At 32.5% G+C, this 239,473-nt stretch overlaps 6 protein-coding genes across 7 annotated transcripts in view; 4 read left to right on the top strand and 2 right to left on the bottom strand.

Annotated features, from left to right (window-relative positions):
- The first annotated feature begins 14,859 nt into the window (after positions 1 to 14,859).
- LOC145322725 (uncharacterized) lies at positions 14,860 to 17,087 on the top strand. Its single transcript, XM_080164957.1, has 2 exons — positions 14,860 to 14,977; positions 16,236 to 17,087. Exons 1-2 carry the CDS (start codon positions 14,954 to 14,956, stop codon positions 16,998 to 17,000), a joined length of 789 nt encoding a protein of 262 aa, XP_080021083.1. The 5' UTR covers positions 14,860 to 14,953; the 3' UTR covers positions 17,001 to 17,087.
- A 12,472-nt stretch (positions 17,088 to 29,559) lies between these two features.
- Positions 29,560 to 69,992, top strand: LOC145322724 (kelch-like protein 26). 2 transcript variants are annotated; one of them, XM_080164954.1, is made up of 21 exons: positions 29,560 to 29,676; positions 30,988 to 31,062; positions 31,342 to 31,392; positions 32,122 to 32,205; positions 53,738 to 53,886; positions 54,525 to 54,582; positions 56,079 to 56,183; positions 56,524 to 56,576; positions 59,539 to 59,623; positions 60,273 to 60,338; positions 60,637 to 60,725; positions 60,962 to 61,047; positions 61,445 to 61,490; positions 61,733 to 61,832; positions 63,686 to 63,768; positions 65,546 to 65,758; positions 66,204 to 66,372; positions 66,608 to 66,678; positions 67,540 to 67,604; positions 68,033 to 68,137; positions 68,721 to 69,992. In XM_080164954.1, exons 1-21 carry the CDS (start codon positions 29,626 to 29,628, stop codon positions 68,813 to 68,815), a joined length of 1,899 nt encoding a protein of 632 aa, XP_080021080.1. In that variant the 5' UTR covers positions 29,560 to 29,625; the 3' UTR covers positions 68,816 to 69,992. The 2 variants fall into 2 exon arrangements, with proteins under 2 accessions (XP_080021080.1, XP_080021081.1); XM_080164955.1 differs by lacking the exon at positions 29,560 to 29,676 and adding an exon at positions 30,229 to 30,269.
- A 471-nt stretch (positions 69,993 to 70,463) lies between these two features.
- LOC145322723 (uncharacterized) lies at positions 70,464 to 80,978 on the bottom strand. The gene is made up of 17 exons (XM_080164953.1): positions 80,802 to 80,978; positions 80,529 to 80,615; positions 79,843 to 80,025; positions 79,635 to 79,720; positions 79,107 to 79,265; positions 78,812 to 78,893; positions 78,233 to 78,345; positions 77,158 to 77,240; positions 76,586 to 76,653; positions 75,591 to 75,703; positions 74,738 to 74,866; positions 74,323 to 74,409; positions 73,739 to 73,855; positions 73,000 to 73,068; positions 72,354 to 72,551; positions 71,749 to 72,041; positions 70,464 to 70,799 (listed from the first exon to the last, which is right to left on the bottom strand). Exons 1-16 carry the CDS (start codon positions 80,956 to 80,958, stop codon positions 71,955 to 71,957), a joined length of 1,818 nt encoding a protein of 605 aa, XP_080021079.1. The 5' UTR covers positions 80,959 to 80,978; the 3' UTR covers positions 70,464 to 70,799; positions 71,749 to 71,954.
- A 6,372-nt stretch (positions 80,979 to 87,350) lies between these two features.
- Positions 87,351 to 138,613, top strand: LOC145322721 (uncharacterized). The gene is made up of 18 exons (XM_080164952.1): positions 87,351 to 87,626; positions 101,787 to 102,014; positions 105,639 to 105,763; positions 106,234 to 106,321; positions 106,689 to 106,767; positions 107,271 to 107,444; positions 107,835 to 107,923; positions 108,818 to 108,954; positions 109,643 to 109,731; positions 111,267 to 111,340; positions 118,957 to 119,133; positions 120,165 to 120,336; positions 120,741 to 120,815; positions 121,414 to 121,532; positions 121,818 to 122,059; positions 122,299 to 122,458; positions 127,669 to 127,750; positions 137,287 to 138,613. Exons 1-18 carry the CDS (start codon positions 87,548 to 87,550, stop codon positions 137,543 to 137,545), a joined length of 2,448 nt encoding a protein of 815 aa, XP_080021078.1. The 5' UTR covers positions 87,351 to 87,547; the 3' UTR covers positions 137,546 to 138,613.
- Positions 138,614 to 141,152: 2,539 nt separating this feature from the next.
- On the bottom strand, positions 141,153 to 200,229 carry LOC145323115 (uncharacterized). The gene is made up of 24 exons (XM_080165501.1): positions 200,160 to 200,229; positions 199,530 to 199,652; positions 198,644 to 198,717; positions 198,193 to 198,254; positions 197,763 to 197,871; positions 196,519 to 196,627; positions 196,035 to 196,138; positions 154,482 to 154,551; positions 153,868 to 153,964; positions 153,475 to 153,526; positions 152,715 to 152,772; positions 152,091 to 152,147; positions 151,597 to 151,661; positions 150,833 to 150,918; positions 150,123 to 150,178; positions 149,608 to 149,669; positions 149,027 to 149,092; positions 148,107 to 148,191; positions 147,452 to 147,513; positions 147,129 to 147,194; positions 146,439 to 146,482; positions 144,876 to 144,935; positions 141,760 to 141,793; positions 141,153 to 141,639 (listed from the first exon to the last, which is right to left on the bottom strand). The coding sequence occupies exons 2-24, from the start codon at positions 199,648 to 199,650 to the stop codon at positions 141,394 to 141,396; spliced, it is 1,845 nt and encodes a 614-aa protein (XP_080021627.1). The 5' UTR covers positions 199,651 to 199,652; positions 200,160 to 200,229; the 3' UTR covers positions 141,153 to 141,393.
- A 19,878-nt stretch (positions 200,230 to 220,107) lies between these two features.
- LOC145323114 (neuropeptide Y receptor type 2-like) overlaps positions 220,108 to 239,473 on the top strand; it is a 23,116-nt gene continuing 3,750 nt past the window's right edge. Inside the window, exons 1-13 of the mRNA XM_080165500.1 lie at positions 220,108 to 220,235; positions 220,616 to 220,656; positions 220,991 to 221,046; positions 221,705 to 221,750; positions 222,075 to 222,165; positions 222,549 to 222,671; positions 223,938 to 223,999; positions 224,267 to 224,318; positions 224,679 to 224,778; positions 225,072 to 225,132; positions 233,623 to 233,686; positions 234,013 to 234,099; positions 234,336 to 234,374. Of these exons, the coding sequence (XP_080021626.1) occupies positions 220,146 to 220,235; positions 220,616 to 220,656; positions 220,991 to 221,046; positions 221,705 to 221,750; positions 222,075 to 222,165; positions 222,549 to 222,671; positions 223,938 to 223,999; positions 224,267 to 224,318; positions 224,679 to 224,778; positions 225,072 to 225,132; positions 233,623 to 233,686; positions 234,013 to 234,099; positions 234,336 to 234,374 (912 nt within the window). The 5' untranslated portion in view covers positions 220,108 to 220,145. The remainder of the gene's footprint in view (positions 220,236 to 220,615; positions 220,657 to 220,990; positions 221,047 to 221,704; positions 221,751 to 222,074; positions 222,166 to 222,548; positions 222,672 to 223,937; positions 224,000 to 224,266; positions 224,319 to 224,678; positions 224,779 to 225,071; positions 225,133 to 233,622; positions 233,687 to 234,012; positions 234,100 to 234,335; positions 234,375 to 239,473) is intronic.

Raw genomic sequence — 239,473 nt, 5'->3', positions numbered from 1 at the left:
GGTGTTTCCTTATCCTATCTTAATATTTACTATTAGCTAAAAAAGCTTCAAACTTCCAAAACAAAAATCAAAATTTGAAAAATTAAAATTTTGAATGTATAATGTATAGGTAAATCGTTTATACATTTAAATTTTGATTTTTTGGAAGTTTGAAGTTGTTTAGCTAGTAGTAAATATTGAGATAGAATGAGGAAACACCGAGGAAACTGTGTACACAATCGGCAACTAAAATTCAACGGACCTACTATGGGTTTTTTATATCTTACGATATTAACGCATAAATCCTTAAAATACATTCATGCAATTTAATTCAGATGATAACAAGTTAGATCAAATCGGAATTACTCAAAGGAGCCCTAATTTCGCTGGCCATGGGTCAGCCATACAATTAAAGGGCCGTTTCCGAACAAGATCTTTTATGACCTTTCTTAAGGGCAGGTTTAGGGTTGGTTTTAAGGTTAATCTGTCCCCTGAAGGTCTAGTTTTGAATATTGGTCCTAAGAAGGGAAGTCATAAAGGACTGGACAAGGGCCAATTGGAAAAGCCGGTCAAAGGCTTTTTAAAGTTTTAGACAGAGGACATTATGACGAGCCAAGCAATAACTATAAGATCGTCTTGGGAAACTCTGCGTTTAAGTACAAAATCAGACAACCAATTTTTTACTTGTATCTTGGTTGTTTCACTCGTTAAAGATGGTTTAAACTTAAAATTGTAGCTCAATTACCTAACATTGGTTTACTAAGTACAATTGTTCATAACTGTAGCTCAATTACCTAACATATATGCATTGGTTTACTAAGTACAATTGTTCTGTAGGTTTCAAATTTTGCATGGTGATTCCTGAAGTAGTTAAAAACAATTTAGAAAGCGTAGCAACTCTATAATTGTTACTAGAATGTCAGTACGTCCATTTTAAGCATGTTGATTTTAAACCTTTTAACAACAAATTTTTATGTGATATAATGATCTAATTGATCTGATTTTGGAATACTGATTCCTAAGACAACAAAGTACAATGATATTAGCAAAGCATCTCTATCAATACCTAAAAATGTTAGCATGTCCTAAAACATTATCCTGTATTTAAGCAGTTTTTCAACAAATATACCTACAATTTTGTTTTTACTTTTATACATTGTATATATTCTGATTATTCTCTGCCAGTGTTAATGTTTTTTTGTCCTTCCGATTTAGAGCTTCGCTTTTATGAATGTTGTCATCCTTGTTCAAATTTTACGAACCTAAAGTTGTACAGAACATTTAAATTTTGTACACTTTTCAAAGCGAATATTCTCTACAGTTATGGTTGATTTGTCCGTGTGTCCTTCTATAATGGATAGCTAAGTTAAGTAGGATTAGTTGAATTAATTCATAATATTGTTGCTGATGATGATTCCTGTGACAGTTAGGTGCAATATAGAAAACGTATGTTTATTGGACAACATTAACAATTATCATATTCACCTAATTTTTTGAAATATAGATTTCTAGGTCGATTAAACATTGTTTTATAAGCGTAGCATATAATCTGTTAAACATCTCATTTATTGATTTTGTCATTCTTGTTAAACTATATAATTATGATTTTTAAAATAACGTAAATTTTCTAAACATCAAAAGATTTTGAACAATTTTAAAGAGGCAACAAAATTGCCTAAAATAGGTTTATTTAGGGAATTTGTTCAAAGAATAAGAAGCTTTTAATTTTGTACAGAGGTTTCAGCGAATCTACTTTGTATTATACTGTGTCAGTTTGTAAGTTAAATTATCCAGCCTCTCTCTCTATGTTGATTTAAGCAAGATCTGCTTTAAATATTTTTAAAATGCAGGCCTTTTTTAACTTTTACTTTTAGGACATACAGACGGAAAAGCGGACTTTCCTCAGTTTTAGAGTAGCTGTTCGACTGGAAATAAATAATCACAAAGTTTTACAAATATAAGAACTTAGGTGCGTGCACAGCGATTCACCAGGTGTGTGTGGAACCGTTTAGGGGTGAAAAGGGGGAAAGAAAAGAAGTCCTTCCAATTTTTAATTTTGAACACACTGAATTATAAACTTAAGTTGAAGATGTATAAAATAAAACTAAAGTATAAAAGTATTTCAGGTGAGACGAACTGCATATAGAAATTTTTAACATAATGTCCCCACAAACCAGTAGATTTATATTTTTTCTTTCTGGTAGTTTTAAATTCAAGCTTTTATAGTATTATACATTATAAATTCCTCCATCTAAATGATAATTTTTAGAAGGAGATTCTTTTAATAATAAGGTACAATATTATACTATAAAAATATCTATAACTACTTTACATAATTAAGACTATATATTTGTTAGTTTAATATTAACTAGTGGCTTTGCCCCTAGCCTCTAGGCTTTGTCCCCCCCCCCCCCCACCAAGAGGTTAGATCAAACAAATTTTTCGTATTTTAGATTTAAAAGAAAATTTTTTTAAAATTTTATTTGTGGGGGGGGGGATTTTTTTTTGGTTGTTTGTTATTATTTTAATTTTAGTTTTAAAAAGAAAAAAAAATTTTTGTTTGGGGGGGGGGGGGTGTATTTTTAATTTTTTGGGGGGGTTGGGGGTGTCCCACCTCACAAGAAAATAGTTATAAACCTTCCCGGGACCTATGAGAAGCTAACCTGTAAAGGAGAACCCGATCGGTTCAGCGGTTAGCGAGATCCTTCGCTACAAACAAGCAGACAGACATCGTTCTACTATGTATTATTACTAGCGGCTACGCCCCCTAGAGGCCTCTAGGGGCACTTGAAGAGGATCGAGAGAGTCGAATTTAATAATTCAATTTCCTATTTTAGATTTTAAAAGAATAAGTTAAAAAATATTTTACGTTTGACGTTTTTTTTTCGTTGAACTCTCTTTCTAAAATTGGGAAATTTAAAAAAAATTTAATTTCTCTAGGGAGGGTGGTGGTACCCTCCCCAAAAATAGTTATAAACCTTCCTGGGACATATGAGAATCTACCCTGTTAAGGAGAACCCGATCGGTTCAGCGGTTAGCGAGATCCTTCGGTACAAACAAACAGACAAACAGACAGACAGACAGACATCGTTCTACTTTGTATTATAGATAGCCTCTAGGGGCTTTGCCGCAAGAGGTTTAATCAAACCAATTTTTCGTATTTTAGATTTTAAAGAAAAATTAAAAAAAAAATGCTTCGCTACAAACAGACAGACAGACAACGTTCTACTTTGTATTATAGATAGCAATCTTTTCTGAACTTTTATGGATTTTAACATCTATGTTATTCATTCATTTGTATGTTGTAAAGATTTGAAATTAATTTAAAGAAATTAATTTGTTAAAAATTCTGCGAAATTGTATAATCACCATATGTGGTATAGATTCAGAAAGGGGAAATGGAAATCTTTAACAAAAATCTTCCGTCGAAGTCACTTACATATATGGTGGAGGGGAGGGGGGGGGGGGGGGGCAGTGGTGTTTGTTACGGTTTGAGGGTTAAAAGCCGGAATAAGGAAGAGTTTGTGCGATTACAACTGCAAATGTAACAAAAATAAAATAGAAAAATATGTTACAGGCAATTTAAATTTTGTGTATGAAATCATTATACCTGCATATTATTAAAACAGCACAAAATACCCCTTTTTCTCTTGTTTAACCACCCCTCCCCCCTTTAATTATTTGCTATAATAGATGTAGAATATACGTGAATATTATGACAGTGAAAAATTATCGTCAGTTTAGATTGCTATTTATTGGTCAATTCGTTTATCCAGTAGGAGGGAAGGTATAAAATAAATGGGATGGAAGGGGGAAATCGTTAATTCAGCTAACTGCAAATTTTACTTTATTAGAATACATTAAAATCTGGTGCAACATCCAAGTAATAAAATAATATATCGACTGTTGTGCTGTAATAATAATTAGTGACTTTTTTTGCGGAATCAAGCACACACCATAAGGAAGTAGAGAGGAGGGGGATGGTTCAGGATGGTGAATTCGAAAGCACTACTTGTGGATTAATGTTATGGATACGGGTAAACTAATTAAGATTACGCATCCTTCGTGGATATGAGAAAATCGTCTATAAGTATCCTATTATATAAAATAGTAAGGTTTTTGTTTGTAGCGAAGGATCTCGTTAACCGCTGAACCAAAATGGTTCTCTTTTACAATGAAGATTCTTATAAGGTTCTTGGATGGTTTTAGGCTCTTTATTTTCATACTAAAAAGTTTGGGTATGGTTTAGGCTGTTTTCCTTCCCTTAGTTTCTACTAAATTACGTAGGTTTTTCATAGTTGATAACAATTAAAGAAAAGAAAATTTACTTATTAAATTAATAATACTTTATCAAGAGAACCTAACGTAAATTTACAGTATCAAATAAAATGAATATATTTTATGGAGTTATCTTTTTATTGCCGCAGTTCTTATGTCCACCTTTCTAAAGAATTTTGTTATGTATACAATGTTTTATCTAATATGCTTTTGTGGTATATGTTGCTTGTTGCTTTTTAAAAGCGAAGCTTTTCTATAATTAGGGTCGGTCCGTACGACCGTCCGTCCGTCCGAGATAGATAGCTTTTATTCGTTAATTTAGGCATGTTAGAATTGTCCTATCGATTTCAAACTTTGCATGATGATTCCTGTAGTAGTTAGGTACGATTTAGAAAGCGTAGCAATTCTATAATCATTACCAGAATATCCGTACGTCCATTTGAAACATGTTGATTTTTCTAATTTTTTAACAGCAAATTTTTATGTGATCTAATTATCCGTTTGATCTGATTTTTGGTATATTGATTCCTGGGACAACAAAGAACAATATTTTAAGCGAAGCAACTCTATAATCAAATCCTAAAAATGTAAGTATGTCCATAAACTCAATAAACATTATCCTGTATCAAGAAGTTTTTCAACAAATTTACTGACAATTTTGCTTCGACTCTTATACTTTTATATTCTGATAATTCAGTTTAGACACTATACAAGTGTTAATGTCCGTTTGTCCTACCGTTTCAGTACTTCGCTTTTATGGATGTTGCCATCCTTGTTATATATAAGAAAATTACATAGAATATAACTTTTGCAAAATTCTACTTCCCAGTAGAAGAAATTTGGGTGGTTTACCTCAAAATACCTAGTCAAGCAAAGAATTCCCTAATTTTCTAATAAATTGAAAATAAGGTGGAGAGGATTAGTTTTTTTCTTTCTTTTTTAAAGAGAAGGTTATACTGGGTATAAAAATGTTAAAAATTTAAAAAGAGTATAATACAAGACATTGATATTTGCTGCTATGTCAGGTGAGTGATAACAATAATAGAGTAAGGAAATTGTCTTTGCCAAAAAGTATAACGTATAAGTACCTTGCACATTTAGGATTTGTAGACAAACGTCGGGAATCAATTAATATAATATAAATGTCTATTCTTATTGAAATTACTCTAAGGAAAATAATGAAAAATACAAAGCTGAGATTGAAAACCAAGATATGATTTAGTTTTATTTTCCTAAATTAAAGTATTAATTAAGATTTTTAAAGTGATAAAACTTTTTATTTTTAACATTTCCTTTTAACATTATGCCTAATCGCCATTCCAAAAATAAAGAATTGTTACTATTGACACCTTTCCGCGGATATCAAAATGGAAACAATTAAGGTTAAAATCAGTATTGTTGTTCAGGAAGGCCGAAGGCCTGGTCTAACAAAACTTGTATTAATTTTGTGATTTTTTTTAATATTCTTGAAAAATTTTCTGCTATACATGATTTTTCAGTATTGCTGAGAACCGGTTTTCATCCACGATGGTAATCGATTTCGTAGCCATACTTGAAAAAATGATTATTATAACATTAAAAAGTTTTTAAACAAACATAACTCTTTAATTATAGAAGCGCTTCGTTACAGAAAAATTAGATCTATAGATTTATTGAACTTCTATTGCATATTTTTTAAAGAAGTTGTATCAACTTTTTTGCTTTTTATTTAAGATAGCTAGCCGGTTCTTTCAGTAAGTAGTAGATGTAAAATTTTTCATAGAATTCAGATATGCAATCGTTTTTTTTGTAGACCTCTTATTTTTAAAGTAATTTAAGTTTTTAAAAAAAATAATTAAGTCGGTTTTAAGGTACTAAAACGCAACAAAATAAAAGAAGAAAATAGCCAGTATGAACAAAAATAGTAAGATCTTTAATTTGACACCTTACTTTTAAAATTCTGTTGAGTAATTGTTGAAAAAATCTATTTTTTTAACCTCGGTTTAATCAAAACATTAAACCTAAATATTTTCTCATACAGACATAAAAAATATGGGTTCATATATACCATTAGAATGAGAAAAATAATATGAATCCATTCTAAGCGAAATTGAAAAAGTTTTAAAAAATTGTAATAAAAAATAGAAAAAATAAAAAGTTTATTTTAAGAATTGTAACTACTAAAGTAGCCAATCACAAATTGCAAAAATTGACGAATCGGGAAGCTAAATCTATAAAATTAACCTATAGAATTGCCAGAAAAAAAGGAGAACGTTCATACAATATATACAATAGATACTACAATAAATATAGTGATATTAAAGAACATGTAAAGAATGAAAAATTATGAACAAATATGCATCAGTCTGTTTATAAACTTCAAAACAATGCAGTTAAAAATACATTATTGTTTCTTGTGTTTAAAAAATATCTGCTACATTGCATTGTCTTTTGTTTAGGTTTGGTTCAGGTTTGGTTCAAGCTAACCCTTTAAAGCCGAAAATTATGATTCTTAAAATAAACTTATTTTTTTTATAATAGTTTTATAAAACTTTTTCAATTTTGCTTAGAATAGATTCGTAATATTTTTCTGATTCTAAAGGTATATATGAACCCATGTTTTTTATGTCTGTTTGAGAAAATATTTAGGTCTAAAGTTTTTATTAAACCGAGGTTAAAAAAATAGATTTTTTCAATAATTACTCAACAGAATTTTAAAAGTAAGGTGTCAAATTAAAGATCTTACTATTTTTGTTCATACTGGCCATTTTCTTCTTTTATTTTGTTGCGTTTTAGTACCTTAAAACCGACTTAATTATTTTTTTTAAAAAACTTAAATTACTTTAAAAATAAGAGGTCTACAAAAAAACCGATTGCATATCTGAATTCTATGAAAAATTTTACATCTACTACTTACTGAAAGAACCGGCTAGCTATCTTAAATAAAAAGCAAAAAAGTTGATACAACTTCTTTAAAACTTGTACTTTAAAATGCTAAAGTAATAATTTAAACTAGAAATATTATTTTTAAAAGCGAACCTTTTCTATAATTAAGATCAGTCCGTCCGTAAGAACTTCCAACGGTTGGCTCTTCTCATTAATTTAACCATGTTAGAATTGTCGTATCGATTTCAATAGATTCCTGTAATAGTTAGGTATGTTTTAGAAAGCTTTGCATCTCTATAATCAAGTCCTATAAATGCAAGTATGTCCTTAAACAATATCGTGTATTTAAGCAGTTTTGCAACAAATTTTCTTACAATTTTGTCTTGACTTATACATTTATATTCTGCTAATTCAGTTCTGACACTCTACAAGGGTTCATTTTCGTCTGTCCTGCCGTTTTGAAGCTTCGCCTTTATGGAGGTTGTCATCCTTATTTATCGCAAAAAAATACACAGGAATCATCATCCATCATGCAAAGTTTAAAATCAATAGGACAATTCTAACATGCCTAAATACTAACGATAAGACTAATCCTATACGGACGGAAGTTACGCTGAAAGTTTTTGGAAGTTATTCAATTATATGTACAATTATCTTATTTTTTCTTTTTTAATGGCTAAATTTGGATTTAAACCATTCTTGTTAGAATAGAAAAAATCTTCTAATCTTAAAAGTAATTTAAAAGGATTTTATTTTAAACAAGGATGACAACATCCATATGTAGGGAAGCACAAAAAATGGATTGACACACAGTGAGAAGAAGAAAAAAAGAGAAAGAAGAACATGAGACTGAAAGATATTAAGAATTTTAGGTTTATTTAAGGAGAACCCCTTCATGAAGACCAAAAAATCTGCTGTTTTTGCCAAATGATTTTAAATCGCAAGCATTGCTATAAAACTCTTTAAATAAAAAGAAAACCAAGCCTCTTATTGTTCTTAGAAGCAATTATTAGAAATTATGAGATAAAAAAGAATAATGGATTTATTATTACTTGGATTTTACACCACATATTATCATGCTCTCTAATAAAGTGAAAATTGTATCGGGCTAAAAAATGTACCCCTTCTCCGCCCATTTATCCATTTCTCTCCCCTCTTACTGGATGAACGAAGTGATCAATATATGTCAGGGGAAATAGCAACCTAAATTTACGACAATTTTTGCCCTGTCATAATATCCACGTATTTTCTACATTCATTATATTAAAAGAACTAAATGAAATTGGTGAAATCCATAGAAATTAGTTCAAATTATCCTTCATCAGGCGTTCGAATTGTTTATCTTTACATAACTACTGGTGGCCTCGCCCACAGAATGTTGAGAAAAATAAAAAAAAAATATAATAAATTTAAGAAAAGAAAAATGGGGTGGGCAATCTTTTTTTTGTGTCCAACCCCACCCTACCCTCCCCTATCCCCCCACTCACCTAGGAATAGCTTAAAACCACCAAGGGACCAATAGATAATTTCGATAAATACCACACTCTTATGGGTTCAGCGGTTACCGAGATCTACCGCTTTATGCGGACAGACAGACATCGTTCTACTTTGTATAATAATAGTTATTTCTTTCATCGTATTATAAACTGCTTTCCGCGGATATATTCGTAGAAAGCTGGATATAATACAATGCTAGACATAGTTTTTCCTATGGACGAGAACCGGTTCCTATCCACCGGATTCGAATGAATACGAAAAATATTTTTCCTTGCATTTTTAAATGTCAAACCCTTTAGGGCCTGTATAATTTGCTTATTGCTTATGTAAGTACTAGTGGCTTCGCCCCTAGCCTCTAGGGGCTTTATTTCTGATGGTTCTGGGGAGAATTTTAAAAATTTTGTTTACATATTTTTAGATATTTTTTATATTTTATAACATTTTATTACTCTTTATATCATTTTATAACTCTTTATAACATTTTATAACTCTTTATAACTTTTTATATTGATTTATATTATTTAAAACCTTTGAAATTTTTCTTTTTTTTTATTGTTTTTTAAAATTTCTTTGCCATTAGTCTTTTTGGGGCTCGAATAGGAATCCATTTTCAGCTGATCTTCTAAATCGCACCCAACTACTACAGGAATCACCATTTGAAATCGATAGGAAATTTTTTTTAATGCCTAAATTAAAGAAAATAACTATCCGCTCCAGACGGACATACGGACCCTAATTATAGAAAAGCTTCGCTTTTAAAAATATAAAGACAAAGGTTTACTTTTTGACATTTCAACCAAAATTTGTTTTCCTTGCACCCAAATTATACGTAATTCAAATAAACACAAGGATGACAACATTAATAAAAGCGAAGCTCTGAAACGTTAGGACAAACGAACATTTATACTTGTATAGTGTCAGAACTGAATAATCAGAATATACATACAGACATCCAGACAGACATAACTCTACATTATGACAAACGGACAGATAAATAGACAGATGGACAGACAGCTTTACAGTAAACCGGAAATTCAAGCTCTTAACTTCAAAACATTTTTCATACAGCTTTTTCCATAAACTAAATATCTAATTTTAAGAACTTTGTTCTGAAGTGCTAAAATCAAATTGTGCCTGTCAATGAGCATTTTCTGTTTTAAAATCAAAGTGCCCTATTTATAACTACTTATACAACTATATTGTAGGTTACATTAGGGCTAATTTTATTGTGTTATTATCAAAAATCATACATTGTTACATAATACATAGGTAAAATCATAGAAAAAGAAAACTTAGAATAAACATATTACAGTTTTATTAAAACATTTTAGTTTATAGAGAAAAAAACAAAAGAGCCCTTACCTTATTTTAAAATGAATTGATGGAAAGGATGAGAGGGGAGTTTTTATTCGTTTAAATGTTTGTAACTTAAGGTTAGGCTAGCTTAGGTTATATTAGGTACTGATTATCCCCGCAGGATTAGTACAGCACTAAAAAATAAATAATTCCTTATTTACTACTAGCGGCTTCGCCCCTAGCCTCTAGGAAAACTAAAAAAAAAAAAAATTGGGGGGGGGGGGGATTTTGTTTAAATTTTTTTTTTTTTTTTTTTTGGGGGGGGGGGGGTTGGTAGTCAACCACACTATTTGAATTTTTTTTTAAAAAGAAAATTTTTTTTTTTTTGGGGGGGTATTTTTCATTTTTTGGGGGGGGTTGGGGGTCCCACCCCCCAAGAAAATAGTTATAAACCTTCCCGGGACCTATGAGAAGCTACCCTGTAAAGGAGAACCCGATCGGTTCAGCGGTTAGCGAGATCCTTCGCTACAAACAGACAGACAGACAGACAAACAAACAAACAAACAGTCATCGTTCTACTTTGTATTATAGATAAGATTCGAAATGTCCGCCTGTCAGTCTAAAACGTTTTTGGGAAAACTTTATTTTCTCGGCCTCTTTAAAAGATAGACGGCTGGACTTCTTGTCGACATTCCCATTAATATGTAGCATAAATAAGTGTCGGACTGCTTTTATGCAGGATTTAAGTTACAATTGTAATTTTTAAGTCTCTTTAAGGCCATTAAAGTCGATAGAGTCATCTTGAAATATCTTCTATAGAATATATGTATATAATTTTGTGAAGAAAAAAATATTAATCATACTCAAAAGGATTGGTGTTTGATGACATTTTGATTGAAATAAATCCTTGAAACAAGAACGATAACTCTGAAAATTACATTAAAGGCTTTTTTTAATGGTAGAAAATTACATGTCACCACTACAATGTAAAGAACGGACAAGGTATTAAGTGGCCCTTCTGTAGATTGCATTTAGTGGTTAAACCGTTTGGAATTAATAAACCACCCAATCGAAATTCAATACCATTCTCAAAAGTTGTTAAGCTTTATAAAAGAACGCTTTGTAAAACTTTGGAGACTAGTGTAATAAATAGCCAAATGTCCCCTCCCTCCCTGGAAGAAATCACATTTTTGCCTAACAGATAACAATCTAACAACTCCTATTCCAATAGGATGGACGGACAGACAGACAAAGTTAGTTCTAGACTTTTATAGACACTAAAAATAAAGTAGACGATGATTTTTAATATTTTTAATTATCTGAAACTTATATGTGCCCGCCAGGATAAAGAGATTGAAAATCTTCTTATTTAAAAAGTCGAATCTACTGCATTTCACTGTAAAATATTGCTGGTAACGAATATTGCTAAAAATCTATGAATTTTAAAGGCTGCTAGCTGCCAAACGGCTGGACGTAGAGATCATGCCCGCACACTGTTTTAAGCAGCATAAGAAGACCTACAAATAATCTAGAATGCCATAAATCAATAATGCATAATTATCTCGCAGTGCAGAGAAATGCGGGTATGATCTTTACGTTCAGTCGTTTGGCAGCTAGCAGCCTTTGAAACTCATAGATTTTTGGCAATATTCGTTACCAGCAATATTTGACCGTGAACTAAAGTAGATCCAAAAAGTCACATAGTTAAGTATACATCTTGCTCACACTGTAAATGAGACAAACAAAACCGAGGGGTTGAGGGAAGCTTTCACCCTTCACCGGTTAAGGGTTAAGGAATTTTTATAGCCCTATGGTTGGGAGAGGGGCTTAATGGGTGTTGTCCCCCCCCCCCCCAAACTTTGAAACCCTTCATTTAACCACCTTAATTATTGAAAATTTCATTATATTAGCCCCCTAAAATCTTTGAAACTCCTCATTTTCCCTCCTCTTAAAAAGCTTGGACACCCTTAGGGGTAGTTTTTCTTGTGTTTTTGTTTAACCTATGTTAGGTTAAATTGGAAACAATGTAGCCCTGCATGGTTAGGGCACTTTAGGTACAGCCGTCCTAGACTTAAGGCCACCGCTTGAGATACACACAAAGAAAAAAATACACCCATCGGGCCTCCCCGTCCATATTTTCTGAAATAAAGATGGGGGGAGGGGGTTCTGATTTTTTATTTTATTTTACATAATGGATTGAATTTCTTTGTTTCACTTTTACATAAATAGTAATGCATAGTCCTGTCCCTGTTTCCATGCCAATAATGTAAGTGTCAGTTACTTTTTAATACTTTTCATAGTCATTAGTCAAAAGAATTGCAATTGAAAAGCTGTAGCACGAACAAGAATTCAGAAAAAAAATACACAAATCTTTTCTACTGCACATTTAATGTCGGGACTTCAGTAAGACTATCCGTAACGGAAAGCTTCTATTCTAAGTTGCAAAACTCCTGCACCACACCTGATCGTCTTTTTACAATGTTTCAAATCTGTAGGATTATTCTATAATACCTAATTTTACTAACAGACATATCCATCATGCTCAACGAAGGTATAAACACATTTAAAAAGAACAGGATTTGTAACTGTGTGTGTGTGTGTTTGTATGAATGTACCGAAAGATCTCTGTAACCGCTGAACCGATATGATTTTCCTTTACAGTGTAATTACTCATAGGTCCAGAGAATTATGGGGGAGGGTACCGGTACCCCCACCCTCCAAAAAGAAATTCCCTTAAAAAAATGATCCCAATTTTTTTATACTTTTTTTTGAAAACTAAAAATGGAAAAGAAGGCTGGACTTTACTAGGGCCCCTAGAAGCCTCTAGGGGCCCTTGGATAATATGATACGAATATTTTTTCTCAATATATATCTCTTTCTGTGGTCAAACCTAAACTGCAATTTGTAACATAAATGTTAACCTATTATTGAGTACGGTTTCATTTTTATCATATTTTCTCAAGTCTTGTTGCAAATTTAGCATAAGGAAGGTTGCACAGATTCTTTACTGCCGAGGGATCGTTGCCCGAAATTGCAAGGAATTAGTGTATCCAATATTGCTTCAAATCCGCTGGATTAGAAATGGTTCTCAGTCATACTGAAAAATAATTTATAGCATCGTATTACAGACATTTTTCCACGAAAATTAAAATAGAATCAATTTATACAATACAAGTCCCTGTAGTGCGAGAAAAATCTATTTAAAAAACGGGTCACGGAAAGAAAACGAAGTTGCGGGTTTCATCGTATTTTCACAATAGCTTTTGAAAGGTTATTTAAGGTTAGGTAATGTTAAGTAAATGGTAATGATTGCCCCACATAGTTAGAAAATATGCCCCGCAGGGCTACAATGCGACAGTCGATCCCTTAAAAAATTTCTTTACCCATTATGAAATGAGATCTTTAGTGGAAGTTTTACAAACAAGTTGATTTAGTTTTAGGTCTTGACTAGTTCTAAAATGCTTTTTTTCTAAGCCCATTACTAATTCAGGGCCCTTGAGAATAGTCCTATCGATTTAAAACTTAGCACGCTGTTTTGTGTAGCAGTTAGATTCAAGATAGAAAGTGTTACTACTCTATAATCATTGACAAAATATGTGTATGTCCATTTGTCCATTGATTTTTAAAACTTTTGACAACAATTTTATATGTTATCATTAAGCTATTTATCTGATTTTTAGTAGCGAAGCTACTATATAATTTGAAATGTCCATCTGTCTGAAGCATTCTATGAAAGATCGAAGGCTGAAACTTCTTCTCAACAATCCCATCAATATGGAGCATACTGCAGTTTAAAACATCTGTAGTCGTCGGACTGCTTTTAGGCAGCTTTATAGCCGCTTTTACTTTTTACAACATACTTTCTCTGCTCCTGCAGAAGATACACGGCTGAATCTTCTTGCCAATATTCCCTTTATTATACACCATAATTAGCAATTAGGTATAAAAAAAATCTATGGTAGTCTGACTACTTTTAAGAATCTTTTTAGTTGCTTTCCTTTTTCAAATTTCAAAAACACAAATCTTATTTTTTAAGGTTTCGTGATTTTAAGTTTTTGCTATATCCTCTCTCTTTCTTTTCTTTGTTATGATAACGAAAATCTGCTCTATAACTCACTTTGTTCGTTTGTCTTCTTCATAATAGATTTTGTGCTTTGGTACTTATGGATGTTGTCATCCTTGTTTTTTAATAATACTTACTATGACGTTTAGGTACTATTATATAAAAATGTATAATTGTATGAATTGTTATTCGACAGGACATACATGTTTTAGCTTCAAAAATTCGTGCCTGCTAAAGATTACCTCAAAAATTATTATTAAAAAAATTATGGCCCGATTTTGTGCAGCGCAAAATGAGGTAAAGGAACAGTTAAATGTTTAAGATTAAGATCTAGTGAACGGCTAAAGGAATAAGACAATAAATTTATTACACATCCCCAATAAAGTTTCACCAAATTTAATTAGTGGTTAAAATGTTTGGTTACTCATCTGGATAAACCAACCAGTCATAATTTATTAAAAGTCTCGAAAGTTGTTGGGCCAACTAATGAGAAAATGTTATTATAAGACTTTGAGGACTAGTGAAATAAATATCCCAATGTCTCCTACCTCTCGAATTTTCTTATCTTTGTTTCTAATTTGAATAGGAAATATTATTATAAATTTTACTTTAGCTCAATAGAAGGCATACAGTAACAAAATTGGCAATTCGTTATTTTTTACTAATGGTATAGAGATTACTTTTTTTATTCCGCCATCTATCTTATATAGAAGCGGAGAAAAAGATGTTACCGAAAAATATTTTAGACAGATGGATAGACATACAGACGAAATCATATAAAGTACTTACTAAAGAAAAAAAACTAGTTAAGGTCAATTTACATTTTCCTTTACCCCTGCAGCACACCCAAGTACAAATAATACGAGAAGTAAAATTGGGGGAAATTATGAACAGTGTGCCCAAGAGAAATTAGTATAAATAGACAGGACAACCAGGAAACACCATCAGAAAGCAAAGAACAACAGTTCAGCAATCATGGCTAAATTATTTCTCTTAGTGGTAGGTTTTTTCTTTGGCTAAGCTTATAATAAAAAAACTTATTTGATTTAATGATTTCAGCACACAAGGCGTATTTTATATAGCTTCGCCTCCTTCAATTTGCTTGTTTGATATTGGCAAAACTACTCTATAATGAACTTTTTCAGTCCGTCCGTATGTCCTTAATGCCTTGGAGAAGTTCGATTATCTCAGCTGCTATTTACAACAGATTGATCTTTTTGGTAAAGGTAGCTCTTACCATATAGAATTCAAAATTACTTCGTCCGTCAGACTGTCGCAAATGCTAAAAAATAAATTCTTAAGTTTTCTTGATCTGTTTATATCTTTCCTTATCTTATTTATGACCACTAAATATCTGCTCTCAAACTCACTTTGTTTGTATTACAATCCTTGATTTTATGAGCCGCTTTGCTTATGTACTTACAAAGTGAAGAAAGAAAAGCTTTTTATTGTCATTGTCTTTTATTCATTTAATTTGTTTTGATATATTAGAATAGCTGATTTTTATATAAACACGCGATTTACCAAAAAAAAACTGTTCCTTTTCAGCCGATTAGGATTGATAAACATTTTTCCCTTGAATATTTTATCCACTATTTTTTTGAGGTGTTTTTAGGCAGTTTTGAATATTTAAAATTATTTTGCCTGGCCAATAATTGAGTTGCAATTCTAGGATTATATTTAGCTGCTTTAATGCAAATATTTTATCAAGAAATAATTAAGTTAGGTATTTCTAATAAATTTTACAAATATGTATTACTACAATTATTAATTAATACCTTTTAGTTTTTTGCATTTTATTTTCATGATGTTTTTCATGATTTATTACATTTTTATAAACCTTATCATAATTTATCTTATTTTTTGCTTTTCGACTTAAAAATAACATTTACCTCCAAATAATTTCAAGTATTGAATCTACTCTTTCGTTCAATTTGTCTGTCTGTTTATTTTCTTGAATGCTTTTCAAAATAGACGGCTGAAATATTTATTTGAATATTTCCTGTGCCAATGAGCATTCAGTATATAAATTACTTCGTCCGTCAGTCCAAAAAATAAATATTAAAACATATAAAAGCATATTTAAAAAGTTTCGTGTTTTTTTCTCAATAATATTATTTTTAATTTATGACAGCAGAGCATCGGCTTATTTGATTTTTATTTTTTCGCTACATTTTAAAGCTGTTATCCTTGTTATTGGCTCAGTGATTATATATTTATGATTCCCCACTTTATTGTCATCCTTGTTATTGTTTAGGCTCTGTCCTGTATGAGTGAGATGTGTATGGGAAGTGCCTACTACAGCCGCGGCTACTACTCCCCCTACAGCTATGGCAGAAACTACTACACTCCCTCCTACACGCCCTTCACTGCCTTCAGGTCAGCTGCTCCTGCTCCCACAGCTGCTGCAGCCCCAGCTTATGTGCCAGCTATTGTAAAATCTTATGCCGCCGAAGTTACCCCTATCCCCAAAACTTTTGCCAAAGCTGCCCTCACTTACATCAAGTCCGTTGGATATAATGATGTATGTTCTGGCGTGGTTGAAAGCTACCTGGAAACTCTGGTCAATGGCGGTAACTCTAACGACGCAACTGCAGCTGCCATCGGAGCTTTCAGACAGCAGAAACAGTACTCTTTCAGAACCGGTTTGGTTGCGGATGGCGGACCTGCCTGTCTGGCCGCCGAGAAGGCCGTAACACGTGCTGTTGCCCTGAATGAGGATCCTATCACTGCCGCCACTCTTGCCTTTGTTGCCAACTCTCCCGCTGCTCCTGCGGATGATCCTTGCGCAAATGCCGCTGCCGGTTATGTTGCTGCTATTTCAGAAGGAGCCGCAAAGGAGGCGGCCTTCACCGCGGCTGGCAAAGGATTCCTGTCCGCTTTCCAGGTGCTTAACTCCAAGGGCAAGACTCTATTTGATGGTGCTTGCGGTGAAGCCGCCAAGGCCTATCTTGCAACAATTGGAAATACATCTGCTGCTGATATTGACAATATAACAAAGTATTTCCAACTTCATCAATAAAAATGTTGGATCGGGGAGGCAAAACGTGAGGTAAAAACACATATACAATGTCTCTATCTATCAACTAATTGCGCATGGAGCGCAATTTTGGTGTTTTATCATAAAAGTAGAATTCTTATGAAGTTAACTCTACGTTTATACTCCTTAATGCTTAAGTAAAATGACAAAATTTAAGAATAGTTTTCTTAAACGCTTTACAGGATTATATTTTATGCCTTTAATAAAAAAATCCTGCAATAAAATCAGTATTTTTAATGACCAAAAATCTTCTAAATACAAATATGCCAGATTTTTTTACACACTATTTTAATACAGTAAATGTTCAAATATTGATCTGTTAATAAAATAAGAAAATATCATAAAATGATGTTTTTTTTTTTAAAGCGAAGCTTTTCTACAATTGTGTTGGTCTGTTCGTCCGTAACGGAATGCTTGGATTGGCATTCGTCCTATAGAATTCAAACTTTGTAAAGTTATTTGTGATAGAATAAAGTAAAATTTAACAAAATTACCAGAAAGCGAAAATGAATAAAGTCCCTCAACAGATTATGACGTCATACGATAAAATAACCAGCATAAATTTTACCATTGTACAATTACAGTGTATACTGGCCTCTCATTGGGTATTCAATCGTATGACGTCACAATCTATTGAGGGACTTTAATCATCATCCCAGATTAAGCTATTTTAATTTCCATTTTAATAATGGATTTATTATTACTTGGATCTTACACTAGATTATTATGTACTATAATAAAGTGAAACATGTATAGCTGGAAAAAAAACAACTTCTCTATTCAATCCTTTTACCCAATTCCCTTCCCTTCCTGCACTGGATGAACGAACTTACCAATAAATGATGTCCATATTGTTGGCAACTTAAAAATTGACGACAACTTTTCCCTGTCCATAATATCCAAATCTATTCTATATCCAATGTTACTTTTTACAATTTTTAAAAGATAAAGTTGTTCTATAAAGCTTTAAATCCCTCACACTATATAATTAGTAACTTTTAGATTGCTCTTAGAGTCTTCTCTGTCAAAGAGTAAAGTAAAACAGTTACAAATCGTACCGTTACAGGAATCATCATGCGAAGTTTGTAATGATAGGACAATTTAAACATTCAAAGCAATAGATTAAAGCTATATGTTAAACGGGCTTTTTATACTTATGGACTGTTACATAATAGCTTCGCTTCTAATAGCTATATTGGAGAATATAAATTGTGTAGCTATTTTAATAATGTACCTTTTGAAGTTTTGTTTTTGATGCAAAAGACGACATTCACTCTCATATCAATCCTAATAAATAAAATCGTATGGTTTTTTTGTCTGTTATTTGAAATCTCACTATCTAAACCTATTGAGATTCAACTTTCGGGGAAGTTTCACAATTAGGTTCCAGAATAGATTTGGCTCTATTTTTGGAACAAACACACTCCCCTTCCCTTTTGTAATTAAAAAAAAAGGATGACAACATCCACAAAAGTAAAGCACGGAAACGGTAGGACAAACGGACATTAACATTTGTATAGTGTCAGAACTGAATAATCAGGAACCCGGTATTAGTGTCGGACTGATTATGACGTAACAAAAAAAATTAGCCAATGAGAGGACATTATTGACCAATGGTAAAATTCATAGTAGCCTCTCATTGGCTAATTTTTTTTGTTACGTCATAATCAGTCCGACACTAATACCGGGTTCAATAATCAGATTATAAATGTATAAGAGTCGAAGCAAAATTGTAAGTAAATTTGTTGAAAAACTGCTTGATACAGGATAATGTTTATGGACATACTTACATTTTTAGGGCTTCATCATAGAGTTGCTTCGCTTATAACATTGTACATTGTTGTCCTAGGAATCAATATACCAAAAATCAGATCAATCGGATAATTAGATCACATAAAAATTTGTTGTTAAAAAGTAGAAAAATCTACATTTTTAAAATGGACGTACGGACATTCTGGTAATGAATATTGAGTTGCTAAGCTTTCTAAATCGTATAACCTAAATACTTCAGGAACCACCATGCAAAGTTTGAAATCGATGGAACAATTCTAGCATGCCTAAATTAACGAAAAAAGCTATCCGTTTCGGACGGACGGACCGACCCTAATCATAGAAAGCTTCGCTGAAAAACATATGTCTAGACCTATGGGAAGCTCTACCCTTGCGGAGCTCTATTGAAACAGGGTTTCTTTTTGTCATATTTGATATTTTTTCTCGTATTCATTCGAATCCGGTGGATAGGAACCGGTTCTCATCCATACGAAAAAACTATGTCTAGCATCGTATTATATCCAGCTTTCTACGAATATAAAAATGTAAAATAATAAGATTAAAACCAGTTTTTTAGCCCGTGCCTTCGGCACCTCGGGGCTAAAAAAATGGTTTTAATCTTATAATTGTACATTCTATATCCGCGGAATGCCGTTTATAATACGATGAAAGAAATAACTATTAATACTTTTTTTTCAAATTGTGTGGCTTAATTGGATTTTTACCAAGAGTTTTGGTTATTTCATGGTTGGAATAGTTTTTAATACAGGAAATACCTAAATGTACATTTGCCTGATTTTTTTTAGTAAGAATGCCTCTCAATAATTTACTTATCTGTCCGTCTGTCCATCAGTCCATAACGCTTTTTGAATCCAGTGCTTCTTAGTTTACTCTCGTGACTATTTAATAATCCATTATTGGCCTTTCTCCAATGTTGCATTTGGAAAATAATCGAACTTTTTAACAAAAAAAACATTTTGTGCTCTTTTAAGTTTGGTTAGGTAAAGATTATAAGAGCCCCGCATAGCTAATACCCCTTAGGAATAGGACTCTAAAGACTTGAAGCATTGAGTGAAAGCACCTAATTTGTTAAATCTTTGTTATTTTAATTTTACAGATTTCACAAAAAAATATGGCACCTTTGATGCGCGTATTTGGGTCAAAATACGAAGAGAAGGGGGGGGGGGGATAAAAGAGCGTGAGTGAGAGAGACAGAGAGAGAGAGAGAGAGAGAGAGAGAGAGAGAGAGAGAGAGAGAGAGAGAGAGAGAGAGAGAGAGTAAGAGAGAGAAAGAGAGAGAGAGAGTCATATCCTACCTCAGTCTACTCCGTGTAGACCAGGGATAAAGGGATGGGACAATGACAGAAAATCTAATTTCCATCTAAATAATTACATGTAAACGCCCAAATCTGGCAAAAGAGGGAGGAAGAATTGAAGAAAAAAATAATCGCCATTGGCCCACCTCTTCCCTGTGTGTATCCATACCTCTCTACAATTATACCATAAAGTCTTTGTCATACTCAAACAGTCACAAACAACATTTAGACAAAGATTCAAAAAACCTGGAAAAGGCAAAGAATTATATTAATTAACCTTGATTTTAGATTTAGAATTAGACTTAGCTAACGACTAAACTGATTAGGTTCTCGTCTCCATTTAAGAGAAGCTTTGTATAGGTCCTTTGTAGGTTTTTAGCTATTTTCTAATTGCCTAGCTGCTATTACTATATTATTGAGAAGTAGGAGTTCTATTTGCATGTCTAAGTCTGCTATAATATTTTAATATTTTCAGTCAAATTTAGTATTAGCCCAGGGCAGGTTTTAGGCTATTTAGAGGAGAGAATATCATCCCGACTTTACAGATATATAGACTGGAGTAAAATCTCGCCTTTGAATTTTTTAAAAAATGAATATAGATAAAGCCTCTAAAGGCTACCTTTTGCAAATAAAAGTTGCGCATAAAAGTAACTTAACTACTTTACGCATTTTAAGTCTCGAATATTTGGCACCCATGAAGCGCGCACCAACGCACACACATACGCGCACACATTCACATTATAATGGTTTGACTTTGGTCTCTCTTTATATTATCAGCTGATTTTAAATTCTCTATATGTGAAGTTATTGTGAAAATAATACATAAAATAAAAAGTGATGTTTATTAGAAAATTATTACATTAAAGTTAAAATATAATTATGAAAATTATATAAATAAAATAACAATTTATATATAATATTTTTAAAGAATATAAGAAACAAAGAGTTTTATAATACGTAGTCTTTGTTTTTTTATGACTTTTTAAGTGGCTGACTGTTATAATTATTTTACATTAATTAATATGTTCTTTATATATAAAGATTTTTGTAAAAAAAAAAGCATATTTTGAGCTTAAATTATGATGTACAAGCGATATTATAGTCTACAGTTTATATAAGAATTGCAGAAAAAATTTAGATAACTTTATAATTAAGCTGTTTGTTTTAGCATCTCTAATAGGTTAGGATATATTATAGCTTAATCCCTTGTAAATCTTAATTCCTAGAGAAAATTTTTTTTTGCCAAATATTGCTAATAATTCACTGATTATCATAAAATATAAATATTTTTAAGCAACACTAATACAGACTTTGTGAATAGGCCTTACACTGTTTCTTTATTAGGCAATGGGCGATACATTGATGTACATCCACAATGTAAATAAACAAAAAAATACCCCTGTTGTAGATTAAAATTATTGGTTTAGAAACTGAAATTTTTAACCAACCAATAAATTACTCAAAGGTTTCCAATAAATTCATACATGTTTATTGTTGATAAAATGTTTGGTAGCACACTAATTTCCAGTCTAATGTCCCCTCCCTACCTAACCAAATTGTGTAGAGTGGTCAATCATTACTAGTCATGATCTGAAAGAATATAAAATGCTAAAGATATGATATCTAGTTCCTGAGACATTTATTGAAATTTCAGCTTCATTTAATCAACTCAGACTATATTTCATTGACATTAACAAATTCATATATTAGGATGCTGCCAATTCTACGACTAACAAAAGTACAATTACTGTATTTTTGACATTTTCACATCCATGGAATTCAATTAGGCTACCAAATTTACAGTTTTAATGACAAAAATACACCAAGTTTTTTTGGTAGGGAAGCTAATCTATAATTCATTTTATGTCTAAAGGTATTTGAGGTATATGTGATCTATTTTACATTTTCTATATTTGGTTTATATGTAGAGATATTTTTGCCATTGTACTATCCTTCCATCCTTGGCTCCAAAATTAGATAAAGAATACTTGAATATTGTGAGAGATTCTCTTATACCCTCCGATAAAATGTTTCTCTCAGCTTGCTAATAAAATGACATTCCAGCCCCCCATTATGACTTTATCCATTGCTGCAAAGTTAGCTGGTGTGCTTTCACTTCCACATAATATACTATTAACAAAAAGGGACAAACGCAATTTAGAATAAACACGATATTTCTTTCTAATAATACCAACGACGATTTTTTTTCGAGGTTATAATTAACCGAAAGTTAGCTCTATCCTAAGAAATTCAACTGATCATTGCTGACTTATAATACCTGTTTGTGATATGCCTTACATTATGCGAGTGAAGAAATTTTACACGATATAATTTATCCAAGCAAGCTTTATCATTAGAAATTCAACTACTTATAGCTGACTCATTATGCGAACGAAATGAAAAAATGTGGCCAAATTGTTCCTCCACTGTTTTCCTATAGGCTGATTTAGAGATTATTTATCTAGATATTCTATATTTATGGCAAAAAAGATATGATAAAACAAGGATGACAACATCCATAAAAGCGAAGCACTAAAACGGTAGGACAAACGGACATTAACACTTATATAGTGTCAGAACTGAATAATCAGAATATATATGTAAAAACGTCGAAGCAAAATTGTAAGTAAATTTGTTAAAAACTGCTTGATGCAGGATAATGTTATTGTTTATGGACTTGATTATAGCGTTGCTTCGCTTATAACATTATACTTTGTTGTCCCTGGAATAAACATACCAAAAATTAGATCAATCGGATGATTAGATTACATAGAAGTTTGTTGCTAAAAAAGTAAAAAATCGATATGCTTAAAATGGACGTACGGGCTTTCTTATAATGATTATAGAGTTGCTACGCTTTCTAAATCGTACCTAACTAGTAAAGGAATCACCCTGCAAAGTTTGAAATCGATAGAACAATTCTAACATGCCTAAATTAACGAAAAAAGCTATCTCTCTGTGTCGGACGTAAGGACGGATGTACGGACCGACTCTAATTATAGAAAAGCTTCGCTTTTTAAAAGTTAGTGAATGTTTCTTACGAAGAGAATTAGAAAGGAACGGAAGGGGCTGTTTGGGTTGTTGCAATAATATGCACCAGCGGCTACGCCCTACCCCAACCCCCAAGCATAAAACCATCACAGGACTAATATTTCCTATAGAATAGAAATCAATCGGTCATTCGGTTACCGTGATCTTAAAATTCAGACAGACGGACAGACAGACATTCATCGTTCCACTTTCTATTACAGATTATGATTTTATTATGTGAAATATATGTGGAAGGGATTGCATACCAAGTTGGCCATATATGAAAAGAATTTAACATGGCACAGACCCAGGAAGGGAGGGGAGCTTGAACTGTAAATTACATTGGGCCCCAAAGTTTTATATACGCGTCTCTCGTTGAATGAAAACTTTGGGTACTTTTATTTACTATTTATTGGATTGTATAAACAAGCAATGTCTAAACATTTCCACCAATAATTTTGATCATAATTAGGGTCTAAATAATTTATATTCCATTGTCATATCCATTATAATTCCTGTGAAGAGCAGAAATGATATAAAAGCTAGCAGACACTTCCTTGGCCATATTTATATCAAGACAATGGATGTAGAATATAGGTGGATATCATGACATGGGATAAAAAATTTCGTCAATTTAGCTTGCTAGTATGGAGCTTATTTATAGGTCAGTTCGTTCATTCAGTTGAATGGAAGAAGATTGATTAAAGAGGGTGGAAGGGGGTATCGTTATTTTAGCCCGCTGCATGTTTCAATTGTTATATTAAAGAACATTAAAATCTGGTGTAAGATCCAATCAATAATATATCCATTATGAAGACACACTCTTCAAAATTCAAATATTCCTTGTTTGTAAAAAAAAAACGTTTATTCTTATAACGTTATAACGGTTAGGGTGTCTGGAAACTTTAGGCAGGGCTCGGCAGCCACAGCCACTCTCAGCCGTGCGGCTTGCAAAAGCCAAAAAAGCCGTCTAAATTTCAAATCAATAAGTGTCGCCCTCAGCCGAATGAATGCAGCTTAGGCAAAGTTTGTGTTATAGCTGCAACTAACCGTGCACACTAAGATATATAAGTTTTCCGGAATTTTAATGTTAGGGGGAGATTTGAAATCTGCATCAAATTTTAAGGATTATTTTTATAAAATTCGTTTTTTTGTATAATTCTTTATCTAAAAGCGGAAATGCATTTTAAGTTAATAAATTTTGACCAATAGGATAGGTGGATTTTAAACTACCTGCGCTCTAATTGGTTGAATGATGTACGCCATCCAATCAGAGCGCAGATTTTTTAAATCCACCAATTACAGATGCCAAAATTAATTAACTTAAATTGAATTTCCGCTTTTAGATAAAGAATTATAGAAAAAACGAATTTTATAAAAAAAATCCTCAAAATTTGATGCAGATTTTAAATCTCCCCATAACATTAAAATTCCGGAAAACCTATATATCTTAGTGCACACATCCTCCGCCGCACCTACTCTAATTTACCCGTAGCTTTTTAAAAGCGTAGCTTTTCTATAATTATTAAAAGAGGCTTTTCTATTATTAGGGTCGGTCCGTCCGTACGTCCGTCCGTAACTGATAGCTTTTTTCGTTAATTTAGGCATGTTAGAATTGTCGTATCGATTTCAAATTTTGTATGGTGATCCCTGTAGTAGTTAGGTACAATTTAGAAAGCGTAGCAACTCTATATTCGTTACCAGAATGTCCGTACGTACATTTTCAACATGTTGATTTTTTCACTTTTTTACACAACAAATTTTTATATGATCTAATTATCCGATTGATCTGATTATTGGTATACTGATTCCTGGGACAACAAAGTACAATATTATAAGCGAAGCAACTCTATAATCAAGTTCTAAAAATGTAAGTATGTCCTTAATCATTATCCTGCATCAAGCAATTTTTCAACTAATTTACTTAGAATTAATATAGACTCATATACATTTATATTCTGATTATTTAGTTCTGACACTATACAAGTGTTAATGTCCGTTTGGCCTACCGTTTCAGTGCATTGCTTTTATGGATTTTGTTATCCTTGTTCATTATGTATGTTGGTGCAAATGGTCATGTAGGCCTGCAAGCTGCCGTGCAAGAGGCGCGCAGTTGCACAGGATTAAATATCATATCATATCATTATACATTATACACGTTTAAACATGTTTGATTATTTTTTAGCTTCGCAGATAACCAACCAAGACGAAACAGTATATTTCAATAAGATTTTCCTGTTTTTTGACACGGGCATTTCTGCTTTATTTAATTTTTTTACCCAAAAAAACATGACTGTCCCTTTTTAATGTTTTAAACAGTTATAAGTTTTTTGAGGTGTCGTTTTTATTATCAAAACTATAGTAGTATACATATCCTAAACATTTTGAGTTTTAAAGAAAAATCCAGTCACATTACTCCATCTTATAATTAAGCTATCAAAAGCAGAATTTAGCACATCAGAATTAGAGGAAGATTAATTTTCATATAAAAACAGATGTAATTGTAACTTTAAGACTCAACAAAATTTTTATTAAAATCCATAAGAAGAATTTAAATATGGTTTAAAAAGAACCCCCCCACCATATTTTTAAATAAATTGAAAAAAGTAGGAGGGAAGTTAGTTCATTTCTTTAGGTCAGGTTAGGTTTTATTGTATTCGGTAATGAGTTGCTCCGCAGGGGTAGGTTCCCCACAGGTAGTTAAGCATTGGAAAAAACTACTTTCCACTAAATTTTAATTTATTTCAAAAATAAGGCTGGGGGGGGGGGGTTCACTACTTGTAACGCATGTTCGTTATTCTGCCCAATTTATAGAGTTGCTAAGCTAAAAATGACGTTGTGAGGGGGGAGATAATAGTCCACTGAAGTTAAGATGGATATCACCAAATGTTTTAATTATAGACAAAGAGCAAAAAGGTTGCTTACTGTTTAAACTGGCCGAGTTATTTTAGCCCCAGGGCAGCAGATTATGTATTGCTTAACTGATAAAAAAAACACGAGTAAAAACATTCATAATAGCCCAACGAACTTGCAATTCTACCATTAACCATTCTACCATTAACTCGTGCCTTATCATTCAAGTAATCACAAAGAGTCACTATTTAAAAAATCAAGTTGATATGATTATTTCAATGGTGTAAAAATTTAAATAAAGTTTGAAAAGGCCAATTCTATCTATCTGTTAATTATGGAAAAGCCTCGCTTACACAAATTTTTTTGATTATTTATTCAACAGAAGTCAACTTAATCAATAGAAATAGAAGAATAGAAGCATATTCTAAACCCCTTTTTCGTCAAATCTAAGAAGGAACATTTCTAGCAGACAAAAGTGTTGTTTACTTTCGACTCAAGCTGATGTGGATTCTTAAAAAATTATAGACTCGCTACTCGATAGTGAGGCAAAATTATTGTTGTGAAAAATCATCCAAAAGCACATTAAAAATCTACAAAAATTAAACAAAATCATATGTTAATAACCCTTTAATATTTTATTTAATTTTTGTAAATTGTTTTATACGATTTTAGAGGATTTTTCACAAAAATAATTTTGCCTCACCAGCGAGTAGCCAGCCTAACTTGTTTTTTAAGAATCCACCTCGTTTCGAAGCTTTCAAATTTAAACGAAATTTTTGGGCAATTAATTCTGATTCCGCAAAGTTTTCTACTAAAAAAATATACTGTTTACAGCTGACTTTTAACTATGTATGAAATGAAAAAAAAAACCATGCATTCTTAACAAGATGTGTACAAAATTTCAACCAATGAAATTAAATGTATGTACCGATGCGATTCTCCTATTGGCTCAATCAGACATTCCCTCTCTTTCTTAGTACCTTTATTACTTAATCATTACTTCATATTAGAAACCCTTTCCATCAAGAATGACAACTTCTAAAACTATGATAATTACCTGTAATTTTACTTCATCCACTTTACAATATTTTAGGTTAAGTAAGAATTGGTAAATTATGATTCACAAAAGTATCCCCCCTGTAGAATGTAGATTACAATTAATGGTTTAAACGTACGAACACTAAAATTAACGTAGCAATCAATTAAGTTTTAATATTAGTCCCCAAAGTTATTTTGCCAGCGAATAAGAAAACATTCTTAATCAACTTTGGGGACTAGTGTAATAAATTGTCCCCTCCCTCCCGGTAGAAAACGTCTTTGGATGGTTCAAAGGGTAATACAAAGACTCAAAAATGTAAAGAAAAAAGTGTGACGCTTCTCTAAAAAGGAGATGATAATATAATCGTCTGATGGGAAATATGGTATAATTTGACTAATGTAAAATTGATGTTTACCAAATTGCCTTGTGGTTTCCCTTTCCAACAACAGGAAGGGATAGTTTATCCGTAGAAAAAAAATATTTGTGCTGTGTATGTGTCTGTTTATAAAAATCTCCTGTTATACCTTTATAGTAAAGGTTTTTATGAAAACTTTTTTTTGGAAAGGTTACTTTAACCCCCAATGAAAACTTTTTCTTTTTAACCTAAAATTGAAGGTGGAGGGTCGACTTACCTCCCGACTCCCCCTTTCATCGAAGCCTAAATGATAACAGACTGATGGTTACACCGACATTATGCACAACAATTTAGCTTCAAATAGACCTCATAATGCTACTCTAATGTATACAGGGAGACACTTGTGGAAAATACATTGGACTCTAACTTATTATAGTGCCAAAAGTTTTATAATCTATCTCTTTGCAATAAAGCTTTATTGGTTCTATCTAGCAGTGTACAAACTGTTCAACCATTAATTTCATTCTCAGAAAGGAATATTTTGTTCTTTCAAATTGGGGATATAGAACATCCATTATCGTCAATTGTCATATCCCTTATAATCACGCTTTCTCATTTGTTGGCTTAAAACTTTGAGTACTTTTATCCAAACTCGAAAGATTGGTTCAAACTAGCAGTGTCACAACTTTTACACCATTATTTTTAATCTACAGAAATTATGTTCGGTTTGTTATCATTGGGGATATACATCAATTCTATCGTCAATATTCATATCCGTGAAGAAGCCTGATTTAAGAAAGTGTTGATGTTGAAATAATAAAATTAAAGGAAAAGGGAGTGGTTGCCTTACCATATAATCGTCAGTATTTTAGGCTGTTTACTCACTTCCGCAAAAACTTTTTTTTTGTAAAAATTTAAACGCAGATAATAAATTTTCTAAATAAAATTAAACTCATTAGATTATTCCATAAGGTAATTTTATAAAGCAAGGATAACAACACCTCATAATCGCTGGTAAAAATTTTTCAAGAAAGTTTTCATTGTAATGAACATAAAATCAATTTAAATCTTGTTTATAGAAACAATTGATTTTCAATTTAATGACCTATCACTGTATCTCTCAGATCAATGGTGGTTAAATATATGGGGACATAGCATTGGCATTTAATTTAATCTACAACTCTTTCTTTCAATCAAAATATCATCAAAAGTTTTCCTGTAATAGCTGTTCTGCTGGTTATCATGGGAGGGTATAGTTTCTTACAGGAAGACTCGAAGGGTGTACATTCATCACCGCACATTTATACAATTATTAAATTATCATAACCGCACAAACGATCACCCTCTTTTTGTTCTTTATTCGAGACCACCATCCTGTATATTTCCTATAATACTATTTTTAGCTACTCCTAGCATCTAGAAGCTATACATTCTATGGAGAAAGTAAAGTACGAAAATAGCCTTAAACCTAACTTAGATATAAGAATTAAAAAGCCTAAAACCATCCAGGGGCCTATAAAAATCTTCCATAAATTGGAGAACTCAATCGGTTCATTAGTTTTCGATATCTTAAGCTATAGACCAAAAAACCTTTCTACGTTATATAATAAGATATCAAACACCATGCGGATGTTACTGCACCCCCTGACAGGAAGTCAAAGTTCAATACACTCACTTTTTATAATTTTCTTAAATTTTAAGCAGAGATAGGACAATGAAATATTACTTATGATATCTACGTTTAATTATCATGATTAAAAAACGTTAGAATCATGGAAAGAAAACGAAGTAGCTGATTTCATCGTATTTTCACAGTAGCTTTTGATAGGTTATTAGGTTAGGTAAATGTTAATTATTGCCCCGTAGTGTTAGAGCCCACCGTATTGGGCTAGAAATAGGAGAAAAGCTACTGTGAAAATACGATGAAACCCGCTACTTCGTTTTCTTTCATGATCCAAACGTTCTAAAGAAAATCTACGATGAATATAATTTTAAAATGAAAAGATTGTTATGAATTATATTACACAATTTTTAAAAAAATGGCAATAATTTCTGATTATTCAATCTTTTAATGATTTTCTTAATTTCTCATTTTTCCAGATATTATATAATATGAAATGAAGAATTTATAATAAATTTAAATATATTATTATTGAATAACAATTTACTCTTCTTTTCAGAAACTATGTACTAACCCCCCAATAAAATTTTATTAACCAAGTTAACATTAACGTTGGCCTGACAATGATTGTCTCAACAGATCAACAAGCTTTTTCTGTCACCATCATGGTTAAGGTAATATTATTTGTTAGTCTGTCTGTCTGTCTACACATTTGTCTGTCTGTCTGTTTACATATTTGTCTATCTGACAGTTGGTATAATGTATCTAAATATTATTAAACTAATTTTGTCTCAACAGATCAACAAGCTTTTTCTGTCACCATCATGGTTAAGGTAATATTATTAGTTAGCCTGTCTGTCTGTCTGTCTACATATTTGTCTGTCTGTCTGTCTATATATTTGTCTATCTGACAGTTTGTATAATGTATCTATTATTTAACTAATTGTGTTTCAACAGATCAACATGCTTTTTCTGTCACCATCATGGTTAAGGTAATAATATCTGTTAGTCTGTCTGTCTGTCTATATATTTGTCTGTCTGTCTGTCTACATATTTGTCTGTCTGTCTGTCGACATATTTGTCTGTCTGTCTGTCTACATATTTGACTGTCTGTCTGTCTACATATTTGTCTGTCTGTCTGTCTACATATTTGTCTGTCTGTCTGTCTACATATTTGACTATCTGACAGTTTGTATAATGTATCTATTATTAAACTAATTTTGTCTCAACAGATCAACAAGCTTTTTCTGTCACCATCATGGTTAAGGTAATAATATCTGTTAGTCTGTTTGTCTGTCTACATATTTGTCTATCTGACAGTTTGAATAATGTATCTATTCTTAAACTAATTTTGTCTCAACGTCAACAGATCAACAAGCATTTTTTGTCACTATTATAGTCAAAAATCTGCTTGTCTCTGTCTGTTAGTTTGTTTTTTGTTTGTTTATAAGTTTGTCTGCCTGTTTGATTAAATGTTTATTTTACTGTATGTTTGTCTGTCAGTCTGTCTATTTCTTTGGTTTTTGTTTGTCTGTCTATTTGTCTATTTCTTTGTTTTATTTGTTTGTCTGTCTGTTTGTCTATTTCTTTGTTTTTTGTTTGTCTGTCTGTTTGTCTATTTCTTTGTTTTATTTGTTTGTCTGTCTGTTTGTCTGTCTGTTTGTCTATTTCTTTGTTTTTTTGTTTGTCTGTCTTTTTATCTGTCTATTTGATTATCTGTCTGTCTGTATGTTTGTCTGTATTTTTTTCTATCTGTTTGTCTATTTGTCTGTTATCTAAATGTTTGTCTGTATCTGATTTTCTTACTGTTTTTCTGTCGTTCAATTTACTATTTTCCGATCATTCTTTCTAAAGATGTACCTGCCTGTAGCTATATAAAATATTGATTAAGTTCCATTCCTTTATTTAAGTGTAGATCTATCGTTCTGATTGTATGTCTGTCTATCTATCTATTCACTTATTAATCTATCTATTAATAATTCTAGGGTAGTGATGAAGATCCGCCCCTTTCAATGAGCCCTGACCCAAGGACAAAATCCAGCAACCAAAACTGGAATCAGGTACTATTTACATTTACTGAAAAGGTCTTCATAATTTTTCATTACTTAGTTGACCGCTGTTCTATTATTATTGTCTTGCCTCTAGAGGCATTTAGGGGCACTTTAAAGAAAAAAAATAAGAGAAAATGTTTTCGTGGAAGATGATTTTTTTCAATGGACGATTTCTTTTGGAAGCAATCCATGGAGAAGCTACATTGTTAGCGAGATACTTCAGTACAGACATATACATACACAGACATTCTGTTACTTTTTATAATTTATATTTTTTTATTTTTCTAGATGCAGGTGAATAAAAACTGTGATCTTCCTGCAGATATAGAACATTTCCAGGTATTCAGATTTTTCAATTTTAAAGCCAGGGAAAGTATTTGTTCAGGGAGCGGCGTGCAGCGCACATAAACACGTTAAAGTTTTAATTTTGGTGTGAGTTTTCTTCAGCTATGCACTAGCTCCATGTTTATGGTCATGGTAGTTAAGCTCTTTATAGTGTCTTTAAAAACAGGGGATAGATTTAAAAACTTTTGACCTAAGTATCCCGAATGAGGTCATATTACACGCCAGGCTACAATTGAATCAAGATAAAAGTAAGTGGCGAGCTCTGGGACCTATGTATGGTGAAATTAGACATAAAACCATAATGATTCCAGGTAAAACCAAAATAGATCTTTTTGAGAAAATTAGATTTGAAAATTTCAATTTCAATTTTCACCCCCTGGGAGTTGCCGCATAATCATGACAAGAAAAGCAAAAATTATTTATTTAAAATTTTGAACAAGTTTGCTTTTGTAAAGTTCTTCATAAAACCACTCCCGAAGGGAGTTAATTAATGGCCATTTTTATTAGTTGCTTTGCTAAGGTCACGGAAATTCAGCCTTAAATAAATCATATATAGAGAGGTTTTATGAAAGACTTTATAAAAGAGTAATGGATTATTCTAAAATGACGTCATTAGGAAAACTTCGGACAAAAGTTTTAAATTTTTCCTTTTTTTAGAGGCACTATAAAGAGATTCCCATGTAAGGTATAAAATAGCATGACATCAAATATTTACTATCCTAGGATGTTGTAAATGGCCTTGAGATACTAAGACAGCAAGGTCTACTGCTGGATGTTAAGTTATGGGCAGATGGACAAGTTTTTAAGGTAGGAATGGTTAAGTATTATAGACAGCTTTCCGCTGATATTCAAATGTAAAAATAAAAGTTTAAAACCAGTTTTGTTATACATGAGATGCAGATTGTTGAGAACCGGTTCTAATCCAGCGGATATTAGTCGGTTTCGAAGTCACACTGGAATATAACTTCTAGTATGGATTTGAATCCAATAAATTTCGGCTGTATTAGAATTATTTCTGAGCCATAACTCAATATACCATTACATAGGTTGACCTATCCTTAAATGTTAGATACTAAATAGTGTTTATTCACTTCCACATATGTATAACATTTAAAAACATCAGAACTGCAAATAGTTACACCGGCACAAATTGCCAATATCCAGTGTAATTACTATCCAGGGAGGGAGTGGACATTGGACTGTAAATAATAATGGTTCGTACCCAAAGTTTTACAAACACACAAACTTATTGATTGGCTTTTCCACCTATGATTTTAATTTACACACGGGATAATATTATTGATTATCATTGGAAACAACCTTAAAATTACAAATTTCCTCTATTTTAATTGCTCTAATGTCTCTCCAAAGAATATGCTAATATGATAATATGCGGAAGTGAATAGACACCCTACTAACTATAAGATTCGCCCCAATCTCTCGCAAATTTTATGCTAATCAAGTTTTCGCACTTTTTTCAAATATTACAATGGTGGGCTAGATCTCAGATTTAGAAAGTTGAACATCGAACCACTATACCCCAATTTTTATCAGAAAAAAAACACTATGTCCAATTCTTTTGACCGTGTATCGTATAAAATTTAAATGGTTTACAAGGCATTAAATAAAAGTTATCATTCTTGACATATAAACGTCTTTTAAATAATCTTTTGATATTTTATTTTACATTATTCTGAAAATCATTTTTAACCTTTTAAAGAAGTAAAAAATTTAAAACTTTAATACGATAGGTTAGGTTCAAAATTGTCAAAGGGTAAGTTCCCGCAAGGATTGAAATTTCTGATTCTTATAATAAAGTTTTTTTTTCAATGGAGAGAGGTTCAATTGCGAAATAAACTATTCTACTTATTTGGACGCGTCCGGACGCTTGTGACAATAGAGTTAAAAACCTCTAGATACACATTCAACAATTTTACATGATAACTACCTATAGTAGTTAGATGTGAATGTGTATATGCTTTTTAGTTTTTTTTAGCTTAACTACTTTGGGGACTTTTATTGAATTTGATTTGTTCATAAAGTTGAGTGTCCAAACGTTTAAACCAATAATTGTAATCTACAGAAGGGGTAATTTTGTGTATCATCATTGGTTATGTGCATCTATTTCTCTGACATTGTCTTATCCCCTTAGATCCCTGTTTAACCACTCTATGCATATTAAGCCTATTGTTGGAAGATTTCCAAATGGGTAAATATGAAAACATGAAAACCCAAAAGAAGGTGTATCAACTTTTTTTTTATAGCTAGCCGGTTCTTTTAGTAAGTAGTAGATGTAAAATTTTTCATAGAATTCAGATATGCAATCGGTTTTTTTTGTAGACCTCTTATTTTTTAAGTAATTTAAGTTTTTTTAAAAAATAATTAAGTCGGTTTTAAGGTACTAAAACGCAACAAAATAAAAGAAGAAAATGGCCAGTAAGAACAAAAATAGTAAGATCTTTAATTTGACACCTTACTTTTAAAATTCTGTTGAGTAATTATTGAAAAAATCTATTTTTTTAACCTCGGTTTAATAAAAACTTTAGACCTAAATATTTTTTCAAACAGACATAAAAAACATGGGTTCATATATACCTTTAGAATCAGAAAAATATTACGAATCCATTGTAAGCAAAATTGAAAAAAAGTAAAAAAATTAAAAAATTAAAATATGGCCAATTGTATTTTTTGTTCTGGCAACACTATCGTCTTCCCTTTTTTACCCCCTCTTTACCCCCTTTATACCCCCTTCCCATTTTTATACTCAATTAAAGAGTTAAGACGTTGCCTGTACAATATAATATGATATTTTCATATAATTCCTTTTATTGTAGTTTATATACTATATTGTAAACTTTTTTTTCAATTTTGCTTACAATGGATTCGTAATATTTTTCTGATTCTAAAGGTATATATGAACCCATATTTTTTTACTTGTGAAATGATAAAATTGAGTTCAAAGTTTTTATTCTCGTGGGTTTAAAAAAATCGATTTTTTCAATAATTACCTGACAGAATTGAAAAAGTAAGGTGTCAAATTAAAGATCTTACTATTTTTGTTCATAATGGCCATTTTCTTTCTTTTTTTTGTTGCATTTTAGTACCTTAAAATCGACTTAATTTTTTTTTTTAAACTTAAATTACTTAAAAAATAAGAGGTCTACAAAAAAACCGATTGCATATCTGAATTCTAGAAAAATTTTACATCTACTACTTACTAAAAGGACCGGCTAGCTATAAAAAAAAAAGTTGATACAACTTCTTTTGAAAAACAGCCATGAAATTGCAATTTTACTTTTCAAGGAAACATACGGAAAATATTCAAATGAAACAGGGAAAGTGCAATTAAAGATGAATAAATCTTCCCTAACATATTAAAAGAAATAGGGTTGGAAATGGCAAGAAATTTTTTCCTATTGTCATTAAGTTTTAAATGAATTTCTATGTCTTTGATGTGGAAATCCAAAAAATACAAAGTCTAGACTACTGCTCAAAGCATCTCAAGTATAAACAGAGAACAGAGAAAAATAGCCTAAAACCATCTAGAGACTCATGTAAAGATTCCCCAAAAAGAAATTTGATCAAGTTCAATAATTATTAAAATCTGAGGATTCAGACAAAAAAATCAGACTACTTTAAATAATAGGATAAGTTACAATTAGTAATACATTAAATTTGACACAGTGTATTTTTAATATCAGTCAAAAATTTAGCTCAAGTAATATGTATCACATATGTTTTTTTTCTCGAGCTTCACTTGTTTTTTTATTATCATACTTGTTTTAGTTTTTAAAGGGTATGTACATAATATAGTGGGCCTTCACTTCTGCATATTATATTATCCGTATAATATCTTACATTAGAAAAGAGGACACAATAGCAAAAAATAAAAAAAAAGGAATTTAATGATGAGAAGATGAAAGGTATATCATTTAATGCTTTCAATTAAGCGTATTTTTGAACTCTACTTTTTTTTAGGTTTTAAAAACCTATGCGTGGACCTACCCCTACGGGTTATTATCTGGGCTCTTCTTTTAATTATTTCTTAGTCCATTTGCAATTTGGCATGGGGGGACATACGGCTGTTTCTTTAAAAAGTCCCCAAAGTTTTATAATAATATTTCTTCTTCGTCGGCTCAAAAATTTGGTTACTTTAATTGAATTTTGATTGGATGGTTTATTAAGTTAAGTGTCCAAGCGTTTAAACCACTAATTGTTATCTACACTGAATGAGTAAATGTGTGTATCATCATTCTTGATGAACATTAATTTGATCTTATCCCTTAGATCCCTGAATTTTGTTCCTTTTTATTTGATCAGGAGATACATGTGTGGAAGTGAATGCACACCTTATTGTTTGTATATAGGTTTTTAAAATAATGATATCTAGAAAGAGAGATGTAAAAATATGTATTTAAAAAACAGTTATTTTGCAGTATAGCTTATGAAACTTGTTTGGATATAAATAAGAAAAGTTTTCTTATACCGTAATTGAATCACAAACAAACTTTTTATTTTGGAGAGTTGCTAATAAAAATAATAGGACTAATAGAAAAGTAAAGCTTAATCGGTTAAGTGGTTACCGAGATTTTAAGCTTCAAACAAACATTATATATTGCATTAAACAAGCGATTACGCCCTTAGAAGCCTCTAGGGTCACTTATGTCGAGATCCATCCCCATTTTCGATTTGAATTTGAAAAAAAAAGTAAAAGAAATGTTTTTTTTGGGGTGTATTTTTATTGAGAGGGTGGAAATACCCTCCCCCGAAATGATTAAAAACTTCCCTGGTTCTAAATGAATATTCACTGTAAATGAGAACCATATTGGTTCAACAGTTAGCGAGATCCTTCGCTACAGACAAAAAAGCTTACTACTTTATATAATAGGTAGATGAGCATTTCATATGCTTCACTGTATATTTATTTATGAATAATAAACATCTTTGTTATTTATACAACTAAGTAAGTTGTATCCATAGTTAGCGCAGATAAAAAACAATAAAAAAGGGTGAAAAAATCAAAGCGCAGACACTCATTTTAAAAATTTAAAAAGTCAATAGATAATCTCCAAAATATTTTTAATAAGTCTATCTCATCTATCTCAAGAAATTTTATTCCAAAAGAACGAACAAACTTTTTTAGTTATAGAGTAGCTTTGCTATTGAAAATATTGGATTGTTTACAGAACTCCAACTAGACTTTATATTATTATTTATCGCCCTGTAATAAAAAAGGGAAACAGACGAACAGACTGACCGCAGTTTTATGATAGCTTTGCCACTGAAAAAAATATATGATGTAACAGTCAACAAGCGTGTAATTTATTCTTTTACAACTTTTTTCAATTTTAGTAACACAGCTGTCTACAAGCCATATATGTCGGTCTGTCTAACTGTTTGTAAAAATTACTAGTAAGGTCTTAAATCCTGAAATTAAGAAATCCAAGAAAGCAAGGGGGCAAATAAACTTAAATTACTATAGTACCCAAAGTTTTTAATTGTCAGGAATATATTTATTAAACTCTGATTGGATGGTTCAGACATGAATAAAATGAAGTGTACAAACTTTTTAACCAATAATTCTAATATACTAAATGAGTAATAATGTTTATCATCATTGATGATGTACATTATATCAATTTATCGTCCTTTGTCTTATCCCTTGAGAACCCTGATCAATATCGAATTTACGATGTTGTCTTTTTATTTCGTTAAGCTTAATTTTAGAAAACCGAAAAATGCAGACAAGAAGGGTACTCAAAAGTTATATAAAATGTTTTTTGATCATAAGAAACTAAAGATACCAATTTCAACAAGTTAAAAAATTGGAATTAATTTAAAGATAATAATTTTCTCTATGTATAAGTAAGAAAATGACAATGATACGATGCGGATGCAATACATGATTTTTAAGTATAGCTCAGAAACAGCTATAATCAATCAGATGATAATCGGTTTCAAAGCCATGATGAAAAAAATATTTCAAAAGTAGCATGTCAATATTATGTCAGCTTCTACAACTTTTTATTAAAGCCATATTATCGACATAAACCCTTGAAGTTGCATATTGGTAGCATACCAAGAGTTTCAGTTAAAGCAATTACTCCCAAAATTGGAAGCATTGTCAAAATTGTTATTAGACAAATTAGCTTTTATAGGATATTTTATATAGATATTCTAGCCTTGTCGATACGTTTAATTAAAATGTTATAAGATCAACCATTGAAATTGTATGTCAGCATATTAGTTCCATAATCAACAGGGTAGGTGTTAAGGAATTGATAGTGTGGAAATTGGTAAATAAATTGCTTGGTGTGAGATCACTTTAGCATGAAATATCAATCTTAAGGTGTTTCATATACGCCTAGCAACATTTCGAATTATTGTATGGAAATATTATGCAGTTCTTATGAATTGATAATATAATAGATTTATAACCCAGACAACTACCTATCCAAGTGGTTGGAAACTTTTTCGTCTGCTAGCAAATTGTTTTCTGCTTGTTTGTAGCGACTTGGCTGTGTTTAGATTTCCTACGCTATTGGCTGATATCCAAAGACCCAATTTAAATTACCACCCCGTGGGTATAGTTACATAAAGCTCGTCCTTACTCTAATGATAATATAATACATATGTGGAAGTTAATGCACACTCCAATGCCTACCCCGGCGTATTAACATCCTTTTTAACACTTCCTACGGCGTTCTGGCATACTTTTGGCTACCGTAGTTACTATATAAACAAGGATGACAACATCCATAAGTAGCGAAGCACAAAAATCGTGGATGGAAATACGTAAAAGTAGATTTAAAGTGTATTTATCCCAAAAAAGTTTGAAAATTGGACCAAAAACACCAAATATATGGAGAAATATGTAAAACATATAAAAATAGCCAAAAACCTGATAAAAGGCAGTCTGACCGCCATGGTTGTTTTCTTTAAACGACGGGAAATTTAATTTTGATATGTATAACTGAAAAAATTTTGAAAATCGGACCATAAACACTGAAGATATTGAGAAAAATGTGATAAATACAAAAATAGCCTAAAACCTGCAAAAATGCAGTCTGGCTGTCATGGATGTTTTCTTTAAACGACGGGAAATTTATTTCTCATATCTATAACTGAAAAAATTTTGAAAATTGGACCATAAACACTGAAGATATGGTGGAAATGTGAAAAATACAAAAATAGCCTAAAACCTGCAAAATGGCAGTGTGGCCGTCATGGTTGCTTTCTGTAAACGACAGGAAATTTAATTTTGATATCAATAACTGAAAAAATTTTGAAAATCGGACTATAAACACTGAAGATATGGAGAAAAATGTGAAACATACAAAAATAGCCTAAAACCTGCTAAAAAGGGGTCCGACCGCCCTTGATGTTTTATAGTTAATTGTGCTCCTTAATAATGGGAATGTTGTCAAAAAATTTCATCTGTCTATCTTTAATAGGAGCCGAGAAAATCACGTTTCCCCTATTCTGTCTTACACGGACAGACGGACGGACAGACGGACGGACAGACGGACGGACAGACGGACGGACGGACGGACATTTCGAATTATAGAGTAGCTTCGCTACTAATAAGTTATGTACGTCAAATCTTTAGAATTTTTTATTTGCTTTGCTTAAAACATTGCACCTTGTAGTCCTGGGAATCATTATTCCAAAAATTAGATGAATAGGATAATTAGATCATAAAACTGTCAAAAATTTAGAAAATTATTATGTTTTAAATGAACCTACGGACTTTCTGGTATCGATTATACAGCTGCTACGCTTTTCAAATTATGTGGAAACATTATTATTATCCTTGCTGCGAATCCTATTGACAGTAATATCCTTGTTTTTGTCGGGCCGGGCACTAACAAAAGACTTATAAAGTCAAAGGTTATTTAATAAAAGAAAATCATGCAATTTAAAAATAATACTTTTAGGCATACAGGGTGGGGGGGGGGGGGGTAGGTTAGTTTATGTGAAGAAAAACTATTTCAAATTTATTCCTTAAAGAACTAAATTGTTTTTAGAAATCTCAAATTTTATTTGGATTTTATTTCTTTAAAATTAGAATTAAGGGAGGTGGTTTGAATTTTTGTGCTATTTTAAGTCATATCAAAATTAAAGTTTACTTTTTTTCTTTGTTTCTGATTTTCGCTAAATTTTGCACATAAACACAGATAATTTATTTCTGTTTGACATTGGACTGTTGTATACGAAAATGCTGTTTTCGCCATCATAATAATAAAAAAAAACATTATCTACCCATCTAATATTGTTGTCCGCCATTTCAGAGATTGCACTAATAGACAAACACACAAACAAACATCCAATTACTTTGAAATATGCCTGACTAAATCCTTTCTTTTGGGAAGTAATTTTTCACCTTCCTGTTGGTGCCTTTTGACAGTTTTGACACAATTCCTCGATTTTTGAGCCGGGGCTGCATTTGACAGATTACAGGGTGGAAGGGGACATTAGACTGTAAATTACACTGTTATTCAAAGTTCATAGCCATGTTAACTTATTCGTTGGCTCCAAACTTTGAATATTGATTGGTTGGTTCAAACTAGCAGTGTCCAATTATTATCAGAATTGCGTTGCATGTATTTATTGGTTATGTTTATTGCTGGTTATAAGTCGACTATCTAGCATATTTTCTTCAATTTGAGACAAAATATGCTTCATTTCTAACGTAATCAATTAAAATTTACATTAGATAAAATAATATTTATTTATCTAAACTTGTTATTGTTCTTTGTTGCAAAACAATGCATAATTAGGTCCGTTTAAAAAAAATATTAGCACGGTACATTTCTACATTTTTAAATTCAATTAATCTCCAAATTTAAAAATATTGTGTGTTGGGATAAGATGTATGATGGAATGAAATGTTTTGTAAGGTTTAGAATCTTTAAAACAATTAGTCAGTATGCCCCTAGAGGCCAGTAGGCGAATCATAACTTAAAGGGCACCCCCTCCAGTTCTAAACCTAAAAAAATACATTGTAAAAAAAGAGGCCTAGCTGATTATTTAAGTGGTAATTTGACGGATTTTTTACAACACCAATCAACTTAATGATGACCCACATAAAAGTGCATTTAAAATTCCTGTGCACGTGCCTGCATTAAAAAGGTGCATGATTATAAATCTTAGAAACAAAGCATTTATTTGGCAATATCCTTATTGTGTGTTTTGCATATATTTCACAGTGGGGCAAATACAGCACTAGGATATGGTCTCCCAGGAAGATAAAATAAAAGAGAGGATTTTTATTTAGCTCTATACAGACAGTGAAAAATTGAAACCTACAAAATAAATGAAACACCTCTAGAAGTGGAAAAGCTAAGGCCTGGAAAGTGGTCTATGGAAGCCTTTGCATGTAGGGAAGGGACAATTACATGTAAATTTCACTGCAACCATAAGTTTTATAAACACGTTATCTCATTTGCTTGAATAAATAAATTAGGTTAATTGTCTTATCCCTTAAGACCCCTGGGGTTTTGTGTTCATAGCATTTCATATATAAAGAATATATTTGATAGCAATACCACTTTTCTAGCGGGTTACAATATGCGATCATTTGATATTTATCTTTAAATTGCATGCACGATAAAACAAGGATAATAAGATCCATTAACATGTAGTAGAGGAAATAATTATTTAAAAAATGCGAGAACAAATTTCGTTATTACTGGCAAAGATGACTGTTAGGGGTAAATAGATTAATGAGGGAAAAGAGAAGGGATAGTTTTGAAAAGCATCAAATTGTTTATACACGCACCGTACAAGGTAACTATTTGTGCGTGTTTATGGCCATGGCATTCACCCTACTCTAAATATTGAAGGAGCTAAAATTAGATAGAATAAGCTTTATAGTACCTATAAAAATGACGTCGTACTGGCCTGCCGTTGGTAATTTAGTCTGTGTATTGGCCTATCATTAGTCATTTTTCTTGTATGAAGTCTTTTTTATCTAGATCGTTACAAAGAGAGAGAGAGAGAGAGAGAGAGAGAGAGAGAGAGAGAGAGAGAGAGAGAGTGGGGGGAGAGAGAGAAACAGAGAGAGACAGACAGACAGACAGACAGACATACGTGTAATACATGAAGGGAAGCTTTGCTTATTAAATTACATACTTGTGATGATATCTAAATTTAATAGGCATGCAAGATTTTATCACTTTATACAAACAATAGGTAGAATCTTATAATAAAAAGTTAGGTATGTTATTATTGTCATTCTACCAAGATAGATATACAAAGGTCTGTTAAATGATGATCTTCTAATAACTATTTTAACTTACACAGGATGTATAAGAATCTTTAATGTAAAGGGATAAGAAAATGGCCGATAAATTGATATATATATCCAATGATGATTCACAAAATATCCCCTTTTAAACGATTGGATATTCAACTTTATGGAATGAACCAACTAATCAAAATTCTATAAAAGTCCCCAAAGTTCAAAAATCAACCAATAAGAAAACGTGCGTTATTATAAAACTTTGGGGACTTGTGTAATAAACAGCCCAATACCCCCTCCCTCCCTGGTAAAGGAGAGCAATATCGGTCCTGTCGGTTAATATTAGTACAGGCACACTGACAGACAATTAAACAGACAAACATCCTGTTACTTTGGTAATTTTGTTAATAATCTTATAATTTTCAAGAATTAATACCAAGAAAAGATAATTACTATAATTTTCTAATTATACAAATTTACAGTTTTCACATTAATAAGGATGACAACATCCAGAAAAGAGAATCTCAATATTTCAGACAATATGACAAACGAACGTTAACATATCGCTTTTAACGTTGTTTTGTTTGTCCGTTAGGATATTGCGAACCACTAATAGAGTTTTTCATCTTATAAAAGCTTTACATAGGTCTCTAAATAGTTTAATTATAGGTCTTTGAATGATTTTAGTAAATTTTACAGCCCTGCCTTCCCTAAATGGTAGGGTCGCAGTTGCTACAATTAGATAAACAAGTCTAAACAAAAATTAAAATTTATATTTTGATTTGTAGAAAATTACCTAATCTCCAAAATGCTTAACATGGATGAACTTACATTGCAAGTAATCATAGAAATACTATGCTTAAATTAAAATGATATAATAATTTGTACATAATTTTTCAAGGAACCACCATTTTAAAAATCAAGTAACCAACCATTTTTTGGTTTATTTACTATTTAACTTTAAATGTTAATATAAAAACGCTATTCTCATAATAAACATATTTATTCCACAATATGACGTACAGTTATTTACATAAATTATAGAGTAGCAGCGCTTCCAAACTAACATCTGTGAGAATTAAGTGAAAGCAAAAAAAGCGAAGAAAAATAATTTATTAGAAATCTATCATTAAATAAATTTTATCATTAGTGATAATCAATATTTTAACCACAAAAACTTATTTATTAGTATTTGTTTATTTAACGTATATCTTTTTTATTACATTTTTGTGTTCGTACGTTTGTTTGACAGGGAGGGAGAGGACATTGGGCTGTTTGTTAGTACCCAAAGTTTTATAATAACGTTTTTTTATTCGTTGGCCCAATAACTTTGGGAACTTTTTGGAATTTTGGTTCATTAAGTTAAGTTTCCAAACGTTTCAACCACTAATTGTAATCGACAGAAGGGGTAATTTGTTTATCATCATTGGGGATGTACATCAATTTATAGGCCATTGTCTTATCCCGGGTACGTTTGACAGTTACTGACTACTCTAATAGTTAATGGACATTTTCTAAAATCTTGAGCCATAATTTAGGAGCTTGACAAATTATTATCAAAAACGTCAATTTTAAATAAGTTTTTTTTCATATGACTTACTTAGTTAATACAATCAAAATTTTATAAGTGAAAGATCTCTCCACAATTTTTTGAAGTCCTATGCAAGGGGCGGAGCCACTAGTTTATTAAAAAGCACATAGAAATTTTATCTTTCAAAATTTAAAGAATAAAATTTCTTTGTCAGAATTTTCCCTGACAGCTCGGCCGACAGTTAAACCATTAAAATCATAATCAATATGATATCAGGGAGAGAGGGGTAGGTAATCAGCTTCAGCGCTTCATTAGTGTAATACTTAACAATAATGACTTTGCTCCTAGCATCTAGGAATCTTGTATCCGAAGGGGTATCAAAGGAAAGAAAAAAAGCCTAAAATCGTCCTAAGACTTAAACCTAAAAATAGAATTGTCTAAAACCATCCCCTGACCTATGTGAAGCTTCTCACAAAAGAAGAACTCAATCGGTACAGTAGATAGCGTAATCAAAAGCTAGAGACATAAAAACCTTACTACTTAATATAATTAGTAGGATATAAAGAGATACCTTCTACTGCTTTCTCAGAGACCCTACAAAAAAATAAGAGAAAATATAGTCCCTTTCGTGACAACGCCAGGCACGATTCGTCGTATATTTAAAATATCTTTTTATAGGTTAGGTTAGGTTATACTTGGTTAGGTGATTATCCCACAGGGTTAGGCAATTGGCCCCGCAAGGCTAGAGCCCTCCGCAGAAGCTAGAAATAGGAAAAAGCTCCTGTGAAAAATACGAAGAATCGCTCCTTAAGGTGCGTTGCCACGAAAGGGACTATACCCAAAATATTAAGACTTGCAGACAAGGATCGTGTAATCAAGGGTTTGTTGTCTATAGTTGGTATATATAACATGCCAGGCAAAATCTGAATACTTTATCCATGGGAAGAAAAAAATACACGGGAAAATAATTGTTTTTGTTAACTGTTCATTAACGTGTGAATTCGTTGTTACAAAATATACGAATAAAATCCAAACAAATTTCAAAGCTTCTGCTTATATGTCATAATTGTTTTTTATTCTATAGGCTTCGCCCCTAGTAATTAGTGGCTCGCTCTTAGGACATTTTTGAAGGTTTTCTCTTATTTTAAAAGTTTTTAAAAAATACTATTGCTAGCCGCCCTTAAAACGGTGTTTACGAGATTTTAAAGGACAATCATATTTACAGCTTACAACTTAACAATATTTAAAAAAAATTATTGATATATTTTGATGTGCTTTACACTGAAACTTTTATTTAGTCATATCAGTCTTATTTCGTGCAATTTTGTAAAAAGCAGAATAATTTCCACTAAAAATTTAATATTTTGTGTGGACATTCTTTTGATATTTAAATAATAAAATGCTTCTGATAAAAAGCCAAAAATTTCACAAATTCATAAAATATCCTAATACATTTTATATAATATGATTTGAATTAATTAACATTTTAAAATAAATTTATGATTTTAGTTTAGATTCCTTTATATCCCAAGATGTATTTATGCTATTATCTGTCCTTTAATACCGTCTTTAAGTACAATGCCTTTCGGTTTAGGGGCGAAACCGCTAGTTTGTTTCAACAATGCTTCTATTTAATCTTTCTATGTCATTTCAAATCTAAACTTTAGCCCCAATGAATTGAAAGATTGTGAAACTCTTTTTTAAGCTTTTGGGCATTAATAATAAATACATTACATATTAAGTATGCTTTTTTGAAAATGCTTTAAATGAACGTACTCAAATTAGAAATCTAATTTCAGAAATTGTGTTCTTTTATTACCTTACTAGCGGCTTCGCCCCTAGCCTCTAGGGGCTTTGCCCCAAGAGGTTTGATCAACCTAATTTTTCGTATTTTAGATTTTAAAAGAAAAAGTAAAAAAAAAATTTTTTTTTTTTGGGGGGGGGGGTATTTTTCATTTTTTGGGGGGGTTGGGGGTGTCCCACCCCCCAAGAAAATAGCTTAAAACCATCACAGGACCAGTAGGTATATTCCCTGAAGAGTAGAGCCCAATCGGTTCAGTGGTTACTGAGATCTTAAGCTTCAGACGGACAGACAGACGGACAGACGGACAGACAGACATCGTTCTACTTTGTATTATAGATATATAAAATACCGACTAATCCTCTTTAGAACCGTTTGGAATATTGAAAAGAGGGATTGCTATATTTGGGCCAGGTTTAGACTTCCAGTTGATTTTTAAGATTGTAAAAGTTTGATTTCCCTGATCTGAGGCTTGTATGCGACTGACGCGCTGCTGCCGAGCCCTTGTAAAAAAGTTTCGCTTTTAAATATATCAGTTTCACGTTAGGTTATTGCGACCTTAGAGCCGATTTCTAAAGGCTTCTAATCTCAACAACATATTTAGCTATTCAACTAGGAAATTGTTATGTGATTACTGACTTTAAAAGGTTTTAAAAACGCGTCCTGAATATGCATAAATTTCTCGTAAAAACTGATCTCTTGCTGAAAATGAGCACTTATTTTCAGGGATCTAAAGGGATACGACAATGGAAATAATTATGCATTACAAGTGATGATAACAATATAACCCCTTCTGTTGATTTATATTATTGGTTGATAAGTTTGGACACTACTCGTTTGAAAACCACTAAAATAAAGTACCCGAACATTTTGAGCCCATGAATAAGAGAAAGTAACTTTGGGTACTAGTATAATTTTTCCCTCCCTCCCTGACCCACGATGCATGATTTTTGGCGCGCGAGCACACAAACACGTATGAACGAAAAGAGAAAGGAAAAATATATTGAAATTAGGTAAGCTTCATATCAGTCACAGTTATAGGCTTCTATTAGTTTCAGTTAAATTTGGAGTTGGAGCCACTTTGAAAACTTTACTTTTTTGTGTATCTTTTAAATAGCTCATCTACTCTTTAACTTTTTAATCTATAATATAAAGTAGAACGATGTCTGTCTGTACCGAATGATCTCGCTAACCGCAGAACCAATTGAGTTCTCCTTAACAGGGTAGCTTTTCATAGGTCCCGGGAAGGTTAATAACTATTTTGGGGGAGGATACCACCACCCTCCCAAGAGAAATCACAAAAATCAATTTTTAAAAAATATATTTTTCTAGAGACTTCAACGCAACATAGAAGAAATCTGAAAAAAATTGTTAACATGTGTAATATCGTTTGAAATAAAAAAACATTCAAAGTGCCACTAGAGGCCTCTAGGAGCGTAGCCGCTAGTGTCTAAAAAAGTATTAGAGAAAAGGTTGTTTTCTAAACCCTGTAACTCTATTCCTGACGAAAAATTTCTATGAACTTTTCGTGAAATTTTTGGTAAAAAGCATGAATCATTGCCAATATTGAAGCTAAGCACTAGGTTCAAAAACATGGTTATGGCAATTGAAAAAAATGTTGCTTATCATTTTTTCGTCAATCGAGAATAGCTATAACTTTTGTTAAATCATAAGACTGTTGGTATTATATAAGAAACAAAGAGGCTGCGCCTTCAGCATTTAGGTAAGAAAGGACAGGAAAGCAGTCTAAAATCATCCTTATGCTTAATCTTGTAAAAAGACCTAAAATCATCCAAGGATTTCTTACAATGGAGAACTCAATCGGTTTTGTGGTTAGCGAGATCTTAAAGAATAACCAAAGAAAACCTTACTATTTTACACGAATAGGATTTAGCATGCAGAGAAAATACTCAAATTGTGCTAAAAATGTGTGAAACCCATTTTTCCGCAAAATAAAATTTCCTTCCATGATTTGGGTTTCGCATTATCATGCAAATTTTTAGCACTGGTGGTACAAGGTCAAATATATGCATATGAACGGGCTATATTTTTGCAGAGAAATTGGCAGAATCTTCTATTTCGTAACCATACATAACATGAAGCTGCACATTATCTTATTTTTTTTATCCAGGGGAGAATACATGGAATCTAAAGTTATGAGTCAATAAATTGCATTAATTTACTCTCCCAATTATAAAAAAAAAAAAAAATTAACCCTTCTGTAGATCAAAACTATTAGTGTAAAAATTTGGATGCTACTAGTTTAGACCGTCCAATCGAAATTTAATCAGTTGGTACCAGTTTAATTTACAGTCCAATGTCCCATCCCTCCGTGAAAACATGACCCCTAACCCTTATTTTCAATTTCTTTTAACATTACGGAGTTGGGGTTCCATGCTCGCTAGACAAACACAGTAATAGTGTCTGACTGATTATGACGTAACAAAAAAAATAGCCAATGAGAGGCCGTTATTGACCAATGGTAAAATTTATAGTGGCCTTTATTGGCTAATTTTTTTGTTACGTCATAATCAGTCAGACACTATTACTGTGTTCTCGCTAGACACTTTGAGAAACGCTCCTAATTTTCTAGTTGTCCTTGGTGTTTAAACACCTAATCTGTTAATGCAAAGCCCTTAATTTTAGTAAATTAGTATTCTTTATAATTGCCACATCGTGAATATAATTCTATTTATAACTCTTGCACTCTGTTAAAAAAGGAATGACAATTTTCTTAAGTTAGACAAACGAACTTAAAATGTCGTGTAAATACAATAGTGATGAGTCGAAAATAAATATGATAATTATATTACATAACAAGTTGCACCAAAAATCAATATGATAATTATATTATATAACAAGTTATGCAAATAAATTGGTGACAGTCACGCTTTCTTAATTGTACTTAAAATAATCATGCTTGAAATCAATAGGGCAATTCTAGCATTCATAATTGAACGCCAAGAGCTAAGTCAGACCGAACCTAGACATAGAAAAGCTTTGCATTAGAAATTTATTTTATAATTATTTTTGCCATCTTACTAGATGTAGTCCCAGTGCAATTGGTCCATTGTTTTTTTTTGGTTGAATCTACAATCAATTTCTATTCATAAAATTAAAAGTAACTTTCGAACACCCACCTCTCCCCCCTTATTTTTTGATAAAAGTGAAAATAAAGACAAATAACGGGAGCCTTATTCCCGTTGGGTAACCTAATGCTATAATCTAACCTAAGCTGTCCTAAAGTAATTAACAAACAAATGAACAACTAAACCTCCCCACCCTCTATTTTAGATTTATTGTTGAAATAAGGGAAGGGGGAGGGGTTTACTGCTCAACTAGACGCTTTGAGGGAATACGCCAAAATGTTTATTGTACTATAGATTTTATTGCAATTTTTTCACACTTTAATCAAACATCTATTATTTTATTTTTCTTTCATTAACTTTCTAGTAAAATATGTCAACATTTGTAAACACCAGGGGTATAAAGGATAAGAGAATGATTAAAGAAAACAAATTTTTGTGGGGGGGGGGCGACATTTTAGGTGGAGGGGTGTAATCCCTGAAAATTAGCGTCTAATCGGTTAGGCGGTTACTAAGATCTTAAGCTTCAGACGAACAGACAGACAAACAGACATCGTTTGCCTTCTTTGCATCATTGATGCCCACTACAGTTAATCTTTATAGGTTTTTAACTGTTAAAATTTTCTATAATATTTAGAAGGAAACTAAAATTAGTTCAACATTGGTTTTAAGAAGCATGTAAGAACAGCTAAATTTAAAAAAATAGAATTTTAAGAACGAAACTCTTCTAAGTTTAATGTTTGCCCGTACGTTCTTTATGTATAATTGCTATCTTAATTTCAGCATGTTTGAATCATCCTATTGATTTAAAGCCTTACCTAAGAAATCTATAGATATCTCAAATTATAGACTAACCAATTCATCTTTAAAAAATCTTAGATTTGCTGAATGAAACCCATGTCCTAATAAGATTGAACTAGCCTAAAGGAAGTCGTGGTGTCTACATTAAATATTTTTTAATCCAACAAAAAAGAGCATTTAAACGACATCTTTAAATATTTCAAAAACATATACAAAAACATATACAAAGCTTCCCTTAAAGGAATGAACTTATATGGAATAAATTTATCAAATATATTACTTTGTTTTCATATTTTTTTTATTTCTTGTAGCGAAGCTACTTTGTTAGTAGCTGTGTTTTGACTTTCAGCTGTCGAAGCTTCACAAAGTGTCTCAAAAAACAGCCATGTGACGTCATAAAATGAGGGATTAGAGGAGAAGTTGAAAAGAAAACCCCTAAAAAAGAGATGGATAATCTTTCATTTTTATGACATCATATAGCTGATTTTTTGAGACAATTTGTAAAGCTTCGTATCTGTCTATATGATCTTCTCTAACACAAAATTATTTTCTCTCTTACTTCTATAGTTTTTATATAGCTTCAAAATATAAAATACAAATTTTATATTTTGAAACTCAAAATATAAAGAACCTTAAAATTATTTTGTAAAATTTATCGTTTGAAGCAACTTTTTTGTCTATCATCAGAGGCGAAAGTTTTCAAATTCATCATTTTTAATATTAACATTTGTCTAGCAAGATATTTTTAATAGGACAGCTACTCTATAATTAAAAAGTACGTCTGTCTTACTTTCTATGTATAACTCCAGATTTGATTGTTCATTTTATAAATTTTACCTCAATGCAGTTTGCTGTTCTTAAGTATCTTATTTTTTACCTTTTTACTTTTGAACAGAAAGTTGTTCTTTCCCTCAACTATCGAGTACTGCATCCCTTTCCCTAATTTTCGAAATAAAATAAAAATGAGGGAGGATTAGTTTTTCTTATTTTAAACCCCTGTGGAGGGCTCTAACCCTTATTGGGATATTACATGTAGTGCCCTAACCCTGCGGGGCTACTCAGTATCCAATATAATAAAACCTGATGTTAAAGTTAAATTAATAAACAAACACACAAAAACAAGACAAAAACTATCCTCCTTGATCATGTATCTTTTAAAAATAAATTGGGGAGGGGGGGGGGAGGAGCTCTGCTCCACTATGAACTTTTAGGAAAATCTTCTAAATTTACACATAAATTGACTTAATGTAGATTCCCTTTAACCGTAAATTAAATGTCCTTTATAGAATTGATTGATAAAGTCATAGGTCATAACATAATAATCACAAAGAAAATCAAATTGCAGGGATCTTAAGGGATAAGACAAGGAACGATTGATGTATTCCCCAATTAGGATTAACAAAATTAACACTTCTTTAAATTAAGATTTAGGTGAAACATTAATTGTTTTTAACCCAACCAAAATTTGTTAAAAGTATCCAAAGTTTTTATGTCAAACTAATGAGGAGAAACATAAACTATTATCCAATGTTCTTTCCCCCGTCCCTAATAAATTGCCATTTTAAAAAAAACAATCTAATCTTTAATTCTTCAAAATGAAACGGTTTGATTATATGTATAGCATTGATGACAACGTCCATAAGGAGCGAAGCACCAAAATAAAGATTAATAAGTTTTGAAATTGTTAAAAAAAAAGCTTAACAAATGTTTAATTTAGCTTGTTATAGAGAAGCTGAACTTCTAATAATAAAGTTCTTTTAAATAGTAGAATTTTTATTTTTATTGCGTGAAATATTCTCATCATTTGTAAAAACATCTGAGTAATCTTTTAGTGTGCAACCCCCCCCCCCCCCCCCCTCGTATCAAATATTATTTTTTGAAAGCATAAGCCCTGAAAAAAAATGTAATGTTTATTTCGACAAAATTAAAGTGTTCCTTGTATTATTATTATTCTATTATTATTATGTGGCAATAATAAAATTGTTATGTTATAATTATTATTAATTTAATATCTATAAGAAATTAGAAATGGTTAAGTAAGGTTCTGGAACCCCACAGGTTGATAAAATAACAAAGGGAAGGGTTAAACGATGGCCCCACTTTCGACAAAAGTGATTCTTCAAATCTACAGGGAGGAAGAGAATATTGGACTGAAATTGGTACCCAAAATTTTATAGATTCCTTCTCTCTTTCGTTATCTTAAAAACTTTGGGTACTTTAATTAAATCTTACAGTGTTAAAACTTTTCAACCATTAATTTTATGTTAAAGCCGAATAATTTTGGTTATTTTTTATTCGCATTGGAACATTAAATTTGTCTTATTCCGTAAGATTCCTGACAAATACCCCATTGTTCCCACTGAATACGATATTAGATAAATATTTTTTTGGAAAAATTAAACGTTTTATTATATTGCATTATGAATTTAAACGAATCTAAATGCTGTTAATCAACTTCTAAGAATATAAAATGTAATACTGATATTACATATTGCTTCGCCCCTTGCCTCTATGGGAAGGCCAGGAAGATTAAGAAAATAGCCTAACGCCACACCAAGGCATTTACAAAGATTACTTGGAGAGTATAAACTGGCTTTCTTCTCATAATTTCATTTTAATATCCACAGAGAGCTGTCTATGATTCGGATCGATAAATAACTATTACTTGTTCCTTAAGTCTGTCGGTAATACTCTGACTGTCATTTTATTTAAATTAGAAAAATTTGATTTACTCGGCTGTTATTCTAAATATACGGCTGATTTTTTTCACCAAAGAAAATACTTAAATCCGTGGATGTCAAATGTTAATATTTAAATATCTGGCAATTAAAATCAATAAACCTCGGCATACAAAGCTTTTGTTGCAAATATTTCCTGTCACAACTGTAATTAATATCCCCAGGGAGGGAGGGGACATTGGAGTGTAAATTACAATAGTACTCAAAGCTTCAAGTATTTATTGACTTCAAAACTTTGGGTATCTTGTTTCAAACTAGAAGTGTCCAAACTTTTTACTAAATAATTTAATCTAAAGAAAGGAATGCTTTTGTTTATCATCATTTGGGATGTAAATGCGTTCATTGTTTTATTCCTTAAGATCCCTGTTGTTCCTGGAAGTATTTGTTGACATAACTAGTTGTGTCGACAATGTGGCATTTAATAAAATCTACAATACAATTTTTTATATACAATTTTAAGGACTGGCCAATCATGGGTTATGGCGACTTTATGACAATAAATAAAATTACGAGATCTTACAAACCTAAAACTAAGTTTTCTAAAAACCTTCCCGGGACCTATGGCAAGCTTCCCTTAAATGAAAAACTTAAACGGTTTCGTAGTTATCGCATTCGCAATATGAAACTACAGACAGAATAAAAACACATTAAAGGTTCGAAGCCTGTCAAAATCTCAATACCTTTTATGTATTATTTTAGTAATAGACAAGAGATTTTTTTTTATCTTTTTTTGTAGAAATGAATAAACACCGAAAAAGATTACTTTAATTTTGAGGAGAGGACTTCCTTCCTTGTGTAAAATAATAACAACGCCAATTAGAACCATGTGTGGCGCAGCAATAACAAGCCAGCATCACCATAGACAGATAGTGATAAACGGATAGAAGGACAGTCAATAGTTATATTGTAGTTACGCCAATTACAAGGATGACAATATTCAGAAAAAAATATGTACATTTTAATATTATTTATTGGGCTCTGCTTTTTAGGGAATTTATCTACTGTGCATATATATTTTGAAATATTTTTTTGTTGTGGGGGGTTGGGACTTCCTCCTTTTGAATCAAATATTGAGTGTCGAGGGTTACCCCAACCCTCACATGGGGAAGCAACCATTGTAAATTTAATTTTCTTAATTTGCCTATCAAAAACGCTTTCTTTGACGGCTTCAATCCATTTTTTCAGTGTTTTATGACACCCCTCTCAATAGAAAAAGGCCACCCATTATAGTGATAGAGTAGCTTCGCTACTTAAATTTAAACTAATATGCATAAAATAATTGAAACCACATTTATTTAATGCTACAGTTATACTTCAAATGTTTTAATTTCTGCTTTAGATCTATGATTTATATTTTTGGTGGTTTTTGTATTTTTGATTTACCACAATTGTTTAGTTAGCTTTTGCAAATTTAAAAAATATTGAATAGCAGCAAAATAAAATAATTGTTGAACAACATACATCATAATATTATTGCACATTTACATTAGACAATAAATTTTGTCCAAATAATGATTATATATTCGTCAGGCTAAAAAGCTTTCCTAATCTTTTCATTCGCCACTGAGAGACGATGAGAGGTCTATTGACTATAAATAAATCTTTACCAATTTTTTAAAATTAAACTCATGCCTCTGTTAGCTTAAAAATGATTAGTATCAAGGAAAAATGATGGATATTTTTGTTTATCATAATTTGAGCTCCATTGACCTATCCCTTTATCCCTAATCAAGTCTTATTTTCTCAGCCAGGTTGTGAGAAAGGCCAAATAAACCTTTTTCAACTTATCACATTTTATTATTTCATGTATGCATGAATTTAATGAATTTTTTAATACTTTCTTGGCAAAGTTAGTTATTTATTTCAAACATGTTCAGTTAAAAGTTTTTTACCGCCCAAATGCAACTAACACAATTCTTTTTACCAAATGCGCCATATTTGATTTTGGGATTGGATCCTGCCATTAAAGAGAAATATTTACCCTATAAAAGTAAAGAATAAGAATAAAAACATCCAAAAGTAGCGAAGCACAAACAAACATAGATTGAAAAACGGACAATGTTAAAACGAAACAAATTTGCTTTCGAAGACCCCTGCTAAAATAATTTAATAGACAATTGACCTATTTTTTTTTTTTAGGTGCATCGAGTTGTTTTGGCCAGCTGTAGCCTGTACTTCAGAGCTATGTTTTCATCAGGACTCAAAGAAAGCAGGGAGGAGGAGATATCTCTGCGTGGAGTGACCGCCAAGGGTCTGGAGGCCATCATTGACTTCATATACACCTCCAGGTATAATTAGATAGATGAATAGCAGGGAGGAAGAGATATCTCTGTGTGGGGTGACCGCTAAGAGTCTGGAGGACATAATTGACAAATGGCTGTGTAATAAATGTAATTGATAATACCTATAAATTGATAGATAGACAGACAAATAGATAGATACTGACCAATATAAATGCAGATAAATAAATGGAAAAAGAGACAAACATATAGATAGATAAATATACAAATAGATTGGCATATAGATCAATGGATAGATAGACAGACAAATGTATTGATATGTAAAAAGATGGGTTGTACAGATTGACACTGGATAGACAAATGTATGTATATATACATCCATGAATAGAAAGTTTCACAGGCAAAGTTATAGATACAAGCGTTTGTAGATAGATAGATTTATAATGAACAATCATATTGGAAAGATAGATTGACATGGACAAGCAAATTGAATGGTTGATGTAAAGGGTGTGCAAATAATGCTCACTTTTTAAAAACACAAATTGTGCGGCTTGTGTTAATAGTAGAAAATACCACATATACCGTTAGGGCCGCACTGAGCTCTAGTTTGTAGAAATATTGCTTAATTTGCAAAATTCAGCCGTTTTAAGTATTTCAATGGACACTCAAAAAACTTATTTTTCTAGGTTGGAGCTTACAAATGAGAATATTGAAGAGGTTTTGGATTGCGCCGCACAACTTCAGGTTTAATTTGGTTTTCTTTTCATTGTAAGGTCTTTGTTTGAAAGTTCTTAGAATATTGATTGATCAGCCATTATCCTCTGCCTCCCTAAATAATGTAGTACGTCAGTTTGTTTTGTATCCTAGCTGAATCATTGATATTTTATTTTCAATCACGCCCAATCAATACACGTATTAGAATAGAGATATAAATCTACTACAATTATCATTATTAACTTAATGTCTTTTTATATTTTAAATCACGCCCTATCTAAACATGTATTCGCCATAATTGTGAAGTTTACCCCGTCAACTATACAGTTTTTTTTATTTTTTATGAGAACTTTTTTGAAACCATTTCTACCCCACTTATAGTTATCAGAATTTAATGATTAATGGCTTATTTTCTTCATGTTTTAATGCAATTAAAAGAACACCAAAAAATATATCAGTTTTTATTTTAAAAGTGCAGTAAAATCTAAAATTCAAAACGTAGGTGTTAACATCTAAAAATGGTTTTAGCGCATTTTTCTTATGCCTAGATCTTCTACCCTTTGCAAGAAAAAAATTGGATTTTCTGTAGTACTCCCTCCCTGGTTGAGATATGACCTTCAAACTTTGATATGTTCTAGTACATGTATACATTTTTAGCTCTATATCTTAACTTTAAAGTGTTTAGCAGCCATTCTTGCAAAAGGTTGAATATTTGAGCATAAGAAAAATGCGCTAAAACCATTTTTAGATGATGACACCTAAGTTTTGAATTTTTGATTTTACTGTACTTTTTAAATAAAAACTGAAATATTATTTTGTTGTTCTATTAATTGTCTTAAAAAACGAAGAAAATAAGCCATTAATCATTAAATTCTGATATATATAAGTGGGGTAAATTGCTTTCAAAAAAGTTCTCATAAAAAAAACACACTGTATAAGGGTACTTTCTCCTTACATTAAAATTTTCCGTATTAAGATTGTACGCCCTCACTTCATGAATTAATTTCTTTACTAAGTATTTTTACTTTTTTACTATATAGCATGAATACACCTCTAATGTTAATAACTTGAGTGTATATCTTTTATAAATTTATTTGTTTACTTAACCTTGATCTAACACTATAATGGATTTATTATTACATGGATCTTACACCAGATAAAGTGAAACTTGTAGCTGGCTAAAATTACAATCTCCTCCCTCCATCCCCTTTACCCCATCCCTCTTACTAGATGAACGAACTGAAAAATAAATTAGGTCCATAATAGCAAGATAAATTTACGACAAATTTTTCCTGTCAATATATCCACGTATATTCTACATCCATTAACACTATCTAAACCTTGATGGATGCAGAAGTCAGGGATCCAGGGATAAGAAAAGAGAAGTGTTAATATATTTTATCTATAATAATTCACAGAATGTTTTATTTTTCCATCATAATTAAGGATGAACATAAGATTATCGTTCATTGTCTTATCCCTTAGATCCTTGATATTACTACTAGAAACCTATATATTATATGTAGATGGAACGAGTGATGCGCACCTGTGGTGAATACCTGGTGGACAACATCGACCTGGACACAGTCCTGGACATCTGGAACCTGGCAGAAACTTATTCTCTTCAGAAGGTATAGCACACACTTTTTTTTTGGTGGTTTCCCTCAACGAGCCTAGACCTAGATTAGACCTTATTTTAGGATCAGTTAAGAATAAGAAGGGAAATAGTTTTCATGTGTTTTTTTCTTTTCTTTGGGACAGGTTAGGTTAGATTTTATTAGGTACATGGTACTGTTAGCCCCGCAGGATCAGGGCCACTTGCAGGGGTTAAGTATACAAAAAGACCCCTAGTTAATTCTGCAATTTTTATAGAAATATTATAAAACTTTGGGGACTAGTTTAATAAACAACATCCCAATGTTCCCTTATTGTATTTACCCGAATATTTGATCTTTACAACTTTTTATTCAGGTTCGTGAAAATTGTATGCGATACATCTCAGAAAATCTTTCAAACTTCAAAGGGTAAGTAAATGATTTTTAAAACAGAAGCGTCTCTATATTTTGGGTTTCCGTCCATGAATGATTTTTTGTGCTCGCTACTCATGAAAGTTGTCATCCTTGTTTACATTACTTGCTCACATTTAAATGAAGAAAATCCAAAATTATAACATACAAAAACAATAGAAGAATAGCAGTGCAATATCTATTAAGAAATTGAAGTTTGAGCATAAATAAGACTTCACCAAAAGTATATGCATAGCTTGATGCTTAGGTTTCATTTTCAAAGGTTACAAAATGATAAATGCCCAGTTCACAAATAACTTTTAAAGGTCGACCGATTTTTTCTGTAGGTCAACCTAAACAAGTACAACCCACAAATACCTTTATAAAATCGGTCAACCTGAAGCTTCTATAAGTGGACCTAAAATTTCTTGAGGTCGACCTTTGTCTTTTGTGAATTGGGCTAAAAAGACTTAAGAAAACCTAAACGTTGCTTCCCAAAGACCTAATTACAAAAGACCTAAATTACAAAAGACCAAATATTACAAAAGGTCTAATATAAAGACTTTTAAAAAGGTTAAAAATCTAAGCTTGGGTTCGTGTACTAACTCTTTATGATTATTACTATAGAGTCCGTCTATTTTAAATTTTGAAGATAAAGATTGTTAGATTGTTACACAGTATTATGTAACTTCAAAATAAAAGGGGTTCACTCCATATTTGGCAATGTTTGTTTGTCTATTTTTATAAATTTGTCATACTTGGAGTTGTTATAATTAAAAGTCAATTTCTACCTATCCTTACTATTATTGCCACGCGTCTAACCAAGCAACAGAATTTAATGTCTTTAGGTATGACGCAGTTACTTTTGATCTAAGACTCGAACTCACAACACAGTGACGTCCAATGGTAGGGTTAAAAGAGTGTATATGCACCTCAAATCTTGAAACCCCTCAAAAAAATATGTGATTACCCCTCTCAAACCTTTGAAACCCTTTTTTTAGCCACTTCAAAATAAAAAATCTTGGGCGTCCTTGTCACAACCTCGCCAACAAGTTGGTAAATATACTTTTCAGGGTATTTCCATCTGAACACTGTAATAACATAAAAAATTGGCCATCATTTGCGATATTCTCATAGAAACTTTACTGAAATATACTAAAATATATAAAAAATAGTTAGATATACTTTTTAACACTACTAGTGGCTTCACCCCTATCTTATTAGAGCTTTGCCAAAAACTGGTCGGTGATACCCCCAAATTTATCTTTTTTTATTCAAAGGAGAATTTTTATGTGGAATTATTTTACACACGGAACAGTATAAAATTGTAAATTTTCAGTATATCCATTAAATTGCATAAAATTTTCATTAATATTCTGCACAAGTATCCTTTAAAATAACATAGATTAAATATTATATTAGAATCATCATTATATATAAGTAAATGGGTGTTTGTTTGTCTTTTGAAGGTTAGGATCTCGCTTACCACTGGACCGATATGGATTCCTTCACAGTAAAACTTCTTTAAGGTTCATTTAGGTCTAAAAGTATTTTTAAGGAAGTTGACTCCACCCTTCTAAAGGAAATCGCCCATGAAAAATTACTTTGTCAGTCCGTAACGCTGATGGGGATATGTGATTTTCTCAGTTGTTATTTAAGATAGAGGGCTGATTTTTAAAAAGATTTCCTATACCAATCAGCCTCAAGTATGTAATTTACTTTGTCAGTCGGTCTGTCAGTAATGCTACAAAATATAAATATTAAAAATATGTGAGAAAGGTTTTCTGATTTTTATTCGTGTATTCTTTATGCACGTATTCCCATCCATGATTTTTTTGTGCTTCGCTACTTATGGATGTTGTCATCCTTGTAAATCTTTGTTTATTATTATATGTTTGGAATTAGGTACATGAGATTTAATATATAATGTCTACCTGGCAACCTACCTTTCAATATTTGTGGTATAATAAAAGTATGGCTTCGAAACCGATTAATAGCCACTGAATTAGAACCGGCTCTTAACCTTTCTGAAAAATAATGTATTAAATCGTATAATTAACAATTTTCCACAAATATTAAAATAAAAATCATAAAATTAATACTGGTTTTGTTAGCCCTAGTCTTCGACCCCTCGGTCTAACAAAACTGGTTTTAATCTTATCATTTTATTATTCGCGTAAATTTGTCTATAATATGTACAATGCGATATAATACTACTCTATGTCTTGGCTGTAGTGTAGTTTCAATTGCTCCAAAAGTACTCTTTCTACCTGCATATTGTTCTATAAAGTATGTATTCTATGTTTAGAACTAGGTACATGTGCTTTAATATTTAACTACTACTTGACAGTTTGACTAAACTTGAAATCTTTATAACATCTAAGGAGTTTTTTATGGTAAAGTTATTCTATAATTCTAATTCTATAATCTATATCCATAACAGTCAAACTTGCATGCAGAGTTTAGAAAGCTAAGGTCTGCAGAGCACCTTTGTATGTCAGTGATGCTATAAAGGAAATGTGGGTTTCTCGGTTGTTATTCAAGATAGACGGCTGAAATATTTGTGAAGATTCTCGCTACCAATGAGCATACAGTATACAATTCACTTGTTGTGTCGGTCGGTCTGTCATGCTAAAAAATATATATGCATGAAAACATATGAAAACACATTTAAAAGGTTTAGTGATTTTTTTACAATAAATTTAATCTTGTAGCTGTGTTTAGTGCCTTAAGAAAATGGGGATAGATGTCACAGCTTTTAGCCATCCTATTCTTTTGACGTCACAGTAGAGGGAAAGAGCAAGGAAAGGGGGAAAGAAACCCCAAAGAAAAGAGATGGGGTATAGGGTATTTCCTGACGTTACTAAAATAGGTAGGCTAAAAGCAGTGACATCTATCCCAATTTTGCTAGGGCACTGTAGACAGCTACTTAGCTACTACAGGATGTTGGATCATCCTTGTTAATTTATTTATTTTTTAGTGGCTGTGAGTTGCAGAGGTTGGCCTTCCCCCAATTTTTAAATCTGCTCCACTCAAACTTCCCTGTCGACTCGACAGAAGGACAGGTAACTATTGTACAGTAGCGATGCTACTTTTCAAGTGTTGCTTTTTGTTTTATTTTACTTTATTGTTTATCTAAAACCATATTTTACAGGGGGGGGGGGGGGAACACTATACTGTAAATTGTACTAGTAAACAAAGTTCCCTTATTCGTTAGCGTAGTAAACCCTTATTAATTGGTTCTTTCAGACTAGCAGTGTTTAAACTTTCCCCCGATAATTTGAATTCTACAGGAGGGGTATTTTTTATTTATCATTAGAGATGTACATCAATATATCATCCATTGTCTTATCCCTCATGATTCCTATACTTTTAACCTGTATTTTAAATCTAATAACCCCATTTCAATCAAGGTATGTTTTTGCAATTTTTATATTATTACTTGGATGTTGCACCATAATTTTATGTTCACATCTGCATAGTGTTTCATAATCTTAAAAAAAACATAATAACAAATGACTAAGTACCAGGGGTGGAGGGAACATTGGGCTGTGTTTATTACACTAGTCCCCAACATTTTATTGGCTTAACAACTTTTTGAACTTTTAATGATTTTTTATTGATTGGTTCATTAAGTTGAGTGTCCAAATGTTTCAACCACTAATTGTGGTGCTTTTACAGAGATGTACATAAATATATTAAACTTTATTTTAGATTTTGAGTATAGCAGCAGATTGGCTAGAGGGAGATCTACCTAACCGCCTTCAATATGTTGAACAGGTTGAGTTATGATTGTAACATAGCTACTCTTGATAGCCCTTTCTTTTGTTTGTTTATTTCTTTAGGACAGGTTAGGTTAGGTTATGTTCATAACTGGGTAGCCGCGCAGGATTAGGACATATGGATTAGGCATATGAAAAAAAACTACCACTTCATTTGGGATAAGGGGGATGGGGTTATCAATGCTCAACTGACCACTTGAAGGAAAGTAACGACCAGCATGTAAAGGAACCAAAGGGTTTGGGCCCCTGGATTGGTTAAGTATAATGAAAAATAAATAACTGCTTTTTTTATCCAGGTTGTAGCTGGAGTACGGCTGGCAGAGGTTCCAGGTAGAGAAATTGCCAGCGTGGTCGACAGACCAGGACTCAGAACTATCAGGGACAGGTAAATACAATAGATAGGCAGCTAGATAAATTTTAGAAAGATAGATAGATATAAAAATGGTCAAACTCATAGATATATAGAACAGACTCTACAGCACCAAATACACAGGCAAACTACAAAAAGCATAGGTAGACAGTTTTATCTATGTAATACAAAAATAGTAACATACGGGCTAAAAAAGCATGATTATTGCACATTGCTGTTTTCCAGATCTTATGAAACATACTATTTTGAAGGTTGCGAACATTGGAGAGGCTGAGCCCTGTGAGACAAAGTGATACTTTCAAGATTCTCAATTCCAGGGGAATGAAAATGGCATTAGGTAATGTTAATTTGGACCTCATTCATTGGTCAGTTTGTGTATCCAGTAGGAGAGAAAGAGATGGGGTAAAGAAGGGAATCATCATTTTCGTGTACTTTTCCAGAGTACATAAAAATCTGGTGCAACATCCAAATAATAATATATCCATTATTTCTATCTTTTTAATGAAATTTCTCTCTACAAACAATGGCAAAACAAAGATGACAACATCCATAAAAGCAAAGCTCTGAAACTGTAGGACAAATGATCACAAACACTTGTATGTAAGTGTCACAGAACAGATATGTGAAATTTAAATAAGTCTAAACATAATTGTAAGTAAATTTGTGACAAAATTGTTTATTACAGGATGCTTTTAAAGGACATTTTAATTATTAGTTTTATATTATTATTTTAGTGAAAGTTGGTGGATTTGATGCCTCTGGACTAACTAACCAAATCAGGTAATTTGAGGATCTTGCTAACCGCTGAACCAATATGGTTCTCAAACAAATCCCAAACCTCAAGTGTTTTAGAGGCCTCTAAGTGCATGGCCGTCAGTTATATAAAATAGAACTTAAGGAGAAATGAATATATAAATTTAGTAGGAGTATCAGATATATAGGTTTCTAGATAATAAAGTAGCTTGGAAAGAGGTTGGGTGATAAAAAATATTGCAACTCTTTAAATAATCTGATTATTTCAGCTATCTCCACTGTAGTGAAGATGGATTGGAGGGTAGTTGGTCCCCCCTGACCCGAGTGCCCCACGTGGAGTGCTGCAACTTTGGCTGTGCCGTCCTACAGGTAATGGGCAACAAAGACGTCCAAGCTTTTTTTTTATATAGGGGGGCAATTACCCCCTTCCCAAACCGCCCCCCCCCCCCTTGAACGTCCCTGATGGGCAAAGTAAAAAATCAATAAGATTCTATTTTAGCAACATTACATCTATGCTATTATAAAAAGAAGTAAGCTTGTTTTTTTTCTGTAGCGGGATCTCGCTAACCACTGAACCGATATGGCACTTATTGTAAAACTTATTATAAGTCCCAGGATGGTTTTAGGCTATTTATTTTTATAAAAAGTCTGGCGTTATCCTCTTAGAAATTTTTTTGCTAGGCAGGCAAGAGGGCCAAGCGCTGCGGCTAGGCAGGCAAGGGGGCCGAGCGCGGCGGTTAGGCAGGCCAGGGAGCCGAGCGCTGCGGCCAGAGTTCATAGTTCGCTGTCGGGGGGGGGGGGGGGGGGGTGGTACTCAAATTTTCAATATTGAAAAAAAAAATTCTAAGAGGATAATACCAAAAGTCTGGGTATAGTTTCAGAATATTTTTCTGCCCTTCCATATCACTTAGAAAGAGAGCCTTCTAGATGCTAGGGGCGCAGTCACTAGTATTAAACATATTTAGACCCAAGTAATAAAATACACATGATTCAAAATACTAAAATGTAGAAGGGGTAATGTTGTTAAAATGAAATCTTCTTAAAGTGTTGATACACTAGATCTTTATTTAAACTGCAATGCAATCATCTAACAGAAGGCATTGGTGGTAGGTACGCACATCAAGGCACTAAAGGGCGTCCCACTTCCGCTTTAAATTTAGATAGCCATCCTTCCACATTTGATCATCCCTTATAGGTTTTAATTTACTCATGTAACCCAGGCCGCGTGTTGTGTAGATTCTTATAATAAATAAGGATAGCAAGTCCCTCAATAGAAGTTAAACAACTTTTTATGATATTTTACCAATAACGGTTAGCATATTTTAGAATTTATAATAAAATTTGAAAATATTTATAAATTGTTCTTAATAATATTCATTAATATTTTTTAAAACAGTCTATTAACTTATTATTATTTAAACAAATTCTTAGAATTCAATTTATTATGGCACATTTGGTGTAAATTTATGTAATAAAAATATGATAAACTTAAAAGTTAGCTAGACTAGCGGATTATTTTAAAACTAAAATCTTGAAATTGTGATTTTTGTTGTTGACGGAGATACAGTGGCGGGGAGATCTAAGGGTGGAGGGGATATTAGCGAGAATTGTGGGGAAGTGCGGATATTAAGAGGGGGAGGGGTTAATATTGGGAAAGTAAGAAAAAATAAGAAACTTGCCAATAATTTATTTTAAGCAAAATTTACAAGGACGAAAACGTCTATAAACGCTGAGCACAACATATTAGCAGAGATTTGGACAATTGTATAACAATAACATAAATATGGGTATAAAAAATAATAGAATGTGTCTATCTTGATCATTGTAATAAAAGAACTAAACTATAAACTATTGATAATTTTAAATTACCGATGAATGACATGGTTCTTATAAACAGAGAAGCTTGTTATAGGTCCCAGAGGAGACCAAGCCTCTTAAGAGAAATTAAACCCATTATATTCACTTTTAGGTTTCAAAATGAAATATATATGAACCAAGCCCTCTCCCGCCCCCTGTCATCTCAAAGTGGGGGGTAAATTTGTCATGAGGGGGGTAAAATATAAATATACCCGACACCCTCACAATTCGTTTGGGGTAAAGTGGTATACACCATTTTACTCCACCCTCCCGTGGATTTCATTGTCCATGGGGGGGGGGGGGGGTGATTAACAACCCCCTCAACCCTCCTTCTGCATGCCTATTCTCATTATTTTTTGTTCCAGAATCAGCTGTACGTCGTTGGAGGATGTTTTAATCAAGATCTTGAAGAAAATATTCATCCATTTGGTTTCAGATATTGTGCCAGGTAAATAATAGTTTTTCTCGTATTTATTCGAATCAGGTGGATAGGAACCGGTTCTCATCCATACGAAAAAACTATGTCTAGCATCGTATTATATCCAGTTTTCTACGAATATAGAAATGTACAATCATAAGATTAAATCCAGTTTTTTTAGCCGGTGCCTTCGGCACCACGGGGCTAAAAAAACTAGTTTTAATCTTATAATTGTACATTCTAAATCCGCGGAAAGCCGTTTATAATACGATACGAGAAATAACTATTATCGCATCGTATTAATATAGGCAGCTTTTCGCGGATATAAAATTAAAAAAATATAATATTTAAACCTGGCTTGATAACGCCAAGGGGCAAACGGCCCTAGTTTAACAAAACTGGTTTTAGTATTATGATTTTTTTTTAATATTCGTGGAGTTTGTTATCCCAGAGCCTTGGTGCGGTTAATATAACCCAGCCACGCTTAGAGGTAAATCACTTTTTTACAGTACAGTTTAATTGATTTATTTATTAAACCTAGTTTAAAATTTTGCCGCTAGATGTCGACATTATTTTTTTAAAATTAAAATGCTTTCAATTATAATGAAATAAATGTAATTTATAACAAGTATTTTATGTTAAAAAATAAATTTTAATATCATTTAATCTAATTTTAACATTTTATGTTGCAATTTTGTTTATGAAAAGCTTTAATAATCTATAGAGTATTTATTAGAATATAAATAGAACTTATCAGATATCTGCATATTTTCATAACAAATTAGACAAAGAATATTTGACTGAAAGAAATTCTTTCTATAATGACCAAACAAAATTGTATTACGATGTCTGTAGACTGTAACTTAAGAAACTTTAAATATGTGTCAACTAGGGTTGGCAATCTGAATCCGGGATCCGCACAATTTTGGAATCCGAATCAGGAATCTGTTTTTTAAGAGCGGACTCGGATTCTTAGTTGGTAGGCTAAAATTAGCGTCGTAAGTTTTTTTTTATTTCAACTCCCCCTTTTTTAATCCGGTTCGATTCTCGGAAGTGAATTATATAGAACACCAAGAACATTAATTATTAGGACATATGTAGCACTTAAATTTTTTTATTTAAATAAAAAGCCTTTTAAAATATTGCTATAATTCGGAATACGCCAAAAATAAGAATCCGGAATCCGCGAAAATCCGCCTTTTTTTGGGACGGATTCTTGTAAGAATCCGAATCCGGTCCAAAACATTTGACAGATTGCTATCCCTAGTAAAACATTCTAAGTAATTATTTGATTATTTTTCTCAGATCGGCACCTCGGGGCTAAAAAAAGCTGGTTTTAATCTTACATATGGTACAGTCTATATCCGCGGAAAGCTGTTTATAATACGATGCGAGAAATAACTATTATTTGTCTTAAAAGATGAAATAATATATTACTGGTAAAATTAAAATTGAAGAACATTGATTTATAATCTAATAATTATTGAGAAATTTCATATACATGTAGAGGTAGAATGTCTGTCTGAGTTTCTATCTTTTAGAAAATTATCTATTCTATCTTTTAGGCCATATCAGGGGAAATTGTATAGCAATAAATACCCCCCCCAACCCCCTCCTCCCAAAAAATGTTTTAAAATTTCATGTTAAATAACAAGTAATCAATCCCACAATTTGCTATTTTACGAGAATGCCTGTTTTGGTAGGTAGAGCCGTTTACGAGATCTTTTGAGACTTACACACAAACACAAATGGACGTACTGCACAAACCATAAAGTTTGAGAAGTTTTTATTATCGAATTTTTCCTAGGCTTGATAAATGGACCACAATGGCTGCCATGAACCGTGAACGATGCCGGTTTACTCTAACAGAATGCGGTGGCCGGTTGTATGCCGTGGGTGGCAGTGCCGAGGACTCGGCGGGAGACGGTGGTATCGGCGTGGAGGATGAGTGTACGGTGGAGATGTATGATCCCAACAGTGATGTGTGGACTCGTATGCCCGGTCTTCCCGGCGGAAACAGGCACGGTTAAACGGACAAATATTTTTTCTGGAATATTTAAAACTAGCGGCTAAGCCCCTAGAGGCCACTAGGTGGCACTTAAGAGAAAAAGAAAGAAGGGGAGGGGATTGTAGTCGATCCTCTCCTTTAGTGTTATAGGTATTAGATACTTTTCGCTTTCATACGATAAAATTATGCCAATATAATGATCACATGGTAAAAATTGTAATTGATAATTTATTCCCAAGAGGAGAATTTTTTAATGTTATGCCATGAGATCATATATTGACAGAATATTTGGAATACCTATTCCAGCATAATCAAAATTAAAGAAATAAGATAAAAAACTACTCATTTTTCTTTTAAATTTTATCACAAATATTTCAAAATAAAAGTATGGTATACATTTAGAGGATTTAAAAATTAAGTTTTGTTCTATTTCCTATCCCTTTATCCGTGTGTTCAGAACGCAGCACGCAGCTACTCGCGTGCAGGACCGGCTCTACGTCAGCGGCGGCCTGGATCAGGATACTGTGCTGTCCTGTCTGCTGGAGTACCGGCCAGATTTTGGCAGCTGGGAGCAGATTTCCAGCCTGCCCTCACCCAGAGCTGATCATACTATGGTGGTTTATAAGGTAACAGTCGGAAAATCATTGGCATCTAGGGCTTTTATTTAAAAAAAAAATTAAAAAAAAAACTTTAAAGTTATCGAAATCACAAGCTACACGCCAAAAAACCTAATACTTACTTTTAAAACAGAGAAACGAATATTTGTATTCTTTTTAACATGTATGTTGTTCGAGGGATTCTATAAAAGGTTAGATATTTCTTTCTTTGGCCTATTCCTGCATAAATATGTTATTTTTTTAGGATTACATCTACGTGGTGGGTGGTTGGCGGGATGGAATTAATGGCAGAGAACTGGTGGCTGAGATACACAGGTACATTTAGAAGTGCAGCTACTGTACAACTATCTTATGCCCGTACGTCTCTACGTTGTAAAAATATACGAGTTATGACTAACTTTCTTGTTCATAGAAAGTTAAAAAATAAAGACAGTAAATTGAAGAAAATTTTATTTTTAAGAAGTTAGGTATAAATCAGCTCATACCAATAACGAATTTAATTCGGAAAAAATCACGAAACTTTTAAGTGTTTTTCAGCTGTCGTTGGGGAGCAACACATCGTAAAATTGGCGACCTCTCCATTTGCCCCCCAAATATTATGTTAGATTTAATTCCCTTGTTGGTTATACCTTATTCCTGGGTATAAATATAAAATACCAGTTAAATTTGAAGTTACTGTACTTGCTTAATAAAGAAAAAGATTCAGCATTTTTTTTAACTTTTACATTTGTCACTGTACGGTTTTCGAACACTTTTCTTTAGTCTAAAATACTTAAACTAGAACAAAGTCTTCAGATTTTAAACATTTGTACTATGAAATTGTTGATTTAGATATGATATACTTGGTGATATTTGGAGTGTAGAAACAGTTCTCCCACCATTAAGATTTAATTATTTTAGATATGATATACTTGGTGATATTTGGAGAGTAGAAACAAATCTGCCATCATTAAGATTTAATTATTTTAGATATGATATACTTGGTGATATTTGGAGAGTAGAAACAGTTCTCCCACCATTAAGATTTAATTATTTTAGATATGATATACTTGGTGATATTTGGAGAGTAGAAACAAATCTGCCATCATTAAGATTTAATTATTTTAGATATGACATACTTGGTGATATTTGGAGTGTAGAAACAGTTCTGCCATCATTAAGATTTAATTATTTCAGATATGATATACTTGGTGATATTTGGAGTGTAGAAACAGTTCTCCCATCATTAAGATTTAATGCAGGTGAAGCAATTTTGCATCTAGTTTTATTTCAAAAACAAACTTCATACAATTCGTCATACAGACATTATTTGTATTGGAATCTGTAAGGATAAGATTTTCATCCCCAATGCAAGGATACACAAAATTACCCCTTCTTTAGATTAAAATTAGAGGCTAAAATGTTTGGACACTCAACAACTTCATGAACCAATTAAGTCCCCAAAGTTGTTAAGCCAATGATTAAGAACACGTTATTTTGAAACTTTGGTTATTGTATATACACGATTTTGGCCGAGGGGGTGGTGGGATTGGCAATGTTAAGACAAAAGATAGAAATTTAAATATTTACACAGTCCAAATATTGCCGAAAAAGCATCAAATTTGACTTAAGTATTGGAACTCGAACAATGTGTATTATTGCCAGGATTTCAAAAGACTTTTATATTAAGGGGTAACTCTTGTTGGAGGCAAAATATTTGTGATTGGAGGATTTGTTGACGCAGAACTTATGGACAGAGGCACCAGCTCTGTAGATTCATATTCTCTGGAGACAGGTAGAAACCTTTGGAATATTTTTATGCCGTTTTTATGTCATTATTAGAATAGTGTTTTAAGTTTCTATATCAAAAATGTAAATGTTCTTCATAATGTTAATGTTAAGACTCCTTAAAGCTAAGAGGATGGATAAAACTGTGAGTGTTTGTCATATAGTTGTTGTGTAGGCTGTAATGTTCTGATGTACGTATAGGGATGAGATACGACTTAAGTACATTAAAAAATCAAAACATTTTAACTTTGTCATAATACAGTTATATTTAAAACTAGCGACTGGCCCCTAGAGGCCTAAGAGGAGAAAGTAGACTTCACCCCCCCCTCCCCCCCAATTTAAATAGTAGTTTTAAAAAGAAAAAGTTTTGGCACCCTTGTACGAAGGAAAGTCCTGTAAGTTAAATGCCCAGCGGCAATGCATTTTCTCTCGGGAGGGTGATAGTACCGAACCTCAAAATAGTTAAACCTTCCCTGGACCTATGAGAAGCTACATTGTATATGAGAACCATATCGGTTCAGCGGTTAGTGAGATCCTTTAGTACACGCAGAGATAATGTTACTTTATTTAACAAATTTTAATTATTTTAGGTGAATGGAACCGAGAAAAGCCTTTTCCTCACTCTACATGGGAGCATAGCCTCACCTCATTACTGGTCCCACAAACGCAAGCTGGAAACACATAAAATATGCAAGATTTATGTAACTAGGATTGAGCCACATTATTATTTCTAGACAGAGATTTAATATCTTTGTTATTACACTTCAATTCTTTAAACGTTACTGTTTTATTACCCCCAATTTTGAATTCTCCACACTGCACAAGCGTGCATTTTTTAAGTGTTAGAAGCTGCATGCGTTATTTTCTGGGTGTTTTTATATGCTTCAAGGCGTTTTTGCCGGTAGCAGCCATCAAAAGTATTAAAGTTAAGTAATCAAAGAATGCTTTCAATTTAACAAAAAAAAACTTCTATTACTATAATATCAATTTCTGAGTTTTCTACTTTTAGTGTATTAGTCTAAATCTGCCTTAAATACCTAGCCTGATTGTTTTATTTTTATTTGATATTAAAACTGACAATAACATTTCTACTAAGATCTTTTTTACATCGAAACCAGATTTTGGATAGAAAAACACCTGTAAAGCCAAGAACTTGAAAATCTGTAGCAGAAAATACTAAAAAATGCAGATCATGGAAAGAAAACAAATTACCTAGCGGGTTTCGTCGTGTTTTCACAGTAGCTTATCTCATAAATCTAGCCCCTTCGGGAGGATCTAACGCTGTGGGGCCAATTTCATATCCCTGCGGTGAAATCATTAACATTTACCTAACCTAACTTGATCTAAAACAACCTAACAAAAGTTGCTGTGAAAATACGACGAAACCTACTTCGTTTTCTTTCCATGATACAAAAATTCTATTTTAGTTTGATATATATTTAGACGCTTATTATTTCATGCTTTTTATTACTATAATTTATGTAAATATTTCTTTGTGCTTTCAATTATATACTTATTATATGTGTAGTTAATTATTATTTTATCACTGCCTTTATAGTATCACAGTTACTCTCTATCTAGAATATGGCCGTATGTCTATCATAGTAAATTACTCTTCATTACGTCAGTCCTGTTTTTTGACGGATTTTTAAAAATTCAGAAAACTTAATGCGTTCTTAGAACATTAGAATTTTATATTTTTTCAAGGCTTGAAAAAATCGCAGCTATAATTTGTTGTAGAACTTTAATATTATGCCTAATAATCGTAAAAACTTAATTTTTTTTGTTGAATCATAGTTTTTGTTCCTATAGAGTATCTAGTCTTCATTAAAAATTAGTTTAATTGCCATAGTTCAGTTTTGAAAAAATGTGTAATATATTTAAAATCTTTTGAAATAAATATTGAAAAACAAAAAAGATGTTTTATTGAGGGGGAGGAGGCAGAGGGGACAATCGGCTGATTATTACACTAGTCCCAAAAGTTTTAATAGTATAGTTTTCTTATTTGTTTGCATAGGTAACAACTTTGGGACCATAGTGAATTTTGATTGGTTGGATCATTAAGTTGAGTGTTCAAATATCTCAACCACTAATTTTCTTCTGGGGTAATTTTGTATATCATCATTAAAGATGTACATCAATTAATCGGCCATAATCTTATCCCTTTATATCCCTGGGGAGGAGGGCTAAGATAAATATCAATAGCTAAGTCGTTTTCATACTTCAATTCCTTCCTTACAAGAATATACCTAAGTATAGATGTATAATCCGGACAACTACCTGGCCCAATTAGCGGAGACACAAAAGTACCTATGAATTAATAACAACAATGGTTTAGTCAAGATTTAAGAAAATTTAATAACATTTTACAAAAGTTACATTATAATTATAAATGTCGTTTAAATGACAAGTGTTTTTTTTTACAGATAAGACTTTCTAGTGAAAAGGTGGGAAAAGTCACCTTTTAGAAAACGAAACAAATGACAAATCTAAATAAATGAAAAATCTAAATGATCCTTTGAATTGCGAAAAATGTCTAACTGAATGAATTACAAGATCAACAATATGATTTAACAAATAAATATCAAAGTATGCATTATAAATAAATATTTCTTATTTATATATACATATGTACAATCATATTACAATGATAAAACAACGATGACAAGCTTCATAAAAGAAAAACTTTAATTACTGGATATTGACAATTTTATGTAAGACTTTATTATAGGCTTGCGGCTACGCACTTGAAGAGGGGGAATTGAAGGGGATTTTTTTGTAGGGGGGGGGGGGGGGGGGACGACCACTCTCCTTAACAAACCAATTTTTATTTTAGTTTTAGTTTTTTTTCTAGGGGCGATTTCTCTTGGGAGGGTGGTGGTACCCTCCCCCAACATAGTTATACACCTTAATGGGACCTATGAGAATCTACCCTGTTAGTTAAGGGAACCCAATCGGTTCAGCAGTTAGCGAGATCATTAGGTCCAAACAGAAAAATAGACATCTTGTTACTTTATTATAAGAATACCTATGCCTCAACAGCTATCCGTTACTGACACAGGGACCAACCCTAAATGAAATGTAGAAAAGTTTTACTTTCAAAAATGTAGAGGCGAACTAAAACTAAAGAAACAATAAAATTCTTTGTCAAATTAAATTCAAATATAGGATTTATAAATATTATAATATCGATGATCCATGAGTTTTCTTTAATTCAATGAAATCATGAAAAGTTTATATCAAGTTTTTTTTCAATACCCGCAAATGTTAATTTTCAAATGCTGTAAAAATGTTGGGTATTTTTGAAGAGCTTTAAATACGGAATGAGATATAAGTTACGTTTAGACTAGGTATTTGATGACAACCTATTTTTACAAAATGGTTTTCAAATTTACTTCAGAAAATAATGTAAAGGTTTTTGCTTTTTACAGATTCAGAATTCATAGGAAAATATTGAAATAAGGCTTTAAAAATGAGTTGACAAAATTGGTAATTCAACTGTAAACCTTAATATACATTATATGATTATACATGGTTAAATTATAAAAGAAGGATTCTGAAATATTTTTTTTCTGAAAATTGATATGAGTAAAACGCCACAGAAAAGCAATTTTCTACCTTTTTAAAGCCACTTTTTGTTCAGGAAATGAAAAGTAAGATTTTCTTTACATCTTCATATGGGTATTACTCCACATTGAGACAGACATTAAATTTCACATGGTTTGTCATAACAGCAAAGTTTAAATTTGGCTGTTCTGGTTTGTTATTTTTTCATCGCCCTTATTCATATAGCTGGTGGTGAACAGGATAAACAAATGCAGGAATCATATAATCTTGCTGGCGGCGAAAACGGCCAATGGCGTAAAAACGGCGACTAGCAGCGTGCTGAAGATAACTGTCTGGCGGGTCCTGTGATAAATACTTAAATAATTTTGCTTTCATCTAATATTAAAGTGATTCAAAAAATAACTTAAACATGGGGGAATACCATCAGTAACATTGTTTTTCCTTACTTTTGTCTTTATGACTTTTACTTCTCTTCTTTCTTAATTTTAGTGAACGATATTCTCCTATAGGTAATTAATATTTAATTTTGAAAGGGGGATGGTTCGATGCTTGGTATGCACTTTGAGACAGTTGAACAAACACTAGAACAAATACGTAGATATCTATGGAGTATCTTTGCTACTAGAAATAATAGAATCATTTAAGTATTCATTCCTAGCATGATGTTCCTCAAGAACAGCTTCCAAGCTAGTAACATCAACCGCAGCTGACGACCTCTTGGCAGCTGCTGTATTGCTGCTGCTGACAGCAGCTGACAATGCTGTTTTAATGCTGCCAATGGAAGTCTCATGTTCATGCTGAATAAGCTCTTTTTGTCTGGTTTCCATGGAGGTAAGACGGTCAAGCAAACGGTTCTAAAAATCAAGTTCAATTCAAAAACAGTAACTACTTACCTAAGCAAGTTTTTTTTTAATTGGAACCATAATTTTGCCTCCAAATAAAATATTACGATATTTATACAAGTACAGCTGGGTGTTTTATTTTTAATGTAAAAATTTAAGTATCTTAGGGATACGATAAAACAATGGACGATAAATTGACATACATACCATATCATGAAACATAAAATTACACATTCTGTAGATTAGCCATAGTTTTTTAAGAGTTTGGACCTAAGACTTCTAGAAAAAAGCGAGACACTTTTGTATGGCTATTATAGCCAGCTCAAGCTCCACGTGTAGATCAAAATTATTGGTTGAAAAGTTTAGACACAGTAGTTTTGAACCAACCTATCAAAATTCAATATAAGTAGGTATCTACCTACCCAAAGTTTTTGAGCCAAGAATAAGATAATAAATTTACCTCTAATTTCGGAATTCTTTGATCGTTGATTAACAAAGACCTCACATCTTTCACTTTGTCATCAATGTCCTTAACAAACAAATTAATATACACGTAACACGTTATTGGTCTACATATTTTTTCTATGTTAAAAGCCGCTTAAGCTTTCGGCCGATGGAAAGATATTGTTAAAATTTTGTTTTATAAAAACAAACGGCTGCGCCCTTATACATCCCCGGCTTCTCTGTAAAAGCATAACTCTATTGGACTAATAATTTCTGAGATATTTGTGTTCAGACAAACAAATCTTACAACTTTATAATAGGTATATATATCAGTCACATTTCACATCATAAACCTAATCAAAATAATATCCTTATGATAATAAATACAATGTACAGTTAGGACTTCCAGATAAAAGTCCTAAAATAAAAGGGTTGTACTCTCTCAAATATCTTAGACTACGAACCACAAACCTTGAAGGGATTACTCAAGTTAAAGGTTCGAGCCTACTAAAATTAAAGAAGTTAAATAGAAATTTCACTTCTTTATCAAGAAATCAATTGTATGCCTACTGTAGTATATGGGTTTAAGGGGAGCTACACTCCATTAAATATATTAGTCAGCATTGATGTTTAGATTCATAATGATAGTTATATAGAGCTAGCCACAGCTTCTAGAGTGCACACCTATCTTTTGAAGCTGTTTTAAAGAGTCAGTTTTGGTTTGATCTTGCTACTGACAAGGTCTTTTACACTACCTTAGAGTAACTATTCATAGAGGTTTCCAGGTCTGAATTTTGTTGTGTGATGGTTTCAAAGCTCTTCTTAATAAAGGCCTCTCTTTCTGATCTTATTCTTTGATCTCTATCACGGTCCTGGAATTACAATAAAGTGTAAGTGCTTTTCCTAAAACTGCCTTGTGAGTACAGGAATACCCCCCCCCCCCGTAATAGTTAAGAAAATAAATTGAAAATTAGGGGGATATTGTTCATTTTTTCTTAAGGCCTAGGCCTGCGTGGTTACCCTGTTCCCATTATAAACTAGCCTGACCTAAAGAAAACACTACCACACGAAAAACGACCCCCACCACTTCATTTAATTTATTAAAAATTACGGGTGGGGAGGGAGATTTTTAGAGACCTTTAGGGGCATTTCAATAAATAAGTGCGATGGGCATTTGATTAGCCAAATCTTGTGATTAAAGAAAAGGTAGAAACTCATCACTCCTTTGTCTTTCAAGAGGTCTAAGCTATCTTTCCCTAAAGTAGCTAAAAACCCTTCTGGGACCTACAAAAAGCTTTATCTTTATGCTAAGAAGAACCCCTTAAAATTAAATAATTACCTTGAGTTGAATATGTGCTAGATTATTTACATTTGTACTCTGGACTAGAATATCATTCTTCATACCTTCTAATTTGTCGTTTAATTCCTAAATTATAAATATACATAAATATTTGTATTTTGTAGGTTTGGGGCGAAAAAACTATTAGGTAAGTCAGTAAGCGGATATAATATTATGAGGAAATGAATGTACATCTAATTTAGCTACTAAAATTTAGTGCTCGCACTTAAAACTTTTTATTGACCATCAGAAAACCTCTTTTCCTTGTTCTTATTAAAAAAATCTACTTTTATTATCCCTGTGGAGTATAACTAACCCCTACTTAACCTAACCTAAATCTAAATATGTTTAGTTTGAAAAATATGTTTGTGGACCATAAGCGAAATGAGGGAAACCGCCAATAAATTTTATTTACCTTTTGATGTTGACCTACATAGCTACTAAGTAGTTCCTGGCTCTGTAGAACTTTATTGAGTGTGGACTCAAGAAAATTTGTGTTGATTTTCTCACTGGATTCCTTCAATGTTTCTACTAAACCTCCCATCTAGAACAAAATCAGTAGTAAAGTAGAGCAAAATTTCTTATATTAGTCTCCAATTTAAATCACTTTCATCGTCTGTTATGAACCCGACACCTCAATTGGCAGCATTAAAACAGCATTAACAGCTGCTGTCAGCGGCAGTTATAGAGCAGATGTCAAAAGGTCGTAAGCTGCTGTCACTCTAGGCGTTTTATAAAAAAAAGAAAAGGGCCTTCGTCCAATACAAAATCTACTTCTCAAAACAACGACGGAAAATCAAATTCTTGTTTTTAGCCACCTCAATTTTGTAAATTCAATGAAATACTTTACAGCTAATAAAAGCAAAATTTCAAAATGTATGTGACTGTGACAAAAAAAAGAATTTCTGTTTTAAATGCCTTAAAAGGCTATTCTAGTGATTAGAAACAATTTAAGATGATTAAATTAATAAAATAAAAATCCTTCATCAAAACATAAACTTAATTAAACCCTTTATTTATTCAATTCACACCTTATTTAAGTTGGAGAGGAGAAGCCAGATTTAGCCTGGTTCAGAATCTGTTCAACCTTGATTGTAAGATCTTTTTTCCATACCTTATCTAAGTTGAAGAGGCCAGATTTAGCCTGGTTCAGAATCTGTTCAACCTTGATTGTAAGATAATTATTCATACCTTATCTAAGTTGAAGAGGCCAGATTTAGCCTGGTTTAGAATCTGTTCAACCTTGATTGTAAGATCTTTATCCATACCTTATCTAAGTTGGAGAGGCCAGATTTAGCCTGGTTCAGAATCTGTTCAACCTTGATTGTAAGATCACTCAATTCTTTCTCATGAGCATCGAGGGATTCTATCAAATCCTCGCCTAAAACCAGTAGTTTCTTTTCAAATTGAACTTAATAAGACCAAGTTTTTTGATAATTGAAAGGAAATTCTCAAAATTACGAAGGAATTAGATATTATCCGGGGAGGCAAAGTCAGTCTACAATTTTTCTGTATGAGGTAGATCTGTCAGCCTGTAATATACTCTATCACTATAGATCATTAGTGATCTATTTTCTAAAATGGTCTTTAAAAACTTAAAAGGGGCATTTGCACATGAAAAAAAAGAGTTACCTACCAAATTATAATTTATAAAAAAAATCTCCTTATTTATCTAGTCTGGAGCCGTTTTTTAAAGAAAAATACGGCTCCAGCTCCGGCAAAATATGGCGGCTCCACGGCTCCGAAACACTTGTATGTAACAGCCATCACATAACAGGTATTAAAGGCTATTAATAATCAGAAAGAGTTACTTTCATTAAAAATTTGATTTGTTTACTGACAATAAAAGTTGTATTTGAAACAAGATATTTCAAAGTAGGTTCTATTTATATTAAATATATTATTTTGTAGATTATTAAACCATTTCATAAATAAAAATACAATATTATATGTTAAATCAAATTAAATAACATAGAAATCTATTTTTGAAAGGAAATACTTTTTTAATCATACTTATTTCATTTTCTGTACAATCATAAAAAATTTAAGGGAAAAAAATGTTGACATCTAGCGGCAGAATTTTAAACTAGATACCTATAATAGATTATTGAACATTAGGGTTAAAAATTGTGATTTTACCTCGAAATATAGAAAATTCCCTAGAGTGCCCCACATAAAAATTTGGTGCAAGTAATAATATATCCATTCCAATTCTACAAGATGTAGATGTCCGTCTGTCTGTCAGCCAGTACAATATTATTACCTATGGCTTGTACTTCCTCAACTGTGCTGTTCTTAGCAACTAATTGCCTCAGTTCTCTCATTCTTAGCCTATAAAAAATTAGAAAACTAAGTTGATACTGTAACTTTAAAGGAAGCTCACTGTTAGTCGAGGGTAGGTAAGTTTTAAGATATTTTCAACGCATAGAATCAAATAAACTCTTTCTTTATACGTAACATAACATACAGCGAAGAACCAACAAACAAATCATTTCACCCCGAATTCATTTTTATTTAAACTAAACCGAAAATGAGGGAGGTGAACCCAAATCTTATATTGTAACCATGAGTTTAGTAGCTATGGGGATTCGGGGAAGCCCTAAGGTAGTCCTATTATACATATAATGCATTAAATATTTTTTTATCTGAAGCTTGAGAGTTCTACAACAACTGAACCAAATGAGTTCTCAATTTAAGGAAAGTTTATCTAGGTCCGGAAGGGTTTTATGCTATTTCATTTTAAAATTTAAGTATCGGGACGTTTTTATGCAGTAAGTTTGCCTACCAGCGCCTCTAGATTCTAGGGGCGCATACGGTAATTAATATAGTATTAACCTGTTATTGATAGTTGTTCCTATAATTCCAATACAGGTTCCTATGATGGACCCAAGAATAGACCAGTATTTCGTTTTCTCAGCCTAAGATTAAAATATGGAAAAAAAATCAATTCAAAGATTCATAAAAGTATTTTGTTTATTTAAGATGCCTTACCGAATTAACATCCCCATTTAAATACAACCCTCTAAAGATAAGACTCGGGGTCCTTCCCTTTGTACCCGTGGTACAGTATATAAACGACAACCAACCCTTTAATTGCGCGATCTTTTACTTGAAATCTTAACTGTGCATAATGATATTAATGGGTTGCGCCTATTTTTTGGACCAAGACAGTCCAACAATACTGTTACTGTTATTTTCAAGCGACATACAAAGCATCAGTAACAGTGGGTATCATTTTTTAACGTCTCTAGTATGTCGCAGTGTGGTCAAGACTAGAACCAGAAAGCAAACAGGCCCGCTGATTATACTAACCTGTGCTCTCTTACTCTCATTGTTAGTCTCCTGACAGACAGAAAAAATTACCCGCGTACCCTTGTGATAGAGTAGCTGCGCTTCTGATATTATGTCACGTGACTTACCTGTGCTCTCTCGCTCTCATGTGAGTCTCTGACAGAGAAGTACCCACGTAACCTTGTGATAGAGTAGCTGTGCTACTGATATTATGTCACGTGACTTACCTGTGCTCTCTCGCTCTCATGTGAGTCTCTGAAAGAAAAGTACCCACGTAACCTTGTGATAGAGTAGCTGTGCTACTGATATTATCACACGTGACTAACCTGTGCTCTCTCGCTCTCATGCGAGTCTCTGAAAGAAAAGTACCCACGTAACCTTGTGATAGAGTAGCTGTGCTACTGATATTATCACACGTGACTTACCTGTGCTCTCTCGCTCTCATGTGAGTCTCTGACAGAGAAGTACCCATGTAACCTTGTAACCTTGTGCTACTGATATTATGTCACGTGACTTACCTGTGCTCTCACTCGCTCTCATGTGAGTCTCTGACAGAGAAGTACCCACGTAACCTTGTGATAGAGTAGCTGTGCTACTGATATTATCACACGTGACTAACCTGTGCTCTCTCGCTCTCATGTGAGTCTCTGACAGAATTGGACAGCGCAGCAAAACTTTCTCTCTCAGCCTTCTCAAAAAACTTAAACTGTTCTGAGATTGTCTTCTCCTCCTACCAAATCTTTTATTTATTTTTTTAGTTTACTTAGATACCTTGTAGTTTTAATATTCGTTACAACGTTTTAGAAAGTTGTCTAATTGTACTGGTACCCAAAGTTAACCATGTTATCTTATTTGTTGGCTTAAAAACTTTGGGCAGGTATTAGGTTTAATGTTCATTGGTCGGTTCCAAACTAGTAAAACTCAAAACTTTTCAACTAAATTTTTTTACTACAGCAAGTTAATTTGGTTTATTATCATTGGGGATGACAGAATATATCAATCTATCGTCCATAGACTTATCCCCTATGATCCCCGTGTTTGATTTTTTGATACCTGCCATACTATTACACAGGCAGTTGTTAGTATTTTGGTGAAGTGAGAAAATTAAAGAAAACAAAGGGCCGGCGTCTGAATGGCTGGACGTTTATAATAACCCTATAGAGATGCTTCGAACCATAAAATAAATAAATGATTTCCTTGAGAACATTGTGTTCTTGAGTGATTAGGGCCAGGTACTTGTCATCTCCTCGGTGAGTTTTATCAAGCTCCATGTGGATTTCCTGAAAATTAATAATATAATATGTTTTTCTGTCTGTTTCATATCCACTTGATAAAAAACCTAAAAAATCATGCATCGTACCGTATTCCTGACAATTTTCTATGAATGATAAATAAACAATATAAAATAAAGGAATTAATCTTATCAGTTTTTATTTTACTATCCGCGGAAAGCTATTATAATACGCTTAATAACTATTCTCAGAATAATTTACCTTTATTCTCTTTTGAACCTCCGCAATATTGATCTGAGCCTCCCTACGCTTCTCCTGCATCTCTATGAACCTCTTCTCACACTCTACCACCCGTGCTTGTGATGCTTTAACGTCTGTCAGGCCGACAAAGTTCTCATACCTCTTCATCCAGAAGCTCACCTGTATATAAATGTTTTAATAGGTATGATTACTACTTTAGAAGGTATAGTTTCACTCAAAATACCTATTGAGCAGTGAGCACTGAATCTCTCACATCACTATTTTTAAAATAATTTGAAAGAAAGTAGGTAGTTTTTTTTACTTTACTGCGGGACTATCCACTAGGCCCAAATTAACCTAACCTAATTTTTAAACACTTTATTTTGAGCTTGGTTGGGTAAAGTAAGAATAAGGATATCCCCATGTCCACAGATAAAGTTCTCGAAGGTACTAGTACCATATTTTTTTAAAAAACATTTTTAAAACTCCTTTTATTAATTTTATGAATTTTGAGTCATAGGTAACAAAACTACTCCAAACTGAACTTACCCTTTTATAATACCATTCTTCACTCTGAGTTCTAGGAGAATCAGGTTTCTTACTGAATATGGCTCGAATACTGTCTAACCTGTCCTCTAAAATATTATTTTAAAACTGTTAGGTACAATACATAGGTACTTATCAAATAAAAAACTCTGAACATAAAATTCAACAACATTTTTAATCTTATTTTTAAGAAATAAACAAAAGTATTTACCAAAATGTCTTTTCTGTAAATTAATTCTTTTCCAGGCAGCCTCCCTTGCGTCCTCAAAGCTCATGTGTTTAGGTTTATGCTTTTCTTCCAGCTCTTTAGCTGTTGTCGTTGAAATGTTCAATAACTTTTCTAATTCTGGCTTCTTTAATGCTTCGCCTGCTTTCATTTTACTATTTATTTCACCTAAAAATAAAAAAAAGAGTATTTCTCATGAAAGGAAAATTTGTCTTTACTGTCATCTACTGTGATACTTGACCTATTTTTAGTAGAAAAATTAAATAAACTTAATTTAAATAATCTATTTCACGTAATGCAAAGTTAGGACTTATAGACAAATATTATAGAATCAAAAGCTTGGTTTTGTAATAGTAGGACTTATGGACGCGTAATAAAACAATTTATTGGCAATTTTTTTTGAGAAATATACTAAGTTAAGATATCAAGAATGGCTGCTAAATCTGCGGCAACTCACAGCTGACCTTAAAAGGGGTGATACAATACCACCCTGTCGGCTAACTAGTTCCCGGCTACACAAGAAAGAAGATCTATAAAATTGTACATATAATTATACTAGTTGCTAGTTTATCTTTCTTTGTGTGTCAAAATAAATCTAATCTATTCTAAAATATTGTATTCTGTCCCCTAGGTAAAGGATATCAAGGTTAAACTTAGTTCTAACTATTCACCTAATTCTTCAACAGATTTCAAAATTTCTGCTTCTTCCTGCTTTCTTGTTCCCTTTTCTTCTGTGGCTGCTGTAGTTTCATTTGAACCTTAACATTATAATTACATTAAGAAAGGTGATTATTTAGATTGATTTTTTTATTTAATGATAAAATGAACATAATTGGTCCATGCGGTTAATAGGATCTTTTGTTACACAATTGCACACAGCAGTTACAGACCAACAGAATCCTGCCTTGGTGTGTTGATATATGAAAAAAACTTTGTTTTCTGACCTGCCCCTGGGAGTTTCCCTCCTCCCGCTCCAGAGCTGCCTGTTGATGACATCAGTCTTAGAGAGTATTTGTTGAGACAGAGCTGCTGCGTGTTGATGGGGGGCCGGATGTACAACATTTTTAATTCTTGTGATAATAACATACTCGTGCAGTACATCTGAAATTAATTACATAATAAATAAATAAATTAGGTTTTATAGGCGTTATTCTCTTAGAGGAATTTTATTCTTCTGTTTCCTCAAAATTATACAACCACCTCCCTCCACCGGCCATGGACATTATTTCGTCAGGAGGAAGAAGGGTACAATTTTACAAACAAAAAAATCCTATATTGTGGATTATGCCATTGCATTACATTATATACCAGGCATAAAATTAACCGTTTCTCATGCACTATTGGGCGCGAGCTATATAATTTATTTAAATTGATAGAGAGCTAGCTAAGATCCACAAAATGTATGTTAACTTCAATTTAATGTTACGCAAAATTCAGTTCAATGATAAAAAATATATTTAAATTAAATATTTTAGAGTCGAGATTTTAAATTTCCTACCTCGTAGTTTCAAATTATCAAAACCTGAAAACCTTTACTAAGGATAAAAGAAACTTAGAAAATGGGTATTTAAAATTAGTATTAACTTGAAAACTATTTATAGCTGCCCATTAAACTGTTTTTAACCTATTTTTAAAACGTATATAAAAAATATACTATGACACCAGTAGAATGAGACTGCAGAGCCTAAATTTGAATTAAGTCCCCAATAAACTTTTTTGGGGGGATTTAAATATTAATTTTTACTGTTGCCGTGATCATTTTAATCCGAGCAAAAGGCCTTTTTTTTATTTGGGTAAAATTCGTAGCTTTTAGAGTGTTTTGCTTCATAAATATTGTATTCTGGTATAGAGTAAAATTAGGCCTTATGATTTTACTATAAAAGTTCACTAAAAAAGTTAATTCTTTATAATATATCAACGAATTAACATTAACATGATTGTGTTCTCTCACTTATTTTAAAAACATAAAAAATGGCTGTAAAGGGTTAAATGACAACAAATGTTATTGCAATACAACAAATTTATTTTTGTCACATATACAAATGTGTTATACAATAAGATTATTCAAACTTATCTTTTAAAATAATTTTAAAAAGTATGTATCTTTTATGTGTACGGTTTTCATTCTTTTCATTTTAATTAAATAAAAAATATTTAACTACATTGGAAATAAGTCACTTTGTGAAAACACTCTTTTTTTGAATTGTAAAGAATTGAAATAGAACAATACTTCTTATTGGTTAGATTTCAGAATTATTTGTTTTATTGTAAATGTTAGATTTTTCAATGAAATTAATTGTTTTGGAAAAAAAATTATTTCCAATGAACAAAGTAATGTTTTTTTATTGTATCAATATAAAGTGAATTATATAAAAATGTTCTGTAAGCCACAATATTACCTGAAGTAAAAAAAAAGCTTTTGCTTCGGTCAAAATGATTACAGCAACACTAAAAATTAATTTTTAAATCCCCCAAAAAAAGTTTACTGAGGACTTAATTCAAATTTGGGCTCTGCAGTCTGATTCTATAGGTGTCCTAGTATATTTTTGACCCCCCATTCAAAAATAGGTTAAAAACAGTTTAAAACTGTTTTATTTATTGCTATATGAAATAATTCTATATCAATCCAATAAAAACTATAAACATAAAATAGCCCAATATTGAAGATAGATGGATAGCGAACGTAGTAATAGATTAATACAAAGTTTTAACTTACAAAGACGTAAAACACAAAACAAAGATTCAAAATTACGCTTTGAATAATAAACAAAGTAATGCAAAAATACGCAAAATATTTGCAAAAAAATCTGAAAAATCTGGATCACTGCGCGTAATTTGAAAAATGCCGCTAAAATTGTTTGAAAAACAAATGTCGTCGTTTTCATATAATGAAATAAGGGTCATTCAATATTGAACACTTATATAAGCGACACAAATATTTGTATTGGAACAAGAAAAATACGGGCCGTCCATCCATGAGAAGCACATCCAGAACACAAAAAATATTTAATTCAAAATTTATAGTCCTACAGAAGCATTCAAGGATAGAACAATGGACAAAAAAGGTGATCTCAATTCTAGAATGTTACATAAAAACTAAAACAAGAATGACAAAATCCAATGGGCTACAAAGCACAAAATAAAACATTTAATGTAAAAAAAACAGCCAATCTCTTATTGACAAATACAATTATTATTAGGGGAATATTCACTGTTAGGATCCATATCACATTTAACAGTTGAGAAAACAACTTTTTAAATCATAACTTGCTTTGTCTACTATGATATTTTTCAGTAGATTATCATCCTTGTTTTATTTTGCAATTGACATGATCATTGAAACTTAAGATTGATAAAAATCACCAAAAAATGTATTAAGTAAACAATTGAGTAATTTTTTAATCATGACAATTGAATAGTTTATGTATGATTTCATTTTCTTAGCGTCGCATTCATCAAATTATATTTACAGGGATTATGTACTTATGGGTTTATAAATAAAGTAAATTTATTGAAATATAATATTTACATGCAAGTATTTAAATTATTTGATATAATAATTACTTGCATGTTTTTTTTTGTATGCAAATATGCTCTAGATTTGGCACACTCTGCATCTTACTGCCTAGAGTCTTTGTAATTGTGCACCCTGTAATTTACTGCATATTGTCTCTGCAATTTAATTGGTGCACCCAATATCTTGCAGCCAAGATTCTGCTTATTTTGGTGGTGCACCTTGTATTTTGTTGTTTGGAGTGTTTTCATTTTCAATTGCTGTATAAAGTCTTAGTGTTTATTTTGTTGCACCCTGTATCTTGATGCATAGTGCCTTAGCATCTTAATAGGCGTATTCTGTATCTTGCTGTATTGAGGCTTTGAATCTTAGTTTGTGCTCCTGTACCTTGTTGCATAGAGTCTATGTGGCTTTATCAGTACTCAATGCATATATTAAAGGTTTGAGTAATTAAACAAATTGTACACCCTGTATCCTTTGTAACACTCGGTTTATTTGCTAAAAAGAGTCTTTACATTTTAATTGGTACGCCCTGTATCTTGTATAGTGCAAGAGTCTTTACATTTTAATTAGTACGCCCTGTATCTTGCTACATAGAGTCTTTGCATTTTAATTGGTACACCCTGTATCTTGCTACATAAAGTCTTTGCATTTTAATTGGTACACCCTGCATCTTGATACATAAAGTCTTTGCATTTTAATTGTTACGCCCTATATTTTGCTACATAGAGTCTTTGTATTTTCATTAGTGCACCCTGTATTTTGCTTCATAGAGTCTTTGTATTTTCATTAGTGCACCCTGTATTTTGCTTCATAGAGTCTTTGTATTTTCATTAGTGCACCCTGTTTTTTGCTTCATAGAGTCTTTGTATTTTCATTAGTGCACCCTGTATTTTAATACATAGAGTCTTTGCATTTTAATTGGTACACCCTGTATTTTGTTACATAGAGTATTTGTATTTTAATTGGTACACCCTGTATCTTGTTAATAGAGTCTTTGCATTTTAATTGGTACACATTGTATCTTGTTACATTGGCATTTAACATTTTAATTGGTACACCCTGTATCCTGCTGCATAGAGTCTTTGCATTTTAATTGGTACACCCTGTATCTTGCTACATAAAGTCTTTGCATTTTAATTGGTACACCCTGCATCTTGATACATAAAGTCTTTGCATTTTAATTGTTACGCCCTATATTTTGCTACATAGAGTCTTTGTATTTTCATTAGTGCACCCTGTATTTTGCTTCATAGAGTCTTTGGATTTTTATTAGTGCACCCTATATTTTGCTTCATAGAGTCTTTGTATTTTCATTAGTGCACCCTGTATTTTGCTTCATAGAGTCTTTGCATTTTCATTAGTGCACCCTGTATTTTAATACATAGAGTCTTTGTATTTTCATTAGTGCACCCTGTATTTTAATACATAGAGTCTTTGTATTTTCATTAGTGCACCCTGTATTTTAATACATAGAGTCTTTGTATTTTCATTAGTGCACCCTGTATTTTGCTTCATAGAGTCTTTGTATTTTCATTAGTGCACCCTATATTTTAATACATAGAGTCATTGCATTTTAATTGGTACACCTTGTATCTTGCTATATATAGTCTTTAAGTATTTTCATTAGTTCACCCTGTATCTTGCTACATAGCGTTTTTGTATTTTCATTAGTGCACCCTGTATTTTGCTTGATAGAGTGTTTGTATTTTCCTTAGTGCACCCTGTATCTTGCTACATAGAGTCTTTGTATTTTCATTAGTGCACCCTGTATCTTGATACATAGAGTCTTTGAATTTTCATTAGTGCACCCTGTATCTTGATACATAGAGTCTTTGCATTTAAATTGGCACACCCTGTATCTTGCTACATAGAGTCTTTGTATTTTCATTACTGCACCCTGTATTTTGCTACATAAAGTCTTTGCATTTCAATTGGTACACCCTGTATTTTGTTACATAGAGTGTTTGTATTTTAATTGGTACACCCTGTATCTTGTTAATAGAGTCTTTGCATTTTAATTGGTACACATTGTATCTTGTTACATTGGCATTTAACATTTTAATTGGTACACCCTGTATCCTGCTGCATAGAGTCTTTGCATTTTGATTGGTGCATTCTGTATCTTGCTACATAGAGTCTTCGCATTTTAGTTGATACACTCTGTATCTTGCTACATAAAGTCTTTGCATTTCAATTGGTACACCCTGTTTCTTGTTTATAGAATATTTGTATTTTGATTGGCGCACCCTTTATCGTGTTGCATAGAGTCTTTACATTTTCATTGTTGACCCTGTATCTTGCTACATGGAGTCTTTGCATTTTAATTGGTACACCTTGTTTCTTGCTACATATGTAGAGTCTTTGTATTTTAATTGGCACACCCTGTATCTTGCTACATAGAGTCTTTGCATTTAAATTGGTGCACCCTGTATCTTGTTTACAGGCTATTTGCATTTTACTTGGCGCACCCTGTATATTATAAAAATAAGTCTTTGTGTTTTTAATTGCGTAACCTGAGCTGTGAATATAAATTTCCATAAAAAAAATAATTTATATAATTTATCATACATTGTCAATTCTCTTGATTTCTTGCACTGAAATATTAGTTTTCTAACAAATAAGTACCTAGTCCTGGGTTTTTAACTGTCATATGTTACATTTGAATATGGAAGGGGGGAGGGAGTGGGGCAGCAAAACTTCTTAGCATTTGAACATTTTTTAAACTTTCAATATTCGGTAAATATCTTGGGAGAGGGATAATAATTCAAACAAAATACATATTAATTTTGACGAACTTTTTTACAAAATGACAATAAAACTATAATGTCAAAGTAAGTTATGCATATATGTTACTTTACATTTTTAAATTTATTTGCTGATTTAAAATTTTTCAAAATTAAAGCTATGAAGTACTATCTTAAATGAGTAATTTGTTACTTTTTTTATTTTTTGGGGGGGGGGGGGTAATTACCCCTTTACCCCCCCCCCTTGGACGTCTAAGCATCAACCCATCACCCATCATTTTCACTGTATAACACTCTAAGTTCATTTGCTTTTTTATGTTTTTTGTTATTGTTAAGAAAGACACTAGCGACTGGGATCCTAGCATCGAAAGATTTTGTAGTCGAAGGGGAAAGGATAAATAAATACCACAATGAAGCCTATGTTAAGCTTCTGTAAAATGGTGTACTCAATCTGTTTAGAAGTTTTAAGCTTCAGACAAAAAGCCATAATACTTTATAAAACTGTATTAAATTTTTTCCGATTCTTTATCCCTGCCTCGTAAATAGCAAGTATCCTTGTAGCGCTACTTCTCTCCCTTTTCTCATCCCAAATGGAGCGTATACGTATATAGGGATGAGAATTTCTCCCGCAACTATGTGGGGCTCGCGCTTAACCCCATTGCCCCCTCCCTCCTCAATACTTGCACTCCTTCCCATTGAAAAAATAGAGCTGTGTCCAAGAAATGGTTTTGAACAAGTTGCCAAAATAAAAGAATAATTTTAAATTTTGGTCTAGCTGTGAACAACAACTTGTTTTAATCGATAAACAAATATTTCTTGATTAGGGTTTCTCTAACTACCAATGACGACTTTTTAGTACTCAATATAACCTAACCTAACCTAGATTAAAACACTAATACATCTATGAAAAACTATCCCATTATTTTCAATAAATTTTTGTATAAAAAGCGTAAGGTTTCTGTGTTCGCTAGTCACTTTGATGAAAACATCTTATTAGATAGACAGATAGATTATATGGACTATTTGTTCATAATTTGGTACAATAATGTTGTCCTGAGTTGGCAACTAGTTACGGTCATCAGGATAAATCTGTGACGTCACACGCGCGTAGGGATCACAGATGGATATAACAAAGGGGAGGGGGAAGGGATTAGGATGGTTGAGGGGGGGGGGGAGTAAGAGATGGGGTGAAAATTTCTCGGAGATTTGAACTCTCCAGTGAAAGAGTGCTTAGAGTTGAGAAAAGACGCAACGCGCACGCACATTGAAAATTTTACGCGATGCTCAAACTTTCTCTTCATATCATATGGTTCAATTAATATTATAAACCCATATCAATAGAATATGTAAAAATATACGCAAATAAAGGATATTATATATTTATTAAAACAAACCAGTGAGCTGTGAAATACAAAAGATATTATTAAGAATGTTAGACTTAGATAAAGTGAAAATGGAGAAATTTGTATGTTTGTGTGTGATACTTTTAATTGCCTGTGTAGAATCAGGTAGGTCAAATATGTATATATAACCACTACAGGGAATAGACAATAAACGTGGAATAAATCTTCCCCCCAAGATTTTAAATGTACAATTTTGGATCAGGAATCAAATAGAGAAAGAATGGGTTGTATAATAATTCAACTGTCATTGTCTATTCCCTCCCTGATATACGCACACGTAATATACATAATATTCTATTTATAGCTCCCAGATATTTCTTACGCATAACGGTATTAGGAAAATTCGATCAAAATTTAATTCAGAGTAATTTTTACAGTAGGAAACCTACTCTGTAATTTGAAATGTCCGTAAGTCCGCCTGTAAGGATTGGTGTGAGGAATATGTGTGTTTCTCGCATACAATTTATGATGAGAACATTAAATTTTTCAGTAGGTATAATGTTTATCAGTCAGTCTTTGTCTAGTTTTTTTCTTTTCTTTATCTTATTTATGACCAATCAACATCTGATCTATAACTCAATTTATTCGTTTTGTACTTCCATGATTTTTGTTATCAAACTTTTTAAAATCAAACTACGAATTACTTTTTTATCCATCATGCAAAGATAATCAGCAAAATTTTAATCTTAAAATAATAATACCAAAACTGGAACATAAAATAATTTTCCATAAATATCTACCCCTAACATACTTTTAATGAAGTGATTAATGGGAGGAGTGGATTAGTGGTTATAAGTTGGTAAAAAATGGGCGTGGCCAAAATAGGCGGTTCATCTTTTAGATTAAGCCAAATGTTATGTTTTAAGAAATCTATATCTAATCCCAAATTTTGATAAGTGAATTTTTTTTCATTTTGTTAGTTAGGTTTTAGTCCATTAAAGCGAAGCTCTACAAATATTAACAGACTTGATTGTAAAACATGTTTTGTAGGACATAAGGACGTTTCTGCAAAGATTATGTAATTGCTACGCTTCCTATATTGTTATAGAAATCTTCATGTTGCGTTTTAAATTCTACAGGACAATTTTAACATACCTAAATTAATGTTAAGAGTTATTTATAATATACTGATGGACGTACGGACGGAACAACCCCATATATAGAAAATCGAATCTACAATGGCAATGAAAACTTATCCTGCAAAGTCATTTATATCAATGTGCAAATTTATTTTTAATTTTCTTGAGAAAATTTACATGTTCATAGTTTTTTTTTGCAAATGAAATAGCAATATAGTAGCGCTGCAATTAAGACATAAATTGTGCACCAAATAAAGAGCAAAGATTCTTTTTTTAGACAAATAGCCTAAAACCAACCCTAAGACTTTAATTTTAAAACAAAATAGTCTAGAAGAATCCTGGGACATGTGTGTAGATTTCTTAGAATAAAAAACTTAATTTTTGGATGGTGAGCGAGATCTTAACGGACAAACAGAAACCTTATTTCACTTTATTATGAATTAATTTATATTATTAGATTTTTTTTGTGTAAATCGTTTTGTTTTCTCTAATTCTTAAAATTTTGTTTATTGCTATTGCTTCCAACTAAACACTAGAAAATAAAAAATCCTAACATCAAAATGTATGAAGTTTTAAATTGATTTGGAAAGAGATACAAATTAATTTGTTATGTAAAGTAAAAACAATAATTTTCCAAAATTTTCCAATTTATCCCATTATATCTCATTACGTAAATAAACAACAGTTATTTATCATCTCGAGATATTTCATACAAAATTGATTATTTAAAATTGGCCTTTCTTTTTGTGGATTTTTAGTAGCGCAACTGCTATAAAGTAAGCAGCGGCTGTAGCTTCATTAAAGCCGCTAGCCTAATTTTGGCTACGGCTGAGAGTAGCTTAAGTTATGTAAGACGTAAAGATGTAGATTTTAAAATCTTTGTTTGCCTAAAAATGTACTTTTTACAAATCTTTTTTTTCTCGGTCTTATCTATTTTTTTGTCATAAGTTTATTTTTGCTATGCTTCCTATGGAAATAATTATCCTTGTTAATCATTAAAATGACCCTACTTTTTGTCGATTTTTAGCAATAATTTTTCATTGTTTCATAATTTTACATAATTAGGTAGTAAGGTAGTATATGTTTGCCTGTCTGTAAAAAAGTAATAAAATAGTATTTCTTAGGTTTCTAGCAGTAATTGTAAATATTTGAAAATTAGCCCCTAATAACAACATGCCAATAAAATTCACGCCAAGCTCACTTGATCACATATCATTATGTCGTCATAAACCATCTAAATATTTACATCAACACCGAGTTTCAAGGGTTAACAGGTATAATTCAGGGATCTGACAACAGACTTCAAAATAATGTACATCCTCAATCAAGATAAACAAAATTAACCCTTCCTTATTGAAAAGTTTGGACACTGCATGTCTCACAAAAGTACCCAATGTTTAAGCCAACCAATGATATATCGTATCTTTGGGAACTTTGGGTACCAGTGTAATTTATAGCCTAATATCCTCTCCCTTCCCTTACTGAATATAATTCAATCCATGTACTATAAATTTACAATAAAAGGGTTGCATTTTTGTTTATCTCATTTTATTGAATCGCCCATAGGGGTCATTCATCTTTACCTTGCCAATTTTCATTCATTCGCCAATAACGAATAATACATTATAAAATTTTTCACTTCTATTACACTGTTTTTACCAGGGGTTAAAGGGACTATTGGTAGTTTAATAGACAGTTTTCCGTGGATAATAGAATACAAAAGTTCAGGATTCAGTCATGTTTATTCATAGCATTATGACTACGACTAATGAAATCATGAATTTAAACCAAAAAATAGTTGCATAATATTTTTCTTTCAGAAAATTTATGCCTTATCATCCCTGTTATCACCCTTACATAATAGGAGGTATCTCCTTTCTATCTCTATCTTTGATTGAAAGGATTCAGGAATGTAATTGATTGATTGATTGATTGACAACATTCTTTGTTTAATAGACAACTGTCGGTTCCTTTCAATCTGTAGACCCATAGTGCTAAACCTGTGTATACCAATGATATTGTATGTCAATGTATTTGATTTAACAGGATATATTGATATATGCAGGATACATTATGTCTACATTTAAAATAAATTATATTAATAATACTGTAGATTTTTTACTCATTTTATAGATTTTCTCTTTTTAGAGCTGATAAAACAAAAAAAAATACTTTGTGATATACTAGCGGCTGCACCACAAGCCTCTAGGGGTCCAATGATAATCTAAAACTAGCCCAATGCCTATACTAAGATTTCTTAAAAATAACAACTTAACCCAATAAGTAATTTAAGAGATCCTTAGCTTCAAACAAACAACAAATTATGTTGAATAAGACTATAGTCTTATTTCTTATTTCTTATTCTCAATACATATCTTATCTATCAAATAGGTATTCCTATCGTCAACATAGTTTCACTCATATTTTGATAGACATACCTATGATTGTTTTATGTGATTACATCTTGACATGATTACTATGTGAAAAATGTAAAAAATTCTTTACAAGAAAATTTTATCTGCACTTACGTCAACAAAAGAATAATCATAGCAAATAATCTCTTTTGCTGATTTTGATTAGCCGCGCTGCCCTGCCATGCATTGTTACATATTTGTTTGTGTGGTCTCTGTATTATTCCCTGGTGTGATATCATTTCCGCCGTCCACTCATGTGTAACACTAGCAAATTATCACAACTGTATATTTCTACAATAGCATTTTCTGCCTTATAAACTTTTATGCATTTTCATCATTGAACAACCACTTACTTATTTGCTATTGTGTCTTTTTGCGAGTATGCAATTTTATAGAGTTGTGATAATATGTTGAAGTAAATGCACATCCATGTGTTCCTTCATGTAAAGATTAAAAAGAAGATTCAATGGGTTGAACTATAGAATTCGTTGTAAATGTGCAGTACTGTCAAATCAGGTTACTTCGTAAAAATTCACCTTTCTACAAATCAAAATTTGATTAAATAGCGCCACTAGCTTCTAGGAGCTCTGTATTGGAAGAGTAAGGAAAGCATAAGTATACCCAAAACCAACACATAAATCTTATAGTTAAATATCTTAGCCAAATGGAGGACTAAATCGGTTCAGTTATCGAATACAACAACAGATAAAAAAAAACCCTAATATTTTATAGAAGGGACAAAGTATAACAATAAATGCATTAATTAAAATGTCGTATGTATATGATAGATACAATTTCTAGTACAAAAATGAAATATTTTCTGTACTTACTTAATCTATTCAATGAAAATAAATAAATAGGAATAAAACGAGATAATTTTTACTCCCTCATCCAAATAATTTCCCATTTTAATCTCATAAAAGAATTTCAAAATTGCTGAAATTTTAAAATTTGAAACTGGGTGAAAGAAAGCTTTTTTCTATGTTTTTCTCTTTTGGGAAATGTTCTCACCCCCCCCCCCCCTCCCCCTTAAAATAATTAATTACAACTAAAGGACCAACAGAAAAATAAGAACCCAATTGTCCCAGCGGTTGATCAATTGTATTATGTATTGTATCATGTATCATTTTACTTTTTGTGCAACTAAACCCGAATGCACGTTGTCATCCTTGTTTTAATTATTGTTTACAATTAGTTTGCTACATATATAAATATATCCATAGCAAATCTTTAATTACCCACATAACCATTAAACAGTAAAATTGTATAACAAATGGGACAACATCCATTACTAGCGAAGCACAAAGATTGAGGATTGACAAACGAATTAAGAGTCATATAGCAGATGTTTGATGGGCTTAAAAAGAATGACAAAACCTTTATACTTAAATTATGTATGTTTTTTATAGATTGACCGACAAACCGACGTAATAAGTAAGTTATATACTGGATGCTCTATGGTAATAGTTATCTTTACAAAAAAAATCTGCAACAAAACTTAAATAACCATCAAGAAAAAAAATTTCCCCATTGCGTTACGGACTAACGGATGGACAAACATACAAAGTGAATGATTAATCGAGTAGCTTCGCTACTAAAAATATAAATAACAGTAAATATTCAAACCAAAATCCGAGACGGATTAAGTAAACCCTAAAATTTTAACCTGAAAATACATAGGTAACTATTTCTAGTGTTCATGTAAAACAGATGAAAAATGCAATAAAATTGAAGGGGTACTTCAACTATAGTTTTCACGGCGATCACCCATTGTTAGGTTGTAAATTGGTTTTAAAAATCATAATTACCAGGGCTCGGCAGCTGCGCGTCAGTCTCCTGTTAGCCCCTTTACGATTTAAAAATTATATTAAAGTCTAACCCTGACCTAACCCTTTTTAAAAATAGATCCCACTTTCGAAGCATTCAAACGGGTTTTAAATTGATGCTTCATCGCGACCGACGCGCCGCTGCCGAGCCCTCACGTTAAACAACTTTTATTGTCAATCGTGATTAGAAACTAATGCATAAGCTATGATCTAAATTATTTTTTTTTGTATGAACACTCCTGCATAACACAATTATGGTTACAATACCTTTATACCCTCCAGGAGGTATTTCTCCCCCCCACCCCCAACTCCTCTCTAACTCGCTATCTCTGCCACCATCAGTTCTGCTCCTTTCATTACCTAACCGATAATGGTTATATTATGGGATTGAGGGGACATTGGGCGAAAAATTTCACCCTAGTACAGAAGTTTTGAAAAAACATTACCTAATTCAAAAGCTTAAAAACATTGAATTTAGATTGGTTGGTTCCCAACTACACGAACCAATAATTTTAATCTACAGAGGGGGTAATTCGGGATGCATATTAATTTATCGTCCAATGTCTTATCCCTTAAGATCCCTGAGTTGTGTTAAAAAGGGGTGGGAAAAAATAGGGACAATGCTCATAATACTTGATAGGATTCTTAACGGTATTGAAATCTGAAATAGAGTCAGTAATAAAAAATTTGGTCTTCTTGCCTTATTAATGGTATACACAATTTAATTAAGTCTTTTTTATTGGTGTAATACTAAAAAAAATAAGTTAAGTCATGATTATTCGGCCATTTATGATTTTTTGATCAAATATATAACTTTTTCCTAACATTTATATTGATAATAAAAAATACTAATTGAAACCTATAACTCCAATATAATGAATTAAATCAATGCCATATTGCCTATTGTATTATGTTGATATACTACCAACCATTAAGTTTATAATCCTTGACAAAGTAAAACGTTGGGGAAATATTTTTAGGGTTTTAAACAATTGTTAATTCACTCAAAAATATTTGAATGTAGAATAATGGCCTTGCTATATTTGAAGTCTGAAATATGCTTTTGCAAATATTGTTATAATTATAAAATTTGTGTCTTATATCATCTAAGAAAAAGAAACTTTTTCGTTAGTTTTCGTGTTTTATACTAACAGTTAGGGGTAAAATAGTTGCATATCATATGAAATACCTTTTCCAGTATGGCTTCGAAACTAAGAAATATCCGATGGACCCAGCCGATGTTTCTCAGCTATTTATAATACAAAGTAGAATGATGTCTGTCCGCCTGTCTGTCTGTCTGTCTGTCTGTCCGTCTGTCTGTCCGTCTGTCCGTCCCTCAAGATCTCGTCTATAATACAAAGTAGAATGATGTCTGTCCGTCTGTCCGTCCCTTAAGATCTCGGTAACCACTGAACCAATTGGATTCTACTCTTCAGGGAATATACCTACTGGTCCTGTGGTGGTTTTAGGCTATTTTCTTGTGGGGTGGGACACCCCCAACCCCCCCAAAAAAACAAAAAAATCCCCCTCCCCATTTTTTTTGCTGAAGATTTCCTTGGTCCTTTTACGAATTTTGCCAAAAGATTTTATTTATCACCTCTTGGGTCAAAGCCCCTATAGGCTATGGGCAAAGCCGCTAGTACTAAAAAAAAGTAAAGCATCTTATTACAAACAACTTTTTACGAAAATTAAAAATTAAAATCATAAAATCACTACCGATTTTGTTAGCCCGGGCTTTACCTCCCATCGGGGTTAACAAAACAAGCTTTAATCTAATAAATTTTAATTTTTATATCCGCGGAAAGCTGTAAAATACGATGGTATAAACAACTATTCCATTTTTTAATTGATGTTGTCATCCTTGTTTACATAAATAACCCTTATTGATTGAAAATAAGAATTTGAGGTCTATCATTATATCTATATGGGCACCTATAATTACATCACCGTTATTTTACAATAATGTATTGGATCGATTAGAACTAGAGTAATCATAAACAGCAGCTATACTATGAATAAAAAAAAATATTTGTATTAAATGAGCTTATAAAACTTAAATAATTACTAAAAATTACACATCTATTTATTAGAAATATGCCTTTTATCCCCTTCGGGCGCCTTTCAAAGGTCATGTTTAGCAATATTGCATTTCTAAATAATTAGTTTTCGAATGACTAAAAAGTTTCATTCTTTATATTAGTATAAATTTTAAAATTAAAAAAATCAAAATACACAATTATAGCTACTCTATCTTAGATCTTATATTTTTCAAAATAATTAAAATTTTGTTTGTGTAATACCACCATTAATGTCGCCAAATTAATTATTTGTAATTTCAAGTTTGAATAGGGTTGATAATTAACCAGTGTAGTTAACCTTTTAACCGTTTCATTTAACCCTAAACCATTAGGGTTACTACTTGGGTGTGCATTCACTTTCGTAAATAAGAATGTATTCTATTCTCGTAAATGTACACTTTAGCAAACAATTGTTTTTTTGATTACTATGGAGCAAATGACTAATTTGTGCTGTTATAATAATATGCGGTCCTGGTTATACAATAAATTGATACTTGAGCAGAAATGAATTTACACCCTACTCAAACAAATCGTTTATCACGTAATTGAATTTCGTTTCAACAAGCCTTTCAAAAATGCTTTAATAATGCTTTTTTCTTTGTTTACTTAATTTTCTCACATTTTTCATTCGTTTGAACTTTGAACGTCTGTACGTCGTTCTAAATGATTTAAACTCAAAAAATTTGTGAATTTACGTTTACTTACTATGCTAGAAAATAATTTACTCCGTAACAATTTACTAAAATTCTATTAGCTTTATATTGCATCGCTATATAAAACATTAATGGCCTTGTATTTTTTGGTTGAATGTAAGGTTGAGGGTCTATTATTAGGGGTCTTTACAACCCTATAATCAAATCACCATGTCTGTATGTCCTTATATTTTCATATTTTTTGCATTTATCTGTAAGTTTGCTCTGCTTAAAGCCTTTCTTTCCCCAAAAATATTTCTAGCTCCCAAAACAGAATATCAAACTTTAACTTTTAGAGTTATGATTAAAAAACCGTCCCAATTTCTGCTTATTAGTTTATTTTATCAAGTGATTTGAATTAGATTATGAAGTTATTTTGTTCTTGTTTGAAAATGTTATAATCTGGTTTTTAAATGAAATATATGATGTAAAGAAAACAAAATTTTCCAAAGGTGAATTCTTTTGTTTACATGTTATCCATCAAATAACCACCTTACCTAATGATTTTTTAAGGGCGGGAACCGCAGGATACAGCACCCCCCCCCCCCCCCCCTAGCCTCTCCCGTAACTGATGTATCGCATGATGATTTTCTATGCTTTACTTGTTGCTTTCCTGACCACCTAGAGTTATTTCATATATTTCATAGAAATACATCATTATAGTTTGTCCATTAAGATCACTCAAACCGATTGATTTCTCAATTATAGAGTAGCATTTTAGAGATCTTGGGTCAGTAGTTTATTTTTGACTTTTAACTTTTAGATTTCAGTTTTGAGATACTTTTATTCACAACCACTTCCACCTTTGAATATTACAGAAATCCTATGTTAATGGGTTATTTACAATACAATATAAATGACTAGTTTTGCTGCGTAATATTTTTTTTATCGAAAAGATTGTTATTACTGCGCTACTTATAAATATAGTCATAATGTGTATACTGTATAGTATAAGTTGTACAAGACCTCAAAATGATTATGGTAGCTCGCTTTAGAAGTAGAGCATAATTGAGTTGTTGTTTATATGGTTGTTTTCCTCATAACCCTTTCTTTAAAATACAGGGTGTTCATATTAAAGCAGGGTGTCGGAGCCGTATAATTTTGATGCGGCTCCGGCTCTGGCTCCTACCTTAAAATTAATATATCATTTTTTGTTCATTATTGAATTTGGTAAAATAAAATAAATAAAACAAAATATTTTGCTTTAATTTGATTAAATCTATATAAAAGTAGAAAGATGTGTGTCTATTTGTTAAGTAACAATAGTTTTTCAGTTTATTATATGAAAATAGACCGTTGCCAAATTATATTATTACTTTTAAAAATAATTTTTAGCTAATCTGGAGCCGGAGCCGTTTTTAACGAAAAATACGGCTCCGGCTCCACCAAAAATGTTGCTGCTCCCGGCTCCGGCTCCGAAACACTGTATTAAAGAGTCATAATATGCTTATAATCTTTACATTTATTGAAAATACAGGTTACATGGAGTTAATAGTTAGGATAAGCATTTCTTATTTTTGAGGTCATTTTGTGTCTTGTTACATATAGTTTGATTACAGGGTGCTGGTAAAAACTTTATATCTTAATTTACATTTATACAGGGTGTAAGAAACAAGGAGTCAACTTAAAAAGGATAGAATTCTAGTTTTTTTATCACTGTTATCTACAATGGAAAAAAGTATATTTTAAATTATTGAATTCAAAACATTTTAAAGCCTTAAAATTTAAATTTGAAATAAAATTAGTTAAAAGAATGAAAAAGAGTTCTAATTTATAAAAAAAATCCTAAAAAAATATTGCTTACCAACTTTTTATTAACAATAGAGAATTAAACTTAGCCTCAGGCTTCTAAAGATATTTTAAGAATTTTCTTTTTATTATTACTTTATACTACATGAACATATTATTTTAGAAATTAAATAATTTGTTGAAACTTTTGAAAAAAATGTCTGTGATACTTCAATTTGTAATTTAATTAAAAAATATTGTTTAATAGTTTTAAAATTTGAATTATGATTCAAGTGAAGTTTGAGTTAATGTCTTTATTATGAATTGTTTAGTGAAATATTTTAATTGACTTTTTGTTTCATGATTTACCCTTTAAAGGACACTCTAAATTTTATTCTATATATATTTAAAATTTAAAATGCTCCTACTACATAATATCTTTGTGGATTTCTTAAATCTTTCATCTTAATTTAAGATAACAGAAGGGTTAATTTAATAATCATCATTGGTGATGTATATCAATTGTAAATTAATCAATTACCACACAAAAAATGTATTTTCTATGGTTTCATATCCATTTCCCACAGATATGAATATAAAAATAACACTTTTTTGACATAGGTCAACCCTTTTTATTTACTCTTGTTTATGTGGACATAAGGGAAAACCTGTCGATCGACCTTCAAAAGACATTTTTGAACTGGGCTATATTCTTTTATATACGAGTCTACCGACAACTTGAACCTGTTACACAGTAAGTTTAAATCTATGAGGAGCCTTTTAAATTAAATTATTAATTCACAGTGTGATATTGTTTTACCTATCAAACATCTTAATTTCAATTTCACTATTGGTAAAACTAATCACAATATGGCATTTAAAAAGATAACTTCATTATCAGAATTGACCAAGTCGCAGAGAGAATAAAAAAAAGATAATTTGGCAAATTTTTTCATGTTTTACAACAAATGGAAATATATATTGTCTGTCTATATAAGATTCGTAGTTTCCTTTTTGGATGTTATCATCCCTGTTCAAATCTAAGCTTTTAATAAAGACTGTACAAGTTAGAATGATTTTATAAAAAATAAAGATAAAAGATTGTGTGTGTGTGTGTGTGTGTGTTTGTAAGTGTATTAATTTGTTTCTTTCTGTAAAAATTATTTGGGAATGTAAGTTTTTAACATAATTAAATGGACGTATAACTCTAAGAAAAATATCACACATTCAATAATATTAGCAGCATCAAGATGAATTGTCCTACAAAATAAACCTAGTTGTTGAGTAGTTTCGATACAATTTTTAAGAAAAGAATGTGCAGAGGGAGATTTTGATAAATTCTACAAAATTTCAATTTGAAATTAAATTATGCTTAGGTTTAAGTTTAAGTTTTGCTGTCTCTTTCTTTTTTTCCTTTTCATACTTCTTTATCTTGTCAGTTGGTTTAATTTTTATACTTCTTTATACATTTTTATACAAATTAATGTTTAAATGTTTTTTCTTCTGTATACATATCCATGACGCCTAAGGCTGTGTCTGCCTCTAAATGTTCAGTGAAAGTGATATCTGTGGATTTTTTCTGAGACGTGCAGCTACTCTACAATTCTTTCCCCTTAGCACCCGGGGCACTGTTAGTTTTTAATTAATGCAGTTACTTATTAAGTTTATGTGTCCATCTGTCTTTCCTTCGGTAGATAACAGAATTTAATCCGTAGCTGTTTTGTAATTTCAATTTCACTCTCTTTCACTCTCTTTCTGTTTTACCCCTGAATACAAGTTGAGGGCGTGGAAGGTTAGAAAAATAGCTTAAAACCACACAAAAATAATCATTAAGCTGACCTGAAAACTACAACCATTTCGGACCTTTAATTTCCAAGATCTTTAGCAATATATATAAAACACTAGCGGCTACGCCCCTAGAGGCCTCTAGTGGCACTTTAAATGTTTTTGTTTGATAAAGTCTCTACTATAATTTTCTACGTACGATACCTCTTTATTTGACGTTAAAGTCTCCTATACGTTTTTTAGAATTTCGATTTTTTTGTCATTTCTCTTGGGAGGGTGGTGTTACCCTCCCCCAAAATAGTTAAAAACCTTCCCGGGACATTTCTGAATCTACCCTGTTAAGGAGAATCCGATCGGTTCAGCGGTTAGCGAGATCCTTCGGTACAGACACACAAACACACACACAGGCATCCTGTTACTTTAGTATAAGGATTGCTACTTGATATTATACATGATATACTATAATTTTTCATAGTAACTTCGAACATAGGCATATGTTATTCCTTGTTATATTTTTCAACAGATGATGAGATTAAATAAATATGTTCACTAGTTCTCTAAGTGAATGTCCTATTTTTAAAAAATTGTTAGCTTTTAAAATTTTATAACATTTAGAAGTAAGAATTTTTTGTCTGATGCTTAAGATTTCGATAACTGAACCGATTTAGTTGTCTATTTAAGAAAAGTTCCTATATGCTGGGACCTGGCTGGGACGTAGACAAAGTATTTTAAAAGTTAGAGGAAAAATAGTTATCTTCATGAGATTTTTTATCTTTCTTTGCTGATTTAATTTTGTTTTGAGTTTTTTTTTTACTAATTTTAAGATTAAATGATATGGTTATATGAGCAATTGCATTTAAATGGTTTGATGAAAATTTATGATTAGGTTTTTTTATTCTTGAAAATAAGCTTAACATTGAATTAGTTTAATTCACCGAAAAATAGATAATCCATAGATTTCTATTGATAATAATAATATTTTTTTATATTTGTTTGGAATATTTAAATTTGAGAAGGAAAAGCAGTCATCAAGATCTTAAGCTGCATTCGGACGTGCATCCATCATTCTACTTTGTATAAAGACTAATTACTTCGCCCCTAGCCTCTAGATTAGGGCAAAGGAGCCCAAAACCATCCTGAGACATTTTTAAAGCTTCCCTGAAAGTATAATCAATTTTGAACAGTAGTTTCCGAGATATTTAGCTTCAGACAGATAATACCTTACTACTTTATATTATAGGATTGAAGATTGTAAAAATAAGATGATAAGGAAGTAAAAGTATATTAAATATATCTTTCTATAAATCCTGTTTCTTCCTTTAGGTAATTTTAATTAAGTGCCAGACAATGGCTACAATTTGTTTTAAAAGGGACATTCTCCTATATGAAATTTAAAAACTACATAAAAATTATTTAAATGTACGACAAAAATATTGCTTTCCCTCAAACTGAAACCAATTCCCCTTGCTTCCAAAATAAGTGGAAGAAGTAAGGGTTGTACTTTTTTCCTAAAGATTGAACCCTGCCAAGGGCCTAAACCTGCGGGGCTGTACATTACTCAATATAACCTAAAACAACATGACCTAAATCAATAAACACTACCCCTCTTAATTTTATATTTTTCAAAATTTGGGAGAGGTTTCTTAGCTCAACAAGTCAATTTAGAGGAAATTATGTAACAAAAATTTACGATGGAGTATCCCATTGAGAAGATGCTGCCAACTGGGCTAATTTTATAAATCTCTTTTCTCAAGCCACAGTTAAAACTTTGAAAAAGCGGGAAATGTGGGAAGGTTAGGTCAGCACGCAAAATTTCGGACAGCCCTAGATTTCAGCTTTCTTTTAATATCTAAATTCTCTTTAAAGTGTAGAAAAGTTTTAATTAATTATTTCTCTAAAACCGCCTGAAATATTTAAGTTTTTGGAAAAATTGTCTGTTGGTCCAGTATAGTAAAAAGTGTCATGTTAGGTTAGGTTATATTGGGCATAGGGTAACCCTGCTTGGTTTGTACCTCCGGTGTGGTTGGATATAAAAAAAAATTCCTACCCCCTTTATTTTTAAATAACTTAAAACAATACGAAGGGGAGGGGGGGGGGAGGTGTTATTTGTTCTGTCAAATCCTATAGTATTATTTGAATTGTCCAGTATAGTATAAAATATCCCAAATAAGTGAAATTAAATAAATTCCAAAGTGTTTGGGTTAACTGTATTAAACGGTTGGTGTGTGCCTTCAGTAACGCATATTTTCATGTCTTTCATATTCGCAAAATGACACAATAGCAAGTAAATTATAGAACGGGGAATATTCATTATAAAAGTTGACCCTAGGGGAGGTATTAAAGACATCATTCCACGGACATTAAAAAAAGATATTAGATTAAAACCAGTTTTTCTAGCCCCGAATGCCGAAGTTATGTTTTCAATACATTCATATTTAATAATTTAGCTAAATTCTTAGGGCAAAGTTTGCTTTTGTAAAATTATTATATCCTCAAATAATTTCGTCGCTCATATTTTTGAAATGAATCTTATGTGACTAAATAGTGAATAAAAATGTTCATCGACTAAATATTTCTTTCCAATTGTACCGATTTTTTTTTTCTAAGAGCCCATCTAGGGTAATAAATCTATTTCAATACTAATCTTATCTTCTTTATTGCAGGTATGAGCAGCTGCGGATTTCCTGGCGCTCCTGCCCACAGTTCTGTAGAGTTCAGCGACCGAGCGGCCAATGCTGCCATGGCAGCCGGAGCCCTCGGCACCAGCCTGGCCGTCAGCGAGGGAACCATTGCCGAGTACACGTGTGACCGCGGGTTCGAGCTGCTGGGACCGGCGAGAAGGGTCTGTGCTAATAATGGGACCTGGTCCCCGCAGGGGATTCCCTTCTGTGGTAAGAATATATCCTTGTTTAAAAGTTAAAGGATGTCTTTTTGTCTATTGCAAAGGATCTGACTAATCGCAGTACCGATATGTTTCCCCTATACAGTAAATTATAGATCCACAGAAGGCTTATACCTGTTGAAGGGAAGGGTACCTTTAACCCTACCAAAAAAAACACTAGAACCCCCATTATTTTACATTTTTATTTAAAATCTAAAGTTGAGGATCAGATTTCGCTACTTGGCCCTTTGAGTCCCCTGTTGGCCTCTAGGGGCGTGAGCACAAAGCATTATTTAATGTCCATTAAATTAATTGGTGTGTCTTTTATGTTCTTTAAGATCCTATTAATGGCTACCCAGGAACGTTATTAATAAAGTTTTTTAAAGTAAAGTAGTCTCGTCATCTAGATATAGTTCTTAAGAAGTTCTGTCCTTATTTGTTAATATTAATTAGTATAAATTAAAGTTTTGCAGAAATTAGCAATTATCTATAATTACAATATTTTAAATACAGAGTTATATAATAAAGTTAGATTAAAAAAGTTTCAGAAATAGAAGTATAGGTAAATATTGAGTAGTTGATTATAGACAGCTTTTGGCGGATATTAAAATGAAACATTAAAAGATTAATATTAGTTTTGTTAGCCCCAAGTGGCCGGATACCCGGACTAACAAACCTGGTATTAATTTTAAGATTTTTATTTTGTTATTCGTGGAAAATTATCTGTAATACTTTGCTAAATATGATTTTTCAGTATTGCTAAGAACTGGTTCTAATCCAGTGGATATTAATCGGTTTTGAAGCTATACTGGACTCATTTTTATTTTATAAATCATTTTATATTCGTCAATTTTTGCAAAAGGAAGGAAGAACAATGGCATTTAATTTAATCTCCATTTTTCTTTCCAACCTTATAACCACAATTTGAAATTGAAGGAAATTAATTTGTCATCTATTGTCCTATCCTTATAACCCTGATGATGGCCTAGAATAATTTTAATTGCACTTTCACTAATTGCAAATATGAAATAATCAATTTACCCCGTAGCGTTCATTTTAAATCAGAATAATACCAAAATTACAATTAAAACAATTTCAAAATAATAGTAATAAAATGCCTTGTTTCATTAAATGTAAATGCTATAATATGCCTAACTATATGTAAACACATAGGCGTCCAAGGGGGGGGGGGGGGGGTAATGGGGCGATTACCCCCCCCCCCCAATTTTTTTTTTTAATTTTACCCCCGGGGTAAAAATTTGGGGGGGGGGTAAAAAAAATTTGCGGCGCGCTTCGCGCGCCATTTTACCCCCCCCCAAAACCGAATTACCCCCCCCTTAAAAAAATTTTACCCCCCCCAAAATAAAAAGCTTGGACGCCCTCGTGTAAACATATACACTTTATTTATGGATGTCATATAGTTGTCCGTGGATAGAAAAATTAAAATTTACAGGATGTATTTATTCTTCTTATATTTATATTTTTTGTTATTTACAACTTTGATTTAACCAGAAATTTCATAGGATAAGACAATGGACGATAAATTTATGATGATGATAGATAAAATTAACCCTTTTGTATATGATAATCATCGGTTGAAGAACATTAGTTGGGTATCAGCCATACACATTTTTTGGGTATAGTCCTTTCCACGACATCCCTCCATAAGGAGCGATTCTTCGTATTTTTAAAATGGCTTTTTATAGGTTATTTTAGGTTAGGTTAGGTTATATTGTGTTAGGTGATTGCCCGCCAGGGTTAGAGCCCCCCGCAGGGGCTAGAAATAGGAGAAAAGCTACTGTGAAAAATACGAAGAATCGCTCCTTATGGAGGGATGTCGTGGAAAGGACTATACCCCATTTCTTTTATAAAAGTACTTAAAGTTTTGAGCCAACGAATAAAATAAAGCAATTAAAAAGCTTTGGATACCAGTGTAATTTACAGTCAAATGTATAAATTCTGATTTTTTCTATCTGCATACAAATCACTATTGCTAATAGATTTATATGATTCAATCCCAAAATACATTGTTCGAAATTTTTAATAATTCAACCGTAGTATTGTTTCCTTTCTATATTTTAAATATTTAATTTAATTAGCTCTGTAAATTTAATGAATTTTGTCATATTTTAACCCTTTTTTCACAGCTAATAACAATTGAAATTAAATTGTTGTCATATTAACTATATTTCTCAGATAATTACAATTGGAAAATTATTAGCCCCTAGGGGACAACCTTCATTTATATTTATTGCATAAATTTTTCTGTCATGCAAATGATTATTTTAAAGAATTAAAATATTATTAGAGGATTCGCTATATGCAAGTGTGGGGTACTCAAATAGCCTTAAATCGTCCCGATTTAGAAATAAACCACCTCTAGACCTTTATGAGACTTCCCTAAAATGAAGACCTTAATTGGATTAGTGGTAAAAGAAATCTTACTCTTTATATAAAAGGATATATTTTTGAAGATTTCTAAAGGGTTGGTTAGATTAGACTGTGATTTTCAGAGAGGTTAAAAATCCATTATAAATTTAACTTATTGGAAATTGATATGCTCTGTAAAAGGCTAAGTATAAATATAAATATAAACATTTGAAACATATATAAGTAAGGGAATTAAATAGTTTAAGAGATCTTATCTTTGTAAAATTATTTCTTAAAATAATAAAAAAAGCATGACAACATATTTCACGTTATCTCTTTGCGGGATAGCCCTTTTTATTTCTTGGCGTTCCTACAAAAATACATAAAATTTTGTTAAAGCAAAATACCTATTCTTTTTTTAACATAATTTAGTTTTACAAACATCTTACATAATCTTTAATGGTTCAAGGTTTAGAGAGAGCAAAAAATAGCCTTAAAACTTACAATACATAAATCTAGAAATTGGATGACCAAAATTCATTTGGAAGCTTTAATGAAATCTAAAATTTATTCGGTTCAGAAGTAATTAAAATCTTAGGTTATAGACATAAAACATTACAACTTTATATGATGGGACAGCTCCCTATTATCAAGATAATATTAAAAAATTAGAAATTAAATAAAATATAAAAGTTATATTAATAATTTTCTTGCTGTATTGTGGGATGACTGTTCAAAGTTGACGGAATTGTAAAATTTTACGCTCTAATACTTCTCTTTACTTTCTTTTCACTAATAATTTTCATATAAAACTTACTTTTCAAAATGTCATACTTTGTATTCAATACAAGTGTAAAAAATACGTTTTTCTTTTTATTTAAATTCTATTGTTTTGTTTTTTTGAAGGCCAAGTTAATTTTTTTATATTTTGAATATCACTTAAATGTAATTAACCGATAAATAAATTTCCAGTATGGCTTTGAAACCGATTTGCTGCATTAGAATCAATTCTGAGCTTATACTGAACAAAAATGTATCATATCATATGTATGGCCCCAAGGACCACTAAAACAATGGGCGCTAAAATTTGTTTACGCTAAAACCACAATTCCGAGTAATTGTATGTCTATCTGCCAAAGTATTAGGTAGTATAAATGTGTGTTTTTTAGCCATTTATCATAAAAAAATAATAAGGACAGTAATCTTGTTTTTTTCATTTCAGAAAGGCATAAGATTTCATAAAGACTAATTTTGTATATTCTAGTTTTGAACGTGGCTGCCGGGAAGGCCCCCATGCAGAGTAGCGTGGCTGAGGGTGGTATCCCCCAGAAAGCTGTGGACGGCAGCACCAGCACTTTCTTTGATATCAGCACCTGCAGTCTCACTGAGGTAAGGATTTGTTGATAATTTATGCCTAATAGAGCACATAAAATTCAAAATTCATAGCCATAAACGTTTCTACCAGCAATAATTATACCCTCCCCCCCCCCTCTAGGAAAAAAATTGGACGGCTTTTTAGTAAAATATACTGGTTTTGGACATTCGCTTTTTCGAAAGGAAAAGGGAAACGACGGGTATATTCTGTATTTGAAAGGGCAGAAAAAATAGCCTAACTATCCTGGGATTATGTAAAATCCTTTCATCAACAAAAAATGGATTATTATTACTTGGATCTTACATCAGATTTTCATGTTCTCTTAAAAAATGAACCTTGTAGCGTGCTAAAATAATTATCTCCCACGTCCCCACCACTCCTCTACTGGATAGACGAACAGACCAATAAATAACAGTGAACCTAAATTGACGAAAATTTTACCCCTGTAATATTTTAGTATTATATATCCATTATTATATTCCAGGTTGAGAAATCCCCGTGGTGGTATGTGAACCTTCTGGAGCCATACATGGTACAACTTGTCAGAATTGACTTTGGACAGAGCTGCTGTGGTCAGTTTAGTTCTTGTTACGTTTTTTAAAGCGAATCTTTCTTACATTTGGGATCGATCCGTCCATCCGTCCGTAACGGGTAGCTCTTTTCTAAAATTAGGCATGTTAGAATTGGCCTAAAGTTTTTAACTTAGTCAGATGATCCCTGCGACTCTTAAATCAAAACAAGAAGGTTCGTAGGTACTTACATTTGTAACATATTAGTTTGCTTTTAAAAAACAACATTTTATATAAATATTCTGTTCATCTGATTTTTGGAATACGCGTCAATTACTTCATGAACTGGTTTAATGTTTTTTTTTATACAGAGAAATTAGGCAATACGGTATACCGGACATACATATTCACATTAACCATCTAATTTCAGCTAAAGGAAGACAGGCAACCATAGTGGTCAGAGTTGGAAATAATCGTCCTGATCTTGGGGTCAATCCTATCTGTAACAGGTGAATATTTGTCTTTATATTTCTCGTTAATAGCTAGTCAATATACAAGTCACAAGTCTGTTTGTCTGTCTGTCTAAGAGATTTCAAATTAAAATATAAGTTCCTTTAAAACTAATGTTCTCTATTTATTATTATTACTAAAATATGAAAAGAAGATGATTTTTAATATTATTTTGAATTAGGTATTAATAAATTTATTTCAAACAACAGTCGTAGAACAAAATCAATTTATGTTTATATGCTAATCTAGGGAAAAGGGAATGTGATTCTGACAAACAATTCTAAGTGAAAATTTCTCTTAATCCCCTTCCCTTTTTTCTCCCCCTTATTATTCACTTCCCTTTGAGTTACACCAAAAAACAAGTTTTACTCCAACAAAATATTTTATTTTCGGCAATTTTAAATAAATTTTAATTGGCTGAATAGCAGCCCCTCATGATAATCTAGCAAGCACATAAAGATTAATTTTGTATGACATTTTGTAACATAATATTTTAATTCAGATTTACTGGAGTCATTGAGGAAGGTCGACCGCTGTTCCTGCCCTGCAACCCTCCGATGCCCGGAGCCTTTGTGAGTGTACACTTCGAGGGACCTCCGGGAGTCAGCCTCTCAATCTGCGAGGCTTTTGTATATACGGATCAGGCCCTCCCCATTGAGAGATGCCCAACTTTTAGGTGAGAAAATTTTTTATAATTATAATTATGTGAGGGATATGACAATGAACGATAAATTAATGCACATGCCCATTGTATATTTACATACAAAATAACCTCTTCTGTAGATTGAATTTATGTTTGAAAAATTGGACACAACTAGTTTGGAACCATCCAATCACAGTTGAATAAAAGTACCCAAAGTTAATTTTAGCAAACGAATAGTATAACCTGGTTTTAAAACTTTGGGTACCAGTGTGGTTTACAGTCCAATATCCCCTTCTTTCCTGCATTACAAATAGATACAGTCTGTTTGAATGTGTGTGTGTGAATAGTTTTAATTAAAGAAAAGATTTTAAAATATAATTTTCCTGAGTTGTTTCAGAGATCTTAAATGTCATATTATTTCAGAGATCATAAGCCAGGAAGCACCGCAACATACAACGGAAAGTGTTACATCTTCTATAATCAAGAACCTAAAGATTTTGAAACAGCTAAAGGTAAAAACATTTTTATTACTAACCTCTGCGGGAAGCCCAAACCCTACGGGGCTTCTCTGTACCCAATATAAACCTAAACTAACCTTTTTTAATTTACATTTTGACTAGCACTTGGAGAGAAAACATTAGTGGTTTCCTCATAAGGACCTTAAACAAACGTTTAAGACAATAAACGTATGTTCAAACGTTAGGTTAGGCTAAAATATGGATAGATAAGCCCTGCAGGGATAGTGTTCAGCAGAAATGAGGCATAGGAGCGTTAGAACAACATGCAGAAAAATATGTTGATGATCGGTCGTCTAATTATATTTTAAATGCAATATAGTTCTGTTGCGTAAAATTGTATTCTGTAAATTAAATTGAATAGTATATCTCTTGTGATTTACAGTTCTATATTACGTTTCATTTCATTCCTTTTAAATAAATTGATGGAATAAACATACAGAGAATGTTCTATAAAGCCTAGCCTCCCTCAATATTTGTATGAGTTTTCTGTATGTGTGTAAGACTGTAACGATAGTTTTCTGTATATATCTTCATTTCTTTTTGCTTTGTATGGTCTAAGAAACTCTAAAATTTGAAGGAATCCTATTTTAAAAGTAGTAAGCTGTTTTTTCTGTTGTAAAAATCTCTTTTGCCGCTAAACCGATATGGTTCCCCTTCATAGTGAAGCTTCTTTAGGACCAGGGAAGGTTTTAAAATTATTCTAGTAAATAAAAATGGCCTCCCCTCCCAGAGAAAATTTTCTTTTTAAAACTTGATATAAAAATGGGGGCGGGAGGTGAACGACTTGCAACCCCACCTCAAGTGCCCCTTAAATCATCTAGGGGCGTAGCCGATAGAATTCTTTTCAAAGGAATAAGTTTTCAAGAAAGCTAATCTTGTTTGATTTAGATTTTTGTGAGGAGCGTGGCGGCTCCTTAGTTGACGAGTCTAACCCAGCCCTGCAGGGCTTCCTCTCTTGGGAGTTGTGGCGCAGGCATCGTGGAGATCCTAATGGACAATACTGGCTCGGGGTTCAGAGAGACCAGGTAATTTGTCAGGGACCTTTAGTGATAAGACAATAGATTATAAATTGAAATGCAACCCCAAAAATAGAAAAATTATCTCGTTTATATGCAAAATTTGGAAACTAGTGAAATTCACTAAAAGTACCCAAAGTTTTGAGTCAGCTAACAAATTAATGTAGCTTTAAAGCTTTGGGTACAACTGTAATTTAAATGAAATGTCTCCTTACTCCATAACAATTTAGAATAAATAAATGTTACATTGTCTTATCCTACACGATATTTACCCAGAAAAACCAAGTAAAAATATATCATCAAAGATAGAAATAAGTTAGACAATTGGCTATAAAAAATCTTTCATCATAGATATGTATAAAAATTTCAGATAACTATACATTGTTGTAGAAATAGTAGAAAAAAAACAGTTATAATTTAATTATTCTTTAAACTTTTGTTTATCAAAAGGGGAGATTTTGTTTATTCGAATGGGATTTAGATCAATTCATACACATTTTCCTATACCTGCTTTTTTTTATCAGGAATAAGGTATAACCAACAAGCGAAATGAATCTAAAATAATATTTGGGGGGCAAATGTAGAGGTCGTCAATTTTACGATGTGTTGCCCTACAACGACAGCTGAAAAACACGTATAAGTGTCGTGATTTTTTTCCGAATTAATTTCGTTATTGGTAGAGGCCTGCTTTTTATAGGTTGACAATAAGAACTGGAGATGGATCAATGGTAAATCTGTGACTGTGTCCTTCTGGAACCTGCCTGGAGGCAATAATGACTGTGCCAGGTACAATTTTTTCTCTCTTAAGATTTCCTAATAATAAAGTAACAGGATGTCTATCTGTCTGGGTGTACTGAAGGATCTTGCTAACCATGATCTGATATGGTTACCCTTTACAGGATAGCTTCTCATAGGTCCTGGGAGGGTTTATAATTTTTTTGGGGGGAGGATACAACCATCCTTCTTAGAGAAATAGCCTCTAAAAATATTCTTTTACTTTTTCTTTTTAAATCTAAAATAAAAAAAATGGGTTATCGAAGTTTCTTAAAAAGTAAAAACTATTATGTCCTAGGAAGAGAGTGGACATTGGACTGTAAATCCTACTTGTCCCCATAATTAAAACACGTTTTTCTCATTCGTTTTTTTCTTAAAAACTGTACAGGCATTAAATGAATCTTGATCAGAAAGTAGAACCTAGTCGGATAAGGTTTTGGCAAAACAATTAACCTTAATGTGAAATATTCCGTGCTAATTTAAATTACTGAAATATTTTAAAAACTTTTTTTAGGACATTGCGTTTTATGACATAAATACTTTTTTTACACCATGCAAAATATTAAAGGACAAATATAAAACAAAAATTCTTTTGTTTCGAAACAATGCAAAAATTTTAAATTACAATTTTAAACCTTAAAATATTTTCATGTTAAATCTGTCGAGTTATAGAATGTAGATTATTTTGGGGTTGAATATAAAAACAAAGATGACAACATTCATATATAGTAGAAGATATAAAGTAGAGTGTCAGATCTTAATAAGCAGAATATTGAAAAAGTTAAAATCAGTCAGTTTAATATGGACGTATTGATTTAATATAGATTTTAGATGTGCTGCTACGGTTCTTAACTCGTAACTAACTGTTACAGGAATCATCTTGCAAAGTTTGAAGTTGAAAGGACAATTCTAACAAGAATTGTCCAGTTTAACACTAACAGCTTTACGTTACGTACGGACTGACCTTATTTGTGGAATACCTTCGCTTTTAGTAATAAATGCAATATTTTCGTATTTATGACATATTTGCATTTTGTAATAAATATTCTGTTTGGTTTTACACATTTTTAACGACGCAGATTTTCATCATATAACCACAAGAAATCTATTATTTTTATTGACAAAGCTATCTATCCTCATGGAAAAGTAATATGATGTCTGTCTGTCTAAAGCGAAGAATCTCGCTATCCACTGACCGATTTGGTTCTTTTTCCAGTGGAGCTTTTTATAGGTTCAGGGAAGGTTTATAACTAGTTTCCCTAGAGATCTTTATATGCTTCACTTTTAATTGACCTTGTTTTGTTAGAATTGTTCTATCGATGTCATACTTAGCGTGATGATTACCATAACAGTTAGGTAAGATTTAGGTAGCGTAGCAACTTTATATTCGTTACCAAAAAGTCCGTATGTCCATTAAAAACCTGGGTATTTTTTGACTTTTTTGACAACAAAAAAAATGTTCGTTTGTCCTTTCTCCTGATTTTTGAGTTTCACTTTTATGGATGTTGTCGTGCTTGCAGATTTTAATATTTTTAATATTTTATCAGGTTTGATGGTACTAAAGGCTGGCTATGGTCTGATACAAGCTGTGAGAGAGATCTTAACTTCATCTGCCAGCACAGTAAGTTTAATTTTGATAAGTAGCGCAGCTACTCGTAACCACGGTATGTCCGTTCGTCAATCTTTTTTTGCCTTTACAGGAGGTGACATTATTATTTTAGACTTTCTACTATTCCCAGATCTTAAGGGAGGAGACAATGAACAAGACAGCGTAAAGTGTCACCAAATAAATGACGTCATACAATAAAGTTGACCATTGAGAGGCCAGTATACACTGTTATTGACGAATGGTAAAATTCATACTGGCCTCACATTGTTTTTTTTTATCGTATGACGTCATTATTTTGGTGCCACTTTACGCTGTCTCCAATGAACGATAAACTGATATACATGCTCAATGATGATAAACTAATCTATCACTAAGGTTGATTAAAAATATTGGTTGAAAACTTTGAACACTACTAATTTGGAACTTATCCATCAAAAGTACCCAACGTTTTTTTAGCCAAATGAGAGAATAAAACTTTGGGTACCAGTATAATTAACAGTCTAATGTTCCCTCCCTCGTATTATGATTCCAAAGCATTTAATTTGTTCTGCATTTGTTAATGAATCTATTTATTACATAATAAGTACTTTCCTATGACATATGGATTACAAATATCAAACAAGGATAATTAATATCCATCATTAAGTTTAGTAACAACATGACAATATTATCTCCTTCACCCCTAGCATATAGGGGCTCTGTATTCATATCGCACTGCTAAATTTTTAAATAAAAGTCTAAACCATCCAAAGAGTTGTACAAAAGCTTCCCCAAAATAGATAACTCAATCGATATACTTGTTATAGAGATTCTATGACAAATAAAAAAAGAATATAGTAAAAAAAGAATATTATTTTTATTTGAATTGTTTGAAAGTTATTATCAACAAATCACTGAATATGAAAGTTTTAATAGATTTTGTTTAAAGCAACAAAAAAGTTTAACAAAGTTGGTCATTTGCACTTTTATTTTAACATATAACTTAGAGACAAACGAAGTAACCATATTAATAGAGTATCTCCACATTTAAGAAAATATTATATTTGTGTATATTAATACACATATAACGCTTGATGCGTACAGCTAGCGTAAATACGCACAGCTGGCTTAAATAATAGAATATATAATCATAGAGTGCTAGAATAAGTATTGGTAAAAAATATCTAACACGTTGTAATATGACTGATTTTCTTTTCTTTTATTGAAGAAATTGTTTTACATTTAACATAATAAAATAAGTGAATAAGTGGTTAAATCCCCTTCCCCCCACTTGTGTTTAAATTGTAGAATATAAGGGTGTTTAGCTGTCTATGTAGCTCTTGTGTTTGACTGCATGGTAGGCTTGAAGCGTAATTAAATGAAAGTAAAAGAGTGTTCAATCACTTCCGCATATGTATCATATTTTATATTCATTAGTATCGCAAAGAATCCACCTTTGTTAATAAAATTTGGTGATTTCCTTAAAAGTGCCTATCGAGCACTGTACACCCCTCCCCTCATTTCTGAAGTAAATAGAAAATATCGGGGTTGGGGTTACTTCAAACCTCGTACCCAACCTGACCCAAAGAAACAAATAATAAGCCTCTAACTCCCTACTTTAGATTTATTTAGAAATAAATGGTGGGTTTCTGTGCTCAACAAGGCACTTTGAGGGAAAGAGCAGAATTTGATTTGCTACAGTGACTTCTTGCTGCATGATATAAATCAATATGTATATGTTTTAATATGCGGAAGTGAATACACACCTTTAGATGAAAGTAAAAGTTAAGTTAGGGAAAATAATCATATAACATTGCATTCTATTCTACCACGCATACAGGGATAAGTAAATTTCATGGAAAATATAATACTTATGCCTGCCCGTCTATCTTTCAAACAATAAATGTAAAAAGATCTGTGTTTAAATTGTTGTATTTTGAAAACAAAAATTTACACTTTATTATTTTAAAAATTATTAATGAAACCGATTTTGTGTTAAGATAATTAAGATTCGTGCACATAATTGTACTCTATAATTCAATTAATCAATTAAATCGTTAGAAATTGAATTTTAAGATCGTTATTTTGTTTCTTTTTATTCCAGAATATTTTTATACTCCCGGGGAAATTTGAACCATGACGTTTGAATAAAAATTAGTCAATTTTCTTTTTATTCCATTTGATGGCTATGATAGTTATTAATCGCATCGTAATACAGACAGCTTTTCGCGGATAATAAAATAAAAAAAGACCCTGGCTAAAAAAAACTGGCATTAAATTTATGGTTTTTATTTTTATATTCGTGGAAAATTGTCTGTATTTCAATGCTATACACGAGTTTTCAGTATGGCTGAGAACCTATTCTAATCCAATTTTCGAAGCCATACTGAAAAGAAATCTTCAAAAATAGATTCAATATAGCTTATCTAAAAAAGTAAAAATTTAATCTCTAGCCATTTAATAAATCTTAAGTAACACAGAGAAAAACAAAACACATTTTCAACTGCATAAACTTGAATTTTTATGGAGGTGGGGGGATGGGGGGATAGCTCAAGTGAAACAAATGGAAAACTGACTAAAAATTCCGGATGTTGAGTCACACAATCAAAATATGTCAAGTGTAAATTAGACAAAAATATAAATTACATGAAAAAGAAGGGGAAATGGATTTCCAAAAAATAAGGGATAAAACAATGGCCCATAATGTATATTCTCAGTGATGATAAACAAAATCACGCCTTCTGTGGTGTTCAATTATTGGATGAAAAGTTTGGACAGTAATAGTTTGAACCAACCTATCAAGATTAAAATTTAATAAAAGTGTTATGTCATACAATGAGAATGGTTAAGAGTTTCAAATCAAAATTAAAGTTAATTTGTATGTAACCCCTAAAATCATCATATGTTTCCCAGTTAGTTTTCTTACTGCCTTGAAAAATACAAACATTACATTACTTTGTAGTAAAGATAAACATTGGTGTTAATTTCTAATGTTAATTATAATTACTATCGCCAGATGTCGAACTAAACATTTTTTTAAATGCTGCAAAAAATCATCTAATTGCATATGCTAGAAAATCTTCGAAATAAATGTCAGTTTTGCATAAAATAATATGTAAACATTTGCATAATACTGTTATTATATGCAAGCGTAATTATCAATTAAACCCTTCTGCCAAAATCATGTAAACTCTCCTGCATTTATATTTTAATATTTCAAGAACCGTAGTGTCAATAAATCAATGAATTTGACAACTGAAAAAAAAGATTTTTTAGTTTTAAGCCATTTAAAAATTATTTACTTATCTTGTAATTTCTAACCTCTTGTACGTACAAACGAATGGACAAATGGAGTAGATACGCTATCGAAATAGTTGTTTAAAACTGTTGGTTGAGCCCAAATAGAGATTACTCTATTTTCTCAGCTACAATAAACCACCAAATGTTATTCTTTTTAAAAGTCATGAAGTAACAACCACCACTTTCAAAGTTTGTACAGAACATAAAAAATCTATTTTATATAGCTGACTCAATTGACTAAAACTTAGATGGGTGTTGGGATTCTACCCCACAACCCACATTACCCCCAAATTAAAACACACAGCTTAGCTTGGAATAGAATGTTTTTCTAAAAGATATTTCTTGGAAGGGAAATAGTTCTGAAAACATTAATAATCTCAAACCTATCCAAACCAGGGCCAATAGGAAACTTAGATATAAGATCCTAATAAACAAATAATCATTATCGTTTGCACAAAGCATTCACCCTTAAGAAAAAAAACTATAGTAAAAATCCTATATAAAAGAGTACATATAAGTAAAGTTAATTGTGTAGTGTCTTTAAGTGAATATATCTTAGAGAATTTCGCAATAGTTAATTAAATGTGTCCTTTCAATTCCGCATCACATCAAGTAAAGCAGGGATCTAAAGGGTTCAGAAAATTGCCGATGAATTAATGTACATTCCTTATGATGATGCATGAAATTACCCCTTCTGTAGATTACAATTAGTGGTCGAAACGTTTGGACACTAAAACTAATGAACCAAACGATTAAAAATCAATAAAAGTCCTCAAAGTTGTTAAGTTAACAAATAAGAAACATTATTATAAAACTATGGGGACTAGTGTAATAAACAGCCCATTGTCACCTCCCTCCCTGAAGTAAAGTGTTTGTATTCATAAAGAGAGACGATAGCAAATAGAAAAAGAAAATTTTGTTTAATGGCGAAATGGGACAGTCTGTACTGTTGTAAAAATTTGCGGTTTTAATGATTTGATAATGTGATCCATGTACGGTAGTGAATTCACACCTTAATTAAGTAATCCACTTCTTCTATGGTTTAGCCTAACATAGATTCCATTTGGACCAGGGAAGGAGGGGACTTCGGACTGTAAATTTTAATAATACCCAAAGTATTATAAACGTTTCTTTCATTTGATGGGTTAAAAACTTTGGGTACTTGATTGATTGATTTATCAACTTGCAGTGTACAAACATTCCTACCAATAATTCAATCTACAAAAGGGGTAACTTTGTATGAGACTGTCATCTATTTTTCTGTTCTTATCCCTTACCATGAGCAGATTTTAACTTTATGAAATTCAAAGTTGTTCCTAAGTAATTAAAATTTTACAAACATTTTAAAATGTAGTAAATGGTGTCAAATCTAAATATAGAAAATCTACACAATAATAAAAAACATCGTAGTAATTTTTAGTTATATCGAAGGTTTTTGATAATTAAATACCTGGCCTTGAATCTAATTAAAGCTTGAAATATTATCATTAAGATTGTCCTATTAAAACTTCCTACATGTGTAACTTTCTTATTTTTTCTTCTTGGTGGTTATTTTTTCTTAATTTGTTTCCTATAACAAAGACAATTATGTTTTTAAATGGCGCAGCTACATAAGCCTACAACAAATAGTACATATTTTTATTCTCATTTTATAGTAAAACAACGTTTTTTACTTCAATTTTATTTTTAAATTTTATGCTTTCGCAATCTTCAGAAAGATACTAATGATTTTTATAACATAATTAGATGATTTTTTCAATAAATTTTAGGGGATTTTTCAACATATTTAATTTTAGAGAAGATTTCATGCCGTTTATTGAGAATAGATTCTTTGTCTGAATATAAGATTGCAACTTTTTCCATAAGACAAAGTTGACATTTATTAGAACCAGGATCAAAGGAGGGCTGCATAGAAAGGATACTCCACTTGATTTATATTTTATTTCTATTCTCATATGCTCATATAGAACCTTTATAACTCATCATGTCCGTCTGTCTAACAGAATATTATCGTTATTTTAATAAATTGTTTAAAATTGCTTTCCAACTGAGGAAGGGTCGGGACAAAGGAGTGTAAATTACACTGGTACCTAATTTTTTTAATCAACTTATCTTTTTGTTAGCTCAAGAATTTTGGGTACTTTTAGTTTTGATTGTTTAGTTCCTTTTTTAGCATCTACAGAATGCGTAGCATTGTTTATCATCATTGGGAACGTATATCAATTTATTGTATTTTCATATCCTTACTACTTCTGGATTTTGCCCTTCTTGTTCATCAAAAATGAAAATTTATCAATCTGTAATTGTAAAATGGCCCAGATGCACGTATGTACGGATACATATATACCCTAAATATAGAGTAGTTGTGCTAGTAATATGTTTCTGTAGTTAAAATTATAACTGGCTTAGATGGACGTACGGACGGATACAGACACTAATTATAGAGTAGATGTGCTAGTAATATGTATCTGTATTTTGAATAGAAAGAGAAAGTGGTTAGAAGCAAATATATATGTACATTAAACTGCATGGTTCAGAGGGGAGTAAGAAGTAATAACCAAAAAAAAATCTACAACACTTTCTTTCTATCCAATAATTACAATCTATCAAAGATATCATTTGGTTGAAACATTAGCTTATTGTCCATGGGCATGTCCCTCTATCCCTGGCATTTTTACAGTAAAGAATTCAAGCATCAGTGTTTCGAAAAATCCGCCAATGAATTTAATAGGTATATTTTCGCATTTATAATACATAGATTAATAAAAAAATTCAGTTTGAAGCAAAAATAATATCAAACTTACTAATACCCTTTGAGACGTTTGAGAACAACGTAGACCCAGACTTTTATAGTAGATTCTAATGACTAACATTTCAACCATTTCATTGCACAACTTTTGTCTAAAAATCTTGAATAAGTTTTGGCCAAGGCATCCCCCTTAACTCTTAATATTAATGTCGCGCATCTGATAAAGCAGCAATATGAAAAACTTTTAACATCTTTAGTTATGACAAGGTTTTTGCCGAGATTCCATAGTATATCAAACTAAGTCTAAAAATAAAACAAATCTCATTTTCATTTAAACACTACATTTACTAAATATAAGTTTATATTTCTATACTTTTACTGTTTTATACTTTACTAATTGTAGCATGAGATGAACATAAATTAAAATCCTGGTGTAACTAAGCCCCCTTCTAAAATGTACGATTTCTTTCTTCCTTTTCATTAAAAAGTAAAAACGAAAATAAAGACGTTCAAAGGTGGTGAAGAATTACTTATCTGCCATTGTATTTTCCTTCTATCCAATTCTTGAAGATTCTACACAACAAATCTAAAAAATTATGTCGAATCGTCTTTCGAATCATATCAATGAAGAAAAGTATTGCCAAGAATTTATAGAAAAACTCTTTTACCTCAAGGTTTTCCACTAACGAAATGGTTATTATTAAAACAAAATTATTAATATTTCTGTGCTTGCAGTAATGAGAAATTAATTATTCAAATTATTTTATCTTCAGGTGTAACATCCCTGACCTTAACGAAACATATAAAGCCATCGTAAAAAAAAGTTTTTTTTTCTCTTTATGTCATGTAACTATTTCTGGGTGTGCAATCAATTCCCCATATTATCACAACCAAATATTGTTTGATTTCACAAAATGACAAAATCCTTTTATAAGAGTAACAGGATTTTGCCAGTCTACAGCTTAATAACTTCTCCTTTACAGTTAAGCTTTTCTTAGGTCATGGGAAGGTTTATATTTTTTTCCTTTTTTTTTTGGGGGGGGGGGGGTTCCCCCTACAAAAGAATAAGTAGATCTAATAGCAAATGGAAGTTTGAAGCTTCTAAGTTCTATTCATAAAAAAATAGCAAAAGTTAGTGAGGGGCGCTTTGTAATTTGTATAATATGCAGTTCTGATAATTTTATAATACGATACAATGTGCGAAAATGAATGCACGCTATTTTGATGAGTTCATTGTGAACAATTTACCGTCAAATTATTTTTTTCCTTTCCCCTTAGAAATACAAATAACAGGTATGAGAACATCAAAAAAGTCAAGATCTAAAATCATTCGGCAGAATAAACGAAAATTAACACTTGTAGAGTGTGAGAACATAAAAAGCATAATATACTATACTTACATTTTTTAATTTTAGGACGTGAAATCATAGACGCTTCATTTATTAATAATTTATTACCTTCTTGTCCTAGTGGTTATTATTCCAAAAATAAGATGAATACAGAGCCCTTGGATAATAGGGGCGCAATCGCTAAAATTTATTATAAATACATATATTGTGTTGTGTTTTTTTAAAAGAAACTTATTTTTTCTCTATTTTAGGACCTACTACCTGTGGTAAACCAGAGCAGCCGCCTAACTCCACCCTCGTGTCCACCAACTACGACGTGGCCAGTAGGATCGAGTACCTGTGTGATGCTGGCCACCTGCTGGTCGGGCCTGCCAGGAGAACCTGTCTGGCAACTGGTTTCTACTCAGAGTTCCCGCCTGTTTGCAGATGTAAGTTCTTGATTATGCTTGTCTGTATTTGAATGGATATGGAAGGACAGAAAATAGTCCAAAACCATCATATAACTTCATATAATAAATCATAAAACAAAACTGCCAAACAAATTTGGGACCTTTGGAGTCTTCCATAATTGGGGATTGCAATCGATTTAATTAAATCTATCTAAAACCCCATCCCCTCCCTCATAACTTTATAACTAATTTAATTTTTATTTGAAGAAATTTATCTGATAAATCATTACATTGATTTTGTCTGGTCTATTCTGCTATTCATATTCGGAATGCATACCTCGATGAATAATTATTATAATCTATTTAAGTATGAATTTCACAAAGCATTTAATGCACTGATAACATCTAATACAGGGTGTCCCATGGTTTATGGAAAATATTTTTATTTGATCTATTATTAGTATAGTACCTCGATATAATTTATGTTAGCTTTGCAGATTATCCAATATAACTAGTCAATTCCTGAATTAATTTTCTAAGATTGCTGAAATATTAGGTAAGTAATAAGCATTAAAAAACTTATTTTCTATGGGACACCCTGTAGATTGCACAACTGGCGATAATTTTAGAAGAATATTATTACTTGCAATATTTCTTATTATGCAAAAGCTTTTATTATTTATGGTCAGACTATAGTCCGTTAGGAACTGATAGTTCTAAGTAAATAATTTTAAAATTTGGATGACGATTCCTTGAAAGATTCGCTACGAATGAGAATGATAGATCTTGTTTTAATAACGGGTGATATGCCTCAAAATATATAGGCAAGCGATAAATTGAAATGTATGTGTGGGGTAGTATTTCTTGTGTTTGTGTTTTACTTTGGGTTAGATTTGGTCATAGTGGGTACAGGTTAGCTTGCTGGGGTAGAACCCCTGAATGGATAAAACATAAAAAAAACTGAATCCCTCTCTTCATTTTCAATTTATTAAAAATAAGATTGCGAGGTGTTTCTTTGTTTGGTAGGAACTTTGATGAAAATAACTAAATAATGCTAAATTTATCTCTAGATATTGAATGTGGAATGCCTGCGGACATACCCAATGGAAAGCTAATCTTTGTCAACGGCACAAGAGAATTTGAGAGTTCCATCAAGTACGAGTGTAACCCGGGGTATCTGTTGGTCGGTAGGGAAACTCTCATGTGTGATGTGGATCAGAGATGGAATGGTCCTCCACCAAGGTGACTTTTAGATAGTTTTATTGAAAAGAAGAGAGACAGAGATAGATGGAGACAGGGTGGCGGGAGAATGACGAGAGAAGGAAATTTTGTAATAGAACAAAAAAGACAGAGAGAGCGGAAAAGAGAGAGAGAGAGTTGTAGACACAGAAGAGAGAGAGAGAGAGAGAGAGAGAGAGAGATTGAGAGATTATGAGAGACAGAGAAGGAAAAATAGAGAAAGAGAGGGATTATTAGAGACTGAGAAGGAAAAAGGAGAAAGAAAGAGAGCGATAGAGAGACAGAGAATGTGTGAAAGAGAGAGAGAAAGATTGATAGATTGAGAGAGAAAGAAAGAAAGAAAGCTATTCAAAATAAATTTTCAATGTCTCTTGTATAATTCAAAATAAAATGCTTATTATATTAAGATGTGAGCCAATCTACTGTGAAGAACCCAAATCTCCGAGATATGGTGGCTACACACTTTCTACAAACTCAACAAGGAAAACATTATTAAATAATTAAAATTAGCGTAGCCTCAAAAATAAACATTCCTTTGCTTTTTAAAATGTTTTTTAAGATAATTAGCGGCAACACCCCTTGCATCTGTGGGCTCTGTATTCGAAGGGGTAGAGAGGGGCTAGAAAATAGCTAAAAACAATCCAAAGTCTGAAATAATATAGCCTAAACCAACACATGAACTGTGTGACCTACAATAGAGAATCCAATCGGTTCAGTAATTATTGAGATCTTAACTTTCTGACTTTCTACTTTAAATGATAGGATTTCCATGTTTCTAAAGTCGCTGCATTTATTGGCTAATTTTAAAGGATTATGGATTACAGGCAAACGACAAATTTGCGGTTTCCCTCAAAGTTTTTAGTAGAGCAATGAGGGTTGGGGTGTGGATTTTCTATTGTTTGTTTACTCCTTTATGTAAGGTTAGATTAAGTTATGTCGGGTACTAGTAGCCATTTTTCAATATCTAAAAAATAGGTGCGGGTGGTGGAGGGGGTGTCGTCAGACATTTTTAGACAAGCACTTATTTTGCTTTTGTTATTTCGGTATGAGAAGGAGGTATTTATTAATGTGTTTCATCAGATTCGGAACTGTGGCCACTTTCTACTGTACAAACCCTACCTACGAACTGGTTGGTCCCCAGAAGATCACGTGTCTCAAGGATGGAACATTCAATGCAGAGCCTCCCACTTGTGAACCAGGTATGCTGATTATATATATTCAGGGATCTTAAGGGATAAGACAATGGGCGTTAAATAGATGTTCATCTTCCAATGACAATAAAAAATAGTCCAATGTATCCTTCCTTCCTTCCTGATATATGGGCTACCACTTCACCAAATAATCAGTGTATAAATTTGGTATAAATAACTACAATTTAGTTATATCTATTACTTAAGACTATCCTGGAACCTATATGAAGCTTTCCTATAAGTTTAGAGGCTAGTGAAAACTTTATAATATTTAATTGAATTATTCTTTTACAGGAAAAGAGAATAACTCTGTGTACTCTGAGCCCCCCAGGGTGCCCGACTCCCCCCGGCTACCCGACCCCAAAACAGAAAGTACAGAGCCAGAGGTCAGACCTTACATCCCAAGGAGGACGGGAGGACCATACAAACGCAGGAAGGTCGCCATCGATGGTATCGAGGAGGAGATTACGGAAGAAATTGAAATTTCCACGTCCACTGATGAAATTAGAATTCCATACAGAAAAATTAAAAAGAAGGTAAAAATTTATTTATTTAAAACTTTAAAAATTAATTGTTATATAAAATTGAATTCTAAAGAGACATTGGGCAAAAAACCCATAAATTTCACATGCAAGCCATGAGTTAGTGTTTCCTTAATGTGCAATTTGTGTTAAAGTTTGGACACTCAATACACTAGGGTAAAACTGGGTAAAACACTAGTTGAGAAATTCAGAAAAAATAAGATAATCATTTTTTCAAGAGAAAAATATTTCAGGTAAACCGTGAACAACTACCAGAACCTGTACCTCCCAGACGGCCAGAGGACAATGAAATACCTGGCAGCTCAAATATTTTGTCAAGCGAGGGGGCGGCAGCTGACATTATCAGCCCGACGTCGACAAAAAGTGAATCTAGCAAACAGCAGCTCAATCTAGGTAAGTTTTCTTTTGGGGTCACCACCCCCCTTACCCCACCCCATTCAACACACTGCAAAGTAGCTTAAAACCAGCCCATAGCCAGGGTCTAAGCTTATAGATCGGTGGTTTTGGTATCTTATTGACTTTAAGAACCTGCCGTAAGATATTGATTAGGTTCATAAAGCTCCTCTCATAGAAGCAGTGGTTAACATTTTTAACGTCTCTAGTATGACGTATTGTGGTCAAGACACGAACTTGACAACTCCCCGACACAGCAAGCCTACGTGCTTTTAATAATAAATATTTTAAATAAGGGTTTTAATATAAAAAAAAATATTTATTTATAAATTTCTGTAATGACTGATTTAACCAAATCGACAAAAAAAAATGTTCAAGTTTAAGCTCCTTTGTCGATGGCAATAATATCATTTGATACAATAATTCAAAAATTTGATGTACTTTTCAATAATTTTAAAAATCCTTCGTAAAAAATGATAATGGATGAAAATTGAATGGTAACCCTTTTGTGGCCTGTGGGCAGTATTGTATCGGGTGCGCTTTCACTTCTGCAGATTTTTTAAATTTTCAAAATGCGCAATGTCATGTAGATTATAGGGGGTGTTCAATAACGAAACAAAATAAAGGGAAAAGGGCAGTTTGTTTTGTTGTAATAAAAAGCTGTTTTGATGATTTGCTAATATGATAAAATTTGAGGAATTGAAAGCACACCTATTGTATTGTTGTCCAGAAGGACTTGGTTTCAAAGTTGAGTGTGCTAAACCAACATTTACAAAGGAACCCGGTATTAGTGTCGGACTGATTATGACGTAACAAAAAAAATTAGCCAATGAGAGGACATTATTGACCAATGGTAAAATTCATAGTAGCCTCTCATTGGCAAATTTTTTTTTGTTACGTCATAATCAGTCCGACACTAATACCGGGTTCTTTACAAAGTAAACTTTTATAAGACGTGGAAAAACTAAAAATGCAATAATAAAGAATTGAATTCTTAATGAGAATAGAATCGTTGTATTTAGAAAATCCACAAATAAGATGCTTTTAAATGCTTAATATTTAAAGGCTTGCGAAATTATAGGGTGTTCCCCTCCCCTCAAGCCAAGAAATTGGGGGGACCTGCTACACCCCTTTTTCAGACTTTTTATAGCTCACACCCCATGTTTCGCGCCTATTAGATTTTTTAAGGACTTAGTTCTTTCTCCTTTACAAGAATTGGTTTCTTGTCCCCAACTGTAACCAAACCGAGATCATATTTACTAAATATGCCGAATTTAAGTAATATAAATAAGTAAAAATTATTGACTTATTAAATTTAAGGTTATTGAAATATATTTTATCTATATTTAATTTTAAGATGCCTTTTCTTATCACAATTTTTTCCGTTGTCTTCCACAAAAACTAATATAAATTGATATTTATCCCCTCCGATGATAAACAAAATAACAAATTATTTAGATTAAAACAGATTGAAGAGATCAATATAAAATTAAAAACTCAATAAAAGTCTTTAAAGTCCTTCATTGGCAAAACCATAAAGAAACACTTATTTTTTTTTGACATTTTTACTTATTCTTTAATCCTGTTTTCTTAGTAAATATTTATTAATTTGGCCTTTTCTTTCTTCAAGGATGGTATGCAATTATTTTCGCATAATTACAAAAATTGCAATAAAAAATAAAATAACAATTAAAATTCATTAAATTTAAAGATAATTGAAAGCTAGTGGCAGTCTGTTCTCTTGGGTATATTTAGATAATTTAAAACAACAATATTTTCTTGTGTGAACGAAAGCCCACCCTCAAGGATAAATTTAATCGTCTAAACATTATGCGCTACTAATTCCACGCAAAAGAAGTGTTCTTTCATTTTTACAAAAAAATATTTTTTTTTTAAATCTGAAGGAACAGTAATTTCTTACTGTAAAAAGATTATAACAAAAATTCAGTAAAAAAAGACCAGTAGAAAACTTTATATGCAATAACAACTTTTTCAGAGATCTTTCAATCATAAAAAAGCCATTCTTAAAAATTTGGCTAAACATACTTTTTTGGCAGTTTTGCAGAAACTGTGCGAAATTTTTCTGTTGGTGACCTTAGAGGATTTTTGTTTAAGCAATTACTTACATGTAAATAAATCATATATTGCACATTGTAAATAAAGAGAGAGAGGGGTGGGGGGAGAGAGATGAACTTTTAATGATTCTTCCATCCAAAGTTTATATAAACTCTTTCTATGTCATGTTAGATAGGCTAAAATTGTTGAAGTTAAATAGTGGCTTGCCCAGGGTTTATATAGAGGGGGTGTAAACCTTGAGGAGATGAAAAGACACGCCTTTACAAACCCCTTTCTAAATGTAACAATATAACGTTATCCAAACGTTTCCTTTAATAATTTTTGATCTACCAAAGGTGTATTTTGTTTACCTACTTTTTATTTTTACAATGAATTAGTTTTTCGATTTTCAGCTTGGAGGCATTATGCTGTCATAAAATAACAATAGTTTTAGTTTCTAAAAGTGATCTTAGCTGAAATATTGATTGACGTAGTAGATGCTCTTTAACCATCTACTTGACACAATTCTAATAATGACATGGTGTAAACTTTAAAATGTAATTTTAGGACGTATTCAAAGAGAAAGATTTAATTTGTTTGTTTTCCAACATGGGTTGTGCAATACTTTTGTGTGCGCGAAAGGTGTACAATCAATGCCGCTAATAAATAATTCCACAAAATTGCATCCGCAAAATGTTACAAAAGAACCAGGGAGGGATATAATTGTTAATTACACTGGTACCAAAGTTTTTTTTTATCTTATTCGATCGAATATTTTGATTGGTTGGTTCCAATCTAGTAGTGTCCAAATTTTAAACCAATATTCTTAATCTACAGGAAGGGTTACTTTGTTTGTCATTATCAGTGATTTATATCATTGTTGAATGTGAGTAATATTAATTTATTATTAAATGTATTTGCGACTTTGACAGCATTTGGCAATTACTTTCATGTTGTTAGTTAATTTTTAAAACAAGTATTTTGCAAAGAGGATTGTACACCTTGTGTGAAGTATTGCTAAATGCGGTTTTTGCATGTTTTTTCTTTACTAAGTAAATTAAAAGGTGTGTATTCCCTTCTGCACATGTATTTTTATCATCGAAGTAGAGTTTACGCCCCTGGATTCTAGGAGCTCTGTATTCGAAGATAGAGATAAATAAATAAATAGCCTAAAATCACCTCAGAACAAGCTTCCCAATAAGTTCAGTAGTTATCAAATCCTAAGCTACAGAAAAAAAACTTACCACTAAATAATAGAATAATCATATTATTAAAACATCACAAAATAACCCTTTTGCTTTGCTCCCCCCGCCCCCCTCTTATAATTTTTATGTGAATTTTATGCTATTGTAAAATACTTTGTTTCCGAATGTCTTAAGCGAAAGTGAATACACACCAAGTTGAAACTTCTTGTAACCAAACTTGATAAGAAGACAAGGACAATAATGTCTAGAAGTAGCGTAGTAGTAATATGCATGCAATAGTGAAGAAGAATACATGCTTTGTCAATAAATCACTAAACAAGACAATGCAGATAAATCAAATTTATGTAATTAACTTTTAAAATCCATCTAAAACCAAGGAAGATTGAATCCCTAATTTTGAAGTGACTTTGCTACAGTGTTATTGCCTATTTGAATAAACATGGAATTTTGTTGTCAATTTTTGGTGGTCAGGACAGACAAAATATCGACCTGACATAATATTGACTGACACTCATTTTTTCGACTATATATATTACTTAATATGAAAGTGAATTCAAGTATGGCTTCCAAACCGATTAATGTCCGCTGGTTTAAAACCGGCTCTTAGCCATACTAAAAAATCATGTAAAGCATAGTAATAGAGACAGCTTCCACGAATATTAAAGCGGTTAGCTATCTAAATTACGTTGCGATTGATCCTTATAATAAAGTAACAGGTTTTGTGTTTGTCTGTAACGAAGGATCTCGCTAACAACTGAACCAATCGGGTTCTCTTTAACAGGGTAGCTTCTCATAGGTCCCGGGAAGGTTTATGACTATTTTGGGGGAGGGTCCCTTGAGGCCTTTAGGGGCGCTAGTAATTATTAATGTTATATCTACATACTGCATGCAGATATATAATAAATACACGAAATAACCTTCTATAAATCTTTTACTTTTAATTATTTTTCAAAATTTTACCTTGCTCTGCTTATCTCTTTGGGATAAGGGATGTACCAGATAAGATTTGTCGAAAAAAAAGATTTATTTGAAAAGAAATTTTTAGCCAGTTGTATTGTATTTATTACTTAGCAGCTACTAACCTAGATGTCACAAGGGGCATTTGAGGGAAAATAAGGGGGAGTAAAATGAAAAATGGGAAATTATCTTTTAAATTGTCGATTTTTTTAAAGGAATCGTCCCTAAAACTAGTTTAAAAAAAACTTCCTTGGGCTCAAAAGAAACTTTACTTTAAAGGAGAACCATATATGTCCTTAGCTAGACACAGACATCCTATAATCCTTTTACTTTTAAACTGATTTTTGTTGTAAAAAAAAACATTGTTGAACACTCCTGACCCCTGGTTTGTTGTTTCTTGCTGTGAAGATGAATTGTTAAAACAATTATTATAATTAAATCTTTATTGTTTCTGACAATATAGCAACCTTAACATTTTCTTTCAACATATTATTATAACAAGGACGACAACATCCATAAGTAATGAAGCACAAAAAATATCGATGGGCCATATGGATAATGGTTATTTATCGCATCGTATTATAGACAGCTTTCCACAGATATTAAAAGAAAAATTTTTTATTATGAAAACCAGTTTTGTTAGCCCCGAGAGGCAGGATGTCCGGGTTAACAATCTGGTATCAACTTTATAATATTTATTTTAATTTTCGTGGAAAATTGCCTGTAATACGATGCTGTACATGAATTGTGGCTGTGAACCGGTTCTAATCCAGCGTATATTAAGAGGTTTTGAAGCCATACTGGAAAGTTAGTTACAAAGCAGATTTTCAGTAGTCATAAAATAGTGAGAGAGAAAAATAGAGAATTAACACATATTTATGTATTTTGTAGCATGATCGACAGACCTACGGATAAAATTTGATGGAGATTGATAAAGGGAATCTAAAAAAATATTCAGACGTCAATAAAACTAAATTTTTCTAATTTGTTAAGGTGGTATCATAGCGCTTGGAGTTTTTGGAGGATTTGTTTTCCTAGCGGCCATAATTACAACTATAGTCATACTTATCAGAAGGTAAGATTTGTATTCCTAGCGGCCATAATTACAACTATAGTCATACTTATCAGAAGGTAAGATTTGTTTTCCTAGCGGCCATAATTACAACTATAGTCATACTTATCAGAAGGTAAGATTTGTTTTCCTAGCGGCCATAATTACAACTATAGTCATACTTATCAGAAGGTAAGATTTGTTTTCCTAGCGGACATAATTACAACTATAGTCATACTTATCAGAAGGTAAGATTTGTTTTCCTAGCGGCCATAATTACAACTATAGTCATACTTATCAGAAGGTAAGATTTGTTTTCCTAGCGGCCATAATTACAACTATAGTCATACTTATCAGAAGGTAAGATTTGTTTTCCTAGCGGCCATAATTACAACTATAGTCATACTTATCAGAAGGTAAGATTTGTTTTCCTAGCGGCCATAATTACAACTATAGTCATACTTATCAGAAGGTAAGATTTGTTTTCCTAGCGGCCATAATTACAACTATAGTCATACTTATCAGAAGGTAAGATTTGTTTTCCTAGCGGCCATAATTACAACTATAGTCATACTTATCAGGAGGTAAGATTTTAAAAACTAAGTTATTTAATGGTTTTATATTTATGTATTAGTTATGATCAAAATAAGTACTAAAGTAGAAAGGACAATGGACTATGAAAGATACTTTCCCTAAAGAATATAAACTTAATCTGTAATTAGTAAGCTAAAATGCATTTTTGGATAAGGTTGCATTAGTTTTTAACTTTTCTACCAATGATTTTAATCTACAAATAGGGTGATTTTGTTTATCAGTATGTTATAGCGTCCATTATACAATTCTAGTTTCTCTGCTAAACGATTTGTTTGTCATCAATTGGGAAGTAAATCAATTTCTAGTCCATTGTCTTAATATTAAGATCACTAACTTACATCAAACTCATTTTCTACTTCCATAACTTCATTTTATTAAAAGAACGTGTCCTAACTTTAGTGATTTTTAACCCAATCGTGACGAGCTCCCAAAGTTCAAAGTTTTTGATTCACCGGGGTTTAACAAAATAGATTTTTTTCTCAATAATTACTTAACAGAATTCAAAAAGTAAGGTGTCAAATTAAAGATCTTACTATTTTTGTTCATAATAGCAATTTTCTTCTTTTTTGTTGCTTTTTAGTACCTTAAACCCAACTTATTTTTTTATTTAAATTTTTCCAAAAATAAGAGGTCTACAAAAAACGATTGCATATCTAAATTCTATGGATCATTTTACATCTACTACTTACTAAATGCACCGACTAGCTATTTTATTTAAATCACAAAAGTTAGGACACGTTCTTTTATGGAATTACTTTGATAGCTTTAGATTGATAAGTTTTTATGAAAATTTATATTTCTTAAGAGGTAGTTTAAAAGGACTCTCCACAGAAAAATCAACTTTGGATTTTTGAAAATCTAACCTGAAATTATTATTCTCTGTTCAATTTTAAGCATTTTTTGTTTTTGTGGCATCGCGATCGAAGCCCTTTGAAATTTTTTACCTCCTTTAAGTGAATCCTCCCGCCATTTAATTTGTGCTGCTTTAGTGATTTTTAGCTTCTATGTTGCCGCATTCATCGCCCTTCTCCGCCACTACTCCGCTATTCATTGCTGTATGTCGCGGTTCAATACATGCTCCCCTCTCCCTTGTTCAGAAATTAAATGGAGGCTGGGGGGTGTTGTGTATAGCGACGTACGCAATGTATAGCGGAGTAGCGGCGGAGAAGGGCGATGAATGCGGCAACTGTGGCAAAAGATAGTTATATTTGGTGGAGGCGAACACAAAATGGAGGCGGCAGGATTGTCCAGTCAAGGAAGAGGATAAATCGTAGAGCGGCCGGTTGCAATGGAGCAAATGTTCTTTAGCGGCAAACATATATTGAGTGGAGGAAAGTGTAGTATATATTGTTATAGCGGCAGTACAAATAGGCGGCGGACAAAATTTTCAAAGGGCTTCGATCGCGATGCCACAAAAACAAAAAATGCCTAAAATTGAACAGAGAATAATAGTTTCAGGTTAGATTTTCAAAAATCCAAAGTTGATTTTTCTGTGGAGAGTCCTTTTAAGAGGTAATTTTTAGGACTTCTAATCTCTTGTAAAATATAGCCTTCTTCTTTTTAAACTATCTTTTTTCTTTGATTAATTGGGGAAAAAGTTAGCTTATCGGTATTTGTCTTCTTTATCTATCCTTTTATAAATTTCTAAATTGCATGAATTTAAAAAAATAGGAAATTTTAGTAATTTCTTTAACAGGTAGAAAGTATGGTTTAGCTTAGGTTAGATATACCGGGTATTTGGGATTTGGAACAGTATTTTTAAAGCATGGTATTGTTAAATGTTTTATTTGGGCTAAAACTAACTATATTCAAACACATTTCCATATTATTTCTGATACTTTGAAAATAAGATGAAGGTATTTATTTGAAAAGTACAGTCAAACGGCAAGTTACACATAATAAGAACTTGTATAGAAAGAATCTTTCAATAAAAAATTTACTATGGAGGGAGGGGACATTGGGCTCAATCTTATAAACAAGCTCTCATATTTGCTGACTTTCAACTTTGGGTGTTTTTATCAAATCTTGGATGGTTGTTCCAAACTAGCAGTTTTTTAAACTTATAACCAAAAATTTTAATCTACAGAAGAGTTAATTTTCATTGAGGAAGTAAATCAATTGATCGCCCATTGTCTTATACATTGGTATAACCAAGGAAGCAACGTGCTAAAAAGTCCAATTTAAGTTTAACGCGCGTTTTCTCAGGCCTTCCCTCACTGAGCATTATTAAATTTTGTCTAGCAAAGACGTAAAAAATGCAAGATTTCTAATTTTCAAATTGATACCTCTTTTGTTTTCGTTCAAATCATTAATATTTTTAAATTATCTAACTATATTTTGTTGTACATATACATTTAATGTGAATATTTCAAGGATTTTCATGTATAAAATATGTATTTGCATATTGTTAACTTGTGTTACAGCCAACAGATGGGGTAACATGTTGTATGTTTTTATGACTGATGCCGACGTCTAGGTGTTTTCCCTCAAAATACTTATCGAGTATTGTAACGTAATTGTTTAAGAAATTGAAATAAAGTAGGGGTTATTTTTTTCCTATTAGTGTTATTTAACAAATTTTGCAAAAAGATTCCTATAATAGTTATTTCTCGCATCGTATTATAAACGGCTTTCCGCGGAAATAGAATGTAGAAAAAAAAACTGGTTTTAATCTTATGATTGTACATTTTCATATTCGTAGAAAGCTGGATATAATATGATGCTAGACATAGTTTTTTCGTATGGATGAGAACCGGTTTCTATCCACCGGATTCGAATGAATACGAGAAAAATAAATAACAAATTTTGAAAGTATTTGATAACTATCCGAAAGCCTATTTAAAATAAAAATTAAAACATTTTTTAAGCTTTTTTCAAACTTAATTTTCCATATTTCATATATTTATAATAAAATCAGATAAATATTTTTTTTTAAATACCTAGCTTATTTTAAAGTAAATAAACAAAAAATGGTGAAAAAGTGCTTGAAAATAACAAAGAAGAAGTTCAATGTTTTTAAAAAAATTTTAAAACTAAATGCTGAATAATATCTTAAATCCCTTAAAGTTTAATTATGTCCATGAACATTATGAATTTTCAAATTTTATTACTTACAAAAAGCCAATATATTTATTTTCGCAGTCACTGTTTATCTGTACCAATGCATTGTAGGTTTAATGAGCTTCGCCTTTTAGGACGTTGTCATCCTTCTAAATAATTTTTATTTTATACTTATATCCTAAAGCAGATATCAACACTAAAGAGAACAACATTATTGTTCACACAACGACAAAAAGATCATTTAACAAAAACTAAAAAACATGGATGCATTTTCTTGAAGATAAAACGTTAGATTTAGAATTGGTGGTGCTTCATCTCAAAGTGCCTTTTAAGCATAGAAACTCTTTCTAGCGGGGTTACTTAGTACCTAATTTAACTTAACCTAACCTGACACTTTATCCCCCATCCCTTTTAAGAAAAAGGGTGGGGGTTCTTGTACAACTAGGCACTTTGAGAAAAAACCGCCCAATAGTCTTTATCGTTTATGGTAAAATGAAAAATTAAAGGTTTAATTCCAGTTTGTCGTATACGATATCTTACTTACTATACAGACTGACGGACAATCATCATATTACCTACTTATATAAAAAGAAATTGTCATCCATATCCCTGTAGTATTAACTGGCAGCAAATAAAGGAACATGTTTATCTCTTTCTTTTTTCAACAACAGATGGTATGTTTTCATGTTTTGAGTTAGTTTCTTCAACATTTTTAAAAGCGAAGCTTTTCTAATATTAGGGTCGGTCCGTCCGTACGTCCGTCCGAGATAGTTAGCTTTTATTCGTTGATTTAAGCATGTTAGAATTGTCCTATCGATTTCAAACTTTGCATCGTGATTTCTGTAGTAGTTAGGTACGATTTAGAAAGTGTAGCAACTCTTTAATCATTACCAGAATGTCCGTACGTCCATTTTAAACATGTTGATTTTTCTACTTTTTTAACAACAAATTTTTATATGATCTATTTATCCGTTTGATCTGATATTTGGTATATTGATTCCTGGGACAACAAAGAACAATATTTTAAGCGAAGCAACTCTATAATCAAGCCCTAAAGATGTAAGTATGTCCATAAACATTATCCTGTATCAAGCAGTTTTTCAACAAATTTACTTACAATTTTGCTTCGAATCTTATACTTTTATGTTCTGATTATTCAGTTCAGACACTATACAAGTATTAATGTCCGTTTGTCCTACCGTTTCAGTGCTTCGCTTTTATGGATGTTGTCATCCTTGTTAATGGTTTACTCAGTGTTAGTATAGTATACAAAGCATGGGCGTTCGCAGGAGGGGAGGGTATAGTCCGCCCTCCAACTTTCGCTGATGCAATGCAAAGTAATATACAAACAAACTATCTCCCCCCCCTCATTTTTAAAAATTTATTTCTAAATGTGGGGGGGGGGGGAGGGTCTGGCTTATGTGCTCGAGTTATTCATTTTGGGGTAACCTCCCCTCAAATAGTTATAAATTATTATTTTTTCTAAAGATATCGACGGAAAGGTGATTATTATCTAGAAGCAAACATTTCAAATTATTTACATTAAAGTAAGTTTTAGCAAATCAGAAGAAGGGATATTTTATCTGAAGAAATTATAATTTGCCCCAAATTTCCATGTTATTGTATTATATTTTATGCATAGAAATAAACATTTAATATTGATCAATAAAATGCAGTAAATTTTTACCTGTATGTGACAAAAGTGAAGTTTTGGGGCAAAATACTTTTCTTATTATAAAATAACCCTTAACTAGGGATGGGGCAGATATTCTGAAAATAAAATTGCTAAAATAAGAATCAGTGTTTCTTACATTTTCCCGTATTTTAAGAATTCTGTTATGTCTCCAATTTTTCTTTTCCTGATTTTTTTGGTGAATATTTGTCCCTTTCTAGATGAGCAATGAATAGCACCCACAATAGTGAATGTCACCAATGAGGGAGGGGACATTGGGGTGTAAGTTACACTGGAACCCATTGTTTTATAATCAGGTTGGCTCAGAAACTTTGAGTACTTTTACTAAATTTTTATTGTTTAGTTCAAAAATATTAATGTTCAAATGTCTCAACCAATAATTTAAACCTACCAAAGGGTTAACTTGTTTATAATCTTTTGGGATGTATATTGATTTGTCAATTTATCGTCCACTGGCTTATCCTTTAAGATCCCTGGAATGTCACCAACAATGAAGTCATGTACATTTATTCTGAGGATAAGTTATCAGTCATCTTTAATTATTTCAGAATATTTGTTCCTTACACTTTTCACCTAAAACACTGTCAAGGGCAAAAAGACGTTATTAATTGTTTTAAGCACGTTTAAGATATTCTGCTAGAGAAATATCCCTTCTAGACAAAAAAAAGCTATTAAAAAAATTAATGAATTTCTTGCGTCAATTATTCCAATTCAAATTGAATAACTAGTTTTGGCTTTTTTGGTAAACCATAATTTCTTCACTTTTAAAAATATTTTACAATTTATCGTGGGGGAGGGGGGTGTAAAGGGGGGGGGGCAGTATGGCACAATATAATGAAGGTATTATATTCACCCACCTGACAGAGTATTACGCAATGTTTAACACAGAATATTCAAAATAGCCTTTAACAAAAAGTAAATCATTGATTTAGAATAACATCCAGATCTAACGAAAAACTATGCTGTTTTAAACTTTTCCGTTTAAACAAGAATTTTTTTTAATGTTTTAATTATCTTTTGTTTATAACAATTACAGCTTACCAAAACTTTGTACACCAACCAACATTCAAAACCTGATGACTCAATAAAGGTTACAATAAAACGAGCAGAAAAGTTAGGGGCAAAATGGTTTTTCTTTGTGCTCAAAATTTCTGGTATATAAGATTTTGTTTACACTTTTTAGACTGCATTTTTTTATATATTTTGAACCAGTCTAGTAAATAAAATGGTATAGTGTATATATGCAAATAATTGTACGGGGCCATATGAGCTCAGTAATACTCTATAAACATAACACCTGACACCACAACCTGTAGGCCTATACACTCACACACACACACACACACACACACACACACAATCACATACACACACACAATCACACACACACAAACTGACTAACACAGACATACACACACTCAAACTGACTCAAAACCATTATTGTCGATAAGTCAACGTAATTGTTAGCCCTAATTGATCGTCTAAAAAGGTTTATAAGCAATTTTTAAAAAAACCATCTTGAAAACAGACACTTATGCTGAGGGATAAAAAAGTTACAAAAGTATTGAACTAATTAACCAGAGGATTCCCCAAAGTAAAATTTCAGAAGCCAATTTTATACAGCAGTAATAGTTATTTATCGCATCGTATTATAGACAGATTTCCATGAAAATTGTCTGTAATACAATGCTCTACATTATTATTCAGTATTGCTAAGAACCGGTTCCTATCTAGCAGATATTAATAGGTTTTAAAGCCACACTGAAAAACACATTAGCCCAATTCAAAAAGAAAAAGGGAAGTGTAATGAAATGAAATCGTAAGAGAAGTGAATTTTGAAGGATCGGGGAAGAGAAGGAGAAGGAACCTCGTAAAAGTGTATGACTATGACGTCAGAAAAAATTAACAATTAACCAATGAGAAGCCAGTATTCACTGTAATTGACCAATGGTAAAATATATAGCGATCTCTCATTGGTTAATTGTTAATTTTTTCTGACGTCATAGTCAGACACTTTTACGAGGTTCAAGGAGAAGGTACAGAAAGACAGGCATAAACACAAACGCTTATGATAGAGAAGCTTCGCTTCTAAAAATATGTTTTAATTAAAAGTAAAAATGATTGTACTCGTTAAAATATTAATATTTTGAGGCCATATGTTTTTCAAGGTCATCTTCTATATCAACATATCAACTTCAAGATTTAATCAGATAGGTTTAATAGAAATAACCAACGTTTTTTATTGAAAATGTCTGTATCTATGTATGTCTGACTGTCTGTAACTTTATTTTCATAAATCTTGTTTCACTTTTAAGTTAAAGGTTCGAAATCTAGCAAAAGTTACGGGTTTAGTTTTTGAGCTGTTGCCTTTTTTAATTCAAAGAATAAAATCAAATTTAAACTTGCTTTTTTCAGTATGGCTCTAAAACCAATTATTTTAAGCCATACTGAAAAATCATGCAAAGCATTGCATTATAGACAATTTTCCACGAATATTAAAATCAAAATAATAAAATTAATACCTTCAGCCCCTCTTTGCTGACATAACATGTTTTTTATTTTAATATATGTGGAAACCTGTCTAAGATAGGATGAGATAAATAACTATTATTTCATTATGGCATTTTTTGGCTTTATATAAAGTTTATTTCCCAAATGAAAGTAAAAGTTAGATAAATGATCTAGATTTTGGTATTGTATAACACTTGTGTTTTTTTTGTATAATTATACACTTTTTTGCTTAACTAGACATTTTTACAAATCAGTTTTTTCCTTCCTTGTGGTTTGGAATTTGTATGAAAATGAAAGTGAGAACAAATGTTTGGAATGTCCAGGGATAAGGGATATAGTATCTGAAGAAAAACTATTAACATATCAATTTACTTTTTAACTTTAAGGTTTTATAGTTGAAATACTTTAATAGTTATTTATCGCATTATAGACGGCTATCCCGCGGATATTAAAATGGAAAATTATAATTATCGGGTATCAATTTCATGATTTTCTTATTTCAATATTTGTAGAAAATTGTCTGTAATACGATGCTATACATGGTTTTTCAAAATGGCTGAGAACCGGTTTAATCCAGCTGATCATCTGTTTGGAAGCCACACACTTGAAGAGTTTTAAATATTTAACTCCTAGAATTTTAAATGTAACATTTTTTAAAGCGTCCTAGCTACTCTATAATTAAAGCAGTTAGATTTTAGAAGTTTTAGAGAAAATGTAAGACAATCATACCAAGATGCATAAGGCGTATATGTAAATATCTTTTTTTTTTGTAGTAATTGCTGTACATAAAAGTAATTTAGGTTATTTTATCTACTGACTTTGATTTTAGAGGCTACTGAAGTTGCCTTGAAGCAAATTTTGTTGCGGCTGCCGAATCTTACATTTTATTTCTTGTGATTTTAGTGGACAGCGGTCTGCAAGTTTCAGCCCTGGCGGCCGATACCATTCCAGATTTTTCACCATGCTAACACTGCCGTTTCCAGACCAGCCGGTGGGCCGTCGGAATATCAACGCCGACTTTATGGCAGGCCGGCGGGCGGGCGGCAGGGTTTTACAGCCGCCGGGCCATGGACAGGGCTCCAGTCAGGGTTCCAGTCCTGCCTCTACTACAGCTATTTTTAGACATAGATAGTTTTTTAGTGTGATTTTTTTCAGTGTTTTGATGCATGATTTGTATATTTTTGTTAAATGTACCATAAATTAATCAAAATATGCTTGTTTTTTGTTTAAAAAATGTTTCCCAATCATCATTTGCATGATTATTGTTTTCAGGAATGTAATATGCATGATTTTTATTTACCATATATTCACCCACGTATATATATTTTTATTGTAATATTTACTGTCTTTTTTCAGTTTGGCCTCTAAAAAGCTGTGTTTTTTAAAGAATATATCGAGAACTCATTTTCATGAAATTGTCGGCCTCTCTAAAATCCAAGGCTTCGCTCAAAATATCAAATACTTTCGATAGACACCTTAACCAATCTGAGGTTAAAATTTTAGGAATGTAATGTTTGATATTTTTTTTGGAAAAACTTTTAATCAAGTGTGTTCTAAAGTCTCCATTAACACTCACTCACTTTATCCACTTTTAAGAAAATATGGACATTTATTTTCATCAAGAAAATATTTGTTCTTTAATTTTCCTGCCACCGACACAAGCATTGCAAAAAAAAACTCACCACCACCAAATTTATTTCAGGAAGGACGTGAGGCCGCGCGACGGAGAGTCCAGCTTCAGGTCCACCAGCCTCGAGAGCGAGGTCGACAGAGAGCACAGTGAGATGGTTGTCAACTCGCACGCGCACAACAAGCACGGCGGCGGCGGCGGTGAACGGCGCCATCATCACCGCCACCACCACCACCATAAGCACAGAAGCCACAGCCACTCTAGAGACACGGATGGCGGTGGCGCTGCCAGGTCGGAAAGAAATGCGCACTCGTCAAGATCAAGATACTAACAATTTTATATTTTTTCATAGGGAATTTCATTTTTTTTTACCGTAGTAAAAAACATTTTTTTATTCAGCTTAATTTTTACTCTTTTCTTTTTGTCTTCTTTCTACTATTTTTGATGTAATAATTTTCCCTAATTAGTGGAAGCATTATTTAAAATAAAATTACTTTTTTATGACCATTTTGAAATGATAATTATTTGAATTTTGCACATTACTTAAATCACGTATTTTTTAATCCCACAATTTTTATCATATGATACATGACAAAATATAAGAAGGCATGCCTATATCACACATAGATTAACCTAGCTTTTCAGATAGGTATACCAAGTATTACTTATTTTCAATGATACTACTAAAATTCTTCCAAAAATTAGCTTCCAATTTTTCCCTATATGTTGTTAATGTTCTATTATTGAATCAAAATTATAAAAAATGTATAGTTAATTTATATTTATTTTTAGTGCCAAAAATGCTTTAGAAGAAAAGCAGAACATATTTTAATAGTTTCTCTTTAAGAGGCAGCATACTACTTAGGGTAAACTAATTTTAATTTCTAACAAAAAAATCTATTTACAGTTTAATTTTATAAGACAAATTAAAATCATATCATTAAAACCCTAAGTAACTATATATTTAAATCAAGTTATCTACATATCTTTAATTATTTAAATTTATCCGAAATAAACTACAGAAAGATAAGATCATTATTTTTTATTTTTTTTTTATAAATTTTTGTGCATGTTTAAGAATCTCTTTAAATAAAATCACTTCCAATGTTACCAAAATGATTAAACTTGCTATATAAATTCTAAAAATATTATCTTTTTTTTCGCTACTTTTTATAATAACTGTTTTAGAATTTATATACCAAATTTTGATATTAATTATTAAGATTTGTATTTTCCATATATTAGAGATACAGGGATAAAACAATGGAGAAGAAGATTATTTTCTCTTCCATTGTCCTATCTCTGTGTCATTGAATTATATAGTCATTGTTTAAATTATTATTACAGCGTTAATAATTGTAAATTATACATACTGTTATAAATAAATTATATCAAATTATTCGGTTTTTTCATTTTTACCAAAAACCTTACATGCTCAAGTATTTTGTAGTGGTCACTAAACCTGTTCATTTATTCTACTTTTTAAAAGATTTTCTATATTGTGCTAAGAAACAAGGATATAACATCCATACGTGGCGAAATACAAAAAATCGTAAACAAACAAACAAACGGAAAGTGTGAGTTATAGACCAGAGGTGGATTCTTAAAAAAGATTTGCCCAACTAAGCGATTAGTGGGGCAAAATTGTTTTAGTGAAAAATCCACCAAAAACACATTAAAAATCTACAAAAATTAAACAAAATCATAGAAGGGTCATCAACATGAGATTTTATTCAATTTTTTTATGTGATTTTTTCACGAAAACAATTTTGCCCCACTAAGCGATTAGTGGGGCATTTTTTTTAAGAATCCACCTCAGATGTTATTAATCATAATAAAGAAGAAAAGGCAATGAAGGAAATCACGAAATCTTAAAAAAATATATATTATTTCTTTTCTTCGACCTTGGGACCAAGTTGGTTAAATATTAAATGTCTATGAAAATGGGAATCATAACAGCATTCTATCTTGAGAAGCAGCCGAGAAAATCACATTACAATAGCGTAATTTAGTAGATTTGCCATTGAAAAGTGAAAAACAGGGAAAATGCTTATAAAATCTCATTTTAGTCATATGTCCTATTTATCAAAGTCTGCAGATACGTTTATTTTCTTATCATTATCATACACATTTTTAAAAACCTAATGTTATAAAAATATGTTATTGGCAAGTCTTGCTGTCTTTATAACTCTTAAAAATTACAAACAGCTGAACTTATTGGTTTTAACTTTTTATGTAAGCTTTTTATATATATCCTACAATAAAAGTAGTAAGATTTTTTTTTGTCTGAAGTTAAAGATCTCGGAAGTTGCTAGTCCAGATGGCCTCTACTTTTCAGGGAAGCTTTATGAACAGTAACGTGAGGTGGTTTTAGGTTAATTCTCTGATCTCCTATGCCCTTCTCTAGAGGCTATCTTCAAAGAATAATGATTTTTTTTCAAATTTTTGGTATCAGGGGCGTCCAAGCTTTTTTATTTGGGGGGGGGGGGGGTAATCACCACTTTACCCCCCCCCCCCCTTGAACGTCTATGCCTGGTATCCTTTATGGAGAAGGAATGGCTCTGAAGGCTTATGGCAGACGGGTCCAGTTTGGAAGTGTCTTTGGATTGAAAGGCCTGATCAAGAGAGCACTTTCTTTATCCTGATATAAAAGTAACAGGATGACTATCTGTATATGTGTTTGTAGCTAATGAACCGATATCGTTATCTTTACATTGAAGCTTCTTATAGGTCAGATAATGTTTTACTTTTTCCGATTGAAACTAAAATTAAAGGTTCGATAACCCTAACCGCCTCTGCATGTGATCCTAGAGGCCTCTCTGGGCGTCACTTGTTGCACATAATGTATGGCCTATATAAACCATTAATAAATAAAACTTTTTTCCATTAATTTATTGAAACAATAAGTCTTTAAAAAATAACATGTAAAGTAAGAGAAAACTGTTTCACATATGTGCATTGTGTTTATGTATTTATTTGAAAAGAGTGCGCGAGCTTTACTAAGAATCAAATTTCACTTATTTAGTAGCGAAGCTACTCTATAATTAACTTTTTCTGTCCATGAGGAGGGGTCCTTCAGTCAGCCCATTACCACTCTTTAAGGAGCATCCAGCATACAGTTTAATTGGTCCGTCGGCCATGCTGTAAAATACATAATTTTTTTATTTTTAAAGGGCTTCGTGATTTTTTAAAACTAAATATCACATATTCTATATCTTTGTATTTCGTTTTTATGACCGAATGAACATCTGCTTAATATTTCACTATGTCCGTTTGTCGATGCATGTTCTTTTTTGCTTTGCTACTTACAGATGTTGTCATCCTTGTTTCTCTGTATATTTAATAAGGGAGTAAAGCATTGTTTTTTTTACACAATTTTGGTGGTTTCCCAGAAAGTGTTTAATCGAGCACAGTATACTCCCCCGCCTTCCCAATTTAGAATATTTTTTGGTTTCCTGGTTTTTAATGTAGGATAGGTTAGGTTAGGTTATTTTGGGTACAAGGTAGCCCTGATTGGTTAAGGATAACAGCAGGAGTACACATATATAAAATATTTAAAAAAAACCTTCTTTTCAATTAAAAAGATAAAATTGAAGGAGAAGGAATTCTCTGCTCGCTAGGCACATTGAGGGAAAACACCATTTAATTTAAATACTTATTTTAGGGCTACAATCAGCGTACTAAAGATTTTCTCCAAAAGTGCTGAAGAGTTAAAGATCCATTCAGGGGCCTAAAATTAAGGGGTAGGTTTCTTTTTGGAAAAGTGTCGTTAGGACTAAAATTTCCCCTAAAATTTTAAGCCGCACCTCCTTAACTACATGAAATATAAAATGCAAAAAATCAAAAGAAATTTAACTTTGAATTTTCTTGATGACTGATTAATCAATCAAAAAAATATATAAAATCAGTATTTGTTAAACAAAAAGGAATTACAAAAAGTTAGGTAAAACTATATTTAGAGACAAGTCGTCCTGTATGGTTTAAATGCACGTATGTTTACAAAAAGTTATGTAATTCCAGCTATTGATTATACAAATACAAAAACATATTAATAAATGCCTAGCTAAATGTGTTAATCTTCCTTCCTTTGAGTCGGGCCTAATGAAAAAATTACAATAAAATTAGGATATTTCGGTACTATAAAAAATATATATACAGTCCTTTTTATATAAAAAAAAACTACGTCCAGACAGTCCATTCTTTGGATAGGGGCGGGGGAGAAAATGTAGCCCCAGAAGATCTAGAAGACAGTCTTCTAGAATCTTCTATATTATGATGGTTGCGCGACGTTGAATGATGTCGTCTTTGTTCTTCGGAATTGTAGTGGTGACGTGATGAAGAGTGATGTCGTCTTTGGTCCTGTTGAGGACTTTTGGAATGTCGTCTGTGATCTTGCTGGGGACTTCGGGAATGTCGGCCTTTTCCCTGAATATATTTTGTGTTTATACAATTTGCTGATCTAATTACGCTTGATTGTAAAATTAGTATTGCGGAAACGAAAATACAATAATTAGATTTTAAAAAATTTTTATTTTGATAACTTACTTTTGAAGATTTTCTGTCATCATTTGGTTTTGGCCTAAAATTATAGTTTTATTCATTTTTTGCAAGGTTATAAATATTAGATTGGCCCAGAATAAGGCCTAATTCATATTACGATGTGCGGGCGTGATTTAATCATAATACATCATTTATAAAATAACTTTCATTAAAAGAAATTTTTAAAAATATATAATTCTATTACAGGAAATGCATTTTGCTATTAAGATTTTGTTTTTCTAATTTCCATGAACAACGACGACTTTTTTATAATTTAATGCTTTTTCGCATGCGTACGAGTCGTACAATTGTAAACAAACAGACAAATTAAAGTAAATAAATACAACAATATTTTGTTTTCATTAAAATTTCTTTCTTAAACCCTAGCATTTTTTAATATAAAACTTAGAAATATGTGATAATAATGATACAGCCTTATGTATTAAATAACGGATATCTTTATCATTAATTTATACCTTTTATAATTTTCTGTTTAATTTTAAATTTCCTATAATATAACAGTTCAAATTAGAAACAGTAGCAACTCTATAACAGTTAGGGAGTTGAATCCATTTTTATAGAAGCAGAAATATAATCTATGATTATGGTTTGGACCCTCTAAAACTGTAATCTACCCTTCCACTTTCCCCTCTCTTGGTGAAGATATCTTCAACGCCGATACGATTTTTGAAATATAAGATTCCACTTTTGTCTCTCTTGTTGAAGATATCTTCAACAAGAGAGGCAAAAGAAGAATCTTAAATTTCAAAAAACGTATCGGCGTTGAAGATATCTTCACCAAGAGAGGGGAAAGTGGAATCTTATATTTCAAAAATCGTATCGGCGTTGAAGATATCTTCACCAAGAGAAGGGAAAATAGAATCTTACATTTCAAAAATCGTATCGGCGTTGAAGATATCTTCACCAAGAGAGGGGACAGTGGAAGGGTATATTACAGTTTTAGAGGGTCCAAACCATAATCATAGATTATATTTCTGCTTCTATAAAAATGGATTTAACTCCCTAACTGTATAATCGTTACTACAAAGTCCGTACTTATACACATTTAAAACAAACTCATTTTCAAATGAAGCTAAATTCCAACTTATACTTTCTGTGATAGTAATTTATTGCATCATTTTATAAACAGTTTTTCGCCGATATTAAAATAAAAAATTATAAGATTACAACTAGTTTTGTTAGTCCTGATAGTCTAACAAAACTGGTATTAATTGTATGTTTTTTTTACTTTAATTATTCTTGGAAAATTGTCTGTAATACGCTGCTATACATGATTTTTCAGAAGGGATGAAAACTGGTACAGCGGACATTAATCGGTTTTGACTCCATATTTGAAAAATTATTTATCGAATTTTATTAAAGACACTGAGCTTTTATACGTGAGAAAATATTAAGGTTTAAAGTTTTTATTAAACCGAGGTTAAAAAAATAGATTTTTTCTATAATTACTCAACAGAATTTTAAAAGTAAGGTGTCAAATTAAAGATCTTACTATTTTTGTTCATACTGGCCATTTTCTTCTTTTATTTTGTTGCGTTTTAGTACCTTAAAACCGACTTAATTATTTTTAAAAAAAACTTAAATTACTTAAAAAATAAGAGGTCTACAAAAAAAACGATTGCATATCTGAATTCTATGAAAAATTTTACATCTACTACTTACTAAAAGCACCGGCTAGCTATCTTAAATAAAAAGCAAAAAAGTTAATACACCTTATTTAAGATCAATTAAAGCTAAAGGAAATATTTTTCTTCGGTTACTAAATATCATATATTCCCTTTTTTAGGATTTCATTGATTGTACAAAAAATGAAGAAAATCGACATTGTTATATAATATCTGCCAAAAAACATAGAAAACTTTTGTCGAATTTAATGACTAAGGATAGAATTTTTTACGTTTTTTATTCAAGCAATGCAAAAAGCGTGGACAATATTTTTAAGAACTTTCATTGGCATAGAATAATCTCATTAAAATTAGGTATTATTATTGATTTCAATGGCTTTAAACAACAGTTTACTTACAGAACATAACATATTTTACACGGAATTCACACATAAAAATTGAAAATTTACCTATTTTTGTTTGTTACCAGTGATTTATTTATTTGTTTATGTTTTTAACATTACTTAATTTAATTTTTCAATAGTTTTTTTTATGCTCATTTAAAAAATAAAAACTTTTGTTTCTTAAGTTTTAGTTTTTTTTCACTAGTTGCTTTGCCATTGTAAATATAAAGCAGTATTTGTTTCTGATTTAAATGATCCCTGAATCAATATAAATTCGGTTGTGCTTTTCATTTAATCCTTATATAAATCTTTGGTAGTATTCAGCTTTATTTGACACCCAACCCTCATTGAATTAAAGCTTCAATAAGCTAAGGTATTTAATATCTAAAAACAAGAACTATTCAGTATTCATGCATTTCAGAGAGGCATTGTATTTGTCCTATGCATAATACAGACATGAGAAAAGTAAAATAAGGGTTACTGGTGGATTTTTAATTATAAACTTATTTTATGTGATTAAATTAGTATTTTTAAAATCAAAATCACGAAACCTTATGTTTATTATGATAGTGAAAATGGAAATCAGTCTAACGAAATCAGTTTTCATCGTAGAAACAAAATTTTTAGCTTAGAATGCCTGTATAGGCAGTGGTTACAACGTTCGAAGAACCGCACATAGAATTAGGCATAAATAAAAAAGTAGCCTGATTTTGGGCCAGACTAATAAATATACAAGATTGGTATTTAAATTTTCTTTTGACTTTAAAAACAGTTTTCCAGTATGGCTCCGAAATTGATTAATAGCCACTGTATTAGAACCAGTTTAATTTGAGCAATACTCAAAAATCATATAGCGCATCGCAGTGACACAATTTTCCACGAACAATGAAATTAAAATCTGAAAATTGATAACAGTTTTGTTAGACCGGGCCTTTGGTCCGTTAGGTCTATCAAAACTGGTTTAACTCTTATAATGTTTAACTTTAATATCCGCTGAAAGCTGTAAGTAATACGATGCGATGAATAACTAATAGATAATCTTTTTTCATCCCGTACACAAAAAATTATTAATAGAATAAATTATTATCTATACCTAGAATAACCTTGTAAACTATCTTCACTGGTATACCCATCCTGATATTCAGAAACTCCCCTAAATATAATTATATACAAGATATCTATCTATCAATTTTTATCTCTATCTGTTTTCCCTTTTATATCCATCCTGATATTAAAAAAAGACTGAATTATTGCTGCGCAAATTCTTGGAAAGAAGTATTTTTCTCACATTAAAAGGACAAATATAACAAAGTAAATTATAGAGTAAAAAATGAAAGGAAATGGGATATTAACTATTTTTTACCTAAAGCAAAATAAACCAAGTCAAAAAAGAATTTAAAAATTGATAATAAATAGTAATTAAACATTTTCGTAAAATAGGAGAATTCACCAAATAAAGTTAAGGCGCCTATCATTGACAGCTGCCTCCTGCCTGCGAAAAGTATATTCAAGGTAAATATAAAAGGTAAGCGGTTAAAAGCACGTAAAGATCAAAGTTTCGTAGTAAAAACATCAAATGCAAAGATTAGACTTAACAGAGATTAGTCGATTATAAGTAGGTAATTTCCCTTCAAAATTTTACCATTATCAAGTATATCAAACAGTACTATAACAATTACCTTAAATAAATGAGAATTTTGTTATTTTTAAATGTTCGTTAAAACAAAATTTGGTCTTGTAAGTATATTTAAAATATTTATTAGTGCTAAAGATATAAAATTATATAATAAAATTAATTACATTTATTTAATTTCAATTGATTTATATAAGATCATTAAGTAAAATTTTAAGTTACCATCTTTATTTGAGTCCTCTAGCGGTCATTTTTAAAACTACATGATATAAGTTTTCTTTGGTTCCATGGTTTTATATGGGAAAGGTTGTGTGAATTTTAGATAAGGGTTTTTTCTGTATTTTACTACTAGAAGAAGTGGAAAGTTGACTATATTGCTAATATATTTTTCTTGTTTATGGACAGATTTTAATAATTCAAAAGCATTTAAAGCAACAATTTATATATTTGCAACAAAAGCTATCATTTATCAAGGAATGGTAAATTTTAATACAGTTTTAATTGTGTAATGAAAATGTGTTCAAAACTGATTAATATCCGATGGAATTGAACGGTTTCTAAGCCATACTGAAAAATCATGTATCTTATTTTAGACAACTTAATAATAAATAAAGGGGTGTTTTAATCTCTAAAATGCAATTCATTTCTCTATTAGGAACTTAAATCTATCTATATTTTGTAAAAGTTCAGTTTTACTTTAATTAGGGTCAGTCCGTCCATCCGGAACGGTTAGCTCTTTTCGTTAATATAGACATGTTAAATTGTACTATCTATTTCAAACCTTGCATGGTGATTCCTATAACAGTTAGATCAGATTTACAAAGCGAAGATATTCTTATGATTTATTTTAGCTTTGCAACAGATTTACTTACAGTTTAAATTCTGCTTATTAAGCTTATTATTCTGGCAATATAAAGTGTTAATGTTCGTTTGTCCTGCTGTTACAAAGCTTCGCTTTATGGATGTTGTCTTCCTTGTTTATAGAACGACTAAAGTGAACATGGATAAAAAAATCTAAATAACCTTGAATAGCTGTGTTGATAATGCTTGGGTTTCATCACATAATCCTAAACAAAATTGTTTTAATTTTAGAGCCTTTATCTAAAGGGATAAAATATATTCCAAACGATAAATTGATATTCAACCCCTATGATAATAAACAAAATTACCCCTTTTGTATTTAAAAACTGTCAAGTGAAACGTTAGGACACTCAACTAAATTAATAAACCATGTATGATTTACTAAAAGTAACCAAAGCCTTTTAAGCTAACGAATTAGAAAAAGGCACTATAAAACTTTGGGTACACATGACGTAACTTCTTATTCAAAATAAACATGTATAAATTGTATTGACTTTTTTGCGATAGGTTATTGCTTGAAAGAATCCAAATGGCACTGTAAGTAATATATACAAAGAAGGTGTCCTAACTTTTAAGATCTTACTACTTTTGTTCATTATAATGGTAACTTTCTTCTTTTTTTTGTTGCGTTTAAGTACCTTAATTTTTAAAACTTAAATTACTTCAAAATTAAGAGGTCTACAAAAAAAATGATTGTTTATTTGAATTCTATGGACCATTTTACATCTACCACTTACTAAAAACACCGAATAGCTATTTAAAAAAAAAATAAAAAAGTTATGATACCTTCTTTTCAAAAAAGGGGGGTTAGCTGTAGATAATATTGATTTACTTATAACATTTTATTTTTACCTCAGATTTATTATACTTTGCATTTGTTGGTGGGGGTTGATAACCAGACGAAAATTTATTTTCTCCCTAAAACAAAAATAATTGACGTGCACAGAGTTTTACCAGAAGTTGTATATTTGAATTAAATAATCTTGTATTTGTATGGTGATTCTTAAGATTATTAGACACTATGATATAAAAGAAACATTTCCATAATCATGTCTTAAAGTATGCAAGTATGTCCTTTAACTGAAAGCGATTTGAACGATTCTGGAACAACATCGCAAACTTTTTTGAAAACCTTATTATCTATCTATCTTTCCATCTATCTATCTATATATTACCTTTCTGTCATAACTATTTCTCGAGCTGTCACAGGAGCTATCTCTGTCATTTGGCAGCTTCACTAAAAATTTGATTTCATTAAAAAAGATTTTGTGGGATAAGTCAAAATTAAAATTATTAAAACCTTTTATTTAGCAATAAATGTTAATTCTAAAAGTTTTTCTTTTTCTTTTTATCTATTTCTTCAAATATGCATTAAAAAAACTAAATGTTTTTATAGTGCTACAGTGCATAACCGACGACTCAACCAACTGTTTTAAATTTAATAAGAACCGTGATTCAACTTTTCTTATCTCAAGATAAATTTTTTTTATAAGTTTGAATGGCTGTAAAATATAAAAAAAATTGACATCATTTTCCAAAAGGCATTTGAAAAAAAGGCACTTTCCCTCAAAGCACCCAGTCGATCCAAATTACTTTAGGATAAATTGAAGATAGGAGGGAGGTAGTTTTTCGTTTGTTTGTTTCTTACTGTAGGTTAGGTTTGGTTAGGTTAAATTTGGTACTGGGCATCCCTGAAGGGTTTGGGCACTGCAGGTATAACCTCTGCAGTGATAAGGGCCCCCGCAGAGGTTAGCAATAGGAAAAAAACTCCAACCTAATAAAGTTAAGGGGTGTTGGGGCACCGAAAACAATTAAAAATGTTAAGTTTACCTATGGTATCTGTAAGTTTCTGTTTGCCTGCTTTCAGTCCATCCCGAAATTCTTTAGATACAGATCTGGCGGTCAAACTATGAACCTGAAATATATATATATATATATATATTGTATATAGATAGACAGATAGATACATACCAGCTATAAACCAGATATAGATATATAGAATCATAGACAGATAAATACAAACATACATACTATGAACCTGATGTGAAAAAAAGATAGAAGAAAATTAAACCTATTTATTTTTTTTATAATGTTTCATCTTGCCTAAAGGGTTAAATTTTAGATAAGGAACATGAATTTTTCAAAAAATATTAGTATTTTAAAATACCGCTAGGTGTGTTTATAAATGATAACTAGTGTTTTTTCATTACTGTATTATTTTAATATTTTACTATGATAAAATAACATATTATTATTTAATAAAAAATGTTAAAACATTATGTTTAATAATATCGTTTAGACTTTTTTTTCTTTTAAAAAGTAGATATTTATTGTAACTTTATTTTATAAAATATTAATTTATCTCTTACACAAATTACGTATATAGTCTCCTAATTCCATCATTCGGCTTTTTAATATTTTTAAGCTAATAATGCCATTTAATGATAAGTAATGTAAGCTAAATTTATTAATAGATAGATGGACAGACTGATAGATAAATAAACAGACTGACATGAAGAAATATAAATACCTTGGCTCTGTGAAACTTTTAACGTTTTACTTATTCTTTCACTATCTCAATAGTAGGTAGGGAAATAATTTAAATAGATAGATAAATGTATATACCTGGCTAAATTTTCCTTGGCTTTGAGAAACTTTTAACATTTCACGTACTCTTTCTACTATATCCATGATAGTTGGATAGACAGACAGGTAGATAAATGGACAGACATACAGATAGAGATATATACCTGGCTAAATTTTCCTTGGCTCTGAGAAACTTTTAACATTTCTGGTATTCTCTCAACAATCTCAACCTTAATAGGGAATAAATCTCATAGCAACCGCAAAACTCTAACCTCTAACGAAGAAATACCACTTTTTACCAAATGGGTAAAAGCCCTTTATAGTGCCAAAAGAATATAAATTAAGAAACTTTTAGCTGAAGCATCCCGAATGACGTCATAATAGTATATTTTAGTATGGAGTCATTTGGGATTTTTGGGCAAAAAGTTTTTAAATTTATTCCCCTTTTTATAGGCACTATAAAGAGCTTCTCAAATGGGTAATGGGTAAATTTAAGGGTATTAATTTCAATTTTGATTTTAAAAAAATATCCTATTTACTAAAGAAGTTCATGTTCAGAAAAAAATCTGCTAGTTTGGGTGAGTTTAGAGATATGACTGGGAAAATTTATAATAAGTCATATACTAGGTATTTTTTGTCCCTTTTTTTAACTTTGAAAAAAACTCAATTATATAATAGATTTAAAATTGTGCTATTGAAGTTATAATAACACTTACATTTGGTTTAATTTTATAATAAAACTTACATTTGGTTTAATTTTCTTTACTTCTTGTTTCTTTTTCTGAAATTTACTTGTCAAATCACGAACTAAAAAATAATGAACAATTAGTCAGGCAAAACTTAAAATTTTACAAATACTTAAATCTGTATAGAAAAGGGATACACCACAATATCTTATCTTATTATATCTTTGAACCAAATTTTGTGCATGATTAAACGAACAAACGTCATTCAGACAACTAACCATTTAATTACACGACCTTTTTATGGAATTCCTAACTGTGTATGGTAATGAGTTGCGCCTATTTTAGGCCAATACATTACCAATGCTCTAATTATTTCTGCGACTGACATGGCAATAGTAGACAATATTTTTAGCGTTTGAATTAAACACTGTATTGGGCCGAGATTCGAATATTTCACTTTCCATACATGCAATGGAAGAATGCGCTAGGTTTTATGCCAGTGCACCAATCAAGTTTAGAAAAACTTGAACCAGACAAAAACAGTGACAAAACCTGTGCACACCACTGGTCATACCTGATGGTAAGAATACTGGCTCATTTTTTTCATTTTCTTCTTCAACATATCTTTCCCTAAAAACAACAAGATAAAGGTTTTTAAGAAATAGAATAGAGACTCTTTAAAATGATATCCAACATTGTTTCTAAAAATTGTAAATTCAAATTTAAAGTAAAGGTCTAATTTTGTAAAATGTTCATCTAACCATAGAGGACTAAAAGTTGTAAAACAAATCTTAACAGCTTATTTTAAGCAATGTTAGGCTTAGTAAGGGTCCCCATTGGGTTTATGTTTACCACAGGGGCTAGAAACATATTTTAAAATAGGGATTAGTAGGATCGAGGTAGAGTTATTTTGTTGTCTTCAAAGTACTTCGACTGATTATACGCATTTCAGCTTTAAAAAATACCTAAACTAGTAAATTAAAACATATTCTAAAATAGTGATTAGTAGGAGGTAGGGTTATTTTGTTGTCTTCAACGCATATCAGCTTAAAAAAATACCTAATACTAGTAAATAAGTTTAACGCTTTGTTTACATCAAGGTGTCATTTATATTCTTTTATTCAGTTAGGAAATTTTGATTTAAACTTGTATTTTTTTCACTTCACTTTGGGACTTGAATAAATGAATCCTTAATAGTAATCCAAACTTGAAATAAGAATAAAAATCTTATTTCTATGAATTAGTTTTTTTTTATATTTTAAAATAGTTATTGTAATTTGCTACCTTTGTCCTAGAACCGTGAATTCATTCTTTGCATAAGATACTTTCTTGTTACTTCCAATGGATGTAGTACCAAGACTTGAATCATCCTACACAAATTTAGAAATTAGAATAAGAAATATAATAATATTTATAGATAAAAGATTAGGACAAGGGTATTAGAAACGTTCTTGTTACTTTCAATGGATGTTGTACCCAGACTTGAAGCATCCTAAACAATGGATATAGAGTACATGGATATTGTGGGAGATACATGTTTTTACTAGCTGGCTTATATTCCCCCTGACCACGGAGGAACGTATTGACCAATATCTGAAGACTATATTAGTAACTTGAATTCCCTGGCACAGTATTACCTATTCTATATCCATTTCCTACACAAATAAGGATATAAAGAGCTGAAATATTAATGGATACAGGATAAGGACAATGACAAAAGAAACTTTCTTGTTACACCACTTGAAGTTATACCCGTACTTGAATCATTGAATAATTCAATTAATCTGTAAGTTCGACAGTCAGTTAGCCCGTTATTCCGTAACGCCAAAGTGGGAATTTGATTTTCTCGGTTGCCATTGTAGAACTTCAGCTGAAATTTTCAGTATGATTACTATATCAGTTAGATATCTAATCTTATTTTATGTATTTGTGCTTATTTACCCCTCAATAATCAATTTAATTAGTCTATGTTAGTATTTCAAATTAATAGACATACTTGCGTAGATTAAACTAGGTTCAGAGTAGCTTCGCTACTAAAAACAACTTACCATGCTTCTGTTTCTTGAATTATTTGAATATGACGAAGTATCAAAACCAACTCTTTCATTCTCTACTAAGACAATAATTATTAATTCATAATAATAAATAAAAGTAACCATAGAACAGCATCCCTTGATATTGTTGAGGTAAACCTTCCCTTGACTGGACATATAGGAAGCATAACGGTGAAGGATAAAGGTTTAGCATTTAGTGAGATCCTTCGCTACAAATGACATAAATATATATAATATTACTATAGGTCATGTTTGGTTAGGTTATAATTGGTACTGGTTAGCCCCGCAGGGCTACGGTACTGCAAGTATATATACTATAGGCTCCATAGAGTAAAGCCCCCCCCCCCCCCCGAGGTTAGGCTCGCTAAACACTCTTTGTTTTATTCAAAACTACAAAATCACACTAATTTCACTAAATTAGTACAAGATCAATTACAAAGTAGTGTTGATTTTCTTTTAAATTGGGTTTCCAGGGTTCACAAATATACCTGTTTCTAATAAGCTGTCCATACTTCCACTTCTACAGATTGCTGAATCTGTTTCGTCTAAAATGAAACGAAAAAATCACTTTACCTTTACATGTCTTTTGTCCCATAGGTCAAGTAAGTTGTATCCTAGCTAAATGCTTTTTAATTACAATTACAATACATCTTAAATAGCAGCCGAGAAAATCAAACTTCCTCCTAAGAGCGTTACGGACTTTTAAAAGACATACAAAGTGAATTATAGAATAGCTTCGCTTTTAAACAATTCTTTTGAGTGACAGACAAATCTTACAAAGTAGTTTTGTATACATATCAGCAACAGAAATAACGCTACCATACATTTTACTAGTGTCTGTCTGATAGTCAATTTCCTATTTAAGAACGACCCTAAAATAAAAATTACCTTCAGGGGCGTCCAAGCTTTTTATTTTGGGGGGGGGTAACATTTTTTGAAGGGGGGGGTAATTCAGTTTTTTTGGGGGGGGTAAAATGGCGCGCGAAGAAAAATGGCCCCCCCCAAAATTTTTACCCCGGGGGTAAAATTTGCTTGGGGGGGGGGGGGAAATGAAAAAAATTTTGGGGGGGTAATCGCCCCATTACCCCCTCCCCTTGGACGTCTATGATTACCTTCTAATTGCATTTGTTTTGCCCTTTCTTGTTTCCATTGCCTCCATTTACGATTCTCCTGAAATATTTATGAAAATCACTTTTTAACAAGGACACAATGTGCTGTCCCAGAAGTTCTGTTGAGCAAACTTATTCGTTTCATAATTATATTGAAATAAGAGGAAGGAAATGGAAATTCGTTGCTTAACAAGGCACTTTGAGTGGAAAAGCCAAATTCACGATTTGTATTACGACTAAGGGTTGCGAACCTGTTTGAAATAAAAAAAGGACGAACCCCAAACTGTCTCACTTTGAGAAAGACGATTCCAGTGGCGTCATATACGTTTCGGGAAAGAAAAAAAGATGGGGGGAAGAAAATCTCTTCAAAAGAGATGGGAGAAAAGGGAAGATATTTTCTTCCCCCCTTCCCTAAACGTATATGACGTCACTTGAATCGTCTTTCTCAAAGTGGGACAGTTGGGGTTTGTCTAAAAAAGGCAAATCATGAGAGAGTTCGTGAAAACATTTTCTGTATAAATAATTTCCCTGTCCACGTCTTCCAAATGTCAATAGAGGCCTCCCTTGAATTAAAATGGTTCACTCGCTCTTACAGTTGGCTTAAAAACCTTATGCACTTTTATTGATTCCAAAGTTTTCAAATAATTAACTCTAATTTCTAAAAAAGGGTTAGATTTGTTAATCATCATTAAAAAATTTGGATAAAAATTTACATAAAATATCGTGCATTGTTTTTCCTTAAGATCCTTGCTTTAAAACTAACCTGTTCCCTTTTCTTAATTTCATTCTGAAACCTTTTCACCTCTTCGGACACCCTGAAAAAAAAAATATTTTTCTATAGTTGGGGTTGCACCGTTTATAACCCTCATCGTTAATTGAGACACGTTACGTCATATTTTTCTTTCCCGAAAAAGGGAAGGGGGGAAGAAAATCTCTTCAAAAGAGATGGGGAAAACCCCCTTATTTATACATTTATACTCTGATTATTCAGTTCTGACACTATATAGGTGTTAATGTCCGTTTGTCCTACCATTTCAGTGCTTCGTTTTTATGGATGTTGTCATCCTTGTTTTTATTTCAGATTGTGAGATTTTCTGAAAATAAGATTCAAGCGATAATTTTCTTCCGATGAAATATCCCTTCCGATTAATTCTACCTGACTGTTATTTCTGTTTCATCATTATCATCTAGTTTGTCTGCAGTACTTTTATCCAGGTTCAAGCTTCCAAACTCCAGACTATCCAAGGTATATTCTGAAAATGGATTTCTTATTACTTGGATCTTACACAAAATTATCAAGTACTCTAATTAAGTGAAACTCGAAGTTGGCTAAAATAACGCTACACCCTTGATCCCATCCCCTCCTCTCCCCCCTTTCAGTTTTAAAAATCACTGAACCCTCTTTTTTTATCCAGAAAACTATTTTTCTTTGAATTTTTGTTTATTTCGTTTTTTTGTGCCCCCCTACACCCCTAATGAGTACGCCCAACGCTTACCTTGTCTAGTTTTAGGAGTGTTGGTATTGGTGACAACATACCCTTGTCTTTACCGAGTGGTGGTGCCCCTACACATCCCTACATCCCTCATGTGCACTCCTACATCACTCAGAAGCAACCCTATTCCCCCATATGCACCCCCAACGCTTACCTTGTCTAGTTTTAGGAGTATTGGCATTGTTGACAACATACCCTTGTCACCCCTAATTAGGCTGTGAATTCCTACGTATGTGCAGTGCACCCCCGCACCCCCATAAACACCCACAAAGCTTACCTTGTCTAGTTTTAGGAGTGCTGGCATTATTGACAACATACCCTTGTCTCCCCTCGGATTTATACACTCCCTGAAAAAAAAATTATTTGTGAACATTTTTTCTTGTAAGATTCCCTACTATTACTCATCTCGTGGAAATTCGGAATTACTTTTCTCGTATTCATTCGAATCCGGTGGATAGGAACCGGTTCTCATCCATACGAAAAAACTATGTCTAGCATCGTATTATATCCAGCTTTCTACGAAAATAAAAATTTACAATCATAAGATTAAAACCAGTTTTTTAGCCGGTGCCTTCGGCACCTCGGGGCTAAAAAAACTAGTTTTAATCTTATAATTGTACATTCTATATCCGCGGAATGCCGTTTATAATACGATGCGAGAAATAACTATTATAGTATGTAAGACATTAATATAAATAAGCACAGGTAAAGTAATCTGTTATATTCCATTCGATGTTTTTACTACAAATAAAAAGCAAGCTATATATTTACAAAAATGAAAAGTAGTGAAGAATAAAAAGAAAGACAGACGATTGAAAAAAAAATCACAAAACCTTAATTTAAAAAATATTTGTATGTCTTTGGTTGCATAACCAACAGACCAACAGACATAGTAAGTTGTATTCTGGATACTCTTTGAAATTGGGTATCTTCACACAAAAAACATTTTCCCCAACAGCGTTACAAAATCCTTATACTAAAGTAACAGGATGTTTGTCTGTCTGTGTGTCTGTCTGTGTGTCTGTCTGTCTTTGTGTACCGAAGGATCTCGCTAACCGCTGAACCGATTGGGTTCTCCTTAACAGGGTAGATTCTCATATGTCCCGGGAAGGTTTATAACTATTTTGGGGGAGGGTACCACCACCCTCCCTAGAGAAATTAAATTTTTAAAACATTTACCAATTTTAGAAAGAGAGTTCAACGAAAAATAAACATCAAACGTAATTTTTTTTTAACTTTTTCTTTTAAAATCTAAAATAAGAAATTGAATTATCAAATTCGACTCTCTCCTCCTCAAGTGCCCCTAGAGGCCTCTAGGGGCGTAGCCGCTAGTAATAAATAATTGACTAAAAAGGGGCCAACATGATATTTGATTACCTGTGAAAACCTAACATTTTTCACTTTAACAAAACCACTCATTTTATTAATCATCAGTTTGTCATTTCATTTTGTTATATTTCTAAAAGGAAGGGAGGTAGGAACATTAAACTGTAAATTATACTGGTATTCAAAATTTTATAGTCCGTTCTTAAATATGTAATAGACTTTTTATCCTCGGAGTTCAGTTAGAATGAAATATTTAGATGACATAATTTCAACCCATAAATATCTATTTATGGCTGACCAAATAAATAAATGAAAAAACGGCCATAGGGTAAAAAATGTTTACACTTTCGAACCAATAATATATTCAGATTGATCTTATATTGTTTTCCTTTTTCCCATTGGCCCAAAAAGGTGCTTGGAGATCTACACTTTCTATATTTACTGTAGATGTTGTAATGAAATTAGATTCAGTTTGTTAAAATGCAAATTAATTGGTTTTAAAATTAAACCATTTCAAATTACATTTGACACAATTTCTCTTTTTAACATTTTCTTTTTTTGTTTATTCTCTCTCTTTCTCTCTCTCTCTTTTTTTTCTTCTCATTATTTCAAATGATTTGTTAAGTTAATGGATTTCTTATTACTTGGTTCTTACACAACATTATTATGTACTCTACAATGTGAAACTTGTAGCTGGCTATAATAGCAATCCTTTATCCACCCCCTTTACCCCACCCCCTCCCACAATACTGGATAAACAAACTGGACAATAAATGATGTGTCCATGTTAGCAACCTAAATTAACGACAATTTTTACCCTGGCATAATATCCAAGTATGTTTTATATCTATTGTTAATTTTCCAGAAGTACAGTTACACTATAAATATGGTATGTTAGTCTAAAATCTAGATTACCAATAAACAAAAAAAATTTACTATTCTTACTTCATCGATGAGGATCTTAATCATTAAAAAAAATTTTGAATTCATTAATGAGCTTTGAATAAAGATAAAAAACATTAATTTTTACAATTTTTGCTGTGCTAATTTATTCTTTTTTTATTTAGATAACTAGATTCATGGCTAGTTAAACTAAAATTCATTCAAACAACAATATTAGGATTTATAATAAATTGTTTTTTAAACTTTAATAACATTCGTAAAAGAAAAGAGTGTTGGCTAACATGTAAATATTTAAAAGTAAAAAGCTTCCAAAAGAAGTAAATACCAGGAATAGGTATAACCAACAAGCAAAATAAATCTAAAATAATATTTGGGGGGCAAATGGAGAGGTCGTCAACTTTACGATGTGTTGCCCCCAAACGACAGCTGAAAAACACGTATAGGTTTCGTGATTTTTTTCCGAATTTAGTTCGTTACTGGTATGAGCTGAGTAAATACACAGTCATGGAAGCATTTATTCTTTTGCATTAGAATTCTAATAAGGATGACAACATTAGCAAAGTTAAAATTTACATGTTAAACAGACGTCCAAATTATGGTTTCATAATCTTTATATATAACTAATTGTATATCTATCTGTCGGTGTGTATGTTTGTATCATAGGATTTCGCTAACTGCTGAACCGATAAGGCGAACCTGTTTTTTTTTGTTTTCTCAGGTTAGGTTAGGTTATATTGCAGGGTAAAGGTTATCACTGCACGGTTAGAGAACCGAATGTATATGCCCAGAGGGGGTTAGATTAAAACTAACTCTCCCCCTGTTTTTCAATTTATTCTAAAAGTAAGGCAGGGGTTCTTTGCGCACTATACACAGAGAGGGAAAAACCAAATCTTCTACTAAAATTTCAGAAGCATATTTTATCCAGTAGAAAATGAAATCATACCCTCTAAGATGTACTGACAAACAGACAAAGTGATTCATAGTGGATTATTATCAAAATAATTTTAACCCTTACAGATCGGGCCCCAATTCCCACCTTAATAGATCGGGGGGGGGGGGTCATATTGACCCCCCCCCTCTATCTCGGCTTCTGTTACAGATAAAGACGTAAAATTTTTTTCTGGTGGTTCATGTGTATTTTTAGAGAAAATTACTTTTTCTAGTCATAGCGGCCAGGCCGCTCCTTAGCCGCTTTTTAGCGGCCAGCCGCTAAATTTTAAAACAGCTGTAGAGCGGCCAATTTTGCAGCTAGGATGATCAAATTTTAGAACGAAATTTTATTTTTCATAACAAAAAAATTACTTTTTCTGATCATCGCCGAAAAACGGCAAATAACGGAAACCGTTATTTTCGGCGGTTGGCGGCGGTAAAACGGCGGTTGGCGGCGCCAATTAATATTTTTATCTGTTTATTGTCGCTCAAGAATTTACCAAAAAAATTTATAAGTCTCTAGCTGTAATAGAAGCCACGATATTCATGATATATGTCTGTAGTAAAAGCCGGACAAAAATCGGCCATAAAGTCGGTCAGGGTGCGGTCAAACGGTCATAACACCACTATTCTCATAAGGTCATTGATATCTTAGTATTCACCAAAAAAAATTTAGGTTTCAAAAGTCATAATGTAGAAATTAAGATTTATTTAGAATTTTTTTAAAATTTTGGTGCTACCCAACCGACTTTGACCGGACACCACGACCGACACAGACCAGATATCCTAATAAAATCAACTCTTGCCGACGCATAATTACTAAACTCAAAAAGTCATGAAGTCACAGCTCTCCATCTTACCTACAAAAAAAATGACATTGAAAAAACTAGAGGGGGGGGGTCAATATGACCCCCCCCCCCCCCGATCTGTAAGGGTTAATAGAAGATTGCTATATTAAATTTTCTTTCAAAAACATAGGCTGCACAGTGCAAATCATAGATGTATGTACAATCAGAGGAATCTTCACAACAAATGTAAGCCATCTATCTTAAGCATGATTTTATAATTGGAATTATAGAGTAGCTTCGCTACCAAAATGTGGTTTTAAAATGAAATATTTAAGTTATAACAAATATATAATAAATGGAGTTATTAACGCTACAATGCAACAAAAACCTAATTTAGTGATGATACTTTATTTATACAAATGCATTTAACTTTTTATGTCTTTTTAAGTAGCAAAGCTACTCTATAATTTAAACTGTCTGTTCGTTAGTCCGCAAGTAACGTCTGAATATTCACAGTTAGTGATCGAACTGGAATTTGAATGTAAATTACAAGGATTGATAATCCCATTAAAACAATATTTTTAGAGTCAACCCAGAAAGGTATTTAAAGTAGTAAGATTTTTTGTCTGCAGCTTAAGATTTCAATAACTACTGATTAAGTTTTCCCGTGTAGGAAAGAAATTTGGATAGTTTTAGGCTATTTTTATCTATTTTTTACCCCTTTGAATAATATCCTCTAGATGCTCATACATGTTAATATTTTTAATTTATCCATATTACTCATATTTTAACTATTCCTTGTTTTTAATTATGATACTTTATTTGTTTTAGATATTTATATGTCTATGTATTTCTGAGTGTGTATTTGTCTATGTGTGTGTGCTTGTGTGTGTGAGTGTGTGTGTATAGTTGTTTGTGTATGTATGTGTGTGTGTGAGTATGTGTGTGATGTATCTAAATTAGGATGTCATGATGATTAAATATATTAATTAGAAGTCACCTATCTAAATCAAATAAAAAAAGTTAATGTAAAACGACAAATAAAAATATTTGACAAAGAAGGATTATTTTTTTGGATTAGGTTTTCATTTCAGGAAAGCTTTAGACGTAGGGGAAGTCTACTCCTCCCACTCCAACCCCCCCCCCCCAAAAAAAAAGAGGTCTGGGAGTTTTATAATGTTTAGTTTACTTAACTTTATAATATTGTCATAGAAGTTTTATAGAAGCTTTGAAACCGATTAACATACGCAGAATTAGATTCGCTTCTCAGCTATACTGAAAAGTCATACATAACATCGTATAACAGACAATTTTCCACAAATATGAAAATGAAATCATAAACTAAAACCAGTTTTGTTAGTCCGTAATTCGTCCCCACGGATAATACCCGATTAATAACTATTATGCATATTAATTTTCTTTTTTTTATATTTTCCTTGTCATTTATCTTTGCTTGTTTTGACCGTATGCAGTCTTGTTTTTTTTGTTGGAAATGTTAGCAGGGTTGGGATGGTGTTATAATATTTTTCAAGGTAATCCATATAGAAATTATTCAGCTGGAAAAAATCAACTTCCGCTATATTAATAAGGACAAGCATATGCATTTATAGTAGCGCAGCAATAACAATCTAGAGCCACTTTTGGATCATGGAAAGAAAATGAAGGAGCGGGTTTCGTCGAATTTTCACAGTAGCTTTTGTTAGGTTATTTTTGGTTAGGTTGGGTAAATGTTAATGATTACCCCGCAGGGCCTAAAAATAAAATAAAATCTACTGTGAAAATACATCAAAACCTGTACATCTTTCCATGATCCCCTTTTAAAAAAAACAGTAAAATATCAAACAGTAAAACTTTTTTTTGTTGCAAAAAAATACAATTACCTTATGAGGAATTAAAATTTTTTTTTGATTTAAGCAATTTTTAATCTATTATACTAATTTATGTTAATATATATTATTTCGCAGCCGGCTGTAAAAAACACTTTCAAAGCCGAAAAAAGAAAAAAATATATGTTGACAGCTCTAGACCCCTTTTTACTAAAAATAAACTCCTAAAACCCTTTTTTCTTCCAAAATTAACCCCTACCTAAAAAAACTCAGAATATATGTAATTTGGCTTCAAGTTAAAGGGGGATGTGGAAAATAACCATTTGGGCAGGGGGGGGGGGTTTACTCGAGAACCCTTAGAGCTAGAGGGAGCTAATTTTGGATTTAAGCTTCTATGGGGCCAAAGTTACTTTTAAAATTATCGTCGACCCCCCACCCCCCCCCAAAAAATTTTTTTTTAGGGGGGGGGTAAAATTTTTTTTTATTGCATTTCTCGCCGAATTAGGCAATTTGGAATCATTTGAGACCATGTTATTTTTTTCAAAAATTTTTCGCCTTACAAGCAACCCTGCGGGGGGACTTAGTCATTTTTTTCAAATTCTCGTTTATGAAGGTATATCTTAAATACAGTATGCTACTCTCTTAGTTTTAAAGATAATTGGATGAAATCTTTTTGATTGTGTCACTAATTACCCCAAGTTTTGGTATCTTTAAAAAAAACGGCGGCGGGACCGCCGCTCCCGCCGTCCGCCGCCGTTTTCCGCCGCCACCAAAAAAGAAATTTTTTATTGCATTTCTCGCCGAATTAGGCAATTTGGAATCATTTGAGACCATGTTATTTTTTCAAAAATTTTTCCCCTAACAAGCAACCCTGCGGGGGGGACTTAGTCATTTTTTTCAAATTCTCGTTTATGAAGGTATATCTTAAATACTGTATGCTACTCTCTTAGTTTTAAAGATAATTGGATGAAATCTTTTTGATTGTGTCACTAATTACCCCAAGTTTTGATTCAGTTATGTTAAAAAGTATTATTTAAAAAAATCAGGTTGATATCTTTAAAAATAAGCTCAGAACTCATATTTTTAGCGTTTGGGGGGTTTTTGTGCTCCACAAGCCCTAAGAAGGAAAGTCCCAAAATGAATCTGTAATGGTTCGTTGATTCAGTTATGTTAAAAAAGTATTATTTAAAAAAAATCAGGTTGATAACTTTAAAAATAAGCTCAGAACTCATATTTTTAGCGTTTGGGGGGTTTTTGTGCTCCACAAGCCCTAAGAAGGAAAGTGCCGAAATTCAATTTTCAAAGTTTTATGTGTACATCCAGTCGTATAAGAGAGCCTACAAAAAGAATTAGGTTGATAACTATAAAAATAAGCCCACACGGCCTTCCCAAACTTGGGTAAGGTTGATATCTTTAAAAATAAGCTCAGAACTCATATTTTTAGCGTTTGGGGGGTTTTTGTGCTCCACAAGCCCTAAGAAGGAAAGTGCCGAAATTCAATTTTCAAAGTTTTATGTGTACATCCAGTCGTATAAGAGAGCCTACAAAAAGAATTAGGTTGATAACTATAAAAATAAGCCCACACGGCCTTCCCAAACTTGGGTAAGGTTGATATCTTTAAAAATAAGCTCAGAACTCATATTTTTAGCGTTTGGGGGGGTTTTGTGCTCCACAAGCCCTAAGAAGGAAAGTGCCGAAATTCAATTTTCAAAGTTTTATGTGTACATCCAGTCGTATAAGAGAGCCTACAAAAAGAATTAGGTTGATAACTATAAAAATAAGCCCACACGGCCTTCCCAAACTTGGGGTAAGGGGGGGGGGAAGTTTGTACAGTTATAGGAAATGAAATTCAGTACTAAAGTTTGGGAGGGCCGTGTGGGTTTGTTTTTAGAGTTATCAACCTAATTCTTTTTGTGAGCTCTCTTATATGACTGGATCTACACATAAAACTTTGAAAATTGAATTTTGGGACTTTCCCTCTAGGGGCTAGTGGAGCAAAAGACCCCCCCAAACACTAAAAATTTAAGTTCTGATCTTATTTTTAGAGATATTGAGATTATTTTTTTTTCAGAATTTGGAATCATTTGAGACCATGTTATTTTTTTCAAAAATTTTTCGCCTTACAAGCAACCCTGCGGGGGGACTTAGTCATTTTTTTCAAATTCTCGTTTATGAAGGTATATCTTAAATACAGTATGCTACTCTCTTAGTTTTAAAGATAATTGGATGAAATCTTTTTGATTGTGTCACTAAGGGGGGGGGGGAAGTTTGTACAGTTATAGGAAATGAAATTCAGTATAAAAGTTTGGGAGGGCCGTGTGGGCTTGTTTTTATAGTTATCAACCTAATTCTTTTTGTAGGCTCTCTTATATGATTGGATGTACACATAAAACTTTGAAAATTGAATTTCGGCACTTTCCTTCTTGGGGCTTGTGGAGCACAAAAACCCCCCAAACGCTAAAAATATGAGTTCTGAGCTTATTTTTAAAGATATCAACCTGATTTTTTTAAATAATACTTTTTTAACATAACTGAATCAACGAATCATTACAGATTTCATTTTGGGACTTTCCTTCTAGGGGCTTGTGGAGCAAAAGACCCCCAAAAACTAAAAATATGCGTTCTGAGCTTATTTTTAAAGATATCAACCTGATTTTTTTAAAATAATACTTTTTAACATAACTGAATCAACGAACCTTTACAGATTTCATTTTGGGACTTTCCTTCTAGGGCCTTGTGAAGCAAAAGACCCCAAAAACACTAAAAATATGCGTTCTGAGTTTATTTTTAAAGATACCAACCTGATTTTTTTTAAATAATACATTTTTTAACATAACTGAATCAACGAACCATTGCAGATTTCATTTTGGGACTTTCCTTCTAGGGGCTTGTGGAACAAAAGACCCCAAAAACACTAAAAATATGAGTTCTGATCTTATTTTTAAAGATATCAACATGATTTTTTTAAGGAAACTTTTTGAACATAACCAAACTAGGGAACAATTACATATTTTATTTTAGGACTTTCCTTCTAGGGGATTTTGGAGCAAAAGAACCACAAAACACTAAAAATATTAGTTCTGAGCTTTTTTTTAGAGACATCAACCTGATTTTTAAAAAATAATACTTCTAAAAACTAAAAATATGAGTTCTGATCTTATTTTTAAAGATATCAACATGATTTTTTTAAGGAAACTTTTTGAACATAACCAAACTAATAAACCATTACAGATTTCATTTTCGGACTTTCCTTCTAGGGTCTACTGGAGCAAAAGACCCCCAAAACACTAAAAATATTGGGACTTTCCTTCTAGGGGCTTGTGGAGCAAAAGAACCACAAAACACTAAAAATATTAGTTCTGACCTTATTTTTAAAGATATCAACCTGATTTTTTTAAGAACACTTTTTTAACATAATCGAACTTAGTAACTTTTACAGATTTCATTCGATTATGTTAAAAAAGTATTATTTTAAAAAAATCAGGTTGATATCTTTAAAAATAAGCTCAGAACTCATACTTTTAGTGTTTTTGGGGGTCTTTTGCTCCACAAATCACAAGAATAAAAGTCCCAAAATGAAATCTGTAATAGTTTGTTGGTTCGGTTATGTTAAAAAAGTATTATTTTTAAAAAATCAGGTTGATATCTTTAAAAATAAGCTCAGAACTCATATTTTTAGTGGTTTAAGGGTCGTTTGCTCCACAAGCCCCTAGAAGGATAGTCCCAAAATGAAATTTGTAATGGTTTGTTGATTCAGTTATGTTAAAAAAGTATTATTAAAAAAAATCAGGTTGATATCTTTAAAAATAAGCTTATAACTCTTATTTTTAGTGTATTGGGGGTCTTTTGCTCAACAAGCTCCTAAAAGGAAAGTCCCAAATGAAATCTGTAATGGTTCGTTGATTTGGTTATGTTAAAAAAGTATTATTTAAAAAAATCAGGTTGATATCTTTTAAAATAAGCTTAGAACTCATATTTTTAGTTTTTTGGGGGGATCTTTTGCTCCACAAGCCCCTAGAAGGAAAGTCCCAATATGAAATCTGTAATGGTTTGTTGATTCGATTATGTTAAAAAAGTATTATTTTTAAAAAATCAGGTTGATATCTTTAAAAATAAGCTCAGAACTCATATTTTTAGTGTTTGGGGGGTTTTGTGCTCTACAAGCCCCAAGAAGGAAAGTCCCAAAATGAAATCTGTAATGGTTCGTTGATTCAGTTATGTTAAAAAAGTATTATTTAAAAAAATCAGGTTGATATCTTTAAAAATAAGCTCAGAACTCATATTTTTAGCGTTTGGGGGGTTTTTGTGCTCCACAAGCCCTAAGAAGGAAAGTCCCAAAATGAATCTGTAATGGTTCGTTGATTCAGTTATGTTAAAAAAGTGTTATTTAAAAAAAATCAGGTTGATATCTTTAAAAATGAGCTCAGAACTCATATTTTTAGCGTTTGGGGGGTTTTTGTGCTCCACAAGCCCTAAGAAGGAAAGTGCCGAAATTCAATTTTCAAAGTTTTATGTGTACATCCAGTCGTATAAGAGAGCCTACAAAAAGAATTAGGTTGATAACTATAAAAATAAGCCCACACGGCCTTCCCAAACTTGGGTAAGGTTGATATCTTTAAAAATAAGCTCAGAACTCATATTTTTAGCGTTTGGGGGGTTTTTGTGCTCCACAAGCCATAAGAAGGAAAGTGCCGAAATTCAATTTTCAAAGTTTTATGTGTACATCCAGTCGTATAAGAGAGCCTACAAAAAGAATTAGGTTGATAACTATAAAAATAAGCCCACACGGCCTTCCCAAACTTGGGGTAAGGGGGGGGGGGGGAAGTTTGTACAGTTATAGGAAATGAAATTCAGTATAAAAGTTTGGGAAGGCCGTGTGGGCTTATTTTTATAGTTATCAACCTAATTCTTTTTGTAGGCTCTCTTATACGACTGGATGTACACATAAAACTTTGAAAATTGAATTTCGGCACTTTCCCTCTAGGGGCTAGTGGAGCAAAAGACCCCCCCAAACACTAAAAATTTAAGTTCTGAGCTTATTTTTAGAGATATTGAGATTATTTTTTTTTCAGAAACCTTTTTTTAACAAAACCAAACTAAGTAATCATTGGAGATTTCATTTTTGGACTTTCCTTCTAGGGGCTTGTGGAGCAACAGACCCCCAAAAACACTAAAAATATGCGTTCTGAGCTTATTTTTAAAGATATCAACCTGATATTTTTTAAATAAAACTTTTTTAACATAACTAGATCAACGAACCATTACAGATTTCATTTTGGGACTTTCCTTCTAGGGGCTAGTGGAGCAAAAGACCCCCCCAAACACTAAAAATTTAAGTTCTGAGCTTATTTTTAGAGATATTGAGATGATTTTTTTTGTCAGAAACCTTTTTTAACATAACCAAACTAAGTAATCATTGGAGATTTCATTTTGGGACTTTCCTTCTGGGGGCTTGTGGAGCAACAGACCCCCAAAAACACTAAAAATATGCGTTCTGAGCTTATTTTTAAAGATATCAACCTGATTCTTTTTAAATAATACTTTTTTAACATAACTGAATCAACGAACCATTACAGATTTCATTTTGGAACTTTCCTTCTAGGGGCTAGTGGAGCAAAAGACACCCCCAAACACTAAAAATTTAAGTTCTGAGCTTATTTTTAGAGATATTGGGATGATTTTTTTTAAAAACCTTTTATTACATAACCAAACTAAGTAATCATTGCAGATTTCATTTTTGGACTTCCCTTCTTGGGGCTAGTGGAGCAAAAGACCCACAAACACTAAACATTTAGGTTCTGAGCTTATTTTTAGAGATATTAAGATGTTTTTTTTCAGAAAACTTTTTTAACACAACCAAACTAAGTAATCATTGCAGATTTCATTTTGGGACTTTCCTTCTAGGGGCTTGTGGAGCAACAGACCCCCAAAAACACTAAAAATATGAGTTCTGAGCTTATTTTTAAAGATATCAACCTGATTTTTTTAAATAATACTTTTTTAACATAACCGAACTAAGAAAGCATTACAGATTTCATTTTCGGACTTTCTTTCTAGAGTCTAGTTGAGCAAAAGACCCCCAAAACACTAAAAATATGAGTTCTGACCTTATTTTTAAAGATATCAACCTGATTTTTTTTAAGAACACTTTTTTAACATGACCGAACTTGGTAACTTTTACAGATTTTTATTGTTTTAGGGTCTTTTGCTCCACTAGCTTATAGAAGGAAAGTCCCAAAATGAAATCTGTAAAAGTTACCAAGTTTGGTTATGTTAAAAAAGTGTTCTAAAAAAAAGGAAGTTGATATCTTTAAAAATAAGCTCAGAACTCATATTTTTAGTGTTTTGGGGGTCTTTTGCTCCACTAGCCCCAAGAAGGAAACTCCCAAAATGAAAGGGGGGGGGGGGGGCGAAAGTGACACTTTTTGAAACCAAAATTAAAAGTTAAAGGAACTCAACTAAAAAAAAGAGTTACAGGTCTGACATTTTGCATGGCAGTTGCTTTATAGGGGTACAATATAAACTGTGAAGAAACGGCGGCGCAACCGCCGAAAACCGCCGAGAAAAGGCAACAAAAATTACGGCGGGAAATGGCGGTTTTCGCGGTTGCGCCGCCGTTTCTTCACAGTTCCATATTGTACCCCTATAAAGCAACTGCCATGCAAAATCTCAGACCTGTAACCCTTTTTTTAGTTGAGTTCCTTTGTTGACTCTTAGTTTTGGTTTCAAAAAGTGTCACTTTCGCCCCCCGGCCCCCCCTTTGTAATGGTTCCTTAATTCGGTTATGTTAAAAAATCAGATTGACATTTTTAAAAATAAGCTCAGAACTCATATTTTTAGTGTTTTTGGAGTATTTTGCTCCACTAGCTCCTAGAAGGAAAGTCCCAAAATGAAGTCCCAATAAAAAATCAGGTTGATATCTTTAAAAATAAGCTCAGAATGCATATTTTTAGTGTTTTTGGGGGTCTGTTGCTCCACAAGCCCCTAGAAGGAAAGTCCCAAAATGAAATCTGTAATGGTTCGTTGATTCAATTATGTTAAAAAGTATTATTTAAAAAAAATCAGGTTGATATCTTTAAAAATAAGCTCAGAACGATATTTTTGGTGTTTTTGGGGGTCTGTTGCTCCACAAGCCCCTAGAAGGAAAGTTCCAAAATGAAATCTGCAATGATTACTTAGTTTGGTTATGTTAAAAAAGGTTTCTGAAAAAAAATCATCTCAATATCTCTAAAAATAAGCTCAGAACTTAAATTTTTAGTGTTTGGGGGGGGTCTTTTGCTCCACTAGCCCCTAGAAGGAAAGTCCCAAAATGAAATCTGTATTGGTTCGTTGATCTAGTTATGTTAAAAAAGTTTTATTTAAAAAAAATCAGGTTGATATCTTTAAAAAAAAAGCTCAGATCGCATATTTTTAGTGTTTTTGGGGGTCTGTTGCTCCACAAGCCCCTAGAAGGAAAGTCCCAAAATGAAATCTCCAATGATTACTTAGTTTGGTTTTGTTAAAAAAGGTTTCTGAGAAAAAATCATCTCAATATCTCTAAAAATAAGCTCAGAACTTAAATTTTTAGTGTTTGGGGGGGTCTTTTGCTCCACTAGCCCCTAGAGGGAAAGTCCCAAAATTCAATTTTCAAAGTTTTATGTGTAGATCCAGTCATATAAGAGAGCTCACAAAAAGAATTAGGTTGATAACTCTAAAAACAAACCCACACGGCCCTCCCAAACTTTAGTACTGAATTTCATTTCCTATAACTGTACAAACTCCCCCCCCCTTACCCCAACTATTGGTATCTTTAAAAAAAACCGCGGCGTTTATGAAGGTATATCTTAAATACAGTATGCTACTCTCTTAGTTTTAGAGATAATTGGATGAAATCTTTTGGGCTGGGTCACTAATTACCCCAACTATTGGTATCTTTTAAAAAACGGCGGCGGGACCGCCGCTCCCGCCGCCTTTTCCGCCGCCACCAAAAATTTTTTTTTATTATATTTCTCGCCGAATTAGGCAATTTGGAATCATTTGAGTTCATGTTATTTTTTTCAAAAATTTTCCCCCCCGCAGGGTTGCTTGTTAGGGGAAAAATTTTTGAAAAAATAACATGGTCTCAAATGATTCCAAATTGAATTGAATTAGGTTGATAACTCTAAAAACAAACCCACACGGCCCTCCCAAACTTTTATACTGAATTTCATTTCCTATAACTGTACAAACTTCCCCCCCCCCCCCTTAGTGACACAATCAAAAAGATTTCATCCAATTATCTTTAAAACTAAGAGAGTAGCATACTGTATTTAAGATATACCTTCATAAACGAGAATTTGAAAAAAATGACTAAGTCCCCCCGCAGGGTTGCTTGTAAGGCGAAAAATTTTTGAAAAAAATAACATGGTCTCAAATGATTCCAAATTCTGAAAAAAAATAATCTCAATATCTCTAAAAATAAGCTCAGAACTTAAATTTTTAGTGTTTGGGGGGGTCTTTTGCTCCACTAGCCCCTAGAGGGAAAGTCCCAAAATTCAATTTTCAAAGTTTTATGTGTAGATCCAGTCATATAAGAGAGCTCACAAAAAGAATTAGGTTGATAACTCTAAAAACAAACCCACACGGCCCTCCCAAACTTTAGTACTGAATTTCATTTCCTATAACTGTACAAACTTCCCCCCCCCCCCCTTACCCCAAGTTTGGGAAGGCCGTGTGGGCTTATTTTTATAGTTATCAACCTAATTCTTTTTGTAGGCCCTCTTATACGACTGGATGTACACATAAAACTTTGAAAATTGAATTTCGGCACTTTCCTTCTTAGGGCTTGTGGAGCACAAAACCCCCCCAAACGCTAAAAATATGAGTTCTGAGCTTATTTTTAAAGATATCAACCTTACCCAAGTTTGGGAAGGCCGTGTGGGCTTATTTTTATAGTTATCAACCTAATTCTTTTTGTAGGCTCTCTTATACGACTGGATGTACACATGAAACTTTGAAAATTGAATTTCGGCACTTTCCTTCTTAGGGCTTGTGGAGCACAAAAACCCCCCAAACGCTAAAAATATGAGTTCTGAGCTTATTTTTAAAGATATCAACCTGATTTTTTTTAAATAATACTTTTTTAACATAACTGAATCAACGAACCATTACAGATTCATTTTGGGACTTTCCTTCTTAGGGCTTGTGGAGCACAAAAACCCCCCAAACGCTAAAAATATGAGTTCTGAGCTTATTTTTAAAGATATCAACCTGATTTTTTTAAATAATACTTTTTAACATAACTGAATCAAAACTTGGGGTAATTAGTGACACAATCAAAAAGATTTCATCCAATTATCTTTAAAACTAAGAGAGTAGCATACAGTATTTAAGATATACCTTCATAAACGAGAATTTGAAAAAAATGACTAAGTCCCCCCCGCAGGGTTGCTTGTTAGGGGAAAAATTTTTGAAAAAATAACATGGTCTCAAATGATTCCAAATTGCCTAATTCGGCGAGAAATGCAATAAAAAATTTCTTTTTTGGTGGCGGCGGAAAACGGCGGCGGACGGCGGGAGCGGCGGTCCCGCCGCCGTTTTTTTTTAAAGATACCAAAACTTGGGGTAATTAGTGACACAATCAAAAAGATTTCATCCAATTATCTTTAAAACTAAGAGAGCAGCATACAGTATTTAAGATATACCTTCATAAACGAGAATTTGAAAAAAATGACTAAGTCCCCCACGCAGGGTTGCTTGTTAGGGGAAAAATTTTTGAAAAAATAACATGGTCTCAAATGATTCCAAATTGCCTAATTCGGCGAGAAATGCAATAAAAAATTTCTTTTTTGGTGGCGGCGGAAAACGGCGGCGGACGGCGGGAGCGGCGGTCCCGCCGCCGTTTTTTTTTAAAGATACCAAAACTTGGGGTAATTAGTGACACAATCAAAAAGATTTCATCCAATTATCTTTAAAACTAAGAGAGTAGCATACTGTATTTAAGATATACCTTCATAAACGAGAATTTGAAAAAAATGACTAAGTCCCCCCGCAGGGTTGCTTGTAAGGCGAAAAATTTTTGAAAAAAATAACATGGTCTCAAATGATTCCAAATTGCCTAATTCGGCGAGAAATGCAATAAAAAAAATTTTTACCCCCCCCCCCCAAAAAAAAAATTTTTGGGGGGGGGTGGGGGGTCGACGATAATTTTAAAAGTAACTTTGGCCCCATAGAAGCTTAAATCCAAAATTAGCTCCCTCTAGCTCTAAGGGTTCTCGAGTAAACCCCCCCCCCCTGCCCAAATGGTTATTTTCCACATCCCCCTTTATCAATTTAATACTTGAGATAAATATTTTAATACGGAAAAAAATCACTAAACTTTCCAAATTGAAAATCAACTTAGAAAGAAAGATAGATAGATAGATAGATAGATAGATAGATAGATAGATAGATAGATAGATAGATAGATAGATAGATAGATAGATAGATAGATAGATAGATAGATAGATAGATAGATAGATAGATAGATAGATAGATAGATAGATAGATAGATAGATAGATAGATAGATAGATAGATAGATAGATAGATAGATAGATAGATAGATAGATAGATAGATAGATAGATAGATAGATAGATAGATAGATAGATAGATAGATAGATAGATAGATAGATAGATAGATAGATAGATAGATAGATAGATAGATAGATAGATAGATAGATAGATAGATAGATAGATAGATAGATAGATAGATAGATAGATAGATAGATAGATAGATAGATAGGTAGATATATATAGATTTAGATAACACAAAGTTTGCTAGATTAATGCAATTGAATAACGTATATAGATTTAGTTTATATGGCTACTATTTAAATAAAACCAAACACAGTAGAGTTGGTGTGCTACATTTCCTAAAAAATGGGTTTTTAAAAGCGAAGCTTTTCTATAATTAGGGTCGGTCCGTCCGTACGTCCGTCCGTCCGTCACGGATAGCATTTTTCGTTAATTTAGACATGTTAGAATTATCCTATCGATTTCAAATTTTGCATGGTGATTCCTTTAGTAGTTAGGTACGATTTAGAAAGCGTAGCAACTCTATAATCATTACTAGAATGTCTGTACGTCAATTTTAAACATGTTGATTTTTTTTTACATTTTAACAACAAATTTGTATGTGACCTAATTATCCGATTGGTCTGATTTTTGGTATACTGATTCATGGGACAACAAAGTACAATATTATAAGCAAAGCAACTCTATAATCAAGTCCTAAAAATGTAAGTATTCCATAATCATTAGGCTATAAAAGTTTTCCGGAATTTTAATGAATATAATAGATTTGAAATCTGCATAAAATTTTAAGGATTTTTTATAAAATTCGTTTTTTATACAATTCATTATTTAAAAGCGCAAATCCAATTTTAGTTAACAAATTTTGACCAATAGGATAGGTGGATTGGAAACTACCTGCGCTCTAATTGGTTGAATGATGTACGTCACTTAAGCTTCTCCAATCAGAGCGCAGATAGTTTTCAATCCACCAATCACAGATGTCAAAATTATTTAACTTAATTTGTATTTGCGCTTATAGATAAAGAATTATACAAAAAACGAATTTTATAAAAATTCCTTAAAATTTTATGCAGATTTCAAATCTATTATATTTATTAAAATTCCGGAAAACTTTTATAGCCTAATAATCATTATCCTGTATCAAGCAGCTTTTCAACAAATTTACTTACAATTTTGCTTTGACTCTTATACATTCGCATTCTGATTATTCAGTTCTGACATTATACAAGTGTTAATGTCCGTTTGTCCTACCGTTTCAGAGCTTCGCTTTTATGGATGTTGTCATCCTTGTTGAATATTTGAATGATGGGTAGATATTTCAAGGATGGAAAGGACATAGGAATGTAAACTTCGCTGGTACTTAAAGCTTTCTAACTACTTCATCTTATTTGTTGACTAAACAAGGATGACAACATCCATAAAAGCGAAGCTCTGAAACGGTAGGACAAACGGACATTAACACTTGTATAATGTCAGAACTGAATAATCAGAATGCGAATGTATAAGAGTCAAAGCAAAATTGTAAGTAAATTTGTTGAAAAACTGCTTGATACAGGATAATGATTATGGACATACTTACATTTTTAGAACTTGATTATAGAGTTGCTTCGCATATAATATTGTACTTTGTTGTCCCAGGAATCAGTATACAAAAAATCAGACCAATCGGATAATTAAATCTTAATTTGTCGTTATTGAGAATGTTGTTTATAAATACATCCTTCAATATATTATTCCTTAAGGTCCAAGAAATGTTTAATAGTTATTTCTCTTATTGTATTATTAACAGCTTTCCGCGGATATAGAATGTACAATTATAAGATTAAAACCAGTTTTTTTAGCCCCGAGGTGCCAAAGGCACGGGCTATAAAAACTGGTTTTAATCTTATGACTGTACATTTTTATAATCGCAGGATGAGAACCGGTTCCTATCCACCGGATTCGATGAACATGGGAAACTTTCCGTCCCCTTTCAACTTTAAAGTGCTCCCTTTTTAAAAGCGAAGCTTTTCTACAATTAGGGTCGGTCCGTACATACGTCTGAAACGGATAGATTTTTTCGTTAATTTAGGCATGTTAGAATTGTCCTATCGATTTAAAACTTTGCATGGTGAATACTGTAGTAGTTCGGTACGATTCATAAGCGTAGCAACTCTATAATGTCCATACGTTCATTTTAAACATGTTGATTTTTAACTTTTTTAACAACAAATGTTGATCAGATAAAATTATCCGATTGATCTAATTTTTTGAAATACTGATTCCTAAGACAACAAAATACAATGTTTATGGATGTTTTCATCCTTGTTACAATTGACTTTTAACAAAAAAGCGAAGCCTTACTATAATTACGGTCAGTACGTCCGTCCGTCCGAACTCTGTCTGGAACGGATAGCTTTTTTTGTTAATTTAGGCATTGTCTTATCGATTTATACAATTTATAAAGCATAGCTACTTTATAATCGTTACTAGAATGTCCGTAAATATATTTTAAACATGCTAATTTTTAACTTTTTAAACAACTAATTTTATGTTATATAATTGTCCTTAAACATTATCCTGTATTTCAGCAGTATTTTAATAAATTTACTTGTAATTTTGATTCGTCTTATACCTTTACAATCTGATTATTCAGTTCAAAACTCCAAAAATTTTAATGTTCGTTTGTCCAACCGTTTCAGAGCTTCGCTTTTATGGATATTGTCATCCTAGTTTTTACAGAAAAGGAACTTTTAATAGCTAAGTGGGTGGGAGATATCTGACACCTTTTTCCCAACAAATGTTCCCTTGTTAAGTTTAACCAATTAATTATATTACTTTCAACACTTATTTTCATTTTTCTAGAAATATAGATATTTTTTTTATCTGAAATGGCTAGATGTAAAAAAAAAGTAAATATAAAAAAGACAGCCTTATCGATAGACAAATAGAGAGATAGAGGACAATTAAAGTGTTAAAAGATTAACAGGCAGATAGATAGAAAGAAGGATAGACTTTTGTGATGGGAGGGGGAATGTCTTAACCGCATAAACCCCTGAATAAGTTTCTGTGACCTATTTAAAGTCACCCTGAAAAATAAAGGAATATTATTTATAAAAAGATATATTGGGTTGGAGGTAGGAAGGGAGTGGATTGGGTCAGGGGGGGGGGTGGAAAGGGGGTAATCGTTATTTTTAGCTCGCTGCAAGTTTCATTTTATTAGAGAACACGAAAATCTGATGTAAAAGCCAAGTAATAATATGTCCATAGTAAGGCCGGCACTGGGCAGTTTCAATTTTAAATGTTTATAGTTAGGAGTCCCTTTAAAACTACAAAATTTTAAAGCAATACTGCTTTACAGCTTTATAAAGTATTTACAAAAAAAATGTTTTTTATTGAACTTAAAAAAATCATAACCGGACATTACTGCACAAGAAATAGTTTTACTTAACCTAATACCAAATCATAAGGGTCCTAACCATTTTCAAACAGGCCTAAACTAATGATCCATATGTTAGGACATACAGTCCCTATTTATCGAAAATGTTTGCTTTGACAATGTTTCATGGATCAAAAGTTAATAGTTGTTTAATATAATCTAGGCATTAGACTTTATATACCACCATCCGAATAGATTTTTAAAATCGAAGTTTTTCTATAATTAGGGTTGGTCCATCCTTCTGTACGTCCGTATCAGTTAGCTCTTTTTGCTCATTTAGACATTGTCCTACCGTTTTCAAACTTTGCATGATGATTCCTATGATAGTAAGATACGTAGCAACTCTATAATTGTTACTTGAAAGTCCGTACTTCCATTTAAAACATTCAGATATTTAATTCTTAAAAGCGAAACTTTTCAATAATTAGGTTAGGTCCGTCCGTCCGTACTCCCATTCGTAACCATTAACTCTTTTCATTAATTTGCACAGGATAAAATTGGCCTATTGTTTTCAAACTTTGCATGATGATTACGATGATGATATAGTTAGGTACAATTCAGAAAGCACAGCAACTCTATAATGTTATCAGAATGTCTGTACGTACATTTATTTTTAAGTTTTTTGACTACAATATTTCATGTGATTTAATTATCCTATTCATCTGGTTTTTAGAATACTGATTCCTAGGATAACAAAATACATTGTTATAAGCGAAGCATCTCTTTAATCAAGTCCTAAAAATGTAAGTATGTCCTTAAAAGGACTCTCCACAGAAAAATCAACTTTGGATTTTTGAAAATCTAACCTGAAACTATTATTCTCTGTTCAATTTTAGACATTTTTTGTTTTTGTGGCATCGCGATCGAAGCCCTTTGAAAATTTTGTCCACCGCCTATTTGTACTGCCGCTATAACAATATATACTACACTTTCCTCCACTCAATATGTGTTCGCCGCTAAAGAACATTTGCTCCATTGCAACCGGCCGCTCTACGATTTATCCTCTTCCTTGACTGGACAATCCTGCCGCCTCCATTTTGTGTTCGCCTCCGCCAAATATAACCATCTTTTGGGGCAGTTGCCGCATTCATCGCCCTTCTCCGCCGCTACTCCGCTAAACATTGCGTACGTAGCTATACACAACACCCCCAGCCTCCATTTAATTTCTGAACAAGGGAGAGGGGAGCATGTATTAAAAAGCGACGTACAGCGGAGTAGCGGCGGAGAAGGGCGATGAATGCGGCAACGGCGGCAAAAATAGAAGCTAAAAATCACTAAAGCAGCTTAAATTAAATGGCGGGAGGATTCACTTAAAGGAGGTAAAAAATTTCAAAGGGCTTCGATCGCGATGCCACAAAAACAAAAAATGCCTAAAATTGAACAGAGAATAATAATTTCAGGTTAGATTTTCAAAAATCTAAAGTTGATTTTTCTGTGGAGAGTCCTTTTAAGCATTATCCTGTATTTAAGCAATTTTTCTTTCAATTTAGTTTATGCTTATACATTTACATTCTGCTTATACAGTTTTTGCACTTTACAAGTGATAACGTTCGTTTGTATTTCCTTTTAATTACAACATTTTTTTGTATGATATCTTTATAATATTCATTTGATTTTTTAATATTGATTCCTAGAACAACACATGCAATATTATAAGCGAAGGATCTTCATAATTTTATCCTAAAATGTAAGAATGTTCTTAAACAGAATCCTGTATTTAAGTAGTTTTTCATCACATACAGGGTGGGGCAAATAAGACCGGACAAATTGTAACTTTATAACAAATGAACATAAAATCGTCAATTTTAAAGATTTTATTGAATTTAAAAAACTGGCAAGCAAAATAGGTATATGACTATTGGATTATTCAATAAAATCGCCGCCAGCCTTAATCACCGCCTCTACCCGCCTTCTCAACCGCCGGCAGGTCCAGGTCAAAATGTACCTGTCCAAGCTGGCGTAGTTCTCCTTGATAGTGGCAATGAGGGAGGTCTTTGTGGTATGGGCACGTCTATCGGTGCATGCTTTAAAGTAGCCCCAGGCCCAAAAGTCCATTGAATTAAGATAGGGCTGCTGGGAGGCTACATTTCCTTAGGAACGTGAGTAACCCCAGGATCCAAATTCGCCCAACTTTCAAGCTACCCTTACCCACGGAGGTTCTTATTTGGACCACAGTTGAGCTAGAACGACGTTCTTTACCTTTTTTAAATGGCATGAAGTTTCAGCTAGGGTTGTCAGCGCAACCCATAGTCTAAATTGAGGTTTAAAGTTCAATATGGGTCCCTGAAGTCAAGAACCGAGAAATTTTCACGAATTTTCACGGTTTTGTGACGTTTTTTACATCTCAAAATCTACCCCGTTTCACTTTACTGGAATACTACGGCCAAGCCATTTTAGATAGAGAGCTCTAGTCTTTTCTAGTGTCTTACTTATGTATCTAACAGTATCGCCATCAAGTTGCATAACTCTACCTCACCTACAGATGGGCTGAGGTCAGATTTAGTGGACCCTAGTCGAGAATCCAGATTAAACCACCGGCGCATTTGGAATCTGCCTTGCTCTACATATGCGCGGCCAGCTCGTTGTACACGTCCATCTTCGTCCAAAAATTTGTTTGTGCTTAAATGTCATTACCTAAGCTTTTTATAGTGTGGTCAAACGTCCTGATTGGTCAAGTAGTTTTGGTGCTATGGCCATTTAAAGTTTGTCCGGTCTTATTTGCCCCACCCTGTATATACAATCTATGTTAATGTTCGTTTGTCATACCATCTAAATTTATAGCTTCGCTTTTATGGTTGTTGCCATCCTAGTTTTTTTTTAATTTCAATTTCTGACAGCCATACTAACCATCAGAAGTCACCAAAACAACCTATAAATTTATATTGTTTGAGGTGGGGAAGGAATTGTTTTAAATATCCTTAACCTTAATATAGACCAAGGTGAGTCTTCCCTAAATTTTGTAGCCTTCAGAATAGCCGTTTTTAAGATCTAACATCATACTTACATAAATGAATTCACAGCCCGAGGTTAATTTATTTTTTTTACTTTAGTTATTAAAAAATATCTTAGTAGCAAAGCTCTTTAAAACTGGCTTTTTATGGCCGTTCAAAATTATAAACATTATTTAATAACAAAATGTTTATAAAAAAAGCTATTTTATAATATATAAAGAGTGTTAAAAAAAAACAATCGCTTCTCTTTTTTCATTATAAATCCATAAGTTTTGGTCAAAAACTTATAAAAAATAGCACAATTCATGCCCAAGCAATGAAAATGAGAAATCAACATTGAATTTTGAATTTACTCACCTCTCCATAGTACTACAGCTCGAGTCCTAGCCCTTGTGGAGAATTTTTCTCTAAAATTAAAAAAGAAAAAAAGTCCTAAGTACTTTTAATCTTGTAGATAGACCCCATAATGCGTAATTTTTTTATGTGGCATGTGAAGACCTTTCTATAGACACCTTAACCAGGTTTCTAACACAATCCTAGTCAATTTAGCAAAAAAAAGAAAGGTCTGTCAAACATCAAGAACTAGGCAGAGCTGTCATGTCTCAGTGTATGATGGTTCTGTCTTTTTTTTCTTCACAAGGGCTAAATCTCGAGCTTTAGTACTCTAGAGAGGTGAGTAGATTCAAAATTCAATGTTGATTTCTCATTGTTATTGCTTGAGCATGAATTGTGTTATTTAAAAGCGAAGCTTTTCTATATTGAGGGTTGGTTTGTCTGTCCGTCCGTCTGTAACAGTTAGCTGTTTTCGTTAATTTAAACAGGATATAATTTTCCTATTGATTTTTAACTTTGCAAGCTGATTCATATAACAGTTAGGTACGATTAGAAAGCGCAGCAACTCTATAAACGTTACCAGAAAGTCCGGACGTCAATCTAAAACAAGCTGATTTTTAAATTTTTTTCACAACAAATTTTTTAATGTTAAAATTATCCTTTTCAACTATTTTTTTTAATACTGATCCCTATTACAACAAGGTATATGTTATAAGCGAAACATCTTTATAATAAAGTCCTAAAAACGTCACTATGTCCTTAAACAGCATCATATATTTAATCAAGTTTGCAACAAATATACTTACAATTTTGTATAGACATATGCATTAAATTCAGTTTATCCAGTTCTGACACTCTACAAGTGTTAAAGTTCGTTTGTCCTTCCATTTCAGAGCTTAGCTTTCATGGATGTAGTCATCCTTTTTTATAGGTTTTCGACCAAAACTATAGGATTTATATTGAAAAAAGTGAAGCGATTGTTTTTTTTAACACCCTTTATATATTTATGTCCATCCGTCTGTATCTGTATAAAACTGGGGGAAACATAAATTTCTCGGCTGCTATTCAAGTTAAAGAGCCTAAAAGTTTCATGAGAATGCCCTATACCAATGAGCTCCAGTTTATAATTTTTTGCTCTGAGAGTCATTTGATTTATTTTGGAAATTTTAAATTACTTAGATGCTATTCTATTTCTTAATCGATGAGCATCTAACTCTACTCTACTCTGTACGTCAGTCTGTTGGAAATGCTCTAATGGTCATTTGATTTGTATTGGATTTGTAAAGTCGTTTTATCCGTTTGTCTTTACATCCTTTCTATGAGGCAGAAAGCTGCGACTAATTCTGAAACACATAATAGTTATTTCTGGCATCATATTATAAAAAGCTTTCTGCAGATTTGTAGAAAACTGGATATAATAATGAGATAGATAGATAGATGGATAGATGGATAGATAGATAGATAGCTAGATAGATAGCTAGATAGATAGCTAGATAGATAGCTAGATAGATAGCTAGATAGATTGCTAGATAGATAGCTAGATAGATAGCTAGATAGATAGCTAGATAGATAGCTAGATAGATAGCTAGATAGATAGCTAGATAGATAGCTAGATAGATAGCTAGATAGATAGCTAGATAGATAGCTAGATAGATAGCTAGATAGATAGCTAGATAGATGGATGAATAGATACTTAGATAGATAGATAGAAACATAGAAAGATAGATACATAGATAGATAGATGGATTAATAGATAGCCAGATAGATGGTTAAATAGATAGTTATATAGCTAGATTCATATTCAAAGTTTAATTCATGTAAATTTGAAAATAGAAAGAAATAGAATTATTCCTATTAAATATTATTTTCAGGGAATTCTAATGATATAATGGGGTGGTTTTAATAACTGCTTACTCCCTCTCTTAGACCTTTGTCTGAAACAATTAAGATAAAAGGTAGATGAATTAACCTAAAGTAATGTTTCACTATTCCTTCTTAAAACTTGAAAATTTTTTCAAAATCTGTTAAAATAAATAAAAAGCTAAATTTTAAATGAAAGATAAATGCAAATAAATGTGTGCTTATGCTATCTAGGACTAATAAAAGCTTAATTAATAATTCTGGGACAATCAAAGGGGTATTAGTAAATATGCGTATTATTACATACAAATAGATTACTAGAGATCCTATAGCAGTATTGTATTAAACAGATGATGTCGTATACTCACCCCCCCCCAAAAAAAAAAAATATCCTAAAACCTAAATAGTCTAGCAACGACATTTGTAAAAACCCATCTAAAATTTTGTAAATTTCTATCATGAGCAATGAAAAATTTTCATCTACCTAAAAAGTCATTTTAAAATGCCTAAGGTGATGTGGGGCATAGACCGGTAAGGGGCTAAACCGGTAATTTTTGACCCACCTTCATAAAATGACATTTATATCCATGTTTCTTTCAAATGACAGAAAAAAAACATAAAAGCAAATTTGTTCCTTATTACATTGCCTACAAAAAAGTGAAAATTTTGTGAGATGAATTTTAAGGGTACTGTATGGGTCTAAAAGTCGGACGAAAATTAAAAAAAAAAAAATTTTTAGTAGGTGTTTAAAGATCGACCTACACAAAAATTGGTAAGACTTTGCTTGGTATTGAAAGTAGCATTATTCCTCTCCAGTTATCACAAATAGCAAGGTCGCCTTTTTTTTGGCAATTTAATAATAATACCTTTGACCTAGTCATCTGGAAGCTTCTCCTTCCTCCAAATTTTCCCTAGTAAGTCAGTCAGGACCTTGACTGCAGTATCCAAGTCTGCCAGAAGCAGTTCTGCAGAAATCTGGTCTCCACCTGGTGATTTGTCTGCCTGTCCTTCAGTTTGTCTGTATTGTAAACTTTTCTTATGAGATTTTTCTTGTTTTTTGGCTGCTTTCAGACAAAGTTTAACAGTACAAATAACAAGGTTGTGGTCACTGCCAACATCTGCATCTCTAAAGACTCTAGTATCCCTTACTGACTTAATCCACTTTCTGTTTACTAGAGAATGATCAATCATATTCCTAGTTCGCCCATCTGGAGATTTCCAGGTTAGTTTGTGGATATTTTTGTGTTGAAATTGTGTTCCCATTACAACTAGTTCATTGTTAATGCAACACTCTAAGAGTCTATTACCATTGTCATTCCTGTCGCCAATTCCTTCAGTACTTAGTGCATCTTCATAGCCTCTTCTGTCTTTGCCAACTTTGGCATTAAAGTCACCATTGACCATCAGCAGGTCATGTTTAGGAATTTTGTGAAGTTCACTGGAAAGAAGACTGTAGAACTCTTCTTTAACTTCATCATTCTTATCATTTGTGGGTGCATACACTTGGAAAAATGTAGCTTTGCAGTATTTGGAATCAAATCTTGCCCTAATCATTCTGTCGGAGATTGGTTCCCATTCTATTAAAGCCTTTGAGGCCTCTTTGTTTATGATGATTGCAACTCCGTGTATGTGGTGATGTTGGTTACCAGAGTAAAGAATTGTGTGCCCTGTATCTGTTTTCTAAAGTCCATGGCCAGTCCATTGAGCTTCAGCTATCCCAAGAATTGAAATATTGTACCTATCCATTTCCTTAATAACTTGAGCTGGTTTTGATGTTTCAAACATGGTTCAGACATTCCAATTTCCGAATCTGATGTTATGTTTTGGATTTAACACTCCTGCCCTCAGTCTGTTGGCTTCCTTACGGGTTTGGCCACCAGTCATCATATTGTCAGGTATAACCTGACCTTGCATGACGTTATCTCCCTGAAACCATTTGACTAATAGGGATGATTTCTTTAACTTAAGCTATAATGCTAATAAACTAACTTTTAGTGTTTGAAATTCAACCCCCTGCCGCCAACCCCTAGCCCTATGGGGATCAAAAAAAAACCTAAAAATGAACCTAACCTTAATTTTCTCAGAAAAAAATTTATCAGTAGGTATGATTTCTTAAACTTAAGCTTTTATGGTTATAAACTAACTTTTAGTTTAGAAGTCATCCCCCTGCTGCCAACCCCTAGCCCTCCAGGGCTCAAAAAAATCCTAAAATGAACCTAACCTTAATTTTCTCATAAACCATTTGATCAATAGAGATGATTGCTTAAACTTAAGCTATTATGCTAATAAACTAACTTTTAGTGTTTGAAATTCAACCCCCTGCCGCCAACCCATAGTCCTTTGGGGCTCAAAAATCCCTAAAAATGAGCCTAACCTTAATTTTCTCAGAAACCATTTGATCAATAAGGATGATTTTTAAACTTAAGCTTTTATGCTTATAAACTAAGTTTTAGTTTAGAAGTTACCAGTAACCACATTATTAAAAGTTCAGATATTTTTTACTAAAGCTTTTATGTGTATAAACAATTTTTTTGTTTGGCAGATATATGGTTATATATTATAAAATGTGCAGATATTTTTAGAAGACAAGCTTTTCTATAATTAGGGTCGGTCTGTACGTCCGTTTAGAGGGTTTTTGAGCCCCAGGGGGCTAAGGATTCAGGGTAGGGGAGTGACTTCTAAACCATAAGTCCTAGAAATCTGCTGTAATGATCAAATGGTTTCTGAGAAAGTTAAGGTTAGGTTCATTTTTAGAGGTTTTTTGAGCCCCAGAGGGCTAGGGGTTTGCGGCAGAGGGGTGACTTCTAAACTAGAAGTTAGTTTATAAGCATAAAAGCTTAAGTTTAAGAAATCATCTCTATTGATCAAATAGTTTCTGAGTAAATTAAGGTTAGGTTCATTTTTAGGGTTTTTTGAGCCCTAGAGGGCTAGGGGTTGGCGGCAGGGGGCACAGTGAGCCCAGGAATCCAACTTTGTGGAAAAAATTATTTATGCCCAAAATCAAACTTTAGAAAATCAATTATTTTAAAAGTCCATGTTAAAATTCATCATATTAGAGGAGGTTTGCCATTTTAAATTAATTAAAAATTTAAAAAATTAAAGTTTTTATGGCCTTCTGAAGTTGTTACCCTGGAATTCACGAAATTTAGATACAAAAATATCCCAAAAAAAATATTTTTAGATTTTTTTTTGTTTTACTTGCCATTTAATCAAATATTAACTTAGGACGTAATGTAATAACATTTTAGAAAGGTTGTGCAATTATCTAACGCTGGATAACAAGAAACTAAATAGTTTTGTATAAAAAAACCTCTTGAATCCATATTAAAGAAAGTTGGTGAAAATGCAAAAAAAAGCACGTTGAATATTTTTTTAAGCTCTGATTCAAATACCTTGATCTTTTTAGCAACGAGGTGAAAATTTTTAGGATGAAGTTCTAGCATTAATTAGGCAATATATAAGTGGATCCCATTGGTCTTATCAACTTTCACTTAGTTGCTTAACCTCTATAGATATTTTTGTAAAGGTCGTTTTAAGCTATTTTTAGTGTATAATCCTTATATAATTTGTTGCCGGATTTCATTATAGAGAAAAATCCTTTTACAGGGTAAAAATCTGGCAAAATGCCTTTCCAAAAAATCATGGCATAAAATTTTCCCACCAGTGGTGGAAAAGTTAGAGCACCTCAAAATAAAATTTTACTATGCCCTTGTGTATTGGACCCTGAGGGCCTCCTGGAGGGGCTACCAGAAATCTAAAGGTATCTTTAGAACCACAATGGCCGGCTCTAACTGCACTCAGAAGAAGTCAGAGATAATTGCCGGCCGCCTTCCGTCCTTTAATTGGCGGCAAAGTTAGCACACCAAAAAAATGACAATTTTTTGTTGTGTTTTTTGCACACAGGGCGGCGTGTGTTTGTGGCGCAGCCACGTGTATTACCACTTTTTTGTAGGTCATTCCAAGCCGGATTGGCAGGTGTGCGGCCAGAGGTGGTCTGACTGGCCGTTTGGCCGACAGCCGCAGTTAGAGGTCGCAAAAATTGAAGTTTTTGAGGATTTTTGGCATGCCAGTGCAGCCAGACTGCTTGGCTGACAGGCCTAGGACACATGTCACCTGACACACTGGGCCATTGCCCATCTTTGCTATTTTGCACAATTTTTTTCCCATCACTTCCGTGGCCGTGATGGCCATTCAAAGTGGCCTGGGTCAAAATCGACAAAAACCAATTTTTGGGGGTGATATTTTGACCCCCCAATCATCTAGAGAGGGAGGAAGGGATAATCTTGTTAATTCTGTAAAAGGTACTATAAAAACCTTTTAATTAAAAAAAAATTGTTTGATTTGGTTGAAAAATAAGGAAGTTATTAATTTTTTCCACAAAATTGGATTCCTGGGCTCACTGTGGGGGGGTGACTTCTAAACAAGAAGTTAGTTTATAAGTATAAAAGCTTAAGTTTAAGAAATCATCCCTATTGGTCAAATGGTTTCTGAGAAAATTAAGGTTAGGTTTATTTTTAGGGTATTAAGCCCCAGAGGGCTAGGGATTGGCGGCAGGGGGGTGACTTATAAACTAGAAGTTAGTTTATAAGCATAAAAGCTTAAGTTTAAGAAATTATCTCTATTGGTCGAATGGTTTCTGAGAAAATTAAGGTTAGGTTCATTTTTAGATTTTTTTTTTGTTACCTGGAGGGCTAGGGGTTGGCGGCGAGGGGTTACTTCTAAACCAAAAGTTAGTTTATAACCATAAAAGCTTAAGTTTAAGAAATCATTTCTATTGGTCGAATGGTTTCTGAGAAAATTAAGGTTATGTTTATTTTTAGGGTATTAAGCCCCAGAGGGCTCCGGAGGGCTAGGGGTTGGCTTCTAAACTAGAAGCTCGTTTATAAGCATAAAAGCTTAAGTTAAAGAAATCATCCCTATTGGTTAAATGGTTTCTAAGAAAATTAAGGTTAGGTTCATTTTTAAGGGGGGTTTTGAGCCCTGGGGGGCTAGGGGTGGGGGTAGGAGGTTGACTTCGAAACCATAAGATGTTCATACCCATAAAAGCTTGAGTTCAAAAAATTTACACGGTTCATCAAGTGGTTCCGGAGAACCCCCCCCCCCCCCTGCCTCAAAAAAGCTTCAGTTACGTCCCCCTTTATCGTGTTGTAACAATGATATCATGTTTAATGTGTTGATCTTGTAACTATGGCTGTATTTGTACTTGATTTAATCAGGAAAGTTGAATAATGAGAGAAAAGTACAAAAGGGAGATGTTTCTATAGATTTTACGGTTTCCATACACCATAAAAAGTTACACCCAAATTGGCATATTTTTTAGTATTTTTAATAGTTTTTCATGAAATAGAAAGATATTTCAAAACTGATTACTTAGGTTTGTAAGGAAACTGTTTCAGCATCTTAGGTTGACTTATGGCCAAATACATGTTATTTTATGATCAAACATAAAAAAGTAACAGACTTTAATTGCTATTTGATATGGTAAATTGTGTTTTTTAGTAGAGATGCTACTCTATAATTCCAAACGTTGTCCATCTGTCTGTCCATCAGACAAAGAAAGGGGGAAACATGATTTTCTCGGCTCCTATAAAAGATAACATTTTTTGACAACATTCTCATTATTAAGGAGCACAATTAACTAATAAACATCAATGGCGGTTGGACGATATCTTTGGTGTTTATGGTCCGATTTCCAAAATTTTTTAGTTATAGATATCAAAATTAAATTTCCTGCCATTTAAAGAAAACAACCATGACAGTCAGACTGCCTTTTTGCAGGTTTTTGGCTATTTTGAAATGTTTTACATATTTCCTGATATCTTTGGTGTTTTTGGTCCAATTTTAAAACTTATTTGGGATATCCATATCAAAATAATTTTTCCCATTGTTATGAGCATCCCTTATGTTATTTACTTTGACTGTCATCATTATACAAATTATGTGTTTATTTTCTCCAATAAATCTATTCTTGATTACGTATTCCCATGGTTTTTTGTGCTTCGCTACTTATGGATATTGTCAGCCTTGTTTTATCATACAACCAATACATAATCTAATGTATAATTATATAGTCCGATTTTTCTAAATTTTTAAAATTGGTCATGATTTAAAAATCTTAAGATAATAGGTACTTTGGAAAAACCGATTTTTAGGGCATAATTTGTTTAAAATCGCTAAATATTTTTTTCTTATACAAATTGCCCCAACCCAGTAAAGAAATTAAGATATAGATTATTAATTTCTGTCAATGGCAAATGGGTTATATTAAGCAATACTTTAGTCCTATAAAAAAACACCCTTTATAGTTAAAAGATAGATAGGTAGATAGATAGCCTAGATAGGTATTTTGATTGATTTGGTTGATTCCCACCTATAATTTTTGTTCTGCAGAAAAGGGAATTTAGTTTATTATTATCTATAGTCCATTGTCTTATCTCTTGAGATCCATAGATATATCAACTTAAAGGGATAGTTGCATGAAGTGCATTTCAAAAAATTTTGCAAGCAAAAGTAACATGTATACCATCAAACATATATAATATTGTATTACAGTAAATAACAAACAATTAGACATAACGAAATTAATCGTCATGCTTTTTTTTATGAATATAGCCAGTTATATAAATAACATATTTCACAAAAATACTATTTTAAGTCCTAATATTTTTAAACTACATGGTAGAATATTTAATTTTTCCAAATGTATGCCCTATAAATGTAAAGGAGTAGTTTCACGAAATGCATTTGAACTTAATTTAGTGAATTGCATATTTTTTCCTAATGGGTTAAGCTACATTTATATAGCATATATTTGAAATAAATTAAATTTTCTACCACGTAGTTTTTAAAATATCAAGACTTGAAAATTGTCTTTTTGTGATATATGCAATTTAAAAAGACGATTTTCAAGTCTTATTATTTTAAAAACTATGTGGTAGAAAATTGAAATTCTTTCAAATATATGCCATATAAATGTAGTTTAAACATTTAACCAGGATAAAATATGCGGTTCACTAAATTAAGTTCAAATGCATTTCGTGAACCTACCCTTTTAAACCATTGAGCAGGAAAAAATATGCAGTTCGCTAAATTCAAATTTAAAGGCATTTCATGCAACTACCCCTTTAAAAAAAGAATTATATTTAACTCCATGCAGAAGCAGAGATTCCGTTGGACCAAAATATAGATATACTAGTGGCTGCGCCCCTAGCATCTAGGGGCTCTATATTCGAAGGGATAAATAAGGGCAGAAAAATAGCTTAAAACCATACCCAGACTTATTTATAAAAAAAATAGCCTAAAACCATCTCAGGGCCTATACAAAGCTTCGCTCTAAAGGAGAACCATATCGGTTCAGTGGTTGGCGAGATCCTTCGCTACAAACAAAAAAGCTTATTACTTTATATTATAGGATAGAATAGATAGTAGATAGTTAGACATGTAGCTGAATAAGTAGATAGATAGAAACAAAGCATATTCTATATGTTTTCATTATAACAAGGATGACAACATTCATTAAAGTGAAGTACTGAAATGGAAGGTCAAATGGACATTAACGCTTGTATAATGTCTGAACTGAATAATCAGAATATAAATGTATAAGAGTCGAACCAAAATTTTAAGTAAATTTGTTGAAAAACGGCTTGATACAGGATAATGTTTATGGACATACTTACATTTTTATAGAGTTGCTTCGCTTATACCTAAAATCAGATCAATCGGATACTTAGATCACATAAAAGTTTGTTGTTAAAAAAGTAAAAAAATCAACATGTTTAAAATGGACGTACGGACATTCTGGTAGTGGTTATAGAGTTGCTACGCTTTCTAAATCGTACCCAACTACTGCAGGAATAAATAGGACAATTCTAACATGCCTAAATTAACGAAAACAGCTATCGGTTACGGACGGACGGACGTATGGACGGACCTACCATAATCATAGAAAAGCTTCGCTTTTAACAATTTTACTTTGTTGGTAACTATTCTTAAATTAGATTAGAGTAACATTGTGACTGTGCATATGGGTGTGTGTTTGTCTTTCTGCCTGTGTGTACCAAGAATCTCGCTAACCACTGGACCATTAGTTCTCTTTCACATTGTTGCTTTTGTAGGTCTTTTCTAAATGGAACCACAACCCTCCAAAGAGAAGGGGGGGGGGGTTAAAGGAGTGATTACGCTCAAAATTATCCATAATTTCAAAACTTCTATTCTTACAGTTTATTTAATTGTAGCAAAGCTAGGCTATCACTCACTTGAAGTTATATCTTAATCTTTTTAAAATATATTTAGTCTTAGATAATTAGATAATAAACAAAGATAAGTAGAAATAGTTATATCTGCAGCAAAAGTTTTTAGTAGCTGCATTTCTTTAATAAGAAGAAAATAATCTCTCCATGTAGGGGAGACTGTACTGAGTATGTATGGCCAATATTTGAATAAAGCTGAAATAAAGTAGAGTTGCAGCGCTATTTTTACTCAAAAAAAGTATCCTATAATTGGATGATAAGAAAAATGTTTAAGTTAAGTTCAAATAGAAATAAAAATTTAATAAATATGGAACAGTTTTAGCTGGAAAATAAAGATAAATAAATGATTTTAAAATTAGATGTTTTATAAATACAAATTATACAGTAATACAACTTTTTATTATAATAATTAAATGTGATTTTTTTTGTATGTATATTATAACAATGGTTTAATGCTTTTTTTAAACACAATCTCTCAAAAGTCCAGGTTCTATTGGCTATAATCCATAAGATAAGAAATTAAAGTTTTTTTTGTTTGAAGCAAAATATCTTGGAAATGGGATATCAAACTTTATATTCTTTTTTTCTAATGTATCAAAATTTCATAGCTAAAACATACAGATGCTATATTACTTTTTACTTTATTTTTAGAATATATGTAGTTTTTGAAATGTCCTTTGGCCCCATGTATTGATATTTCAGGGATTAAGTGGACGAAAGGCTACATTTTTCACTGGTACCCAAAGCTTTCTAACTACGTTATTTGTTTATTGAATCAAAACTTTGGGTATTTTTATTGATTTTTTATATGATTGTATCAAACTTTTTAACATTTTATTTTAATGTGCAGAAGGGGTAATTTAGTTTATCATTATTGGAAATGTTGTTTGTCAATGTTGAGGATTATTTTATCCTCCCTATCCCTTTTTTCACACGTTTCATTTTGTGTTTTAGTATCAAATAATTCAGGAAAAAAGGAAAAAATACAAGAGAAAGATTTTGGTATTTTTATGAAGAAAGGTATAAACTATATTTTATTTCATAAATCTTTAATTTAGACCAGAACAGGTTTAAGGCTATTTTACCCAGAAATATAGATACATACTTCTTCTTTTCAAATATTTATTTTTAAAAATTTAACTAATTGTAATAAAAATGTTGTTACTAAGTATTGGATATTTATTCCTGGTCACTTTACTGTTAACTTCATCCATGAATATCTTTTAAGAAAAGTCCCCCGGAGAGTGTGTGAACTGTTTTTATGACCTTTTATCCCACGTAAATTAATTAAAGCATAATACTCATTTTTTTGTATTTATTTAAATTTTGATTTTTATTTATTTTTAACAAATTTTGAAAAGTTTTTCATGTATGAAAAATAGTTAAAGATATGTTTTTAAAAGGGATAGGGAAACATATACTTTAGGATAATACATTTACTTTCTTAAGCATATAATTGTTGAATTAAAAATACATTTGTATCATTGCCATACATAGTTAAGACTTTCAGACAAAAGTCTAAGGGAGTGGGAAGGCAGTAATCAAAACCACCCAATGACATCATTAAGATTCCTTGAAAATAATATTTGGTAGAACTATTTATAGATATTTCTATTATTATAAGAATCACTTTTGTGTAAGAATATTTTTTTATTGGGTAACAGGAAACATTGGACAATTAAACTTGACATTTGTTGTGTGTCTTTAAAATTTTAAAACAGTGTGGTTGACAAAACAGCACAAACGTACACAACTTTTTGCTTCACTCCTATTATTTCACATATCCACTTTGGCAATTATTTCTTTATGTGTTAGCACTTAGCCTTTCCATGTTCTGTCTATAACACAAGAAACCATAATATTTTTTTTTAATGTACCCTTTTTATTACTTTACAACAGCTAGAAGTTTTATAGTTATGAAGGGACACTTGGCAATAATTATTTGAGTTTAAAACAACAATTTGTTAAATATCTTACTTTCAATTTCTTATTAACTTATTAAACTTATATTGGTTCAGCAGTTATCGAGATCTTATGCTACACACTAACAGACATATGTTACTTCCTTAAAAAGATTTAGCATTTTACAATTATCCCGGGGCCTGTGAGAGATAGAAAAATCGAAATATAGATACATAGAAAGATAGATAGATAGTCCGTTTGATGGATAAAAAGATAGTTAGTAAGCTAGCTAGCTAGATAGATAGATAGTCCGTTTGATAGATAGATAGATAGTCTGTTAGATAGATAGATTGATAGATAGATAGATTGTCCGTTAGATAGATAGTCCGTTAGATAGATAGATAGTCCGTTAGATAGATAGATAGTCCGTTAGATTGATAGATAGTTCGTTAGATAGATAGTCCGTTAGATAGATAGATAGATAGAAAGTCCGTTAGATAGATAGATAGTCCGTTAGATAGATAGATAGTCCGTTAGATAGATAGATAGTTTGTTAGATAGATAGATAGTCTGTTAGATAGATAGATTAGATAGATAGATAGTCCGTTAGATAGATATATAGATAGATGATTTTCTTGGTGAAAGAAATTTTTTGGTGAAATCAGTCATAAACAAGGAATTTGAGTTTAGTGGTTCAGAGAGTCATTCTAGGTAAACTACGATATCAGATTTGGAATCTCCAATGAATATCCAGGTGAAAGAAAAAAAATTGGTTGAAATTGGTCAATAAACAAGAAAGTTAGGTTTAATGGTTCAAAGATTCATTTTAGGTAAACTCCAACCAAACTAGAAGCGATCATGACAAGTTTAGTGATTTTTTAACCTAATAATTTAAAAAATTTATTTTTATTGATTTTCCCTTATTTAAAAAAAATTTAATTTTCCTCGAAATCTGAGAATGGTAATTAATCAAAGGAATTTATTGAAAAAATATATGTTAAAAAATCACTAAAATTTCAAAAAATCTTGAAGCCGGCTGCAATTTTATATATGGAGTTTTACTATATAAATACTAAGAAATTTTACTTAATAGCATATATTCTCTCGTTTTCGAAGCCACTTTTTTTCACAGCCGGCTTCAAAGTAATATATGTATATTTAAAAAATATAACTTACTAACCCTCATACAGACAGTCGAACGGAGACATAGAAGATTATTTTGTATAGTAGCTGCACTCCAAGTAAGAGGTGGTGTCTATTGTGTTTAAAAAGTTTAAATAACAGTTTCAAATCAAACTTAACTTAATTGTATTCTAGTGTAACTTTGATTTTGTCACAACTGTGGGATCTATAATTATGCAGTCAATGGACCACAGTTAATTTTAGTTACATTTCATAATGAACTAGTTGATTCACCCCTAGCCTGTAAGGGAGGACGAGGGAGGTCAGAAAATAGCTTAAAACCACCCAAAGATATTTCTAAAGAACAAACCATTTGGACCAGCAACATACGAGATCTTTAGCTTGAGACAAAAGAAACTTATATAATATAAAGCATTTTATCAATTTCTTCTCCCCACTGACTTACTGACTGACTAACTAAGAAATTGGTGTAGACCCTTTTTTGATGACTGTGTAACAACTTCACTTTAACTAAATTATCAATACTTTAGACTATTTCCTAACGTGTGTTTTTAATATGTCTAATAATAAGATCTTGAAAACCGCTGGACCTATTCTTTACACATACCTATAAAAACGCCACAGAAATCCTCCAACTATTTTTACTATTTTCAGTTTTAAAAAATCGAGGGGCCCAAAACCGTAAGTATTTTCATACGAGGCTCTTCGAATACTTATCTAACCTTACCAAACCTAAAATATTGTTTTACTCAAAAAGTTCGTTTATTGTCTATGTCCTACATCAGGAAAGACTTTAAATGCAATCCTTTAATAAATAGGAATACTTTAATATATTTTAGCAAAGACTAAGCTATTATTCATGTCTGTTTTTTTGTTGGTGTGTCAGACATGATAATTCCTTCTATATTCAAATATGCATGTTTATAACAAATACTTAAATTAGAAATAATTTCACTTTTAAAAAAACAATACAATAATATTTTTGATCACCAAATATATATTTAGAAGTTTTCCACCTTAAAGATAAATCACTTTTCTAACAAGAATAAAAATAACAAATGTAGTTTATTATCATGTAATTGAACACATGTAGAGTTTATTTTTCTACCTCCAAAACTTTGCTACTAAATAGTAAATAGGAATTTAAATAAAAACCTTTTATTCCATTTATATTACAAAGTGTGCATTCACTTTCGCATATCATAAAATCTGCTTTTATAATAGCAAAAATACACAATATATTTATGTCAATCTGTCTGTAGAAAAGAATTTCCCAATAGACTCCCTAGACACCCCCTCCACCTTTACCTACTAATAGCTGTAGCCGCTAGTAACAAACGAAAATGGATTAATTAATATGTGGATCTTACAGCAGATAATCATTTACTCCTATAAAGTGAATACCCCATCACCTCCCTACTACTGGAAGATAGATGGCCAATAAGTGATGTCCATGTTAGCAACCTAAATTGATGACCGTTTTTCCCCTGTCATAATATCCACGTGTTTTCTATATCCATTCAAACAAATCAATTTAGGTTGTTGTAAATAATTTGCGGTTCTGATGATTGACTACTTGTGCGGAAATGAATGCATACCACGCACATACTATAATATACGATAAACATTCATATATTAAAACAAATGTTAAAATTATTAAAATCATATGTTTAACAAATTTTGAATTAATCAAAAAATTAGTAATATTAAATTATTATTAATTTAGAATTCAATACTAATGGAAGCATATAGAGCCCTGTTTATAACGGAAGTGACAGTTTCAGTCTAAAATAAGTATAGAGAATATTCAGGGATAAAGAGACAAAAAATTGTACTATTATTCAGTGGTAAGGATTTTATGTCTGAATCTTAAGAACTCAGTAATTGCTTCTTAGGAATATTTTAGAATATTTTAATGGGATTCTAGACAATTTTCTTGACCTCCCCACCGTTTCCTTACGGGCTAAGAAGCAACTAATGTCTAATTTAAATTACTGATGCATTGTTTAAATGCATTTTTAAAAAAAACTCTTGGTTGCCCCACAGAGTTTTAAGGGGGGTAGAACCTTTTAATTTTTGGAAACTGTAAAGCGATCAGTGCAACCGTTTACAAGATCTTACCCGACAACCACACATACATACAACGTATTACTTATTTTGAAGGATAAAAACTGTTTGATTTTATATTTCATTTACAATTCCCTAAATCTCTGAAAAAACCGGATGTAAATGAATTAGACATCAACGGAGAAAAAAACCTCCCTTAGGTATTTCTAAAATCAAATAATGGTTTGCTTTTAACATACTTTTATACAAAATATTTTAAGTTTGTTCAAAAATAATATTTAAATTTATGAACAAATATTTACATATAAGTTTAATTATACGGACATAAGTAAACAAGGATTACATTATTAGTAATACGCACATCACAAAAGTAAAACCGAACATCCTCCTCCCTTTCTAAGGTTATTTGTCCTGACTTTAGGTTCAGTTACAACATTTCTGACTTTTTACACTTCTTAAAAGCTGGATAATTGATAAAATTTAAAGTAGTCTTATCAATTTAGGCACATTTTTACTTCTTCAGAGCTGGATCTTTAAATCATTTTAGTGGTGAGCCAGATCGGAGTGAGCCAACTTTCCACCAATGAGAGCACAGCATTTTATAAAATGCCGCGCTGTGATTGACTGAAATTCGGCGTTCCCCGATCTGGCTCACCACTAAAACGATTTAAAGATCCAGCTCAGGTTTTCTACCGAAATCGTTTTTTTTACACTTACAACAGCGGTATTATTCAATTTCAATCTTCCTTACTTTACATTCCGAGCAATTTTACATTTTATAATTTTGTTTTGATTTTTAGCCCCCCCCCCCCCCTGGAATGAAGTTAAACAAAAAAATAGCCGTCTAACTTAAAAGAACTTAAGACTGCCATAAAGACACACATTATAGAGTAGCTTCGCTACTAAAAAATGTTTAATCTTAAAATTTAATCTACGTTTTACATGGGCGTATACTTTTAGGCGGATCCTATAGAATATTTTGTCGAAATGATCACTTAATATTTCAACTCCTAAAGAATCTAATTTTGAGTTGTGATTTAACCATTAATTATGACTTTAGGAATAGTATTTCATGTCAATTTCAATCATAAAATACTTACTACTCGATGTAAAAATATATCATAACATATTCAAATAAAGTTTGAATCAAAAGACACCTTTTCATTGCATGTAGCATCTCAGGAGGATGGGAGTTTGGAGTAAATTATCCAAAGAATTATAACCACGTTATCTTATTAGTTGGCCCAATAACTTTTGGTACCTTTAATGAATTTTAAAAAAGTTGTTTACTACAATTTAACAAATTTTAGTCTACAGTAGGTGTTATTTTGTTTATCATCATTAGGATGTATATGGTTCTAGGACAAACGCAGTAGTCACAAACGTCGGACTGGACAAACGCAGGAGTGTTAAAATATTAATTTAATTAAGTATTTCTATGCATATTAGGTTAAATTAAGATATGAATGTACAAAAAAGCCCCCCGCAGGGGTTAGGCATTTTAAAAACCTATAAGATGGTCTAAAGTAGGTTAGTTTAGGTTAAGTGTCCACTCCTGCGTTTGTCCACTCCGACGTTTGGGACTCCTGCGTTTGTCATAGGACCATTTATATCAATATATCGTCCATTGTTTTATCCTTTAAGATCCATGCCCTTTTATCTAATATTGTCATTATGGTTTCAAAAAATGCTAAAACCATTATTTTTCTACTAAAAAAGTTATTGTTTGTAATTATTCTAGTTAAGATAATTTATTGTTTTTTATTGCTATTATCGTAATGAATGTTATTTTACCATGCATATCATTAGTGTTTAATTAGCTTTTCAAAAGTAGCGCAGCTTCTCCATGTATCATCGTTTGTGTGTGTGTAAGTACGTCTGAAACATCAAACACATCACTTAAGAATAAGTTTTTATTCTAAATTTCACAATTTTGAGATCTTAAGGGATAAGACAAAAGACAATACGTCACCATTGATGATAAACAAAATTATTCTCTCCGTAGATTAAAAACATTGGTTAAAAAGTTTGGACACTACTGGTTTGGAACCAGGCTAAATAATCAAAATTCAATTAAAGTAATCAATGGGCTTTATCTAATTGGTAATAGAACTTTGGGTACCAGTGTAATATACAGTCCAATGTCTCCTCCCCTCCCCCCTTTCACCCTAAAAATAAGCAGACTAACTTCGCTACTATTGGTTGAGGGTAATCATCCTTGTTTTATAATACATTACAAATTATGATATAACTGTTTTTAGATAATTAAGATCATCTACTTAATTTTGACTAGAGCAATTAGGCTTTTGAAAAATAAATAATTATTTTTAGAACTTGTTAGTTGGTCAGCGATTTTGTCTTATGTCATTTTAGCAGGTATTTAAACTTAATCTTTTTTAAATACAGAAACAAAAAATGTAGTGTACAAACATATAATAAATAAGGTTAGAAGGAGATAGGAAAAAATTTTTCCTTCCAACTTTCTTTCTTTATCACATTTAACTTTTAAAAAATCTTTCTTTAATTCAATTTGTGCCACTATGTCTAGATTATCAAATATTTTGTTACTGTTGGACATAAGAGTCCTTATTTTATTCTAAACCTAATTAAATCTAATATATGTTGATATCACTTTCTTTACACATTTCATTCAGATATAAAAATATTTAAAATATTACTTTTAATTTAATTTTAAGAAAAAAGAGTTAAAAAGTTACAAAGCTAATGTTGTATTTGATCAACGCAATCGCTGCAGAACAACTGATTTGTTTATTTTTATTTTTTCCTGGAAAAATTGATCAAATGAAACAGTAACCGATATAGTATTACTTGGATGTTGCCCTAGCTTTTCGTGTATCTGCTAAATTAATGTTCGCAGCTGACTAAAAAAACGATACCCCCCATCCACCAACTTTACCCCATCAACTACTCTCCTACTGAATAAATTAACTGAACAATAAATAGGGTCCATATTAGTAAGCTAAATTTTTCCATGTTATTATATCTACGTGTGTCATATATCCATTGAAACAGTTTATAGACGACAACTCACAAATAAAGATTCACAAGGATGACAACATCCTTAAGTAGCCAAACAAAAAAATCATGGATGAATAAACGGTATTTAAATTAATTATATTAAGGTATTCAGTTGTCATAAAAAAAGAATATGTGATAATCATAAAATAATAGAAAGTGAGTATATATGACTTTTGAAGCATGACCGACATACTGACGGACCAAGTATTTTTTGGACTGGATGCTCATTTGTATAAAGAATCATCTACATGTGGATTTTAGTAGCGGAGCTACTTTGTAAATAGGATTTGCACTTGATAAGCTTTTGAAAACCATATATTCATTATTCACACTCATAAACAAAATAATTTCAGTGCATTCCTCTAAAGAGCCTGCGAGCTCAGATAACCTTATCCCCGTATTTCAAAATTTACCTAACCAAACCAGACCAAAAGTAATAAACAAACAAAAGAAACCACCTCCCCCTCTTTATTTCCTACATATTTCAAGTTATCGGGAAGAGGTTTCTGTGCTCAATAAGGTACTATGAGGGAAACTGCCAATTAAAATGTAGAAATCCTTACCTCTGTAACTGTGATACTGTTGATGTAATTATTGTTAAGAAGTGTGCTTCTCGGTGCAGCCACAGGTTCTAATCCCACAACTGGTTTCTCAGTATTTGAGCCACCTGCAAAAAAGTTAAATAGCTAAGGGCTTTTCCAACAACCAGTGCCGAGTTATCATTTTAGTATATTTCGAGAGATAGATAGATACAGAGCTGGATCTTTAAATCATTTTAGTGGTGAACCAGATCGGGGTGCGCCAAATTTCAGCCAATTACAGCGCGGCATTTTAAAAATGCCAGACTGTGAGAAAGAGACAGTCAGACAGATGGAGAAAAAGAGAGATTGACAGACAGATACAGAGATAGAAAGACAGACAAACAGAGAAAGAGAGTAAGAAATGGAAAGAGGGAGAGGGTGAGAGAGAGAGAAGGAGAGAAAGAGAGATAAAAACTACCATTGATAACAAATTAGTCACCAACACAAAAAATAAGCAAGTTCATACCTTTGTTTTGTCTGCTCGAAGATATTTTATGTTGAACATTTGGAGTAGCTTCGCTCCTCTCTCTTTCTTTCTCTTGTTCAGAATCGTTGACGTAATAATCTCGTGAGTACTGCACAAGTTTTGTTACAAGCAAATTCAGGGATCTTAAGGGATAAGACAATGAAGGATTAATTGATTCCTGACGATTGTAAACAAAAATACCCCATCTTAATACTTAAATTATTGGTTGAAAAGATTAAACTTTGATAGTTTCAACCAACCAGTCAAGATTTGATAATAGTTATTTCACGCATTGTATTTTAAACGGCTTTCCGCGGATATAGAAGGTACAATAATGAGATTAAAACTAGTTTTTTTTAGCCCCGAGGTGCCGAAGGCACCGGCCAAAAAAACTGGTTTTAATCCTATGATTGCACATTTCTATATTCGTAGAAAGCTGGATATAATACGATGCTAGACATAGTTTTTTCGTATGGATGAGAAACAGTTCCTATCCACCGGATTCGAATGAACACGAGAAAAGTTATAAACGCTTTATTTAAATTTTAAAGGGATCGTGTTTATAAAACTTTGGTTACATAATGATTTATACTCCAATGTCTCCACCTTTACTGAGCAAATTAAACTTTTGTAGCACAGCTATTCTATGACTAGGATATGTCCGTTGTTTCCGTCGATTGATTGAAAATTAAGTGTTTTCTTTGACTTTGACTTAGAGGTCTAAACATTTAGACATAAAATCCCCTTGGATTCTAATCCATTTTGTTCTTGAGACTAGTTTATTACTTAGGACTTTTCATAATGTGTATGTTTAACCCCCCCCCCCCACAAAAAAATATAGCATCAATCCCACCAGCTTCACTAAAAAATCTAGATTTATTCATAGAGTGGTTATTTTTGTTATTTTTGTGACACACACATCCAGCTACTTTGAGCTTTTTAAAATTTTATTTCTAAAAGTATAAATGATTTTCAAGAATCGAGGTATATTATTATGGTGAGCTGATCTCGCTGGCTAAAACCTTGAGTCCAAACCAAGGACGTCCAATGTAGGGGGGGGGGGGGGGGTATTTACAACCCCCCCCAAAATTTTGAATTTTGAATTATTACCCCCTTCCCAAATAAAAAAGCTTGGACGCCCTTGGTCTAAACTTTAATCAATAACTTAAATCTGAAACAATGATAATTTGGTTCATCGACTTAATGTCCATTGTCTCATCCATCAAGATCCCAGACAACTTTGCTTTAAATTCCTTTGAATCAATAGAATGAGGTCCACAATGAACTTTTGTAACAGGTTCTGATGCACTAACTCGGGGCCGGGGTTTAGGCACTGGCGAGTCCTGCGGGGTTCTAAATTATAATTAACAGGATTAATAACTAATTCACTGACAACGGGGTTTTCAAGATATTGTTAAATCTTTAGTTGTAATATCATTTTTAGTTACGCAAAACTCAGTACAAACATGCAAACATACAAATGTACATCCTAAAAAAGCCTTTTAAGATATGTCAAATTTCAAAATGTCTGCCAACAGACAATTTTTTGTAGACAAATGTTAATTTTTCTTTGGTCCATATGAATGACAATATAAATGGAAAAGCTAAAAACTAAATGACTTTATTTCAAATTATAAAATTAAAATTTCTATTTCCATTAGACTAAAACAATACCTGACCAAATTGTCATCTGGTGGAGTAATCTTGGAGGCTGACAGTCTTTTCTCAATACTGGCCTAATAACATTGAATTTTAAACATAATTTTTAGTTGACTAGAATATTGACTAGATCAACCTAATGCATCATTTTATAGTCAAACAGTCATTTGATAATTCATTTTCGTTTGAAAATCCAAGTACTCCTGTTTACAGAGAAATTTTTCCACAGCTCTCTCTCTCTCTCTACAAATTTATAACATTTGGCATAGCTAAAGAAGGTGCTCTATAAGGTAATGTATTTAGTATGATTACCAGTACTGCTTACTTACTTAATTATTATCATACAAGATGCTCTAATGTCAACCGTTTGATAGCACAGCTTTTTTTATTAAAATATTTTTTTTAAATTCTTCTAATACTAAGGCATATCCTCAGAAAATGGATGCATTACACATTATGCCTTTACCTGTGTGTATGGATTGTTACAAAGTTTGACTGCGCCTTCCACCCATTTTCTATGCTCTCTGTAGGCTATTGTACCTAGAATATTTAGACTTTACAGGGCCTGTATGGAAACAATGGGTAAATACACATTTTAGCATTACTGAGAAAAATGTAAATATTTTTTGATAGAATAAATTAAAGTCAATTTAGTAATAGATGTCACAAGCATTTGAAGAGTTGTATTATTGTGTACTGAGGTGGATTCTTAAAAAAAATTTGCCCCACTAATCGCTTAGTGGGGCAAAATTGTTTTTGAGGATTTTTCACAAAAACAATTTTGTCCTACTTAGCGATAACTGGAGCAATTTTTTTTAAAGAATCCACCTCTGGTCTTTTCAGGTGTGTGAGATTTCAAAAGACAGCTTTAGATTGTGTAAATATAAAAAAGACAATGTAACTTATACTTGTCAATATAGCAGCTATGATGCTTTAACAATTACTAATGGCTACGCCTCTAGCGTCTAAGGTTAAATATATTCAAAGATGCTAGAAAAATGGTATAATACAATCTCAAGACTTAAATCGGAAAAAATAATAGCCTTAAACCTTCATAGGACCTATGTGAAGCTTACTTTGAAAAAGACCCCAATTGGTTCAGTAGTGAATGAGATCTTAAGCTTTAAACAAACAAAAAACCTTACTACTTTATATAATACAAGCGGCTTTGCCCAGCACAAGAGGTGATTAAAAAAAATAGGGTAGGGGGGGGGGGGATTTTTTATTTTTGGAGGGGGTTGGGGGGTAGTAGGTATATTCCCTGAAGAGTAGCATCCAATCGGTTCAATGGTTACCGAGATCTTAAGGGACAGACGGACAGACAACATTCTAATTTGTATTATAGATTGTACCTGGAACAGGACCTGAAGTTGGGTCATATCCAAAATCATCCTCAATGCTGTCTGGCTGCTGGTCAGAAAGGTCGTCATGATGGTGGTGGCGGTCAACAGAATGGTCATCTGACATATTCATACCTGGAAATAAAAATAATAATATAATTTTTACAAAATAGGGAGAATAGAAGGGGAAAAATGAAACTCAACAGATCACTTGCAAAGAGTTAAAGCATTCCCAATGGATTGTACTTAAGGTAAAAATTTCCTACGAATATTAAACTAAAAATCATAAAATCAATACCAGTTTTGTTAGCTTGGGGACTGACAAAACTGGTTTAATTCTTATAATTTTTTAAAATAAAGAAAGCATATCCATTTAGGGGATGGTACTTTAAATTAAGTAAAGATTAAAAACTATTTGGAATATATTACCTTTATTGACAGGATGAGTGTCCAGGTTCAGTTCTGGTAGTTCTCCCACAACTGAATCTGTATATCATTACCTGTATTGGCAGGATAAGTGTCCAGGTACAGTTCTGGAAGTTCCCAAACACCTGAATCTATATATTTTTACCTGTATTGGCAGGATGAGTGACCAGGTTTAGTTCTGGAAGTTCCCCCACACCTGAATCTATACATTATTACCTGTATTAGCAGGATGAGTGACCAGGTTTAGTTCTGGAAGTTCCCCCACACCTGAATCGCTACCTTCACTCTCCTGTTGAAAAAGACAAAAGTTTCATTTCAGTTTTGGTATTGAGACATTAGAGTAAAACACTAGAGAGAAAAAGGGTTAAATAACTGTATTTCCCTGTCCCAATGACCTTGTGCCGACTCTTAATTGGGTCTTTGACTATCAACCAATGGTAACGGGAATATTAACACAGCCAAGTAGCAGAAAACAATTAGCTAGCAAGCGAAAAAAGTCATTGAAAAAGGGGGAAGGTATTTATATCTATACTATAGATCTGTTATTGAGAGTATACTATTCCTTCGGGAAAAGATTCGGGTAATAGTTGGTTTAAACTAGCAGTATCCAAACATTTCAAATAATAATTTAAACTTTAGAAGTAGAATTTTTTTTATCATTTTTCTATTTACATCAATTTATCACTCATTGTCTTATCTTATAAGAATCGATTATTTTCGATTTCAAATGTTGTTTTAATCAAATTAATTTACCTGAAATTCTTGCGTGTATCTGTCTAAATCAGCACCCTCCTAGAAAAAAACAAGGGCAATTTTGTCAAATAGTTAGAAAAGCTTTTTAAACAAATTATTAAGAAACAACGGTTTTGGAAAATTCGATGTAATATTAATTTCAATGCTTTGTTATTGTCAAAACAACACAATAAATAATCTATAAAAGGGATTGTCTGAGGCAAAGAATAATCTTGATAATTGTACTGATTGGTTTATTCTTTTTATGAATTTTCTTGTCTTGTCAAAGGTTTTTTGAACCCCCATTCTCCCTTATTTAATTCAGAAGCAAAACTAGAAGCTATGGGTAAATCCACTTACAATTTATAAAAGTTTCTCTAAAAGTTCCTTTAGTCCAAAAATTAGAGTAAAACACTAGAGGGAGAAAGGGTTAAATAACTGTATTTCCCTATCACAATGACCTTTTGTCGACTCTCAATTGGGTCAATAAAAATCAACCAATGGTGTCGGGTATATTAACACAGCCAAGTAGCAGAAAATTATTTGCTAGCAGACTAAAAGGTCATTGGAAAAGTGGGGTGGTAGTTATCTTTATATACATCTATGCTACAGATCTGTTGTCGAGAATAGACATCTGTTATTGAAATCAATTTTAAATAAAGAGAAAAGAGGGGGTGGGTGCTCGTCAGGCACTTTGAAGGAAAGCACATATAATCCAAACTTACCTCAAGTCTGACAACAGGTTTTGTATTTACATCTCTATTAGTTGCTTCCACAAGATTTTCTAGACAAGGTTTACATTTTAAACTTTAGTTTTACTTTAAAATCAATAGATTTATTAACCTTGATGGTCAATCAGAAACAATATCACGTCTAACTTAAAAATAAATATTAGATCATATAATTTTCCTAAATAAAGCGTTATCCTGAGAAATTCAACGTTAAAAAGCTTCATGCATTATAGGAATAAAAGAAATGTCTGCCAATACCAAGGTTATGTTTGGTAACACTAGAGGGAGAAAGGGTCAAATAACTGTATCTCCCCATCGCATCAACCTTATGCAACCTATCTATTGGGTCATTGAAAATCAACCAATGGTGTCGCTTATATTAACACAGCCAAGTAGCAGGAAAAAAATAGAAGCAGACGAAAAAGGTCATTGAAAAAGGAAGGGAGGTAGTTGTCTGTATATACATCTATACTATAGATCTATTTGGTTTGGTAATGTAAAAATTGGGTAAAGGGTTTAAGGGACGGACGGACAGATAGATAGACATCAAGCTACTTTGTATCATAGATATGTAATACATTTAGTACAAAAAAGTAAACCAAGGTTTAAACTGCCTGGGGTGGGTTGTTTTAGTATTGAACGTCTGGTCATTATTAGTAGATTCTGAAATTGGTTTAGGAATAACAAGGATGACATCATCCATAAGTAGCACGAAAATCATGGATACACAAACTGATAAAATAAGTTAAAGAACAGGTGCTAAGTAATCATATAAAATATATAGAAAATATGAAATCACGAAAAATTGATTGAAAATGAACAAACGAACGGACCAAGTAAATTATATATTGAATGTTAATAGATACAAGGAATATATACATACAATTACATCTGCCTTGAACAGAAGATATCACTTTCCTCAAAAATATGTCGGACAGACTGACATACAGCCTAAAATATTAAATTTAACATAAGATTATTCAAGAGTAAGTAAAAGGAAGGAAAGATACCTCTAGGGAAATCTCGACTTTCGCGCATTGACGGACAGACTGACAATTTGTGTTAAAGAGAATATATATCGGCCAAAACGAGCATTAACACTTGCAGAGTGTCAGAACTAAATACTCAGAATAAAAATGTATAAAATTCGAAAAAAATTGTAAGTAAAGATAACTGCTTAAATACAGGATAATGTTAAAGGACATACTTACGTTTTTTGGACTTGATTATAAATTTGTACCTTGTTGTCCTTGGAAAATTTATTAAATGGACGTACTGACATTCTGGTAACGATTATAGAGTTACTACGCTTTTAAAATCGTACCTAATTACTACAGGAATCACCGTGCAAAGTTTGATATCGATACAATAATTCTAAGTTTCTAATATTTTTAAATGAAAAAGTTATCCGAACGGACCGACCCTAATTATAGAAAATTTACGCTTTAATAAAAAAACATCTCAAGAAGAGTAGATATCTTTTTGAACTTTAATGGAATATGTAGTTGCTGAGATCTTTAGCATCACACAAAAGCCTATACATAATCACTTTAATACATAATTAGGAATCACTATAAAATAATTTCAACATTTTAATAATTATGTATAATATGTTGTATGATGATAATTAGTAGGAGGGTTTATCCCTTATTAATTCACATTATTATCCATACTACGCTACTTTAGTCCAACCATGCGTGTCCTAATATGTGTGTGTGTGTGTGTGTATGTGTGTGCGTGTGTGTGTGTGTGTGTGTATCTCTGTGTATGATGTCGCTTAACCTCTGAAACCAAGCTCCGACTAATTTTCAACCAAAGTTTGGTAAAATGGCTTCAGTCAAACAGTGTCCCTGCAAAATTGCAAAAAAAAACGCACCAAATAATGACGCTTTCTGGAAACAGGGCTGTGCGCGAGGGACCTGTATATAAAAATGGAGTAGCTACCTTCCCTTTAACATTGTATAAAACATCAATGTATGATCATCATCTTACCCAATATCCCAAACCTTCAAAAGCCTTTTTTTGCAGGAATAAAGGTATGCACTCTTTCTCTATAAAACACTGTCACAACTGCCCCCCTCCAAAAGTGTTTTAAGCTAAACATTTGCAGAATGAGTTTATACATTTTTTGGGAAGATTCTTGTTCTGCAAATTTACTCTCTTTTTTCTTTCTTAAATACACATAAACACAACTCTCAAATAATGCAATTTAAAGAATTAAGCATTAAATTTAGTTGCTCTGTTTGGACAATTTAATTTTGATAGAGACCTCATCGTTTTGTGCGTCGCTGGACGCTTTAGTCAGTGAAGACATTAGAATGAGTATGGTGCGCTAGAGTAGAGAATTTAATATAAACTATTCAAAGACGTCAAAAAGAGTGAACGGGGACAGATAAACAGACAGATAGACAAAAAGACAGATGAACCAACAGACGGACAGGAAGACTAAAAGACATACTGACAGACATGCAGACAGACTGACAGACGAGCAGACAGACTGTCAGACGGACAGGAAGACTAACAGACATACTGACATACTGACAGACGAGCAGACAGACGGACAAACACAGATCCTGTTACTTTTATATTAGGATAGAAGTAGATTTACCGTATAAGTACATTAAATCTACTTTATGGTCCTTACTTTTTATTTACAGCCGTGTCAATATATCAAATTATTAATTAATCTATTAACATTTCAAATATAGAAAAAAAAAAGAGTTAAATGAGATGTAAAAGGACTGCAGCATTAAGAACAAATTTATAGGTTTAAGAAGACCTTACAGTTGACTTTTAATTTTACATTTGTGTGCATTCTCTTCCGCAAGTATTTACAATGATAAAATATGCATATTATTACAACATCACAAATTAACTATTTTTGTTGCTTTATTGTCATTTCTACACATTTCCTATCATTTATTTGCTTAGTTTTATTGAAAAAGAATGAAAACACTATAACCCGGATGTGAAATAATGATAAAAAGATATTGCACGCATCTACACTCTCTTTTATTGCACGACCTTTGTTTAGAAGTTCCATCTGTGCATAGTAATGAGATTTGTCTTTCACTTTTATAATAATCTAAGATTCATCTTTAAAAAACAATTATAAAATTACACATTCTTTATTATATGAATTTTTATAATTCTTAAAACTCCATAAAATTTGTTTTTTGTTTAAGATTATATACAATTGTAATTAGTCAGTACAAGAAGTATAACATTTAAAGAATCAAATTACATTTGTTTAACAAATAGAATAAGATCTTAAAAACTTTGATCTAACTGCAATGATATTAGTTTACATAATTTTTTTAAACTTAAACTATTTTAAGTTTGAATTTTAATCCCTGTTTACTAATGATAATTTACAGTGGAATATTTGCATAGTCATCCTGTATATTTATCCCTGTATACTAATGAAAATTTATAGTGGAGTATTTGCATAGTCACCCTGTATATTTATCCCTGTTTACTAATGAAAATTTATAGTGGAATATTTGCATAGTCACCCTGTATATTTATCCCTGTTTATTAATGGAAATTTATAGTGGAATATTTGCATAGCCACCCTGTATATTTATTCCTATTTACTAATGGAAATTTATAGTGAAATATTTGCATAGTCACCCTGTATATTTATTCTATATATTACACATGGATGATTTCTACCTACATTCATAGTTATGCGAATATTCAATTTGCGAATTTTTACATATGGTAAAAGAGCTAGAGAAATATGTAGGGAAAAAGATACATATATAAAAGCAGAGTATTTATCTAGAATCTATAGACAGTTTAGATAGATTTATATAAAAAGATGTACACATATGCATATACACTTAAAAGATTCTGTAAAGGAACTGGCAGACAAACAAACACCCTTTTTGATTGTTGATAATATATTTTCTCGTATTCATTCGAATCCGGTGGACAGGAACCGGTTCTCATGAATACGAAAAAACTATGTCTAGCATCGTATTATATCCAGTTTTCTACGAATATAGAAATGTACAATCATAAGATTAAAACTAGTTTTTTTAGCCGGTGCCTTCGGCACCACGGGGATAAAAAAACTAGTTTTAATCTTATAATTGTACATTCTATATCCGCGGAAAGCCGTTTATAATACGATACGAGAAATAACTATTCTCGTATTCACTCAAATCCGGTGGATAGGAACCGGTTCTCATCCATACCAAAAAACTATGTCTAGCATCGTATTATATCCAGCTTTCTACGAATATAAAAATGTACAATCATAAGATTAAAACCAGTTTTTTTAGCCGGTGCCTTCGGCACCACGGGGCTAAAAAAACTAGTTTTAATCTCATAATTGTACATTCTATATCCGCGGAAAGCCGTTTATAACACGATGCGAGAAATAACTATTAAATATTTCAGAAAAGTTTGTTTGAAAAGAATGGTTATGATTGTTATAAAAATTCCACCCCTTTCTATTTTTTCTCTATGCCTTACGATTATTAAAATAAAATCATAACATTAATACCAGTTTTGTTAGACCGGGCCTTAGGTCCCTCGCGGCTTACAAAACTGTTATCAATCTTTTAATTTTTCATTTTGATATTCAAGGAAAGCTGACTATTATACTCTGCGATAAATAACTATTCTGCAATTAACAATTTAAATCTTTTGGATGTTGTTATTCTTTTTCAAATATTTTTTCCATACATGGTTGATAAAGGAGTCAAAAGTTTAGGTGAACTGAAATTAGTTTCCGAATGTGAACACATTTTCCTAGGTGTTTCCCAATCCTATCTCAATATTTGCTACTAGCTAAAAAACCTTCAAACTTCCAAAAAAAAATCTAAATTTGAAAAATTAAAACTTTGAATGTATAATGTATATGTGGTATTCGGCAACCGTGAGCCATGCCTATGGCACCCCTGATCTGGGGTTCGGTGGAGGGTCAACGGCCCTCCCCCGAGTCCTGGGGAAGGGGTCTAGTGACCCCCTCCCTACGCTTAGAATTAATGATTGAATCTGTCATGTTTATTATGGTTAACTGTATTCTTAATTCTCCCCCACCCTTTTCAGGGATGGGGGATCATTATTGCCCAAACTGACCATTGTATATGTATTATTTATGCTTTTATGTTATGATTATTTATTCCTATCCATGTTATTATTGTTTGTTGTATATAGCTTCAGTATCTTTTAAACCTTCAATAAAGTGACAACTGAAAATAGATGTTGATCATTATCTAGTGAAAGCTAGAGAAGCGTAGCTTCTCTATAGTAAGGTGTCCACGTCTGTCACACTGCCGTAATCTAATTGAACTCCGGTGTCTGCCATTTATCCTCGGCGGATACCACAACTTTGGTGACAGCTGTGTGAGATTACGGCGAACCACAAGTGTAGAGCAGACGCGCATCTGAGGCTAAGGTACTCCCAGCAGTGAATCTGGCAAAACTGACGCAAGCAACCTGAATTACCCACCCTGGACAGCAAGTTTAACTCTGCATCCGGCAGTTGTGGAAGCGAGACAGCGAAATTTGACGAATAACCGCGAGCAGCGCTGATATCTAACGGAGAATTGAGCGCCAAAAGGGCTGAAACAGGCCTGCGGACCGGCTGAAACAAGCCAAATAAGTGTAAACGGCTGGAAATAGGCCAACTTTACTGCAAGAAATAGCAGGATCCGAACCAGTGGCGCTAGCAGGACGGACCATTCCCTGCCGCCACCAGCCGGATTTGGATCAGCGGCGCTAGCAGGACGGGACATTCCCTGCCGCCGATAGGCTGAAACATGCCACATAGCTGCAAGCTGCGAGCTAACATACGAGTGTAGTGCACCAGAACAGAGAAAAACTACGTCAACTCCGAGTATCCTGAGAAGCTACAACGCAGCCACCCATCTAGAAAACAGATATTATATCACATTTGCAGGGATTACCACCCTAGTGTGATGGCCAAACAATAGATTTATGAGCAAAGCTTGGCAAACAAATTGTTGTGTTGTGATAAATCTAAGAATAGAACAGGCTTGGATTATTGTGTATTGTGATAACAGCTAAAAATAGAACAGAGTTGGTAAACAAATCTGTTATGCAATTGTGATAAGGACAAAAATAGAAGCTAGCTGTAACATAATAAAGACCCTGATATACAATCAAAACAATCTCAAGCCCACAGCACAACAACAATACACCCCTTATTCCAAGGGAAAGGGAGGGGCCCCTCTCCATTGAAGGCAAATACAATCAGGGTGATATAATAGATAAGCCTAGGATTAAGAAGAAAAGGCCCTATTACACCAGCACACAGTTACCCCCCTCCCTCACAGGGGGAACGGACGGAGTTACCCCCGTCCCCTCACGCGCTTCCCCCTTCCTACCCACACTAGACTAAGTCCGTCTGTAGTGTGGGGCTAGCGATCGGACACACAGAGCGCCATTCACGGGTAGCGCAACAGAGTGCGGAAAATATCATAAATCCAACGGACGAAGCGGACCAATGAGAGAGCGAGTTGAGGGGTGAGAGCGCGTTTTCCCCGTGTGCGCGGATTTGACAGCGCGGACGCGCGTTACAAGGAAAGGAGATTCCACGCACACACACACACACACACACACACACACTCACACCGGAGCGGAGCTACTCCATAGCATTTAACAGGGGTATTTTTAGCAAATAAAGAATTGCAAGTTTCTTTCCTTCTAGCTCTAGTGTGATAAGGGAAAACCCAATCAGTTCCTGACAGCAGTTCAGACCCTCAACATCTATCTACCTCTACCAGCCTACCCTACAACCTCAACACCTAACTAGTGATAAGTACAGCTAAGTTATATCTTTGCAACTAAACCCCCAACCTAGTGATACAAACAGTGTTGGCTGTTAGGCTAGGAAGCCTCAAGTGACAAACCATTCATTTTAGTACTGTATAACTTTGTGCCCGCCGTTTCACCGTTGACCCAATGGACCAGCATCAAGCCCCAGGAGGTGACCAAGCCCCAGGATGGCTCCAGGATGACCCTCAGCCGGCCCCAGCCGAGTACCGCAAGCTGATGCTGAGCAATCTGCCGGAGTTTAGAGGGCCGCCCAAGCAATCCTGGTCGGCACATATCCGCAGACTTGAGATGTCATGGGCGGCTTACCGCGTGCCACCTCATGATTCCCTCAACCGCCGCAACGCCCTACTACTGTCACTGGTAGGGCAAGCGGCGGAAATGGCGTCCCATCTGTTTGGCGAGGCAGGCCAAGCCTTGACCTACGAACAGGTCAAGACCGAGTGTGAATTGTTATTTCGCCCTGCTTTTGAATCCCAAACGCTTAAACAAGCGTTTAGGGATTACAAGCAACACTCGACAGAACCTATACAAGCGTACATTTCAACTAAGTGCGCCTTGTATAGGGACGCCTACAACCATGAGGATCTTGAGTTGTTGGTGGACGAATTAAATCGTGGAATTCGTAACGCCAATGTAAAACGCCTCATGATGAACCATGAAATTACGAGTGTACCTGAGTACACTCGTAAGGCCATGTTCACCGTGACCATGGTTACTAAGCAGCTGAAGGAAGGTGTGTGCTTAGTGGACTCGACCGACGGGCTGACTGGATCTGCCTGCATCCAGTTACCCCAATATGACGAGTCGGAGCCAATGGAGATTGGCTCCTTGGCTCCGGGTCTCCACCAGATGGGGAAGGTCGCTCCAGATGACAAGGTTCCAGGCCGCTGCTACCGCTGCCAGGGGAGAGGCCACCAAGCTCGAGACTGCCCAACGCCTGTGGAAGTTAGCCTAGAGGAGAGACGCACCCAGCCACGCCGTGACCGTTCTGCCAAGTGTGCGCGTTGCCACTATGACGGTCACACGGCGGCCGACTGTAGAGCTGACTGGGCCCAGGTAGCAAGCCGCAGGCGCACCGCCGACAAGGGTGCCCCTCCAGGGAAGCCCAGCAGAGTGGCCCATATGGAAGGGAGCGCGCCCCCAGCACCACCACAGCAAGCAGCCGCCCCCAGAGCTGCGGACCGAGCCGATGGGATGCCGCAGTTTGGGACTGTCCCAGCTAGGATCAACGTACTGGGCGGCGCGGCTGAACCCAATCGGGTTGGCCTAGGCTTCAGTCTTAACCATCTGGGGCCAGAGCTGATACAGCCCAACAACATAGCCGAGCCAGAGGTGCTGAGGCCCCAGCCTTTTAGCCTCAACATGATGGAACCTGCCCGACTGAGCCTACCCAGCAAGTGTGGAGGGGCGCTGCCCAGCGTCCCTGAGACGATGTATGGGGAGGTCCTGGCAGCCGCCGAACGAGAGAGGCAGGAGGTGCTAGCCAGCACCTCTGCATCGATGTATGGGACGCCACCCGGCGTCGCCACCTGGGATGATGGGGGGGTGCTATCCAGCGCCTCCCACCTGGTGCCTGGGGCGACAACCGTCGCCGCCACCGAGATACCTGGATCCTGGAACGAGCCAGCCTCCAACCTGATGTCTGGGGCGACAACCGTCGCCGCCACCGAGAGACCTGAGTCCTGGAACGAGCCAGCGGTCCCAGAGGAAGGGGTGACACCCGTCACCCCCAGCCAGCCAGCGCCACCAGCCTGCAGGGAGAGCCCAGCTACATGCCAGCCAGCGCCACCAGCCTGCAGGGAGAGCCCAGCTACATGCCATCCAGAGCCCCCTGCCAGCCAAGGGAACCCAGCTGCTCAACATCAGGATAAGTTGAAATTGTTAAATGTGTTGTATCCAAAATATTGTAAACACCCAGCCTTGCCTGTGCCCCCTGCACCTGAGGCTGGGGAGATTGAAATTTGGGAAAATAAGGACTTGCCTGTGCCACATGCACCTGAGTTCCTAGGGCAGGGGAGGGCAGTGAGTAAGGGCGAGCCTGTGCCACATGCACTTCAGCCCCATGCCACTGGGCATGCTTTGGACAAGGGAAGGGAGCACTTAGGGCTAGGGGAGCCGACACCCAGGCAAGTGCCAGTCGCTTGCCAGTCTGTCATTGGGGAGGGTATCGGGGTGCCTCGACCGCATACAGATAACGCTCAATGGAAATTTGTATCTAGCCAGGAGCAGCCCAGCCGTGTCCAGTCCCAAGAAGCAGCCGTGGCCAGAGCTGAAGATCCCCAGCCGCGTGTACGAGGAAGATGGTTACCTGGAAGCCTCTCCCATTGGTGGATGGTCCTGTGGGGCCTCCTGCTGGCAGCCGTGTGGCCTACAACCAGCTACGTCCTGGTGGGGTGGGACTGTGCCAACCCCACCCATGTCACGTCTTACAATAAAGAAAAGATGTGTAACACGGAGCCCCTACACCAGGAGGTGCCCCTGGGCCATGAAGTGCACGTCCTGCAGCAAGTCAAGGTGAGGGAAACCACTGGGTACAGCTGTCAGCTCACCGTGTCCCAGTGGACATTCAGGTGTGGGGTATGGGGTCACCTCAAGGTGACCTCGGTCCCCACCCTCATGAGGCCAACCAAGATAGACCCAGAAGCGTGCCGAGACCTGGCCAGGAACCGAGTCTACACGCTGCCAGGCAAGACCCAGCCACTGACGTTCCAGCTGAACCACCCCCTGTTCTTCACCATCGACATGGTGGGCGCCCTCGTCAACAGCCCCGAGGGGGTGGGTTGCGAGGGGGAGGACGTCCACTTTGAGGGCCAGCTATACCGCAACGAATTAGTGCTCCAGGAGCGACGGCTGCTGGTCAAGGAGGAGACCTATGTGGTGGAGGATGGACGGGTGGAGTCCCAGTCTGACCATCTGGCCCTAGAGTGTCCCCATTCTGAGCTGTCCTGCATCACTGGAGAAGCAACCTACGTGTGGGACCACCTGGGGAGAGATTGCCCCTTGAGGCTGATCCGCAGCCTCCAGCCCAGCCTGGTGATGGATGCATATCTGGTTGACCATCAGGCTCAGTTTTTCATCAACATGACCAACCCCACCTCGATTGTGAACTGCGACTTCGAGGCCCATGCCACAAACCATCCAGCGCTGTTCGTGGCAGCTGACCCAGCCGCGGCTGCGCTGCCCAGAGTGTCGGCCAGGGATGTTGACATTCCCCTTCAAGCACAGATACATGCAGGTTATATTGGGTTTACCCTGGAAACGCGCATGAAAAGCACCGCAGCAGAAGAAGTGGCGGCCAACTGCTGGAAGCTCCAGCAACTAGACCCGGCCCACCCGGTGCGTGTCCAGGGGAGCACGTTCTCGGTACTGAGGGGAGACATCCTGCTGCAGCTGACCTGCCAACGTCACAAGTACGTTGTCCGCGAACACAAGGAGTGTTGGGACAAAGTGCCAGTAGAGCCCACAGGTTTTGTAGACGCTGTGACACGGGTATACAGTGAACATGCCACCAAGATTCCCTGCTCCTCCACCTACCCCCTGACTGTGCACGCGGAGGAAGGCTGGATAGAGTTAACCCCCGCTCCCAAGAAGAGGCCACCCCCGCTGGATACGCCTAAGCAGTTGTTGACAGAACCCTTAGATGACTTCAGTTCAGGTGGCTTGTATTCGCAGGCTGAGTTGAACGACTGGCAACAACTGCTGGCGTTCCCAGCATACAAGAGTGCCATGCTGACCGGCCTATCCTATGGCTCCTGCGTTCAGCAAGGCAGCTGTTCGGCCACAGGAGACCATGGGATAGTGTCCTACAACATTGACCGACTGGCGGAGGAAGGAGAGGCAGCCCTGGATGTCTGGGCTGGATTTAGACAAGCCATCCACGAGTGGGGAGATGGCGCAGCCATACTGTGTTTGCTGTTGTTGATCCTCAAACTGCTGGGGGACCTAACCATCATCTCCCTGGCAGCAGCACAAGGAGGAGTCCGAGCAGCCCTGAATGCGATATCACAAGTGTTCCTGTACCATCCAGCTTTATATAGGAAAGCGCTGGCTAGAGCCAGGCTCAACCATGCCAAGTCCCGGGACTTTTCAGTGGACTGGGATGCCATTCCCATCGGCAGGGAAGCAGCAGAGGAAATGGTGTCTATGAAATCCACTGACAGCGGGCATGACCGCCCAGGTAGGCCAGGACCGCCTTCTGGCAGACCCCGCGGCCCCTCAGGAGGACAGGCCGTTGCTCAGACGATCAACCTGACAGCCAGTGCCCCAGCCGCTGCCAACAACAACCAGCAGGCCCCACTGCTGACTGTTCCAGCAACAACTGTGCCACCAGCAAACCTGATACCTGCCGGCGCTGACCAACGTGTCCAACCCAAGCCAGCCTCTGCCTTCTATCCCACATTGGGAGCCCATCAACCCTAAGAAGATACTCACCACTAGGATTCCATTGAATCATTATCGTTTGTATATATTTTAGCCCTAAGGAGCGGGCCGAAGGCCTCAACCACTGTCGGAAGTCTGGTAGGGAAACCCCCTCCCAGCCTTCCGAGGGGAGAGTTGTGGTATTCGGCAACCGTGAGCCATGCCTATGGCACCCCTGATCTGGGGTTCGGTGGAGGGTCAACGGCCCTCCCCCGAGTCCTGGGGAAGGGGTCTAGTGACCCCCTCCCTACGCTTAGAATTAATGATTGAATCTGTCATGTTTATTATGGTTAACTGTATTCTTAATTCTCCCCCACCCTTTTCAGGGATGGGGGATCATTATTGCCCAAACTGACCATTGTATATGTATTATTTATGCTTTTATGTTATGATTATTTATTCCTATCCATGTTATTATTGTTTGTTGTATATAGCTTCAGTATCTTTTAAACCTTCAATAAAGTGACAACTGAAAATAGATGTTGATCATTATCTAGTGAAAGCTAGAGAAGCGTAGCTTCTCTATAGTAAGGTGTCCACGTCTGTCACACTGCCGTAATCTAATTGAACTCCGGTGTCTGCCATTTATCCTCGGCGGATACCACATATAAATCGTTAATACATTCAAATTTTGATTTTTTTTTGAAGTTTGAAGGTTTTTTAGCTAGTAGCAAATATTGAGATAGGATTGGGAAATTCCTAGGAAGATGTGTTCACATTCGGAAACTAATTTCAGTTCATCAAAGTTTAACATACGCCGAATTCTAAAGATAAACATTTTCATAGTGTCACATCAGTTTTTTATGCTCTCATAGGTCAGGTTTCTCAGTGATTTGATATTGGATAGTGATTTTAGAACCATGTTATTGTACTTTGCATCAAAATTGATATTTTTTCAGACGGAGGGTTCAGTTTTTGAAGCGAAGCTTCTGTAAATATCAGCGAGGGAGGGGACAATAGATTGTAATTATTATCTTGTACCCAAAGTTTAATAACCACATCTATTTTTTTGACTCAAAATCTTTGGGTACTTTTAATTAAACTATTGATTTATTTCCAAACTAACAGTATCCGAACTTTTTAACCAATCTACAATAGTATTGGTGGTAACTTGGTTTATCATTATTTGGTGCGTACATTAATTGATCCCCTATTGTATTATCCCTATAATGTAACTGATAAAAGTAGAATTGTTAGGCTATTTTTAAAAGCGAAGCTTTTCTATAATTAGGGTCGGTCCGTCCGTCCATCCGTCCGTACGTCCGTCCGTCACAAACGGATAGCTTTTTTCGTTAATTTAGGCATGTTAAAATTGTCCTATCAATTTCAAATTTTGCATGGTGATTCCTTTAGAAAGCAACTCTATAATCATAACAAGAATGTCCGTACGTCCATTTTAAACATGTTGATTTTTTTACTTTTTTAACAACAAATTTTTATGTGATCTAATCATCCGATTGATCAGATTTTTGGTATGTTAATTCGTGGAACAACAAAGTATAATGTTATAAGCAAAGCAACTTATGTTATTTTACATTTTGAAAAAGAATTTTATTCAAATTTTTATCTTTTTTTATAGGTATCGAGATCTTGAGATATTAGGCACAATATAATAAGCAAACCATTTCTATACTCAAGTCTCAAAATAAAGTACCTTCCTAGAACTAATCCTTTATCAATAAACTTTATCGAGGCTTTTCGCATTTATGGGTTTTGTCATCCTTGTTTTTATTTGCATATAACTCATATCATATTTCAATTAGAAAATCAAACAAGAGAAGAAAATTCCTATTGACTTAGAGATTGATTTTGTTGACATACTTTTTTAAAATCTGCTAGAAAGCTTTTCAAATAAGATTAAAAAAACTTTTTAGAAAACAATTTCGTATGCCTTTTAAAAAGTAAACCGCACGCACATACATAAAATGTACTTCTTGGCGGTTTCCCTCAAAGTCGAGCAAATAATCTTATTTCTATTTTTTTGTGTTTGTATTTAAATTTAACCTTAAACATAATGTATTTATTTTTAAGTGTTTATAATTAAAATTGATTTAAAATCACAAGATATAAGGATGATTACATTCATCACACTAAAACTTTTTAAAATGAAGGGGTCTACTTCCCCTCCCTTACCCCTTACTCAATTGGGGCTTAGCCGCTAGTATAAAATATAGAGGTCCAACTCGATTCCAGGTTCCAGATAGGATCTTGCAGGTCCTCATACTACAGGTCAACATAAAAGTTTGAATGGCTCATGTGACCGCAATTTTGACTTTTATAACTCTAGCTAATATATGAGTCGAGACAGGAGGAGGGGGGGGGGGGGGGGGGCATGACCCCCTCCGCCTAAGCGACCGCACAAAGGCCCGATCTTTAAGGGTTAAATACAATATATAGTTGAATTTAAAAAAAAATGAGAAAAAAACATTTAATATAATTATACATTAACATTTTAAATCTAAGTATTATAGAACACAAAATGCGGCACTGAAAACTGATTGAAAACAGATTTAGAAATTATAAAAATTGTTTCCTTAGCAATTAATATGAACAGATGATTTTATACATTCATAAGACATTTATTGTTTTGATTTTGTGTAAACCTACTTAATTCTTAAAAGCGAAGCTACTCTATAATTCCGCTTGTTCGTATACATAACTAAATTGCCTTTCCCCCCTCCCCCCCCCAACATTTTTTTTCTTTTTCTTTTTCAAACTAAAATTTAAAGTGGTGGTTGAATTCCCCCATCATCTAAAGGGCCCTTAGATGCCTTTAGGGGCGCAGCCACCAATAAATGATACTGTACTTCAGCAATCACAGATTCTTTAAATGAATATAAAATGTTAAATGAACCAAATCAGATTATCATTTGAAGATGTTCTTACAAGTTGACAAAAAAATATATAAATTCATATTTTGATGTTCAATTTCTGTCTCTACCAAGGGATCTCGCTAACCACTGAACTGAGCGGGTTCTCCTTAACAGGGTAGCTTCTCATAGGTCCCTGGAAGGTTTATAACTATTTTGTGGGAGGGTACCACCCCCCTCCCAAGATAAATCACAACAAAATCGAAATTTTTGAAAATATTTGAGAGACTTAAACGTAACATAATGAAGTATCATAGAGAGTTGAACAAAAAAAAAACATTTAAAGGTCCACTAGAGTCCTCTAGGGACGTAGCCGCTAGTATTATCATAAAGAACCTTACTCTCATGTTACTTGTTAGAAATAAATTTTAAACATCAATAATCTTTAACGAAAATTTTGTTTTTGTCGGGAAGGGGGGAGGGGTTTTGCCTTAATTTTGTTAGTTTGAAAATAAAGAAGAGAAGAAAATTAGAGCGCAGAAATAGCATAAATTGCTTTGGGTCAAAACTAAGGTTCCTAAAATACTAATAGTAACATGGTTATAATCAATTCAAATAATAAGCTATTATACATTTTTGCAGTTTTAACAATCTACTTTTGATATCAATTATCCGCTCAGACAAGGCCATTTTTGAAAAGGAGATACATATTCTAAAATTAGTATCATGTATAATTATTAGTAAGAATAATTTATATAGGTTCTGAGTTTGGTTTTATGCCATAATATTATGCACTGTATTAGTTTATTTTCGTTCTCTCGCCTTATAAATCGTCACCTAAATGGACAAACCGACATTCAAGTTACTATAGTTTAGTATTTGATCCATGATATAAAAAATATAACAAATTGATTAATAAAAACTTATAAATTTAATCTTTCATCCTTTAAAATATCAGAGTTTACTTGCAACAGGGTTTATTCGTAGTATCTGGGGTCTTTGTATTCTTAAAGATAGTGAAGACAGGAAAATAGCCTAAACCCACCCTATAAAGACTTGAATTAAAAAACAGACTAGCCTAAAACCACCCCTAAAAAACTTACTACTTTATGTAATAGGATGTGTATTCAAAAAGAAGTATTAAATAAAATACAAAAATTACTATAAATTAGTTCTTTTGTAAAGGGTTACATTACCTATATACATTTAGTTGTGTTTTTAAACGCTAGGTGTAATTTTAAACATAAATAGACATACCTGTTTCATAAGAACAAATGTAAACTTTAATAAAATACACATTTCTTTCTGTAATTTATGTTGCAGAACATAATATGCCAAAAATAAAAGTTTTATTATCAAAAAGTTTGATCAGCTATTATAGAAAGAAATATTTAAATAAATTAATATTTAGGTACATTGTTAGACGGCCATTGTGGAAACGTTACTATCCATTCTAAAAAATTTTGTTAGAGATTAATCTCTATTGAAACACCCCAACTATCCATGTACTCTGCATAGCAATTCCGAAAGGACATGTATGTTAAACTTTATTACGTAATTGTGAAATATATTTAATCCTTATAAAGTAAAGATTGCTGTGCGCTTGTGTGTCGCCCCTAGAAAAAAATGAACCTCCCTACAAAAAAATATTATTTTCTTTTTAAGTAGCAGTGGGGGGAGAATTCACCCCCATAAATCATCATTAGAGATACACATTACACATCAAACTATCGACCATTTAGATCGCTGCGTTACTCTACATTTCATTGCATTACATCTACTGTCTGATTTGTTGAGCTTTGCTTTTATGGATGTTGTCATTCTTTTTAATATTCTTCCTGAAAAGAAGTATCCAGCTATTTTATTTGTGTTTCAGTATACGTAGGGATTCGAAACCGACTGATATCCGCTGGATTAGAATTATTCTCCTCAGCCATACTTATGTAAAGCATCGTATTCCAGACAATTTTTCACGAATATTGAAATTAATACTAGTTCCGCGCTTTAAAAAATGGTTTCAATCTTACATTTTTTTTATTTAATATCTGCCGAAAGCTGTCTGTAATACGATGCGATAAATAACTATTATTTCATTAAAATATAAATTAACTGTCTTAAGGCTATTTAACTTTATAAATCAAAACTTCAGAAGGATTTTAGTTTGTTCTTTTACTTAATTGTCTAAGTTTGATAGCCAATAGATTTCTGTCAGAAAGAAGTCAAATTCACCAGAGAGAGGAAACAAAGGGCTGTTTATCGCAGTTTTATATTACAGTTTTCTTATTCGTTGGTTTTTATTGATTTTTGATTTATTGATTAAGTTGAGTGTCTAAACGTTTTAACCACCAACATGTAATCAGGGATAAATTTGTGTATAATCATTGGGGATTTACATCAATTTATTGGCCATTTACCTTTAGATCTCTGGATAATTTGACTCAAAGGGCGTGCCACGATTTTATCAGAGAGGGGTGAAGATTATTATTTGTAACCCCTTTACTGTAATTTTACCCACGTTTTTATGAGGGTTTTTGGGGAAGATTATCCAAGTGAGGGGGTAGTGCAACCCAAAATGAAAATGTTATATAATTAACCTACCACCCTACCCCCATTAAACCTAAATTCACTTACTGAATTTGGGGGCTCGGAAGCCCTAGGACACTAATATAACTTTTTTCCCACAAATAATGGCAACTCTCTTAACTAAGGGTAAATTTGTTAGGGGGTAGAAGGGGTAAAATCTAACATATATTTCACAAATTTATTTTGAGGGATTATTATTCCTTTATTCAATTCTAGACATCCCTTTAACCCTGGATTTGCAATAAAAAAGCAATTCTTTCAAAACAAAGCAATATTTGTAATTTAGTTCTCTAGTTTTACCATTTCTTTTGTATTGTTTCATCTCTTAGAATCTACGTTCAAAATTATGTATGTAATAGTTTAGTAGTATGAGAAATGGATATCATCCTAGCGGATAAGTATTTTGTTGTTTTTGCCCTCCCTAAGTCTAAAAAGATAAAGCTAGCATATTCAGTTGCACTTTTTAGCAAGCAATCACTTTTCTATAATTATTAAAAGCTAACTTTTAATCTTAATTTAGGCATGTTGGAATTGTCCTATCATTTTCAAAATTTGTATGATGATTCCTGTAACAGTTATATCCAAATAGAAAACGTAGCATATCTATAATCATTCAACTAGAAAGTCCGTACGTCCATATATGATTAATGCTGGTTTCTACCTTTTTGGCAACAATATTTTGTATCCTATTTACGGATATTTGGCATAATGATTCTTAGGACAATAAAGTGCAATGTTATAAGCAAAGCATCTCAATGAATAACGCCTAAAATGTAAGTATGTCCTGAAACAATATTCTGTATTTAGTCAATTTGCAACAAATTTAACTACCATTTTGTTTAGCCTTATAGATTAATACTCTGCTCATTAAGTTTTGACACTGATCAGGTGTTTATGTTCCTTTGTCTCACCGTTTTATAGATGTTGGCATCCTTGTTAACTAATAAATAAAAACATTTAAGGTCCTCTAGTTTATTGTAATGCTGCTATAAACCTAAAGGTTTTTAGTACCTAAGCTTTGCCGTGAAGCTTCATACATATGGTCGGTTAAGGGAAGGTTTGTAACTATTTTGAGGGAGGGTATCTCCATCCTCCCAAGAAATATTATCCTAAATAACAATTGAGGGTCTGTTAAAAAAACTAAAATCAAAAGTGGATAGTCAAGCACCCCTCCTCTTCCCTCTTCCACCTGGATGCCTCTAGGTGCGTAGCCGCTTTAAGTTATAGGGTGGTACAAATAAACTAATATGTAAATTGGAGCAATATCAAAGAGTAAAGAAGGAATGAAGAGAAGGATCTCGTATTACTCTACCTCTCTGGTAACTTTAACAAAGAATATCCAGTAAGAGAGTTTACAGTCACATACGGAATATCAAACAATAATGTGAAGTGGCATTTTTTATCTTTATATAAAAGTAACAGGATGTCTCTAATTACCCAAGATTCTTGCTAACCGCTCGGACGAAATGGTTCTTCTTTAAAGTGAAGCTTTATATCTAAGCAAATATTTGTCTCTCCCAAGAGAAATGTCCTCTAAATAAATAAATACCTCTACCCTATCTTATTTGAACTTTCTGTTTTTAAAAAAATAAATTATTAGAGAAGGGTCGGATTCAACCCCCCTCACCTTCCCCCTAGATATCTAATTTGTCTTTAGGGGAGAAGACGTCAGTTCGTGGTAAAGAAAAAAAGTTAAGTTATAGACAATTTTTAAAAGAAATATAAAAAAATTACAATAAGTTTTTTTAAAAATGTAATTCATTGAATAAAATATTTTTAACCAGCAAAGTGATTTCTTACTTTTAGCCTTCCTTTAAATCTGCACGGCAATATGCAAGGCATAATCAAATCCTAAAAATAAAAGTATGTCCTTTTACTGTATCCTGTATTTACTCAATTTTGCAACAAATTTATGAACAATTTTGATTGAACTTAAAAATTAATGTTCTGCTTATTAAATTCTAACACCCTACAGGAGATATTGTTCATTTTTTCATTCTTCTTATTTTAAAGTTTCGCTTTTATGGATGTTATCATCCTTGTTTTTACTTTAGAATTTAAAGCATTTATAAGCTGCAAAATCTGTTCTTATGTTTTCAAGAGATTAAGATAAAATGGATGAGTTTTTGGAAACCTCTGAAGAATTCTTGGTTGATTGTTTTGGATCAAACTCTTCTTGTTTACAAACCATTAATGAAACAGAGGTAAACTTTTTGATTATATAGTAGAATGTGGGTGGCATCTCTGGGTTTTGGTCCCCCGCAGGGGTTGGGCATATAACTAACTTTGCCTCTTATTTTAAATTTCTTCAAAAATAAGGAGGCAAATTTTCAAAATAATAGGATGTTATTCTATGTTTCTTTATTGCTTTAGGTCAGTAGGTTTTAATGGGTACTGACTAGCCTCACCACATGTATAACACTGCCAGGGGTTAGGTATAGGAAAAAACTACTCCCTCGCCCCCCCCCCCTCCCCTCATTATTTTCATTACATTATTTACATTATAATGATAAGGGGTTGCGATTTATGTTTGATAGGCATGTTGAGGGAAAGTGCTGAAAATTTTTTCAAAATTTTTTTTTAGATTTTTGTTGACGATTCTGCACCCCTCTTTCCAATCGAAAGGTAATTAATTAATTACATTTTTTCTATGTTTTTATTATTAAAATTTTAAGAAATTTGGAAAATAGCTTTCCCTAAAAATATCTTCCGAGCATAGAACCCCTCGTTATTTCAAAAAATTAAAATAAAGATGCTTAACCCAAAAAAAAACTATTCCTCTCCTGCACATTTTAATTTTTCAAAATAGATTTTCAGTCCTCGACTTGAAACTTTAAGAAAACGGCCTAAAATCATCACTTAATGTTCAAAATAATATATATATGCAATATTATTGATATCGTTTTAGAAGATATTCATTCTCTAGTATAGGAAATATTAATGATTTTGTTTGTTACAGAGGTTCTTTTATCTACACATTCTTTAGTATTATGTATTCCACAATTATTTTAATAGGTAAGAAATAATTAGGAATAATATCTCAACCAACGAGGGGATCGCTTCTTCTCCATTTAATTTCAATAAAAAAATTTCTAGTCCCTTCTCAAAAATCTAACCTTGTGGGAATTTTAAAACAATAAAACTATCAAATATAACCTAAAATTAACATTTAAAATTATGAAAAAGTTTGTGAAACAAAATGAATTGCCAGTATTTTTATTATAAACTTAAAGTTATCATTCTATTTTAGAATTACAATCTCTATCTGAAGTTGATATCATAATAACATCACAAAATTTTAATTTTTAAAAGATAGGAAATCATTGTTCTTGTTTCTCGATAGACATCTTGATGTGATATTTAAAAGAACCAAAACCATCCAAAAGATTTAGGAATCTAAAGGAAATAGAAAATAGGTGATGCTTATCCCCAATGATGATTATTAGTTGACAGTTTAGAATCATCTCATTACAATGTATTTGAAGTACTTGACGTTTCAAGGCCAAAGAATAAGATAAAGTAGTACCATTGTAATTTACAGTCCAATCTCCTCCCCCACTGCATAAATTTTATTGGTTTCTTTATAGTTTTTTTTTATCGAAGACAAAAAATTAAGGTTTATAAGGGGTTGAATTTTCAAAATTTCATATAATTGACGAAAATTAAATTTCAGGAGCTATTGGAAACATATTTACCATGCTAGTAATCTACATCTCGAAGTAAGGTTTATTTCTAAAAGGAATGATAGTATCCAAGAACAGCGAAGAATTTTGGAAATAGGATAGACAGACAATTTTTTTTCTTTGCTATTGTGTCTTTTTGGGAATGCATCCTATTATACAGATTAGTAAGGTTTATTGTCTGATCTTCAATATCTTGTTAACGTTAGCCACAAAATTATCCATTTTGTGAAAGATTCACATAGATTATTGGATGGTTTTAGACTATTTTAATTTCTAACTATATAAAAAGCTACCATTTCTATAACAATATGAGATATTCTTAAACTTGTGTTTTACAAGAGTTCTAATTTGTTTCTTTAGATCAATGCACACAGTGACCAACATTTACATTGCTAATGTTGCTTTCTCAGATTTTATCATTTCCATTTTGGCAACTCCGTTTCAGGCCATGGTAAGAGTTTTAAATTAAATATCATTTATGACGGTTTGTTTGAGGAAACAAATAATTTTGTCTTCATCATGATAAACTTTAAGACAACATTTACAATTTTAAGCTTTTAAATCATGCTGTTATTATGATCAATCTCGTTCTATTCAAGTATTCTTCATGTCTAAACTCTGTGGGGGCCATAACCCCATGAGGGCTACCCTATACTAAACATAACCTTACCTGAACTAAAGTAAAAATTCTGCATCACCTTCACCAAATTGTCATCTATTTCAAAATAAGGAGGGGGAAATGCTGTTCGAAAGTGAAATGGAAACTAGTTCAATATATATATTTTTTTTCAAGTCATATTTTCATTATTCATTATTATTATAATTTTGTTTCAGGCTATCCTTGACCAGAGATGGGATCTGCCAGAAGTAATGTGTAACCTTTGTCCCATGGTTCTTAATCTTTCTGTTAATATTTCTATTTTCTCTATGACTTGTATCAGTGTGGATAGATATCAGGTTAGATTCAATGTGTTTTTAGTTTTTTTTTGGGGGGGAAAGGGGTTATAACTTTATTCCCCGTAACGCTTTGAAACCGATTTATATCCGATGGATTATAACCGGTTCTTGGTCATACTGAAAATTTAAGTCTTGCATCGTATTATATCTAGTTTTCTACGAATAAAAGAATTTAGAAACATAAAATTAAAACCAGTTTTTAGCCCGTGCCTTCGGCATTCCTGGCAAAAGAATGGTTTAAATCTTATAATTGTACATTTTATATCCGCGGAAAACTGTTTATAATACGTTGCGAGAAATAACAATTCTTTTTTTTCTCCGATAGAAAATACTTTCTCGTATTCATTCGAATCCGGTCGATAGGAACCGGTTCTCATCCATACGAAAAAACTATGTCTATCATCGTATTATATCCAGCTTTCTACGAATATAAAAATATACAATCATAAGATTAAATCTAGTTTTTTTTAGCCGGTGTCTTCGGCATTCCTGGCAAAAGAATGCTTTAAATCTTATAATTGTACATTTTATATCCTCGGAAAACTGTTTATAATACGATGCGAGAAATAACTATTCTTTTTTTCTCCTATAGAAAATACTTTAAAATATTCCTTGGAGCAATAATACAAAACTCCTTTGAAAAAATTCCACCAGGAAAATATTAAGAGTGAGGAATAGTTATTTCTCGTATCGTATTATAAACTGCTTTCCGCGGATATAGAATGTACAATTATGAGATTAAAACTAGTTTTTTTAGCTCCGGGGTGCCGATGGCACCGGCTAAAAAAACTGGTTTTATTCTTATGATTGTACATTTTTATATTCGTAGAAAGCTGGATATAATACGATGCTAGACATAGTTTTTTCGTATGGATGAGAACCAGTTCCTATCCACCGGATTCGAATGAATACGAGAATAGTTATTTCTCGCATCGTATTATAAACGGCTTTCCGCGGATATAGAAAGTACAATTATGAGATTAAAACTAGTTTTTTTAGCCCCGAGGTGCCGAAGGCACCGGCTAAAAAAACTGGCTTTAATCTTATGATTGTACATTTCTATATTCGTAGAAAGCTGGATATAATACGATGCTAGACAAAGTTTTTTCGTATGGATGAGAACCGGTTCCTATCCACCGGATTCGAATGAATACGAGAAAAGATGTTATCTGATTTCTTACTATTACTAAACTACAATTATTTATAATCTTTGTGACTTATTTTTGCTTTGAAAACTTCTGGTAATTTGTTTTTTTTTTAATTCAGGCTATAGTCGATCCATTTAATCACAAACCAAGGAAAAGAACAGCATTTATTATAATTTTTGTGTAAGTATTTTTTAAAGAAAATATTCCATTATGGTCCTGAATCTGAAATTTTTTTTGCTCAATTAAAACCAGTTCTGAGCAATTTTTAAAAAATATTTATCATTTAGTATTTTATACATTTTATCCAAAAAAAGCATTTGATTAATTTGTAATGTTGCACTTACACACAAGTTTGAAAATTAAATAATTTTAAAATTACTGAAAAAATATATGACTGCACTTAAAATTTCTTTTTTCCATTTTAATGCAAATTTTTTTTTATTATAGAATCTGGACTATTTCAATAGCTTTAGCTTTGCCCCATGGTTACTATTATAAGGTAAGTATGATCCTAATGCTGCTATGTCGGGCTTCTAATACTAATAGTAAAATGCAAAACATCAAGTTAAAATAGACGACACCCTAAGGTCTTTGGAAAACCAAAGAGGACCTCTCTAAAAAGTATTAGTAATAAAGTATCAGAAAATTACATCCAAAAATTTTAGTATTTATAAAAAAGAAAGATATAAAAAAAGATTTCATAAAAAAGCCTAGAATTTTTTTAGATAAATTGAAAATAAAGGATGTGTGTTAGTTTATCGTATGTTTGTTTTAGTCTTTAAGTCAGGTCAGGTTAGATTACATTGGGTATAAGGTAGGTCTATACAATTGATTTATATTTATATTTTATCTATTTTAGTTCACCATAACAGAGATGGACAATATTATAAAACCTTTTTGTATGCTTGTCACCTCAAATACGCTTTTACCATTCTACACCTTCTTTTTAATATCTTCAGGTAATATTTTTAAACAATTCTGTCTGTCTGTTTGTCCTTCTGTCTGTAACGATCATTGTTTCTTTAGTACTTAAAAATAGTTTTATATAACTATAACCTTTAAATACACCTTCTTAACATCTTTAGATAGTATTTTTACTTAAATCTATCTGTCTATCGCTTACTTTGTCTCATCAATAAACTAAAAATGGTTTTTTGTAAGTATGGATTATTTCTTTCCTTTTTCTCTCTCTCTCTATCCTCTCCCAATATCTGCTACAATGGATTTAAATCAATGTTGTTTATATTTTTAGTCATGACATACTTTCTACCGTTGGCTATAACTTCATTCTCCTATGCTTCAATTTGTGTCAGGTTACTTTTATATTTAAGCTTGATGGAATCGTCACATCAGTATGAAACTTAGCAGATTTGTGATTGTTTAGTATGTGATTCTCGACCATAAATGGCGTGAAACTACCCTATAGAAGTAACCTAAATAACTGTGGTTCCATTTTTAATTTACAATTTCAAGTTAAAGGGTTGTGGGGATGGTGCAACTTTGGGGATCCCAGAGGATAGAGGCAAACCCTTATATAAAAGTTTCTCATAGGCCCATAACTGTTTTGAGAGAGGGCTCCCACCCTCTCAAGAGAAATCGTCTCTAGAACCTTTTGAACATTAAAAAAGCCTCTCAAGACTAACCGATAAAGTAACATAGCCATAATATTACTATTAAAAGCCCAATAATGTTCATAAAATATGAACAGAGCAATTTTACATAATCTGAAGGTGGACCACAAACTTATTTCAACAAACAAGGGTACTGTAACGAATGTATAGAATCTAGAGGGTTAGGACTCGAATTGGAGCTGGAAAAAATCGTTTAAAAGATAAAAATAAATATAAGAGGTGGTTTATGGAATTAACTTGATGATTCAAGGGATTTTACCTTTATATCTTATTAAATTTTATTACCAGACATGACTTTTGAAACAATAATGCAATGAGACGACCAGAAAAAGTATCTTTTTGAAATTATATCCTTTTACTGCATTGCTTTAATGTAAAGAAAATGACTTTCACAAAATTGTATATTCGTATAATGTGCTTCGATAAACATATATAAGTACAAATTTTAGTAGATTTTCTCTTTTTTAAAGGCAAAGCAATTTTTCAATGATAGTTTTAGTTTATAGTATTTTTCAAAACATACTCAAAATCTTAAACGATGGGTGATTTCGTAGAGAAATGTTACTGTTTTCAATATTTTCAAAATACTAAAATAACCCTAAAAATATACAAATTCCCCGATATATTCAAACGACCGGAAATTGAGACTTCACACCTTTGTTAACATTTTCATACGGATAGAAGGGGTCAACTTATGCTAGATTTGGGATGTATTTGTAAGATACTACATATGTTCACATATCTTTACGGTCAAACATTGTCAGAAAATCATAAAAATTCCGGAAAATATTATCATACGAAGAAGGTTTATGGCCTCACTAGAATTTTATGACTTGGAATAATAAAGGTTTGGTGAATACATTTTTTTTCTATCATCACGCAATCTCGTAGCAAGATAGTTAATCTTAGTTCTTATTGCTAATTTCGCTTGTTTTTTTATTTTCATTTTGGCAGCATTTCATGCTTAATAAACCAACCAATCAAAATTAAAGAAAAAAAGTCTCCAAAGTTGTTATTTGCAACTCTAAATGTGTTAATGTTCGTTTTAGAGCTTTGCTTTTATGTATGTTGTCATCCTTGTCAAATAACATATTACAGAGTAGCTTTGTAACTAAAAATTCAAAAAATCAAAATGTTTAAAAAGGAGTAGCTTGGCTTCCGCTCTGAATGTAACTAAACAAGTATGATAACACCCTTAAAAGCAAAGCTCAGTGAATATAAAGTCAGACAAACAAATATAGAGTTAACAGCGCATTTAATATTAAAAATCATGTTGAACAAATTTTATTATAAATCTAACCAAAAAATAATAAACATTCAAATTCTCAGAGACTCAGTCATACTTACAATTAATATAAACCGCTTTCTAGGATATAGAATGTACAATTATAAGAATGCTTAAATTAAATGAAATAATCAAAATTATCATGCATTTTAAATTTGTTTCGCTTTTATGGATTTTGACAATTTGTGTATTGTAACTTATAAAAAAATTGCTCATTTGTAAACATCATATTCATGACCAACTTCCTATCATAAAGGGGAGGGGGAGGACTATATACTGTTAAAGTTTAATAAATGTATGTCTAAGCTAAGCGAGGTTTTTCTATAATTTGTGTTGGTTCTTGAGACTTGACGCGTCGGTCTGTGCATCATTAATTTAATGTATAGATATTGTATAGATTTAGAAAGCGTTGCAACTATATAATACTTACTTATAATTTTGATTATACTTATACATTTATGCTTATGTTAATGTTTGATTGTACTACCATTTCGCTTTTATGGATGTTGTGATCCTTGTTGATATAATTAAACCTTAAAAATATCCCTCACCCCCCCCCCTTCATATTTATATTTGACTTACAACTTTGGATGGAAGAAAATAATACCCTTTAGGATTTAACTTTCACTTGACCTATACTGAACTCCCCCCCCCCCCCCATCTCTTTTAGCAAAAGTTGACCGATGATCATTCATCATATATCATACATCATAATAGGGGGAGGGGAGGGATCTTTTACTTACAACGAGACTTAAATAAATATAAGAAGAGTATAAGTATTTAGAAAAAAATAACATCCTATTATATAAAGAAGTTGGAGTTTTTTGTCTTAAGCTTTAGATTTCAATAACTGCTAAACAGATTGGGTTCTCTATTCTAGGTAAGCTTCACATAATTTTTGTGATGGTTTTATGCTGTTATATTTTCATATTTAAGGTTTACGATGGTTTTAAGCTATTCTTTAGTTCTTTTTTTGCCCCTTCGAAAAAAGAGCCTCTAGATGCTAGGGGCGTAGCTGCTAGTATACATATAATAGGATATTAGTTCAGATATTTTTTAAGCTACTGACCCAAAAAAAACAAAAATAACAACACAGCACAAATTTTGCCGTTGAATGTGTGCGTCTGTTTTGATCTAGCTGAACTTTACAGGTTAGCTTCTAATAGGTAAAACCCTCTCAATATTTTTTAACATTCTTACATAAAGATCATAACAGAAATTCTTTACTGTCCCCAGGGTGTATTAGACTGTAAATTAAATTGGTACCCAAAGTTTTAAAATTACTTTATTTTATTGGTTGGCGCAAAACTTTGGGTACTTTTATTGTATTTTCATTGGTTGGTTTAAGACTATCAGTGTCCACACTTTTCAACCAATAATCTTAATCTACATATGTGGTAATTTTGTTTATCATAACTGGGGATGTACCAGGGGCATCCAAGCTTATTTTTTTTTGGGGGGGGGGGGAGGGTAAATATTTTTTTTAATGGGAGGTTATTTTTAACATATGGTTTTGTTTTCAATTCTAAATATACTACAAACTACGCTTGAAGTTAACCAGTATTTCTTGTAAAAAAAAGTAACAGGATGTCTTTATAACTTATTGTTTCTTTGGATCGATATGATTTTAACCCTATTTTATGGGGGGGGGGGGTTGAAAATGTATGAAATCTGAGTACTAAGCTTATTGAACTAGCAGAGTCACGGAGAGGGTGGACATTGGACTGTAAATTATATTAGCTTAAAAACTTTGGGTATAAAATGTATTTATCAACTCTGTGATCGTTGCTTAAAGATTATGTGACAATTTAAAACACAATAAAGTTAAGTGTCCAGACATTTTAAACTTAAATTGTAATCTAATGAGGGGTATTTTTGTTTATCATCAAAGTTCCCTTCCTGGGCCCAGCTGAGTAAACAACTGCAACATGCAACATGAGTATTTTATAATATAGCTCTATCAATATCCAGGGAGGGAGGGGACAATGGGCTGTTCATCTCACTAATCATATATTCGTTGGCTTTACAAATTTGGGGACTTTTATTAAGTTTTGAATTTTGATTGGTTTGTTCATTAAGTTGGGTGTCCAACGTTTCAACCACTATAGTAGTAAAAAAAAGGGTAAATTTGTGTATTAATATTAGCGATGTACATCAATTTATCGGCCATTGTCTTATCAATTTAGATCTCTGATCAATATCCTTGTCAACATGCAATTTTATTGGTTTATATCGACTACAAGAAGAGAAAAATTTAGGTTGCAATATCCCCTCACATTTGTTGGTCGGGATGGAAGGGAAGGGGTAAAGAAGAGGAATGGGGGAGATATAAATTTTAGCCCGCCGAATAGTTCACTTTTTAATAGAACAGGAAAATCTGATGTAATGTCTAAGTAATTATAAATCCATTTTAAAGTCGATACTATCCCAAAAAAGGACCACTGCACTGTTAAGGACATTTGATAATTAATGACACAAGTACTCAAAGTTTTATTAATAAGTTTTTTTACTCGTAGGTTAAAAAAATTGAATTGTGATTGGTAGGGTCCGAACTTGTAGTGCCCAATCTTTTTAACCAATGTTTTATATTGTATAGATTTTTATTTATAATTTTTGGTGATGTACATCAATGCAAAGTCCATTTTCTAATCCCCTCAGATTCCTGGGTATGAATCATAGATTATTTGTGTGTGTGTCCATTCCATTTTAGAGGCGCTACTACAACGGAAATATTATTACTTGGATGCTGCATCATATTTTCATGTATTCTGATAAAGTGAAACTCATAGCTGGCTAAAATAACCATACCCCCCACCCCCCAATCTACCCACTCCCCTTCTACTAGATGAACTAATGAACAATAAACGAGTTCTGTGTTAGCAAGCTAAATTAACTACAAATTTTCTTTCTCAGTATATCCATGTATATATTTCATATTATTTCATTGTTTGTCCATTTTTAAAAACCCGGAAGGCAAGTAGGGATTGAATGGAATGTAAAGTGTAAATTATACTGGTACCCAACGTTTTATAATCACGTTTTCTCATTCGTTTGCTTGGACTTATAAATGTATTATTTTTGACAAAATCATACGTCATTTTTTTTGTAAAATTGTTAAATACAGAATACTGTTTAAAGGACATACCTAACCGTAATTGACTGACATACCGACTCTAATCATAGAAAAGCTCTGCTTTATTAAAAGTAAGGTTTCAAGTTCGACCCCTTGCTCAAATCAAAACCTCAACTTCTTTTCTATTATAAGAGTCGGTCCGTACGTCTGTAACAGTTAGCTCTTTTCGTTATCAGAATGTCCGTATGTCCATTTCAAACATGTTGATTTTCAAGTTTTTCAACATCAAATTTTTATGCATTATAATTATCTGAATGATATGATTTTTGGAATACAGATTCCTAAAACAACAATGTATAATGTTATTCAGTTCTGACACTCTACAGGTGTTAATGTTTGTTTGTCCTACTATTTCAGAGCTTCCCTTTCATGGATGTTGTCATTCTGTTTTTATAACTTTTATAAATGCTCAAATTAAAATTAAAATTTAGAAAGCGTAACAACTCTATAATCGTTACCAGAATGTCCGTATTCAGTTCTGACACTCTACAGGTGTTAATGTTTGTTTGTCCTACTATTTCAGAGCTTCCCTTTCATGGATGTTGTCATTCTGTTTTTATAACTTTTATAAATGCTCAAATTAAAATTAAAATTTAGAAAGCGTAACAACTCTATAATCGTTACCAGAATGTCCGTACAACTATTTTAAACATTTTATTACTATTTTATTACATACAAAATGATATTTTATTTTTCTAAAAAAATAGCTGTTTTAAGGCATACAAAAATTATTGCATGAGAATACTGAAGGGGTTGGAAAGACAAAAGTATAAGTACAGATTCTATATATAACATATCTCCACCCATTTCCCTATCCAATTTAAATTTTAGCTAACAAAAAATAGCTATTTGTTCTGAACGGACGGAACGATCCTAATCATAGAAAGCTTCGCTTAAAAAAAAAGCTTATTATATAAGTTTTACAAGCAGAGAATCAATACAAAACAAACAGATTCTATTTTTAAAAAAAGATTAATTTTGCAGATTTGTAATTGATTGCTTTCTACCTATTCCCTAGAAAGGTCCAAGTCATGCTCTAACTAAGGATCTCACTAACCGCTGAACCAATGAACAATAAAGCTTCTTAATTAAAAGTGAAAGTTAAATTTTGTTTCTTTTAACTTTTAAAACTGCTCATATTTAAACATCAAGTTCCTATTGTAAAGATTTATGGGAAGGGGTGTTAATTATATCTACTGCTGTTAAAAACAAAGCTTTTCTATAATTGGGGTTGGTTTCACGTCCGTCCGTCTGTACATCTAGAACTGATAGATTAAGAAAGTGGAACAACTTTATAATATTAACTTATAATTCTGTTTATACTTTATTCTGATTATTCAGTTCTGACAATCTACAAGTGTTACTGTTTGTTTGTACTACTGATTCGCTTTTATGGATGTTGTCATCCTTGTTGATAAACCCTCTGATTTCCTTTATTTGGCTAAAGTTAAACAGAGTTGCCCCCCCCCCCCCATATCCAATTGAATATGATTTACTACTATTTTCTGCCAAAATAAAGGTAAAAGGTAAAACATGGACAATAATAGTTATTTCTTTCATTGTATTATAAACGGCTTTCCGCGGATATAGAATGTACAATTATAAGATTAAAACCAGTTTTTTTGGCCCCGAGGTGCCGAAGAAAAAAACTAATTCTATATTCTAATCTCCCTCCCCCCCCCCCCCCCCATAAAAAAAAGTTGCTCTTAAGAATTCATTTGTAGTTCAGGAAGGGAGCAGAGAAAATAAGAACGGCTTGTTTTTTTCCTATGCCTTGTAAAGTAAATCATATTCAATTGAATATGGGAGGGGGGGGGGGGGGGGGGGGGGGGGTTAAAAAACCCTGTGAACACACCCCACCCCTCATAATCCTATACAATAGGAAGTTTAAATATGAACATTTATAGAAACAACAAGGATGACAACATCCATAAAAGCGAAGCGCTGAACTGGTAGGACAAACGGACATTAACACTTGTATAGTGTCAAAATTGAATAATCAGATTATAAATGTATAAGAGTCGATGTAAAATTGATTATAGAGTTGCTATGCTTTCTAAATCTTACCTAATTACTGCAGGAATCACTATGCAAAGTTTGAAATCGATAGGACAGTTCTAACATGCCTAAATTAACGAAAAAAGCTATCTGTTACGGACGGACGTACGGAGTGACGGACGGACGTATGGACGGACCGACCCTAATTATAGAAAAGCTTCGCTTTTAAAAATTAACTTTTATGTGAGACAATGTTAGATATACCTTTGTAAGAATGTGTTTCTAAGGACCAATTTTTAAAAGCGAAGCTTTTCTATAATCAAGGCCGCTCCGTCCTTTACTGATATCTCTTATCATAATTTTCTTTTCTATAATTGGGGTTGGTTGCACGTCCGTCCGTCTGTACATCTGGAACTGATAGATTTTTTAGAATTTAGTCATGTTAGTATTGTTCTATTGTACAATTTAGAAAGCATAGCAACTCCAAATATTCACTTATAATTTTGTTTTTACTTAAACATTTATATTCTGATTATTCAGTTATAACAACAGACAAAATACAAGTGTTAATGTTTGTTTGTACTACTATTTTGCTTTTAAGGAAGTTATCATCCTTGTTTTTTATCTCTCATTTTATTCTTAATCCTCTCCCTCTCCCATATGTTGACCCGTTTAAGATGACCCCTTCTTAAGTTACAGTGGAGTATTATCATAAGAACCTCATAAAAAGGAGGGAAATTTTAACTGAAGATAAATTTTTTTTCTGCAGTGCCGCTACTTTACAAATACGAACTGTAAAATTACAAGTCAAACAAGATAAAGTGGTTCTTTGACAATCACTATTTAATCTGGACAACATTTTGCTTCAGTAAACAATGTTTATACTTTATAATGACGTGCATATTAAGTAAATATTAAGTAAAAAAAACCTTTCAGTGTTAAAAATCTTATCTATTATACAAATTTTATATCTATTTAAATTTTTTCATGTATATTTCAACAAAAAAAAAACTTTAGCTAGAAAATTTTTTTTGTAATATGCGAAGGTTCCGTGATCATATGAACATGCTAATTTATTTGAGAAATCCAATATTTTTTAAAAAACTCAAATTGCCCAATAAAATTAAACGGTCTAGCTAAGTTTTTGAAAGGGATAATTAGTGATTTACAACGATATCCTGGCCGTATGAAAATGTATAGCTATTTCAATATTTATAATATTCCCATTTAACCCCTTTCTTTCACACGTTTAACCCCAGTATGAAAATTAGGGAATTTAGCAATATTTGGCACCAATTTTAATATTTTGAAGCCTTAAATTAGTTTTTGAAACTAACGATATGACTGCTTTAAAACTAGAGTTCTACGTACGTCCATACATCTTGCCAATATATCCTTCATGTAGTCTTAATCGATTATATTTATTTAAAAAAGATATCAACAACCATTAGTAGCAAAGTTAAAAAAATCATAGATGGACAAAATGACAAAGTTTTAGATCAGATGTTGAGTGGTCATGAAAAGAGACGAAGAAAAAGAAAGAGAGAATAGAGTGAATTACAAAAAATCAACAGTCTATCTCAAATAGTAGCCGAGGAATCACAATTTACGATGGATAGACAAGGTTAACTATAAGGAGGATAAATGAGAAATGTTTATATAGATTCAGATATATAGTAATTCACGAAAAACAATGTTTAATGTTATCTTGTTATCTGTGCTAAATATGTAGATAACTGTTCTTGTTAATTTCCAGATTGCGACAATCTCGGGCCCCGGGAGAAAGTACAAATGTATCAAGAGCTAATAATAGGAAAAAGGTGAGTGAAGTGTATAGAAAAACACATTATGAAATATTTAGTAATTTTTGAGATAAAGAAATAAAAATGTAATCAAGTTTTTTTTTATATTATGTTATACTTTTTTACGTGATAAACAGCTATTTTTGTTGAACACCCTGCAAGTATATTTTGAATTTATCATATACAGGGTGTTCCAAGTTAATCTGTGTCAACCACTTTTAAGACAACAGCAAGTAGTATAACATATAAACAATCTAAACATCTAAAAAAAATTATGATTGATATTTGTTCATTTTGTCGTAAACTGAAAAACTTATTTTTATTTTGGGACACCATGTGTTTAGGTTGAGAAAACCTTGGTGATTGTAGTGGCTTTGTTTATATTTTGTTGGACACCCTACACCGTTTTCTTTATCATGACTTCAAATGAGGTATATGATTTAATTTTTAAGAGGAACATTCTTTACAACAAGTGTATGTCTTAAAACCGCTAATAGCACATTTTACATAATGACTTAATATAATCATTACACATAATTTTAGATTTTTCTTGTCCTTTTTAGCTGCGCTTCTTAAGTGTGATCCTTCTTGTTCTATTATTAATCTTCTTGATATTACCTAAACCTTGAACCTATATTTAAAAATTAAATTTTAATATAATTTTTAGGACATTTTAAGATACAAGTACATTAATCTAATATTCTTGGTAAGTTTTGATCAAATTGTTCTATTTAATACTTCGAATTAAAGTTATTAGGAATCTGTTACCATCAATAGAGAGACAAGTCAAATGATTTCTCGCTCTCTCTTTATGATAGGAAAAAAACTTACATACAGTCCCTTTATTTGAGGCAGTATATGTTTTAATCAAATAAACCTACCACTTACTTTAAATTGATTGAAAAATATGTTTTAAAAACCCTGCGGTAGCTTTTCCTTGCTTGCTACTTGCCGTTTTAGTCTTTAGGCCCCCCTTTTTCTTACAACTTAACCTGATTTGAGCATATATAAGTTAACTCTAATTTATTCTAAGAGAAATAGAAATAAGTTTTAAATGTAGAATAGTGCTGTGAATTGGAGATGCGATCCTCAATTTTCAAATTCTTTGAACGTACATATAAGACTTTTACAGAAATGCTTCGCATCCACAACTATCTATCTATGCTTGATATAAAGTCAACACTTTATAGAGCAGATTATGAATATTTGATTGACGTGTGCCCCGCAATTATCCAGTAGCAATCAGGCGCAAGACACAATTACTTTAGCTAGGCCCAAGGCATTATTTGTATCCTTTTATGCATTCATAGGCCTATCTCTACCTATATGACACCATATATGGGTAACGCTAGCCTATTCATGGTAATTTGTATGTGATTTGCTAATAGTATATGTTTATTAAAGACATTATGTTTATTGTTAAAGTAATCATGTAAATAATCAGTACAAATATGTATGCCTACAACCATGCCTGATTTACGTCACATATTAACATACAGACATTTAATTGTACAGACAAACACTAAGATCCTGGTCCAAAGCTAATGTTATAGCATGTACCTCTTAAATTTAGTTAGTTATTTATTGACTCTCCTACCATCAACTTCTCTTTCTGGCTTTAAAAGGTAATGACTTAGTTGTTTGGCATGCATTGTAGTTTAAATTTAGGCCCCTTAGTACTTAGCATGAATTGAGCTTAGGCCTTATGTTAGAATTCTAACACTTAGCACAATTCACTGCTTGGGACTTAGGGCACATTTCTGTCCTACTCTACTTATAATTTTAACACTTATCCTGTAAATATTTTCATACTTAACTTATGCACTTGTAATATAAATACACTTTATAGAAACATTTTCCTTCCTTAATACTTAATATACTTATATAATTCTGATCGAATATCAAAACCAACCATTTATTCTTAGATTAAAGCAACATAATACTTCACGTGGGTCTTTTGTTGAGCTTCCACCAGCTCAACCAAATTCGTATTATACTTGTGGGAATAGAGGGTTAAGCATTCTAAACAAACGAACCGACGATGAGAATGTCTATGTGTATTGCAGTAAAAGTAGGTTTTTAGTAGTACTCATAGAAGAGCGGTCTCCATACCTAAATTTGGACAAACGCCCCATTCGCACACACAATGGTGCAACTTACCGGTTGTATCTTGGAAAATTTTACTTCATAAATTTTTTTTTCTTTTTTTCCTTACCGTACCCGAACCGCCTAAGGCAGGTATTTTTACCAAAATCGAATAGTTGTAGTTATGGCAAAATCGGATTTTCCAAAACCTGTGAAACTATTTGAGAGCAAGGTTAGGACTATGAGGCGTTTGAAGAGATAGGGACTGAAAGGCACGACACAAATGCAATTGAGAGCCTCGTGTACGAGCAGTTGCACTAGCTGACACTCTAGAGGCCCTAGAGAATGCTAGCATATTTGTGGCCATTGGTCGCCGCCCTATAAGGACACTCGCACTGGTTGACACTCTAGAGGCCCTAGAGAATACCAGCACACCGGCACCTCCATGTCCGCCTCTCTTTAGCAAAACACTTGAGTTGGAATAATCTATGATCGAGCTATGTGCAAAGTTTTGATTTTCGGACTTAGCCAGATTTTTGAAACTTAGGAGTTGTGCTGGGTGGCGGAGTATATATATAAATCTTCGGACTTAGTATGATTTTTACTTATTCGGAAATTCTCTAAGTGTTGAAATACTTGAATCTTTGATACTTAAACCAGAACTTATTAAGAATCGAGCATGGAGTAACTTTTCATTTATAAGCTATCAAAATACTATTTGTAAAGGACTATTTTGAACTGCCTTATTAAATGAAAGCTTAGGAGCAAATCTTATAGAACACGGGAAACGCTGTTAGTTGGGATACATATTGTCTTTGGAGCCATGTTTCTGAAACAATATGCCGAAAGCAGTTAGTACTCTTGAGTCGTAGTAAAGGGCCAAAAGATTATTACAAACTTGTAGCATTTAAACTCAAGTTAAATTGTACTAATACTTTGGTACCGTTAGAACCGATTTTCTGAGATTTGCACTTACTTATACATGCATAGGTCTTATATTCCTAATGTAATTCTGATTTATATGCGGACTTATCAAAATAACTATTTTCTCCTAAAATCTGAGTTAAACAAGAAATTCAAAGTCTCAAAGATATTCTCAACATCGATCGGTTAGAATAATATAAGTGGTGCATTATTTGCCAAATGTACCACTTTTCTGCACTACCTCTCCGATTTTGTTAATACTCTATATTTTGGTCCGTTGGGTCATTCAAGGATGCTGGATGGCAAAAAAAAAGTTTCAGAGTCAATGGATGTCTAGATATCTAGCTATCTATGAAGGTAGGTAACAAAAATGTAAAAAACACCCATTTTTTCACAATTTTAAAAATTATTTTTTTCATCAATCTTACATCCAATCTATACATTTTATACACCAAAATGATCGTTTATTCATGTAAAAAGCGCACATAATGCTATTTTGGCCAAAACTCTAATTTTACAGGGTGTCCAACAAAAAGTGTATTTTGGATATCTAGCGTAATACCCAAAATACCTGTCCGAAAAAAATCATTTTTTTTGGCTTAAATCCTGTGTTTTATCTGTGTGCATATGTGGTATATAACGGTTTGGACCACCCGGGACTATAAGGTTGTCAAATTTCACTTTTGGACACCCTGTAAATGTGATTTTTGCGTCTGTAGAGCTAAAACTTGGTCCAAATTGGCTATTTTTTTCAAATTACTCTAAAATGTGTCTTAGTATGTTTGGCCATAGTGTTTTCTGACCAGATCAATATTTTCATATTTTTTGGACACCCTGTATTTTCAAAAAAAGAGAAAATTTTTTTTTGTTTTTTTTTAAATATTTTTTCTATTTTTAAGTTACTTAAAACTGTCATATAGATACAGTTTTTGACTAATAACAATAATATTTGCCTATTTTACAATTTTTTACACTTTTGGGACACCCTGTGCATGTTTTTGAAAAATGATGGTTTTTGCCCATTTTTGGGGGGAAGGAGTCGTTTTAGGGCCATAGACTATTTCTTCATTTTTGTTGAACTTTTCAAGACACATCATTTGTTATTTATGCAAAAACCGCAAAAACCGAACCGTTTTGCCGTTATTCACCGCCAAATTCGGAATTTTTTTACGTTTTTGCCGTTCCGGAGGTTGTAATGAGCATTTGTGGTAAGAAAACGTTGATTTATCAAGATCCCTCTTAAATACTTTTATTTAGGTAATTTAATTTACTAAATTTCATATTAAGTAAAATTTTTTGTGCAGCTAACCGTTTTTCGTCGAGATGGATTTCAATTGTTAAAACAAGAAAATTAAGTGAATATAACATAAATAATTGCTATAACATAAGTGATAAAAGAAACATAAATCATGTGCATTTAAAATTCCTTTTGACAAAAATCGGTTGGATATACAAAAAAATTTACTTCACATGAAATTTAGTAAATTAAAATGCCTAAATAAAAGTATTTCACAGTTATCTTGATAAATCAACGTCTTCTTACCACAAATGCCCATTAGAACCTAGGGAACGGCAAAAAACGTAAAAAATTCTGCCTTTGGCGGTGAATAACGGCAAAACGGTTCGGTTTTTGCGGTTTTTGCATAAATAACAAATGATGTGTCTTGAAAAGTTCTACAAAAATGAAGAAATAGTCTATGGCCCTGAAACGACTCCTTCCCCCCAAAAATGGGCAAAAACCATCATTTTACAAAAACATGCACAGGGTGTCCCAAAAGTGTAAAAAATTGTAAAATAGGCAAATATTATTGTTATTAGTCAAAATCTGTATCTATATGACAGTTTTAAGTAACTTAAAAATAGAAAAAAAAATTTTAAAAAAACAAAAAAATTTTTTCTCTTTTTTTGAAAATACAGGGTGTCCAAAAAATATGAAAATATTGATCTGGTCAGAAAACACTATGGCCAAACATACTAAGACACATTTTAGAGTAATTTGAAAAAAATAGCCAATTTGGACCAAGTTTTAGCTCTACAGACGCAAAAATCACATTTACAGGGTGTCCAAAAGTGAAATTTGACAACCTTATAGTCCCGGGTGGTCCGAACCGTTATATACCACATATGCACACAGATAAAACACAGGATTTAAGCCAAAAAAAATGATTTTTTTCGGACAGGTATTTTGGGTATTACGCTAGATATCCAAAATACACTTTTTGTTGGACACCCTGTAAAATTAGAGTTTTGGCCAAAATAGCATTATGTGCGCTTTTTACATGAATAAACAATCATTTTGGTGTATAAAATGTATAGATTGGATGTAAGATTGATGAAAAAAATAATTTTTAAAATTGTGAAAAAATGGGTGTTTTTTACATTTTTGTTACCTACCTTCATAGATAGCTAGATATCTAGACATCCAGGGAGTCTGAAACTTTTTTTTGGCCATCCAGCATCCTTGAATGACCCAACGGACCAAAATATAGAGTATTAACAAAATCGGAGAGGTAGTGCAGAAAAGTGGTACATTTGGCAAATAATGCACCAAGTGTAAACAAATTACTTTATGCAATCAGCAAAAGTTCCAAAGATCTCCTGATACTCTGAGCAAAATATTCCACTTTTTGGACTTAGCACCGTTCTATTTCTTTTGTTACAGAGAGAATTTTGAATTTCTGGACTTATAGTAATTTTTATGAAAATGTGAACTTGGTTGGAAATTTACCAAATTTGGACTTGTAATAATTGCAATTTTTCCAACTAGATTAACAAATTTCATTTTCCACACTTAAG

The sequence above is a fragment of the Acartia tonsa genome, chromosome 6 (assembly GCF_053477335.1).
Source record: "Acartia tonsa isolate MP-2025a chromosome 6, ASM5347733v1, whole genome shotgun sequence".
Classification (NCBI taxonomy): Eukaryota; Metazoa; Arthropoda; class Copepoda; order Calanoida; family Acartiidae; genus Acartia; species Acartia tonsa.
The sequence above is the reverse complement of the archived record's forward strand: the minus strand, read 5'-3'. Positions and strand labels throughout refer to the sequence as shown.

Coding starts and splice junctions, on each gene's coding strand:
- LOC145322724 (XM_080164954.1), top strand. CDS start 29,626: ATGATTGTCTCAACAGATCAACAAGCTTTTTCTGTCACCATCATGGTT. Junction 61,491..61,732: donor GGACTAACTAACCAAATCAG/GTAATTTGAGGA, acceptor TGATTATTTCAG/CTATCTCCACTGTAGTGAAG. Junction 68,138..68,720: donor TTCATATTCTCTGGAGACAG/GTAGAAACCTTT, acceptor TAATTATTTTAG/GTGAATGGAACCGAGAAAAG.
- LOC145322725 (XM_080164957.1), top strand. CDS start 14,954: ATGGCTAAATTATTTCTCTTAGTG. Junction 14,978..16,235: donor CTAAATTATTTCTCTTAGTG/GTAGGTTTTTTC, acceptor GTTATTGTTTAG/GCTCTGTCCTGTATGAGTGA.
- LOC145323115 (XM_080165501.1), bottom strand. CDS start 199,650: ATGAATATGTCAGATGACCATTCTGTTGACCGCCACCACCATCATGAC. Junction 196,139..196,518: donor TTCGAGCAGACAAAACAAAG/GTATGAACTTGC, acceptor ACTTTTTTGCAG/GTGGCTCAAATACTGAGAAA. Junction 153,965..154,481: donor CACTCCTAAAACTAGACAAG/GTAAGCTTTGTG, acceptor ATCCATTTTCAG/AATATACCTTGGATAGTCTG.
- LOC145322721 (XM_080164952.1), top strand. CDS start 87,548: ATGTTAGACTTAGATAAAGTGAAAATGGAGAAATTTGTATGTTTGTGT. Junction 119,134..120,164: donor GTTCCCGCCTGTTTGCAGAT/GTAAGTTCTTGA, acceptor ATTTATCTCTAG/ATATTGAATGTGGAATGCCT. Junction 122,060..122,298: donor ACAGAAAAATTAAAAAGAAG/GTAAAAATTTAT, acceptor AAAATATTTCAG/GTAAACCGTGAACAACTACC.
- LOC145322723 (XM_080164953.1), bottom strand. CDS start 80,958: ATGTACTGCACGAGTATGTTATTATCACAAGAATTAAAAATGTTGTAC. Junction 76,654..77,157: donor GGAACAACTATCAATAACAG/GTTAATACTATA, acceptor AATTTTTTATAG/GCTAAGAATGAGAGAACTGA. Junction 72,552..72,999: donor AAAGAATTCCGAAATTAGAG/GTAAATTTATTA, acceptor CTTGATTTTTAG/AACCGTTTGCTTGACCGTCT.